At 45.0% G+C, this 288,358-nt stretch overlaps 2 protein-coding genes across 3 annotated transcripts in view; one reads left to right on the forward strand and one right to left on the reverse strand.

Annotated features, from left to right (window-relative positions):
- Positions 1 to 18,903, reverse strand: part of MLLT11 (MLLT11 transcription factor 7 cofactor) — a 20,955-nt gene extending 2,052 nt beyond the window's left edge. The window contains exon 1 of the mRNA XM_085636821.1: positions 18,766 to 18,903. The gene's annotated coding sequence lies outside the window, so the exon portion shown is untranslated. The remainder of the gene's footprint in view (positions 1 to 18,765) is intronic.
- A 48,911-nt stretch (positions 18,904 to 67,814) lies between these two features.
- CDC42SE1 (CDC42 small effector 1) lies at positions 67,815 to 195,565 on the forward strand. Of its 2 annotated transcripts, none has more exons than XM_085638565.1 (5): positions 67,815 to 67,972; positions 108,373 to 108,657; positions 169,710 to 169,820; positions 173,518 to 173,603; positions 188,236 to 195,565. In XM_085638565.1, exons 2-4 carry the CDS (start codon positions 108,604 to 108,606, stop codon positions 173,590 to 173,592), a joined length of 240 nt encoding a protein of 79 aa, XP_085494691.1. In that variant the 5' UTR covers positions 67,815 to 67,972; positions 108,373 to 108,603; the 3' UTR covers positions 173,593 to 173,603; positions 188,236 to 195,565. The 2 variants fall into 2 exon arrangements, with proteins under 2 accessions (XP_085494691.1, XP_085494692.1); XM_085638566.1 differs by having other exon boundaries at positions 67,930 to 68,128.
- Positions 195,566 to 288,358: the final 92,793 nt, after the last annotated feature.

Genomic DNA, 288,358 nt, shown 5'->3' on the forward strand with positions numbered 1-288,358 from the left:
GGAATGCTTTGGAACCAAGCAAGGTGTCAGTGTAAATATCCTCAATCTAATTCTATTAAGCTTTTCTGTGATGGTCATATGTAGATGACAACAAAACTCTAATAAAAACTATAACTATTTGACCCAAAGACTTGATGTTATCTAGTTTTGCGCAAGGCATCTCAGATAACAGCTTTCCAGTGTGTCCTGAGCAGTTGGCTAGGGCTCATAGTTCAGTACTAAAGGCCGCTTCAGTCAGGGCATTAGCATATATACCTTTACGGGGACCAAGAATGCCTTCCCACCAAATCTTAGAGCAAACCATTTGATCGTACCTAGGTTTTGCAATGACAATGCCCCATCTATAGAAATCTGACTGCTCCATCTGGCGGTGTTACTCAAGTGAACTCCTCAGTAAAAAAACTCTAAGGCTGTGTCAAGAAAACATCAGGATTCAAGGATAGCTGAAGAGACACATGTGCAAAAAGACAGACTACAGACATTTCAATTACCCTGAATTGTACACATTCCAATAAAAAGAATCCTGAGAATGCAGTTTGATGTTATTTTATCATAATTTTTGCCATTAGTTAAAGAACATTCATATGTTTTTTTCACTTTTGTTTCTGTAGATTTTACCCTTTTTCCCCCAATACATTTTCCATTGATTTTCCTACATCTTTGGATTGTCCATATATATGGGACTGTCTACTGCTGACCTGGCATACAAAACAAATTTTTAAAGAGTTTATAAAACCTAACATACATTTTTGCAGACATAAAATGACTCTTCACAAGAAACTTCAGCCTTGGTGATTTTACTTGTATCACAAAGGCCAGGGAGAAGGCAGTTCCCTTACAGACCTCAAAAAATGGAAAGAAACAAGGGGCTCTTTAGTGTGTGTTTACTCCAGGAGGTGCTTTCTGGTTGCAAAAGCAGCCAGCAGGAAAAAAGTGTTCTTTTTTTTAAAGCAGGTTGATGTCTCCAGACAAAATAAGTCTCTCCCCTTAAGCAGGTGAAAAAAACATAAAAGTTGGTAAATGGCCTTCAAATAAGGATAGTTTTAAAAGCCCCCGTCTGTTGGCTGATTCACTGGATCAAAGGTGAGAGCATAGGTGTGTTGATTCTAAAGAAAACACCAAACCAAACAAAAAGGTCCTTGACCGAAGAGGAGCAAACCCCCTGTGTGTTATTCTTTTAATATGTGCGATAGCCTGAAAAAAGTGTACAAAACTCTATTTCTACAATTTCTCTCATTTGTCTTTCACACTCCCATATGTCTCCTCACAGGAAAAACTGCAACAGACATGAGAAATGCTCATGAGTGAGGAAACTGAAAGAAGGGGGAATGTCATTAGAGACGTTGCAAGGTTTGTCTGTGAGGTGACATATGGGAGCGTGAAAGACAAATGAGAGAAATTGAGAAAGTCATGAGTGAGGAAGGTCTCTATGTGATTGTGAAAACAAAAATACTTATAAGAAAATGTCAACTGTAATATATATGGTTTGTTTGACAGTGGGAATGAAGAGGGAATTTGATCAGGACGAAAAAATTAAAATGTAGGAAGTGAAGCTTGAGATAACACAGTGAAAGACAATCAAAATAGAGAAATTTATTGGCTGTACTCACAGGACACAAAACCCAAGGAATGGGAAGGAATGGCCAAGAATGAGTCCCATTCTGATAAGAGATAGTCAAATTGTATATACTGGGTGATCTCATATTAATTGGGAAGAAAATAGGATTGTTGATAAATAAAATTATGAAAAAAGAGAAAAAGTAAAAATGAATTAAAAAATGCGCAATACTCAAATGTAAAACTGTCAGCCCATGTATTGTACTGACTATGTAAAAAATCTTTTTAGGCCCTGATAAAGTCCCTATAAGGGATGAAACATGTTGGCTAGGTCTGCCAAAAAGAGATTTTTTGGATTGAATAAAGGATCTATAAATAAAATTGCAACGCTTGAGGACTCATTCTTAAGAAAAAAAAGGAGAAGGAAAAAAGACTTGGTTGACAAGAAATTAAATTAAGAGTGATCACAGCTATAAAACAATTAAAGCACAAGGGCCAGATGTACGACCATATTTTGAGCTCGCAAACAGGAAATCAGCCCGTTTGCGACCGCAAAATGGGTCTGCCCTAATTACAAACCATACTTTACGAGTCGGTAACCTATTACCGACTCGCAAAATAGGGTTTGTGACTCGCTATTAGGAAGGGTTGTGCCAAGGGCGTCCCTTCTTAATAGCGACTCACACTTAAATGTAAGAATGTTTTGCGGCCGCATTTGCGGCCGCAAAACACTCGCAATTTACCAACCATTTCAAATGGGTGGTAAGCCACTTGCAAACGGGAAGGGGTCCCCAGGGGACCCCTTCCCCTTTGTGACTGGCAGTTAAAATATTCAGAATAGCAAACAGTGTGCTAGACACTGTTGTACATTCCTATTTGCGAATCGCAAAATGACGCAATTTGCGCGACTAGCAAATAGGAAGGGCCGAAAGTCTGGCCCAAAGTGAATTAAAATTAGGACACATGTTGCCCTCCTGTTTTTGAAAAAATCCCTTCCAAATAGAAATAGTATGTACGAATGTTTTGCGAACTTTATGTGGTTGCAAAACATTCGCACTTTACAACCAACTCAAAGTTGAAGGGAACCCATTCGCAAATGGGAAGGGGTCCCTTTCCCCTTTGAGAATAGCTGGTAAAATATTTTTTAAGAGCAGGCAGAGGTCCTACGGGCACGGCCTACTCTTAAAAAATGAAACTTGGGCGTGGATGGGCAGGACATTATGACCTATACAGCGAAGCTCCTCCAGGCTGTTCGGGGTGATGACAATGCCTCCCCACCGACTTTGGACAGGGCCCACCGGGTCGCGGCCCGGGTGGCAATACTGATCTAGTGCCGGACATCTTCACCCAGGTGCACTTCTTCACAGAGAAGGAGGCAGTTTTACGCGCTGCGAGGGAGAAAACAGAGGTTTTTTTTTATCTAATCTTTTTATTGATTTTACAACAATTAGAGTCACATACATTCTCCAATTAGCATTGCGAATAATTGTACCTTGTTTCATTGCAATAATTAAGGTGGTTACAATCATAATATGTCTAAATCTCGCTCTCCTACTTGTCGCATGGCCACTGATGGGGATACACACAGGTTACCACGATGTACGTTCCATTTGCCCCATTTCTTATCCCATTTGGGAGAAAAAAGAGTTGACTTACAACGGATATCGCATCCAAATGTTCCAGGATCTCTCCCCTGTCACACTGCAACGGCGCAGGGCTTTCAAACTGGTCACAGACAAACTGCGAGAGCTGAATGTTAAATATCAATGCGGCCACACATTCGCCCTGCTCTTAACGTGGGAGGGCAGGCGCATGTCGATCCGACTCAGCAACTACTTCAACTCTCGGCGGAGTCCCGTCCTTCCAGCCCGACCTCACTACACGCCCAGCCCAGAGTCTCTCTGCGCCCAGTGTGGACAACTGTAACGCGTCCCAGAAACACGGCTCAGAATAGGAGTAACTCTACTCTGCAGGCCAAGCAAGTCCTCATACAACATCTACGATCTATGGACGGCATCCAGTCACCGACTCACTCTCCGCCTGCCTCTACTGCACCCTCCCCTCGTGCATCTTAGACATGGAAGTCACCTGTTTATGGGTCCCCGATGGAATGATCTGACAAACTCCTTGCCTGCAAACAACAATGTCACAATGTGTGATACAACCAGTGGGCTGGACTATGACCGTTATGGAGAGGGCCACCCGGCCCTGACATCTCTCCCACGATCTCCACCTCTTTTTCTCCATAACACCCCAATTTTGGAATAAACTCATTGAGATCCCAGGGCCCCAAGGGGGACTCCCCCCCCCCACCCTCCGCCGCATCGCTTTGGTATCATGGGCCGGCTGCCAGGTTAGGAGACCGCGGCCTGAAGCAGGATCATCTGCCCCCCCCATTCAACTGGTCCCAAAGGGGAGTGACTTTCTCAGAATGGCCCTAGTCTCTACCGTTGGGCCACTCAAGGACTTGAATGGACCGTTATGGCCCTATAGGCCTAATTGTCTTTGTTATTGTTGGATTGCATCCCCCTCTTTTCTTCCCTGTCCCTGGAGCCCCTGGGGGTTGCGTGCAGTATACCTTTTCATTATCGCATTGCTCTGTCATCGGGGGCACGCTACCCTATATCTTGCGGGGCAAGACGGGCCGACCACAGTACTGCCCCCACTCTCTTTATGCATTCACGTGCAGTGAGATCCCCTATGACATGCGCACCTCACCCTTAGTGGCCGGGTAGGGCCTAAACACTGCTCCCTATTTTACCCCACATCAACAAACATGACACAGATTAGACTTCTTTCGCTCAACGTGAAAGGCCTAAACGCCCCCAACAAGCAATGGCAGGTCTGGCGCTACCTATTGATACAAGACCCAGATATTATCTTCCTTCAGAAAACCCATCTTTTGCGCCCACACACAAGTCGCATGGCGCATCCCAAGTACCCAACACAATACTGGGCGTCCTCACTATCTAAGACGGCAGGGGTGGCTATTCTCATCAAGGCGGGCCTTAACTTGCAGGGGACTCAAATAACACAAGACCGGGAGGGACGCTACCTAAAAAGTAAATCCCTAATTAATGGCAGACCCCTTATATTATTTAATGTCTATGTTCCCAATCAATCTCTGGATACATACCTAAGGAAACTCCTAAAGGACCTTCCTTCACAAGAGGTCGGAAAGATGCTTATTGGGGGAGACTTTCATTTGGTGTAGGATCCCACACTTGATCGTAGTGTGACTACTTTCCAAGGCACGGGAGAAATGTCCGCGGCACTAAATAGGGATATCACAGCCTTGGACCTGATAGATGCTTGGCGATATAAAGCGCCGGACGTACAAGACTTCACCTTTTTCTCCCACGTCCACCGTTAATATTCACGCCTCAGCTATTTTTTTTATATCACAGTCACTTATTCGGACCTTGAAGTCGGTTTGTATTTCGGATATATCTATCTCGGACTACGCGCATCTTGAAATCTCCATGGGTGGCATCGACGTGACCCCTCATCATGTTGGCGACTCCCCCCGCACATACTACGCAACCAGGTCAATGTGGCAGAAATACGGCAAGAGAACCAAGCCTATTTTGTGACGAATGCTCTGAACGATACCGACGGACACATCTTGTGGGACGCCTTTAAGGAGACCATCCGTGAGACTATTACCTCCATTGCAATTACCCAGGTCCAGGAGGCTTGGTTAGTAGAGGCCGGGCTATCCAGGGACATAAAGGCCCTGGAATGTCTAAACCATGTTGCGTCATCACGGCAGCACCAGAAACGGCTGGCCTCACTTTGTGGCCAGCTGAAGGTGCAGAGGGTAAATAAAGCGGAGCATTCACTTCTCACCATGAAACAAAAATATTACGAGGGCGGAAACAAGGTCAGCTCTTTGTTGGCCTGTCGACTCTGTGCCTGTGTCTCCCATGCCCACATGTCCAAGGTTAAAAACAAAGATGGCATGTGGGCTACCTCTGAAAGTTATAAACAGAGGGCATGCCACACATTCTTTTTAGCCCTATATAGACAAGGTGAAACATCCCAGGAAGAGACCTGTCCCTTCCTCACTCCCTGCCTATGGTCGCCTCTCGACCCCTCTCATCCACAAAATCTAGAGGCCCCGTTTACACTGGACACGGTCCAACGGCCTTTTTCCTCTTGTTTTTAGCCCATATTCAGGACTACCTCAGGGGGATCTATTCAACTCTCTCTCTAATAGTACCAGCTCGACTCCCAACGATGTCTAGGGCTGAGATAGTTCTTATACCCAAGCCAGGGAAGGACCTGATGCTATGCACATCCTACCGCCCTATCTCTCTTCTCAACACAGATGCCAAGATATATACTAAAATCCTGGCAAACCGATTGGAGCCATACCTCCCTAGCCTGATAGACCCAGATCTGGTGGGATTCATACGCCACCACCAAGTGCCGCATAATACCCGTCATATAGCCCACCTGTAGGAAAAGGTCCAGCGGCGAAATATCCCAGCATGTCTTCTCTCTCTGTTGACACAAAGAAAGCGTTTGATAGGGTGGACTGGATCTTTCTAAGAGCGGTTCTACAGAGGATTGGACTTGGACCAGTCCTGATATCCCGGATTATGGCATTTTACCTTGCCCCTTCGGTGCAAATTAGGGTCAACTGACTCCTTGCCCCTCCAGTGCATATTCAACACCCGACAGAGATGCCCGCTATTCCCCTTACTTTTTGCCCAGCAGTAGAACCCCTTGCAATAGCCATACGTCGGTCCTCCATAAGCAAGGGCATCCCTTTCGGAGGTGATGATCACAAGGTAGCGTTATTCGCAGATTATCTTCTGCTCACACTGACCAACCCCAGGGACTCCCTCCCTGCACTAATCTCCCTCCTCCACACATTTCAGCGCATCTCGGGCCTCAAGATTAATACGGCTAAATCACAGGTGCTGAATCTAACACTCCCCCAGCAGGAGATCCTTGAACTACGTTGTCTCACACCGTTTCAATGGGCTGCTCATTCAATTCGGTACCTTGGCCTTAATGTGACTTCCTCACTGGCCTCGTGGTCTCAAGCTAACTGGCCGGAATGCCGGCACTCTGTTAGGGAAGACCTAAGGCGCTGGAAGTCGCACCCTGTAGCATAGCTAGTTTGACCCAACACAGTGAAAATGTCCATATTGACTAAGGTACTCTACCTTTTTTAAACGCTCCCTACGCCTATCCCAAATATTGCAAGCCTCCAGAGGCAAGTGAATGCCTTCATTTGGGGTAAGGGTAGACCGCAATTTTCCAATAGGATCCTAATGTTGCCAAAAGATCAGGGGGGCTTGCCTTTCCCAATTTCCCTGTCAACTGCTGGGTGGCGCACTAGCGATACATCTCGGACTGAGTGGTATGCAAAAGCAAGAAACATTGGTTTCATATGGATACAGCGGTGGCATGCAGGCCTATTTGGGACTTGGCCTGGTTACCGAAGCGATCACAGCCAAGTAGAGCCTACATCGCTACCCCCACAAGAACTGTCTTGAAAATATGGGATAAACTTGCTGTCAGAAGGGGTCTCACCTCCTTCCCATCTCCCAACACCCCACTGGCCCAGAACCCCATCTTTCCTCCGGCCTTGCAACCCCACTCCTTTCCGGCTTGGGAGGAAGGGGAATGCCGCACGATCAGTGATCTCTTTGAGAGGAAAGACTTTAAGTCCTTTGACCAGTGCATACAAGACTTCCACCTTCCCGTCACGACATGATTGCAACACTACCAGCTCCGACACTGGCTACATACACCCATTAATACACAGGGAGCCACGCGCCCACTTACGTCTTTCGAGTAACTTGTACATTCCTTTGATGGCTAGCGGAGATTGATTACATGCATGTACCAAGTCCTAGACCACTCCAATTCTCTACCCCTCCACCCTTATCGACGGCAACGGCACTCTGACACTCCAGGCAACATCCTTCCAGAGCAATGGGAACAGCTATGGAGGGACATTCCTAAGACATACAGAAGCATCACCCAACGGGAGACGGCCTACAAAATGATGACTCCTGTCCGGCTGCAAAGGATGTTCCCCACTTCCTCATCTCTGTGCTGGCGTTGCAACTCCCACAGGGGCTCTTTCATCCACATCTGGTGGTCCTGCTCGCTTTTAACCCTTTTCTGGAAGGCGGTGCTGAGCCACATCAAAGACACAGTGGGGTTTCCCATCCCGAGAATACCGCAGGTAACTATTCTGGGGATCCAACCCCAAACTCTCAATGCTATGATGCACTCTGATTGGCGTGTGATCCTACACATGTTAGGGGCAGCCAAACAGTTCATCACCCTGCAATGGAAGAAATCTTCGACCCAACCGGCTAAACTGTAGCTCACTCACCTATGGCACACCATGACAATGAAGCTCTTAACCTGCCGTATCACACATTCTGATACTAAATTCACACACATATGGCAACCCTTGCTACTACATCTGTCTAAACTAGAACACTGCCACTCCACCCCCCTCGTTTGCGTGCTTTGCAGCTCTTTGAAGATGCTCTACTACCACGCGGGCTGAACTCTCATAGTGAAGCTACCTACACTAACATAGGAGAGGGACCTTTCCATACTCCCCCCATTCTTCACTGTACTATTTTCACTCCTCTTGGTATCAATGCACACACCCATGACAACTACCAGTCACGGCTAGGCCTCAAGCGACCAGGGCCAGACTGGCTGTAGCGGGCACTGGGCATTACCCCAGTGGGCCGCATGGGTGGTGGCCGGTTTTGGGCCCCTGGGAGGCCGTTTTTGTTACAGGGCCATTTTGGCTCCTGTAACAAAATCGGCCGAAACTGGCCCTGGCAAACAGCTCAGCCGCACCCCCCAATACCCGGGGGGCCAGCCGAGCACTTTGCCAGGGCCGGTTTTGGTTCCCAGTTCGGCCCTGCAAGCGACGACCTCTATGGGCCCCTTCCTTCCCTCCCCTTGTTCTCTTAAGTTTTCCTTTTTTGTTGGACACTGGCAGAAACATGCATTAGTGGCGAAGCCTTCCTTCTTATTTGGGCCAACTAACCATATCATGCACGCTATTCTGTGGAACATATCAATGTTTTTCTGCATACGCCCAGTAAAGTAGCTTCTCACTGATAATGCTACCACTGGGGCTGGGGGGAAAGCTACACGTTGCATGGCAAGGTATAAATTGCTAATCTGTCGAGCTTTGACCTCTCACCACTGTGACGGGAATTACAACATGCGTACAAGTATAGTGCTGGGCCACGGCCCCATAGAATTTCTTGTATAGCCAGAAGCATAGCTACAGGATCCACCAGGGTGTTAATTGTTTGTATGATTGTTAAAAGCACTGCAAGCACAATAAATGTGTTCACGGTTATATGAAAACAATAAAACAGATTTAAACAAACAATGAAACTTCAACGTTTTTTTTGTTCTTTTCAAATGCATTTTCTTTTCCTTCAAGAAAAACGGTCTGTTTTAAAAAAAAGATTACTTTATTTAAAAGCAAACACAGATATGGTGGTCTGCTGACCCCAGCAGGCCACCATCCCTGTGATGGCTGCGATTCCTAATGAGTTGCAAATTGTGACGTACCTGATTAATATTCATGTGGTAGGTCTATTTGGGACCCACTAGAGATCGCAAATGAAACTCACAAGAGTTTCATACATTAGAAATAGCGATTTCCTAATTGCAGTTCGCAGGAAATCGCAATTAAGAAATTGCTATACCTATTCTTCGTACATGTAGCCCAAAATATCCTAAGACCGTACATTAAAAGCCTGTTGTAAGTGGCCTTAGAGTTCAAGACCCTATAAAGGGCTCTGCCATCAGCCTTGTCATTATGGTCAAGGAACTCCTCGGCGACTTGCAATCATCAGGTCTTTTAGTGGAGCGGATCCTCATCGTGTTGAGCACTGGCAGTCATTTAAAAAAGACATTGAAACATGTACGTACCAGGCCCTATATACATGTTTTAACTTTTCAAGCAAAACCACTGACCACTTTCTCGACTGCGGGCAAAAACCATTAACGTAATCCAAATCAGTGATGCTGTCCTTGTTACATTTCACACGTTTTATTTCATGCCGTATGGTTTTTTTTTTCTTCCCAGATGTGTTTTTGTAGTTTTGCTTTTTCCTTCAGCATAGGACTCTTGTATAGTGCTTACTGTGAACTGAGTCGCTTCTACGTGTCTGGGTGCATGGATGGGTGGATGGATGTTCATGAAGGGGGCACGATTGAGAGCTCTGGAATTATGCTGAAGGCAGTGCCGGTTTCTCACAGTGCCTGTCAGAGGGCCACAAAGCTGTTCTGACTGTGTGCCCATTGAATCCATGCCCTCACTGCAGAGAGCTAAAGAGTGATGGTCACAAGCGCCAATTGTAATTAGGGTTACATGTGTAAGTGTGTGAAGAAGGTGCACAGTGTGTGCGTGTGGTGGAGCAGAAGGTGGGGACACGGAGGGGACAAATGAAAGTGAATGCAGACAGGGAAATTGAGAAGACAGTGATGGAGAGAAAGGAGATGAAGTGAAAGAAATGCAGATACAGATATTTCAGAAAAAGACATGAGGAGAAAATGGGGTATGTGACTTAGGCATAGAGGGAGACTGCAGAGTAAAGTGATGCAAGGAGAAGAATAGCCATTGTTACTTTTTTATCTGGTACAAGTCAGTGCTAACAAGCATTGCGATAGCCAATAGGCCTGAATGTTTTTAGGTGTATGCGTTTGTTCATGTGTGATGTATTTGCATGGGAAACGTCCATTACAACGCAGGCATTACATCGCAATGCCTTTACAACGCAACTTTTCCAACGCAAGTGCCTTTACATCGCATGTCATTACAAGGCATGTCATTACAACACATGCCATTACAACGCATGCCATTACAACGCATGCCATCACAACGCATTATAAGGTTAGTAATGGATAATCTTAAGTTTTAGGGTGGGTATCGGTTTTGGGGTAGTTGGGAATAGTAATTTTTACCCCTACGCTATGCAACACTTTCCCTACTGTTGCACTCACTGGAGTGGGAATAGTAATTTTTACCCTGACACTATCCAACACTTTCCCTACTGTTGCACTTACTGAAGGCGGAATAGTCATTTTTACCCCTACGCTATCCAACACTTACCCTACTGTTGTACTAAAATTATTATGCGTTGTAATGGAATGCGTTGTAATGGTAGTTTAAAAAAATTAGTTGTAATGGTATGTGTTGTAAAATCATGCGACGTAAAAGCATGCGTTGTAATGTCATATATTCATTTGCACAAATGAAAAGAACAGTTAAGGACACAAGTACAGGCCAGGGGTCATGCTGTGTTAAGCGAGGACATGGTAGTTCATGCTACTTTATGCTACGCATAGCTAAGCATTACTCATGATCTTTTTCTACCCTCATATCTGTTATGAAGATGTTTATTCAACAGAACAATTTCTTCATTTAGTAGTACTCATGCCGTTACTCCATGTATCTTTTATTGTGACCCAGTGAATGTATTAGTTTGTGTTGCTTATTATGACAAATGACGTTTTTTGCTTTAACCCCTTCAGTGCCCATGACGAGCTGGACTCGTCATGGGCCGCGGTGGCGCTGTGCCCATGACGAGTCCAGCTCGTCATAGACCCCGCCCGCTAATACAACGGCCGGCACAGGGCGGGGAAAGGGGCGGGCACTGAAGGGGTTAAAATCCCATTGGAAAATACAAAGATTAACAAGCATTGGCAAAGGCAATAGGTTTGCCCTCGGAAAACGGGTGCGATGGTTAATTTTTCTTTCAATTTGTTTACATTTGAATGCATGTATATGGCACAAAAAGAAGACGTCACCTCCAGAACGCATTCACCATATGTTTTCTGTAAAGGTTTTGCATATTGGCTATTTTACTAGCGATGTTTTTAAAAAGCAAGCCTTTCAGTTGTGCCATTAATTTTGCTATTGTTTGTATTGGAGACAATGCACACACATTGCAGGCAGCTAATAGGTTACAATGTCACTTAAAGACTTCATCACAATAACTTTAAATAACAAACATTGGCAAATCCAATAGGCCTGGTGCTGTGCTGGCTCAAAGCCTTTCAAATTTGTCAATGCTTGTTGCGTTTTAGCATGGGTATTGTAAATTTGTATTGCTGTATGAGCTGCCAGGTCCTCGCCAATACAAGAAAATGGCTAAAAGCAAATACTTTCTTGGTCTTAAAAAGCCCCCATTTTCCCAGTAGTCCCTGACCCACCTCCCAAAGCTTGTAATGGGCCTGGGGACCCCATCCCCCAGGCCGAAGCCTAAATATAAATGGGAAGTGTGGCACACATCCACCCTCCCCAAGCCTGTAAAGGTCCTGGGGACCCAAGTCCTGGGTCCTGCTCAAACACAGTGTCCTGGGGAGCCCACCCCTGGGACACAGCAGTTTCCATGCCCGCAGGAGCACTGGCAGGGAATCATACGCCCAGCCCTTAATGAAATAAAAAGGCAGTGGGGTTGGTTTACGTATCGTAATATAGCTCGTACCCTCGCCATCCACAGCTAGATACCTTGTATATTACACCACTAATGGTATGTTCTATGAAATCATTAAAAACCTCACTGCAACTTCCATATATGTGCGTGTTTGTGTGTGTATGTGTATCTATATATATATATATATATATATATATATATATATATATATATATATATATATATATATATATATATATATATATATATATATATATATATATATATTACGATGCTCAGAGAACTACACTGGCTATCTGTGAAAAAGAGATCATTTTTCAAAATCAGTTGCCTAACCTATAATGCCTTGAGCAACGGAGGTCCTCTCTACCTACAAAGAAAACTTCTTAAATACTGTCCCTCTAGGAGACTCAGATCTAGCTCGCTGGGTCTCCTTCAGGTTCCTCGATTTCTTCTCACCCGGACTGGCGGCAGAGCCTTTTCATATCTCGCTCCAAGATATTGGAACCAGCTCCCCCAGGTGCTGCGATCAATCCCTTGCTACGGCATTTTTAGAAAACAGCTGAAAGCCTTTTTATTTTAAATCCTCTCTCCAGTTTCTTCAATGCTCCCCTTGCAGGACCCTATTCTTCTAGGCAGCACCGAGATGCCCCAGGGTGAGTTGAGCGCTTTATAAACAAACTAACATAACATAACATAACATAACATAAATATATATATATATAGGGTAAAGCCAGGCCAGAAAAGTAGATGGAAAATAAATTACCACTCAACAAGGGCCAGTCGATGTTTTTAAATCACTTACCTGTAGGCCGGCCAGCTGGCCGGCGGCCGCCTTTCTTCAGTCCTCTTCCTGGCTTCTGCTGGAACAGGAAGCAGGATAGGCTCCCCTGAGCCAATCACAGCGCTGCAATGCAGCATTGTGTTTGGTCTGAGCACTGTGGTTTGGAATAAAGCCTGGGCATGTTCTCCACCCAGGCTGTAATGCAGCCTGGGTGGAGAACATGCTAAGTGTGTATGAATGTTTGGCCGGCCCTTCAAACATTCATGCGTACTTAGGAGGGTGCCCCCACTCCTCCCCCCTGCGTACCTCAGCCACACCCTACAAAAGTGCCCCAGCACAGAAAACTAAAATGATAATAACATTGCGTTATCATTTTATTTTTCTGTTTTTGACGTGCTGAAAGGCAGTGGGGTGATGTTCCTCCACCTCAGCGGAGGAGCCGCCCCTGGGGGCACCCGAAATACCGCTTTCCAAAGAAGAAAGGCCTTCAAAATGTAGAAAGCGCACTTGACTCAATGCGTGATCTTTGGGAGAGTGACATACTCGTACAAATAGCACCTCCAAACACAGGCACACAACCGAACTCAAAGTTACACATACAGGCAGACACGAAAATCTGGACAGGACAATAGTCTTACACAACACCACTATGCACATACATGTAGCCAACGCACAGGGCCATCCAGGGGATCATACACCCATGCAGCCAACAGAAGCACAATCACACAGGTGACAATCGTACTCGGGTAACAACACACACACAGGAACACTCAAACAAGCGCACCTACAGAGATCACGAACATGCTCAGGCGGCTGCAGAGTCTCGCCCATAGGCAGTCACGCTCACGGAGATTTATATATATAAATATATATCACCACGAATTGCTGATCTGAAATGAAATCAGCGGGACACATGCTCTGGGCACAAAACAGGATTTAATTCAGCATATAAAAGCACTTCTGCAGATCGTGGAACATCCATGGCAGACGCGTTTCTGGCCGGAATGGCCGTCATCAGTGCCAGTCCCACAGGCTAATGTTTCCTCGTGAGCTTCAGAGACCACTCCCTGTGAAGTAGACTCTAAGCTCCTCCTCTCTCAGGCAGGTGTGTTAGTTGCGCTTAGAATCCCAGGTCCAATGCATGATGGTACATGTAGTCCGCATGAGGTTCCAAAACAAGTGATGTGGAACACTGGACAGCGATATTGTCCCCAATTTCTTGGCGCTGGGCTGCATTCCATCGCAAAAGTCCTGGAAATGATGATCCCGCTGAGACCTTGATTTGTGCCCTTATCAGGCAGCGCAATGCCGCCTCCTCTCTCCCCTCGCTTAAATAATGTCCATAATGGAAATACCTCTGCTTGGGGGGGCGCCGCGTTTGTACTCCTCGTACTGCACCAAAGTTTGCTGATTGCGCGGAGCTCCTGAACGAGAGGGCGTGCCCCTGTCGGTATCAGCGGAAACCGACTATACCTCACCACGAATTGCTGATCTGAAATGAAATCAGCGGGACACATGCTCTGGGCACAAAACAGGATTTAATTCAGCATATAAAAGCACTTCTGCAGATCGTGGAACATCCATGGCAGACGCGTTTCTGGCCGGAATGGCCGTCATCAGTGCCAGTCCCACAGGCTAATGTTTCCTCGTGAGCTTCAGAGACCACTACCTTTGAAGTAGACTCTAAGCTCCTCCTCTCTCAGGCAGGTGTGTTAGTTGCGCTTAGAATCCCAGGTCCAATGCATGATGGTACATGTAGTCCGCATGAGGTTCCAAAACAAGTGATGTGGAACACTGGACAGTGATATTGTCCCCAATTTCTTGGCGCTGGGCTGCATTCCATCGCAAAAGTCCTGGAAATGATGATCCCGCTGAGACCTTGATTTGTGCCCTTATCAGGCAGCGCAATGCCGCCTCCTCTCTCCCCTCGCTTAAATAATGTCCATAATGGAAATACCTCTGCTTGGGGGGGCGCCGCGTTTGTACTCCTCGTACTGCACCAAAGTTTGCTGATTGCGCGGAGCTCCTATATATGTTTTTTTTTGGGGTTTTTTGGGACGAAGGCCAGTATGGCCGTAACGCGTTTGTCTGGCGATGGGAGCAGAATAAAGTAATTTGATTATCCCTGAGAGTGTGCGCCACGTTTTGTTTTAGCTTACGTTTGGAAATTTTTTTTTTTAAATAAATATATATATATATATATGAGAAATGTAGAAAAAAGTATATTACATGATATTTTTGAATCGTTGTGAAGAATAATTGACAGGAGCAATATTAGGAAGACATTTTACATTGACTTTTTTAATAATCAGGAGAAGAAATATAAAAATTATGTAGTCTTTGGAGGGGCTGTAAATGGGACATTGTATGTATATACATGGGGTGGGGCACCACTAAAAAAGCCAGACAGTCTAACATACTGCTGGTTGGTCACATCTAAAACCATTTACACACGCACACTGCCTCTCCCAAGGAAAAAACACACCCTCGTGCTGCTAGCTACAGGGACAGATATAGACACGCCGAGCCCAGCACGCGCAGACAGACACGCGCACGCGCGCGGCTCTTAAAGGCACAGAAGGCCACGCCCTGCAGGACAGGATCAAGCCCTGTTGTTTCATTCCACCCCAGCTCTCCCCAGACCCCGGCTCTTTTGTCTGAGGACAATAGTTGCATTAATAGGACAAAATCCCGTGCTTCCGGTCTCAGACCGGCCCCTGCCACGCCCCACGCACGGGGATCATGGTTGAGATGACGGACTGCAGCATTAATTAGCCCACAACGGGAAATCCAGGGTTTGTCACCGCATTTTACAAACATTTCCCAGATTTATTGGTATTGGCGTTCGCGGTACAAACAGAAGTCCCCAGATGGCCAGGCTAGGCTAAAACTGGCTGATTACCAAATAGGATAAAAGGCTGTGATTTGACGTAGCCCCGCCTCCTCCTGCCGCCTCCGCCTCCCATGGAGTTCGACAGATTCTTATTTTATATTAAGCTACTATCTATCTCCCGTTAACAGCCCCTCCAAAGACCACATGATCATTATTGCTTCTCTTGCATATTAATAACTTTACTAATATTTATTCTGGCAATTATTACGAACGCTTCAAAAATACTATGTACTGTATGTTTCCTTATTTCTTCTGTTGATAGTTATGAAACGTAGGCACCGTATCAACTCTAATAGTTCCATTGTACATTTTTCGAAAGCTATCTTTCATTTCATTGGAAAACTCGTCTGAAATCTCGCACACTATGTCAGCATCCCGTTCCTTCTATTGATTAGGCGAATGCCTATTTACTATACCATCGTTACATGTTTTCTCTCCATTATTCTGAAGGTTTGCATAGTATCCCATCTATATATTTCTGCTGTTTTATTTGAAATCTCATCTGCCATAGCAGTTTATACATCTGCTGAGGCTCATGCACCTTACTATTTGCATTTTTCATCTATCAGTCAAAACCACATCTAGATCTGCCGTTGATTATTCTTAAAGGTCAGCACCATATAATCTTCGAATATCTTGTGTCGACTACTCTGAAAGATCATTACCGTTCCATCTCTAAATATCTGTTGTTGACTTCTCTGAAAGCCTCCTCATCATACCTTTCTCTATATCTAATCCCGACTACTCTGAAAGCTCATCCTCGCACCATCTCTATATCTACTCCCGACTACTCTGAAAGCTCATCCTCGCACCATCTCTATATCTACTCCCGACTACTCTGAAAGCTCATCCTCGCACCATCTCTATATCTACTCCCGACTATTCTAAGCTCATCCTCGCACCATCTCTATTTCTACTCCCAACTACTCTGAAAGCTCATCCTGGTACCATCTCTAAAGCTACTCTCCACTACGCTGAAAGCTCATCCTCGCAACATCTCTATATCTACTCCCGACTACTAAGAAAGCTCATCACCGTATCATCTCTTTAGCTACTCCCGACTACTCTGAAAGCTCATCACCGTATCATCTCTATATCTACTCCCGACTACTCTGAAAGCTCATCACCGTACCATCTCTATATCTACTCCCGACTACTCTGAAAGCTCATCACCATACAGTGCTTAATTTGTGCAGGTCTTTCCGGTGCTCAGCACCGGCACTTAATTACCAGTACCAGGGCCTATGAGTGTCTGCCACATGGTATTGATGTCTGGCAATTTAGATATGAGCACAACAACTTCTGTTTATTATTTCAATTTACAATTCCAATTATTAGTATTTGCCTCCAAAGCCATTCTTATAGCTTTGGGGCCTGTAATAGTATGAATTGCCACACTTTTAAGAGTGTGATGATTAGTAGTGTGTTGGTGCTGTCATTGGCAGTGCTGCCAGGGGCAACGGATAGTGATAGTGCAAGCTCTAGTGTCCTCTAGTTGAGGGCACTACGTATTTTACAAATTAAGCACTGTCACCGTACCATCTGTATATCTACTTCCGTCTACTCTGAAAGCTCACCACAATTCCATCTCTATATATCTGCAGTTAACTACTGTGAAAACTCATCACCGTTCCATCTCATATCTGCAATTGACTACTCTGAAATCACCTTATCATCGCTATATCTTCTGATGATTATTCTAAAAGCGATTTATCATACCATCTCTGTATCTGCTGTTGACTACTCTAAAAGTGCTCCACCGTACCATCTCTGTATCTGCTGTTGACTACTCTAAAAGTGCTCCAGCGTACCATCTCTATATCTGCTGTTGACCACTCTGAGAGCTAATCACCGTATCATCTCTATATATCTACTGTCGACTTCTCTGAAAGCTCATCACTGTGTCATCTCTATACCTACTGTCGACTACTCTGAAAGCTCATCACCGTATTATCTCTATATATCTACTGTTGACTACGCTGAAAGCTTATCACTGTACCATCTCTACGTCTGCTGTCGACTACTCTGAAAGCTCATCACCGTATCATCTCTATATATCTACTGTCGACTTCTTTGAAAGCTCATCACTGTGTCATCTCTATATATCTACTGTTGACTACGCTGAAAGCTTATCACTGTACCATCTCTACGTCTGCTGTCGACTACTCTGAGAGCTCATCACCGTATCATCTCTATATATCTACTGTCGACTTCTTTGAAAGCTCATCACTGTGTCATCTCTATACCTACTGTCGACTACTCTGAAAGCTCATCACCGTAGCATCTCTATATATCTACTGTTGACTACGCTGAAAGCTTATCACTGTACCATCTCTACGTCTGCTGTCGACTTCTCTGAAAGCTCATCACTGAGCCATCTCTATATATCTGCTGTCGACTACTCTGAAAGCTCATCACTGTGTCATCTCTATACCTACTGTCGACTACTCTGAAAGCTCATCATCTCTATACCTACTATCGACTACTCTGAAAGCTCTCCATGCTCTCTATATCTGTGACAATTATTCAAAAGTGGAAGGAGTCTTTACATTTTTTCTGTCAATTGTTCTCAAATAATTTACCTCACTAACTTTTATTTTTTTGCTCGATATTCTGACAGGTCTCATATTGTCCAATCAATATAGCGATTATTCCAAAGCTTATTGGATAGACCTTTTTAGGTTTCCTCCGTAGATTGCCCATAAGTTCACCATCTCTGTATTACGCTTCTTGCTGATTTCTGACATGCCACACACATGTATTATGTTATGCATTCTGAAAGGTATGCATATGTGTGTGTGTGTATATATATATACACACACATATATATACACACACACACATATATACATACATATATCTATACACACACATATATACACACACTGCTTCCACCCTGCACTTCACGTCTGTAGTCTATACAACCTGATCTCAGCCAACCACCCACAAAAATAATGCTAAATCCGCCACAAAAATAATGCTAAATCCGCCACAAAACCTCGAATAATCACGTAATCCCCCTTTTAACGGGCGTTATAAAAACTAGACATTAACACGTGTCAACGACCGCTGGTACTTACTGGTTTACGGGCTCTTTGTTTATGATGGAGAGGTTTCAGTCAGCCACGAGGCGCAGAGTGGGCTGGGGGGTGCTCGATGTCAAGCTTCTTTGAATCAACCCTGGGGGTGCAGAGGCAGGCTACTAAGCGTCCCTGGCACAGACGATGCTGCGGGGCCGGGGGAGTGTCACCGCAGCGCCGAGTAGCCCTTCTCTGCCAAGGGTGGTGGGGGAATGATTCAGCTTTGCGGCCTGTGGCAGACAGCGCCCACAGAGTCACGTGGTCCTACCCTACCCCCGCTCCTTCATCACATGGTCCCCCCCGCCCCTTGCCCATCAGACGGCAGACATGGATGGAATGCGGAGAAGATGCGGCGCTCTGTAAGGCAGGTCATGTAACCGCACCACAGAAATAGCCTCGGTGCTGCACGCTGCTCCCCGATGACGTGAGACGGCAGCCAATCTCAGAGATGCTCAAATAAATAAATAGCCCTCCCAGAAGGGATCTGCCACGGACTGCAGGGCCAGAGGACGCTCTTATTACGTCTCACGCCTGGATTTTCGAAGCTACGCAGTGCTCTGTAATTATTCAACTGTTTGTGAGGCGTGTTCGTGTGTATGCGTGACATACACAGCATGTCAGTGGTATAGCAAGTCTGTAGATCATAATTATGTTTTTTAGGTCTCGTCTGCGTTGCAGCGCAAGCTGCTCGCTTCGAGATCTATAGTTGTTGGTCTTCTGTCTGGCTTCTTTGGAAGTGGGTGGGGTTGGTGCACGCCCTGTCTCCCTTAGGCCCCGCCCACCAGTCGCCTGTTGCTGCTTGTAATGAATACAAATACTATTGAAAAGTATTCAAATGCTTTATTGACAACCTCGGGACAGCACAGGCAAGTAGGTGGTAGCACGTCCTCAGCTACACCATAACTGATTCCCAAGTATTCTAATTTTACATGTACAGAATAAAGAATACAGAACACTCTACACTCAAAGATCTATTAAAGAGATATCACTACACATCCCCCTTCTTTATTTAAACAATACCCTTATCCTCTCTATATAAAGAAACAAAAACAACAACAAAATAAAATACATAAAATAAATCAAATATAATTAGTACAAACATAATCTTCAAGTTTCTTGGGTTTAGTAATTTTTCCACCAAAACCGCTAATCTTATTGGAGCAATTTTGGTTTGCAAGTAAATTGGAAATTGTATTACTGTCACAAGAATCTGATGTATGACTAGATTCAATGTCATTAGATACATGTATCTCTCCATTGGGGACAGGTACATTGACAGTGTTATCATGATCAATGGTGATCCACCAGTACCTATCAGTCTCGGAGTCAGTATTAGTACAGTGATTTTTTTCCTTAACATCGCACATTTTGACAAGGGCTAATTTACTCATATGGTAAATGGATCCATCTTCAAGTTGGACCGTGTTTCTGTTTACTTTAACAATTTTTTTGGGTTTGCTGAATCTATTTTCACCTTTCACAACCTTACTACTGGATTTCACTTTTACCCATTGTCCTACATGAATATTTACATCCTTGACTCCATATTTGTTGTCAAAATATATTTTGTTCTTCTGTTGAGTTTTATTCATAAAATCTCTAATGTCACTGATGTCCCAATCAATTTTTCCTCCTTTGTTCATCCAACCTGGATTAACTTTGGAATGGGGAATCCTACATCTCATTATGACAAAAGGACTATTACTAATAGAATCATGTACAGTGACTCTATGACTTCACATCATTTTCATCAGTTCTGTATTTAAATCTTTCTTATTGGTCATGGAAAGTTGTACAATACCTTCAATAACTCTATTCATCCTCTCAACCACAGCATTTCCCCTAGGATGGTATAACGCAGTGAACTTTTGCTCAATCCCGGTATATTCCATACATTTTTTTCATTTCCAGAGATTTAAACTGAACACCATTGTCCGTAAGTAAGGATTTAGGAAAACCTTCTCTCAAAAAAGATGTTTTCAAGAAAGTTGATAACAGAACGAGTGTCTATCTTTGTAACTATTTCGAGTTCAAGCCATTTCGAAAATAAATCCATCAAAACAATGATGTAGTTCTGCGAACCATCAGTCCATAATACAGGCCCCATTAAATCTAGAGCTACATCTTCCCACTGTAAATTTGGACAAGCTAAGGGACTTGATGGAGGATTCAAGGTTTTCTGGGACTTGTCAGCTGAAACTGTTACGATTCCGTTCCCCAGTTCAACTCTCCTCAGGATTCTGGCGATGCAATAGGGGTTCCACCTCTCGACACCCCCAACTCCTGCACTGATGGCACGGAAGGTTAGGGTGATCAAGCGAGGGAAGGGAAGGAAGGGAACAGCAGGGAGTAGAACCTGTAAAGGAAAGACAATCTACAAACACGAAACAATAATAAAGAAATGTCATGGAAGACTACTCTCTTACATTCACACTAATGGCTACGCTCTTTAATTCTCACTGCCAAGAAAGATCCCTTCTTGGAATATAAACTCACACAACCATAAGTAATACCAAGAACACCAATCTGTATTCTTCTTCACATATATGTACTGTAACTTAGCACAGCCCACTTCATCACACACATTCATTCATGGTATGACTGTAATTGAGGTAAAATAAATAGTGCCCCTTCCCCTGTGTGAATCGGTAATGTCCGGAACATGCTGCCCAATAAACTTAGGATAAACGAACTGCTGTGTTCATTGGCCTCACACAGCGTTTTTAGAACAGGTTCAGAAACAACACCCCCCTATAATTCGTGAGTCCAAAACAAAGGTCTTTGGAGCTATGGTTACGTCACCGCGGGAGAAAGGTGCCTTGAATGCTAGGATACTGCCTCCGCCTACACACTCCCTTGAACAAAGTCACAGACCATGCGTGTAGGTAGGCAAAGTTTCACTCATACACCATAGAACAAATGGGGGAAACGGGAGCCTTGGGAAAGGAACGTAATGTGTAATGTCTCAGACCAGGGGTGTAGGGAGGGGAGTTTCACTCCTACACCCTAGCATCAATGGGGGAAAACGGGAGTCTTGCAAAAGGAACGGAATGGGTGACGGGACACTCCCCCGCCGAGTGCGAGGACACACACTTATCTGATTTGCTCCGCCGGGAGCTCCAGGACCCTGGTGGCTTTCTTCTCCTCAGGAACGAGACTTCGGAAGTGCTCAGGCAAGGCGACAGAGACTGGAACCAGCTTGGTCACTCGCCGCAACGGAGAACCGGCTACGCGCTCTCTTTCCACTCGGGATCCGGAACGGCTCGCTATCCTGAATTACGCACGACGTCCTGTGCGGGCGTCGATCCTTTTGAACACGCGACTCCTCCCCCATCCGGTCCTTGCGCATTATTCGGGTTGTAGGCCACGCAGGCGCGCACAACCCGATCCCTTACAGAAACACACTCTACGCAAGATCTAACAAAGCGTTCAGTTTCAATGTCAACTTTGGGTCACCAATACAGAGACTTAACACTCTGTTTGGTACGTGCAATACCTGGATGACCTTCGTGACAAAGAGCCAGTATTTTATTTCTTAGAATGGAGGGTGGAATAATTTTTTCTCCTCTTACTAAAAATAACCCTTCAATGCCTAGCTCATTTCTCACTTCCCAGAATGCTTTGAGTTCACCAAGAAAGTCAGGTTTGTTGCACCCTTCCCAACCATGTTCTACACAATACTTCACTTTTTCTAAAACAGTGTCATTCGCTTGCGCCTCAATCCATTCTTTTTCTTGCAAACCTTGGCACTTTTCATCCACAAAAATTCCAGCAACACATACATCATTCCAAGGACTGGAATCAATTTCTGTGAGAGGTAATGACAATCTACTTAGAAAATCAGCAGTTACATTCATTCTGTCAGGGACGTACTGCACTTTATAAATAAAATCTTGTAATCGCATGGAAAGTCTTGCGATCCTGGCTGAAGCTCTTGATAATCCTTCTGTTGTCAATACTTTTGTTAACGGTTTATGATCTGTTTTTACAGTGAATTCTCTTCCCCAAATAAACTTCCTAAAATGCTGTAAAGCCCATACACATGCCAAAGTTTCCCTTTCTATAACCGAGTATTTTTCCTCTGTGGGAGACAAGGATCTAGAAGCAAAAGCTATAACATCCTCACTCCCCTTCTCATTGCTTTGGGTGAGAACTGCACCCAATCCTTTGCCACTGGCATCAGTAGTTATAAAGGTCGGAGCAGAAGGGTTAAATCCTTTCAGTGTGGGAGCTTAACTATAGCAGACTTAATATTAAAAAATAAAGACTGACATTTGTCTGACCACTCAAATTTGCTCTTATTCTTAAGTAAAGCACGCATCTCATGTGTTTTGTCTACGAACTTTTCCACAAACTTAGAATAATATTCTGCTAAACCTAAAAAGGAACGGAGTTCGTCTTTGTTAGATGGTGGGGGAGCTTTAGATATAGCTTCAACGAGTTTGTTTTTAGGTTTGATGCCATCTCGACATATAACATGGCCCAGATAGGTTACACTTGATTCAGCAAATTTGCACTTACTAATCTCACCTGTTAGACCCTTTTCTTCAAGCACCTGTAGGACATTCCTTAAGATTTCATCATGGTGCTTCTTGGATTTCCCCATGATTAATATATCGTCCTGAAGAAATACTACATTTTGAATGTGACCTAACAACTGTGTCATGAGCCTTTGAAACACAGCTGCCGCTGGTGCCAATCCAAACGGCATTCGGCGGAATTGGAAACACCCAAAAGGAGTACAGAACGCTGTCAAGTGTTTACAATCAGGATCTAACATGATTTGATGGTATACTGATGACAGATCTAGTGTAGAGAACCACTTTGCATCCCTGGTTAAAGATAAAATTTTATCAATGTGAGGTAACGGAAACTGATCCACAATAATGTTGTTATTCAGTCCTCTCAAGTCCACACATAATCGAACCTTGCCGTTGGCTCGTCTCGCAACAACCAACGGAGATATCCATTCAGATGATTCTATGGGTTCGATGATGTGAGCACCTAAAAGGTTATCTAACTCCTGTTTTACTTCGTTTCGCACAATAAATGGAATGTTCCGTGTTTTATGAATTTTGGGAATAGCATTTTGTTTCAATTTAATGTAATGTGAAAAACCTGTTAACTTCCCCACTTTGTTGTTAAAGACATTAGGAAATTCTTCTAATACCCATTTTTTAGTATCCTCAGAATTACAAGCCACAAAGACTTGTTTCGGACTATTTGGGTTTAAAATAATGTCTAATTTACGTTGGTCTTTCCATCCTAGGACGGATGGTCCATCCTTGGCTACATATAATTTGCACAAGGCAGATCTGCCTTTGAATCTGAAAACTAACTGTCTGAAACCAATAATGTCAATTTTCTCACCAGTATAGCTTTCTGGATTGATATCAGGTGATTCTAGATGAGTTCCAATGGTAGAACAAAAATGGTGTACCCATACATTCTCAGCAATGATCGTGTAGGGTGAGCCAGAATCTGCTGCGACCTGTAAGGAAACACCTCCAAAGGAAACCCAACATAAAGGTTTACTGTTTGCTATTTTACCAGATATTTTCAGGACTACTTTCTTTTTTTATCACACTTGAGTTTAACATCATCTTCACTATCGTCTGAGGAAGATTCCTCAGTATCACTCTCTCTCACACATGCAACTTTCTTGTTTTTCTTGTATGTTTTACGCCTACAGGCTTTGGCAAAATGACCAATTAATCCGCACTCTAAACATTTGGCAGTACGTGCAGGGCACTTGTAATACCGCGCAGAATGTGAAGTGCTACCACAACGGTAACAAGAATATTGCTGTTGCTTATTTCTAAAAGAACTGTCATTCTTTTTTAAATCATTTTTATCAATCTTCTTTTTGTGTATTTGATGAGATTTGTTAGGACCTTCTGAAATTTTGTTAACAGAATCGCTACTTTCTTTTTTATCAGATGAAAGTGTGGCTTTTGCACAACGTTCTGATAGTTCTGCTTTTTTAACAATAGAAATAATTTCTTTTAAACTTGAATCACCCTATACCCACAATCTATCTTGTATAGCCTTGTTCTTTGCATACATAACTATTTGGTCTCTTATGAGTTCCTCATTGAAATTACCAAATTTACATGTAATGGAAAGTTTACGTAAGGCAGATACATAATCCTCAACGGACTCATGTTTTTCCTGTTTCCTTTGGAAAAAAGCGTGACGCATAACGGCAACACACACTGTGGGTGAATAGTGTTCATCTAAATCCAATAAGGCAGCTTTAAATACGTCAATATCACCGGATCTTTCTTTTTGCTGCAATTCTCCAAAAACACGAAGACCTTCTGGACCCAGACAGTACATTAAAAGCCTTTTTTTCCTTTCAGGTGAATAAGTTCCACTCCAATCTTCGAGATTAGCAATATAGTTTAGAAAATATTCTTTCCACTCATTCCACTGGATGATTGGTTCACCAGGAGACGACAGAAATTCTTTAGGTGTAGAAAGATGTAGAGCAGATTCACTGCGTGGAACTATTTCTCTTTGAGAAGGTGCTGCTGGGGTGATCATTATCAATGTTAAAAGAGTCAAAAGCAGGGTAAATATAATAAAATACTCACTGTCCGGTTGAGATATCTTTTAAAAATGGTAAAAAAACGCTTCCGATATACTCCTTTTATTATGATGAGTAGTGCTTCCTTTCTGGCGAAGTTCTGTAATCACAAAGACTTGAAATTGATGAAGAGTCAATTTCCAAGATGGCGTCACATCGGGGTCATGACCAGCGCAATGACGTTAAAGCGCTCAATCACGTACCCTAGTTACGCGAGGGACAGAACTCCGGTGAGACAGCAGCTCGCAGGGAAAGCAGCTCGAGGCTCCGCAGCATTGAAGGTAAACAATGCGCATGAGAGCACTAAACTGCCGGCAATCGAGCGTTTGACGACGGGATGAATTACACAGGTATTTCTTTTAAAAAAGAACAATACCTTTTTGAGTCCACAATCGTCCGCTCACCAAAGGAAAAGGAAGTCGTAAATGAAGCTTAAATCAAATACGCGATGCCTTGGATTTTTCAACAGCTAGGCTGTCCTTGACCTCTTGAGAGTAGATAAATCCGATAACTATTTCTGCGTGGATTCTTCGAGGTTGCCAGTCATCGTCGCCAAGTTTGTAATGAATACAAATACTATTGAAAAGCATTCAAATGCTTTATTGGCAACCTCGGGACAGCACAGGCAAGTAGGTGGTAGCACGTCCTCAGCTACACCGTAACAGATTCCCAAGTATTCTAATTTTACATGTACAGAATAAAGAATACAGAACACTCTACACTCAAAGATCTATTAAAGAGATATCACTACACTCCTCATGCGTTTTGTGTCCTTGCCTCATGTTCCTTGTTCATGCTTGGTTTGGAGATGTCTGGCTACACACACGGAGACACTTGGGCAGTTTCGGCTATGTGAAAGCGAGATCCACTGACACACACCAGCCAACCAGCAGAAAATAAAATATGTCCAAAGCACTTCGAAAGTTCACAAGCACACATTGCTCGGCGTACTGGATTGCAGGTTTCACTCACCAATAACAGGGCGCTTGCAGGGCCGTTACCCTCCGAAGTGGCAGCCTTCCAACTGAACGGCTCTCCGCAGTTCTATGAAGAAGTGATTCAGCCGCACACTGACGTGTACTATTTTCGCCAGGACAGGACGTGCTTTTTTTAGGTTCAGCGCCATGCCACCTCGCTTTTACTTTCCAAGCTGCCGGGACAATGGGGGGCACCTTGTCTCTAAAGGAGGAAAAAGGAACAGCCGTGAGGCGGAATCAATAAACTATGCATCCTTTGTAGGCGACCACTCCCGTATTCGATAGTGTGGTTGCTGAAAAAGGCTCTGCACGCACGCATTTATATTCACGAGTCGCTCGCAAAGTGGTTTGAAAAGAAGATGCCGTCGCTTGATTCTTGGGAGTTGGGCTCCGGGCGCCATGTTTCCTCATTTGTGCTTTTTTCCTCTTGTTGGGAACCAGGGACTTGAAGGGAGGGTTGGATTACGTAAAACACAACTAACAGAGATGATGTTTAAGGACCTGTCGGGAAAGCGTAGCCACATTTCTGAGACTTCAGTTGCACCATCCGGTTTGCCGCGGGGAGGGTGGTCAGCTGTGGTGAATTGGGAGATTAAGGGGGGAGGGGGGGGCAAGCCGACACCAGACCACTTTATTGTGTGTGAAAAAGGCCGCTTTATTGAAACAGGTGCATATCACAATTTATTTCCTTGGCCACTGCCTTACAAAACTAAAACCTCACTATACAAGAATATTCCTGCCCCCTTGTTCTTTCCCCACCCCTACGATCCCCACATCAGTTCCCCCATCCCACAACATACAACATAACATTACATAACCATCATATAACCCAATCCTACCCAATCTGGCCTTTCCAAATCCTAAACTCCCCTGACCGTACCCCCTACCTGCCTTTGTGCTACTGTAACTAACCAACCTCTAATCTGAATTTATCCAACCTAGTTACCCTTTCCCTGTTCCTGCTCACAAACTACCAAAACTATAACAACAAACTCCAGCCAATCCCGGCCAACTGTCAACCACCCCGCTTGCACCTGTTCCAAGCGACAATACAACAAAACTGCCCCTATGTACCTGTTCCAACAAATGCCGCCTACAAAAAGCCCAACTTCAAAACATGCAGCCCGAAAAAACACCACCAAAAACCCACAAAACTTAGGGTGGGCGGGAGGGGCCAAAAAACCTGCCCTCACAAGCGCTCCCAGCCACCAGGTCACCAAACCTAAAATGGTGGCTGGGTTGGCGCGAAATATCGTTATATAGCTTTTGGGCTATCTTCTACCAAATTGGGCTACATTTGGGCTATCCCAAATGTAGCCCAAAACCTTGAAAATGGCCGCTACGGCCACTCCCCCCCTCCCCCTCCCAATCTGCCCGGGGGGCAGACCTCGCTGTGCTCGGCTGCCCCCCAAGCTCCCATTGGGAGATTAAGGGGGGAGGGGGGGGGGGGGGGGCAAGCCGACACCAGACCACTTTATTGTGTGTGAAAAAGGCCGCTTTATTGAAACAGGTGCATATCACAATTTATTTCCTTGGCCACTGCCTTACAAAACTAAAACCTCACTATACAAGAATATTCCTGCCCCCTTGTTCTTTCCCCACCCCTACGATCCCCACATCAGTTCCCCCATCCCACAACATACAACATAACATTACATAACCATCATATAACCCAATCCTACCCAATCTGGCCTTTCCAAATCCTAAACTCCCCTGACCGTACCCCCTACCTGCCTTTGTGCTACTGTAACTAACCAACCTCTAATCTGAACTTATCCAACCTAGTTACCCTTTCCCTGTTCCTGCTCACAAGCTACCAAAACTATAACAACAAACTCCAGCCAATCCCGGCCAACTGTCAACCACCCCGCCACCCAGAAAAAAGGGGGGGGTGTAGGCGGATACGCCGCCTCCCTCATTTTTCTGCCCCCCCACTGAAAAAACCCCTCTTCCCCTTAATGTCGAGAAACCCCCACCAACCGTGCCAACACCTCCCTCAACTCCAACAGATACAGATCCATCCCCATCCGAGACAAGGGAACCCCCTCATCTCGAAAAGTTCCCGCGCGTCGTCACGAATGTCCCTATGCGCCATCCTACCAATCCCTAAATGATGACAGAACCTCACCCTCTCAGTATCCACCTTCCGTCTCGCCTTGTCCACTGCCCCAGGATTGACTGCCCCTCCCCACACCCTCCGGGGAACAAATTCCGTCCAGACAATGGAACACCCTGACCACCGCTCCTGGATCCACACCAGGCCCCTCTTCATAGCTCGCATCAGCGCCAAACCCGTTTCCCTAACCATATCCTTCTCCCCCAATTTCAACACCAATACGTCCGGGCACCTAACAGCCCTTAAAATCCCGTTCAACACCGACACCGGCTCCTTCCAACGCATGCCGCCCCTACCCCTCCAGGCCACAGAAACTAGATCTTTATTAAACCCAATCTGTCCCCGCAGTAACTCGAGCGGGCCTGGACCTGTGCCCATTTCACAAAAGGAATGCCCCACGATCCAGATGGACATCTCCCTGACGAGGGGACCCATGACCGAACCTGAAAAGAGAAACGAGAATGAACACAAGGAAAAAACCCCAACCACATTTTTTAATTTTATGTCATTTATTTATTTATTTTATTTTTGCATGACCACTCCCTCTGCGTCGCTGCGCACGTATCGCTGATAGCAGTCCGATGACCACCTACGCAACTTCATGATATCCCCTCGCTCCCAACCCCTAGCATTGCCTCTGACGACCAATATTTCCAAAGCAAGCCCAAACGAAAAAGGACAAACTGGCGACGGGCGCCCCCCTTTTCAGAGAAACCCGTTTCCCTCGGCTCTTATGATCTGTTTTCGCCTTCCTGAGCCAAATACTGACCACATCCGTACCGAAAGAAACCCCCCCCCCCAAGACAAGCCCCGATCCCCTGTAGATCCCAGGAACTCTGACACCCGAAATGCCCCAAAAAACATCCATGACATGAGTGTAGCAAACAGTAGTGCCTCCCCTTTATCAAAACACACCCCAGGCAGAAACCCCGATCACCCCTTCCAACAATTCCCAAGACAGAGGTCTACGCACTCGAGTGGTGCACCCACATTCCCGCGCCCAGCCTTCCAAAATCCGTGCCTCCAGTTCCCCCGCGGAGGGGCGTATCCCCACAACAATTTCCCGACGAAAGCAATTCCCCAGCTTGCCCACTATCGTGACCTTCATAAGCCCTTTCGCTACCAAATCCAATATGAACTGAATTACATCCCCCTGTCTGCTCACCCCCCGAATCTACCCCACTGTGAACGCGACAAAGCATCCGCCGCGTCATTGTCCACACCTGGCACGTGCACCGCACGAAAAGACACATCCTGTTTCAAGCACCCCAGCACGAATACTCTCAATATCTTAAGAACCTGCTCGTCCCTTGCCGACTGTCGATTGACCACATGCACCACTGTCATGTTGTCACTCCTGAAAGTGACCCTCTTATGGGCCAACAGAGCCCCCCACAGTGTGACGGCCACCACCAGGGAAAAGAATTCCAAAAAGGCAATACGCCTGCCCCCCGCCAACCAGTCCGCGGGCCAGTGTTCTGCACACCACCTACCCTGCCAGTAAAGACCAAATCCCTTGTTCCCTGCAGCGTCTGAAAAATTCTGTACATCCCACACCATGTCCCCCTCCCTCATCAGAGGTCCCCCGTTGAACTGATGTAGGAAAAAACTGCCACATCCCCAAGTCTTCCCGCACCCCGGCTGACAGCCGTACATGGTGATGTGGGGGCCTCTGCCCCTTCAAAGCTCGCCCCAGTCGCCTACCTAAAGTCCGCGCTACTCTAACCACCCTACATGCAACTGAGATGACCCAGCCGTACTTGGATGTCCCAAACCGTCACTTCCTGTCTTGCCAAACTACTCGCCAGCAGCTCCAACACATGCTGCTTTTTATCTGCCGGAGGGCGTGCCTTCATCAAGCCTGAAACCAATTTCATGCCTAGAAAGGCCAGGGCCGTGCTGGGTCCCATCGTTTTCTCTGGGGCCAACGGCCCACCCATTTCCCTCATGATCTCATTGGAGCTGTCCAGCCGTCTGGCAGTCCGTGGAGTCTGAGGTGCCCACAAAAAAGAAGTCATCCAGGTAGTACGTAACTCCTTGGTGACCCGTCCGTTCCGTCAACAACCATTGTAGGAACGTTATGTCGCACTTTGCCATCTGCGCTGGTGCGCCCGCGGTCACCACCAGTGACATAGCCACGTTGTGGTAAATAATTTAATTACCGGAACTTAATTTGATGCGGAAAATCTATAACAATAGCTCAGTAAAATAAGAGGCAGAATCCGTGGTATTAGAGGTTCGGAACGGGCTTTATTCCAGAATCAATTTAAATTGAGGAGCTCCATATTCCATCACCACGAAGGTTCAGGAAGTGAAGAACACTACTTTATTGACAAGTAATCATTTTTATACAATAGGCATTACAGTGAAGCAAATGCAGGAGGCGTAACAATTGATAGTAAAGATAAAACATACATGCGTAGCAAAAGTGGGTGTAACTGGGTGTAACTAAAGAACGTCATCAGGTATGATGTCATAATAGGGTGGTTCCATGAAAGAATTTCGCAATGTCAGCAGAAATACTTGGCAGAAATGCGCGCACAGCAGCATGACGTGTGATTGACGTGCAACTAGGGGGTGAAGGGGACTTGACATTTAGCTCTACATGTGGCGACAGAAGTCTGGAGGGTCAAGTCAACCTAATCTCAAATCATATCTAACATCCTATGTTTAGAGAACTATGTTATCCAAAAGAGAGGTCTCTTAGAGTAGAATCTTATTCTATACTGACTATACTGACTGTTAGTGCGTGTACAAGCGTCTAAGTGTCTACACTAGATGCGAGGGCCGAAATCTTCCATAGTAACAGGGCTATGAATCACTTGAAAAAATGACAGAGAAGCCGGGCCTTTTGCTCGGTAGCTGGAAGAATTGTTTACTTAAACTACTAGACAGGAATGCATTGGGTAGGGAGCGGAGCAAATAATCTCGAAGGTGAAATACAGTTTTTGGCAGGCAACAGGCTGATGTCAGGCACCGTTAGCTGCGCAGAGAATGAGGACAAAGTTCATGGATACAGATGCGAGCTCAGACTGAAGCTTTCAGAGGCAGAAGGCAGGAAAAGCTTGATGGCAGAATCAGGGCCTACTTGCCTGGACTGTAAAATGGCATAAGTGAACCATATAAAGCCGGTGGCCTTTCATACTTAGGAATGGAATATCCAGCCCATTCATGGCGGATCTGAAAGAGGACATGTTGGCGGTGGACGCACATGTGTTTGCGTCTTCATAACTGGAACTGGAGGGAACATACATGTACTTGTGATTTATACATGAAACCGTTGGGGTCCAAGATAGGGGACATAACTGATCAGAAAAATCCATATTTCCACATTCCCTCCTTGTCCCCTACTTGCCCGTTAAGAGATATCAATCTTCATCAATCCATCGATCTGTTCATATAGCATCATTTGTTCTTCTTTTTTCTTCTGGAATGAATGAAATCTTGGTGGTGGAATACACGATGTGGCACACAGACCACAGATCGCTGGTCCACATTGTAGGCATAGACAGCAACTGAATAATATGAGGAAGCCAATACCTAGGAAGGATAGGACCTTCCATCCAAAGGTAGATAATACACTCCAAAACCAACCGGACCAAGTCCAGGTGCCTGGATTCTGGTGTATCTGGCTTACAATCTTATGAAGGCGAGTTATGGCTTTATATACAGATGGCGAATTTTCTGGTATGAAAATGCAACAACTTGATCCGATGACCCTACAAGCTCCACCCCTATCGGCCAGGATGACGTCAAGGACAAGACGATTTTGAAGCACAACAATCCGCATAGCAGACTGCTCTTCTGTTAAATTGCCTAAGGCGGAAATAGTTTCGTTCACTACTGCTTCAAGAGTTCTGGTTAATCTACGTATCAGCTTACTATTGGTAACTGTACCTATATAGGAAAGAGACCTTTATTGAAATCTGTGTATTTTTCCCATGCTGTCTCAGTGTAATCGACTATTGGGAGATCTCTCCTTTCTCTATTGTGTACTAAATGAGTATTTCTGTGATAATCAGGAGGAGCTAGGAAAACAGGTGGCAAAAGGAATCCGATGTAGCAGGTACCATCCCAATCTAGTGGCAAACGTATGTATGCCGTCTGACCACATATGAAGTAGGAATGGCGGGAAGCTCTAAATGTAGACTTGCCTTGATCACTAAATTATATTACAGTGGTGCATCTACTATGGCCCATATGTATGGAACCATTCTTTCTTACACATAATTCACCTTTAACTGGAAATACTGACATGGCGGGCAAAATTGGAGTAGCTTCGGATTCGACATTCAGGATCATGAGATTAAGCGTAAAATTACCTAATCCATACACTTCATTTTCTAGATCAGTTCCTGTTCTTTTGGGAAGTCCCTCCTTGTTGGGGTGGCAGACTTTGAGTAAAACTAAGTTCAGATTTCCCCATACCCAGTTATTCTGGTAAACTGCAGAATTCGAATCTAGGGAATTAATTAAACTAAACCATGCTCCACAGGAGCCGTTGTGTGTGAACGGGTATGGAAAGAGAGGTAGAATTCCTTTATAGTTCTGATAGGGAGGGAGTCGACCACATATCCAACAATTTGTAGCATTGCTAACCTGATGGGAATGATGTAACATACTAATAAAAGTGTTATTGCGCAGCGCAAATCTATAAGACAATTCATGCGGAGGTAATTCACTAAAAGAATGTTCAGCAGTAATATTGTAAACATGTCTAAAAATAGGATAATATATGTGCAACAATATACTTGCAGTAATTATTAAAAGACTTAAGAAAAACAAAATTAATAACGTCACTGTGCAATGACTACGCAGTGATTTACAGTACGCATGTCGTTTCAATTTTATCCTTCTGTTTCTTTCTCTATACAGGTCTAAGGGATACATGTCAGAGACAAATTCGACCGATTCACCTTGGAGAGGACTTAAACAATCAAATTGCCTGACTTGTTAGACCTAAGTTTTAGTTTGTATTGTTCATGGTTATTCAGTTCAACCAAAGGAAGTTTTGAGTCACTCGGGGAAGACACGCAAGGTGTGTCGTTTACGTCTGACGGTAGTCCATGAAATTTCTTGATATGACTTGAATGTATCCAGCCTTTTCGTCCTTCGATCTTTACGGCTGTCCTCGTCGTTAGCAATACGAGTTGAGGCGACTTCCACCTAGGATCCAGCTGAGACTTCCGATCAAAGTTCCTCACTAGAACTAAATCCCCTGGAATTACGTCATGGGGTTTCACCTCGGTGTTGTCGGGAAAGGCTGCAGCTACCTGTGAACGACAAGATTGTAGTGCAGACATCAAGGAAGCCAAGTAATCTGTCAGCATATTACAGTCAATATCAGTTATTTTGCGTGGTATAGGCGTCCCCCACATATTTGGTGGTCTACCGAAGATCACTTCATAAGGGGATAGCCCTGTTCGAGAGTGTGCTACCATTCTCATGTAAAAAAGTGCAACGGGTAAGGCTACTACCCAGTCGACACCTTTCTCTCTGCATATTTTGGACAATCTAATTTTCAGGGTCTGGTTATGTCTTTCCACGAGACCTGCTGCCTCGGGGTGTCGGACACAGTGAAATTTCCACTGATAGCCTAACAAAAGTGAAACGTGTTTCATTAATTCGGATGCGAACGGCTGGCCGTTATCTGAGTAGACAACACGTGGTAAACCGTACCGTGGGAAGAATTCTCGAACTAACTGTTTGGCAGTAGTCGGGGCAGTGTAATCTGAAACCGGGTATGCCTCTGTCCAACGGGAAAGAGCACAGACAACTACGAGAACATATTTGAATCCTCGACATCGTTCCATCTGGATATAATCCATCTGGAGGACTTCAAAAGGGTGATCAGGAGGCTGAAATCCACCCTGTTCTACGGGAATGCTTTTACCTGGGTTAAACTGACAACAGATCATACAGGTACGGACTTTTTGTTTAGCTGCTGCTCGTAAATGTTGGTTGAACCAAATGTGTTGAATGCTGTCTAGCATAGCTTTTTCTCCTAGATGTGCTGGACTATGTACAGTGTTAATAACGACTTGGACCATTGAATCAGGAAGGAACCACACAGATTTTTCCTTCGTCATCCATCCTTGATCCGTTTGGATCCCTCCTAATTCAGTCCATTTCTTTATTTCGTCTGGTGTAGCATGTGTCTGTATGTCGATTACGTCAAGAGCGGGATCCTTAACCATCATGCAATGTGTTGGTGTCGGGACTATTGTCTTTGTCATGTCGGATGTTTGAGTTTGAGCAGTCTGTTTAGCTGTTCTGTCAGCTAGATCATTGCCTTGAGAAATGATATCAGTAACTTTCGTATGAGCTTTACATTTCATAATTGATATTGCAGTGGGTAGATGTATTGCATCTAATAAGGCATGAATAAGGGGTCCGTGCTGAATGTGGGCACCGTGAGAAGTTAAATAACCTCTCTCTCGCCACAGCACGCCGAAATCATGTACAACTCCGAATGCATAACGTGAATCAGTGTATATGTTGACTTTTTTATTTGTGGCTTGAATACAGGCTTGTGTCAGAGCGATGAGCTCTGCTGCTTGAGCGGACAAGATATTTATGCAATTTGTTTCAATGATTTCAGTGTCTGTTGTGACTGCGTAAGCGGCCACTAGCTCTCCTGTACCTGTTCTCATACATGAACCATCTACATACAACGTCAGGTCTGGGTCTGACAATGGGACGTCTGTCAAATCTTGTCTGGGTTTCGTCGTGATAGTGATAACTTCAATACAATCATGTGCAAGTGGGTCTGTTCCATTTATAGGTAACAGTGTGGCAGGATTCAATGTACTACAACGTCTGATTTCTATATGTGGCTGAAACAATGTTAATTCGTAACCAGTAAGTCGTGCTATAGTCAAGTGTTGTGTTTGTGTGCGGTTCAAGAGAACCTCTACTGCATGTGGTACTTGTACTGTCAATGGATGTCCTAATACTATGGCATCGCTTTGTCTGATTGCTAAAGCTGTTGCTGCCACTGATTTCAGGCACGCAGGCAAAGCCTGAGCTACGGGATCTAATGTACTAGAAAAATAAGCACATGGTTTGTGTGATCCTGCTTGTTCCTGTGTGAGTACTGACAAGGCAGTACCTTCGCGTTCTGTAACGAAGAGTGTAAACTGTTTATTGTAACATGGTGTTGCTAAAACAGGTGCTTGGCATAAGGCTTTCTTTAGGCTTTCAAAAGCTTGTGTATGTTCCTGAGTCCAAGGGAGAACAGTCGATGTGGCTGCCTCCTGTGTTGTCAATTGAATGAGGGGTTTTGCTAGAAATGCATACTGAGGGATCCACTGCCTACAATATGAAGTGAGGCCTATGAAAGCCCGCACCTCCTTTTGTGTCTTGGGTATTGGCATGTTAGCAATTAGCTGGATGCGATCTGGTGTAAGCTGCCTTCCCTCCTTGGACAGCGAGTGACCGAGGTAAACAACTCGCTGGACACAGAATTGCAGCTTAGAAGGGGACACCTTGTGCCCCTTTTCGGCCAAAAATTGTAATACCGTCAGTGAGGCTTTCTCACATTCAGGTTCGCTCCTAGCGGTGATCAGCAGATCATCGACATATTGAAGCAGGGCAGTGTTGACTGGCATGTGGATACTGTCGAGTTCTCGTTTCAGTGATTGGCTATAAATGCTGGGGCTTTCTGTAAATCCTTGAGGTGCGCGTGTGAATTTAAAGCTTCGTCCATTTAAACTAAATCCGAACAAGTATTGGCTTTCCGGATCTATTGGGACGCTGAAGAAGGCATTCTTGAGATCAATTACAGTAAAGAATGTTGCTTCGGAATCAATGGCTGTCAGTAATGAAGAAATGTCTGGGACTACGGGGTAGTGTGGTACTATGCATTTATTTAATTCGCGCAGATCAATAACCAATCGATATACTGGCGGGGCTGTTGGATCGGTTTGTTTAAGAATTGGAATTATCGGGGAATTACATACATTGGAGTCAGTTTCCACAACCACTCCTTGGGTAATAAGCTCGTCAATGATTTGTAGTAAAGCCACTACAGCATCTGGGGGTAACTTGTATTGTCGCATTCGTGGAAGTACCACTCCTGCCTTTAGTGTGACTCGATATGGTGTAATGTTCATGCAACCAACATCTGTAGGGCCTTGCGCCCATAAATGTGTCGGTAAAGTCTGTAGTCGGTGATCCATGTCTCGGGACACGTAGTGCCCTTTGAAATCACGTAAAAACAATCTTACTCCTTCCGGAGAACAACATATAATAGCTCCTAGAGCTTTCAAAGTTTTCATGCCTAACAAGTTTTCTGGACATGATTTAGTAAGTAATAAATCTGTAGTTCGTGTCAAGGGACCGATCGTAAGTGGAAGAGGCTGTGTTACTTCGTTAATGATAGGTTTTCCTGAAAAACCAAGGGAAATATTCTGTGAGCCTGAGAGGGGTGCCCCTGGAACTTCACTACGTTTTATTGTTGTTCGGCTTGCCCCTGTATCGAGTAAGAATTTTCTATCTTGACCTAACAGTTCACTGTGTACATAAGGTCCTTCTTGATCTACAGGGACCTCAATAAGGGGTAAGCCAACTTCCCTCTCTAGGCTGTTTCATGAGTATCGTTGGTAATCAGGATAGTCATACTGTGCGGTCTGATACATCTGTCGGGTCGTTGTTTGTGTGGCAGCAATAGGCTGCGGTGGTGGAGCTAGCATAGACTGTTGCGGAGCTGGCATGGACTGTGCATGCTGCGGAGTTCCTTGTTGATTCTGATCCTGTCTAAGTGGCCGTGGTCTTTCTTTTGTGTTACCTATGGCGATATTATGTTTTAAAACGGGACAATCGTGTACATAATGACCTGGCTGTTTACAATAGTTGCACGTCCCTTTAACAGGACCTGTTGAAACACTGGACTGTGTTATACCCTTCTTATGACCGTCAACTGGCACTGTCTGGGAAACTAGCATTTTCATTTTCGTGTCTTTCATGCGTCTATGTTCATGTTCTTGTTCTTCTCTAATTCTATTGTGATGGTACTGTAGCATTTGTAACATTTGTGACGGAGTGTTACCTTGCCAGGTACTCTCGAACTTCAATACTCTATTCTTAACTTGGGGCAAGGCATTTTCAACCAATTTTGTCACAAACAGATGTGGATACGACTCGCTACTTGCTTTTATTCCACTATTTATACCAAAACATTTCTCAAATCGGGAATAGAAATCACTAGTATCTTCATCTGATTTTTGTTTACAGGCTGAGATTGCACCCCAGTCTTCCTTTTTCGTAGTTAATAAACGTGGCAGTACCTGTCCCCGAGCCCTGAACCTGGACCTCGAGCTTTTTCTTCGTTTTCTAATGCCGTCCAATCTATCTTCTGGTCTCCCACCTCCCAATCCTTTTCCTTGAGTTTTTCGTAAATGCCCGCAGGCATTAATACCTTCAATATTGTCATAATGTCGGGGTAGGTATATTCTGCCATGAGTAACATATCTTTAATTTCACGATGGAAACCTGCTGGGTCTTTATCATGACTGGGTACCACTTTCTTCATTTCTAATAGTTCTATTTTAGATATGGGTGTGTATACAAACACACGTTTAAACTCATTGTCATCACCCTTTATCGGGTGCACTTCGTGTAAGGGATTCTGTCTATCCATGTAATGCGTCGTTCTTTCCTTGATGGGCAGTGAGACATGTTCAGGACATACAAAAAGGATGTACTGCTTTCTGGATTCTAGTATTTCTCTAATTAACTTAGTACCGGAACCTCTCCATTTATTCGTGAGTAATTCAGTCAATATATCAGGTAAGGGACCAGGATCGGAGTGTTGGCTTTTATATAATATAAGGAGTTGTTGAATCATATAGATACCAGCTAAACGCTGTTCATCTGGGGCGAGGTTTAAAAACGTATGTACTAGTGTATCATCACCATATTTTCCAGGACTATCAACCCAGTGAACGGCTGACCTGGCTAATTCTTGTTCGTCCATAGAATCGAGTATATGATAACCCCTTCGTTCTCGGAGTAATTTGTCAGCGGCTTGGAATGAATGTTCGGGGGACCTTAGATTTATTATAGGAGTTTGGAATTTTCTGTTATTATCTGGACGTATCGGACATATCGGATCAGTAAAGCATCTAGTATTATTGCAAGATCTTCCTCTACCTACATAGGCCATGGTTTCTAACTGTCCTGTGGGCAGTTCTAATTCTTCCTCATCCTCGGTTTGTTCTGGTTCGTCTACTGCTAATCTTTCCTCGTGTATTCGTTCTATTTCTTTGCGGATCTTTCGGCTCATAGCTACTATACATGATCGTTTATCGTGTCTCCCCTCTGATATATTTTTACCCCATGTGGTAAGAATTTGCATTTCTTCCGGATTTACCCCTGGTTGATCTTGATTTCTGATCACACAGTTTATGAGGAAACGTAACAGTTCCCCCTGTATTTCCACCTTTTGGTACTCCATGGCTCTGTTAATACTCTCAGGATCTCGCCCTGATTGAACAAAATGATATATATTTTCTAAATGTGCAGTCATTCCTGGTAGCTTCCCTAAATATATTGCAGCTCGTCGGATACGTAATGATGCCAGCATCATTTCGTCCCCTTTTCCGGGCACAGGGTCATATCTACAGTCTATTAGAAGTTCCTTGAGCGTGTTGGGAGTTACTAGTTTGGGCGTACGTTGGTGGGCTAATTCTTGAAAGGAAAGTTTATTTGTTCTGGGTGGCGTAGAAAAAATGCTTGATGTACCTCCGGTAGCACCACCTGGGGTGCTGGATGTGAAAGGATTCGTTGAACGGGATATAGCAACCATAGGTGTGGATGCGGATGTAGAAACAGATGTGCTTGCCGGAACTTGTGTCGGAGTTTGCTGTTGCAGAGGTACAGACGGAGGAGGGTCTTGGCGTTGAACCCCCTCGGCAGGCGGTCTATGTGGCGCAGCATTAGCATACTCGGGAGCTGCGTCGTCTAAATAAGAGGAAAGAAAAACATCTTCTGCGGTTCTGGGATGCCCTTTGGGATGTGCTTTTATCGGAAACAATGGGGGTGGCAAGTCTCTTGGTATCTCCGGGGTAGCCTTAGGTAGTCCTTCGGCCAGAAGAGGATACATACCATTCACAAGGGCATTTCTTTGTCTGTCTGTTTGTTCTGACTTTACTCGAGTACCTTCTTCAATTAATACACTTTCTCGAACTTTATTTGAATTCTCCTTACTTTTCTCTTCCTGTCTGAGCGCTTTTTCTGTACGTCTATATGATTCTTTACGCCATAATTCAATGGCATCTTTCTGTGACTGTCTAGCTTTCCTTTTCCATAATTCTTCTTCTACTTTCATAATGCAATCTGCATCCCAGGTCCCAGCTGCGGGCCACCTCTGACTTTCTGGTAATTCCTTGGTGTAGTCTACCCATAGATCAAGAAATAATATGGCGTCTAGGCCATGTTTATGATACATGAAGTACCCTGGAGTGTCCCTAGGAGGAATGGGAACAGCTTCTTCGAGTACCCCTTTTCTGGTTTTGATCTGTCTTAATTTCGAAAAGAGCGGCATATTGAGAACTGATCTGATACCTAATTTTGAACACGTTTAATACCATAAAACACAATAATGAACAGTCATTCACACCACAATATACAGAACGTATTTAAAACATTTTAACATTTAACATTTAATGAATAAACAATGATGGTCATTTAGGGAACTAGTCACTAAGCATAATACTCGATACTAACTAGGTAAATCTGAATTATATACTAGACATACTTGATATACTGCTAAACAGTACAGATACACTGCTGAAACAGTGCAGACCGGATTTGTGTACCCAAACCCGTCTTGACCGGCACAACCTATGTGCACGTCAGAACGCCTCCCCGATAATGGTACTCACCGGGTAGCTCGGAACGGAAGGCCTCGGAACTGAACTGAACTTGAACCGGACTGGACTCGACTCGGAACTTCGGAAACTTCGGAAAACTGGTGGGCCTCTGTATACCTCGGATCTTGCTCTCTCAGCTAGGCTCTGGTCGGGATACTTCGCACTTCTCACCGCCTCGTCTGGGTGTTGATCGCAGCCTCAGTTACCCCCGCTCGGCAGGAGGGAGATACAGGAAATCCTGTGGGTACGCGTTGTTGTCCGTCCAGCTGTGACAGGAGACCGGGCCTGCAACGCACCGCCGGCGCGTGAGATGAGAAAGTGTCCCTGTTCGGGCGCCATTTATGTGGTAAATAATTTAATTACCGGAACTTAATTTGATGCGGAAAATCTATAACAATAGCTCAGTAAAATAAGAGGCAGAATCCGTGGTATTAGAGGTTCGGAACGGGCTTTATTCCAGAATCAATTTAAATTGAGGAGCTCCATATTCCATCACCACGAAGGTTCAGGAAGTGAAGAACACTACTTTATTGACAAGTAATCATTTTTATACAATAGGCATTACAGTGAAGCAAATGCAGGAGGCGTAACAATTGATAGTAAAGATAAAACATACATGCGTAGCAAAAGTGGGTGTAACTGGGTGTAACTAAAGAACGTCATCAGGTATGATGTCATAATAGGGTGGTTCCATGAAAGAATTTCGCAATGTCAGCAGAAATACTTGGCAGAAATGCGCGCGCAGCAGCATGACGTGTGATTGACGTGCAACTAGGGGGTGAAGGGGACTTGACATTTAGCTCTACATGTGGCGACAGAAGTCTGGAGGGTCAAGTCAACCTAATCCCAAATCATATCTAACATCCTATGTTTAGAGAACTATGTTATCCAAAAGAGAGGTCTCTTAGAGTAGAATCTTATTCTATACTGACTATACTGACTGTTAGTGCGTGTACAAGCGTCTAAGTGTCTACACTAGATGCGAGGGCCGAAATCTTCCATAGTAACAGGGCTATGAATCACTTGAAAAAATGACAGAGAAGCCGGGCCTTTTGCTCGGTAGCTGGAAGAATTGTTTACTTAAACTACTAGACAGGAATGCATTGGGTAGGGAGCGGAGCAGATAATCTCGAAGGTGAAATACAGTTTTTGGCAGGCAACAGGCTGATGTCAGGCACCGTTAGCTGCGCAGAGAATGAGGACAAAGTTCATGGATACAGATGCGAGCTCAGACTGAAGCTTTCAGAGGCAGAAGGCAGGAAAAGCTTGATGGCAGAATCAGGGCCTACTTGCCTGGACTGTAAAATGGCATAAGTGAACCATATAAAGCCGGTGGCCTTTCATACTTAGGAATGGAATATCCAGCCCATTCATGGCGGATCTGAAAGAGGACATGTTGGCGGTGGACGCACATGTGTTTGCGTCTTCATAACTGGAACTGGAGGGAACATACATGTACTTGTGATTTATACATGAAACCGTTGGGGTCCAAGATAGGGGACATAACTGATCAGAAAAATCCATATTTCCACAACGTCAACAGAAGCATAAGATACAGTGGCCGCATTTCCATCAATAAAGTCATTGACCAACCCACTTTCTGGTCAGGACAAATGTTGTATGAGGCGAAATTGCCCCTGTTCCTTTTTTGGCACCACACCAATGGGTGACACAATCAAATTAGGCAATAGCCAATCCTAAAAGGGGACCCGCCATGCGGCCCTCCTGTACCTCCTTGTCAAGCTTAGCCGGCACCACCTCAGAGTGCTCCCGTGCTGATCTCAAGTTGTCTGCCCCTCTCCGCACCCGTGGGCCGTCATACCCCAGTCTAAAACCCTCAAAAACCCCAGCCGTAAACGCTCTGCAGCCTCCCTCGCCGAATACCCCTGCAAAGCCACCACCAAGTTCCCCAATTAACCGGAGTACGAGCCCTGTGCCCCAGGCCCCTTAGACCCCCTACCCCCTCCCGACTGCTGTCGCTGCTGCTGGCCCCCTGCCTTAAAGGCTCCCGCCTGCCATTGCTGACCCCCCTGCGATTGACCCTGGGCCCCCCAGCAGTTGACCAGTGCATGTCGCTTTCCGCATCCGGAGCATTTGTGCCGGAAACGGCAATACTCCTGTGTGCACAACCCCTTATTCTCATCCCAGCATGGTCCTTTCTCCCCTGCCTGACCCCTGCCTGCTCCCCCCACCCCTCCTCGGGTGGGGCCGTCTCGAAAGGGCCGATAAACGAGCTGTAGCCCGCTGGCCGTGAAAATGGTCTTCCCCGACCCCGCTAGACCCATTGTATGCTGCCACAAATCGGTATCCCGCTCACCCCACTTCCCCTTTGTATCCCAGGCCATGCGCGCCCAGAACTCCTCCTCATACTGGGCCCAGGCATAACCCCCCCCCCGGTAAGTTGAGCCTTCCGTATGACCTCCATGTATTTAAACTTGGCCACTGACCTCTCTGGGAACTTCTCACAATACACGCTAGCTTAAATTAGGAAGGTCGCCGTCCAATTTTCCATCGTCAACGGCACCTTAGGCCGCTTTGCCAATTCAAATTCCTCCTCCTTAGAGCCCTCCTTCGCCCGCACCTCCCTGTGCAGGGGCTTAAGCATCGCCACATATCCCCCTTTCCAGATCAGCTCATTAGTTGCCAGCATCCAATGTGCTCCTAAGGGCTTCGTTACCCCCTATATGGTAAACGTTTTATCTTCAGCTCCTTACTTTCCAATTTTGTCTCCCCGTCCCCCGGCTTAGCCTCAAACAGTCCCCGTTGTGTCCGTCAAGGTCTCTCCGTCCTTACCTTTTTCCCCCCTTTTCCTGCCCCATCTGTGCCCACCGCCACATCCACTACATACGCCCCCTTCCACAACCGCCCATCCCCAACGGATACCATCACTGGACGCCCGAGCAAAGAACTATTACCTGGCGCCAATGACTCCGTCTGATGCTCTTCCCTTTGTCCTGTCCGAGAGGCCGAGCTGGTCCCCACCTCGATGTCCGACCCGTGGGCCTCGCCTGGCGTCGTGACACCTGCAAAAACACTAGCCACCGCATTACTCGGCCCCCCGCCCTGACCTCTTCCACATCACGCACTCTCCTTTCTCCATACTATCCTCTTCATAATCCAGCTCTTCCTGCCTTGCACCCCCAGCGCTCCCCGCTGGTGGAGCCGACTGAACCCTGCGCGATAAACAAAAACCTCCTCTGCGTTGCTCCTCCGTCGTTGCCCCCCGGGGCGCTGCGACCCCGTGGGTGTTGGGGCCAGCGAGCCCGTACCTGGCCTACTTGTGCCAGCCGCGCCGGGATCCCTCGCCAGTACTGGGCACGCCGCCCGAGGCTCCACCCTCCCTTCTCCTTGGTGCCATCGAGCGGCTCCCAGCCCTACCAAGTCTGGCACCCCGCGACGGTCAGGTTGTCGGACCACCGCCTGAAACGAAAAGGGGATGGTCTGGTGTGCTGGGCCTACCTCCTTTCTGGCTACCGTCCCACCCCCACTTACCTGCCCTTAACATACTAGCCCCCCCACGCCCGCCCCACCGCACTCAGATCCTCCACCTCCTCCTCCTCGTCCTCCCCCTCACTACTCACCAAAACCCCCTTCCCTAGCCCCCTCCCAAAAGCTCGTCCCCCCGTCCCGGGGCCCCCCGCGAAACCAACCCCTTGTCCCCCCGAGAAACTTGTCCCCCGGCCCCCTCCTGCCCTACCCCTGACCCAGGCACCCCAGACACTCCTTCTGACCAGGACTCAAATATGTCCAGGCCGGACCAATCCCGCTCGCTCCCCTCCGAATCAATCAATAACGGCGAACTAACCCCCCACCCCCTTGACCTGACGCAAACCCCCTGTCCCCTGGACTATCCCGTCTCCTTCCTCCTCTCTGCCTGCCTTTTCCCCACCACACTCCCCAAACTGCTGTGTCCTGCCCAGAAAGGCATCAGGCATCTTCCCCCCCCTCTACCCCCACCACCTCCAACTCTGCCTGCCCTCCCTGCTGCCCAAACGCTTCCTGCCCCCCCCTGGGGGCCGCTCTCCTCGTATATGAGCGACCCCTCTCTGCTTGTGACCTCGCAGGGGAGCCGCGCGACGCGCTCTCCCCCCGGGCCCTCCGTCCCACCGCCTTCTTCGCCTCCGTATACTTCCCGCCTCCTCCCCGCCCCTCCGCGGCACTTGAGCCGCGCTCCGCCGCACCGCACTGCCTCTCCGCATGCCTGCCCCCGAGGTTGCAGGGCCCGCTCCCCCAGGCCCCCACCAGGCAACAACTCACCCACCACCGACGCCGGGGCCGTTCCCTTAGCATCCGAGCGGCCCCAATACATCGCCCGCCGCGCGGTGAAACACCCGATGCGCTCACCCTGCGGGCCCGCTCGCCACGTCGCCCCACGCTATCCCGCGCCCTCACCCCCGCGCTCACGCTAACCAAAACCCGCCACCCCGCTACCACCAGGGGCCGCGCTCCTGGCATACGCGCGTCCCCCAGCACTCACCTTTGACATCCCGGCTTTCCGGGGGGGCGAGCATGCCGCGACGGCGGCCGCCACCCCAGCTGACGCCCGCCTCACCGGGCGCGGGGCCCTCGTCGCCTCGGGGATCACCAGATCCATACTCCCAGCCTCGCTGAGCAGCCGCAGTGCCTCAAGCACTCGATAATCCCCGCCAGCCATTAAAATTACTCCACAAAACACGCCTACCAACCTACCAAAACCCCCCTAGGCCTGCCAAAAAACCTGCCCTCACAAGCGGTCCCAGCCACCAGGTCACCAAACCTAAAATGGTGGCTGGGTTGGCGCGAAATATCGTTATATAGCTTTTGGGCTATCTTCTACCAAATTGGGCTACATTTGGGCTATCCCAAATGTATCCCAAAACCTTGAAAATGGCCGCTACGGCCACTCCCCTCTTCCCCCCTCCCAATCTGCCCGGGGGCAGACCTCGCTGTGCTCGGCTGCCCCCCAAGCTCCCATTCTCGCGTGCAGGAAGGAGCCGGTGCTTTGTGGTGGCGAGAGAGGCAGGTGGGAGCGTCAGTCCCTGATAAGGTGTACTGGGAGCGGCTGCTCGTCTTTACTGGGTGCGTCGTGGACGGGCTGGTCTGCCGCTCTCGCTTCCCCTAAATTGCCTGGGTACTTCTGTTGTTGCTAGCACCGGCGGGGCTCTTGACTTCTGGTATTTAATCTGCGTCTTGGCTGCTGCCGCTCATCAGTTTTATAATTGCTGACCCGGTCGATTCTTTTGGTTCTGGCTTTTTACCTCCTGAGTGCTTGTTATTGTCTTCATTCGTAAATTATTTTTGATTTGTGTCACTTTAATATATCACTTTTAAACAACATCTTTAAGTTTGACAATACAAAAAAATGAATCTACATTAATGTTAGCAAGAATGTATCTACTGAAACTGTCATTGCTACCAGCCGAAAATCATAAGGGAGGTTCAGATTTGCAATATAAAGCATCTCTAAAATGAAATAGAGACCGCACATTCAAAGGTCCAGAGACCTTCAGTGACTTTTTATCAAATGGAAAATATGGTCGAAAGTCCTTTGCGTGATGCCTTAAGTTCTGCAAGTTCAGATACTCTTTAATTTCAGGTTAGAATAAAGAATAACCGTCCCTCTTGAGACGACAGAACGACTAATGACAAACTTGCTATTATCAAATGCCACACTTAGATAGATGGTGAAGGACGCTTTGCTGCTCAGCCCCCCTTCTGCTGAAAGACTGCCCCAGATGACATCTCTTCAGTTCAAGAGAATCTCAAGTTTAAGTCGAAATTTAACAAATCTTGCTAAGATAATTTCTTAATTTTGTGGGTTATTACATTTTGCCATTTAGGCCAAACATGACAAACTAAAATGAAGCTCTACTTAAAGCAGATGCAGGAAATTCAGTTCTGATCTTTGCCCGAAATTGACATTTTAAGGTCCCACCTGCTAGCAGAAGTCCAGGATCCTGACCCTGCTGGCATTTCCACTACATTCCCCACGCTTTGTGACATTTCTGTGAACATCCCCTTGTCCTGTAGATGCATTCCTCTGCCTCGGTACAATAATAAATACCACAGGTGCATTTTTCGAATGGGGGGCGCCCAAGCAGACAACTACTGATGGCGATGTCCCTCTTTGCAATTAGCAGACCTACGAGCACCAAAAGTTTTGTGCTCTTCTCATCCTTCAGAGCCAGTAGTGCCATCGGGTATGACTAGTCTACCCACAATTTGAATCAGTGTATTGTATATTGTAGACCAATATATTTGTATGACTGGGCACTCTCATATCGTATAAAAAAAATAATTAGCCAACCCCGCCCCACACCTAAAGTAGTGGGGATGGATCATCCATCCCTTTATCCTGCTAAGTCTAAGGGCGCTGGATTAAACCTGATGTATATTTTCATTTGGATGAATCTCAGCCACATAGACAGTGAGGATCCTAGGGGACATCTTTGCCTAATTCCATTCTTCATCCTCTATGGGGCCCACATATTGCTCCCTTCTTTCACATAGATGTGTTAAGGGGCTAGGGTGTTGGACACCAACGATGGATACAACCTGAAAATACCCTTTGTCCTCAGCTCTGACGCTGTAATCTTCGACTCCAAGGGGCTGAATTTGGGAGGTGCAACTAGGCTACTCCTGTGAGCTTCCCAAGCATGCTGCAGCTGTAGGTATTGATAGAATTGCGATGTATGCCTCCACCAGCTGTGCAGAAGATCTGATATGATCACCATCTCAGATGTCACCTAACTTATAGATGCCTATAAGATTCCAGGGGTGCAAGCCCTCCAGACCCACCGTGTGTCTAAGCCATGTTCCACACCACAGCTGGTGCAGCTTAGAGCTGTCTTGGATAACAATAGTGGTACATAAATTGTACATAGTATAACATAACATTTGGTTGTGGTCCTCTCCATGGTTCACTCCCTGAACAATAGGTCAACAGATCTCCTACCCATTACCTTTGTAGGGGTCTTATTTTAGGCCTGGTGTCCTCGTGTAAGGAGGTCTTGGTCAGTTCCTTCCATTGATGCTGGTAGTCCTGATTTTAACCCTTAAAATGATTTGTACAACTATTCTGGTTGCTAACAAGGTAAAGTTTTTCAACAAACTTCCATATCCACTAATCTCCATATAATCGTTTACGACCGCTCAGTTGAATTCCTGGAATTGTACGAAACTGGCCTCCAGATTAAACAAGCCTTTGCAATGCAATAGGTCTCACATTTGCAAAAGTTGGAGCTATTGGCATTGTAAATGACAATGCCTTTTATTCATTTGTTTTGAAAACCTGCAAGCGGTGCATAAACACACACTTTGTATGTATAGTCCTTGCTTACGAGAAGCAAGGCTGGCAGTAAAAGAGACTGCCAGCCTTGCTTCTCATAAGCAAGGGCTATAAGTACAAAGTGCTTGTTTACGCACAGCTTGCAGGTTTTCAAACGCCTAAATAAAAGGCATTGTCATTTACAATGCCAATAGCTCAAACTCTCACGAATGCGAGACCTATTGCATTGCAAATGCTTGTTATTACTATTGTTTGCTGTGGGGTGGGGCCACAACTCGCATCTTCTGCATGGAGGAAAGGGTAGCTTTCAAACGGAAGTGTTCATTGAAAATAGTGAAGTACAGAGCTATGCTATCTGTGTTCTGGAGTAAAAAAAAAAAAAGATAACAGTACTCAATTAAGCAATTAGCCAAGAATATAGAAAATTTGAAAAAACATCCTGAATTATACATATATATATATATATATATATATATATATATATATATATATATATATATATATATGAGCTCTTGCCGTTATATTTGATTTGATGCCACATATCACTGGAATAAAGCACATCACTTGTTGAAATGTACGCTGTGGTCCGTACCTGATTATCGCCGAGACTTTGGTGTTTCAGGATTGTGGTATATATATAATATATAGATATATGCAGTGGCGGCCAACAAGACTCGCGGGTGGCGAGACGGACACGTGGAGCAGGGGGATGGGGGAGCGCAGGCTGCAATGTGAAAAAAAACCATATAACACCGGCATCTGTGCAACTGCTCTCCTGCATCCGACTCCTGGAACAGGAAGCAGGCAGCCAGGCTCCCTCCCCTAAGGCAATCACAACGCTACAATGCAGCGTCGTGATTTGTGTCAGCTAGGGGCTGGAGGGGTGGGCATGTTCTCCATGCAGGCTGTAATGCAGCCTGAATGGAGAACAGGGAAGTGCGCATGACTGTTTTGGCAGCCCGAGAGGGCCGACCAAACAGTCATTGCGCACTTAGGTGTGGGCAAACCACTCCCCCCCTGCTCTGCAGCCCTGCTCCGCCCCTTCACACAAAGCTGCTGTAGTAGGAGGATCAAATAAAATGATAATAACATTGCGTTATCATTTTATTTTTTCTTTCTTTACTGCTGAAGAGTAGAGGGCGACGCTCCTCTGCCTTAGCGGAAGAGCCGCCACTGTATATATTCCATTTGAAGTCGACGCATAAAAAAGACACCCAGCCTCTCGAGTCGGAGCTAGTAAAGCGGAGTGTCACCGCTTATATAATCCAAAAAAAACTGGCACTACTCCAAGCATGTGAAACAAGCCCTCCATCCGTTAACAGTGCATACATCTATTTACGAAGAGTCCATTGCCATAACGTGTTTCAACCCCTTCCGGGTCTTAATCATTTGGTAATACTGAACAGGTGAGTTACTCTGCTTTTAAAGGTAACAAACGTAAACAGTGAGGAGAGACTGTAGGTGAAATCACTTTAACATCGAATCATTGATAGCCCTCCCAGTGGCCATGTTATATTGAAAATCAGTGAATGTACACAACATTTAAGAATATTAATTCCAATAAAACTGATGATATTCATTTATTTTGTTCACACTTCTTAAAAATAAATTCTACGTTTTCACCTATAGTTTGTTTTTCCATGCTTCCGTTTTTATTAGGACCGCCGTGCCCATAATGCAATGCCATTGTACTGTTTACTGAAAGTCTCAGGTCTTGTAAAAATCAAACGTGTACAGATCCATACATTTGCCTCGAACGAATCAAGGGGCATTGAGTAGAACAATGAGCCACTCCTGGCCTATTGCCCAGTAAGTAGAACCATAGTTCTGTAGAGCGGGTACAATTTGCAACTGAACTGACGCCAAAACTCCAAGCACTATCCAGAGAGGTACTGTGATGATTTTCGACTTTTTTCTCGTTGACCTGAGGGCTAACACAACTTTGTGCAACTAACATCGATTCAGCTGATACGGTGCCAGTAAAGAGTATGGTACAGGTGATGTCAGAAAGAGGCCAAGAATGCATCAAAACAGGGGTTGCTAAGGTGTAGGACTTAGGAGTGACCACACATTTCCCCTAGTCCTTGGGTGATCCTAATAGTGAGAGTGCCCAAGCAAGGACCCACAGACGTGCTTTTGTGTGGACTAGCAGGCTCTCAATGTGGTGACCCAGACATGCACACCCAAGGTAATGAGTTAATGAACAAACTGGATGCTGCCCGCTTCTTCAGTACCATTGGTTGGACCAGTGGTTATTGGCAGATCACGTTGCACCGAGGAAGACTGCGTTCTCTGTGACAGAGGGTTTGTACCAGTTTAGGGTCATGTGTTTTGAGTCCAAGAATCCTCCTGCCGATTATCAGAACCTAATGAACTATGTTTTCTTAGGGCTGGAGGAGTTCTTTCTGGCTTACCTTGATAGCATTACCAAAGGAAATGATGGACGGAGTGTTGAACATTGCAAGCACTCACCCCCAGTCAACTGATCTAGGTTTAATCCATCACCGTTCTTTAGCCCACTCTGCCACCCCAGTTCAGACATGGCCATATGCAAATCAGTCTGACCCTGTGCCTCATGGGAACAGTCCAGCCCGAACTGCCAAGCCATGCCTTCCCTGGACCGGAAACAAGCTTCCTAGGACCGGTTTCTGGCATTTCAGCCGTCTTCAGCCAGGCTAGCTTGAATCCAGTGGCAAAGTGAGCAAGGGACCCACGTCTGAGCATACCCTGCCAACTTATGGCGAACAAAGCAAAACCTTGATAGCATTGCCATCTTTAGTAATTTATGGAACAATCCCATTAACAGGTGCAGAGTCATCACCATTCACTGTACCAATGTTTGGAGACTCCTGTTAGGAACCATTGTCATAGCTACCTGCTGTGAGAGCCATCACATTGAGCAAAGCTTGCATCTGAACTACAATCAGGAAATAACATTTGAAAGGGAAACACCTCATACCTGGTTCAAGGACCTTAGACTGGATCCACATCTCCTGTCTGGAAAAGGAGGCAAAAGGTGGGACCTGTAAATTGAACTAGATACAACATTGACTTCCAACAAGTGTCCATTTTTTTATTTATGTGACTTGCTTCTTGAAGTACATCATCCATGAACTTTTAACTTTTCATTATAACTCATATTTCAAAGAAGAAGCATATGTTCTAAAAATCCATGTGCGTAAAGCAGGTTGGCGGGGCAAGTGCCACAAAATTCACCTTCTACCATTGGACACGCTTGGGGTATAGCTAGATCCAGCTTCCTTCCCTTGTACTTGGTGAATGTGGAGGTGGGAGGAGCTGGAGGGGCGAAGAAGGCTGCTTGCCATTGGGCAAATTGAAGAATGTTGTACGAATTACCTCCTGCAATTGGAGCAAAGAGACGACGCTCCAAAGTAGCTGAAACTGTCAAAGTGGGAGGATGAGTGACCCTCTTGACCATTGGGCAAGGCAGTGTTTTTTTTATTTTTATTTGCACGGCCATAGAGATTTCTTTTTACACAATTTATGTTTACACCCCTTAGTGTCCAGGCCAATACAAATATAAGAAATATTTATCTAATTATACTATGTAAAATATGGAAAATAACAATCAGCAGAGAAATGCTAACAATACAAAAAACTGAACAATTAAAATTTTACTCAAACCTTTAGCTACATACATTACTTATGTCGTACACGATGCCTTGTCCTATGACTCCGGGGATGTTCAGAACATGTTTACAATTGCCTCGTCAAACGAGAGATTGCAACCCAAAGGCAGAAATTAGTGGAGTTACTTCCAAACACAGGGACAGTACACAAGGCCAGCTTTAGCGCTGGTGGTGACGGGTGCAACAAGGTTTTTTGTGCCCCCACATGACCACCACCTTGGATTCCTTCACAACCACCCGGCAGAGTGCCCGTCATCTCTCCATAGCCCCTCTCACATATACATTTCATTTCTTTTAAACTTTGGTAAAGGCTGGTTTCACTAACCCACTCAGCTATCCAGAAAAAATGCAGATCTGTTGTTTGCAGCAGGCATATTAACCCTTGCGCTACTTTATGGCGAGTCAAAACTGCCACTAGACAAAACTCCATTTCTCTCTCTCTAGCAGGAAACATTAATCACAAAAGATATCTTGGCCTTTTTCTTACTGCCTCAAAGCTGGACGCACATGGAACTCTGCAGCAGGTGCCTTTCAAATGTAGGTTGGTGCTCAACACAGCCCCCCTTCCAGGTCAGCGCCCACTGCGGCCGCACCAGTATCACTGCTCTAAAGCTGGCCCTCACAGTACAGGAAAGGGACACTTTTTACAACTCTCTAGATCCTCAAATGTGCTTCACCCCAAACCAGCATCTGTCACCTACAACAGAAATCCGATTTTGTGGGGGACATTATTAGCACTGACCAGTGCATTATTTTTGAAATTCAAAGAATTTTATTGGTTACTTTTTCAAACACAAAATAAATTAAAGACAGTACAAAGTATTGAGGTACAAGTCATCCATGTCACCATTGCAAGAGGACAGTGAAAGCTGTTTCAGGGGGTACATTGTAGACGGAAAGATGCATGAATATCCATTTAGTAAGAGTACATATTCTATATTGGAACATTGGAATGTCGGGAGCTCCATTGAAAACAATGGAGTGCTCCGGGCTTATAATGGCTGGTATAAGCCCGGAGCTTCAACATTCCAATGTGTCTTTGTTCACAGCTCTGGCTGTGAACAAAGACTTCAGAGAGCCTGAGGGGATTTCAATCCCCTCGCGCTCCCTGAAGGCTTTGTTTTGTTAGAACATTCTGCCCTCTAGTGGCAGAATGTTCTAATAGCCTTATAGCCCTTCGTAGCTGGGCTATACCGGCTTTTAAAGTCCCTCTGCTTTGTTAAAGTCCCTCGCCTTCGGCTCGGGCCTTTAACGCTGCAGCGGGCCTTTAACAGACGGTATAGCCCGCTACGGCGGGCTATAAGGCTATAGTAATCGAACCATAGTGTCCAAGTCATCAAGGTATTAGCATGTTTGACACTGGTAGATCCGTGGTAGCCCAGAGGCAAAGAAGTTAGTTTGAAAAATGCATTTCTCCGATATGAACCGCTGTGTCATATTGTCCTGGGTGTTATTGAAAGTCCATATTCTAGCATGGTTCGAGTCAAGAGAGATATAGAGACAAATTTAAAAGGGGTAGAGGTGAGAGTAGGTAGGTAGAGAGTAGTAGTGGTACGAAAGGGGTGAGAGTAAGAAGAGAGAAGCTAGAGCTCGGGGTCACAGGAGAAGTCTAAACGTGGAGAAAGCTACTTTCAAAAGGGAACCTTGATTTAATCCTATAGGGTCAGATTCATCAGTGATGGGGACCATGAGGAGGCGCGATATGGGCGCCTCTGAGGCTGGTAACTCAGGGGGGTCTAAAGACTTCAGATGTAGAATCAAGTGCTTTCCATAGTTTTCTATGTCTGGGCTTCCAAGGGGAGGTATTTAAGGCGATATTGTCAGCACCGCTTTAAAAACTTAGCCACTCTTGCAATTTTTTGAATGAGACTTTCCCAAAACTCTTCCATTTACATAGTACTATTTTACACGCAAGCGTAAGCATTAAGTCAAGCAAAAAACGGTCATCCTCCTCTGACAGGTCGGGATCTAAGAAGCCTGCTAGTACATATGATAGCTCTTTAACTGGTGTGATGTTGAATGTCTGTGAGATGAATCTAAAGATTTTATTCCTATAATTTTGTAGCATAGGACATAACAGAAGCATATGTCTTAAATCACCTGTATCAGAGTTGCAGTTCCAGCACAGTGGGGATTGTGTTAGCTTTAGTTTAAATAGTCTTGCAGGGGTCCAGTATGTCCTGTTTATGATCATGAGTTTTGTTTGTGACAGAGTAGGGGAGATTTTGTGTTTTAAGGGCATTGTATGTATTCGCTGCCAGTCCAAAGGAATTATTTTGCTGTTTGGTTCTGCCTCCCACTTTGTTACATTACTCAAATGTTGCTTACCCGGTAAGCAGTAATTTGTATATCTTTGAGACTGTGTGACCAGAACTCATTAGTTGGGAAAGTCTTGAGGGGAGTGAGGGGGGGGGGGGGGGGGGGTTAACAATAGATTTAAGTTTTGAGATCTGGACTTTCAATTTCAGAATGTCATAGAAGTCTAATTCAGTTAAACTTTTATATGGAGAAAGGTATAGGTGCAGTCTTGTTATATAAGTCCTTGAAGAAGTTAATACCCTTGTGTGACCACTCTTTCCAAAAAATAGTTTCTTTATTTATTTTTACAGCGGGGGTCGTACCAGATCGCTTGTAATCAGAGGCACCCATTTTTGTTGTCGAGCGGGTATCCAGACGCGTTAATGCTTTTTTAGTGTTTGCTATAATGTATTTGGAGTGTTCCAGTTTAATGGTCTGCATTTTCATGGTTGCTTGGAGGGGAATCCTTTAATGAGATTTAATTCTACATCCACCCATTGGGGTTTGTAATTTGGGTTATCCATAAACCATGTAGTTCCTTGTTTGCAAAGATATGCTATTTGATAAATTCGGAAGTTAGGTAGGCCCCGCAGTATCCGGATTGGGCGCATTAACGTTAGTTGCCTTGATGACAGACCTTAACGTCCTTACTTGGAATGTCAAGGGCATCCAGACACCTTTTAAGCGATATGCCATTTATGCCTATTTGCAGTGTCATAAGACGAGTATTGCATTTTTGCAGGAGACACATTTGGCAGCCTTGGAAGCCGCCCGCCTGCGCCGACGCTGGTGTGGCCAAATATACAGCCCCAATTACTTGTCCATGGCTAGAGGGGTGATGATATGGGTTATGGCAGGGGTCCCATGGGAAGAAAAGGAGGTTTTGACAGACCCAATGGGGCGGTATGTCCTGATAAGCGGCAGACTGAACGGCCAACCGATATTATTGGGTTCCCTATACGCCCCCAATGTTGCCCAGGGCACCTTCCTGAGTGATCTCTCAGAGATTTTGCCCTGATGGAGAGACATCCCGTGGCTCCTGGGGGGGGGGGGGATTTTAATGCAGTACTCAATGTCTCTCTTTATCGCTCCTTTCCCCCCCTCACTAGTACTACAGTCTCCTCCAATGCTCGCCTTTTAAACACATGGTTAGGTAATTGGGCCCTTTCCGATGTTTGGCGGGAACGACACCATCTCTCCAGAGTATACTCATTCTATTCCCCAGTCCATAAGCTACATGTGCGCCTTGACCGTGTACTCGCATCCGCAGCCCTCCTCCCTTTGATACAAGCGACGGACTATCTCGGTTGGACGCACTCCGATCATAATCCCTTGTTGATGCGCCTGGTCTGGGGAGCGTCACCTCCTCCGGTTCTGACCTGCTGCTTACAGACTGCAGCTTTGGAGGACCCTCCTTCCGAGGCTCACTGGAGTCTACAATAGCCAACTACTTTGCACTTAACACCGGTTCCACAGACTCAATCCTCACTGAGTGGGAGGCTTTTAAGGTGGTGGTTAGGGGACATTGTCTGGGTCAGACTTGGAGCATTCGCAGGCAGTTGGACACCTCACTGACCCGCATTGAGGACCGGCTGCTCCTGCTCGAGTCGCAGGTTGTCATCGACCCGACACGACAGCAGCACCTCGATGCCACCCACGCCGAGTGGGAGACACTTCTAGACCGCCTGCGCTGCCATAACTATTTGGCGCACTCGACCCGCTCCCATTCGACCGCAGACAAAGCCGGGCGACTACTGGCCTACTTGATTAAACAGGAACATCCCCAGTGGCCCATACATTTCCTTCTAGACGACCTCGGCCGAGAACGCAACACTCAAGGAGACATTCACGCACTTATGACTGAACACTACACCCGCCTCTACGACACCCTCCTGACAGGTAACGCTTGTGACATGGGTTCCTTCCTGGACACTGTGGAGTTACCTACTCTGACATTGGATAAGACCCTTGAACTGGACGCTCCTATAGCAGAGGAAGAAATACGGGACGCATTGCGAGCCTTGTCCTCGGGTAAAACTCCAGGACCAGAGGGACTCCCAACAAACTTTTTCAAAACGTACGCGGAACATTTGGTACCGCAACTGCACTCGGTTCTCCTGGAGGCAGTCTCGGAAGGGACATTGCCCCCATCCATGCGTACGGCTAATGTGGTGTCCTTATTGAAACCTGGTAAGGACCCCACGTTTCCTGGCTCCTACCGGCCGATTGCTATATTGAATTCGGATTTTAAGACCCTGGCGAAGGTCTCGGCCAACCGGCTAGCTCCACTAGTCCCTGAACTGGTACATTCTGACCAGAATGGATTTGTTGATTGATTGATTGATTGATTGATGTACTTATAGAGCGCAGCTATCACCCTACGGGCATCTTGGCGCTTGCATTGGGAACCCGTCCTGGTTTTTCCCTGTAAGATAACCCGTACTGGGCATCCCCAAGGTGAAAGCCAGGCATCCCGCCGCGGGGGGCTGTTGTGGAGATTAAGCAGGCTTGTTGCCCAGAGCTGCATAGTGTGAACTCGTGCTTAGAGTGGGCACCGAAGCGAGAATTATCGAGTCCGTGGACAATTGGGCTCTAGACCCTGCCGCGTCGGGAATCGAACCCAGGTCCCGGGTCTGATCTCTGCTTCAGGGTATGCCTCCTCTAACCAGTGAGCTACACTTGTTCCACATGTAGTACAGCCCTGAACCTACGCCACTACTTTCGAGTCGCGGAATATGCCCCAACTGTCTGGCAACGCTCCGGTTGCATGGTGTTAGACCTTGAGAAGGCCTTTGACTCCCTGGCCTGGACTTTCGTATTTGCTGCCCTGACACGTTTTGGAGTTGGTCCCTACTTCCTCGGCTTAATACAGTTGTTAAACAATAATCCTTCGGTCCGGGTTCGGACGGGCCCATATATTTCAGATCCGTTCCGGGTACGACGTGGGACAAGGCAGGGATGCCTGTTGTCCCCGCTTCTTTTTGTGTTAGTGGTGGAGCCGCTGGCGGCTCATGTCCGCACGCACGTAGATATGGGGATCGAACTAGGAGATGGTATGCACACCATTTCGCTGTACGCAGACGACCTATTAATATACGCCAGGGATCTTCATGCTATTCCCCCTTCCCTTGATCGAGCCCTTAGCCTTTTTGCGCGAGCCTCCGGGCTACACGTCAACCCAACAAAGTCCATACTCTCCCCGTTCTTAGGGAACGTCCCTGATCTGGGCTACACACTCGGGGGGGGCACCAGTGGCCTGGTGCACTGATCCTTTTCGTTACTTAGGGGTCCAGGTTTATCGAGCCAAGGCTGACCTCTTTGACGGAAACATTGTCCACGCTACCACGGTGATTCAGTCTCAGATGGGGTTCTGGAAGACCCTCCCATTGGCAATTTCTGGCAGAATCGCCTTGGTTAAGATGGTCGTTCTCCCCCGCCTCCTCTATTACTTTGCCACCCTGCCCCTCATCATCTCGCCCCCCTTCTTTAAGCAATGGGAAAGTGTAGTGCAGGATTTTATATGGGGAGCCTCACGCCATAGAGTATCCATGGAAAAACTTTACCTGCCTACTGAGTTGGGCGGCCTTGCGGTGCCCAATTTCGAACACTACTACTTGGCCTCCCAGCTGCAATGGGTTGCCAGGTGGATGTCCTCCCGTTACCTGCTAGATACGACCTCTATACAACCGCCGCTATCACTGAAAACCCTCCTCCAGATTTTTCACTCTTGCTTCACACTTAGACCCCCAGATACTTTTCTCCTCACTGTAGCGTACAAATGTTTCCGTATGTGTCTTTTCCTCACTAGGACCACCATCCCATACGCACCTGTCATCCGGCTATTGGGAACTCCACGGGGGGACACCTACACGACGGCGGCGGAGTTACATCACTGGACCTCGGAGGGGATACAGGATGTGGGGGACCTCTCTCAAGAGGGCGCCCTCATTCCATTCCAGGAACTTGTAGCAGGGGAGAATATACATCCTGGGCAGTTCTTACTACACAGAACACTCATAGCTACGTTAACGTCCAAATGGGGTGCGCTGGCTCAGGAACCTCCCATACATCACACACTGCAGTATCTTCATGTGATAGGAACATCTTAAACGCTAGTTCGCATCTTCACTTCGACAGCACACGGAAGCAGATCTCACCCGACTTCGACTCCACTGGGAGGGGGCATTGGGTAGGGCGTTTACGGATAGGGAATGGCTGGCTGCTCGTGGCGGTCCGAACCGCATTCCCCGGAATCAACGATTTCGACAGATACAATTTTTCATACTCCATAAAGCCTATCTTACCCCAGCCTGCATCAACAGGTATTTCCTCCGCATAGATACGGCTTGCCCCCGCTGCCGGCAATCGGATGCAGACCTAGCACATATGCTTTGGGGGTGCCCAGTCCTGAATGACTATTGGACTACTGTGACCACTACTCTCATTAGCTGCACCTCCCGCACTATTCCTCCGACCTGGGAAGCCCATGTGTTACATCTCTTCAGCAGAAACAAGAAATACAGAGCGACCACGTGATTTATAGACCTTGGTCTGATAACGGCCAAACGCTTGCTTACCAGGCGGTGGAAGTCCCCCCTACCGCCGCATCCCCTTGCTTGGCGCAGGTCCCTACTCAACTGGGCGAGGGCGGAGGGTGCGGTACTGCACAGGGAGGACTTGCTTGGCATTCGTATGTTCCCTCTGATGCCTCAATGGGATGCGATGGTTTCCAAGCTTTCGGGGGCAGACACGGGCATGGGATCCCCAATTGCGTCACAGAGGAGCATCACACAGAGTAGCCCCCTCCTTCCCCCTCCCCCCCTGACGTAAATATGCAATAACACTGGCACTCGGACAGTCACCGCCTCTGTGCTACGGATTCCTGCTACTACTGTGTCTCAGGGGTGTCTGAGGCCCCCTAGCGAATTTAGATATGGCAGCAGGTCCTACGCGACTCTTCCCTACCCTGCCTTCGCTTTTGTTGTCCTCATTTTGTTGTACCCTATGTCCCAGGTTATGTTTGAACTGCACTGTTCCTGTACTACTCACGTAACCCCTGATGTATAGAATTAGCGGCACCGCTTTGTCCTTTCTCTGGAAATTGCCATAAGCTTGGTTGTATTAACACACCCGGAACTTGCATTGTCATGTCATTGGTAGCTTAAGTGTACCTTACTGCTGGCAATTAATTCTCTCCCCCCCCCCTTTCTTTCCCGTTACTACATGAGTGCTGCTTTGACGGTAATGTTTTACTGATCCATGTGCAAAACAAACAAACAAAAAAAGGTTAATAAAAACGATTTAAACAAAAACAAAAGTAGAGATGAGATCGTTCGTGAATTCTAGGCCCAGGTATTACTTTTGAGCCCGGTTACCATGACAGTCCTGACTCGCCTAAGATCTCCTTGGAGCCACAACCGTTGAGTAGTTTTACTTCGATCTTGTCCCTGTTGAGTGTGTAACCTGAGACTTCCGCATAATCGTGAATCGATTTCATAAGGGCTGGGATGGCTATGTTTGCCTCATTGGACACCACAAATATGTCGTCCGCATATGCTGCAACTTTAAATATATTCCTCCCGAATTCTATGCCCTGAATGTCCTGGTTGGCCCGTAAGTGTTGGAGCAGAGGTTCAATGGCTAGTAGAAATAGAGACGGGGATAATGGGCAACCATGCCTGATGCCCTGTTTTAACGGGAAAAACTCAGAAAGAGCTCCTCCGGCTCTCACCCTAGCCCTTGGTTCATAGTATAGTGCCATGATCATCGTGATCAATGTATTATAGTCTCTGATGCTTTTGCTTCTATTGTGCCTAGGGTATGAGGCCTATTTGTGACTAGTGCATTATTGATAGGATCGCAAAAAGAGTGGAGTTTAAATAAAAAATAGGAATGTTGTTGTCAGTCTCGTTTTGCCAGTATCTCCCCAACTTCCTTCAAATGTTTCTGGTTTTAATATTACTAGTTTAGTTCTTCAGTCCTTGATTCCTTCTGTTCTTCATACTGCGCAGCTTGGGCTCCGCTGCACCCCTTGAAGCACTCACAATTGAGGCCATGGTTCTTTTTTATCCACTGTTTTGTTTACCAACAACAACCCTACTTAGCCACATATATAGCTTTTGAACTGCGGGCTTCCTAGTCAGACATCTATGTAAATTGCGGAAGGTTAAAGTCTTCTTCATGTCGCAGCTCCCCTGTTACGGCCTGTTATGAACAGATGGGTGCTAAACCATAAAACAGCCCCCCCCCCATCTTCTAACTCTTACCTCCCTATCCTCTCTCCACAGTTACTGCTAATTATCGACTGAAACCTCACCTTACTCTTCCTTGTACTCTTCCTTCAGCCTCTCGCCTCTGATCACATTTGTTCTAGGTTTAACTTAAATTACACTGAAGCTCAGTGGTTCAGTGCCACTTGTGTGGATTAGGATATTCAGTGCTTAATTTTAAAAGAATGAGTGCCAGTGCCCAGAGATCTGCTCAGAAGCCCGCGGCCATTGCAAATGTTGGTACACCGCATAGCAAGGCTGCGCAGTCTTAAGTTAATCTCAGGCCTCTTTATCCATCAAGCACTCCTTCTGTTTATCTCACTCTTGCAAGTTCCTACTTTCTCCCTTTGTGGCCGTTTTTCTGTCCTTGTCTTCCTCCGTCTTTCCTGCTTTGTATGTTTATCGCTCTCTTGCACTTGGTTAATATATGATGCAGAAAAATAGGTGCCGTGCCCAAAAATGAGCCCCGGTGGCCCCCACTGGCAACCACTGGCTCAAATTAAGCACTGTGGATATTCCTTGGTGAGTAATTTCGCCCATCCGGGATCTCCCAGCCTTTGTAAGTGGGCTCAGCTTTAGAACGTTTTTCTTGCTACTTTTCTCCTTTGCTGCTTCTCTCCTGGAACTGGGTTGATACTATAGAGCTTACTCCTATTGTGCCTCTAACCCAGGCTTCGCTAACAAGCAGTGGTGGCTCCTCAGCAATGGCGGAGGAGCAACGCCCCACTGGCTCAGAGCCAGCAGTTGAAAAATAAAATTATGTTTTACTATTGTTTTATTTTTCAGTTGCTGTCTCTGAGCCAGCGTGTGCAGGGAGGGACGGAGCCGCATCAGGGGAGGGGGCAGAGGAGTGGTAGATGTGCACTTTTAAGTGCCCATATCAGTTTGGCTGGACGTCTTAGGTCAGTCAAACTGACATGCGCACTTAGGTTTCTCCGACCCTGCTATATTGCACAGCTGGGTTGGAGAAACAACACAGACTCTCTGTGCCTGAGCGAGCGTAAATCCGGCCCGCTCAGGCCAATCCCCACACTGCTGTCATGCTTGAGAGCAATGCGGGGATTGGATGGGGAGTCTGTGATGCCAGGAGCTGGAAGCAGAGGTGCGCAATGACGCTGGCAGCAGCAGGTAAGTGTTTCTTTAAAAAAATAGATATATTAACCCCTGTGTGCTCCCCCACATGCTTACCGCTGGCCCCCTCTCCCCACCTGCCCGCCAGTATTTATTTGTATCGGCCCCCACTATTAACGAGTAGCTCGTGAGCTACTGGTAGCTCTCCTGCTACCAGTAAGTAGCTCTCCTGTGTGCAACACAGCCTACTAAATTAGAAGCTTTTGCTTGACTGAATTAGTATATGTATTTAGAAAAAAAAAAAGTGTGTATTCGGGGGAAAAAAAGCTAGCATTTTTGGAACTCTTAAGCTGATGTTTGGAGAAAACAATGGTTGGATTTACTAAAATATATCTAAAAATGATATTTGAGTGTAAACATTTGTTGTTGAGGAGACTAACCTTAGTGCCAGGGGCATTTCTGCTATGACTCTTACGTGTTACCCATGTAAAGGCATGCCAAATTGACAAATCCGGGGTGATCACTGGGGCTAATCTTGCATACAGTGGCCACTAATGTAATCTTCTCTCATATGGTGACTATTGCAACCCTCCCATGCTCCCCCTAACATCTATCTGTGTTGCTCCTCAAAAACTCCATTCTCCTTGCAGGGGACCCAGCAGTCCTTAAATGTTGGGTCTATCTCCTAGCTTGGCAGCGTTAAAGTATGAACGGTGCCTTTTGTTGTCCAGGGTTATGACATCACTTCTTCTGGGTGTGCCCCAAAGTTCTAATTTATCAGTGCTTCCTCCTGACTTTGTCACATTCCAAATCATGTTTTTTCTCCTGGTGGACCTTTAAACAGGCACTCTCTTAGGATAGCTGTATTCCCTATCTGAGTGGCACTCATAGACACATGTCTGCATGCTGTCTCTTACAGGGGCCATCCAGTGTAGAGAGAAAATCAATTCTCTTTACTCAGGTCTGCATCTCTGACAATCAGCAACAACCAGCATCCCAGAATGTTCATCATCATCAAGATACTTTTTTTCGATTATAGTATATAATCATAAAAGTGCAAGGAGAGAAATTTAACAGCACCAAGTTACATTCATCATTTAATGTGGCTAAAAACACATACATTGATTTAAAAATACTTGATAAGAATAATAGGTAAAAAACACATGAAGGTGCAATGGAACTTGTAGGAAAACAAGTCAGTGCAAACTCTAGTCAGATAAAAAAAAATCCTAAAAGGCAATAGAATTACGCAAATAAAGTGTATATTTCAAAAGTGTGGCCAACAAATAAGTCACTTGAGGATTTGGGAGCATACGTAGGAAATATAAAGCTGGTTTATATTGACGGAGACCCAGATTTTTGAGTATCTGTAGTATAGGTATCTCCATTGTCCCTCATAAAAGTTACAGAAGAACATAAAATGTGCTAGAGTTTGGGGTGAGAGCTGGGCGAAAAGAATTAAAGACAAAGATCTGGGTAGAAAAAAATAACGCACCTTTTCATTTGTTTTATATAAATCATTGTCGTTTTTGGTTAAACGGGATGCATGCGTGAGCCAAGGACTGTTATCAGAATCAAGTAACGACCTCAGGGTCTTACATTTGGAGGGTTAGGGTGATTCCCCTCCCTTGAGCACCGCATCTAATTATACTCTGTGTTAGAATAAAATTACACGCGATTCAGGAGCGCCAGTGAATCCCTAGTTCCAATTCACCCCATTAGGACACTAAACAGAGCATGGTGTTGTTGGTGTCAAATTGACCAAGGGGAAAGCTCAGGTAACATCCAATGGTGCCTAGACAAAATGTTGTCAATAAGGCTCTCTCTTATATTGTTGACATATAACAAATATGGCTCTTCTCCAAATGTCGATTGTAAATCCATCGCTTCCCTCATGTTGGGTCTCATAATCTCCTTGTCTTTCCTATTAGATACTGCCTTTGTTAAAAACAGGTCTTTTACTTTTGCATATTTCCCCTTTAATATGGATTCCCGATTAGAAAACAGGTTGGGTCAAACAAGGGCTTTCAAAGGTTATTTTGTCAATAATTCAGCCAAGGAATTCTTAAGCCATAGTCACAGGATAGACAATCCTCAATGATTTTAAGATTAAGGGAGGCCTCCGAGTTACTCCAAATAGAAATCCATAGAAGGAGAGGGGCAAGGCCCACCAGATCGGAGACGTAGGGCAGACCTAGTTCATCATGTATAAAGTGCAGTGAACTGCCTGGGCCAAGTCCAAGTAACCTCCTGCAAAAACGGGTTTCCTTCCTCTGGCGGCTACTGCAATCCCTATACCCTCAAATACCCGCCCCATAAATGAGAACAGGTAGGCCATTTAGTTTATAGATTTCCAATAGGGGGGTGATCGGTTTGCAGCCTACTCTGGTGGATAAATTAAATAGAGCCCCCACTGTGCTATTAAATTGTGAGCATCTGTCAGAGAGACAGAGCACAAAGGTATTGGAGTCAAAAATCACACCCAGGTAGGGGAATTCACTGTCCTTGGTGATATTAGCGCTTTTGATGCTTATTGTTTCTCACCTTGCTGTGTTGTGGGCCGCACACCATATAATGTGACTTTGTGATGTTGGTATCCAGGTCCAACTTATCCATGAAGGATGCAGAGTTATCAACGAGGGCCCGATTCTAAATGGACGTGTGTCACGATTCGCTCCATGCGCTTTCGTGCCCACCACCAGGGGCCTGCATAATGTGACTTTTCAGTGTTCTAATAAGCTTCGAGACACTCCCCTGCATGCATATCTTGACTTCCACTCATTTAGACACTATTTGGAAACTGACATCCATTCCCAATCCATGCCGGGTTTTGTGGAAGCCAGTCTGCTCATGCTGGAAACTCCATTACCTATAATCCTCTGCTCACTGCTCCATCTCCACCCCTGCAGGCCAAGGATGGGTGGAGAAATTCAGCTCATCTGTGGCTGGTTGCTGCTAGCCTGCTCACACCTGATGCCCTTGATTGCTGTGAGCTCTTTTAAGCCCCAGCTCCCTTCAGTCCAGTGTTGGTCACTGTAGCTGTGAGACCAACTTTTGGTTCCTGAGCATTTGATATCCTTATTTTGAGAGTTTCTGAGCTATAGTTATTTCTTGTTCCTGAGCTGTATCTGTTTTTCTTGTTCCTGAATTTGCACTGCCTGTAGTGCTACCGTGACCTCTGAGCCTTAGCATTTCTTGTTCCTGTTTCTGGGCTATAGTTTTTCTTTGTTCCTGGACTAGCACTGTCTTTAGTGCTACCTTGACTCCTGAGCCTTAGCTAAATTCTTGTTCCTGAACCAGCACTGCCTGTAGTGCTGCTTTGTTCCCTTGATTCCCTAACAAGCACATATTCCGGTATATCTTTGTAGCCTCCCCTTTTGTATATCCTTTTCCAGTCCCTGCCGTTCTTCCCATTTCCTTGGTTCCAGTTCCTAGTTTGCTGTCTTTCTATTTCTGCTGTCTTGCTTCCAGTTTCCTCGTATGTTTTTTACTTGCCATCTGCCAAGTGTGCCCTGTGACTTCCTTTTCTGTTATCACTCTTCCTTGCTACCTCCTTGTCTATTGTGCTTGTGTTTAGTTCTACGCCCTTGCTGTTACTACCTTGTGTGTTCCTGTTTGATCGCCAGGATGATGGGCACAGCTGGCAACCTAGGTGGTGGTTCTTGTTCACTGTGAGTATTGTCCTTGAGCTGCATTTATAACCTCACCATAGGTATCGGCTCCAACGACCCTGCCTTTTCCTTGTATATCCTCTAAATGTGTGTATTTTCAGTCAGTATCTGTAACCACAATTGTGGGTGAGGAACTTACTGAGCTTCAGTCTTACCGTGTGGAGCTCCCAAGTGCTTTATTGTTAATGTTGTTATTTATATCTTGCACATCCGTCCTGGTGCTAGTTATTTTGCATGCTAAATTGCCTCTTGAGTACCTGTCCTTTCCAAGCCTTAACTCTTATTCTCTTGTACAGAGCTTCCTTTTTGGATTCCCTTTCTCCTTTGACTCGCTGTGTGATCTTGGGCATCTCTGTACCTAGTATTCTGACAACTTTGTCTTCCCTGCCACCAAGTCCTTGCCAGAGTCCCTGACACATGTCAGTGTCCCAGACTGAGTTCTGACAGCATGCAAGCAAGCATCACCGCATTGTCGGCGTAGAGAAGCACCGGGATAGGGGTGGCCTTTATTCTAACTAGGTCATAGCAGTTGCTAATAAGCGTCGTCTAGGTCATTTATATATAAAAGAACTGGGGCCATGACACACCCTTGGCGAACGCCACAAGCCAAGGAGATCAGTAGAGTTCATTCTCTCTCAGTGCCATTATTATTACTATTATTATTATTATGGCAGTTTGTAAAGCGCATGGTTACGCACCCCGGCGTGTCCCCACGCTGAGAAGAAAAGAGAGGTGGCTAGAGCAAGGAGGTCACATCAGTGCAGAGCGGAAGAGGTGAGTTTTTAGTGTTTTACGAAATTTGGTCTCTGAGGGTTCGAGGCGCAGCTCCATCGGGAGCAAGTTCCAATTCTTGGCCGCAAGAAATCTGAAAGATCTCCCCCCCCCCCCATTCGAGCTTTACGAATTTTGGGGACAGCTACTAGTCCAGTGCCCGAAGATCTGAGCATCTGCTCCGGTCTATAAGGGGTAATGAGATTGTGAAGGGGTGAAGGCGCCCTGCTCATTATGATGCGATGACACATGCAGAGTGCCTTGAAGATAATCCTCACCCTGACCGGCAGCCAGTGAAGGGACTTCAAAGCAGCTTTAGAGGGCGATCTTCTAGGAAGCCTCAGTACCAACCGGGCTGTAGCATTTTGAAGTACCTGGAGACGATTAAGGCTTTTTGCTGTAACGCCCAGATACAGAAGATTAGAATAATCGAGTCTGGATGTGACCAAGGCATGAACAAGGGTCTGCCTGGCACTAACTGGAAGTAGGTCAAGAATCTTCCTTAAGCTCTTAAGCATGCCAAAGCATATTCCAACCACCCGATTAATCTGGGCAGTGAATGAAAGGTCGATATCAAACAACACTCCCAGATTTTTTGCCTGCTGACAAGGCACAGGGGTGGGTCCCAGGCAGTCAGGCCACCATGCCGATGACCACACGTTCGGTGCACCTCCCACCACGAGCACTTCCGTTTTTGACCCATTCAACTTCAGGCAGTTGTTAGACATCCAGGATGCAAGCTCCTGCATGCAGGCACTGAAGCTGGATGCCGCAACATCAGGTGCTCGTGACAGCGAGATGACCAGCTGTGTATCATCGGCGTATGACACAAGTTGAAGATCGTGACTTTCCACAATAGTGGCAACAGGGGAGACATAAAGGTTGAACAGGGTGAGGCTCAGGGCAGAGCCCTGAGGAACCCCTTGATCAAGAGTGACCATACGAGAGTAATGTTCTCCTTGTCTAACCTGAAAACCCCTGTCAGTGAGGAAGGATTGGATCCACCTGAGCGCTGAGCCTGTGACTCCTCCTTTATTAAGACACTGTAGCAAGGTGAAATGTGCTACAGTGTCGAAGGCTGCACTAAGGACCAGTAGAATAAGGGCCATAGTGTGCCCCTCATCGACCCCTTTCCTAATGGTCTCAGTGGCCAAGAGTAGTGCAGACTCCGTAGAATGTCCATACCTCATTCTGCCTGAAACCTCCCAGTGCCGTGCACGCAAAATCCCAGAATGTTGTTTTAAAGGATGCTTGGGTTTTGAGATCTAATATGACATCATTAATAGAGGGACCTTTAATCTTCCTCAGTCAGTGCATCTCCACTAATCAATGGACTGTGGAGACCCATGCAAAAATTGTGTCTTGTTACCGCTGTGGTTATGGCATTTTCACTCCTGGTTGAACCCTAAACACCCATGTGAGAGGGCGTCTGTTAATCCTCCTCGGTCACAGCAGGGGCGTAGCTTCTAATGGTGCAGTGACACCGGGGCCAGATGTCGGAGGGTCCCACAGAAACCAGATTATTGCTATATTTCACAATTCAAACAGTGGCCATGGGGGTCCATCTGCTCCCTTGCACTAAGGCACACAACACACTTCTACGCCACTGGGTCAGGGCATACCTTCTCCTTTAGACTATTGGTCACACCATTCCTTCAACGAGAGCCTAAATCCACCCCAACTTACTAAGCACAATCAGAATGATTGCACCCTGTAACACAAGTGTGGGTGATAGTCATTAGCAGGTCTGGGAAAGTATGGTCTTGTAACTATGTGGAAACGTAACTGTGCCTATCACATATCTCTGCTTCACTACACGCTTATGCACCACTGGACATTTGCCGTGACAGATCTGGATCACACCTACAGGTCTCATACACCACAAATATCCTACCATTGATGCACAACCATTTGAGTAGCTACTTACTCGTCCATCCATTTACTCATCCATCCATTCACTCATCCATCCAGAAAGCGCTTTTGGGATTAGTAAGGGGTAGGAAAGCCTTTGTCGTCGGATTCATTTGTTTTATTCTTAGTATTTCTGGTTGCATCATTATTTTTTTTTTAATAAGCAGGCCAAGTATCGATATCAATATCCGTATTAGTAATATTAGCAGGTGCTTAGAATACATCTTATTATTAGCTGTTTAGTGTTGTATATATTATTAATGTTATTAATAATCGCAATTGTCATTATAATTTATATTAACAGGGTTGAAAATCAAATATGGTCTTCTGTTCGTCTTCAAAATTAAAACAAAATATGCATTATGCAGATATTCTGAAGCGTCATTATATTGTAATGAACTTTATAACTGATGGCAGATTGTGCTCCACACAGGTGCTAATTATCAATAATATTACTGTACTTAATATTCTCACAGCGTACAATGAAGGCTCATTAATGCACACAGCTTGTTCCCGCCTTCCCCAGCCCCTGCAGTACCCCGGTTCCCCGCTCGGGGGCACTGTGAGCGTATTTCTCTACCGGGAAGTTTTTCTTTTTAATAAAGATTGTGTTGAAACTCGAGCGTTTCCTCCACCTCAGAGTCCGGGCCACACCTCGGTCCGAGGACAGAACGACAACTTGAAGGAGTCCCGGCGAGCCTGGTGCACCGGGGAGAGGAGACGTGGGGGGTTAGGACCAAGGAGGTGAGCGGCGGCAGCAGCAGCAGGGGCTGGGCGGCCCGTGTGATCGTGGGCACTTTTACCGACTTGGAGCGGGGGTGGGTGTTGGGCGGAGAGGGGGGTGCAGGAAGTACTCTTTTGCACAAGGCCTGATTTAAGAGAGCGCGGTGCTCACAGGAGGTAAGTGGAGGGCGGCTCCGGGACTCGTTCGCAGGGGTAGGGGGCAGGGCACAGGACGGGGTCACAGGAGGTGGAGAGGCGGCTGGGAGGACGCAGGACACTTTCGCTGGAGGTGTGCGAGGGTGCAGAGGTCACGCGTCACTTTCACAAGAGGGGAGGTGCAGGCTTCAACATTTTGTGATACTTTCACGGGCTTGGAGGATGGGGCTACCGCCCCGGCTCTTGATTGTTTGACAGGAAGTGACCAGGGTCACAAGGCTGCAAGGTGCTTAGCCGTGACCTGCTGCGGGGGCCGGGAAATCCTCTTAAAAATATGGGGGTGCTGGATCCACAGGAGGCGTTGGGGGTTTGGTGAGAAAAAGGAGGGTGGTCTCTGATCAGTGTCACAGGAGATGAAGGGGGTGACGGAAATGAGAGTTGAATTCCAATAATGGGCACTTGTGTGTGGGGGTTCAGGAGACTTTTACAGGTTTTTGGGGAGTGTCTGATGGACACTTTTTGCAGGATATAAGGTATCTCAGGACACACCCTTTCATAGGCGCCTCAGAATCGTCTAAATGGCATTTACTCATAGGGGCAGAGGGGCGGGAAGGCTTTGACAGCTTTCACTGTGATCCTCTCGGCGGGTTCAAGTAACATTTACAGGTGGTGTTGGGGGTGCATCCCAGACACGTTCAGAGCATATGCGATGAGGGACCGAGAGCTAAGGGCTCCTAAACAGGAAGTGGGGGGGATGTTCCTGCTCGTGATAGTGGTTGGTGGGCAATGTGGCACTTTAAAAAAGAGATAAGGGTGCAAGGGTGGGCCCAGGGTAGTTTAAAGAGATAGGAGGGGCTTGCTTACTCCAGGATGGTGTTGGCCTGGGAGATGAGTACGAGGTGGTGTGTGCACGTTTGTAGAAGGCCTGCTGTGCTGGTTGTGGCTTGGTAGTCGAATTGGTCTGTACATTTTTTAAATTAATCAGACACCCTTGTCTGATAATTTAGGACACTCTCTGTATATATAAAGTTGTTTTTGCATTTGATTTTCTTCTTGCTTTAAAAAAACCCACAATTTCACATTCACCACGCAAGCCTTCGCTTCTGTAAAGAGGAAGTGCAATTTTTGCCTGTCATGTGTTCCCTTCTCAGCAGACTTCTTTCAAAATAGCTGTATTGTTTCTTGTAATCCCGTAGAGCAGGGAGATTTTTAAAACTGAATGCAAGCACGTACCGCTTGCCAGCCCACAGCGCTTAAATCTATGACTTTAAGAGACTCTTTTATGGTTGCTAAATAATTTAATATATTAAAAATGATATTTGTGAGTCGGAATTTAATTAAGGTTTATTTAATCACAGAATTACAAGATGGCTTTTTATAAAAGCATTTCCGAGTTTGAAAACTGGTACTAAAGGACTTCTTCTTAAATTTTTTTTTGTATTTTTTTACGTCTTCATCATTGAGCCTCAAACTGCCCTACTCCTATTAATAAAAGTGCAAGTCTATTTTATTTGTACTATTGTATATCAATATTGCCTGTACGTTAACATTTTACTGCCACTTTAGATGTTTTTTGGCATTTCACAAAGACATGTACAAAAACGTGAAAGAGTACTACCGTTGTGGTATTTTACGTTGTTCAAAATGCCTTTCTGAGTAGGCCCAAGAACTAGAAATTCATTTGAAAGAGTATGAACGTGTACAATATTACCAATCCCATTTTTCTTTTTTCAATTATGAATAAGGAGCATTCGCGGTGCAGATAATGTAAAGAAATGTCGGTGTCGTGATTTTGTTTGCCTCTATTTTGGTATTATAGTGACTTCCATTTTTGAGGAAAATTTTGCGTACGTTTTGGCAGATCTGGATCTCGCCACAGATATCGGTTTCCACAGGAAGTTGTTCCATTCCATCCATATTGTACATCATGTATTCTTTATTCTTTCACAAAAGTAGTATGAAAACAGCCAACATGTTTCGTCCACTGCCTGTGGACTTCATCAGGGAGACACCGACTCGACGAACGGCAATCAACACTTATCGACGTGTCAGTTTTTGCATCGATCCGAACATTTGTACTAGGACTTTCAAGCAGCCTAATAATACATAGTAACGTACCGCCCATCGTGAACTACATGACCTGAGATGACTGTTGATTTACTGGAGAGATCAACATGACAACTTAGTACGCCCTGATGAAGTCCACAGGCAGTGGACAAAACACGTTGGACTTCTCTTGATCTTTGGATCGCTCTCTGGAAACAGCGGGAGCAGGTGGAAGTGCACTCTATGTGGCTTAAAACTACTGTTTTTGTGGATTTTAATTGGGTTAGTACGAGGGAGGTGCGGCTGCTATATAGGCTTGCTGGTAGCTAGTATAGTCTAATCTGCTAACTTACTTCAACTACATCACACACCACTTTTATGGGCAGCTGAAGGCATGTATGAGGAAGATGCTGTGACCTCAGTTTGTACCATATTTATTTCCCTAAACAGTATTATTCCTCGGACACTTTCCTATTTCTTAGCTACAAATTATATCTTAGTTTAAAATAGAGTTTCAAACCCTCCACAGAAGGTCATCTTTACTTCTGGTTAATCATCGCAGCAGAAGAGACTTGAAGTAACTGTATGGAACATGATGTCGCCAATGCTTAAATTCCCTGTGGATTAAAAAATATATATATATTAGCAAAACGGTTACTTAAAATTTCAACCATTGTTTAAAACATGGATGGTAAAAGTTTGTTAGTCTCCTCTGACAACTTAATAGCAAATGTGAATGAGTGTACTTTGATAGAGGAGTGCTTCAGACTGTGTTTCCAATGTATAAGTACACTTCCCCCCCCCCCCCCCCTCCCCAAATGTTTTTTAAATGCAATAAGTAAAGAACACTTCAGGCTTCTCCTGTCATAAAAGGGGAAAAAGTACACCAACATTTGCTAGACGCCCTTTACAACTGATTGCCAAAATATAGTTTGTGGTCGTACATTCAGACCCTGTATCTTATTTACTGTCCGGAGTGCAGCTGGTCTTTTCGGAGAATATTGTACATTAGCGTGGAATGGTGCCTGGCACTATCTTAGATGTGTTTGGTAAATCGCTTTATTAAATTTACAATCAGATTCTGGATTTGAGAGCTGTAAATAAGAACGGTAGCCTCCTTTTGTAAGCATCTCCGACAAGAAGGCACCACTTGTTAAATAGTATCACCCCAGCCACTCACCAAGGAAGGCACACAGGGGCTTTACGTCTTAAAACTTAGAGACCTCTTTACTGGGCCGCGCAATGTGCCTACAGTATCCTTCATCGCTAGGGTAGTCAGAAAATGAGTCCAATGCATTTGTGTGGCATATGGGATAGGAACTACAGGATAAAATTGCCTAATGTAGTCGGTGGTACAGGGGAGCTTTTCAGAACCACCCTACCCGCCCATGCTCAATTGTTTTCAAAGAAGGTGTGTCTCTATGCAGGGAGAAATATCCATGTAGGCAGTGCTGAAAATTAAGGACACATGCTAACTCAATGTCCCGTCCCTGTCGCTCGCGGTATTGATGGCTCTATGTATTTACTGACTTGCCCTCGCCTTCCTGTTCAGGCGTTTGTTGCTGCTGCCATTGGTTAACTAAAATCTTAGCATCAGTCCTCCGTGGTGCTAGGGGACCACTCTCAGCCATTATCAAGCATTATTTAATTTGAATATTTAGCGGTGAGGAAATGTATGGAAGTTAACTGTTGTGACAGTGTAGGAAAATGTGCACGTAAGTAGCCTACCCTGGATCCATGACGGACCACATTACTTGTGGAGTTTGCCCTCGACCCTAAACCAGAGTCTCAGGACCAAGTGTAATGTGTCCCTGGCCCGAGTGTTGAAACGGCATGTAAGTGAGCACCTCCAACTGCAATGTGCTGAACCACCACACGGTGTGAAAATGCGGGACTGTTGAGGTAGAGAACAAAGGGGCTTCCAAGGAAGTCCAGAGTCAGGTCAACCGGGACGTGGCTGGTGAAAGGTGGATAATCTGAAACTCTTTTACAGTTATCACGCACCTGTAGCTTGATTCCTTATCCCTGTACAAAGTGTCGATGGGTGAACAAAGGTGGTCAACAGCAGTTGTAATCCAACCATGATAATCCTCTGGCATTGGCACTCTCCTCAAATCCAAGAAGAGCAGTAGAGGTGACCTACAACAAGTGGAGGTGCAGGAGCAATCGGCCCTAGAAAGATCCCGACTACAACAGCAGGCTGTTTGTTGAAAACCAGGAGGCAACTGCAGGCTGTGTGTTGAAAACCAGGAGGCAACTGCAGGCTGTGTGTTGAAAACCAGGAGGCAACTGCAGGCTGTTTGTTGAAAACCAGGAGGCAACAGCAGGCTGATTGTTGAAAACCAGGAGGCAACTGTGGAGCGGTTCCCCGCACCGTAGAGGGTCCAGAAGTGATCTCCGATCCCCTTGGAAAATCATAGACCAGGAAGACAAGTGGATGAAGAACAATGGAGCAGTAGCCTAGGGAAGCAGCTGCGGTGGGTTCCTGGTATAATTATCTCAAAGCAGTCAGAGAAAAAGTAGCCTGGCCAGGGGCCTTGGGAGTAAAGCTGGTCGGCTGAAAAAGTCCTATCGTGAAAGAGATGCTGCAGAGGGTGCCTGTAGAAACTAAAGCCAGCTCATCATTGCACTTCAACTTATACTGCATGTTGTGATGTGTGTAGGGCCCATTCCATTGTGCACGTGGGCATATTTTAGGAGTTGATCAAGGCTGTCGAGCAGTGGCTCGGCACTGCACTTTAGTAATGCCACGTTGACGTGTTGGGAGAACACCATTTTCCCCTTTCCATTGTACCTTGCGACCTGAAGCCTCAACCCCCAGTTGTACCTACCAGACAAAGCAGGTGGATAAAGGGCCCAAAGGGGAATACACTTTTCTGTTCAGCTATGGTAGAGAGATGCTCTTGCACCCTTCCATCTCACAGAAGTACTCTGCTCGCCTTCTGAAGTAAGCAGCTCGGTTCAATAGTTCTGTGTGTGTGTTTTTTTGGTCCTGTTTACCAATTCACTTGCTGCTGGTGAAGCGGGTACATTCTTCGGGCAGAATAGAGAACTGACTGCAAAGTCCCAGAGACCAATTTGCAGTTCGTTTCCTAACCAAGATTCTGAGGTGACAAAGCCTTTAGGGCTTTTATAAGAAAAGCAGTGAATGAGCCTGATTCTTTGTGTCAAATTCAAAATGCTCTTGAAATATTTGTAAATGTGATACTTCGCACTTGCTATTAGGCGATGGAGATTCATTGTTGACGGGTGTAGGCCAGAATTTGTTGAAGGGTACCTCCAAGACTGGTTATGCCGCTCCCTTTATTTGGTCTCCACAGCACACGCTTGCCTTGTGTGCTCTTCACCATTCTTTTGTATGATGATAGGTGCATGGTGGACTAACTGTGTGGGGCTGCCTCACCAGTGGGATTTGTAAAGCATAGCTGAAATGTGCCATTTATTGAAGTTATCTTGATTGGCATAACGATTGTCATGGAAAACCCCAGACTCTTGACGTTGGCTCATGAGATCCACCAGCTGTTCAGTCACAGGGATCTTGACAACGTTCACATTTTTGGGCTTTTTAAAGTTGTAGGTTTTTAAGAGTCCTGCAGAGTTGGTTAATGCTAATCAGATTAGGCGACTATCTCCAGGGCTTTGTAGAGATGCTCCCATCAGTTTTAGCCTATGTGTAAAGTGGGCCTGCCATACAAGTTTTCATCAGTCTCTTGCGTGATCTAAAGACCTATTTCAAGGTCGTGTTGCTGTTGTGTAATCAAGAGGGGCACTGTTCCGGCAGAGGGGTACGGTATGTCACCCACTCGCTACGATTAGAAAAACGAGGGAGTAAGAAAAAAGGGGGAGAGAAGAAAAGTGTAGAGACTCCTAGGTGTTGGCACCCACTTATGAGAGGGGAGAACTAGTCTTGCCTCTTGTTGCCCTCACACCCCCCGAAGGATGTCATGCTTAATCATCGGGCATTTGCTCCTCGTCGGGCCGGCACTGCAATGCCCTACGGGTCCCCCGAAGGGTCACTTTGGCCGAGATCGTGTTGCTGTTGTTGCAATTCCACGACTGACTCTCCTGGTTTTCTACAACCTCAGATCCTGTGTTTTTTGCATGTGGTTTGATCCACAAGATGAAATTAGACAATTGCCTTCACAGTGAGTAGAAATGGGTAAATAAACTAATGTTATACAGTTCTTGTGAAGAAAAAGGCTTGGTGGGGCCACTGTCTGGCCAGTGTGAAATCCTTTACCGAATACTAGTCTTCAACAAATGGGTTGGTGAGGTTTTCTAGTGGTCTGTCTTGGTGTCTTGTTTTCATATGTGGGCATTGTGGATGTTCGTGGACAGCAAGCCTCGGCTTCAGGACCTCTTGCGCATGGACACCACCGCTATGGGAGAGCGTGTTGTTTGAAATTAAAGACCACACATGTGTTTGTACTGTCTGTACCCCTGATGCTCTGAAGTGCATCTTTCCGTTCTTGGTTCATACAAATTCTTTGTGATTTGATTCCAAAGATTGAGTAAGGGCTATTTTGACCCAGCATTTTGAATGCCTATGTATGAGAAACCCGTGGATAATCCAGGCGTGCGCAGAGCTGCTCTACCTGGACCAAGCTCCTGTGTGTACACAGGGAAGCTCTCAGAGTTTACTACCACCTGTTGTTTTCCGTGTAGGGGAAAGGCTTGTTGCATGCACCTGGTGGGCCTCTGGATTTGATGCAAGGATAACTAAAGAGGGAGGCCTACCACTTTACTGGGCATGCTTTAGGGGAGTCCAGCTTACTTCCTGTCCCACTTGGCCAGCACAGGTTGGTGGTGCCTGTGCCTCTCTCTTGCCTTAGCCTAGCCTAGTCTAATATGGCAGTGGCTATCTCTGTGGAAGCAGTAATTCTGCATCAGACATGGTCCCAAGTCTTCTGCACTTCCGGTACCTAACCTTAAATAAAAATTAAAAAAAAAAACAATACCAAAGGCCTTTTGTGCAAATGTTATTTGCAGTTGCAAAGAATATGATTAATACAATTACATGTTTGTGACTGAAAAAACCTTTTTAGACTGTACAGGCAATTTTACGAGTCGGAAATTTTTTCTGACTCTTAAAAATAACTATTGATCAATTACTGAGCCCCGGATGCGTGAAGAGTGAGCTATCTATTATGGACAGCTTGGCAATTATCGGGTGATCTTTGGGTCGGGCGGAAGCCAGAGCAATGAGAAGTCCAGAGGATATGTTTTAAAATGTATTTATTTTAACAACAAAGCTGCACTTGTCTTTTTTTTTTTTAACAGACCTAGGCTGCTTTAAAATATATTTTGTTTTTATTTTGAGATTGCAGAGATGAAAGTCTGCTGTGTTTTGAAGCCAATCACAAGCGTCGGAATTTGCGACTTGCTCAATTAAGTCATTAGGCAAAACGTTCTGCGACCGCCTGTGAGTGGACACTTTGATATGAAACCGGTTTGTTCAAAAGTCGCTTTGAAAATTAAATTGTTTTCCATGTCCCACACCAGCCTCTGTGCGATTCGTCCACGCTTGGTTTGCCATGAGAAATATTATACTGGCCCACTGTTTCGCAGTGGCTCCCAATATTTTCCAAGAATGGTGCTGTAGAGCTTTTGTTTTATCAATGTAGGCTAGCGCTTCAGTGCTCCACGTAGTGCTCACAAGCGCTATATAAATAATGCAATGCAGTACAATGTTGCAAGTGAGAGCGTCGGAGAACCCAAGCAGACAGACCTGTTAAGTAATTTGCTGGCAGTAGTGACTTTACAACACACCCCGGGCGAGAGGCCAAGCCCAGCCGGCACTGAAGGAAGGTCCCGACCGGCTCTTGGCGCGCGGAGAGGTTTCTCTGGAATTTGAGCCTGGAAACAAATGTCGCTTGAACTCGGTCGGAAAAACCGTGATTTAATTTAATAAGCCTTCGCAGATGCATTTGACACAGAGCCTGGGACTCGTTTCTTTGATAACATTATCCCATGCTGTGGCCTTAGTTCATTAACCCTAACCCGAAACCCATAAGTTAAACTGCCGAGTGCTTCTGCATTGCGCTGCTTGGAATGGAAACCTCCTTTACAAAATGGGAATATATTTAATTTAATATATAAAGCTGATGTTTATCTAGAAGTCAGATATAGCCTATCTTGCTACTTTTCCTAGCACGGATGTTTGTCAGACTAATTTTTGTACCCTCGATACTAAATTAATTTTGTTCTAATAAGGATTGAAAAATTGTGTCTGGAAAACGGTTCACAGAGCACCCTTTTGTTAGACCAATAATTTTTGTCTCAATGCTATATACTGAATTCGTTGTGTTCTAATAAAGGCTGGAAAATGCAGCTAGGGTTGATTTCAAGAAAAAGGCAGTATACAAAGTTATGCTGTTGCTTTGAGCATTATTAATATTCATGCTGGTGTTACAAAAGTGTGACATAAGGTATACAGATATAGGACGCGTACATTTTGTCTTTATAATCGCCATCAATGTTCGAGTGCCTTTAGAGATTGTATTACCATACGTTTAGCCGGTAGCTTCAGCGCCTTTTGTGTGCAGAAAACAACTTGCGTACTCTTTTCATGTTGAAATCCACCAAGCAGAGTTTGCAGTGTACCTGTCATTTTAAAGAGAATTTTGTGTGTAAAAGAATTTCCAATTTTGCCCACCCAACAGCATATCCGAGCTAAATGGGCCAAAGGGCTTATTTGTACACACGCTGAGTGTCTTGTTTATAGACTTAGACCACTTCTTGCCGATTGTTGCTGTCTAGAACACAATATCTGAAATGTATTGCTTAAGATGACTAAAGCTAAACCACATGTACCGAGATTGCCACTCATGGTTCCGGTGCCTCAGAGGAACAGGATCTTGGTTAACGTTGCACTCCAAGGAAGCGGAGTGGCCAGGATTCACTGTAGCTTCTCTGTAGGCTGAGCTACAGTGGACCCAAAAATGCAACAGCCCAGACTGGAAGCATGGTTATGGATGTCTGGAATCTCAGTGATTGGAAATATTTCTTCCTCCCTGAGCCCAGTATTTCGAGTTGCTCCAAAATGATGGCACGGTGCCACACAGCTCTTCACTCCCACCATCCTCTCCCCGGCCCTCTTGCTCAACAACTTCATGCTCCCATTGCAAATAAAAAAAAAATTGATACTTGTATAGCGCACTACTCACCCGCAAGGGTCTCAAGGCGCTTGTACGAATACCGCTGTGGAACCCATCCTGGCTTTCCCTGTGAGGCGTCCACTCCTGGGCACCCCCAAGGTGGAGGCCAGGCATCCTTAGCGTTGTGGGGGCCGTTGTGGAGATTAAGCAAGCTATTGCCCAGAGTTGCAGAGTGGGACTCCATGATTGGAATAGCACTGAGGCGAGAATTATCAGGTCCGTGGAATTTTTGAGCCCAAGACCCGCCGAGGCGGGGAATTGAACCCTGGTGCCGGGCTAGACCTCTGCATCAGGGTCTGCCGCTCTAATCATTGAGCCACACTTCTCCACTTCTACATTGGTGCAGGAGCTGGTGGCAGACCTGGAAATGTATGCCAAAGACACCATCATTCCAGCCTGATGTAAGTATGGCTGCTGTGTCAGGCAGACTCGACCATGTTCAAAACGTATTGAGAGAAGGTTTCACCTCCCTCAATCAAGCCAGTTCAATCCTGAGCTACCCTCAAGCCAGAGAAGCGTGCACCAGCAGTCCCCCAGAAAGTGTTTGACTTTGAACACTCTTCAATCTCCCTTCCTCTGTTTCTTTTTTGCTATTTTCTAAATTCAGTTTTTTTCCTGCTTGGTTCTGCAATCTTTCTCTCTGCGCCTTTTTTCGCTCGGTCTCCGCTGGTTCTTACAGACCCTGCTGCTTCTTCCTAGCGCTCCACAAGCCTAGAAGGAGCCCCAGCAATTCCCCGGAAAGTCTTGAACTTTTTCTTTTTCTTTGTGCCTGTCTGGAGAAGCGACGCTTGTTTTAATGTATCGTGTTATAAACAAGCCTGTGTAAAATGTTCACAGACCAGCTACAGAAACTTCTTAATAAAGCTGCAAGTATGTGCCTGGGCCGGCAGAAACAAGAGCGTGTTAAATTAAATACGCTTTGAAAGACCTCTGAGTGCCTCATGGATTACGTTTAAACCTTGGATGTATTGTGTACAGAACATACTGGTAAAGAAGCTTCGCATTACACACCTATATGGGCTCACCAAAGGGCCAAACTTTGGTCCAACCAACTCTGAAACGAATGCAGTCGAATGATCTTCGCTGAGAGCCCAGGGCTGTCTGCTTTAACATCCTATCCTTCTGCCAAGGGCAGAACCGACCAATGTGCTTTTTATGGAGCTTCTCAAGGCAATAATTTGACTGAAGGTGCGCAAAGGCAAGCCTGTCTGCGTCCGCCCGCATCCAGATCATGGCCAGGGCTAGCCATGCTGCCTGTTTCACACCCTCAGCCAGAATTGCCTAGTCTAGGGAGCAGCTACTTGACCTGAACATAGCAGACTGCCCAAGGCCTGCTTGCTTCGATCTCTGCACAATTGCTCGGGAGTGGCACAGTCTAGAGCTACATTGCAACTCATGCTACTTCTCATTGGGGGAAGATAGAGGGATGAAAAAATGGTGGTACTACTACTATAACAACATCTGCAGCATGTCCTTAGGCCTCTAGTTCCAACATTAGGGCCTGTTTAATTAATTGCAGGTCTCTCCCCAAACACTCAGATATCTGGCTTAATCTTGAGTCGAACACCTGGGACCTTATATTCCTAACCGGAACCTGGTTAAGAGAAAGCACCCACCCTGATATATTGCTGGCTATACCTGAGGGTTTTCGGATCTCTACGGTTAACCGGGTTGGCAACAGATTGGGAGGCGGGCTTGATGTTATCCTGAGAGATGGCTGGGAGATCTCGTGCAGGAGAATTGAGAGCATTGGGATGATTGAGGCGCTGTCCTTCTGCATCAAAACATCCCCTCCTTCATCCATTTCTGGAATGCTGGTTTATAGACCCCCTAATACTGTCTGCCTATCTGCTGAAGTTATGTGATGACCTTGCAGATTTATCTCTGAGGCATGCCAATTTTACAGTTCTCTGCGATTTTAATGTCCATATGGACAATGACAACTGCTCCTTGGCCTCTCTGGGTTTAAACCGGACTCAAAATGTGTGTGCGCCCACCCATATTGCTGGCCACTCGCTGGATCTCATTTTTACGAATGATCCCACCCTGAAAGTTTTAAGGCCCTATACCTCTAACCTGGTCGGACCACTGATTAGTCCCCTTCAGTTGAACGGGCACTCTCTCGAACAATAGTGCCAGGTCAACATATGAGTAAAGGAGAAACTGGTGGAAGGTCTCTCCTGAGACTATGGGTCTAAGGCTTCAAAATGCCACAACTCCGCTCATGGGAGACCCCAGCAGTTAAGCATTTACTTTCAACTGCTGGGTCTCTTCAGCCCTTGATCGAGTAGCCCCACTTAAGACTATGAAACTTGCCAGGAAAAAACCCTCTGCCCTCAGGTTCACTACGGATCTCCGCTTGGAGAAAAGCTTATGTAAGAAGCTGGAGCGTGCTCGGCGTAAAGCCTACAATCCAGAGGCCAAGTGGGCTTGCAGAGCAGCGCTAAAAAATTTCCATGGGTTAAAATTGGACACCATTTGGGACTACGTTGCCAACCAAATTAAGTCTTCTGATAACTCAGTCAAAGAAGTTTTTAAGGTAGTTCAAGGCTTTATTAAACCAGAGGCCTTGGAGAGTACTATTGCTCCTTCAGCTACCCTATGTGAAGACCAATCTATCTTCTTCCAGGAGAAAGTACAGGTTATCTACTCCTTTCTCCTCATCGGGGTCCTCGTCCACGCCATTTCCCACTCTTGACCATCCTGGCCTGTGGTCCGAATTTCGCCTGTTCTGCCCAGAAGCATCCCTGCTAGAATTGAAAAAATAAAATCTGGCTCGCCCAACAATCCTTGCCCTGCTAGGTTTTGTTCCTGGCCCAATCTACAACTAAACCCTATCTGGAATTAATCTTTGACAACGGGCATTTACCCATCTTCTTGGAAAATGGCCTATGTCCTGCCGATTCTTAAGAAAGCTGATGCGGATCCAGCAGTACTCAAGAATTTTAGGCCTCTCTCTCTCTTGCCAGCACCAGCCAAAATTCTCGAAGTAAGTCCAGAAGCAACTATTCAACTTCCTGGAGTCTAAAAACTGTCTCCACGACTCCCAATCTGGTTTTAGATCCGGTTATAGCACAGAGACAGCTCTGCTGGAAGTGGCAAACAATACGTGAAGCCTTAGACCAGGGCAGCTGTGCAATGCTTGTGCTGCTGGATTTATCCCCAGCTTTTGACACTGTATCTCACTGGATCCTGCTGGAGAGACTTGAGCACCAGGGAGTGACGGGAACCACAGTGGCCTGGTTCCGTTCATTTCTTGAGGGTTGGTCTCAGCAAGTTTTTCTCTGCCCCAATGTCTCCTCACCCAAACTTCTCATGTGCGGAGTTCCCCAGGGCTCGGCTTTAAGCGTTACTCTTTTTAACTTCTATCTTGCCCCCCTTGCATCGCTAGTCGAGCAATGCGGTGTGAAAGTTTTTTCGTATGCTGATGACACTCAGCTGGTGTTCTCATTTAGAGAACACACCGAGGCAGCTTTCGGAAATTTCAAGCATTATTTGATCAACATCTCGACTTGGATGACAGATAGCTGCTTGAAATTTAAATACCGATAAAACGGAGGTATTGTTTTTCAATCAATCTTCACCTCCACCTTCCGAACTCTGGTGGCCGTCGGAGCTAAATCCTCCACCGATCCCAGTAGATTCAGCTAGGAATCTTGGGTTTGAATTCGACTCCAACCTTTTTGGCAAGGCCCAGATATTCAAAGTTTTCTAATCTTGCTTCTGGAAACTGGAAGCCTTGCGGAGATTTCTTCATCTCCTGCCTATGGATTGCAAGAAAACTGTGGTCCACGCATTAGTCACATCTCAGCTTGACTATGCCAATAGCCTGTAATTGGGTCTTCCAGCATTCTTGATCAGAAGACTGCAAATTATTCAAAATGCTGCGGCGCAAACTCATTAGGAATGTGCCATTGCACCACTACATCTCTTCCCCCCCCCCCCCCCCCACACACACACACGCCTGCAAAGCCTTCATTGGCTGCCTGTCAAAAGGAGGATAGAGTTCAAGGTGCTGTCCTTTGCTTATAGAGGATACCTGAAGCTGAGACTGCAGAAATACCGCCAGACTAGGTCTTTGAGATCTAATCACCAGGAATTACTCCAGATTCCTTGCTTCTTCAAAGCCAGGATTGGCGGCCGAGCTTTCTCAGTAAGAACTGCATCTCTCTGGAACTCTTTGCCTGACCACCTTTGTAAGTCCGAGTCAGAACTAATGTTTAGGAAAGCTTTGAAAACCTGGCTTTTCGGCCTACTATAGGTCTCCCCCGTACCCCCACCCCGCCCTGTTCTTTCTGCGTAATCCGCTGCTAGCACCGGGACACGGAGGTAGCCATGCGCTGAACTAATGTAATTGAATTGAATTCTTGGACACAGTCTGAATATCATCGGAGGGGGGTCCTCTTTGCACCTTACTGGAGCCCAGCTGCCCTTGTTCTGTGCCTACTTTTCCTGCATAATTGAGTCCTAAGAAGTAACCAGATGAACAAGACATAAACACTCCACAGCTTTAACCTACTTGGAAAAAAAGACCTTAAGTTATGGATACGCCTAGAAAACTGCATAAGTGTTTTATGCACCTTTTGCACAATTAAGTGCTGCACACGAGGTTCTGGTTCTAGCTGGTTTTGACTGCCTTTCATCCCTCCAAAGCTGATAAATAGTGACTTTCTTGAGTTCCCGCGGTTCTGCTGCCTCAACACTCCACAAGGAGTATTGTGCGCATAGGGTGTAAAGGTTGTATTCGGTGTATTGTTGCCTCAAATAATCTTGTAAGCTGAGGCAGCTCCGTATTCTCCTCCTCCTTCATTAATGCTGTGCCCTATGCCCTTACAGTGTGATCAGTGCCAACCTCGGCTGTGGGTGCGGCCTTTACTCTAGCTATTCAGAGTGCCTTCTGGAGTGAAACCAGAAAGCCATTATAAGGCTTGCCAGCCTAAAGAAGCCTCGGTAAACCCCCCCCCCCCCTCCCCCATACTCATCTGTGAGTCCCAGTATAGATCCGAACCCTGATTGTCACTGCACCACTCTATCCCTGAAACAAGGCCACACAAAGTTGGCCTAACGGCCAGGGCGGTCAGCCTCGAATCTGGGGAACTGGGTTCGAGTCTCTGCAATGACGCTGACCATCCTGTGATTCTGGGCAAATCACTTAATCTCCCCGTGCCTAACAAAAATGAATGTGTCCTCATGTAATGCAACTGGTGTTATGTAAAGTGCCCTGATACCCGATTCGGGACAAGTTTGAGCTATAGAAAACTGTGTAAAAAAAAAAAAAAGTGTGCAGCAGATCTCTTGATTCTATGAGCCTCTGAGGGCTCGTCACAGTTTCTTCTAAAAACCTTGGCAGAGAGTGGGACCTCTATGCACAGCAGCCCACTCTTTGCAACCAGCCCGTAGGAAGTACCATGAAAAGCTCTGAATCTGGACTGACATCTAATCTATAATAAAGTTTGAGGGCCAACCTTGCCATAGAGGGACACCGTCTTCCGCCTTTTGAAGGTTGGTACATGGGGGAACTATTCAAGTTGGTTAATTACAACCCAATAACCAAGGTCAGATAGACAATTGAGTTTGGGTGCTCAGTCTGATCACATAATTTGATCTTTTAAAGCCACTCCATTGTCTACCAATCAAACAAATTACTGAATTCAAATCTCCGCCTGTGGTGCAAGGCTTTGCATGGCACAGTTTGTCAGCCTAACAAAACTCGTCTCCGCCCCCTGTGCGAAGGACGCAGGAGTTTGATCTGTAAACACCATGTCTGTGTTTGCAATGAGATACCAATGGTTTGGGGGCAGATTTGCACAGCGTCCAGGCACATTCTCATCGGAAACTCTCTTCCATTGCCTCTTTGCTGCAACACCCATATCGGACCATTGCACAAACCATAGAAGATTCTCTATTTGACCCCAACCAGTAGATCCTCAACTCCTTTTTCAACTTGGCTTATTAGGTGTTTGAGCGTGTTATAGAAGGAAATCTAATTATTATTATCCTAACCCCTCCTTTCGATTGGGAAGACACTTGTACGCTTCTAAACAGATGGGACCAGGACGGCACTGAAGAAGAATGCAGTCGACCAGTTGGGGGGCTACGAGTTTTGAATTGGTGCCCTTTGCTTGTCATCAGAGTAAATTAATAAATTACAGCGACATTTACTCATACAAACCTCCTGGGGGGGGGGGGGGAGAGATCTGCAGATGTGTTGTACGTCTATGGGGGAGGTGGAAATCTGTTAGGCAAGTAAAGCACACAGACACCAAACTCTGGTTTAAAGTGTGGTCCTCTTTGCACCCCATAGAATGTGACCATGGTTCAGAACCACTTGGCCATTCCAGTCTTCTAGCTGCTCCTACAATACCTCTGGCATTTACTCTTGCCATCTCAGTACACTCATTACTAAAATTAATTAGTTGGATAGATTGTTTATATAAACAAACACAGATGAAATAAACCACCTACTCGTACTCTTAAAAACAAAACTATAAAAAAACAGCAAAGATCAAACAAGTATCACCCTCTTTACACTAAACAAAACACCCAAAGAGACAACCATCTGACCTCCCAGTGGGACAGTAACTCAAAAGCAGTTCTGACAACAGTATGTTCTTCAGCATTGGGCGGAAATGAATCCTCCTAGGCTGAGAATGTTTAGGACAACACAATAGCAGCTGAACCAGTTCACTGGGTTAAACTTTATTTTATACCAACCAGTGACCTCACCAAAGCCCATCAAGAGTTACAACCTCCTAATAGACGAGTTTGGTGCGAAAGAGGATTGCTGGTCTTGGCATTAATTTTGCATTGATTTGGTTTTCCACTGTTGTTGGATATTTATAAACAATCTAATTATCAATCGCACCAACAAAGGGCACAGCAGGCACTCGCGGAGTCTCTGAATCCAGTAGATTTTATTTGGCAAATAGACGCGTTTCGGCTTCATTGCGTTCGTCAATGTTTGCACAGTTGACAAAGCATGCTGGATTTAAAGGCTTCAATCGTCCTTTGAGGGATGCACGTGCACATCGAAAAAGGACTGTGCTGTCAAAGTATAATACATTATTTTTGGCTGCCATATTTGTGTGATTATAAAACAATGCACCACACGTCTTACTAAAATTGACATATATTGCTCTACATATAATAGGTACAATCCTTCACATACTGTCATGAGTAAGAACCAACGGTAAAATACTGGCAATATTCTGAACACACATACGGCCAAAAATCAGTCAGTCCTCCAATACAATAAGTGTCCTGAATGGGCTGCCATGTGCGTTCCAAATAGTTGTCTTCCAAATTTATTATCACATATGTTGTGCTCAAGTGGACCAGTGGATATGTGTATATATATATATATATATGTGTGTGTGTGTGTATGTATATGTGTATATATACACACTTCTGAACAGGGCTCACTTTCACTGGTAATGTGGTGCTTCAATTTAGATGGTGCGATACCTCGGCTGAGCCACACCGTAATTAATCCTTTAAAGAATTCCCCACTGGAGAACAGATGGCAAGCACTTAGTGGTAAACTTTTCAACAGTTCTTTTAATCCAAAAAAGAACGCACAATTTTCTTCATTACAGCATTTCAAACCAACGCGTTTTGAGCTCCATGAGCTCTTGGTCACCGTTCATATATTATATATGTACTTTATGTAACATGAGTAGAATTGAAGCTCCTTAAGTTTCACTTTATTCAGTGTAATAACCATTACTAGATGTGCTCACCTTCAGTATCTTAACTTTCTCGATTATCTTGAAGGAAATTCACTGAGTGCTTCCTAATGGATTCACCTCTAATACAACATGGAAACCAGCACAAGGTCTTTTGCAAACAGTGCAAGATTTTTAAGTTTGTTCACATGGCCCTCCTGTCCTCAACCTAAAAAAAGACCAAAATATCCCACTGATTACAATTCCCTACATGGAATACCATCAAATCGGGGAGGAGCCGGTAGAAGTACAGATTAAGTCAAATATCAAAACAGTCTAATACCTCAAATATTTTTTAAATCATTTATTATATATATTTTAGGACATACACGCTACAAATCAACCATTTCAATACACAGACCGTAGACCCCTAACAGAATAAAAATGACTCTATAGTATCTGTGTTGGTTATCACATGACAGTGATGCATATGTAGAAATCTTAGGACGCGATCATTGCTATGAATAAATGGGAAACTGACATGAAGAGTAACGCCAAATATGGTGTAGTGGTCTATGAGAGAAGTAGTCTAAGTCCCGCACTGCCCTGAAGAAGTGGGCTTACCCGTTAAACACGTGTTGGCTGCGTACACCGGAATTGGGTGTCAATGTTGCCAGAGATGGCTTATTGAATAGATGGCTGAAATTGCAACAAAAAGTCTGTCATGTGACCTAGACCATGGAACATCATCAGGATCTAAATGAATTCTTGGCAAATTATTGAAATATACATCCTACTATAACAATACAAGCCTGAGAAATATTGCAGTACTCTTCAATAATACCTCCGGATGAAAGATCATTTACTCTGTGTAAAATGTGAAGTCTTGTCACCTTGGTGGGCAAAGCCGTAACATACTTTTCCTTTTCCCGATCAAAAACACTTCACACAAACGTGGTAGTCTTCTGTAATTTAGGCCATTTTCATACACCTTAAATGACCTTGGGTCTCATGAGTATTGGCCTACATTTGTCATCGCCCTGGTCCTAGAGAAAGAAATCCATAGTCTCCTAGAAACCAAACATTTTCACAACACTGCTCTTTATGGAACTTGGTGGATTCAACCACTTCTTGTTAAGTTTCCAGTTCTTATATTAAAGAAAGATATATATATATATATATATATATATTTATATATATATATATCGGTTTTTGAGATTGCTGTTAAAGCTTATTTTGTGACACTACCATATTTCCTACGTTTTTGGAGGTGTGGTTCCGCTGCATAGCAGATCACTTAGCATGATGCTCCCTAGATGAAATTGCCTGATCTAGACACCATACTCTTGTAATAAGCTCCAAAATTTGTACAATGTCTTCGGAGCAGCATATAATGATCCAGACGAGTCGTTTGGTCCTGGGCACTGGGCTCTTGCTGTGGCATTTGGAACTGGCCTTGATATTTCTGACGTAACCCTCAGCAGAACACATTGTTCCAGATGTGGCCTTCAGAACTAGGCTCATGGACTAAGTGATGCTTAGGCAATATAAACACAGGGGTCTTATGACTTGTATGTACCACAGTTTATACACCCTGACACCACCAACCCCCCCCCCCCCACCCCCATAATTCACCCAAATGTGTCTCCTGTTTGTTGCTCTGCCTTTTTGCTGCATTTGAAAACTTTTAGTTCACTAGACAGGGCCATACAAAGATGTGTTTCCATTGTGCGGACCCCCAATATCCCTTCTACACTCTTGTACTACGCCCCAAGGCTACTCATCCACATGCAAGACTGCACTAGGCTGCCGTAAATGTGTGATCTATTGTGGTGTTTGTGCCAGTGCGTCGTGGATGTGTGAGCCATTCAATGCGCACTTGAAATTGAAACTAAAGAGAGGTGAAACAAAGTTGTAGTAGGTGCAAACCCTTCTGCAACCAACTTGTTTCTAGTTGGTAACTTTTACTTTATCTGCCGCCTCATCAGACTACTCTCTTTTCGGGTGCATAAAATATGAAATCTGCCTTTTTGGTAATCCGTTTAGCACATACTAATTGTATTTGTGAAGGTTTGCATTAATGTGGTATACTACAGCACAGAAACAACCTACCAATTTACCAACAGCAAAATACCAGTTGTAACTCCGGATAAGTAAATACAGTGCAACTTGCTGAAACTATATACCCATCACTTCATCCCCATCTGGGCACAACTCTGTCTGTGGGAATACCATGCACTTTGTAAATAGTTACGATATTACCTCATGTATGGTGTTACCATGAAACTCTCGAAGTAAGAGGCTTTGGGTAATCTTTTTCTTATATATTGGTTTTCTTTTTCATAGAGTCCTTTTGGGATATCAAACAATTTTGCGGGTTTTTGCATCTCTTTGATTAGCCACCTTAAACTCTCTATTTCTGTGTCCGAGACAACACCCATATGGAGCCTGTTGTATAGAGTGCTCTTCGACAAAAGATTGTCTTGGTTTTAGCTGAATGAAAGGTGCCCAGCTACACCCACCTTCTTTGGTCCTGCCCTCCTTTCTCTTCCCCTGTTACTAGTTTCGTTTCCCTTTCACCTTGCCTGCCCTCCCTCCCTCTTCATTGTCGTGTTCAATAGCATGTTTCTTCCTTGATTAGAAAGGGCCTTGGAAACCAGCCAAAGAACCTAAACCTCAGTGAAGAGCGCGCAGAATACCGATGCCCTTTCGAACTCCGGGTGGGGCAGGCGGAAGTGACGAGGAGTCACTGGGCTCGAGGCCTTTCGAGGCATCCAGCGCCATCTTTGTAGATCTGCCCCGCGTGCGACTGTAAATGCCACATCTGCAACCTAAGCTGATTCGTGGCGCAGTGTAACTAATGTGCAATCAATAGATTAGCCGGCAGTTGTCTTTTAAAAGTAGTATGGATTTGACTTTTGGAGTTTTATCGATAATGGTGAACTTTAAATGGTCATGGAGTTAATACCTGCAACTTTATTTACAAGGGAGAGCACCGGAGCGCCGCATGAGCAAACAAGTACTTCAGGGTAGTGAGTACCCTTCACTGTTACATTTTTCTGACCAGGTGGTTACTTTTAGAAGTTCAGGAAGATTTCCAGATAAGTCGTCTTTCTCTGGCAAGCCAGTTTTGGTGGGGTAGGGTCAGTCACATGACCAGACCTGTTCTTGCCCTTAAAAGCCCCAATTTTCAGTCCCTTCCACCCTCCATCTTCTTTTGTGCCACCTTGATTATGTGTATGGTGGTTTATCCCACCCTGAGGTGGCCACCCTCTTAACCAGTTTTTGTTTTTACAGCCCCACATACTTTAACTCGCCTGTTTCCGATATTAATGAGAAGTTGCTTCTCTTCCTGTGGAAGGAGTCTCAATTCTTGCATTTTCCCTGATTTCTGCCATGTTGTGGCTGGCCCAGAAGAGATGCTTTACACCAACCATCCTTTCCATCAAACTGCATAATAGGGTGCTATGGTGGCTGACCCCCAGCTTCTAAATAAGCGATTGGATATTTAAAAAACAGTCTTTGAAAAGCAGTTTCAAGTTGTGGTCTCTTCGCATGTCGCAAACCGCGCACTCCCTTCCTGTTTCAAATTCTCAGACTCTATTTTTTTTATTTTCCACTTCTTCTTTTGTGAGCTTTTTTTTTTTTTTCATTTTTCATGACGTTTGTCAAGTGAAACATAAACTCAAGAAAACCCCATGGTTCATAATAGACTGTGTTAAACCCCATCAAAAATCTGATTAGGCAGGCAAAATACCTTCCTCTATGCTTCCTTACTACTGACGGCCGTTATTGGAGGATTTTTTTTTTCATTTTTAAGATGGCCAGTGTTTAGTAGGGTGGAATGGGTCCCATCTCACCAGCCTCCTATAGGGCAGGGCTGTCTAACGTCTTCCTATTTAGGGGCTCTCGGAGAAAAACATTATATGGTTACAAATTGGGCGCCCTTCTGTAGTAGTGCAGCTTCGTTTGTCCCCCCCCCCCCCCCCCCTTACCCCGTAGGATCTGAATTCCAGTGCCTCTTGCAACAGGTCGAGTATAACACCATCAAATGATCATGCTGGAGCGAGGTCCCCACATAGTACCAATGCACAGGGCTTAAAGCACATTGCATTATGAAAAGTAATTCCAAGGCTTTGGGCACGGTGCAAGTTTACCCAAGAATTTCCTCCATGTCGTGGCGTGTGATATACTAGAGGAATCATCCTACCTCCTGTGCAATCCATTACCCTCTACCAGAGAATGCAAGGAACTGGGTACACCAATGGTGCAATCACACAGGTGTAATTTCTTTAGAAAAAAGAAGCATTGGCAAAGGCCAATGGGCTTTCATAGGCAGTTCAGTTATTCTGCAAACACATGAAATATGCAAAACATCTGGAAAATCTATATAAAAAAAAAATAATAATAAATAAACGGCCCAGCCACAACATCCCGGACCGTTAAAGTGCACTTCTTTTTAGGTGGCTATGCATGTGATCAGGCAAATACCGTCACTCTTAGTGTAAAACAGCCAATAAAATAAATGGATTGACCTATTGCCAGGGCCATTGGGATTATGTGAGATGGGAGGACAAAATTATGTGGCAGGGTTGACTGAATTATGCACCAGGAAAAGGCAAATTATACGACGTTATGCAGCCCATTTTGTGATGGTATTAGTTTTAATATTTTGACATTTTTTCACAAAGGTTTCACCTCATTAATACCAGTTTATCACCCAAATACACCAATAAGCTACAGAAATGTAACCAGTCAACATTTGTGAAGGATCTTCCCCTTTTCTATAACTCAAGTAGCCTCATTTTTTGTAGCTTTTGATCCATTTGAGCAGGGGAAAAAAAGGGTTCATCTGCCTATCATGCAGCAGGGGATGGATTATGTGGCAAATGCAGCAAATCCATAATAATGCTGAAAACGACGCCATTGCAGATTTGTATAATTGCTCCTGTCTGTCCTATTGCTCAGTGCTGAATGCTATAATGGCGGTAGTAAAATGGCTGACCCATGAACAGATCCATGGAAGAGAATTGACCAAAACTTTTGTAGGTGTATATTTTATTATACATCTTTTGGAAAACCTGAGTCTGGTGAGAGAGTTAAAGCTGCCCACAGACGAAACTCCCCTAAAAACTCAGTAAAGAGCGATTTTCATTATTTAATATTTTTTTTTTTCTCTACACCGGGCTGAGGACAGTCTGGGATGCCTGATCTGGGCCTATGTTTGCTGTGTCTGCCAGGGATGGTTGCAGTGATGCAGGTTTGAACAGGAGCAGCTAGTAATATTCAGGAAGAACTACTTGCTGCCCTGTGATGTCAGCATGATGAAGCAGCAGCTGCCGCAGGCACTGAGAGTGTGCTCGGACGGGCTGAGGCGTGCCTGCTCCCAGAATGTGGCACTTCATTTTTGTGCTTCGCAGATGGATCATGAAATGGAGATCGGCACATGTAACGATCACATTTTATGGCCGCCGCTGTTCTACAAGTGGCTTGCCCTGTTGGAAATTCATATGGGGGAGAGGACTCTGGAGACTGTACCGACAGTCTGTCAAGAGCAGGCTGGAAGTTGGTCCTACTGATGGTCTGTAACTACAGAGAGTGGGCCATGGGTTATCTGCAGTGCATGGAAACTTGATCTGCCTGCAGGTTATTCCTGCCACAAATGGGCAGATTGGATGGGCTGGGTGCAGAAATTTGTCAAACTAGATTGGATAAGTGGTCTGGAAGTGGTCAGACCAGCGCAGTGGGCGTGGTGGCCTTTCTCCACACGCGATACAATGGGAGGGACCAGGAGGTGCTCTCTATAATAAATGGGGTCTCTGGTTGGTCCCGCGATGGTGACCATAAGTAAAATGGCTGGACTGGGTTCATGTTGGGCCTTACTAGACATTGACACGCATGTTTCCTATGTGAAGAAACTTTAAGAGGCTGATTTCTAATCTGTCCATTCCTGAAGCGTGTGGAAAATCAGTATATCACTGCTTTGCCGGCTTACATATTAGATCTTAAAAGTGAACTTGTCAAGTGCCTTAAAAAATTGCCTGTCTCCTCTGTTGAAAAATAGTTTATGTTTCGCTGACTCATTTAGGCATGGCAGGGGAGCTGGATGTTCCCGGTGACCTCATGATCTAATGTAAGCTGTATGCAAGAGTGAGTGTGGGAAGTTTTGGTCTGGTTTTAAAAAAACAAAACCCAAAACACTAAGGCGGAATGGGCCAGTCTGTGGGATGATCGCCTAGGTTCAAAGAAGCAAAGTCATGAGTTAAGTAGAGGGTGGTGTGTGAGTCAGTACGTGGGAGAGTGGTCTTTCTGATGGTTTTAGGGTGATTCTGAAATGAATAAACAACGTGACAATCTTTGGGGGTGGGGTAGACGGTGCAAGGGAAATTTGAGGAAAAAACATGATCAGAAGAGAGAGGTTGTGATATTAATGTTCAGGTCACCAGCAAAGCTTCCCCTACACCAGTGTCCTGTTTTGTCAGCTGCGTGTGACAATAACATAGCTGCACAATAGGGTCAAGTTCTAGGGTCCTTAAGGAACATAGTTCAATTGTGGATCACCCCACTGGGAAAATTTTCTGTCCCTGGGGTCAGAGTCTGAAAGTCGTAAGACAGAGGCGTGTGAATCTGAATTACTACACCGTAGGCGAGAACAAACAGCATGCTGTGATAAATATTCAAACATAAACTTGTAAAAGTGATAACTGTTGACCCACCAGTTGCACCTTCACCAAGCTGAAAGTGTCGTAGACATTTGAACATTGCATCAGTTAATTTGTGATCCGTATGCCTGTGGTGTATATTGTTTGAGATAAATTGTCTCAAATCTTCTGTTCGCAAGATGTTTGGAGAGTAGAGCATCCCGGTCATTACCGCTACCAAACTCTGAATATGTGTCTTACCTCGCTCTTCAATGCAGTTGCAGAACCTGCAACACAAACTGCACTGCTCAGGAAGGATGTGCAAACTTATACCTTATGGACCGGTTCAGGTGATTGACACTGGCAGCACAGCAAACTCCGCCATGGATTTTAATTCTATTGAGAATGGATAATTTTCATATTTAACTTTACACTGGTTCCATCAGAGGTAAATTAAAGTGATGCAGTCCTCAACTGCTAATTCATTGAAATTAGTGAAATTGTTCTACGCCTTTCTCTGCTGAAAAATGGGATTGCTGGTTTGAAGTAAACTCTTCCGCACAATGGATCGGAATATTTCTGCAGGCCATGAGAGTCGAGAGGACAAGCTACGTCTCTTTCCACTACAATCTAATCTGCTGTCTATTCTGCCCCAAGTCCCTGAAGTTTGACTTGGGCTCTGATCATGGGTTTGGTTGGTCTGTATAATTAATGCACAATGGGTGGATACCTGCGTTGGGAGGCAAACCTTAAATATCACCAGGATGCTTCGTTTATTCCCAAGTTTATGCAGCGGATGTGAAACTTTCCTTTGCTCTCCACAAACAGCGTACCAATGATCAATGTGCTCAGATAGCTAAGATTTAATCACCAGCAAGCCCTTCAGTGTTTGAAAATGTAGGCTTCTGTACTTGCACTGAAACCGTAGGATTTTCTGGACATGTCTTGTTGGAAAATTGTGTTATGTAATATTGATTTGGCTAGAGAGTTCCACAATTTCTAGGCCTCTGAAACTTTTGGAATCTTAGCCCCTTTAAGAGATCTGGGTTCCTTGCTGACAGGAGTCAAAGTGGTCTGTCAATATTGGACTTGAGTGTGTTTCTTATAATTTAGACGCGAGTCATATTGAATGGTGGCCAGTAAGATTGCAATGGACTATGGCATAATTTAATGATGAAATATATTAGAGAGTGGTTGTCTGGGGCATGTCGGAGATGTCGTGGAGTATTTTGTGCATGTGCCATTCGCTTAATTCTGTGGCAAGTAATTGAGGTGGGGGGGGGGGGTGGGGGGAGAAGAGTCTGAAGTTCAGTCGAAGAGCCAGGTCTTTAGGTCCTTCCTGAATTGAGGCAGCGATGGTAATTGCCTGAGGTGCAGAAGTTCCAGGTCTTCGCGGTGAGGTAGGAGAAGGATCTTCCTCCAGCCAAGGTCTTGCGGATCCGTGGGACAGTATCTGTATTCCTGAACCGAGTATCTGTTCAGCCCACTTTTCATAATTTTTTCATCATTAGAAGAAAAAGGGTTATGTGGGTGTAACAAACGACGGACTTGGGTGACCATCCAGTATCTTCGTCACAGTACATTCTGATGGAATGGTTTGTCAAATGTGAACCCACCGCTTGAAAGAGACTTATGCAGAAAATGTGCTTGCAACAGGGACTGTTTGAGCATCCTCCCAGGCGTTTTCGAAAGAGCTCCTACTCTGAAAAAAAAAGTCTCACTGGGGGTGCCAGGACACAATTCTTAAAGTGGGAGGGAGGTCAAGCTCACCCTAGAGAGTACGAGGAGGAACTGGGCCCAGAGAAATTTAAATCAGGCCGGTCAAATTTCGTGTTATGAAATTTCGTGTCCTATTGACTTTATTACACAAATTACGCACTTGCGTGGAAATTTCATGCAAAATACGTAAAACCACACTTTGCGCAATGTGTATAATGCTGCTGCTTAATATTCATGGGGGGAGGGACTCGCAAGCCCTATTTTCTCTCGCTCAAGCCTCAGACCTCCAACCCAGTTATCCAGGACAACATTCAAGGTGCCCACATTTGGCAAAAGGGTGTTGGTCCCTTTTCCAGTCCCTTTGAAGCGCTGCTGGGTCAAGTGGAAGGCCTCGTGTGGGACCGTGGCCCCTGTCAATGGTTGTAATGCTCCTTGCTGGCAGCCTCTGACGGTGCCAGGGATCCGAGCTCTGGAAAATGAAATGCAATCTGTGCAACGGAAGTAAATGTATTTTAAGCAGGCGCAGTGCTTCCTGCTGGCACGAGCTTGCAGCCCGGCAGGCAGACCGCGTGTGCCCTGCTTCATGCAGCCGGTGGGCACGTTTATAATAAATCTACCTTTTTTATTGGTCTTGACATTTTTGCCCTTCTTTCTTGTTCCTTTTAAGGTGCTGACCAAAATGAAGTGGCTTTCCTAGCAGAGCAAAGATTTATGGAGGGCGGTAGGGCTGGGACAACGTCGGCTGTCTGCCCTTGAAAAGCTTTCGGTGGAGGGAGTGTTGCACAAGACGGTTCTGCTTCCTCAGAAAAGTGGGTATGGGAGGGTGGATCAGTCTTCACCTCCAGTGCCAGTAGGGTTGAGGTAAAGTCAGTCACATGGCTGACGTGCAACGTTAATTTTAATCCTTATAGTGTGAAAGACCACTTTGACCCTCTTCAGTTTTTACAGTAAACCACAAGAAACCTCTGTGGCTTAAAACAGACTTGTTTTCTGTTTAAGGCCTCTTGACTTTGTCTGTGGTTTGTTATTCAAAGTTTGAAATGGACCTGATATTGTGGGGCCCTTGCAGGCTGCACGCCTCTGGTGTGGTCGGTCCTTGTGTTCTGTCACAGTTATGTGCCAGCGTGAAGAAGTGTGCGATTGTGTCCAGCAATGTTGGGAATGCACACGGGCTGCAGGCTTGAAAATGGCGCTCTTTGTCCACATATTATGAGCTTCGAGGGCCCCAGATGAGGAAACGGGGGATATCCTGCCCTTCACAAGGCCTTGGAGGGAAACGTATGTCCTTTGAAGTCGCCAGACTTCCAAAAACAGAAAAATTAGGCGGTCCTTTGCCCTCCAAGTAGTTGGGACCCTGTCGTATTGTGCAAGGAAGGCCTGGCATGTGGGCAAAGCCGCTGGAATTGTGCAGCAATGGAGGATCAAATTATGCGGAATAGCTAACCCAATTAAGTGGCATAAAGCGACAGACTGTGGCGACATTTCACTATTTTGCCATCTTACCACACGTAGAATATTAATATGTCTGGGGAAAAAAGGTTTACATCATAAGTGGAAGTTCAATAGCAGAAAGGTGACCAGTAACTCGTGCAAGAGGTGTGCCACTTTGCAGCACCACAATTGGAAATTAAATAGTAGCTGAAAGGGGGACTTATTTTTTATGATCAGACTTTGACCCGGAGCAAGAGAGTGAAGGGAGAAGGAAATTCAGCAAACTCATGACCAAGCATAGATTAGAGAGCAGGCATGAGTTTGGTAAAGAGACGCGAAGTGCAGGGCGTGAAAGAATGAGGCAGAATAAAGACTGGGCAGCTTTGGTATTCTGCAGCAGATCGTACAAAAAACTGTAGGCACCCGCACTATCTTATTTATATTTCTTATTTATTTTCAAATAAATAATCTGACCCTCAATTATAATTGGATGAGATTGTAAAAAATGCACTTCCGGTCCAGCATTTGGTAGCTGTGAAACATTCTTTCTCATCCTGAAGGGCAGGATATCCTCGGTTTCCACCTATGGAAACCCAAGCATGGCCTAAGATGAGCCTAGTGACCACAGCTTCATCCGAACGGGTGCCAGAAACTCTTATGCTCCGGCAACCCATTTGGTCGCTACGTTTGCTCAGACGTAAATCCACCCCTATATAAATGTTACCCAAGAACGAGGAGTTTACTTACAAATTAAGCCAGGCAGCTTTTTGGGGGCCACGTGGTGTGAGTCAGTGCTCAGAAGAGAGATGATCACTTCCTTCTGCATAACTCTTAGTGCACTGTAGTCCCAGCCCCTAGGTATTACCATTTATGTATGTTTTTGCTGTCTTTCGAGTGCCCTGAAGCACCCAGGGCAGCATTTTGGTGCTATATAATCACATAGAACACTACATTTCTGCAAAAACCTTTTCCAGTAGATTTACTGTACAGCAGTGGCCACAACTTCACTCCCACATTGTGTCACATATTTAGAGATGGCCATGAAGTTTGAGTGTATACTAAAGGACCCCTTAAAATACTCTGTTTTGAGTTTACTATATATTGCTCTGAGGTAGACTTGTAGGTGATTTAGTGTCTGGGCTTCTGACATGGGGCTTGGAAAAGTTGGTAAAGTGGGGTAGAATCAATCCGGTTTCAGACCCTGAACAACCTCTCTTTTAGAGTAATCTACCTATACAGAATAAGTACGGTATCTGGCATTGGTCTTCTAAGGTTGGTGGGTCTGGGGCAGATTCAGTCAGACTAGTTTTAAAGACTCCTCCCTTTCTGCAAATATTCCCATTTTCCATTAAGCAAGAATTAGTCTGGTTGGTGTGACTAGGTGGGATTCTGTGACTTTACAGGACTTCAACTAAGTTCACTATAGGCAAAAGCAAAACAAGTACAGCAAACTTTCAACAAAGAATGCCTTTTAGGGGCAACTGCTTCAGTCAGGAGGCCCTGTAGAATTTATGAGACCCAGAAGGAATTGTTCTAGTCAAGATGACTCTGATAGATGCGAAGCAGTAAAACGTGAAAATGCCCCAGTCTGGGAATAGATGAAAGAAGCACAACTTATATTTTCCAAATACGAAATAGCGTATTGCCAATAAAAACCTAATAGTGAGAGAAATCATTTTCTTTCCAGTCTCCAATTTTTTGGCTGCGCATATTGAACGTCTCTGGACATGTCTGCTTTTGTTCTGGAGGCTTGAGCAATTTGTGGTGATGAACAAATAACCTTTAAAGAAAAGAGATGTGATGAAGTTTTGGTTTACAGTCGATTTATCAAAATTCTCTTAGTAAAGCCTGTACTGACTGCATGATCAGCGCTAGGGTAGATTGCACTATGTACTTTACTGCATGAATGGTGTTTTTGGGAGGCCAACCTTGCCTCAGGTTGTTTTTATGGCTGCTGTATAAGGAAACATCCCTCTGCTGTTTTTTTAGTCTGTGACTCAGTGGCGTGCCATTTCTCAAGCTCTAGCCACTGTTTACACATTAGGTTAAAAGGTACACCGGCTGCTAATGTATCTTTTACCCCTTTATATTTAAACCCTGTGTTAATTTGGCAACGTATAATGACAGACATCACTATTACTTGCATCAGTGGTCCAATTTTTAATCTTGCCTGGGATGATGAAAGCCTCCAGCTAAACTGAGACTTCTATTGGTCAATGCGTTGGCGCGCGACGCCTGAACTATCGCGAGGTTTTGTCTCTGTCCCTCCTGGAAGAATTGGCTCACGGCCACGCGCCATCCCGTGCGAGTTCTGTTTATAATCGACGTCCTGTCCTGGTGCTCAGAATCACTGCTTGAGAAACCCTTTGTTGGTCTTTCCTCTCGGTGAGTAAATGGATGGGTTCGACTCCAGCAGCGTCATTCCGGTATTTTTAGCCGCTTTTTTCGCCTTTTCCCAGGCGGGTCGCTGTTTATAGAGCTTCTGTCTTTGCCAGGAATTTCTGTCCACCATTCTGCGAAACCTTTATTCATTGGCCTTGAAAGGGCCTTATTGAAAACATCAGCTTCGTCTACCCTTGCTCTGTCGGACCTTCAAAGCAGCAGCCGTTTAGACGGTCTACCAATGTTCCTGTATACCGAGTTCTGTGATTGTACTGGGTAAAAATGATCGAAAGACAGACCCAAAAAAAGCAAGTGGAACATGAAAGTGAAAATGTAAAATGAAGATCCTTTAAAGGCCCCGAAAAAAGTTTGCAGAAGCAAGTGGAACACACAAAATCATATGACCTGGCACGGAGCATGGACATGTATGGTAAAAGCAAAATATCACTTGTTTTTATTTTATTTTTAAAAACGAACGTTTAACCCCCTTCCCTGCTCATGACGGAACCACTCCGTCATGAGCCACGGTTGCGCTGTGCTCATGACGGAGTGGTTCCGTCATGCTGCGGCCGCTCCGCCCACGCGGCGCTAATTCCCCGCCTGTGCGGGCGATTAGCGCAGTGGGTGGAGACGTGACGGAACCACTCCGTCATGAGCACAGCTCAACCGTGGCTCGTGACGGAGCGGTTCCGTCACGAGCACAGCGCCACCGCGCTGCCCCCAAACCCCCCCCAGCGCCGCGGCGGAATTCCTGCCACGGCGAAGGGGTTAAAACTTGGGGGAAAAAATGTAATTTCTGTCCGAATTATTCAGCAGTCTCCTTGATTCTCGTTCTTAAGTTTGTCTAGACACAGTTCTTTCTTTGTGCCCTGACGATATCATTGTGCAGTGTAATTACCATTTAATGTACGAACCGATCCTCTTATTTAGCTAAAACTATATTCTCCTAAGTTTTTATTGGACCTATTTATTATTGACAGTCAACAATGCCTGACCTTTTTGCGTCCAAATAGAGTCCATTCTGTTAAACGATTCTGTTGTCATTTGTCCGTCATCATCTGCCCTTATTGCCCAACTGTTGCAAACAAAGTTGTTGCTTCCTATGAATTAGTTCGCCGCAGTTTTTTCTTCCTTCAAGAAGACCGATCTCGCCCCTAGCAATGTTAAGTAATTTTTTTGTATTTTAAATTAACCTTTCCTTCTTTTAGAAAGTGTAGGTACCAAATTCCCTGGGTAGACTGCTTATGATGGAGCGGGTTTACATGGACATACGTGACTGGGAACCACAAAGAGAACTAAGGCCCCCATTAGGATGGCGGGCGGGTCGCCACCGGCGGTGGCGACCCGTCCGCCAGATGGCCCTGTATCACCCCATGCCATATTAGAATGGCGAGGGCCACCGCGGCGGATGGAAAGACCGTCCGCCGGTCGGATTCCCAACCGGGCGGAAAAGGCACCACCATCCATATTGGTATGTTGCATTTACAATGTCTTTCCATGGCGGAGACTCCGCCATGGAAAGGTATGCAGATTTCGCTTCGGGGCCCGTTGTGGGTCCTCAGAGGGGTGGGGGGGCTGCACTTACCCCCCAACATTGGCATGGACAAGGTGCAGGCACCGCGCGGTGCCTGTCACGTTGTGCATGCCAGTGCACAACATGCATTACTGACATTGCAGCGGGTGCTGCTTACAGCACCGCCCGCCACAATGTTAATGCGGGATGCGACCGCCAGGGTGGCGGTCGCATCCTGATTGCCGTGCTGGGACCGCCGCACCGCTTGTGGGCGGTCCCATTTGTCGTTGCGGTGGCGGGCGGACATTGTAATGGACCTCTTGGACTTTATCAGGTAGTCGCACCTGAAAATAAAAGCTTAAGACAGTTATAAGAACAGGCGTGGCTGAGACACTTGTTCCTGACATGAGACTTTTTAAGATCTCTGCTGAAAAAACTGAACATTGGCAAAGCTAAAAGGTCTGACTTAAAAAGGCTGAACAAACTCTTGGCTTTGACAGTGCTTGGAGGCACCTGAATGTGATCCAATGAGTCAAGACCTGCACAGGCATGGTTAATCGTCTTGGAAATATGAAAGAGACCAAGGGAATGCATGGAATCCCACTGATTGTTCAATAAAAAAAAAAAAGAAACTTATTTATGCAGTGAAGGATGCAACTAATTCAGTCAGAACACTGAGACTTAAATGCTTCTGGGTGCGACAAAAGGATAGGGAGAAAATCTGTCAAATCAAAAGCAGACAACTGAGATGGGCAACAATGCCACCCAATCATGACAAAGGGGCAGAAACAAAGCCACTTCAAGTATATGTTCTGTATTGGAAACAGTAGGTATGCTTAAAGTGGTCTGCCGATGTGACATAAAAAAGGGTAACTTGGAAATCGAATGACTCATTCAGTACCTGACGGGTGCACGTAGAGTTTGGATACAATTTTCTGACAACACGGTCATTTCCTGTTCTTAAGTATTTATGAACTACTGCAGTTGTGTAAATCAGCCTTTTTTGATCTGGAATACTTGGCCTTTCAGAAATGTTAGGGCAGTCAACTTCATTAACAGCCATATTTCTAGTTATAACTTGAGTGCGTTGCAACTGACCACATACACCTCAGATTTGCCACAAACTCCCAGACACTTTTCGTCGTCTCCGTGTAGTGTCTTCATCCCTGAAAAAATATCCAAAAGCAGATGGGTCACTAAATATGATTAGAGGTTAAAAAGACAGAATCCTGCAACTTTAACATGCGATTTACCAGTGTTTACCCACCTCTCCATTGTAAGAATACCTACAGTAATGAGCATTATATAGACACACACACTCTATACAAGTCCTCTGGGACATGGCATCCCATTGCATTCCTTATGCAATAGGTATGTAAGGTCTTTCTAACTGATAGACAAATATGGGTGAAATGGCACATATTATGTTATGCGTAATATTCTTGGCAGGGCCCCCCATATTGTCTTGTTTTGGGGGGCACTCTCTAGCCCTGTACATCTCTCTCCATGAGGGCACATTGATCCATACCGTTCATCCATTCTTGGCGATTGGTGCTATTTCAGATCAACTAGGAGCAATATCCATTTTGTATGATTGTAATTTTATCAATATTGTTTTTGAAAATATGAGGCTTTTGGCACACCTAAAGCTGTCTCTAGGGCAGACTTAAGTTTACTAACTCTGTACTAATAGGTACCACATCGACTGCTAACAAACGCTGTCCCAACCGTAATGACCACTCGGAAACCATTTCGGCCTCTCTTGTGACACTGTGCCTGAAACCTATCAGCCTTTCGAAGACACTGACTGTTATGGAAATCTGTTTCCAAAATAGACCAGGCATTCTCACATTGGTAGCAATTTTGGCAGCTCTTGGGCATTGCAAGCCACACCACACCTTATTTCTCTAACTCGTACAAGAATGACCTAGGTAGAGACTTGTTCAATTTCCATTTCAAATCTGACATCATTCTGTGCATTTAATAATACAAGAGGCTGAGAGGCCTTAGCTTGCCGAAGAATCTGTCTCCAATTCCAGCTTTTTTTGTGTGTTTGTGGTCTGATACCCAGGTGCTGCTATTTGCCTTTGCAGCCCTGACTATGTTTGAGCTCAAAGTATGGAAAAATATCACTTTGTGCCAGAGTTTTGGCGTTGTTGAGCCCATTCACTCGGAGAGACGGCTGCATGGCGTACATGCTGTCATTGCATCACGTCTTGGCTCACTTTGATTTCTCCTTCAAGAGTTTCAGTCGCATGTTGAGTCTTGCTTAACAGCAGGACAAGGCTTGAGTCGGTACTGAGCCTTGCAAAAGACTTGCAGTTAGAGCTTCGGCCAAGACTCTGGGTTGGGTCTTGGCAAACAGCCGATGTCTCCTTTTCTCTGAGGGAACATGTTTTGGATAAATGTACATCCTCCATAACCCCAGATGGCGCTCCCTGCCCCTCTTCCATGATTCGTCTCTTCCAGCGTGCTGTCCTGTAAGTTGATGTGATGCTTTGCCTTTGACCGAGCACCGTTTATAAACATGTTGTCCACCACTCAAATATGTCCAGTATTATTGAATATTTCCACGTTTGTGACTACGGTATTTGTATACTAATAAAATCATGAAATACTGAAACTGTTCAGCAGCTAGGTGGTAGCATGGCTGGGGGAATAGTGCAGTTATTGGCTCATACTGGAAGCTATTTAGAATATTGAACATTTGGGAAGTCTGTGATAGGTATCCGGTTTTGTATCTAGAACTGAATGAGTGATCAACCTGTTAATGAATGCTCCCAGCTTTTGGCTGATAAGTGATCATTGTTCACATATGCTTAGGATTACCGAGCATGGTAAGTCTGCATTAGATTTTGGTTCTCTGGGCTCCAAAATTGACAAAATGTCCCCCAACCTTAATTGTTTTTTTTTGTATATAAAAGTAATAGTGGCTTAATTCTAGGCCCTCTGATCTCCAAAAGCCATGCTTCTCCAGTGGATGCTTTATTACTGTTTGCGGTTTAGAAGATTTCAGAAGGACAAACTGAGTTTTGCGACTTTTGGCTAATTGTCTAGGGTTTGTTAGTTTAGGACGAGATCTACTGCCAAATTTTTGGGGGATTTGGTAATTGTGACAACTTACAAATCAAAATTTCGGAAGAGCAAAAGCATATGTAGCATTAATGCCATTTCTTTATTTGTGATTCAGCAGGCTTCGCAAACTCATTTAACCAAATCTGCTTCTCTGTACCGGTACTGGTCGCTTTTTTGTGAATTTGTATTTGCTCATTGAAAATTTGTAATCGTTCATTAGCAAATGTTGTGTTGGCAGTTCCTGGTGAACTAGGAAGTAACCTCCTTGGAGCACATCATTGGCTTTTTTTTGGAGATCGCACATATCGCTGGAGCAAGAGAACTTTTGGGTTCCATCCAGGAGCCACTGCGAGAGTAGGGTAGACACGAGAGAAAACACAAATTCTCAGATAGTGATCTGGAAATTCTGATTGGGCAGTGCATTGCAAATAATGACAAACGTTTTGGACAAACATAAAGTGCAACAGAGCCTAACAAAAAATGTGGGTAAGAATACAAGAGTAGAAGAGTGTATAAACACTGTTTGGGTCAAAAATCGCATATTGATAAAATAAGGAAGCACGAAACAGTGTGATTTAAGATTACGTTCAAAAGAGAGGTCGCACTGATGGTGGTCCTTCAACAGTTCCCTTGGCAAATCCAAAGAAGGAAATTATAGAATCTACCTCAAAGCATAGCTTTGCCATCTAGTAGTGACCAAGATCTTCCCTTTTCTCCAGAGTAGAAAGAAATTGTGTAACGCACATTGATATTCAAAAGCCTACTCCGACTATTAGTTTTTTCGGCTAGGATCATACGCTTACGAGTGCTTGTACACTCTTAGCAAGGAATAGAGCATATATGAGACCTAGATCTGAGGTTATCCGGGATAGGCAGGCAGAATCAACATCTGCTCCGCAATTCGAACACATACAGCGAGAGATATTTGCTGTTCGTTCAAAAAACAGCAATTGCAAGCGTTGAGTTTTATGGGTAAAACATTACCGGTCTAGTAAGAGCCGTAACATATGGGTTAAAAACATCAGTGAATAACATGAGGCAGTGCGTCATGAAATAAGTTCATTAGGTCAGACTGTCACTGCTCTCTTTGGAGTCGTATATGATGAGATCCTAAATCAACAACACAGACGCCTTGAAATGAAATTGCATGGTTTTGTGAGATCGTGGGTCGCCTGGCAACTGCTTCTGGTGTTCTGTCTCCCACTGTGAATTTGTAAATCGAGATGGAGCAAAGTGTCTACAAAGAATAACTAATGTAGTGGAGGAAATGCAAACTACGCATGTTTCAAGGGCAGAGGGAGACCAGGATGAAGAAAGTAAGGAGGCCTTTTTACTAAGTAGTGTGCAGGAGCATAGTAATTTAAGGCACAGAACGAGACAAAGTGCAGAGGTACAGGGCGCAGCAACTATAAGTTCAAAAGAAAGGACTACTGTAATGAAAGGCCGACCTAGGCAGTCAATTTTATTGTGTTTTTGTGTGTATTTTAATTAAAGTTAAAAAAAAAAAACATTTTTAGATTTTCTTTATAAATGTTAATTGTACATAGTGTTATAAACTATCCCTTCTTTGGTATTGTGAAGACCAGTTAAAAATGTGTTTTTAAATAATGCATTAAGTTTGTAAATATTGTCATAGATATATAAAACACTATCTGACTTACTTTAGAAACAGTTGTTTGTTACTTGTGTGCACAGTCTTCTTCCTTCCATTGATCTATTTGCATCAATAGCCGGATACAATTACAGTGGGGTGGTAAATCATCACTTTCAGCATATGTTGGCCCTTCCTGACTGCAAGGTTATGCAACATAGCACAGCATGCTACTATTTTAGAACTGTGCATACTGTAATGCTCTTACACTTAAATGAATGCATCCGAAATGTTTTTTTTGTTGTTTTTTTTTAAAAGCCAAATGTACACTCACTCACAGACGGGGTTTGCCTGTCTTCTGTATTGCATCTTCCCTTCCTTGCTGACCATGGAATTAGGCATGGAGTCATTATCCATGGTCACACTGGATGTACACTGCCACCCGAAACATTAATATTGGGTTACTTAAGTAAATTCTTTTTACATCATATAAACTGTCATGTAGACGTTGCACATCTAATGAGCCTCCACCTCCAAGCTATTCATGTGTTAACCAGTTGTGAATGGAACAGTGGCGAAAAATATACAAATAATGGGTGATGCCTGGACAACATGCAACATTCTAATGACGTACTTGCATACTATCTGAATATTCAGAAAATTATACTTTTCCTGTTCCGATACAGAAGTTCAGTGGTGGGTATATCGCTACTGGAGTTCTAGCTATATTGTCAGTTACTTGTGGAAATTATGCAATTCAATAAAAAACAATGATGGTGTCCTGAAGCTCGCTTTGAGTATTAGTGAATACTATACAAGGGTTTTAAGAAATATGGCTTCAAAAACATTATTGGGCGGTGCACTCTGAGATATTCCTCCTGCCACAACACAATACCCTGACCGCTGCATGTTGCTTACAGGTTCCAGGAGTACAGAACCTGAATGAGTTTGAATAGCCTGGCTTCATAAAGTGTCATAGTCATTTATAAGTTCTAAAATGACCTTACTGCAGAGGCTATAATTGCTATAAATCTCCTGTGTTTGGTCAAAGAGTGTAACTGTGATCCTAAAAATCCTCAACTGTCCTTCTCCTCCTCTGTAGTCCAGCCCACAAATGTGTCATTTTACCATATCATATAACGCTACAACTGTAAAATAAACTGAAGGGTTCTGGTCCCATTTGTTGGTCGAGCCCAGGCAGCATATGCACGGTCTCTTCCAGACATGCTGTATTCGCTCTGTGAGCTTACAGCCTGCCTATTGTCTTTTTATCTGTCCCTTCGATTGTTGTTCAAAAATGGTTGCTTGCTGGTGGTTAATTCTTCCTCTTTGTCCCTCTTTTTATGTTTGGTTTCCTCCCACAGAGCACCGCCCAATTACTGTTAACATTACGCCTCTGTGATTGCGTTGATTTGGGGGACTATTTTTTTTTTTCTGTTTGCCCGTCTTCAGTGGTTCAGCTTTGATGCCCATAACTTAATCTCCCTGCCCCATTCAATTACCGAGGTGAAATGTCAGACGCTGTTTTCTAAATTGCCTCTTTAATTTTCTCTGACTTCAAAGTGCAAGGATTTCCCACAAACCCTTCCCGCTTTGTTGCTTTAGCTAGCCTCTGTCACCGGACTTTCAACAGACCAGCCTTGCAGCACAGTTCAGGGCAAGGCTTGGGCAACTCCTGTCACATTTTCTCTGATGCATGTTTATATAATGTGAACTCAAGCGACCCAAAGGTGTTGAAGCTCTTTACATGAGCGCTAGTTACACCACTGTCGGATTCATTTTTGGGGGTATTCTTATAGAGCGCAAACTTGACTGACCCAAAGGTATTGACGCGCTTTACAAAAGCACCAGTTAAATTACACACGGTAAAGTTATTTTGTTTTTAGGTGCGCAGAGATTAATTGATGTCCATACTGTCCCTGTTCATTCATTATTTTCCCTCTACCTAACATTTGGGAGCAGCATTCCTCCCTCACACATAGCTGCATGCCCGCCTGCTGCTTCTTCCTGTCGTCCACATCCTCCTCCTCTCAGACCTCTAATTTCAAAGCACATTCACGGCAGCTCCCCAGGGACTGTGAGACATTTTTCATTATACAATGTGAACTCTAGTGGCCCGAAGGTTTCGGAGCGCTTTACATGAGGGCTAACACCATTACACAATGTCCGGTTCATTTTTGTGTTTTTAGGTGGGCAGAGCTTGTGATGCCAACACAGTCTCTTTATACATTATTTCCCATCTACCTGTCAAATGGAAGTGTTTTGTTGTTGCTTTGGGGGCTGGAACAGAGGGGGAGGCCGGGGTCTTGCTGGTAAACAGATGGTGTAAGCCATGTTTTTAGTGGAAAACTCTTGAGAAGGGTGACTGTTAAATAGAGGCCTAGTGGAGGAGTAATGTGACGACCATTGGAAAGTACTTTACTGCTTTTTTTCCATAGGCTGTTCAATACTCAAGTGATGCAGTCGCACACAGAATGTTATAGTGCTATTGACTTGCATCGAGGCACTTGTCTTACGGTCTGTGCATTAAGAAGCCTTAGAATTTGTCCATAAACGTTTCCTGAGGCAACCATGTATTCCTGAATCACACTGCATGACCTAGTATGTATTAATTGTATAGCTCTTCAATCCCTGTCGGTACAGCACCCAAGATAATGTGCTGCATGGTTAAACACTTAGAAGGTCCAAAAGACGAGGCCTATTGGCTATGCTAATGCTGATTATAAGTTTGCACCTGGTTACCACCTGCTTCAAGTTGATGGTAATTTGCGAGTGCTAGCTGCAGTATAAGCAATTCTGATTTAATAAACCATTTAATATAGAAATCCATTGCTTTAGCATGTGCAAACCAGTATTCAAATATTTTGCAGTTCGTTATTTCTTGTACATAAGGTACTGGGAGACAGTGTAGTTTGCCTGAAACTGACACAATGCAGGTCATTCAGTTTGCTGATTCAGCACTCTCTGCACATCATTTTCAGTCTTTTATTCATGTTTTGATGCCGCCCTCCAGTTCTGACTGGTAGTGTATTCTAGTTGTTCATAATGTCACCTTTCTTTAAAGTATTCCTTGCAAGAACTACTTGATGTATTCTGGAAATTCACTGATTAGAATTAAGCCTTTTTATTTTGCAAAAGTCTGATCTGAAACCATAGTTAATTATTTTTTATAGTCATTTTCTTCTATGGTTGAGGTAGCCTGATGGTGGGTTTTAGTGCATGTCCTTAACTCGGCAGTAAAAACCCAGTCTTTTCTTGGTTGAGAGGAAGCTAGTGTAGAATTGGTTTCTCTACACTTTATTAGGCTGCTGAGAGTAGAAGGTCTTCCAGTACTTGTTCTTGTAGGGAGGGAGAGTGGGTAGAGTTACATGGTTCCTGTGCTATAAACTGGAGTGGGAGGATAGGATATTATTCTCTCCTGTCTTACAAGTAAGAGCAGAGGTAATCCCTTCTAGCTCTTCTTCTCTTCACCTCTAACTCTCTCCTGTCAGTCTTCTCCCTTCTCATCTTCCCCTCCTTTATCTTCCCTCTTTTTTTCCTCTTCCTTCTCTTTACTAACTCCCACACTTCTCTCTCCACTCACATATCCTTCTCTTTTTCTCCTTCCCTACTCATTAATCTCTGCCCCACTTCACTCTTCTGTCTCCCACTTGCGTCCTTTTCCCCATTCTCTATGCTACCCTTTTGTCTCTTTCACCATTTTTAGGTCGAGCATAAATTCAGCGCGCAAGCGCTGCTCTAGAGAACATCTGTGGTAGTTCAGTTCGTGAGGGAAGCCCCGCCCACTTACCCGCTCATATGTTTCATTGGCTTCTGTCATTGCCCTTCCTAAATTCTGCCTTCGGATTCGTTTATAGGCTTCTTAGTCCCTTCTTATTAAGGCCATGACGTCATTTGTATCCTTCCATGGCTACTGACCCCTTTACATCGAGTGTTACTTAGTGTGTGTTATTTAAACTGTGAGCACTATTTTCTTTAATGAGGTTCTCCTACTCCCCACTCCCTCCCTTCTCACCCCTGCCCGCACTCCCCTTGTCAGTGCCTTCTTGCCCCCCCGCATTTACATTGTCCGTGCCTTCTTGCCACTTTCTCCCCCCTCCTGCACTTCTGTTGTCCGTGCTCCCCCCCCCCCTCCTTTGTCCATGATGCAATGCTATAGGTCTTGTGTAAATGTGAGTCCTATTGCATTGCAAATCCTTGTTTTCTCCAGCACTCTCCCTGGTCTTCTCTCGCTCATTTGTATTCTCTCAGTCATCTACTCTTTTATCTCCTTCTCTCCCTTTCTCTGTTTCCTCCCCATCTGTCTCTCTATTCTTGGGGGGGAAAAAGAAAGTAGGATATCTTTCATTACCCTGTTTCTGTACTGTACAATAAATCAAAACATTTATAGAGCGCGCTACTCACCTGTGAGGGTCTCAAGGTGCTGAAAGGGGGGGGGGAGGGGGGTGCTGCTACTGCTCGTATACACTTCGTACAATACTATTCCAAGATGGTTGCCCAGTATTGTATTTCCTGAGCCGTCCTCTTGAAACAGTATTGGGCATAGTGTATTATTGTTTTATCACTCGAAGACGGCCAACAAATTCACCACACTAAATTATAGTATATTTCTTGCTATCCTTTCCTTTCCATTACATTTCTGCTAGTTATTTAACAATTGTGATTTGCGATGTTGCATTTTAGAGTCCAGCTTAGAAAACTTTAGTCTCTCTTCTAAATGTTTGCAATCCGAGTGGAAATTGTCATTTGAAGTGTTCCTTCTCCGAATTTAATATCATAGTTTTAGTTAAGAGCATTGGTCATAACCTAAAGTATGGCACTTGCTTAAGATGGCGGGATTTTTTTATCCACAGAGATGAGTTAACCGCAAGGACATTTACTTACCCAATCACAGAATGTAATGGAGCAAACAGTTGAAGTGTAGATACCTGCTTACTGTACAGAGCATTGATGTCACAAACAGTTGATAAAGGATACATAAAAATAAATGCTTGCAACACATTTTAAATATGTTTGACTCTCCATTCTTTTTTCCCTTCTTTTCAGCTTCCATTGAATAGCGTTTGTCCAAAGGAGTAACTCAACTGAAGGGATCAAAAGGATTACTTTGTACTTCTTTCAAGGCAGCGTCATTTTACTTCACTGACCATGAAGTGACCCCGGTGTGGAAGTTTCATTGCTTTACCCATCTTCATTTTTTGATCAAGCCCATTTTCCTAATTTATTAAAAATACAATAAGACTGGGTGGACTCAAACTGGAAACTTCTGACGGAGACATGAGTGACTTTTGGCACAAATTGGGTTGCTGTGTCGTAGAGAAACAACAGCCGGTGAGTAGACCTTGGCCTCGAGAGGCCAACGCATGCTGTCAAGGTGTGAATGGAGGAAAGGGACTTGTAACCGAAGAGAAGTTATGATGCCTCTTACATACTGACCTGCTTTACACACCCATTTTATTTAGCACTTTAAGTCCACAACATCAACATATCCTATTCTGGGTAAAGTGAGAACAATAGGCCCCATTGTGGAATTAATCCATAGACAAATGAAGTCGCTCCCAATATTTCAAGGTGCTCTATTGAATAATTGCACCTGTGCACTCTGAAAATTTAAATTGGTCTCCTCTGAAGCTGGCCATATTGCCCCCACCTTGGGGTCCACATTGGCCACTTCCCTTTCTAAAGCCTCCCGTGGATCTTTATTCCATTTCCATCCCGCTTACAAATGGCCATGGTTATCGGGGGACGTGTTTATCAGGGTTTTCAATATGTGGGAGGCTGCTTTCTTTGTCGAGGGATAAGAAAGAACTCCGTTCTATATTTGAACAATCTAGCAGACCCATACTCATGTCTGGGGCTATCTGACAAGCATGCTGAATCTGGGGATATCTAAAAAAAGAAACCATAACGCTCATTTCTTGTTCCCTGCACACGTGTTCAAATGTTTGCATACCTGCTGGTTCCTATATAGCCTCCATTTTAGATGGTCAAATGAAATTCCACAGCTTGAAACCTTTTAGTTGCTTCATAAACCCCAACCCTTCATCAATCCATAGGTAGGTTTCCCTGATATTTATCCTTTTCCCATCAATTGTGTGTCGCGGATAAAGGTCTGGTTGAGTGTTTACTCACCTTGGCTACAACTTGCACGTCATGAGTGAGACTGTGTCCTGTACAGCTGAAAGGGCTGCAGGAGGTCTTCCCAGCATTTGGGGAGCCCTTGTGTAGCAGCTGCTCTGCACTCAGGCATACGTTCAATGTTTTGGCAGTAATACTTTTTGCAATTTGCCATTAGCCAAGACCTTTTTGATTGTGTTAAAATTTTAATATGTACTATATACCTACTGGGGTTTTTACCCAGCCCTCTTAATACATTGTATTGTGTAATTCACATTCTTCTTCCACCGACTACACCATGTAGCATGGGGAAAAGGGTCAGCCCACTTCAGCCATTGGCTTACGTCGCTGTCAGTGATGGCATTCTGTCCATTCACAAGCAGCATGCAAAGTTGATCCCTTCTGTGCCAGGACTACTATACCAGTGTGTGCTTCTTGAGTTCCAAAAAGAGTTTAGCTTTTATCCAACTTTAAAAAAATGTATTACATTGACAAGAGCACAGCAGCTTACCAAGGTTTTGCATAAGCCATTACAAAACAAAGCAAGCACTGGCAAAGCCAAAAGGCTTGGCATCCACTGCCAGGCCTCTTGGCTTTTGCCAACACTTACTCCATTTTTCCTTGAGTCCTCTGCCTATATTATCCATTTTGTTTGCTTTTCTTTCTGTATATATGTCATTCAGATTGTGGTATTTTATTCGTTTCACATTTATTTTGGGGCTTTGTATGGAGCCACTGTTGGGAATGCCCGTGAAATCATCGTTAAAGCTTGTGTGACATAACTTCATGTAGTAGCAATGTATTAATCCGTTCGTCCTTCTCATACTTAAAAAAAATACTTCTGAATTCTATTTAAAGTTCACAGAAAACGATGTGGCTGGAAAACATCCTTCTCATCTGGAATGCAGCTTTGGGTCGGTCCCACCACCCCGGGGTGTTTTGAGAGAAAGGAGGGTGGGGGGCGTGCCGGGGCAGGATTGAGAGGGGGTTTGTGGACGTGGAGGAGGTGTGATCAGACTTGTGCTGCGCTTGCAGCTGGAGGTAGGAGCTCCTGCTTTCATCTCTGTTGCGCGTGCGCCTTTCATCGTGCACTCTAACGTGCACACGTCCTTGGCGTTCAGGGAGAGGCTCTTTACCCACACGCCCTGTTTCTTCAGCTAGGAGTGAATAATGAGTGTGGCAGTACACCCCACTCACTGCACACCCATTGGGCTCCAGGGATTGGGGGATTAAGGGTGTGGTTCGGTGCTCGTGAAAGAGGATGTGAGTTGAAAAATGACATTTTGACAATCAGGTTGACACTGACGGTTCCTGTAGGAACACAACCCCAGCAGAGTGCGAAAACCAGCTGCTTTCTGCTTAAGGAACTGGTTTCGTGATCGAGTAAACTCACTGACTGGGCCTTTTATAAACTTTGAAAGAACAAAAGGCGGAGTCAGTGCTGTTGGAATGGAAGACCGTAAACTGGTTGTGCTTTCTTGCCGTGCGTGATCTATACTGGCCAGGGTCCGAGGTAGAGTTGGGTGTAGTGTGAAATACGCCGGAGGACGGAAGGGCTGGGGTTGATTCTGTCATGTGACAGGCAAAAGACAGCCCCTCGCTTGCAGACATTTCTGGGGTATCCGCCTATCTGGAAATTACCAGTTGCGTCCTATAGGATAGTCCAAGTGTGTGCCTGACTGAGGCGCCGAGAGGCCTCGGAATTGGCATGCACCGCGCTACAGGAATAGCCAGTAATGAGAATTGGCGCTCTGTTCGGCCTCGGGCCTGCAGCCACCTTGCCCTGGCACGGGTGCAGAGGACGGAATTCGAGCCGCCCCCCATGCCAGGTTCGGCCGGCTCCGTCACTGCTTGGCGCTCGCTGGAGATGCCGCCTCTGGGCCCTGAGGAATGTCTGGACGTGCTACCGCACCGTGCTCTGCCTCGACCTGCTCGTGGAGGGATGTGGAATCTAACCTCACCCGTCCTCTCAACCCTACCCCGGCGTCTCACCCTTACCCCACCAGAGACGCACAGGTTCACTTGCGTGCCCTTATTCTGCCCCACGCGCCCTTTCTGCCCCAGGAGCATTCACATCAAGTCCGCAGAGTAGCCACCCATTCCATGCTTTCGTTCCTGGCAGAGGTCTGGCTTGGCCCTAGTAGGAAAAGCACTAGCCGAGCCATTTTAAGGTTTAACATGTCAATGATAGAAAACGCATCATGTAAAAATCTCCTATACATTTGGTATATTAGAAATGTGTTTTTCTATTGAATGTTTTGTTTCACTTTATACGTGACGTCACTGCATTGATATTTATTAACTTTAATTGTTCTTAAAAAGGACCCCTTCCCATGCCTTAACTTGACTCCCACGACTGAACCAAAACCAAGAAATGTCAGTTTCTCATGTGCACTCTACCCATGGGCCATATTGTTATATAAAGTATTCAAAATGAGTTTTTTTTGTAATCTTATTCCCAGAACTGAATTACTTCAAGAGCTTTAAAGTCTGACGGTCAAACTAGCACAGTGAAGTAAAGGGGTTTAACTAGAATGACAGTTTGAAGCTGGGATTTGAGCCCAGGCATCCTGGATAAACATTGTGAAATTCGGCGAATGGATGAATGTCTCCGACTCCCTCACTTTTACTTCCAAAGGACAAAGCTTCGGCTTCATTTCATGACCTAAATTACGTTCAGTAAATGCTTGGCACGCCTCCATTTTGGCTCTGCTCTATTATTTTTTTTTTTGGCTCACCAGTCCCCATGTGACACGGGCCTAGCCAGAGGCAGGCAGTCGGTTCAAGCTAGGCTTGAGCCTTGCTTTTTTGCCTACCTCTAAATACTGCTGATCAAGAATTTATTGCATTAAAGGCTCCCTCACTCAAGCGTTTTGAAGTGGCAATTTATTTCCGGTCCCACCCAGAGGAATTTGCGTTGTAAAACAGTGCAGTAATGTAGTACCAAGCACAAAAACGCCCACAGTCCGTTTTGGCACGGAACTTCCTTTTTTAAATTTCAAAAGTTATTGGGTGTAAAAATCGATCCAATACCGAGCACAAATTTATGTCAACCATGCAATTTTTTACATCTGCCACTACCGCAACACATGGAGTAAGGCTGTAAGAATTTTCCGGTGGTCGGTGCATTTGAGGTTTCCTATTAAAAACAAGCATTTGGAAAGCCAACAGGTCTCGCCTATTAGACCCGTTAGCAATTACTTTTAGCCGTCCTGTACAGAAGTGTGTCTGAAAATAACGCAAATAAGTGGTATGAAATGGCCATCGCTTCATTTTGTAGGTGTGCAGCAACTCAAAATAAATGTGTGCGCCTACATATATATTTTTATAGATCCATCCGAAATGTAATAATATAATGTTGCCACCAAATGCACTTTGTTGATATACTGCTATTGCCCTTGTTATAAAAAAAAACAGATGGGTAAGTAGGTTGGATGTGTGAAGCGGGTGGTGAACGAGGCAACACGAAGTAAGGGTGGGAGAGAAGGATTAGAGTGGAGGGTGAAAAGACCAGTAAAAGACAACAAGCATTTGCAATGCAACAGGTCTCGCATTTACGCGAGATTGAGCTATTGACATTGCAAATAACAATGCCTTTTATATTTGTTTTTAAAACCTAAATAAAAGGCATTGTCATTTACAATGTCAATAGCTTAAACTCGCGTAAATGCGAGACCTATTGCATTGCAAATGCTTGTTTATGAAATGCATCCTCACACTACAGCAAAGGAATAGGTAGAGTGGGGGCCCAGGGGGTACTAGAACCAGAAAAAAAAACTAAGCTTAGATAACGGTTATCAAAGGTATGCTCCCCCATGGTTTGTGCCTCCCCTTGTAAAATAGATGCTTATAAATACAGATGCTACCTGTATGTCGGTGCCTCCCCGTCTGTCTATGCCTCCCCTAAGGCACCGCAGATGTTTGTCAGTGCCTTACCGAAAACTGTTATTGCATACGTGAAGAGGCACACAAATACTGTTTTAAACAATGTTTTAATCTATTTTTGTAACATACGATATGCAGATATGAAAGGAAAGTGTTTGTTTTCACTAATTCTTTGGGTTTTAAGTATTTAAATTTGGACACGAAGCTTTTTAGGTCTCTGGGCCATCCGGTCTGCCGAAGGCAGAACCGGAAGTCCGAAGAATTAATGTTTTGGAGAAGAGGGGCTTGAACCTGCCCCTCTTCTCTCCTCTTCTCCATTGGCTGGCCTCTTAAATGCTGGCCAGCCATTGGAGAAGAGGCTTTGTCTCTCCGAACAGGCCCCGTCCTTTTCGGATTCGGGGGAGTTTTTTTTGCGAGGTTTTCTCAGGGCGTGTTTTTCTCTCCTCCAGCCAATGGCAAGAGGAGAGAAAAGAAAAACACGCCCGAATCCGAAAACGCCACTGCGTTTCTCCGAGGCATTTCTGCTTTGCCTCGGAGAAAGGCGGAGCGGTGTTCAGGGCGATTCCCTATTGTTCTAAAAGCAGCAAAGTGATTTAGACGTTCTAAATGTGCGGAACTGTATGTCCCAATGGCAGTGTACACAGCAAGCGTGAGATCTAAAGGTATATACATAACGGGCGATCTAAACGCCGGAAGGCATGAAGAAAAGTACAACTAACTACACGTTCTAAAGACAACAAATGTTCTATTTGCAGTGTGACACCCTATCGTGTGCCGTGATCTGTGACGTTCTTACTTAAAGGGGAGGTGTAGGCCGCCTCTCTTAGGGGGGTTCCCCTACTGGATTCCATTTACGCTGTCTGTGCATCTGTTTCTTCCGGTACAGCACACTGTAGACGTGTAGACTTTTATTTCCTCCTTACATCGTGTGCCTAGATTGTGCTTTCTCGGAAGTGGAGCCGAGAAAGCCATGTGCATGGCTGTCAGCGGTGGGGGCGGCGGATTCCGCGGACACGTCGGATCCTTCTGCTGGCAGGCGGGGTTTTTTTTGTCTGTCTGGGCGCCGCGTGCCACCAAACCAGGAAGAAAACTACCGCCGAAAAGAGCGCACGAACAGAGACGAAATGCCCCACTACGGTTACTTTTAATTGCACCAAGAATGAGGGCCCCTATTAGACGGAGGCGGGGGGTTCGCGATGACAGAGATCCGCCCACGGTTTGAAATTTTGGCGGGACGGAGTGGGCTTTGTGAAACCGCTCAAGTCGAGGTTCATCATCCCCCTCCACTTTAATTGGAATATTGTACGCAGTTCAAAAAAGTTTGTATACGACCCCTACTCACCCACTACTGTCGCTTTATCCTCAGACTCCCTCCACCCAGGATGGTTGTCACAGCAGTTTACATTTTGGTATTTATTTTTGTAACCCCCCCCCCCCCCCCCCCGCCACCTTTGCTGGGACCATCATTGCATCGTCCAATGCACCTTTCCCCGTACATTGATTTTACCACTCATACCGGTGACTCTGTCCATTCTGCGCGCCTCAACCTTATGACTTTCCGAAAAAATTACAACTCAGGATTTGGGTAGAAGGTGTGGACAGACACCGGGCGTTGGGGCAGTAAGGCGGGAAGCGAAGGGAGTGGAAGAATACCGTGGTCGGGAGACATTCGGAGGTGGCGGGAGAGATGCTTGTAAGTTGTAATCCATTTGCTATGTTGCTCTCACTGCATAACGGAATTGCTGTAGCCAGGGCTAAGTGGGATGGAAAAACGGGGGGGGGGGGGGGGGTGTCGCTCAAAGGGGCGTGGCAAATATAATTAAGGGCGTGGCTTAAACACGTAAATTTAAAAATCTGTACTTAGCATAGTATGCCGCCCAGCTTGTATTTTGCTGTTTCTGTCACTTGATGCAGATATATGATACAACAAGTAAGGACTATTGGCTTTGTCAGTGGTTTGGTTGCATAAGATAAATAAGCAGCAACTATGGCTTATTATATGTAATATTGAAAAAGCTTCCACTTTAAGCCCTGGCGACAACACGATGATGTTGCTGCTCCTGAGTTTCAAGAGAAGGGAAATCTTTAAAGGATACAACGCTAAAGCTAATTTCTCCACTAGAGAGAAGTGAGCACGCACGTCAATGTGCCTGCTGTGACACAAAACAGACAAAAAACGGACCGCTGGTGCCAGGGCACAAAATAGAGCCCGATAGAGACCCGTTTCGAGGCCCCATTTAAAAAACTGCCGATGCTCTTCACTGATGAGACCCGGCCCTCTTAAAGCCCTGGCTGTAGCGTATGTGTGTGGGAGGCTCTGTGTGTGTGTGGGAGGCTCTGTGTGTGGGAGGCACTGTGTGTAGGTTGCTCTATGTGAGTGGCTCTGTGTGTGTAGGTGGCTCTGTGTGTGTAGGTGGCTCTGTGTGTGTGGCTGTGTGTGTGGGTGCAAATGCAATAGGTCTCGCATTGGAGAGTGATTAAGCTATTGACATTGTAAATAACAATGCAGTTTCTTTAAATGTTTTAAAAACAAAAACATACAAGAATGTCATGAGCAATGCCAACAGCTCTAACTTTAACAATGCCGAGACCATTGCATTGTAAATGCTTGTTATGTTTGAAAAGGGGGAGCGCATACAGACGGGGAGCTGGGAACGACGGCCTGAGACAAGACTCCAGACACTGCCCTGCCGAGCCCCCAGCAGCCCGGGCTGAGAGACACAACAGAAGGGGGGGGCACCTGAACCAACCAACCCACTGATTGGTTTCGGTTTCAATAGCTCTGGTACATGTCGAACGGTGGACAAACCGAGAAATACACCAGTTAATTCTATTTATTCTTATTCACTCTATTTAATTTCTGAGCAGCGCGTTCATATCTTTTGGTGAAAATCTACCCTCTGCAGCTGCTTATACAAAAGAGCGGTGCAACGGAGAGTATGTACCTTTGCAGCCAAAACATCCCACTTAGGAACTGGAGAACAACGTTTGAGCCCGGGTTTAGGATCAACATCCGGACGAATCACGTAATCTCACTCCTAAAAAATAATAATACGACCTCGTGTCAGAGTGGTGCCTCCGGGCTCACTCTGGAAAATGTCCACTGTTGTGTGCTAAACTCACCCTTTGCCTGCATTGGGCTGTGTGCACTGCTGGGGGATATATGGGTGCCTGTAAGAAGGGACAGTGTATTGAGAAATAGCACGCATGCTTGCGAGTACCCGCCTGGCGCGATTGGAATAATTTTTGTCACTATTTAAAAAGAAAAGCTGCATCCATGAATGTTTTGGTCATTTAAAATATAATCTACAAAAGTATGGTGGCTATGTTTAAGTGCCAATTGCATATGCTTGCAACTAAAAAAAAAAATACCCATGGGGTAAGCCTGCCTGCCATTGGCTATGCTAATGTTTGTTAATAGTGGTGTTTTTCTTTGTGTGACGGTATTTTATGTTACGGACGGTGTTGTTTGGTCTTGTGCCTCCCTTTGTGATGGTGTTTGTGCACTGTGTTGTGTTACTGTGGTGATCTATTGTTGACTGAGGTTGCAGTGCGTCGCGGTATTGAATTGTGTTGGCAAGTTATTGGCTCACACATCGTCGTGGAAACGTGAAAGTTTAGTTTATAACTAAAACAAGCAGGAAGGGGGTGGCAAATGGTGTGCACTTTCGCGGCCGCTTTGATGTCCTCAGTGGCCGCCCGGCTCACTGAGGACATCAAAGCGGCCGCGAAAGTGATCAGGCAGTGCTTTTCAGGCTGCCAAATGGTGCGCGCGCCCGGCGCACATGCACTGTATTTGGAGGCCTGAAAAGCACTAGTTTGCACTTCCAGATCCCCCTTTTACAAAAGCTCTCGCGAGAGCAGCGCTAAAGCGCTGGCTCAGGCGAGACCTAAAAACGGGAAAGTACAAGGACAACAGGCAGAGATGGTGAAGCAAGGACAACTGAGTTGGGCCGCGGTGGGGGAAGCACTCTGTCCATGGAGGATGGGCATATGGAAGCAAACAGAAAATTGAGTGGTCCATTATTCAGTGTCCTAACCTAATCAAACCAGCTTCTCCTCTACCACTCAGAATGTTTGAGGGGCTGTTCAAAACAGTTGCCACTCCTCCTCCTCCAATAGCCTATGGGCAATGCAAAGCTGATAAAATCATAATGTAGGTCCCTGTAGAACTTACCCCAAGATCTCGCTTTAAGAGCTGTCATTGTCCATTCCTCATTCCGGGAATATTGCTCCATGAAAGGACCTATTAGTGAACAAAACCATAAACAAGGTCATCATTCCATCATCGTGGTGAATTTACGCATCTTTGAATCCTACTCTTAAGCCACTGACCAACTGTGATGTTCTTCAAGCCAAATTGATCAAACTCCATGCCTGGGCTAGTAACATTTTGCTTAGGTGATTACAAATTCCTCCCCGGTCCAAGATGTTTTTCCATCCTCTCTAATATGCTGTGCTAAAAAAAAAAAAAACTATACCCATCACTCTTCAAACTCTTTGGCCTATATCAAAGCTTCCTTTCTTGAGAAAACTGAGTATGCTGTAGCCACCCAATACAGTTTGACATCCTGTAACATAATGGTCTCTGAGCTTACCACTCCGGATTCCGACCAAAATGCAATATTGTGGTACTAGCTGCTAGATTTTGCATGATGCTCTGCATGAGATAGGCTCCTTTACTTAGCCAAATTAAAAATCTCACTCCCTTGAGGTTTTGCCCTCTCCTCCTGTTTCCACGTACACAGTAAAGGGTGAGGATATATATTACCTAAAAAAAAAAAAAAGGATGCAGCTTCCCCATGCTGCCAAAATCCCTAAAATATCGACTTCACTACTGGAAAAAATGAACACCCTTCCAAAATAAGCTTTCTATTCGGTTATCCATGCTCTATCCCATTTTAATATTCAACTTTCCATCATAACTGGTTTACCAGAAAAATAATTTCTAGCCTTGCTAAAGATTGCTTCCTGCCCTGCTGCCTGGCAAACCGCTGTTCTATGGAAATGACCGCTGTTGATAGGAAGATTCCGATTATATTTTTTGTTTGTGTCCATAGCGAGAGAAAGAAGGGATTGTTTATTGGCTAATTGGTTGATTTTTCGTTGCATGAGGACACCAAGTTCCTTGAGTCAATTGGTATATAGGAATTTATCTCCGTGCCTGTGCCAGGCCACGGAAGCTCGGGTTTTGGCAAGATGCAGCGATTTGAAGAAATTAGTTCATTTTCTTCGGTGAAGCACCCCAACCAGCTTTTCTGTTGGCCTAAATGACAAATGGAGGAGAAGGTTTAGAGAGGCTAGGACACGTCATCCCATATTTTGCTATCCTTCCGAGCAATAGCATAAACTTTGTCTCCCTGGCCCTCAGGTGTATTTGCTTAATTGGAGTTAGCAAATTTTAAACCAATTGTACCAACGGTGTAAAGATGTTACATTCTGATAGAATCATGGAACGGAAGAGTTTACTTGGAGGGAGTCCTTCCACCACTTGTACAGCTCCCATCTATGAAAGATTGTGCCTTGGTAACGTTATCTCTTAATCATTTTAGGTGTTTTTGTGGTCCTACAAGGCAGAGTGTGAGAATTTTAGGAATTGAGGATATCGTGGCGCATTATAGCCCGGAACAAATTTTAAGACATTCCAAGCATTCTGAAGCAGCATGAAGTGATCCTTCTCGGCATATTTTGGGCGTTCTTGTGGCCCTAATGGTGCCACGTAGGCAGTTTTGGCATCATGGTGTTCATACCTTGTATATGGGTTCTATCATTAGCCTATTATCAGCATCATTCGTAATCCAGTGGTGAGGAAAAGGATCTGTGGCAGTTCTTGCAATATGACTACCCTGATTGGTTTCCGATGATTATCCATATATAAGTATCTCTTCCGGACATGTGGTGGGCTCCAAAATGGTAAAACAGGCTTCCAAGGTGCACATGTGTGATTTAAGCACATGAGGAAGATTATTTTAATTTCGGGAATTAGAACGTGAGCAGTTGTTGAAAGGTATTTGATAATTCAATTTGTGGATTTTATTTTGAAAAAACTACAATCTGAGATTTTGATGGCTGTTTAAAAAAAAAAGTACAGGTGTTAAAAGAATTAAGTATATTTACCCCCAAAAAATAAGGCATTCGATATCCAAATTTGTTTTAAAATAATATATAAAACAGATGTCTGGGGACAAAATAATTGGATTTTATGTAATACTTGATACCTGAACAATGTTTCGTGCTGAGTCTGAGGCATTTCCCTGGTGCCAGAGGGCATTCACTGCTATGGCTGTTTTTTCATGATTTATGAGAGGGCATTTCATCATCTACATTGATAAGCCATTATTATCTGCACTAGTGAATGAGGCCAGGTTGTGTAAGATGGGTGTACTAGTTGCATGTTGTTGTTATCTGGCTATAGCATTTATGGCATGTGTAGAATGTTATTTCAGATATCTGACCTCACGGAATCCTGGCGGTAGCGGCAGGATCAAGATTGCTTTTGCGACTTTCTGTCCGCCCTCGTTGTAGTACAAGTTTTCTATATTTGTAAATAAATAACTGTTCAATAGTCTTCCCCGCGAATTATGATCTCACTGGAGATGAGTGAAAAATTTTGAGCTGCTGGATGATGGAATGGCTCTGAAGAGTGCTGCCAGTCATCGTGTGAAGTAAGGAGCAGTCTTAGGTCTGAAGTGCGCTCTACATATGTATTTTGGTTGTCCCCGTCACATTAGTGGGTCCAAAATTGAGGAGGCATTGAGCAACATAAGGTACTGTTAAGAAAAAAAAAATAGTTGGTAAGGACTGTACCCTAAACACCAACAGCATGTGTGTAAATGTTCATGGCACATGGGGCTGTGCAGGTGTCGCTTGGAAGTCTCCATTGATTCTTGAGGCCTAGTTGCAGAAGTGTAGTGGTGAAGGTGGCCTTGAGGTAGCAGAGGTGACTGCTGGAGCTCACACCTGGATTCCAGGGACAGGCAGCAGATTCGTTGTTAGAGCTGTGCTGGGCGGAGCATGCTGCTGTTGTGACGGGAGGAGAGCTATTCACTGAAGACGTAGGTGAAGAGAAAGAGAGGAAGTCTTGGAGAGACACGGTTTATAGGAAATACACGGACGAGAGCAGCTCCCACATGTGCAAAGGTGCAAATTAGTTTTCGCTGCATTTGAAAAGAAAATAATGAGATTTCCAGTCAAGTGAGGAGAGCTTGATATTTGCGGTCTGCATTGTAGATGGAAGGTGAGAAAAATAGAAAGAAAAGGACCATCATTTGAAAATATCTAAGATCGCAAAGTAAAGGTTAAGCGCTGCAGTCTGCATGCTGATTGCTGGTGACGTGCACACCTTATACATAGTAGATTATTATTATTATTATTTAAATGCAGTTACACAATATCAAAGATGGATGTGGTGGTGTTTTCTCTTGGTTCTGGTCAACCATTGCTGAAATGGCATAAATGGCAGTAGGGTCTTGAAGTCATCTGTAAGCAACTGGTGAAGACCTCTTCGCAGGCAAAAATAAAAACCAGCAATGCCTAAACACTGCCTTGGCACAGCAGTAATAAGATTCTGAGACATTTACCTCCTCCCTTTTTGGATGATGAGTATGACGGCTCAAAAATCCTCAATCCCAAATAGGAGAAGAAAAAGAAAGGGTCTGCAGAATGGCATACATTTCTGGATCAAGGCCAATTACCCGAGAGTTTGTTGAAGGCCCTATAGCATCTTTGAGGTCTTTAACGGTCTCGTGCAGTTTTGGATCATTTCATGGTGGATTGTCAAGAGAACAGTTTGTACATGGAGCTAATATTCATAATATTTAGGAAAACTGTTATTAGCAATTCGTTTGGACTGTGACATTTTTAGAAATTCCTTAACAAATTGAATGTGTCACAGGGAATCAACCACTCAGAAGTCAACATAGTTGATCAAATTAAAGTAATGGAGGTTTCGGTCTAGCAATGTTGCCTTAACTTGTGAAAAATGACTTTCGTCCTTGACCCAGCAGAATACTACTCAAGATTTTTGGAGAATTTTGCCGAAACAACCCATGGCATAGGGAAGTTCGGGGGAGGGATTCAATTGGTGTCAAGCTTGTGAAGGTGAATATGTCGATTTGAAGAGTGACATTTTGTTAAATCATTTGACATTCATTGTCAATCTGTGTGGCCACGGGTGATGTAACCATGACCGATGTTCAGTGCAGTGAAAAATGGTGAATTTAAATTATCTGGAATAGTTTAAAATCTATGTGAGATGTGGATCGAGTAAGGAACAGTTTTGACTCTTTGCTTCGTTTCCTTCACAAGGCTTCAGATCAAGTAAATGAATTTGCGGAAATATTTTCTCCTTCCTTAAATCGATGTAGTAGGCACAATTAATATACCGAGTGAAAGATGTTTGAGAGAACGAGCTGAAATAATTAGTTTGTGTATGCCTCGGATGACATTGTTGCAGTGATGAAGGCAGTACGGTGACTGCCACCTCACTAGGTCTTTGTCCGACTACATGACTCCACAGCGAGTGCAGAAATGGGACACATGAAATTGATCTTCACGCTAAATAAAGAGAAACCATTCGAAACAGTCTCGGAAAAAAGATGAACTTCTCCGTTATTATGACTAAACGTTTAAAGCTAACAGTGAGGCAGACATTGAGCTCTCTGCGATTCATCTCTTAAACTGAATTAGCAGGTGATGTGCAGATGCACCTAGAACGGGTAAGCTTAAGCTTGAGCCGGTAGAGTGAATCCTGTAATTAAAGAGGAGGTTAGGGGTGGGTTTCATTTATTGGGTAACTGGCTTACGTAGTATCTGAGGTTATCCCGTTATCTTTTGCTATAAAGATCGGTGATGGTGGACTGGTACAAAGTATTTGCGTTGTACAAATTAACATCGGTAAGTGCAACTTTTGTACCAAGTGAAGCACCACCCTTAATAATGGAAATATGACCACTCATGGTTGAGGGTCCATGAGTGTGAGACTGCTCGCTCCCAAGCAGTCTGGCTTTCATCTTGTAGAACACTGCAGATGACATGAGAATTAAGGAAATACTGGTGACTTTGTCTAGCCTGATTTCGACGAAGCATTGGCTATCTTATTACAAGTAAAATTGATAAATGAACCGACGTTCCCGAGTTGATGTTGCGGTAGGTGTCAAGAATTAATTAGGCACTGTAGAATTGCCACCTGCATGGATTTTGTCAGTGGTCTTTGATTGTATTGCTTATTCCAGTTAACTGCAGTCCCTAGTAGGGAGGCAGAGCACCACAAAGCAGTCATAAGTGCTTTGGGCCTTAAAGGGATGGCCCATATTTCTATGAAATAGCTGTACTGAACGCGCCATAGGCAGCGACATTTTCGGAATTAGAAAGTTGAAATGTTGGGCTCTCCATTGAAGACAATGAATTGTCTCCCGGCTAATAATGTCTGGAATAAGCCCTGTGCTCCAACTTTCTAATGTGTCTTTCCATTTCTCCCTTTTTAATTTAGAACATTCTGTCCTCAGTGGGTGGAATGTTCTTATAGCCCTTCTACCTCCGACTACACCGGTTGGTAAAAGCTCTCTCCTGCATTATAAGCCCTCATTATTATACTAAAAATGATAATTTCAGATATGGCACATTACCAACCGATATATATTGTTATGCACTTAATAATAGATGTCAGTTGTTATGCTGGTAGATGGTACTTCTTTAGATGGCTTGCAAAAGAATTTAGATTTAAATTAACCCTCGAAATATTCAAACTTGTTCCTTGCAGGTTATGTGTACCTTTTTTTTTGCTACAATTTCTAACCCACAGAGCTATTATTCCAGGATTGTAACCTGAATCTTCCACATGCCTTCTGCAATGATCACGTGAAGGCACCGAGTCCTAGTAAAAGCCACGTACAGTTACCACCTGATCTGCTTTTATCAAGGTTCTAACTTTAGTTCTGAGGAATATATACATGGATTACTGCTCCGTGTCCCTTATTATACCCCTAATTTAACTTGGTAGTGGACACGCGGGACAAGTAATACAGTGAGTTAGCTAGGACAATTGGTTAATGTTCTACAGTTGTTATCTGAAGGCAGGTTTTTCGAATCTTATTGTGTTTAACTAAGCCTTTAATCCCTTTAAGTCAATAAACGGAGTACCACTGAGTTGGTAAACAGTTTATATTAAACTGAGCTACTAAGCTGTAAGACTGTTTAAAAAAACCATGTAAAAAGAAGGTAAGTGTGTATGCTGCTACGTATCTATGTATTGTGTGTGGAAAAGGGTGGTTAGGGAGCTTTTCACCTTACCAGAAGTGTTGGTTTAAAGTCTGCAATTTAAAAAAATAAATAAAAATGTTATCAATCCAAGGCGGATGTTTAGGTTGGTACACATTTGGCGAGCTGCAATAGTGTATGGGGTCATGGAAAACCAAAAACGCGCACAAGGTCATGGCCAAGGGAGAACCAAGTATTGTTGCTATGCTCCATTTATTCCGGCTGGATTTTGTTTATCACCAAAAAGCCCGTCAGCACATGTGCAAGCAGGCGGGGAGAAGGGGGTGCGCCTATGCCCACACTGCTGGGTAGGTGAAGCTCACCAGTGTGTAGATTGGCATAGCCTGGCCGGATGTGCGCGTGTTTATGTGAGTATGCACAGGGGTCTCACTCACCATGTGGTATTCTCATGATGTGGTTCAGAAGCCAGAGTGGGTGCAGGGGTCCTTTCATCTGGTGCAGACCTTTTGTGTTATGCCTGAACCTGTAATTCCAGACATCTCCCCTTCTGCCTTCAGCTGCATGGCCATCTGAAGAGCATTCGGCTGATTTAGTTCGAGGCACATGGCGAGACATGAATCCAGTGGTAGTGTTAGAATTCTTCGGCTCTTGCAGAAACATTGTTTTTCAGCAGATTCCGGACAGGTTCTGTAAATGGTTGTTCAGGGGCTCAGTGGCACAAATGACAGGCAAAAATGACTACGCTTGTGAGCAAGGAGATATTTGGAGGCTGTTCTAGAGCTCTGTGAAAGAAGCCAGTCATACTTGGCATATTTTCTGTCTCCTTGGCACTATCGTCTGCAAGCTGGCAATATCTTTAGGTCATTAAATGACATTTTTTACATATTGTGGACATCCACGGCATGGTGGTGCCTACCTCCTAAAGTAACGGCTCCATCCTTGGTGCACTGCAGGCCTTGTTGCCATATTTGTGGCAATCCCTTGCACAACGGTGGCAAGATCTAGTTATATCAGCCCGTGCTGAAGTTATCTCTTCTTGCATATATTAAACTGCTGGCTGATGTGAAAAGATATTCAACCAGATGCGGACCCTCTGAGGGCCTATCTGGAGTGGTCAGTTTCAAACCAGAGTGTGTGGCTGTGGCACTGTACGAAGTCTGGTGTGCATACAAATATTTAGGTTGGGTCTCAACCCCCATTACACCACCCTTCGAAGCAAACCTACTGATTGATACGGGAGATAGTGTCTCTTAATCCTGGATATTTTATTATTGCAGCAGTATTAATGAGCTTTGTCAGTTACCACATGCGCTCATTGTGATGCTGAATTGCCTGGTAGATGTTCTTTGCCATTAATTGTGAAACTCTCATTTTGTTCATTGCAAATAACTTCGTGCTATGCCTGCCACCTTCCGCTGCTCCGAGCTTTACAGCCAGTAGCAATTTGCAGGCTTGGATTTTTAAGCATACTAAGTTAAATGTATGACATTACAATGCAAACTATTACAACGCATACCTTATCTGAAAGAAACACGTTAGTTAGATTCCTCACCTTAGAATATCCCCAGGATCATCACTGCCGGTGCCTTTACTGTTTGGGCCTCGACCACGACGCGGAGTTGTGTTCGGACTGCAAGGCCCTGACCTCGAAGGCTAGACGGGAGCGGTCCCGTAAGCTCCTCGAGCTTCGCCACTCGGCTCCGCGCCCCTCTCGATCCCGGTCCAGGAGGAGGTCCAAGGATCGGTCGCGGAGCCGCAGCCGACGTCATCATCGATCGTCTGGCTCCAAGTCTTCGGGTAAGTCGAAGCACTCCAAGAAGTCCAAGCGGCGACACCGCTCTTCGGACTCCCCTCGCCGGTCGCGCGACACCGCTCTTCGGACTCCCCTCGCCGGTCGCGCGACTCGGCCGAGGGTCAGGGTGGTTCCACCCCCGCGGCTCCAGCGGAGCCGCAGGCACCGCGCAAGTCCCCATACCCGCCGGTCCCTGGGACTGACGCGACGCCGGCGGAAGTCAGTGCCTTTCTCTCGGCCATGAGGAACCTGGCTCCGCCGTCGACGCCCGCTGGCGCGCCTTCGGGCCCCGCGGACCCGACTGGGCAACCTTGCATGCCGGCGGCTCCGGCACCGGCCTCGACGCAGCAAGTGCCCGAGGGACTCGTCCCCGCCGACGCCGGTCGACCTCGTCACGCCGGCTCCGCTCGGCGTCGTGCCCCAGTTCAGCCCCGCTCCGGACCCGGCGCCGTTACGGCGTCGATGGACGCCGCGTACGGCGCCGTTGGAGACACATTATGTCTATCGTCCGGCTCCGATCCTTCCTCCTGTTTACCAGGAATCGGATGACGGGGGCGAATGGGAGGGGTCCGAGGATCCTATGGCCGTTCAGGCTCAGCTGTCACAGGACTGGGCAGATGAACTGGGGGAGGCCAGTGGTCTGGATACCTCACCGGACACTGGATTCATCTCTCCTCCGACTGTGGCTTCGGAGGAGGGTGCTGCTTTCTCTGTGGTGCCGCGCAAGGCGGCCGCAGCCCTTGGGCTCGAGCTGCCTGCCGTGGCTGTGAGAACTAACGTCCTCACTGAGGTGCTTCAGTCTGCAGCAAGCTCCACTGAGCCTCTGCTGCAATTCAATGAGGCCCTCATTGACGTTCTGCAGGGCACCTGGTCCAAGCCCTCCACAGTTCCTCCTGTGGACAGGAACGTCGCCAGGCGCCACCGCCCTGCTCCGGGCGACCCCAGTTTTCTGTCCCAACACCCCACCCCGAGAGCCTGGTTATCCAGGCTTCTACCTCCCAATCCTCCTTCCCGACCGCTCCGCTGGACCGGGATTCCAAGAGACTGGAACAGTTTGACAAAAAGCTGTTCTCCTCCCTTAGTTTGGGTCTGCGGTCCTTGAACACCGCCTGTCTTTTGGACCGTTATTCCCGCTCTCTGTGGGATACGGTGGAGGACGTGCTGCCCCTGTGCCCGGAGGAGGTCCAGACACGACTTACCCAGGCTCTGGCCGATGGGGTTGACACTACGGACTCGCTGGGTAGAGCGATTTCTACCACGGTGGCGCTTAGACGTCACGCCTGGCTGCGGTCCACGTCCTTTTCGGGAGATGTCCAGAGCACTCTCATGGACATGCCCTTTGATGGCACTCGCCTTTTTTGTGAGAAAGCGGACAGTGCGCTGAATCGCTTTAAGGACTCCCGGGCTACGGCCAAGTCCTTGGGCCTCTCGGCCCCGCGGTCGCAAACTTCCGCCTTTCGTGGCCAAGGAAGGGGTGCCTCCTCACGTCCGCCTAGCCACCAGCCGCAGAACCAACCTGCGCGCGGACGTGGTTTCCGCCGAGGCGGTTCTGGAGGACGACGCGGTCAGCCCACATCCACCCCGGCAGCATCCGCCTCCAAAGCCTTCCTAGTCCGAGCTTTCAGGCCCATTCCACGCCAGTGGGCGGCAGAGTTTGCCATCACCTGCTCCACTGGCGGTCCATCACATCGGACAGGTGGGTGCTGCAAATCGTCCGAAGGGGCTACTCCCTCCCCTTCGAGACGACCGCTCCAGCCATGCCACCGCAGCATCACCGTATCTCGGGGGATCATTTGAATCTTCTCCACGAGGAAGTTTCGGCCCTCTTGGCCAAGGGGGCCGTCGAGCACGTTCCGAGCCCAGAAGTAGGTTGTGGTTGTTATTCCCACTACTTTCTGGTTCCCAAGAAGGGCAAAGGGGGCCTACGCCCTATCTTGGACCTCGAACGTCAATGCCTTCCTCCGGAAGGAAAGATTCAAGATGTTAACTTTGGCTCAGGTTCTAGCTGCCCTAGACCCTGGAGACTGGATGGTAGCGTTGGACTTGCAGGACGCATATTTCCACATCCCCGTCCTGCCGGCCCACTGGCGTTACCTGCGGTTCACGGTGGGTCAAGAGCACTTTCAGTTTACCGTGCTCCCCTTCGGCCTTACCAGTGCCCCTCGGGTGTTCACGAAAGTGATGGTTGTGGTCGCAGCTCATCTGCGCAGATCAGGGGTACCAGTCTTCCCCTATCTCGACGACTGGTTGTTGAAGGCGGGCTCGCCCCAGGCAGTCGTCTCCCACCTCCAGACTACGGCGGATCTCCTGCATTTTCTGGGGTTTTCCATCAACGTGCCGAAGTCACACCTGAGTCCCTCTCAGAAGCTCCTCTTCATCGGAGCGGTTCTCGATTCGGCGCAGTTCCGGGTCTATCCACTGGAACAGCGGGTCCGCGATATTCAGACCCTGATTCCCATCTTTCGGCCTCTATCCTGGGTTTCGGTCAGGCTAGTGTTGCGGCTTCTGGGGCTGATGGCCTCCTGCATCCTACTAGTGCATCACGCCAGGCGGCGCATGCGGGCTCTGCAGTGGGACCTGAAGTTTCAGTGGGCCCAGCATCACGGCAACCTGTCCAACCATGTCTTTATCTCGGAGGGCACTGCACAGCAGTTGCAGTGGTGGCTCACGGACCGCAATTGGGTCACGGGCAAGAGCCTCTCCCTTCCCCAACCGGAGCATGTCGTAGTGACGGATGCGTCCCTCCTAGGATGGGGTGGCCATATGGGAGAGGCGGAGATCAGAGGCCTCTGGTCTCCGGCGGAGTCTCGCCTCCACATCAACCTGTTGGAGTTGAGAGCGATCCGACTTGCACTGAAAGCCTTCCTTCCCTCTGTCAGGGGAAGTGTCGTGCAGGTGTTCACGGACAACACCACCGCCATGTGGTATTGCAACAAACAGGGCGGGGTGGGGTCGTGGACCCTTTGTCAGGAGGCTCTGCGCCTCTGGACGTGGCTGGAACACCAGGGCGTCGCCCTAGTGGTTCAACATCTGGCGGGCTCTCTGAACGCCAGAGCAGACGAACTCAGCCGCTGGTGCATGATGGATCACGAATGGCGTCTGAACTCCGAAGTGGCGCAAGGTCTCTTTCAGCAGTGGGGAGAGCCTTGGTTAGATCTATTCGCCACCGAAGAGAACGCGCAATGTCAGCAGTTCTGCGCGTTGGAATTTCCAAGGCGGCACTCGCTCGGCTACGCTTTTCGTCACGAGTGGAGTTGCGGTCTGTTGTACGCCTTTCCGCCTATACCACTTCTGCCCAGAGTGCTGAAGAAGATCAGGCACGACCGGGCCCCAGTCATCTTGGTGGCTCCGGATTGGGCACGAAGGTACTGGTATCCCGAGCTACTCAGTATGTTGAGCGATCCTCCGATACGTCTGCCTCTTCGGGAGGATCTTCTGTCGCAGCAGCAGGGGACGGTCCTCCACCCGAACCTGTCCAGCCTCCACCTTCATGCGTGGAGATTGAGCGGCGGCAGTTGATGCCATTTGACTTGCCTCCTGAAGTCTGTGATAATCATTCTGGCAGCCAGGCGTCCCTCCACAAAGACTGTATACGCCTGCCGGTGGAACAAATTTGTGGCATGGTGCACAGCAAAGGCTGTGGATCCCCTTTCCGCCCCTCTTTCTGAGGTTCTCCTCTTTCTTCTTTCTTTGGCCCGGCAGGTCTCTGCCCTGGGCACCTTGAAAGGTTATCTTGCTGCCATCTCTGCCTTCTTGCGGCTTCCTGATCAGCCTTCTCTTTTCAAGTCCCCTGTAGTTACACGCTTTCTAAAGGGCATTACTCACACGTTCCCTCCTGTCCCTTTTGTAATGCCTCAGTGGGACTTGAATCTTGTTCTCACATTTCTAATGTGCGCTCCCTTTGAGCCTCTTCATAATTGTCCTCTTCGTCTGCTGACGCTTAAGACTGCTTTTCTGGTAGCCATCACCTCGGCTAGACGGGTGAGTGAGTTCCAGGCTTAATCATCAAAGCCTCCTTTTCTCTCTGTTCATCCGGACAAGGTTGTCCTTCGGCCTCGTCCCTCCTTTCTTCCGAAAGTGGTGACCCCCTTTCATCTTGGGCAGTCTGTCACCTTGCCCACCTTCTTTCCGCATCCTTCCAAAGAGGAAGAGAGGCTCCACCGTCTGGACCCAAAGCGTGCGCTCTCATTTTATCTGGACCGCACAAAACCGTTCCGGGTGGACGACCAACTTTTCGTTGGATACGTGGGTGCTAAGAAGGGGAAAGCTGTGCATAAACGGACCATCTATCGGTGGGTCGTTTTGTGCATCAAAATTTGTTATTCCTTGGCAAAAAAGGACCCTCCTGTTGGGCTGCGCGCCCATTCTACTCGGGCCACGGCGGCTACTACTGCTTTGGGACGGGGTGTCCCTTTGCAGGACATCTGTCAGGCGGCAACGTGGGCTTCGCTACACACGTTTGCCAGGCATTATTGCCTTGACAGCCAAGTCCGGAGGGATGGCTTCTTTGGCCGTTCTGTCCTCCAGGACTTTCTGGTGTGATCTTGGTTCGCAGACCCACCTCCGGGGATGGTATTGCTTTGGTATCTATTCTAAGGTGAGGAATCTAACTAACGTGTTTCTTTCAGATGAACAAGTTACTTACCTTCGGTAACGATGTATCTGTAAGAAACATTAGTTAGCTAGATTCCTCACCGACCCACCCATCCTCCCCGTTCTGCGAACTGACATCTAGGGTTAAGGCTATCCCTTTCAGGGCCCTAGAATTTTTTGGCACCAGTGTCGGTATCTTGCATGGCTCTGCGTTCCTGGCGCGGAAGGCTATGTACAAGAACTGACGTCAGTGCGCGAGGGCGGCGTCTAAGTACTCCGACGTCATTCCGGCGCACGCCGACGACGGACGCGGAGCCGCAGACGACGCCTAGCGACGCGCAAGGGGTATTGCTGACGAAAAATCTTCCGGATCCAGTCTGACGCCTGGGGATATTCTAAGGTGAGGAATCTAACTAACTAATGTTTCTTACAGATACATCGTTACCGAAGGTAAGTAACTTGTTCTACAATGCGGTCAATACAACTCAGATTCCATTACAATGCGTGCAATTACGACTAAAGCCATTACAACGCATATTCCATTACAATGAAAATTACTATTCTAACACCGCCAGGTGCTTACCTCTGGGAAGGTGCTGGTCAGTGAGGGATATGCATTGTAATGGCATGTGTTGTAATGGAAACTGTGTTGTATTGACCACATTGTAAAGGTATTGCGTTGTAATGGATGTTTCCCTACTAAGTGTAATTAAAAACAAGAGGGAGGCCGTATAGAAAGCTTGTATTCGCTGAAAAGCTACTTTCTTGTTTGATACATTAATAGTTTCAGTACCATTACCTACTAGTGTACCTTAAGTAACACTTTGGTAAATTGGATCTCCCTCTTCTAATCGCATCAGGCATCTCCTTTTGAATTTCTGAATTGTTAGTGGTATACTTATGACTGGCATGTAATGCCGGTCAAGGACTGCCTTTCCATTGTATACTCTGGTGCGGGACGGTATTTGAGAGGAGATGGAGGTCTCGCTCCCAGGAGGGCGGCTCTCACTCAGCCCACTTAAACCCTTTGACAGTTACTCGTTGATGCGGTTGTGTGCACAGCAATTTATACGTTTAACATGCATATAGCCATGGATTTTATCCAGATGGTTATCAACTCTTCTCAACGCCTTGCTCATTTTTACACGCAAGATGGGCAAAGGCATCTCAGCAGAGCTTACGATGGGCGGTGGACTGGTCTTTCTTAGCTCTTCCTTCAGCAGACATTGCTTCACTTACACACGTTAAGAATCTTTTTTTTTTTTTTTCTCCCTGTGTACAAAAAGGCCTGTTAGCAAAAAGCTTAATTAAAATGATAATAGTTGTCTGGTTTATTCACAGTTGTTGTTAGTTCTCTAGTTTTAATAGGGATCTGCAACAAACTGGTCACATGCTCTGCTGGTCTCACCTCCAATATATACTCCTATGTCAAAACTTCATAAATGTTGCGCTACTCATAGTTCACATACGTATTCAAGGACTCCTTTTCAGTTTGTTCTACCACTTGGCTTACTTGTATAACAAACAACATTCACCGGATGTCAGTGATTTGAAAAATTTCACTTTTGACAACATCTTTACTTATATCTGTGGTGAATAAATAGGTGAATTTACGGACAGGTGGCATTCTCAAGTCCCTTTTCTTAGTTTCTTTACACTTACCACACTTCGCTCTTCGAGTTGCACCTGATAGTTCACTGTTATTACTTGAAGCAAACCAGAGAATAATATAACTTTATGCTGATTTATGGGTGGAATCGAGAGAGGAAGATTGATGTACACACCCATAGACAGATAAATAGACCGACAGATAGACAAATGGTTAGATGAATTATGTATATGATTCACAAAGCATCTCTTGGGCCTCAATAGGTTCAAGGTGTACTGAGGGGTTTTTGTCCGATGGGATTTGGGGCTTATCCAGTGGATGCTGTTGATGCCCACTGAATAGTATCGTCATAAGGTTCGGAGTCATTTGAGTTGGACGTTTTACTTCTTGGCACAACAAGAGTTAACGCTGAGTCCTGATTTGAGTGATGCACTCACTGCTGATGGTTTGTGTTTAAGAATGCATTGCAGGCTTGGTCTGGGTAGAGGGAAGGGAGGGTCACAAATCTGATGTGTGCATCATGGATCATATTGGAATCGAGGCAATTGGCAGGCCCACAACCAGTCTCAGTTAAGGTGGGGCTGCTTGTTTTTTCATAATTTAGGAATAGAAATTCTTGCCTCCGTTGAGTTTCAGAAAGCTCTCTGCTCTCCAGGAGTCGACATCAATGGGGAATGTCTCGACCAGTTTATACTGGGCTACCTTTAGTTGTGATAAGGTATAATAATTCATTGTCCTCAGAAGAAGAGTACTGCAAAAGTGAAGAAGATCCAGTAACAAGTATATAAGAATGTACGTCAGTCTAAGATGAAGCGGTCCAAGAATATTTGACCACTCATGGAGAGAATGGATGGGACTAGCGTTATTTGTTAGATGCAGCGGAACATGCATTTGTGTATAATGTTTAAGGCCACATTGATATTTGAAGGTATGAACAGACTTGCTGTGACTTTGTTGCTTCAAGGGCATCTTTTCAGGTTTGAAGAGGGAGAGCTCTGTGCCCAGGCCATGGTGGCTGCCCATCTATTAATGACTTCCAAGGTTACCAATGATCAGCTAAGCCTGGAGTTGGCCAAGCATGGATTTCTCGAGGATTTTGAAAGATGCAATGAACTGTATTTGTTAGAGATTGAATGACTCAAAGTTGTTATCTTGTGCAGCTGTGAGGCAGTGTTTGACTTGAGAGCTTCGGGAATAAGTGCTTATTATTTGAACCTCCTGGTTTATCCGAGAATTGGGGACACTTGCAAAGATGTCCGCTTATGAAGATTTGGTTTGAGTAGAACTTACTTTTATCAGATTGGTTTTGGAGTCTTAACACGTCATTAGTCTTTTTGACTTATAGTTTTGAGAGTTGGTGTCAAAATGGTGTCTAGTTTCTTTTGTCCAGGTTATTTTATTAATGAATAATGATAGTGTTTGCAGAATCTCGGATTCATTTGATGTTGGGTCTTGGTTTTAGTGCTTGAATATGATACGGATTAACACTCTGTGCTGATAAGTCAAATTGGCTAGTTTGAAAGTTTTCTTGTAATCGGTCCAGATGGATTTCTGATGCTTGAAGAGGTGGACTTGTTTTGTGCAAGGTTGAATCTGGTTACGTTTCTATGCAGATTACTTTTTTTGAGTCCTTTCTGTTTGCAGTGTGTCATTGAACCACCAATTATTTTCCTGGTCTCTGGACGAGGTTCCTCAGTATACACTTTGGAGGTGAACATTGAGATAAAGTATAATTGGGGCCAATGAGATATTTGATTCTCATTATCAAGATGTTTCAAAAGAAGGTTTTTAAAGTCTGTAGCGAGCTGCCTTAGAGAGCCACAGTGGTGCATGATCGGTGCAAGGGTTTTGTTAACTGGGCGTTGGTAAGGCTGATGATGAAGAGTATTGCATTGTGATCTGTTTAAGCGATATCTATGCTGCTCAGAGGATCAGCCACTAAATTTGGGTAAAGATCAGATCAGATCCGAATGTGTCTCTGGCTCTTAGTGGAGTCACTGACCAATTGGTGTAGTTCAGGCCTTTGAGTTCTGCGCAAGATGGGGGACTTTTGTCATTTGGGGAGACTATCCCCAAGTTGTAGTCTCTGAGTAATAGAAGACAATTGGTTGTCTGCATTGCCAGAGAAATGAAATTGATGTCTGCCAGAAATTGGTATTTTTTTTTGTAGTTTGTGGCAATGGTATTGCAAATATATCTCCAGGTATCCAGGCTAAGCTGAAGCTGGCTGATCTTATTACATGTTCAGCAGGTTCATCTGCTTTCCAAGTAAGATGCTTATTAAACCATAAAACGCACACCATAGACTGAAATTGTCTCTTGACATTTTAAATAATGTCTGTTCTTATTGATCAACTAGGTGGCCCTTGCAGTATTAAAGGCAAAGTTGCCCCTTCTGGGTTCCAATTCAGGCTATACCTCGCAGTTGTCCATAATATTTCAGTGGGCACCCATTTTGATGAGCCATTTGGCCACGATAGATTCGTTTGTTGATGGCTAAATAGAAGCAAGGAGATCATGCTACAAGAGAAAAATGACTAATATTTTAAAACATTTAAGAGCAGGGGAGCCGAAAAGAGACAAACAGGGGGCAAGTTGCAACGGGTGGTTAGGAATTCAGCGGAGATGGCCAAGGGCTCTAAATGCATTCAAAGGCAAAATGTTCTTTAAACATGACTGCCGGGCAAGCACGTGCCAAAAATGATGTATACTGACAAGTGAGTCTGACGCATAGTCTGAAAGGATGGGTAAAGATGAACACTCAGCTTAGCCTTAATGAAACAAATTAAACCTGTATTGTGTAACCAGTAACATAGCCTATTGGGTTATTGCAGCTAGTGAGGGACAGCAATACCTCTTATTCATAGCACCACAATGCTTTGAGGCTGCAGCAGAAAGGGCGATATTAGCCAGTATCTTAAAGTTGAGTAGTAGTAGCACTTATTTTTTAAAGAAACAAAATAATCCACTTTGTTGTGTGGACACAGATTGGTGGGGCACATTCATTGGTGCAGTCTGCACCGCACGTGGCGCACACTAAGCTGCGTTTTCTGCACTGGGCGGAGTGAGTACCCAGGTTTAGGAAACGGCATAGAGCATATCCCTCTATAGAGGAAACCGCTACTACTTAAAGGTCGTGTTCCCAATACGGTACATAGCCCTTCCAAGTGATCCATACTCAGTGTTTGAAGGAAAGCCTTGCTAATGAGCCGACCTTATATTAAAAGTAGTACTTAATGATCACTTTGGGTGTGTGTGACAAATCCCATTTACACCCAACCACTATTTGTTAAAAGTTGAGAGATGGTAAAGTTTTCAATGTGCCAATATTTTCTTTATCGCCGCAAAACAAAAAAGTCAAAATAAAAGTTCTAGAATTTAAAATGGATGTAGATTTACAAGTGTCCTCTGTTTAAAGGTCCGCTATTATTTGTCAAGAAATAACTCCTAAGGATGTTGTTGCCCAACCTTTCCAACATCACAAAGGCTGACATTCTTCTGTTCCCAATGATGTCAAATGCCACACAGCACTGCATCAAAAATTATCCAAGAGTCATTGCTCAGGACTGTAGTAGTGTCTTACAAGCAATACAAATGAAAAAATAAATGTTTTTGATGCAGAAGTAATATTCAGAACCATGGTTTTTACCAAGAAAATAATTTGTCCTTTGTTTCATTCGTGCTTATTGAATTTAAAAACCTCCAGCTTCAAAAAAGTTGTCCCATGGTTGCCATCTCACATATGTACATGTGCAAGTGTATATAGTACCCCACCACCTTTTCTAATTTACCCATATCCAACGATCCCCCATCCCAGATACCCCCCACCCCCCGTTAGCTGTCCTTACATTTCAGTTCCATTAATGAATTGACCCCTTCTCTTAACCCCTTGATCGTTCCTGGTTTGATACCAACCATCCAGAGCATCGTGGTCGGATGTGTCAAGTCTTTGATACATTTTTCAATTGTGTTTAGAGACCTAGTCTCCTCCGATCTCCCTCTCGGTTGAAGCACCCAGTGGTGGACCCGATTGTAACCGAGTTGCTATTTCCGACTGTCCCCATTCATGTTTGATCACTTCAAATTCTTTCAGATCATTTGTCAAGCCCCCCCCAGCCCCCCATATGAAGCAAACCTCTGCCCTGCCTGTCAGAGGAACCTCCATCTTCATTCCTGGCTGAATTTCCGAGTTTCCACACAGTGGTGTGAAGTGTTGAAGGTTTACAGAGATTTCCACTTTGCTGCCTTTTTGGTTTCCAAGGGACTTCCCATAGGGGCTGATTGCCAATGTGATGTGTCATACACCATCCTTTCTCATTTTTCTCCCTCAACCACTCCGTCCGGAATCTAAGGAGAGTTGCTTGATTTTTTTGGGTTGTTTGAGTTTAATTTATTATTATTCAAGCAGAAACTGGGTTAAAGAATCAACATGACAGGACAAGTTACATTGCAAGCGTATATTAACATCACACGTAAAAAAACTCGTAGAAGCAATATTATGGCACAAAATGTGCAATATACAGTCATTTCACATGTAACAATGGACAGGCATGTGGTTGTACTCAAAGGTCAGTAGGTACAACTGTCTCAGTGCATGGGGGTCGCTACTGGGCGCTCATGTACGTCTTCGGACACGTAACTGACACAAGACTACACATACGGTCATAACATTCATAAGATGCCTATTACGATGCACATAAATATGCTGAGATATACCCGAATAATGCAGTAAAACCAATAATAAAGTCAAAGTGATTGCAAAAAAAAATATTGTATATAAGCTTTTCTATAAGTAAAATCCTTTAACATTTCCTTCAGATTCAAAACCATGTACACAAGGTGATTTATAGTAACTTAAACCCCCATTTATTTTCATGTACTTACTGATAAAACATCCTCTTAACTCTTTAGGTACTAATACAAAGTACATATTAATAATACTAAAAGCAGGATGTAACCTAATAAACACATTAAAAGTACATTTGAATAAAATGTAAGGAAGTTCAATATAAAGCGCTTAAGTGCAATTGTAAATCTTAATTATTACTGGAGGAAGGTACTGCAACTGTAAACGTAGTTAAAGTGCATAGTGCATCGATCTAATTGCATCAAATACTTAGATTCGTAACGGATTTGATTCTGTTAATTGAAAGTATGTGTTTATACATTACATTGAAAAATTTGGCATAAAACAAAGTGCCTAAGTGCTTTAGTGCCCAACTATCAAAAGTGCTAAGTGTTCTACAATGTTCAAAATAGAGAGCAATAAAGTTGGAAAGAGTTGACTAAAAATGTGTAAACTAATATGTTGAAACTGCTTACTGGATGGAAAAGGACCAGAACCATATAGCCATGAAATCCTAAGGCCCCTAATGTATGATGTACGTGCCTACGGAAAGTAATCTGATGTGCTAATAAAGGCTAAAATGGCTATGGGCACTCATTTATTTAGGGCCAAATGATGATTCTGAAATTTATACAAGATTATAAAGAGTTATAAAAACGTTGTGTAAATCATCACTGGTGATAAGGCCGTTAGGTGTCTTAGTGTCGAGTTCCAAAATAAATTTGGACTCTAACTGGCGTAATGCTTTTTCTCGATTTCTTAGGCATTTGCACTGCCCCTATTACAAAATAGTTGATACAGCTGAGATTATTACTGTGACTGTCCTTAAAATGTCTTGCCACCGGGTAGGAAGAATCAGAATGGACTATTGCTCTGAAATGTTGAATAATTCTGATCTCTACCTGCAGTTTTGTACTGCTTACGTAATTCAGTTCTGCAAGTATAACGTCCTCTTAGATCTATTGATTTGAAACTATAATGCCGTGGTATAAGAAGATGTATTGACCCTGAATTTACATGCTCAGCAGGTGCTGCATTGGTAAAAAAAAAAAAAACATTTTTGGGGGACAGCCAACTTGTTTTGGTGTCAAGCTCAGGACTGTTCTTAACTAGTGCCGTTCACATAGATGGCGCTCTGCGGAAGGTAAAGGTGGATTTCTCAGATACGGTCTGGCCCAAAGACTCATCTGTGAGCACTAGGGGCCACTGTTGGTTAATGATGGCTCTGATTTTTCTTGTCTGTCTACTGTAAGTAGTGATGAGCCTAACACTCGAATCAATCTTAGGTCCCTTAGGCACAACTATATGTATATATATATTCACTGAAAAAACCATAGGTTTCACACACGTTATAGTTAGGAATTAGCATTTAAAAAACCTTGCAAATTCACTGAAAAAACCATGGGTTTCACACACGTTATAGTTAGGAATTAGCATTTAAAAAACCTTAGAAATTCAGTGAAAAAACCATAGGTTTAACACATGTTATAGTTAGCTGGACATTTTACTCGTAAAAAACCAATGAAATTCCCCCGTTATAGTTAGTTCAGCTAACTATAACTCGCGCGCCCGCAATGCACTGCTGATGACGTCACATATTACATCACTCATGACATGGTCAGTGACATCACTCATGACATCACTGATGACATCTCAAATGACATCACTGATGACATCATCCAGTGAATGTGTGTTTTTCTGAAAATTAAATATGTTTTATATATGTATATCTCAAGGTCGATGGAAGTATAAATGGGTATATAAGTGTCTAAATGGATGATTTTTATTTGAAAAATTGATTGTGTAACTGACTGATTAAGTGTATCATAGTGAATACATGGCTTAGTGAGTATTGTTTAAATATTTAAATATCTGTATCAGTCTCTCTCTGTGTATAAGTGGCTGCATGGGTTGGTGAGTAGCTACATGAGTGTCTATATAGGTTATTTGTTGGTTTTTTGAGTATCAGTGTCTGATGTCTGTATGGTTTGATGGGGGGTATTACGTAGTGCATAGGTGCATGAATGAATGACTCAGTCTTTGTATGTGTTGAAGTCAGCATGTGTGCAGGACTCTATGGGTGCATGAGTGTGTGTATGGGTGTGTTAGTGAGTGATTGACTGTCTCTATAGTGTCTTTATGAGTAACTACATATGTTTTAAACTAGTATATGTGACTATTGGTGTATATAAGTGAGTATATGTGAGAGTGAGAGATTGAAAGAGTTCCTGAAAGAAGAAGTATGTGGTTCTATAAGTGATTGTTTAAAAGAGTAAGTATGTGTAAGTTTCCGTAAAAGTAAGTGTGGTGGTGTGTGTATAACTGTATATTTAAGTAAATGGATGTTTGATTCTTTATTAGCATGAGTGACTATGTGTGTGAGTAACTCCATGGATGAGTGGCATTGTGTAACAGGGTGTATAGGTGTATGAGTACATATGATGAGTGAGTACATGTATGAGTGACTGTATAGGACTGTTGGTGAATGAGTGAATGTGTATGTGAATCTTAGAATTACTGAAGAGGTTGTTGTAATTGGTATTGGTATGTCCATTGTTTTGAAAATGTTAGTTTGTATTTTTGAGTGTGTGTATCAAAGGTTATATTAGGGGAAGAGGAGCTCTGCCACTCTATCTCAAAGATGATGTCATCAGTGATGTCATCAGTGATGTCATTTGAGATGTCATCAGTGATGTCACTGACCATGTCATGAGTGATGTAATATGTGACGTCATCAGCAGTGCATTGCGGGCGCGCGAGTTATAGTTAGCTGAACTAACTATAACGGGGGAATTTCATTGGTTTTTTACGAGTAAAATGTCCAGCTAACTATAACATGTGTTAAACCTATGGTTTTTTCACTGAATTTCTAAGGTTTTTTAAATGCTAATTCCTAACTATAACGTGTGTGAAACCCATGGTTTTTTCAGTGAATTTGCAAGGTTTTTTAAATGCTAATTCCTAACTATAACGTGTGTGAAACCTATGGTTTTTTCAGTGAATTTGCAAGGTTTTTTAAATGCTAATCCCTAACTATATCGTTTTTTAAACCTTTGGTTTTTTCAGAGAATTTGTATGGTTTTTTATATGCTAAGTTATGTATTTTTAATTAAAGATATTTTTTTTTTATTTAAATAAAATTACTTTATATTCATTTATATATTATCTGTATTTTTTTATAAATTATTTTTTTTAAAAATTCAATTTGGATATTTTTTTTTATTTAATTTTTTATGTCCACTTTTTTTTTTTTATAAATTCTTGGGGTGCGCGCTTTGAGCGCGCACCTAGTACTATTTTATGAATTCCGGCGTACGTTATTTACGTACGCAAATATACTTAATGGTGCGCGCTGGGAGCGCGCACCCAGTACGTATGCGTACGTACGTAGGCATGCGTCCTACGCCCTCGACGCGGTTTACTTCCGCATACGCTAAAATTATGCGCAATAACGGTCGCGTATACGCGTGTTCAACGTATGCGCGCTAGGTACGCGTATATGACGTATGCACCTTCGCGTTTACGCGTTCGTGCATACGTCATCGCGGGGTGCGCGCACGGAGCTTGCGCAGTGCGCGCACCTCGGGTTTATACATAATAAAACAGTATTTCTTATTGGTTATCATTACTTTCAGTTTCTAATTGTATCAATACCACACCCAATCCCCTCATGGCAAGTCATGTGATCAAGAATCTTCACTTTTGATTGGTTTGAAGTACTTTCTGTTCCAGATTCTTCCCAAACCACACCTACTCCCCTCATTATTAGTTCTGATTCCTTTGGAGAAGGAGCTATTCTGTTGTTGAGAGACAATGGCTGAACAGCAACCTACTTCAGACAGTGAGCAGGACACTCTTGAGAGGCAGAGGAACAGGAAGCAGAAAGACAGCTTTATATGGCAGTTTTTCACTTTTCCAGAGAATGAGAAAAAGGTAAATGCACCGAAAGTTACATGTGTACTTTGTAAAAAAAAGTCTTATCTCGTGGGAATCCTAACAAGAAATATTCTTTTAGCATTCACACTATGTTGAGACATGTTTACAAAATGCATCCAGTATCTTATCGTCGAGCTTCTGGAGAAAACCCTCCACCTGCTCAGCCGACGACATCTGCAGCAGCTCAACCGAGCACATCTTCGGCAGCTCAGGCGAGCACTTCAGCTGCGATGGTGCCTTCACCTGTTTCTTTACCTCTTGTTGGTCCACCTTGTTTGGCGAGGTTGTCTACACGGTGCACTGATTGCGGTTCTCTTATTTCTGTGGGGGAGACCAGTCTTGATCTCCTTCAGAGAAAATTTGATGCGCATACGTGCACTAGGCCATAGATGTTTTTTCTTTTTTTGCGTTTTTCTCTTCCTGTTTCCCTCCATTAACTCAAGGGCTCTTTTAAGAGCCACTTATAAACTTAATCAAACAAAATTTTTTTTTTAGAATTTTTTTTTGAAATTTTTTTGAGGTACGCGCACCCTGTGCGCACCCATGTTTTTTTTAATTTTTTTTTTTTTGGAGAGACTACAATTAAAAATTGAAAATGTGATTGTACAGAAGTACAAACCTCAAAACCCCACTCGCTTTAATTCCTTTTTTTTTTATTTTTTTTTTAAAGTTTTTTTTCGGGTGCGCGCTGGGTGCGCGCACTCGGCGATATTTTTTTACAAAATATTAACCTTTTTTTTTTCCCTACAAGGTCCTACTTTAACCCCCTTACAATGCCTACTGGGTCTATTTCTACCCACTCTGCCCCCTTTTCAAGTTCTCCCCCTTTGTTTATCACCCCCTCTTTATGGGATTGACAAAATGGCGGCCGCCGCTTCCTGATTTCCACCGATTCGAATGTTTACTAAGATCTAACAACCAATCAGAATTGCGCTCGCGCACGGCGAGGTGCGCGCACCCAGCGCGCACTCTGCGCGCTTATAGATATATATATTGATTTAAAGGCTATTTTCTCAGAATCTACTGAACAGATTTACACCAGACCTACAAAAGGCACTTCCTTGACCTGGGGACTACCTCTCTGCCAAATTTCTAGTAATTCTGTTCAGCCGTTCGGGCTGTAGCCCTGTCTAAAGGTCCTATGGAAAAATGCATGGGAAAAACGCGTTTTGGGACCCCCCTTTTATCTCAGCCCCCGCTTGACAAATCCCCCCGAGACTTTCAGGGTAGGAGCGGAGCGTAGCGCCCCACCTATTTTGAGAAATTCGCGAACATTCGTCGACCGGCGCCAAAGTTATTCCAAATAGAATGTTGCGGATTTCCTATGGAAACGTGGTCCTAACTATAACTACCTACTGGCGACCGCCAGTAGGTAATATATATATATATATATATATATATATATATATATATATAACACAACAGAGGCCCATTTCTGTGGACAAAGCGCTTTATTCCAGGCAAATGCAGCACAAATTCTTCCAAACGTCCAACTAGTTTCGGCATTTGCCTTGATCACGGACTGGGAAGCGGGAAACCAAGTGCATACGTGCTTGCATTTTATAGGTGTATTTAAAGTCACATGACTGTAAAGCATACAACTTCCAGAATGCCACGGGGGATACAGGTAAGTGCTGACATTTGAAGAATAGTTCTCATAATTCTGGCAATCGTTAATCCTTTGCTCATGGCAGCCATCCCGTGCATTACACATTAAATAAAACCAAGTGGAATACAGTCACGGCAGTTTGTATGCCAGAAATGCTGAATATACAAATGTCCCGGTAAAAAATCTCCCGTCCCCAGAACGATTGGTGCCGGAAATCATCCACACCAAATCCCTTCCAGCGTTGCAGTAACTCTTTGCTCAGTGGCATTTTACCTCGATAGGTAGAAACTGCATCGAGTGGGTCATGCTCCTTGATTAACATCCACAGCAACACCTCCGAGAAAGGAGCCCCCGACCCTTCAGGGCGGCCTCTCACAGGCGGGCACGGAGAAGCCCGTCACTTCAACAACATGAGAAAACAACAGAGGCCCATTTCTGTGGACAAAGCGCTTTATTCCAGGCAAATGCAGCACAAATTCTTCCAAACGTCCAACTAGTTTCGGCATTTGCCTTGATCTCCGTGCCCGCCTGTGAGAGGCCGCCCTGAAGGGTCGGGGGCTCCTTTCTCGGAGGTGTTGCTGTGGATATATATATATATATATATATAAAATTACCAAACAATGGGCCCAGCAAACCTTAATTGTGAGGTGAACATGAAAATATGAATTAACGTCCTGGGCGTATATTATGAAGTGGAAGGTCGGCTTCCCCATTTACTGCCTTTGTAGTGTCTGGATGATCCAACTCTAGATGTGGCTCATTTTGAAACATGTAGTATAGTGTCCCACTTTACAGGTGTAGGGATCTTACAGAGCCCCAGAGTATCCTCTTTGTGTAACACAGTGCTTTTGCCTTGGGCCCACACAAGTAGCGATTATCTTAAGGGTGCCAGAGGTGGAGGCTCAGGTGAGTTCCAGCATCTCGTGGTTAGATGCTTGGTTACCAGCATATCCAGTTCTAAAAAGCGGGAAGTGACCCTTTGTTGCTTACTCCGGCAAAAAAGATCCAATTTGCACATTTCCCACATGTGTATCACAGTGCGTACCATACAGCCGGATAATTGGGCTGGACGCCTTGCCAGTAAGCAGTAAGGAATGGGCAGGTCCATAACATGTGAAGGTCAGTGTCTGGCATGTGACATCAGGGGCAAATGGCGTCCGTACGATGAAAGTATTGATTTATCTTAGCGGGGGTAAGGTAAGTCCTCTGGACAATGTAGTACTGGATGAGGCGGAAGCGAGCGTTGCGAGGGACTCCGATTGAGCTTCCTAGTATGGCCACCCACTCTTTATCCGTGCAAGGATGGGCCAGATCTTCCTCCCAGTGCTGCCACAGTGATAAGAGCGATGTCAGTGTGTTAGCGCAGTGAGGCCGCAAACCATCTCGTAAGATGCCTACCTGACCATAAAACATGTAGATATTGGATAGTAAGGCGTGTCGGGCGTTCCCTAGACTTGTCCCCCCATTTGCTGTCCAGTGCCGCAATTAGTGATGTGTGCAGCAGAAATTGGCCTGGAGGAAGGACCTATTCCTCCACTAGCATGTCATCATGTATTGAGCAGTGCCTCAGTAGAGGTCCCCTCGGGTGTGCATGCCAACTTTCAGCCAGGTGGAGCTTGCCGCAGACGTGGTGGCGGTACTCCTTTAGGCGTGCCAAGCAGGGGTAGCACTACCGTGGGGCGTGTGAGGTACAGGCTTCTGCGCAGGGTTGCTTCATGATGGCAGGTAATGTCCAGGACTCCCCCGCCCCTTCAGCACTATGCTAATCCCATTGACTGCGCTCTCTTCTTCGTGTGGTATTAATTGCAGGATCTTCTTCAGAGTACCCAGGAGGATGAGCCTCCCAACTCGGGTCTTTATCAAACCACACGCCAAACTGTTTAGCTTTGTCACCCAGGGACAAAAAGCTATATTAAAATGGTTGTGTTTTTGCATCGGTGCAGTATATTTCCGTGGCCCTGTATTTTTACAGTCCTCTTTTCCACCACTAGAATCCCTCCCACCACTGTTGGTCTTCTTCAGTTTTCTTGCTGGCATTCCCTTCCTAAGACTCGTTTGGTCCACTTTGTCTCCCCCAACATCAATCCGATGATAATCTAAAAGGGAGACACCGCATCACCACCACAACATCACATATAACCACTATACCACACCTTATAAAAACCAAGGCTGTCCACTCCACTTCGTTTTGCAACCTGCCACAATATAAAACCAACAACAAACTATCCAACTAAAAGTAAACAAGCCAATTCTGACCGATCTCTAGAGCACTAATTATCGCTCATAATTTGAACTTTATGCCTTGTTTCTTTAGCACTTACACCTTACCACGCCACCCCAGAGCATACAGCAATTGAGATCACACCACACACTGCTGAGTAAAACGCCACAAATGACCACAACCAACACACCACCCCTGTACACCAAGCCATGTCCTACCTCACCATGCAACCACCATGTTCCTGCACCCCACACCAATCGCCACACAAGCAAATTACCATGTCACACACAACACTGAATCTAAAACTGTACCATTCTGCAAAATACCACACCAGAGAGATCCCATATTTAGCATGGCTGGAATATTCTATTTGCAAACTGACCCCTCTTAAATGCACCACCCACTAAAAGTCCTGGGTATGGAATTTGACTGATTGCTCACAGAACTGGATAGTCGCATTCATACACCACCACATAAGTTAGTGACATCACTCCTCAATAGAAAAACATACCCTGCTTCTCAACAAGAATACTCTGCACCAACTGTACACAAGCGTTCCCCATAGAAATATCATCTGCATCCTATGTTATTGCAGGGGCCTATCCAATACCATCACTTGGTGGTTCTGCACACTTTTGTCACATCCTCCTACCCACTCAAACTACAACCAATCGGATCCTGCTGAACCAGAATATATCGAAACGCACAATCTCCCACCCCACATTTAAGACTGGTGCTACAATGTTCATGACACAAGTATCAACATGAATTTGCAAACTACTCAGCCATACATTATGCCTCTTCTACCATCTTGACCACACTGAACTTTATCATAAACCAAAGTATACACAACCCACATACACACACTTCATAGCATTGCTTAGCTCAAAAAACTGCACAACAGATTCCATGCTACAGTGCGTGCTTCAAACATCAGTTACATGTCACTATTATCTAGGACCCTCAAACGGCTACCCAACTCTATAACCCAGGCTACACAAACTTGCACCTGCCAAAAAGTCATACCACATTATATCGGAGCACAAATGGATACAATACCTCATTCAAACATAACTTGTTGCATTGGTCACTTATGTACAGCTGCACACTATACAAATGTCCTCTGCTCACCATATACCACAAATCACATCAATTTAGTGCATGATGCAACACCATCGCACCTGCACCAAAACAGCCCATGGACCTTCATGAAACATTAAATCGAACTCCTACATACACAAGAAAATATTGCAGGTCACCAAAGCGACTTTCTCATCACCACACCAGCACCATGGTAAGCCCTACAACAATTTATCACCGGCGTAGCCAGCCAGCAACGACCAAATTTGCTCATCTCTGCCAGCCCAACGCACCATACCTATCTAAGCACCTGTTGATGTAGCTCATCAGACCGTGTTGTTAGCACTATTCTGAACCGCAAACACATCAGACCACCAGACACGTCAAAACACAGGCGTGGATAGAATATTACTTGGCTTAATTTAAAAAAAGATATTTATGCCATAACTGCTGGAAGCTATAATCGGTTTGTTCGTTTAGTAGAAGGAAGTGTCCTCCCACCTTTCTGTTTTTGGTTTGGAGCCAAAAACCTCAAGTGACGTCGGAGCTATAGGGCATTTTAGCCCATCTAGGAGAATAAAGTACGGAAGCAGACCCATTCTTTACTACCTCTAAGAGCCTCTTACATCCCGCACCATGCAATTTTGTTCTAAGTTTGGCACCCTAACTAGAGGTTCATAGAATTGGCTCAAGAGACAAAACCAGACTAGCAGGAAGCCCTATATTCCATAGTGATGGTTACCGGAGAACCAGACGGCTGGTAAGCAGGAGTGTTGGATGCAGCCTACGGTTGTAAGGAACCCTGGTATGTTGAGCTCTGGAACGAAGCAAAAGGAGACCGGTAGCCTATTTGGTGTGAAGCCGTCCAGGCCTTCAACATAGAACTATATCAACAAGAGATAATTACAGAATGAGTTAGATATGACAGACCAATCCTCAAGGAACTGAATAACCTGTCATAATTGGTATTCGCCATTGTTACGTTAGATTAGCGACAAAACGCCACTATCGGATCGGCCCAGTAAAGCCTTGCACACCTACCACTTTAACACGTCCTCACTTAGGTTCAAAGAAAGGGCAAAATTTAAGCCATTTATTGAGATCTGGCGGGGCGTTCAAGGAAGCGCTTTCCATCAAAAATGTCATGGATTAGGTGGGGATTCAAAGGACCAGAAATTCACCAACAGTTAAGCTTGAAGAGAGAGCCCCAGTATAGTTGACACAAACAATTGCTTGCCCATCCGGTTAGAAGAGCCCACTTCCCACCGGATACAATATGTAAGCACCGAGTCCCGAAGCACACTAATGGCCATCTACTTGTAAACCGGCAAATGTTGACCAGTGGTCTGAAGAAAGATGTTCTAAGGAACCAAGTAAATTGTGAGCATCAGTACTTTAAAACAAATCATAAAATATTTACCGTTTTAACATTTCGTCCCATCGAAATGTTTTACAATGCACTCAGTACTTAATTTTAACAGGACAGTGACCAAGTGAAAGTTATCTAGCCCGCAGGGATTTTTCTAATGTGAATATAAAAAACTTCGTCTTTCTATAGCGGTATGCTTGATGGGGAATATTTTCATCCTTATCAAATATGGTTTCTCATGGTCTCTTCCCTGGGTACATATTTCGACTACTCTTGTGAAAACTGCGTTGTGCGGAAACTGTTCGAATGTGTGTTGGTTTCCACCAATGCACATGCTGTGGTCCCTCCGCACTTCTTTGAGGCTCAGTTCATGTGTTATTGTACCAAGTAGTTACCAAACGTGCATGCCAATATGGCTACAGAGCATCCACATTCAAATTCAGCATGGCTTCTTGGATTTTTGTGGATTTGTTTTCTAGATATGCAGCTTGGTATTGTTTGTTCTTTGCACTCCTGAAGTCTATATGAATCAGAACAGCATCATGTCTAAAATGGCTGCACTAGTTTTCACCATGTTTTAGGCACGCAGTGGGTCTAAATGTGCTGTAAGTAGGAGTCCAATCTGGTGAAATTGAATGTTGATTAATTTGTTTTTTTTTTATCAAGAATAACATGTAGATCAGAAACGTCTTACAGAATAGCAGTTTTGGTAAAAGTGATGGCAAGATGGTTGCCTTAAATCAACCAAAAAGTTGTTGTTTTGAGTAAAAATGCCCCATTTATGGGTATCTTTGGCAAAACCAAACCTGTATCTGAGTGGCCACTATGAAAGACAATGGTGCAAAATGTGCATAGTTTAATTTTCTGTGGGGAGCGGGATGATAATTACTTCAATAATAGACCCTACAGGGGTCCAATATACATATATTCAGCAATATTGGTAATACGACGGAGCGCAATAGTATCTTTCCAGTTGCAATTGGTTGCATTTAATTTGTTACCATGGTGAGGGGCGTTTCCCAATGCCTATTAGAAGTGAGTTGAACTGGAGAGGACCTAGAAGGTAAAAAATGCCTTTCTATTTGAAGGCAGTACAAGGTCAGTTGGACGGGGTTTTCATCTGTAGAATTTCTCGATAGGCAAATCGCAAGACCGGCAGTAGAACAATGGTTTGTGGCTATCCCACACTTTGCATTTAAGTGTCAGTTGCTTGTAAATGAGCCTGTGGTTGGTAGGGAGACAGTAAGCTTCTTGCAATATGATGAGCACAGAGTATGTCTGGGAGATTGTGCCTACATCTTGTGGGGATGTTTGATACCTTGTCAAAGGGAGCAAAATACTGAGGGAGTAGGCCCACGGGTGGTTCGGTTCGCTGACTTTCAGTGAGCATTGAGGAGTGAAACCTAGGATTTCTGGAGAAGGATGGAAACTTCAAGATGGTTGGTGGAAAGTGTTTTGGGTCATGAGAGAGATTGGTGCTCAAGGAGAGAATTAATGTGCGACCTTGGTTTCAGGGGAGTTTGACGTTTGTGACTGTAAAGTTATCCAGTGTCAGATGACAATTAGATGACTGGAAGGTGAAGTTAATAAGTACGAAAAGAAAAGATTTCGGTTTATATTAAAAACCAAAATGTGGTTTGAGAACCCAAACAAGGATATGGTATCCTCCAAGGAGGCAGTGTAGAGCGAGAAACGGAGAGGAATGAAGTCCGTGAGGGATATCCACTGGAAGAGGGGTAGGTGTTGATGTTTCGGTGTTACAAACACCCGAGTGTAAGGGGTGAGAACAATATGTGCTAAGCAGTTTGTGTGCTCAGCTCTTGGGGCCAAGCCATTTAGAGAGGATAAATGAGTAGGGTGTACAGTGAAAAAATCATTGGATGGATGTAAAGGAATGAAGCTGAGAGAAAGGCGATTGTGGAAAACAGTGGTGATAAAGCTGTACATTTCTGAAATTTGAGGCTCCTTTGAGTGAGGAGTATGGAAGCCCACACAAAAGGGGTAGAGGACGCTGTCGGAGGGTAGAGTGTGAGTTTATCGAAGAATAATCATTGAAGTATTTTAACAAACAAGGGGACTTGGGATACTGCAGTGGCTCCTGTTTATGGTCTGGCTTGAAAGCGTAGCGGTCGCCAGACAATTATGTGAGCATCACTAGAGAGGGGCTTTGGCTCCTTGGTTATGTTGGGAGTCAGGAGTACATGTTTTGATTGGGCAGAAGTTGTGTGCTTCCACAAAAAAAGTGCCTGCCCTCTACACAGCTGCGGTCATTTTGTTTATTTATGCAGCTGCATGAGGCAGAACTTTCAAGGGTTCACACACATTATTAAAGTGTCTTGCATAACTAGATTCTTTGTTTCTTTTTCTCTGGCAGCATCAAAGATGGGAGGAGGCAGTCATTAGCCTTCATGGATTTTCAGGTCTGGCTTGACAGTGCAACTGTCAAACGACCTTTTAACCTACACCAATATTATTCTACAAAAATACATATCCATTCCCATGCGATCTACTTGAAATGCTTCACAGTACCACAACAATATTCTTTTAAAGCCAGACCTATTGGCATTGGCAATGGTTGTTAAAAAATGGACCCCTGCAGATTTTAATCATTTTTGGTAGTTACCAGAAATAAGCAAAAAGTTAAAAAGAGAAGTTAAATGAGAGAGCAAGAAGATTTTTGGGGTATGAGGGCTGAAAGGGGTTAGATGGTGTCAAAATTGATTTGTGGCAGTGATAGTTGGCATGAGTTTAGTGGAAGATGTAGGGGCAGTGTTTGTGTTGGGGAATGTTTCGGGGGTGTAAAGGGGGATTAAAGGGATGCAGGTTGTGCAGTGAGTAGTGATTGTAGCAAGTGTGTTTTTATAGGGCAGTTTTCCTCCCAGGTTTGTCAGAAGTCATTAACTGATAAAGATGGGTCATTAATCGGTGATTGTGATGGCAAGAGAAGGTAGTTGATAGTTTGCACAAGTCGTAAAAGGAGAGGATCACGTGAGTCAATGAGTTTTTGAAGGGTTAAGGATTTGTCATTGTTAAGAATGCCAGACCGTGTGTTCAAAGTCTGTTTCCAGTGATTTATTTTAATGCCATTTGCCTAAGAATGCTCCAGGGTCATGACTATGATATGGAAGAGTAAAATGTGTGCAATGTTTTTTGTGACGCTGATGCTGCTTTCTGGCTATTACTGAATATGTCAAAAGATGTGTTGGTAGGGTGAGTCATTGTGTATTTGCCCCAAAAAATGTTGGGTAGAGTCTGTAGGCGTGTGTGTAGACTTAGAGGTGCCGGTGGCTGTGTAGGATTTCATGGTCTGATGGGGAGAGGTTGATGGTACTTCGTTGTTGTTCCATAGTCTGTTATCACTTATGAGATGTTGTGGTTTCCTAGGCGATGGGTGGGTCCTGATGCTGCAGTGCGTACTGATAACACAATGAACAGAAACCCAATCATCAAGGAAAGAACAAACGACAGACCAAGGTCAAGCACATCCAGTCCATATGTACTATAAATTCAAAGGATGGTGCATTTCTCTTCCCACACCCGCCGTCCAGGGGTGTCAAATAGTAGCCAGGTTCACCGAAGAAGAATGGAAGGTGCTCTCGTTGTGAAGTCAATACAAACAACGTTAAGGATTGTTCCAAAGTTGTTTCTTTTTATTCAATAGATCTTTAAAACTGGCACACAGCCAACGCGTTTCGTTCCCGATTCTTTGCCAGAGGGAACTTCGTCAGGGCTCCTATCTGTTCTGTTGGTCCGTTACCAATAGAGGTGTGTATATTTCAGAAATCCAATCCAAAAGGGCATAGAATGAGCCTAAATGATGGTGCGTATAGCGAAGCTTCTCAACTTCAAATGCTAATCAGTATTTCCGGTTATCACGCCACGTTACGCAGAGCCTTTCGTTTATCAGCCTATACATCGAACCGCCATAAATTTACAGCTGGCTGATGAATAAAGACTTTTTGGATGCTACTTTACTACATAGGAAACTTTCACGCCTATCACTTGGAGTTGTGAGAAATCCTTTATATTGTACCGGAATATTGGTCAATCATTTTTGCTTTATTGAGCCAATGATTAGCATTTGAAGTTGAGAGAAGCTTCGTTATATGCACCATCATTGAGGCTCATTGTATGCCGTTTTGGAATGGATTTCTGAAATATACACACCTCTAATAATTGACCAACAGAACAGATAGGAGCCCTGACGAAGTTCCCTCAGGCAAAGAATCTGGAACGAAACGCGTTGGCTGTGTGCCAGTTTTAAAGATCAATTGAATAAAAAGAAACAACTTTGGAGAAAATCAATACACTCTCACCAGCCCACAGCCTAGGGAAACCCATGATCTCCTATTTGTAATAGTGCTGTAACATGTAAAGCGCTCTGAGACCTTTGGGTCTAGCTAGCGCTATATTAAACTTAAAATAATCTTCTTACATTCTTCACTCCTTCCATGATGCCCTTGGTGATAACTGGATAACGATCTCTCTGCACCTTTTTCAGGTTTTAGTTGCCATATATGGTTCTGGTGGACTGTTGCAAACAAACCAGCCCCATCTCATTGATACTTTTAAGCATTGTCAACTGTATGTATGTATGTGTATGTGTGTGTGTGTGTGTGTGTGTGTGTGTGTGTGTATATATATATATATATATATATATCTCCATATCCTTCTGACGGTTGCCAGTAGGTAGTTCTAGTTAGGACCAAGTTTCCATAGGAAGAGCATTTTTTGTTTTGCTTATAAGTTTGGAAAATTTCATGTAGATTCATCAAACGACGCCAAACTAATTCTTTGTTCATATCAGCTCCTATGTTGAAGGTTTGGGGGTGATTCGTCAAGGGGGGGACCGAGAAAAAGGGGGGGGTCTCTAAACGTGTTTTCTCCATGTTGATTTCCATAGGAAACTTTAGACAAGGCTACGGGTGAACGGAATTACCCCAAATTTGGCAGGGAAAAGGGTCTTGGTCTAGAAAGCACACTTTTGTTTGTTTGGTGTAAATTTGTTCAGTAGTTTTGGAGAAGTATCAAAATTTACAGATATCGATATGTGGGAATTCTGCCTTCTGATTGGCTGAAGCGTTATGAGCACAAGCTTGCTGCTTATTGGCTGCGAGTGGTGCGAGCGGTTGCAACTAGGAAGTGTTGGCAGCCATTTTGTGATTCAGTTGAAGCGATTAAGGGGGGGGAAAAGGGCGAAAAGAGGAGGGTAGGAGCGCTGTGAGGTCTGTGGGGTGGTTAGGGGTGCTATACAGGGAGTGTGATGGTGCTAAGGTGAGGTGCCAGTACACTCGGGGATGAAACCGTGAGATGATTGCTGTAAACTGATGTGCTCTAGGCGCTGTAGCATACTGGCTGCTGTAGCATAGCTGTGCAAGTGATGTTAGTATGGGTTTAGACTATATAGCGGGAGTGGGAAGCAAACTACTCACCCCTACCGGTCTGAAGACTTGAATGGAGTGTTTTAGCAAGCAGGAATAAAGAAATAATCGTGAAGAATATAATGCAGAATGTTGCAATGCCACAGAAGACAAATGGTGAAATCTGGTGCGTTTTAAGAAAGTGGCTGTGTGGGATAAAGCGATGGAGTCTGCAAGTTATATAAAAAAGTGTCTTTATTTAAGTGCCATAAATGGACCCACTGGTGCAAGAGCTAAGGTATCCAGCTAAGGCAAACTCCAACCGCTTCTGCTGTATTCAAAGCTGAGCTTCTGCATCCGTCAATTCCACATTACATGTTACAGTTCCATGTGACATAAACAATACCTATTAGACATGAATGACTGTAAATTGTAGAAGGAAAATAAAGGTAGGATAAGTTTACCACACTGTGCCAACCAGTTCCTAAACAATGCCGTGTTTTTTTATCTTGATCGCCAGTTCGTGAGCCGAGGCGGAGGATGAGTTAATTTGTGTGAAAGGGCTTCGTGGAGAGAGATGTGTGTACAAAGAATAGATATGGTTTCAAAATGGATGTCTGGTTTAGGCTAATTTAGCAAGTAAATATTGTATGTGCATAAGCCATACATCATACATCCCTGGTTAGTGTGGAGACGTAAGGGCCAATAATGAAAACCGAGTTCAAATGCCTAACCATACTTAGAAAGTTATTATATGAAAATAGTTCAATTGAAGTGTATTAAAAAATTTAATAGGAAGAAGTCAAAAAAGTTGGAAAAAATCAATCCAAGAATAAAGTGAATTTCTTGCAAGTCTTGAAGATTGCAGTCCGGAACTTCTTCAGCGGCTTGAGATGCGTAATGTTTCAAGAGGCCATTGTTGCCATTGTGTGAGAAAAGCGAAGCGATCTAATTCTTATCCTCGAAGGGACAGTAATGTTCCTCTAATGTTGGAGCGGCAATTTGAATTGGCAGGCAATCTGCGATGTTGTCAAAGGTCGCACGTTGCAGGAGTTCTTTCGCGGCTGCGCAGAAATCCCATTCTGCCAGGATACCTTTGTGCGTTGCATCCGCCATTGCTCCACTTCCCGAACAATCAAGTTCATGGTTTTCAAGATACTCCATTACCTGCTGGATATCCAGAGCGTTTGCTGGGATGTTGGCAAGGCATAGATCCATTTGCCAGTCGATTGGGCAAGTTTTGCAATAAAAAGATGGTTGCACGCAGATTGTATATGTGTAAATAAATGTCATGTTGTTGCTGGCTCTGATAATAGATAGAGGCAGGCAGACGAAAAGTTGTTCCATTTTTTCACGGTATTGATCTAGCTTCGCGTATAGGCGTATTCTGTCGGACAAGCTTGTTACCTCAGGGAGCATAGCCGTTTTTAACAAGCTAAAATAGTAGTAGGATGGCCGTAAACAGAGCGAGAATTATGGGCACTGTTGCTGTTATTCTAGAGTTGATCGAATGAATGAAGTCTGGTATTAGACTAAAAACAGTTTGAAAGCCTGTGAGAAGGCCGGAGGAGACGATGTTAAAGTGTGCCAGACCTTAAATGTCCGATGTGTTGAAAATTCTGTAACAATTCACAAAGTTTAATGGGAGGTTCGTATTTAAAAAGGAATGTTTTTTACTTTAAGTTTGTGCTATCTGCAGTCGATATATTACTTTTGGAGAAGTGAGGGACACTTCTGTTTGAAACAAAAGCGCTTTCTGTTTGCTCCGTTTAATAAAATCTGTTTTCAAAGTAGGTATTGAAGGCCAAGTTGAACTTTGAAAGTTACTTTGTGTGGGTAGGAATAGAGATTGCCAGAGGAAATTATCTGGTTTGAAACAGTAAGGATATACGGTATGCCAGCTCGCATTGCGTAGCAGTCCATGTTATTAAGAACCAGATAACTGCCGTTAGAAAGCTGTGTGAATGTTGGTCTGATTGTGGGAGTTGGCGGGCTTTTAAGAAAGCACGCAAGATTGAGGGCTGTAAGCTTAGAAGCGTCGTGCAGTTGGATATTCTTGCATAGTAATGAATGATTGCCATTGTGGTCCCACTTTTCACCTGTGATAAAAACTTGGGTATCTTCTTTAGGACAACGATATGTAAATGGGAGAAACCACTGCTCGTGAATAAACGTGCTACCTTTATATAATCACATACAACATGACAAACCACAAGTACGCCTAGCAGACACAACACTACGTACTGTGGGAACCGTGGCTAGCCATGTACACAAACCAAACCTGGCTTGGCACCTCTGCCACACAGTGCGGGGAGAGATGGGAGCAAAGCATGTGCGAAGGTGGCGAGTGATTCTCGATTATAAAAGTAAACCATGCAAAGGGTTGAGGGGATGTGCGTATGCAGAGCACAGACATGTACATGTCAACATACACTGATGGTCTGTTGAGTGAAGTCGACAGTGGACGCAACCATGATTGTACAGTCAGTAGGGAAGATTACGAAAATCCCCGCCCCCCCCCCATATCTTTAGCGTAGTTGGCTGGCTCGGCAGACGCAAGGCTAGCGTAGGGTATGAATAAAAGGCACATTTCTCTGGGTGGTTCTCTTCCGGAATGGCGAACATGTCTGTCAGGTTTGCGCAGCTTACACCACCAGGAGGCTGACGCTGTGAGCGAAGGTGGATGCGGGAATAATGCTCTCAGCCTGCTGCTACCCAGAAACAGTCATGGCCGCTGCGACGCACATCTGCCCCACAGTTCACCTTTCCACACCGTCGTATGTGAAAGAGGGTCCATCACGTGCCGGCGGAAGCTCCTGAACCGAGGTCTGCGAGCTGGGAAGGCTTCTGAGATAAACGCTGGCTACCGCGACACAGGCAGACCGCACCCAGCCTGAGGCCCAGCACCGTGGAGTGCTCTGTAGACTACTAACACAGTAGTCCAACAGGTACCAACAGTGGAACGGTGTCTTGATCCCAGAATGGACGATCTCCGATATTACCTGCTGCTTGGTCTTCACAGAACTCCCTCCGTTTAGGTGCATCAGACTCTGTTTTTCCGTAGCTAAGTGCTGCACATGATCATTGGGCTTGGCTGACTACAGTTGCTGGAGTACACCGCAGTACATCTGAAGAGTGAAACAGGGTCTTGATCCCACAAAGTACGATGGTAGAACTGCTGAGAGTGGAGATGAAGGTACTCTCTTCGAACAGATGCAACCAACTCTACGTCCCAACAGTGGAACGGTGTCTTGATCCCAAAATGGACGATGTACGATATTACTTGCTGCTTGGTTTTGACAGAACTCCCTCCGTTGAGGTGCATCAGACTCTGTGCTTCCGTAGCGAACTGCTGCACATGATTATTAGGCTTTGCTGACTGCAGTCGGAGGAGTACACCGTTTTACAGCAGGTCGGAACAGTGAAACCGGGTCTTGATTCTGTGATTGAGGATGTCAGAAGTTAAAGTTTGTGACGATTTGTGTGTACCCCCTCCGATCAGGTGCAACCAACTGCGTGCTTCCGGATCCAACGGTACGTGACTATGGCGTTAATGACCACTGCCTCTGGCCTACACTGCGGTCAGCAGGGCTCACAATTCAGATGGAGTGGTGATTGTTTAATTACAGAATCCAGTAGGCAACTAACTAAGTCTATTGAAATATACACAATAGCCTTTTAGTATACTTGCTTGAAGTTTTTTAAGATGACTTGTAGGTCTAGTACAATGACCAAATTCTTCTTGGTAGTGGTAAAGAACACTGAATAACAGTGGACAGCAGAGATCGCAATTCAAATTGTTTTGATGTATTTATTGCAGAGTTTTGTGTAATTTATGTTGTTGTATTTTGTGAAGAGGAAGTGAGACAAAGTATTCATGGAAGACTGTGCTCACTACTGCCTTCAATTCACACTGCAGACAGCAGTGTTCACAATTCAGATCGAGTCGCTATTGTAGATGACACTGTCCTGTAGGCAAGACATTGCTCCAGTGCGCTCTGTCCGCACGACGCATACGCATCATCACAGGGTCCGCACACGGTTTTTGTTGCTTCGCGTACGGCAAACTGCCGCCACGTGGTTGTGGGCCCTTGCTGACCGCTCTCTGGCCTACACTGCAGACAGCAATGTTTACAATTCTGATCGAGTAGCTATTGCAGATGATGTAGTGTTGTAGGCAACAGACATTGCTCCAGTGCGCTGTGTCTGCCCCACGCATACGCATCATCACAGGGTCCGCACACGGTTTTTGTTGCTTCGCGTACGGCAAACTGGGCAGCTCAAGTCAACGCCACGTGGTTGTGGGTCCTTGCTGACCACTCTCTGGCCTACACTGCAGACAGCAGTGTTTACAATTCAGATTGAGTCGCTATTGCAGATGATGTAGTGTTGTAGGCAAGAGACATTGCTCCTAGTACGGCCAGCCCGCATCATCGCTGGCTGTGCACATGCTGAATGCTTTTGATGTGGCTATCTAAGTGCACTAGACCTGATGGACCCTTTGACACAATCTTTTTGTGTATTATTTCAGATCTTCTGCCTGTATCTTAGTATACCACAAGTTATGGTTCTTTTACGATAGAATCTTTTCTGTATTATTTCACATCTAGTGTCCTTACCTTACTGCAGCACAAACTATTGACCCTTTTATTATTGAATATGTGTGTGATCCAATGATTACTGTTGTAGTTGATGCTAGCAGCAACCATTGCCTGAGGGCTGGTTTACACTCTCCCCACACGCATCCAGCACAGACGTCACTGGATATGTGACCCTGGTAATAAAAAGGAGTTGAGCGCGAGTGCCCGTACCCACTTCCACGATCTATCTGTGTCCGTGTGTTCATTATCTATGCATGATACTGCCCCTGGGCCGTACCACATTACATTGTGCTGTGGACAGAGCTATGTAACCATGTTACCTCTGGCAGTGGGGAAAAGTTCTGTAATGTAGCTTTTAGATGCATGGCTATCACAGGTGGAAGGCTACTTTACAGAGCATGAATATTGATGAAGATGATGGTTGCATGTTGTGTGTAGTGTCGGATATGTGTAAAGGTTTCACAAAAGCTCTGTAAGCAGAAGAGGGGTCTCATCAAACGCTGTAGAGAGAATGGCTAAAATGGGTGGAGTCCTCCAACTGTTACAATGGGAAATGTTATGAACCAATCAAATGCTTTTCTTTAAGGTCACATGGCAATCGCGCTCCGAGCGCGTAAGGAGGCCGCACCCGACGCGATTTTGAGAAAATATTACCATAATATAAGTTTATTAGTTAGAAATATATAAATGTTTAAAATATTTAGATTATCGCTTGTTCTCATATACATTTTAAACTTATTTAGATATAGTTTTGAGACAAAAAAATGAGGGTATGGCGCTCCCGGCGCAACACCATACGTCTATGACGTAACACAGGGCCTGGCAGCGTGCACTCGTCGCATATGCAACGCGCAGCGGGCTTGACCCCCATACGTACATGACGTAAGGCGCGGCTTGGTACTGCGTACCCGTCTCATACCAAAGTAACAGCTGGCGCGACCATATATATATATATATATATATAATGTTATGCGGGACGCGGTGACACGAACCAGTTGGATACGAAATGCGCATCCTTTACGAGTTTAGCAATATGGCGGATAGGATTCGCGTGCTGATGGAGCTTGGTACACTACCGGTACAGGACTTCAGTTTTCTCAAAAAAATAAAAATAAACGATATACATACTTTTTTTTGAAGATATAAAACATTACATATTTTTTAAATAAAAAAAAGGATAATAGAGTTCCAAAAAAATAGAAAAAATATAGCTTTTATAAATATTAAAATATGAAATTAACATTTAAAAAACCTTTGAAATTCACTGAAAAATACATAGGTTTTACAGACGTTCTAGTTAGAAATTAGCATTTAAAAAACCTTTGAAATTCACTGAAAAAACCATAGGTTTTACAGACGTTATAGTTAGTTGGACATTTGACTCATATAAAACCAGAGAAATTTGCCCGTTCTAGTTAGTTGAGCTAACTAGAACTCGCACGCCCGCAATGCACTGCTGATGATGTCACATATTACATCACTCATGACATGGTCAATGACATCACTGATGACATCACTGATGAACTCATCCACCTGATAATCTGATGCACATACTGATGGCCTAATCTAAACTTTGATACATGCACTCTAAAATACAGACTACTATTTTTGAAACCATACACACAATGCCAGATACTACACACCACCCACTATTTCCTAGGTCTACACTCGCATCCACTCACTTATACATGCAGTTACTCATCAATACAGTACTATAATATGCACTCATACACCTATACATACAGTCACAGTCCGCCACTCATCCATAGTTACTCACACACCTAGTCAGTCATGCAAAGAATCAATCACATACCCATTTACTCATGTATACAGTTATACACACCAACTGCGTTATTTATACACACACACCACATCACTTATTTATGCAGATACTAACACATACTTACTGTCTTATACAATCACTGATACAAGCAGACACTCTTTTATACACCCACAATTAACTTACTCTCACGTATAGTCATTTATATACTCCAACAGTCACATATACTGCCTTAAAACATATGTAGTTACTCACACATATACCAGTGAGACATTCATTCTCACACACACACACACACCCACCCCCCCTTCCCAGATGTAGTTTTGAATCCATACAACCAGTGAATCACCCACTCAGACATGTATGCACAGTCACACACCCTCCCCTCCCTCCCCACCCACCCACCCACCCACCCACACAGACACTCAGGCACTCAGGCACTCATACAGATACTCAGACAACAAATCAATAACCCATATAGACACTCCTGTAGCTACTCACCAATCCATGCAGCCGCTTATACACCAACTGAGACACTAATCGAGACTTTCACACAGTTTAGTCACTAACCCATAAATTCAGTAACACATGTTCAATCATTCACTTGTACAGTCAGTCACACACCTACTAAATAATCCATTCAGGGACGTGTAAATTCACTCTCTTCAATACACCTTGGCATAGATATATATGAAAAATATTTAAACTTTACAGAAACCCACATTCACTTGATGATGTCATCAGTGATGTCATTTGAGATGTCATATGTGAGGTCACTGACCATGTCATGAGTGATGTAATATGTGACGTCATCACCCGTGCATTGCGGGCGCGCGAGTTATAGTTAGCTCAACTAACTATAACCGGCAATTTTCTCTGGTTTTATGAGTTCAATGTCCAACTAACTAAAACATCCCTGAAACCTATGATTTTTTCAGTGAATTTCTAAGGTTTTTTAAATGCTAATTCCTAACTATAATGTCTGTAAAACCTATCTTTTTTTCTGTGTGTGTGTATATATATGTGTCAGCAAGGTAGGGGATCCTGTTGAAACGTGTTACAACACATTCAATTAATAAACTTACTTGAAACTGATATTGCGGTGTCGGTATCTAGCTGTCAGAATTGGAAATGCTGGAGTTGGATGTGGATATATACACCCAAAAAAAAGTAGTGCACTCTGGGTAGTTCTCAATTTTAGGTGAAATGCAGCTCCAGTATACAGCACCCAACACCAGCGACACCCTAAATTTGCTCACCTAAAATGTCTGCTTTTCTATCAAAGTTTTTAAGCGTAGGATTAGCACAGTGCCATCCACGCCGAGATAGAAAGGGACAAAGTCTTTTGCCATTTCTACAGCAAAGTCTTTAAGCGTAGGATTAGGACAGTGCTATCCATGCCGAGCTGCAAAATGGCCAAAGCCTTTTACCACTGCAGGCTCAGTATTACAGCTTTGGATTGGTAAAATTCCATGCAAGCCAACCTGAAATGAATAAAAGCAACCCCTAACACGTGTTTCGCTCTCATTCAAGCTCTTCAGAGAGGTATAGGTTTGTCCAGACACAAGGAGCACCCAGTAAAAGTCAAAACAAAACCCTTTCAAGCATACAGTGACGCATAAATTATGCACAAAAAGAAGCAGAGAACTCTGGGAAGTTCTCAAGTTTAGGTGGAAAGCAGCTCCTGTATAGAGCACCCTCAACACCAGCGACACTCTAAATTTGCTCACCTGAAATGTCTGCTTTTCTATCAAAGTTTTTAAGATTGGGATTACCACAGCATCCATGCCGAGCTGTAAAATGGCCAAAGCCTTTTGCAACTTCAGGCTCAGTATTACAGCTTTGGATTGGTAAAATAACATCCAAGCCAACCTGAAATGAATAAAAGCAATCCCTGACACACGTATATCCACAAGTGATTTTGAAAATGTAGTCTGCAATCTGTGTCCCTGTTCGCCAAACCTCACACGTAAAGGTCTGTGCGTCCAAGATTTTTTTTTTTTTTTTTGTAGCTTTTCGAACTTGAGTGACAGATCTGAAAAGAATTGATTTGGACTTTCCGCGAAGTGCAGTGTTACCTGCACACTCGGAGTTACACCTGTATTATATAGGAAAGTCTGTGTGCTCCTACCAATGCCTTAAGTTCTAAACAAACCCGGTTGCTTTTTAAAGCTCTCGAGGCCCAGTTCTTGCAAAACATCCGGCCGAAGCAGGCCCAGAGCAAGTTGTTTGAAAAACGCGAGCCCGGGCGTTGCTGAAGACGAGGGCTGGTCTGCCGAAGCACGTAGTAAAACTTATTTAATAAAAGACCTCTAATACAGCTTCTGCCAAACAAGGGCCTGCTTCTGTTCTAAGGGGCTGCAGGAGTTTATGGGCCCCGCCGTGGAACATTGTGGCACACCCGAGAGCGTGTGAATGTGCAAACTGAAAAGATTCACTATGAGGAAGTTGGGACACTTGCGAAACATGCGGGATAGGGGCTCTTACGAACTAGTTATCCGACCGCATTGAAGTAGGTCCTGCTTGTTCTGCATTTTGTAAATTCAAGACATTTTTTCAAGTAAAAAGTATAGGGCAAAGGTGCAAATCGTTAGAACTAGGTTTAAAAGGGAGCAGGGCACCGCACTCTGCTTAGGAGGTATGAAAGCTTACTACTCCATACTCAACAGAGAACCCACAGTGCATCTCTAAGGTGCATTTAAGCACTGCAGGTGCCGTGTGACCCTGCGGTGCATTTAAGCACTGCTGCATTTAAGCACTGCAGGCGCTGTGTGACCCTGCGGCGCTTTTAAGCACTGCTGCATTTAAGCACTGCAGGCGCTGTGTGACCCTGCGGTGCATCTGAACACTGCAGGCGCTGTGTGACCCTACAGTGCATCTGAACACTGCAGGCGCTGTGTGACCCTACAGTGCATCTGAACACTGCAGGCGCTGTGTGACCCTGCGGTGCATTTAAGCACTGCAGGCGCTGTGTGAACCCACGGTGCATTTAAGCACTGCAGGCGCTATGTCAACCCACGGTGCATCTAAACACTGCAGGTGCTGTGACACTGCAGTGCACCTAAACACGGAGTACGCTGTGTGTCCCTGCGCTACATCTAAACACTGCAGGCGCTATGTGAACCCACAGTGCATCTAAACGCTGCTGGCGCTGTTAGGCCTGAAGTGCCTCTAGACACTGAGGGAGCTGTGTGCCCGTGCTGTACATCAAAACGCTGCTGGCGCTTCGGTGAGTTTATGGGCAGAAGGAACGCTGGGCTAGTAAGATGCCACGTTTTCTTCCACTGTTGGCACCTTTATGACTTTTCAGCCTTGTTTTGGAAGGGTTCACTTCCTAAACAGGTCTGTGGTGGTACTGGGGCGGGGAGGAGGGTTAGGAAGGTGCTATTACATACCATGCCTTTTCTGGGTCTGGGTAGTGACCGCTATGAAACCACCCTTCTGCTAACAAAACGGGTAAAAAGGCCTTTGGATCCGCCTCCTTTCAGCCATTCGCTTCACTCGGTCAGTCTCTCTCATCCAATTGCTTAAGACATTTTAATGTCGTCATGGCTCAGCCCAGTGCAGCCTTTATCTTTCATCTAATGTTACTGGCTTTTTCGGGTACATCCTTCGGCCTCCACTCTAGTCCGTGCGTTGAAACTGCATGACAGATCACTTTGCAGCTACTGTCCTCTTTTTGCTCCCTCTCCGGAGTCTCCTGCTAGTACACCAATGCTGCCTGCATTAGCACATTAAACCCAGACCTATTGGCTTTGCCAACGCTGGTTTGAAATTGTTGACAAATGCTGGTCTACAGACAGTTTTGGTGATTCATTAAACACAGGGATTAACACTACCAGTCAATTTGGCCCTTATAACTGAAAAGGTTTTCTCAGGGATCCAGTAACAGACCCTTGGCACTTGGAAGACGTGCACACAGAGACACCCCGACTGAACACAAACACATCGGTCAAGCATCTTTCACACAGGCTGTGTGTGTGTGTGTGTGTGTGTGTGTGTGTGTGTGTGTGTGTATATGTATGTTACAAGCTGTAGCAGTGCATGCCTGACTCGCGCATGCGGAACAGTTTCAACAGTCAGGGATAGCCCAGTTTTGCAGTGGTGTGAGCATCAATTTCCACAGGAGCTAAACATTATGACAAGGTACTAGGGAAAACCAAAAGAAAGATGGAATGGACAAACTAACCCACAACGGGGTTGAGGGATAACTTTACAGCGCTGCATACATCTGGAGTGTAGGCAAGCTTCTCACTGGCACGATTAGTGCAGCCGAAAGAGGTGCAAATTTCTGTCACTGAACTAGTAGAGCATGTGCATTAGCAGTTCAAGCCTCCCCCACACACAACCGTTACAGCAAAAGGAACCCAGAGGTGAAGCACATATAGAATATCGGACTGTACCAAAGAAACTGCTGCCGGTGAGACTCCAAAGTCCAATCCCACTACACGGCTCTGAAGTGTATGATCACCAGCACTGATTCCATCCCCTTGGGATCTTCTGGAGCCGGGTATTGGTTTGCAGAGATGGTCAAGCCGAGGCAGTCACCCAGTAAAGTCCGCATCTCCATTCTCATGTTATGGATCTGTCCATTCGCAGAACTAGTCATGCGGCAGAAACACTGAGCCAGAGCACAGAACTCTCAGGGCCTAGGACCATGAGTTATCATCTTGAACTTTTGTAGCCAAATCCCCGACTGGCGCTCCCCCGTTTGATGAAAGGTCACTGTACTTTTCCATTTCAAATAGAATAGGTTTTGGCCTTGTCAGCACCTGGATGCTACAAGATCTTACTCCTTTCGGCTCTTTTCAGCTAAAGAAACCAGAACAGGCCATGGATTTCACTCTCAGATTATGAACTGTTCAAGGAAAACCTGAGCTGGTGCTCATTCACCCTAAAGAAATGAATATGAAACTCAAATGGTTTCAAATCCTTCTAAAAATAAAAATGGCCACCTCGCCACTTCTGGGGCAACTCAGAACCCTCTTTGGGGAAACCAAGGATATGTAAAATTCTTCCAATAACAGCTGTCTAGTCAATTTCCTATAAATTACCACCCTATTTGTTTTCCTGTGGTGGCCCTAAATCGCCAATATGTCAAAAGAATATCAATAATAAAATTGTCATCCAGGTGCTTTAAAAAAAACGCATGAAAAAATGGCTGCTTGGAGATGTATTAATGTATTACGTTTTTTATATTGTTTATTTTAAGCACCTCGGACTGTAATCGTTTTTAGAATAGGTTACTATTTCACATGTTTGGATTAGGTACACGGTGTTTTTTTAAAAAATGTTTTACTTTTAGGGGAGGGCTTGACACACCACGCTGGAGTGGAGTCTGAGCCTGATTGGAAACTGTTCCTTTTATTCTCGAATGTAAATGCTAAATATTGCGATAGTGCATGAATAGTTTCCATGTATGCCTACAAGCAGTACTCCCAGATTCTCTTTCAGTGAGGTTATGTCTTGAGCTCTGGTTGACTGCTTGGGTGGGAGTCAAACGTCTTTGGCAGTGATTGGTTTGTAGCAACAAATCCCTGTTCTAGAGGTTGTAGATTTTTTTTCTTGTTTTCATTTCGTGGTTATTGGCTCTATTTCTAAAGATGTTACTATGAGCACCTTAAAGTTCTCAATAGTTTATCGCGGTGCATTGTGGGTGGTACATATTTGGGGTCTCCTTTTGCATTCTATTTATTTGAGAGTTTTATATAGCGCTAGCTTAGACCAAAAGGTATCGGAGCGCTTTATAACAGTAATTGTTCACATCAAATATAACAAGTCTATACAGAGCATCTGAGTAAGAGCGCTTTACAACAGTAAATGTTCACAACATATGTAAAAAGTCTAGTAGACATTATTATTATTTTGAGTTTTATATAACCGTAGCTAGACCCAAAGGTATCTGAGCGCTTTACATGTTCCATGCACATATTCACTCTTCATTGATGTTTGCAAAGCGGAGCAGGCACAAATACTCATGAAATAACCCTTTTTAAATCCTGTCACCCATTGATAAAAATGTGCATCTGTCTGACTGGACACCTGTAGTTGGGCATACATGAAACATTATCCACTCCATAAATGGATCTTTAGCCTTCTATTTAATGGTAAACTCTTAGACTCGCTTTATTCATATACGGTTTATAAAAACACGTTGACCTTGTTACTCCCAATTCTGCTAGATTTTATATAACTCTGAGATTTGAATAATTAGTCTGTCCCTCAACCAAAAGCATACCATTGAGATTTCAATCCACAAACCCTTTTGTTGAGTACATATTCCTGGGGTGGACAGAATACCTAGGTATAACCACTTCAAGCATTCGAGTGGCTGCAGGACAATAATGGAGCAGAAGACTCTACAGCATTCTCACCTTTTGGGAGGGTGAAATCTCGCTCGGCACCGGCCTATCATAAACGTCATCCGTGGGTAAAAGCGATGCAACAGAGAACGTACTGCTGCAGCTGATAGACCTAGCAATGTATTGTGTGCTTTCGAATACCAAAACAAGATTTAATATTGCGACCCAAAGTTATCAAAATACAAAGGTTCTGATAGACAACAATTCACGAGGTTATACAAACGTTGTAGCAACACAATTTCATAGGCATAGTAGAGTTAAAAGACTCATGCTTTCATTTCCCCCATGCAACCAGGACACTGGACATCTCAAGTTTGTGACCCGGCATTACCCATTAAAGGTATTATTTGATATAAAGCCTGTGCCAAGAGTGTTTCCCAAAACTCGAGCAGCGGTGGAGTAGGCAAGCCCTTCATGTGCAACGTTTCCTCAACGACCGGCTGGTGAAATGGAACACATTCCAATAATAACAATTGAACCTACTGTCTCAGTTGTTATTCACAACAAACTTGATAAAAATACTCCTCCCCCCCCCCCCCCCCCCCTCCCCATTACAGGGACAAGAGTGGCATTCCTGGGGGCAGAAGTAGACAACGTATAGGTGATTTCCAAGCAAATAATAACGGTGCAATCATTGCAGGATCAGAGTTGCTTTTAACAGACATCTGAGTCCAACGGTGAGGACAGTCCGCAGGTTGTTGGGTATGATGGCCTCATGCATGCATTTCATTCCAAATGCAAAGCTGAGTATGAGACCAATACAGCAGCGGTTGAACAGTGGTCAGACGTTGTTGGAAGTGAGAGGATATAGTGGTTCTATCAAGCGGTCAGCACATGATTAAAAAGGTGGTAAAGGAAAAGTATGTTAACAGAAAGCTCATTTGTAACGCTAGCCGTCCTACCAACAGATGCATCATCCATGGGATTGTGTTTACACATGGACGCCTCATAATAAGGAGTCTCAGCTCCAGGCTAGAACCAGTGAAGATGATCTTTCCAGCTCTATAGGCTTCGCAAAGTCAACTTCTCTTCAAGAGGGTGGAAATAATGACACAACAAAACTGTTATTCTACCTCAACAGAGATACAGTCCCAAACCCAATGTCAAAATGAACACAACAGATTTGGAGGTTGGTGATTGTAAAGAGTGCCTTAATTGTAGCAAATAATTTACAAGGACTAGAAAACGCTCTTGCAGATTAACTAAGCAGACAAGCAGGCATATGGCACGCTTGGGAATTGATACAGTGCGTTGGTCATATGCTTTCTTTTCACTGGCGGACATCTGTTGGAAGAAACAGAGAATAGAGAATAGAGAATGCAAAAGCTTTAGATCCCGGCATTGCTGCCCTATGTTTGAGGGGAGTTCATTGTCAATAAGTTGGTACGAATATTTCCTCGCGCGTTTTAGTCGATATGAATGATTCCACTAATTCTAAAGAAATTCAAGGTTTCCAACATGGTACTAATTATAGTGACATCCAAATGGACATATTAGATATGGGGTTCACATCTTATGCAGATGGTGCAAGGTAATGTGATCGCAATTCCAAAGCAAAGCGACATATACAGTGAAGGTAGGGAAAGTATTTAATCAGAGTCTAGGATGTGGAGCAGGGTTTCACAGATCAAGCTATACTGGTGAGATAGGCTGTATACTTAGCTATGCCTCTTTAAGGGACATCTATTGCCAATTGCTCCTTCTATTAAAAGTATTAATAAACAAAATCTTTTTCCCAATCCACTTATCAAAAGATTCTTAGAGGAAACAAAGCGTACCCTCAGGTGTTCTACCTACCTCACAATAGAATCTAAATCTAGTGTTAGCAGGACTGATAAAGTCGTCTTTTGAGAAGGTTCACAGAGCTTCATTAAAGCAGCTAGCATTAAAACGGCATTTTTCATTTCTATTGTCGCTTTAAGAATGTGAGCTAGATGCAGGCACTCATTTTTCAGAAGCCATACTTCTGTCTTAAAAGACGTGGTTATTATGAGAATACAAATAAAATTTTAACCGAAAGTAGTTCCATGATGTCATGTTAATCAAATTACACAGTTGCCATCTCTTTTTTCTCAAAAGCCAACACATGCAGCAGAAAGCATTGGCAGGAGGGGATAGTGGAACCCCAGACTTCCATGGTTCGTCAATGTATAGTGATAGCTGCTGGAACTTTTAAGGCGGACACTTGCCTATATAGACGCCTAGCATAGGAGATACGCCAACCACTGACAGACTTGGGTATCAAATGGGGGGGGGGGGGGGGGACTTGGGTGAGGCTATTGATGAGAAACCATGGGGAGAACTTGTTAAAAGGCCTGGAAGAGTACTAGAAATGCGCGGTTCCATCTGATTCACTTCCATGTATTACATAGGGCATATCAAACCCCGAGTAAGATTAACGAATATTTGGGGCCTCGACCGCCTCCCGGAGGTGTAACTTGAAGGGTGCAGGGTTTTTTTACACATGCTCTGGGATTGCCCACGTCTGGGAGGGTTCTGGAGAGGGGTGACTGCTGGGTTGGCGAGCACGACTGAGTGAGCAGTAGCACTGACTCCAGGATTTTGCTTGCTACATTGGTTCCCTCACGCTGCCAGGAATAAGGTCACCAGCAAGTTCGTAGACTTGGGGTTGATGTTGACTAAAAGAGAAACCACTAGCCATTGGAAGCCGAAAAATGGCCCTAGCGTGCCAAGATGGACGAGGGAGCTTGTGAAGTGGGCAGAATGCGAAGGAACCTTCAGACTGCAAATGGCCCAAAGAACCGGCAACGAAAAGACGTTGGAGGCAGCGAGGGCATGGGTGGTATTAGTGGACCTACTGCAACAACCGACTGCTGATGAAGATGTAAACCCTGACGTTGGAGGACCCTACTGCGGGAGATTGATCTCTTGACACATCTAGTGTCCCTGACTGCTGACCGCATAATAGGACTGACCGGTATAGTAAGCATCCCACACACCTTCGCCAGTAGGGCGGGTTCAATGAAATAGAACATACTGTTTACTGTTGGATTGACCAACACCTACATGAGGAGGATTTGATAATACAGTGGCATGCCTGGGGGGGTGGGGAGGGTGGACGTTTGGAGGTGGGTGGAGTGGGAGGGAACTCTGTTGGGGCTTTGCTTGAGGGAAAGAACCTCTAGGAGATCCATAACTAATAGATAGCGTGCATTGCAAATCCGTAAAGGACAAAGGGCTGAAGATCAGCCTGGGGCTAGGATGAACACTTATATCCTTGCTCGTTAGCGGGACTGATGATTGTTTGCAGCTGGACATCCTGAGGTTACTATGTTTAACTACATTGCGATGTAAGATGAGACTCGTGCGCAATCCCAATAAACTTTGTGAGATGTTTCAATATGTCTTCTGAAAATCAAAATTCTGTTTTAAAAGAAAAAATGCAGCAGAAAGAGCAATATGATGAATGTAAGAAGAGCAAAAATGATTTTCTATACAAAAAAAATGGCACCCAAAAATCTAAACAATTCTTTCTGACATTTGCACCACTAACCTTAGGAACAGTGGTCACAAAAGGGAACCATTACCAGGTGCTTAGTACAAACTATTAAGCCCTCCTATAAGTTGACATAACTCTAGAAAGTGAGGCAAATGCACATTTTTGCTCCAGTGAATCTTTAGAAGCAATATGCATGGCAGCAACGTAGTCTTTCATCTAAACATACTCACTAAACCTATTTTGTAGTGTTGATATAGAGACACAAAGAAACAGTATTTGGAAAATCGGTACTGAAATATTTGTTTAGTTTCACTCCACCCTCACATCCTCCTCCACTGGGGAAGCAATACCTCTAAGTAAGCTATGCACAGCTTGTGAATCTAGAAGACGGTAATGCTGCAAAAGAAACCAGTTACTTACCCATAAGAATAGGTTTGTAGTCAGAAGCTGTGCTATATTCACTTCTGATGCCCCTGCCTCCCACGTGAAGAGAGGGAATTTGTGTAAATAATTTAAAGTCAAGATAAAGATACCAAAAATAAAGACTTCTGTAAGGTGCATTATTGGCTGACATCTGACATCCCAATGAGTCGTACGGACATCGCCTGGATTGACGCCCATCAGAAAATAGTTTGTAAACACTTCTTTGCGTGGTTTCGATCAGAAAGCGCAGTGTAGGAATTTCTCGTTTGAGCTGAAAACCCCATCCTTTTTGTCAGTTAACTTTTCTAACAGACCAGCACTTTTTCTACTTTCTGTAATACTAATCGGCACACATCCTCTTGCAGATTCCTGGTCAACCAGCAGCCATTTACTCCTTCCTTCCTGCTCTTTCCCTGCCCACATTAGTCGGTGGCCTTCATAACAACATTTCTGCTAATGTGAGATCCTGAGAAGTCATTTCGGTTCTCTTGACCACAAGATCCACCTTGCAACATGCAGATTGCATTGAGATAGGGATTCAGCTCAACTGTCAACCTGTGCAGTTGGAGGAAGAGGACCTCCCGGGATTGGTGCTGTGTAGTAAAGTAAGCGGTACTTGTGGGGAACTTAACAATGGCAGTCCTGAGAAAAACTGATTAAGTACCTGGCCTGTACTCCTCCATGGTCGCAAGCAGGAACTCCATCCACATTCTCATTGCTACTCCAGTGCACCAAACACCTCCTTTTATCTAGCACCATCCCAACATTCGGTGATCTCCTCACAGGGTGCCTCCACTATGGTTGGCTCAGGAGCAGTCACCCAAAGAAAGCTTATGGGATCACTGATTTCAAGACTGAGCAGGACAGAAATAGCCTGTTTAAATGCTTTCTTATGAGTCAACCGTCAAGTGCTGGTATGATCCTCACTCATACCAGCTAAAATAATATGGGTCCATTGTACTGATTTTACCCTTCGAGTATGGTTGTCCTATGCAAACCTTTACACCATAAACCTTGTGAGTGGTACACGGAATTGCTCGTCATTCCTCTTTTGCTATATATGTGTTTTTTGCATGTTGGGCAGGATCTAGTCTCACCAGACCTGTGTCTGCTTTCTTGCAGAAAAAGAAGAGGCGGCGGATCGATCGGACGATGATTGGGGAGCCCATGAACTTTGTGCACCTGACGCACATAGGGTCGGGAGATATGGCAGCCAACGACGGCCTTCGCATGGTACTGTACCAGCAGACCTTTTCTGCATGGGTTAGGAGTGGGAACACTTTTGAGGATAGGGTAGAACATGATCGCTTTGCTGCAATGACATGTCAGTTTAGAAACTCCGTTCACATCAGCCAGTGTTAAGTGCTCGATTTAAATTACTCTTCATTGCTAGTGAACGAGATTAAAGATTGAACTTCCAGGGCCTAGTAGTCGTGTCTCACACCAATTGTAGAGGCATATTTGCAAATATGAGCAAGCGTGGTAGTCACAAAGTATTGAAAGGTTATCTGGATTTCTGCAATGTGCATCATTGCATAGTATGTCAGGGATGTGGAATTCCTATAGCCCGATGCCCAGGACATGTTGTTTGGGGTCAAGGGCAACAAGTTGTAATGTGTATTTTGTCCTTGAGACAAGTCGGCCCAACCCCCTACAGCACAAAGCCTTTGGCTGCCATGTTACAGTAACACATTATGGATCAGGGAAGGGCAATGTCTGCAGTTAAGGTAATATTTGTGACCATTTGTTAATGCTGTTCAAACTTGTATTAATGGTTCATTAATGTAAATTCTTTATTATTAGGGTGGGCGCTCTAAGTAAATGTAAGCTCGGACTGCACTACTGACAGTGGTTCCAGTATAAGAATTTGTACACACGTTTTCAAATATTAGCAATATGAGGCTATGTATAATGCTCCCAGAATGCTCTCCGATTAGATGCAAATATTTGCAGAAGCTTCAAAGCAAGATTGATGAGTCTTTGCTTTCAAAAGAGACTGTTCACCAAGAAATGCAAGTAGGAAATAGTAAGCTAAACTACTGTAAAATTGTATGTAACATTTCTTTGCAGCATCATTTGTTAAAATGTGTTGATGGATGCTAGTATTTCCCAAAAATGTTCAAAATGGAAAATCAGTGTCACTGGTTTCAATAAGATTATGGGAAACCTAAAAAATAAACAAGCCTTGGCAAAGCAGGCAGGTCTGAAATTGGTGGTCAGCCTTTTGGTTTTGTCAATGTGTTTCGGCATGGTGTTTGTAAAACCTTATTGGTGTGGGTGCTGCTGGGCCCTCACCATTATAATAAACATTGGCAAAAGCAAAAAAAGTTTTTGGTCTCAAAAAGCACATATTCCCACAGTAGTTTTTGGCACTGAACAAAACTACTTTGTGTGCCAATATGCTCCTTGTGAAAGAGCAGAAGTTTGTCGCTGACAGTGAAGCCTGCTGATAGACCGAGAGACAGACAGACAGCACTTTCATAAACACATATGGTCATAGTTAATGCTAGACATTATAAGCTGCCCAATTATTAAAGTCTCAAAAGTGCACCCGTTGTATATGGCCTTGCATTAATTGCAGACATACGTGGATTCCAAAGAATTTACTGAAGTAGGCCAAGAAATAGTACTCTTGGAAAATATTTGTGGCTGTGTTTTAGCATGAGCAAATATGCAGGTGTAGATTTGCTCATGCGCGAATCTGAGTGTTTGCAAGTTCCCTTTCCCTCCAACCACTTTTTTACCAACCCTGGAAGAAGTTTCACATCTGGCATTGTCAGGAGTGAAGTTCCAACCTTTCTCAGTATGGGAAAATATTAGAGAAGTGTTGGTGAAAACCCTTAAAACATGCCATGTAGTAGGTTTGCACAGACTCAATAGGACATTCCAACCCTGGAACTATTCCTTAATGCTACCTTCAGCCCCAGTATGTAGAACTGCGGGAACGTGGGAACATAAGGGAATGGCTAGTATTCAAACCCTACTATGGTATGAGCCCTGGCATAATCAGAGACTATATCAGCGCTCTTAAATAATGAGATTGCTGCCATGATTTGTCGTTGCATTACATGGCACAAAAGGGATAAGTGGATTTTGTTACAGGACAAGTAGATTTATGAACCAACCTGCCCAATGGACAAGCAGATATTTTACTAAATTCCACACCCCTGTATGTCCCTCATGGATATGCAGCAGTACTGTGTGCATATAGTGTCTGCATTTGATAGAACAGACCACATCTGTGATAAACGTACATAGACCTTCTAGTGGCTGCAGTACGATGTTCCTTGAAGTGAATCTGGCTGTGAATGTCGTAGCAAAAGAGGCCCTGATCTGGCACTCTTCTACCATGATGTTTTTCATAATTAACTGTTGCATTGTGGAGTTACTCAGGCCCATTAGAAATTTGGACCTAAAAGGCCAAGCGTGCAGAGTTCTACTGGATAAAAAGCGAAGAGTGATTCATTTTATGCAGCTTCTTGGCACCTCTGCTTTCATATTTCTCGTTACAACTACTCACCATATGTACATACACTAATGCTTAGTGTAGATGCCAGCAATCTAAGGAAGTCTGTTCGTAGCTGCCGACACACAAGCCGCGTTTAATTGGCCATATGTCACGAGTTGTACACAGTACTTTCATTGCAGGCTTTGCAACAACGTCATGTATCTCCTCAAGCCTACCATATGCTTTTTGTCATTATGATATGGATGCCGGCCTGGAAGCTGATGCTTAGATAGGTCAAGCTGTGTTGAATGTATTCTGCTGCTATCCTGGGGGTAGTCTCCAGATTTCTTTGCTGTCCTTACAACCTGACTGTTTTTCAATCTTCTCTGAGTGTAGAGGAAGCAATTTGACACAGACATTACCAGTAGAAGAGTGACACGGCTAACTTGACTTGCAGTCTATATATATCCTGTCCTTCCTCCACATAAATCTGCCCACAGCCTCCTCCTAATTTGTGCCTTTGTGTAGACCAGACGAAAAGTACTAAGATGTGAGAGCCAGTGGTCCTTTGGAAACTTGGAGTTTGGGGTGGCACACCTCAGGCTCCCATAACTTTATCTCTTGCTCTGTAAGCTGTTTTCTGGTGCATCTGCTGTGCCTGGGGGCATCTTATGACTTTGTGAAGTGGGCTGTAAGGACAACTTGTAGAAGAGTAACTTGTACAATCCTTAAAAGAGTGAAGCCCCACCAGTGATTGATAGTGCTCATGTAGTGCACGCACCAGGTAGACCAATCGTCAGGGTAGGTGCTTCAAAGGAATTTAATTCCCAGATTCTGTCCTACCAGTCATGAGCCATGGCACTCGGCGACAGACTCGCAAACTAACACCTGCTCTCAACCAGAAGTTTACCCAGCCCTCCCCAGTTAACTCACCTGTAAGATTGAAGTGTTCCAAGGAGTTAGTGTTCCTGGTCCATGGGGGTGACTAGGAGCACATCCAACTAGCCCAGTGCGCATATCCTCTGATTGTGCTGGTATGTACCCTTTGATGCAGTTTGCACAATTGACTGCGACATGTTTGCATGCCCACCGACTCAGCTTTGTGAAGCCAACTCACGGTGGCATCTAACTGCCATACAAAACAGGAGGCCGAGACAGGGAGGAAAGCGTTCATGTATTTTTCGCGATGTCTGAGATGGACAATATTTGCAGATTGCTTATTCCTTTGCCCCAATGTGCTTTGTTTGTGTGCCCACTTGTTGATGAATGCAGGGATGCTGACAGAGTAATGCGGGTTCCTACTCAGGCCTCCAAGGTGGAGGCTAGTCCATGGTGGGATATCGAAGCCTCCATATCATTCTTAGCACAGGGAATAACTCCACTCTAGTGCTCCAGAAAATAGTTACACACACATGTATTGATGGTTTTGTTCTGGATACAGCTATGGTCTAAATCTTGTATTTCTATGGCTCTGATTTTCAGGCAGGTTCAGTTCAAGAGCAGATGAGATCCAAAGGTGGACGTGACCGACAGCGGAACAGCTCCCGAGTTTTGTAGCCCAACAGAGTGTAAGTGTGTTATGTTAATGTATTAAATGATAGAAATGTGTGCAGACCATGCAGCTGACAGTTGTGTAAGAAGTGATTAAAGTTCACCAGACTTGCCCTTTCTGCTCCTTTGCAGATATGTTAGAACACTGATGGATTCAATTTAGGGCTTTATTTAGATTTTGGCTTGGGGGGATAATCCGCTAAAACATTATTGTTAGAGTCGGGGATCTCTGGTTGGCGCAAGGTTGCCCTTGTGTCAAGCAGGAACCCTCTCCTCCACGTCAGGGCGCAGGATAACCCCTCGCGAATGACCCTTGCTCACCCTCTAGGTGCGTGGCGTGAGCAGCCAAGGCGATTCCTCAGGCGTTGTTGGTTAAGCACTTACAATCGTACACACAGTAAATACATCAATCCCCCCCAGATACGGACACCAGACTTGGATATATATAAAAATACGATCCTTTATGTAAAAATAAGGTATATATATCTCAACAGACTTATCACAAGACCAATAACGTTTTCGCTAGGCCACCAGATTATACAGCAGGCAAATGTTCTGGGTTCGTAGTTTCAAATGGATACTTTGTAGTCTCTTTACTTGTAGTTCCAGTACTCACAGAGATCGACTCCTGCGAACGGGGAAATAAGGCGTTGCGGGCCCCGAGCCCGATACTGGAACTTCTTTCCTGATGTGGAGAGTCGGCACAGGTCGGTGCGACTCTCGGCTTAAGAAGTGTTCTTGGGTCCTCAATCAGCAGGTGTGGGCACGTAGGCAGGCGCGGCCAGCGACCCTTTAGCACGGCGGTGCAGGAGGGTCTCCACAGCGGGGGCGGCGCGGCCTGAGATGTCCGGGGATAGCGAAGCGGGGTCGCAGGGCACGGTCAGTGCAGCTGGATGACCCGGCGTAGATCACAGTCGTCGGACGGCTTCCGGCAGGAGGGGTGATAGCGCGTTCAGCGCACTCCAATGGCAGGCGGTGACAGGGGCGCAGGCGGCCTGGCCCGGGGACAGAGCGGCTCCGGACGGAGCGGGGCTCTCACGGGATTGCGGCAGGCGAGCTCCTGAGTGTCACGGCCCTAGGAGGGGCGATGAGGGGCGCAGTCTCTTTTCCAGCGGGATGCCCACACGGCTCGGATTGGAGGATGAGCAAGAAGCACAGAGAACCCACTGTTCCTGGGGTTCAGTTCAGGGGGCAAGCTCAGATCAAGCCCTTGGAGAATGTTCAAGCACAAAGTAGCAAAGTCTTTTCAGTAAGTCTCTTCCTCTCCTTTCTCAGCAAGGCAAGCAGCAGGCCAGCTCCTCCAGCGTCTTCTTCTCCTTCTAGTCGGGCAGAGGTGCTTTGTGGTAAACAGGATTCTGATTTCTTAGGAGCCAGGCTCCTACTTTTATACCATGATTCTTTTGTTCTTTAGCGCCAGGGGGCCTAGGCCTGGCTCAGTCCAGTTCTGGAGCACTTTGTTATGGTGACTCTGCTCTTTCCTTTCAGCAGCAGGGCAGAGACATCAGCCGCCCCACAGGGGGTGGCGCCGGCTTTGGGGTGGCAGAGCACAGGTCTATTCAAGAGTCAAGGTGTACTCCTCCCACCCATCCAGGTGTAATCTCTCTACCCACCACCTGGCAGCCAACCTGTCTCTGGGGATTCCCCAACCCTGCTCCTTACTGTTGCTGGGCAGAACACACACACATCAGAGGCGGACTGAGATGGTCAGGTCAGTAAATACTAACTTTCTAAAAGTAGTATTTACAAACCCAGGATATTAAAATAGACTTGACTACAAGACGTATTTTATCATCCTGAGTTCAGGCATACTAAACTTGACACTTCTACCATGCTCTCTGAGTCCACTGGGGTCGCAGCGTTGGCGTGATCCCGGCAGCCCATTCTGGCCTATGGAGAGCAGGTAGCCTTCAATAGTGAAAAACGACAAGGGCTGTAATTCACTACTAAGACATGCCACACACACAGGGCATGTCCTACCTTATGCCTACAATGCATCCTGCCCTTGGGCCTACCAGAGGGGTGGCTAATATGTAGGTAAGGGAAGGTTTAGGGACTGGCAAGTGGGGGCACTTGCGCAGTCAGCGCGACGGTCCCGGACCGCGCACAGGGTCTGCGGTGGCAGGCCCTAGACACACTTTACAAGGCCGCTTCCGTGGGTGGCGCAACCAGCGCTGCAAGCCCACCAGCAGCATTGGCATTCACAAGCCCTGGCACCCTTGGTGCACTTTACTGGGGACTGACAGTGAATCCAATAAACCAATCATGAACATCAATTACAGGTACACTTTACCTAGGGAGCACTTGCACTGCGGCACGGATTAGCCGTGGCGCAGTGCCCTGAGCGGACAACACCAGCAAAACAGTCGAGGCACACCATCAAAAAGTGGAAGGGAAACTCACGCCAAGGTGCCAGGTCTAACACGTGTCCCCTCCAGCTGAAATGTGGGGAGAACTACCCTTGCCCAGGGGGTTCCTCGTCACTAAGGCGGAAATACCTGGACAGACCGTCAGCGTTGGCGTGATCTGTACCAGGACGGTGTTCCACCGTGAAGTCCATACCCTGTAGGGAGATGGACCACCTCAACAGCTTCGGGTTTTCACCCCTCATTTGCATCAACCATCTGAGGGGCCTGTGGTCCGTCTGAACCCGGAAGTGAGACCCAAACAAGTAGGGTCTTAGCTTCTTCAGCGCCCAGACCACAGCGAATGCTTCTCGCTCAATTGCACTCCACCTACTTTCCCGTGGAAGTAACCTCCTACTGATGAAGGCTACGGGTTGGTCCCAGCCCTCCTCAGTCATCTGTGAAAGAACAGCCCCTACACCATGCTCTGAAGCGTCTGTCTGCACTAGGAATTCCTTGGAGAAGTCAGGGGCCAAGAGCACGGGCGCCGTGCACATGGCAGTCTTCAGGGTGTCGAAAGCTTTCTGACAGGTGTCAGTCCAAATCACGTTCCTGGGCTGCTTCTTCGAAGTCAGCTCTGTCAAGGGGGCAACGATCGTTCCATAGCCCTTGACAAACCTCCTGTAGTACCCAGTGAGCCCCAGGAAGGCCCTCACTGCGGTCTGCGTCTTGGGGGGTTCCCAAGCCAGGATGGTCTCAATTTTGGGTTGCAAGGGTGCCACCTTGCCACTCCCCACTTGGTGTCCCAAGTACACCACGGAACCCTGCCCGATCTGGCACTTGCTTGCCTTGATCGTGAGGCCTGCTCGGCGCAGCGCCATCAACACTTCCCAGAGGTGGCGCAGGTGTTCGGGCCAGGTGGCACTGAACACTGCGATGTCATCCAGGTAGGCGGCACTGAACGCATCCAGCCCAACCAGTACCTGGTTGACCAACCTCTGAAAGGTGGCAGGGGCATTCTTCATCCCAAATGGCATGACTCGGAACTGGAAGTGCCCATCTGGTGTAGAGAATGCTGACCTCTCTTTGGCCCCATCGGTCAAGGCGATCTGCCAGTACCCAGACGTTAAATCAAACGTGCTGAGGAACCGGGCAGCCCCCTGCCGATCAATGAGCTCATCAGCTCTGGGGATGGGGTGCGCGTCAGTCTTCGTTACTGAATTGAGCCCTCTGTAGTCCACACAGAACCGGAGTTCAGGTGTGGCTCCCGGCGCAGCAGCCTTTGGGACCAAGACCACGGGGCTGGACCAAGGACTGCTGGAGGACTCGACCACCCCTAGCGCAAGCATTTTGGAGACCTCCTCCTTAATGCAAGCTCTGACCCTGTCAGTTACCCTGTAAGCCTTGTGCTTTACAGGTAAGCTGTCTCCTGTGTCCACATCATGGACGCACCAATCTGTGACACCAGGAACCAGGGAGAATCGGTCGGAGAATTGTCCCAGCAAGTGGCGGCAATCTTCCTGTTGTTCGGGCGTCAGGGTGGGTGAGAGGTTAACTCCATCCACTGACCCATCTTTCTCAGAGGCCACTAAGAGGTCAGGAAGAGGCTTGGTCTCCTCTTCCATTCCATCATCAGTGGCCAGCAGCATGCCCACTTCGGTCCTCTCTAAGTGGGGCTTAAGGCGGTTAACATGTAGGACCCTCAAAGGGTTCCTGGGAGTCTGCCTGTCCACCAAGTAGGTGATAGGACTTTTGCGCTCCACAACCTCAAATGGACCTGTCCACTTATCCTGAAGTGCACACGGCTCCACTGGGGCCAAGACCCACACCTTTTGTCCAGGTTGAAGCTCTACCAGAGTGGCATTCCGGTCGTACCACCGCTTCATCTCCTCCTGGCTGGCTTCCAGATTTGCCTCAGCAAGTTGCCTGAAACGCCGAGTCTGGTTTCGGAAGGCCAGCATGTAACTATATACATTCTGGGGAGGTTTCCTGGGAGATTGCTCCCAGCCTTCCTTTACCAAACTCAGAGGTCCTCTTACCGGGTGACCATACAGAAGCTCAAAGGGGCTGAACCCCAGAGACTTCTGTGGCACCTCGCGGTAAGCGAAGAGCAGGCATGGCAAGAGGACGTCCCACTTACGCCTCATTGGACCGTCCAGGCCCATGATCATGCCTTTGAGGGTTCGGTTGAATCTCTCAACCAACCCATTTCCTTGGGGGTGGTAAGGAGTGGTGAACTTGTAAGTTACCCCACACTCCTTCCACAGGGATTTCATATATGTGGATATGAAATTGGTCCCCCTGTCGCTCACCACCTCTAGAGGGAATCCCACTCGGGAGAAAATTCCCATCAGTGCCCGTCCCACCACGGGGGCCGTCACTGTCCTCAGAGGGATGGCTTCAGGGTACCGGGTGGCATGGTCCACCAAGACCAGGATGAACCTGTTGCCCAGGGCTGTCTTGGGGTCCAGAGGCCCCACAATGTCAATACCCACTCGTTGGAATGGTGTACCGACCACAGGGAAAGGTTGCAGAGGAGCCTTGTGCTTCCCTCCGCTCTTACCACTTGCCTGGCAAGTCTGACAGGTTCGGCAGTAGGAATCGGAATTCTTGTGCATTTGGGGCCAGTAAAAGTGGGTGACAAGCCTGTCATAGGTCTTGTCCATCCCCAAATGTCCTGCTAACGGCACATCGTGAGCCAGCCCCAGTAGGAAGGTTCTGAACTTCTGGGGTACCACCAGCACACGGGCTGACCCAGGTTCAGCAGCCTTAGGCTCGGAATACAGGAGGTCACTCTCCCAGTACACGTAGTGTGTTTTGGCCTGAACACCATTGGCCTGGTCTGCAGCCTGCTGCCGCATACCCACGAGAGAAGGGCATTCTTTCTGCTCCCTGCAGAATTCCTCCCTGGAGGGACCTCCTTCTTGCTGCCAATGGGTCAGCTCAGGCAGATCTCCCAGTTCGGCAATCTGTTCCCCGGTAGGCTCCAGAGCATCCCCCTCAGGGTCTACTTCCTCCTGGGCCGTGGGAACTTCGGGGGCCGGTTTCCCGCGCCTCCTGCGCCTTCTCCCTAAGGCCGGTTCCTGGACCTCTCCCTCAGGCTCCAGGACCCTCTCAACACCCCTACTGGCTGCCATGGACCGGGTGGTCACGCACGCCCAGTCGGGTAGACCCACCATCCTCAGATGCGTGGTCTTCTCCACCTTTTCCCAAGGGGAACTCTCCAGGTCGTTCCCTAGCAGACAGTCTACAGGCATGTCAGTTCTCACAGCGACTTGTAGAGTACCAGAGACCTCCCCCCACTCAAAGGGAACTTGAGCCATTGGACAACGACTCTCTACGTTGTCAGCATTGACAACCCTACAGTAGGCATTGGGTACAATTTGCTCTTGAGACACCAGGTGTTGCCTCACCGAGGTCACGCTGGCTCCTGTATCTCTAAGAGCCTCAACCTTCTTTCCATTGATGGTCACCACCTGCCCATATTTCTTAGTGTTAGAGGGCAGGTAGGTTACAGGGACCATCTCACTGTCTCCTAGCGAGACTAGGGTCATCTGCCCGGGACCCCCACCCTCCTGGACTGCTACTTCCTCCCCAAAGTTAACACTAGCTACTTGCCGGGGGGGAGCACCAGTGGGTGCGGTCTTACCAAACATGCGACACTTAGGATCAGAGGCAATGTGACCCGGGTCACCACACTTATAACAATTGAAGGGCCCCTTTGGAACAGGTCTACCTGTCGGGGCCCCGTTCTGCTGCGGGGGTGGGGGAGGCTGAGAACCCTTCTGCTGGTTCCCTTGGGAATTACTTTGGGGGCCTTTTTGGAACCCCTTCTGTTTACCCTTGTCCCCCCCACTCTTCTGCTGGGGACCCTGCCCACCTTTGGCGGAGTCTCCCACTTGACCCTTGTGGACCCTGGTGCTGAGCCAGCGGTCCGCCTCCTCAGCAAGCTTCCTCGGGTTGGACAGCTTGCTATCAATCAGGTGCTGGCGTAGCTCAGGAAAACATTGACTGGACAAGTGCTCCCATGCAATTAAATCAAGCAGCCCTTGATAATCATTCACTTTGCTACCCTTCACCCAACCATCCAGCGCTCTGCAGAAAAAGGTCACATATTCCACATACGTACTCTCAGGGATCTTCTTGGTCTCCCTGAACCTCTGTCTATATAGCTCCGGAGTTAACCCATACCTGGTCATTAAAGCTTCCTTCATATGGGGGTATGAGGTTTGGAGATCTAAGGGTAAATCTAACAGTGTGTCACGCCCTTCAGCAAGGAACCTTCCCCACAACCCCGCTCCCCAGTCTTTCTCAGGGACCCGGTGTGAGGACATGGCCACCTCGTAGGCTCTAAACCACTGCCCTATGTCATCCTTTCTAAAATACTCCTTTACTACATCTTTGGGGATGTACACCTTGGACTCTACCTGCGCTGGTGGAGTGCTGCCACCAGAAGGAGCGCTGTCCAAACTTTTCGCCTTCAGCTCCAACTCCTTCAATCTGATATCATGATCCATTTGGCGTTGTTGTGCCTCCAGGGCCAACTTCTGCTTTTCCATTTCCATTTGTCCTGCCAACTTTGCCATCTCCATTGCATGCGCCCTGTCTGCTGCCCTGTCTGCCAGCTCCTCTGGCGACCGGACTCTGCTGGGCTCCTCAAGGTTGTCGGGTGGAACGATGTCCCCCGCATTCCGTGGGTCTCGTGACTCCTTCCAGGCTCTCAGCGCCTTGGCGTACTGGGTTCTCCTCTTGAATCCAGCATGGGGGACTCGGAATTTTACACTGTAGCCTTTCAATTGCTCTATCGTGTAGCCTTCCAGTCTCTCCCAATCCACCTCATCGATTCCAGAAATCACAGAGAGTGCTCTCCCAGCGGAGTGTGAGCCAGGCATGGTTGCAGTAATGGCAGATGTCTCAATAAAGTTCAACAAATGAAAACCTGTGGTTGCGTTATTTGGTCTGCTCTCACTATCTGGTGATTAATAATTCACTGTATGCCAATTACAAGTGCAAATCCGAAATCCCAACCGCTGCCAACAATGTTAGAGTCGGGGATCTCTGGTTGGCGCAAGGTTGCCCTTGTGTCAAGCAGGAACCCTCTCCTCCACGTCAGGGCGCAGGATAACCCCTCGCGAATGACCCTTGCTCACCCTCTAGGTGCGTGGCGTGAGCAGCCAAGGCGATTCCTCAGGCGTTGTTGGTTAAGCACTTACAATCGTACACACAGTAAATACATCAATCCCCCCCAGATACGGACACCAGACTTGGATATATATAAAAATACGATCCTTTATGTAAAAATAAGGTATATATATCTCAACAGACTTATCACAAGACCAATAACGTTTTCGCTAGGCCACCAGATTATACAGCAGGCAAATGTTCTGGGTTCGTAGTTTCAAATGGATACTTTGTAGTCTCTTTACTTGTAGTTCCAGTACTCACAGAGATCGACTCCTGCGAACGGGGAAATAAGGCGTTGCGGGCCCCGAGCCCGATACTGGAACTTCTTTCCTGATGTGGAGAGTCGGCACAGGTCGGTGCGACTCTCGGCTTAAGAAGTGTTCTTGGGTCCTCAATCAGCAGGTGTGGGCACGTAGGCAGGCGCGGCCAGCGACCCTTTAGCACGGCGGTGCAGGAGGGTCTCCACAGCGGGGGCGGCGCGGCCTGAGATGTCCGGGGATAGCGAAGCGGGGTCGCAGGGCACGGTCAGTGCAGCTGGATGACCCGGCGTAGATCACAGTCGTCGGACGGCTTCCGGCAGGAGGGGTGATAGCGCGTTCAGCGCACTCCAATGGCAGGCGGTGACAGGGGCGCAGGCGGCCTGGCCCGGGGACAGAGAGCGGCTCCGGACGGAGCGGGGCTCTCACGGGATTGCGGCAGGCGAGCTCCTGAGTGTCACGGCCCTAGGAGGGGCGATGAGGGGCGCAGTCTCTTTTCCAGCGGGATGCCCACACGGCTCGGATTGGAGGATGAGCAAGAAGCACAGAGAACCCACTGTTCCTGGGGTTCAGTTCAGGGGGCAAGCTCAGATCAAGCCCTTGGAGAATGTTCAAGCACAAAGTAGCAAAGTCTTTTCAGTAAGTCTCTTCCTCTCCTTTCTCAGCAAGGCAAGCAGCAGGCCAGCTCCTCCAGCGTCTTCTTCTCCTTCTAGTCGGGCAGAGGTTCTTTGTGGTAAACAGGATTCTGATTTCTTAGGAGCCAGGCTCCTACTTTTATACCATGATTCTTTTGTTCTTTAGCGCCAGGGGGCCTAGGCCTGGCTCAGTCCAGTTCTGGAGCACTTTGTTATGGTGACTCTGCTCTTTCCTTTCAGCAGCAGGGCAGAGACATCAGCCGCCCCACAGGGGGTGGCGCCGGCTTTGGGGTGGCAGAGCACAGGTCTATTCAAGAGTCAAGGTGTACTCCTCCCACCCATCCAGGTGTAATCTCTCTACCCACCACCTGGCAGCCAACCTGTCTCTGGGGATTCCCCAACCCTGCTCCTTACTGTTGCTGGGCAGAACACACACACATCAGAGGCGGACTGAGATGGTCAGGTCAGTAAATACTAACTTTCTAAAAGTAGTATTTACAAACCCAGGATATTAAAATAGACTTGACTACAAGACGTATTTTATCATCCTGAGTTCAGGCATACTAAACTTGACACTTCTACCATGCTCTCTGAGTCCACTGGGGTCGCAGCGTTGGCGTGATCCCGGCAGCCCATTCTGGCCTATGGAGAGCAGGTAGCCTTCAATAGTGAAAAACGACAAGGGCTGTAATTCACTACTAAGACATGCCACACACACAGGGCATGTCCTACCTTATGCCTACAATGCACCCTGCCCTTGGGCCTACCAGAGGGGTGGCTAATATGTAGGTAAGGGAAGGTTTAGGGACTGGCAAGTGGGGGCACTTGCGCAGTTAGCGCGACGGTCCCGGACCGCGCACAGGGTCTGCGGTGGCAGGCCCTAGACACACTTTACAAGGCCGCTTCCGTGGGTGGCGCAACCAGCGCTGCAAGCCCACCAGCAGCATTGGCATTCACAAGCCCTGGCACCCTTGGTGCACTTTACTGGGGACTGACAGTGAATCCAATAAACCAATCATGAACATCAATTACAGGTACACTTTACTTAGGGAGCACTTGCACTGCGGCACGGATTAGCTGTGGCGCAGTGCCCTGAGCGGACAACACCAGCAAAACAGTCGAGGCACACCATCAAAAAGTGGAAGGGAAACTCACGCCAAGGTGCCAGGTCTAACAATTATGGATAAATCTGTTAAACAAGATAGTTATCCCTTCTGCCGTACGACAAGTTCTATAGGCTATAATGCACTTGTAATGTAGCAGTCTGGACTTCTGCCATCTTTGTGACGGAGTACCACTTCCTTAAATTGTAAAGAATACGCACATTTTCTGGGTTTCAAAGATATTAGTGCCCTATTTCTGCCATGCCCCTTTCTCTGTTCTTGAATTTTTTCAATTCTTTTAATTTCTACTGTAAATATCCCCAAAAGGGCAGTCTTTTGCATTTTTAAAAGCTACAGTACATTTTCCTGGCAACTTCAAGGTCTCAGAAATGCAGTTAACATCTGTGTTTTCCTTTGGGCTGTTACGTGAGCCACAATGCAATGAGACGCAGAAATTGAAGACCGCACACATCGACCAACTGTTGGTATGATGTTGGGTATTGTGTAGCACAAATCTGCCATTAAGATACCCTTGTACTGTAGTCACCTGTCTTAGAGGTGACAGAGCACACTATTCCAGAGCAGCCTGTCACCTGTGATATGTTACGGTGTGAGAAGTTGGCCTGGCATATGCTGTTCCTAGTTATAGGGACACCTTGCACCAGTCCAATTTGACTCCTATTGATGATAGGTTTAAGACAACCTTTAAAGAAAGCTATCCTAGTGGTAGCTGTGGAGAGCAGCCTTCAGGCTAAGTCTTGAAGGAGTGTTAAGCTTATTATTTTACCATAATAACCTCTTGAATAACCAAATGAAAGAGTAGCCCACACAGGTATATATATATAAAATATATGTATTTATTCTAGACAGAATCCCACAGTCACTTTATGTGGCTAGTGGCAAAGTTACACTTCAAACAAGCATTTATAAACACAATAAATAGCACAGAAATCAATGGGCCCCAGGGGGGGACCAAACCATATACTAAAATAGTGGTATAAGAACCACGACAATTCTACAGGCAATGCCTAGGGCATTCAGGATCGCTGGCCCCTTCAGAATCCACCCACAGTTAAGAGGAAGGGGACCCACGGGAGGTGTGTGCAGTGCGAGAAGTTGCTATCGGGATCGCAATGTTAGCCTATGGAGAATGTCGCGGTTGAATAATTAAGGTTTAAGGACACTTCTAACAACAGCACAAAGTTAAGGCTTGAGACTTAAGGCTTTGGAGAGCCCACCACCACGGAAGTACCGAAGTACCACTGTTACCTGCCCCAGGGAAGCCGGGTGCATAGGTCGATTCTGGTGTCGGGTCGCGGGCTGATTTTCTATGGAAAAGTAGTCCAAACTGCTGCTAGCTGAAAGCGTCGTTGAAGTCGTGAAGATTAAAGTTGAAGAGAAGATAAAGGTGAACCTGAAAGCAGAGGGGACAGAGTCTGGGTCACAGCACAGTGACCAGGGAGCTCACAGGAAGGAACTCGTGGATGTCGGGTGCTTCAGGTGTGGAAGGTACAGCTGGGCTCTGCAGTCACGGGCTCCGGGAGGCTTCAAGGAAGGCCAGCTTCTGGAGGGCGACTGTCCCACGTCGGCTGAGGGTCGCTGCGGTGTTAGTGTCCCGATTGGATCCACTAAGCATTGGCAACCGCAACCCACGCAAGATGAACAAAGCAGCTGCTGGTGCAGACCCACGAGGTCTGAGGGTGCTCTCCTTTGCAGGGAGCGTAGAGCAGGCCTGGAGCAACCAGGGGAACTCTTGGAAAAGAAGATTGTCCTCCATCAGGGCCCACAAGTCGAGAGACAAGGGACCGCGGAAGGCAGCAAAATGGAGTGCGTAAAAGGGCTCCCACGGGCCACCGGAGCGGGCCAGGGAGCTGAGAGTCGGCACAAATGCTGCTGGATGGTTGGCTCAGAAATGGGCCAAAGCACAACTTCCCCACTGGTCGGGGTCGTGTGCTGGACAAGAGGTGGCCGGTGTCTTGGGGTATGCGGTGATCTCGACACCCACGTGGTCCAGGGTGCTCAGACTTGCTGGGCACACTCACAGGACGCTGGGATGCACTGGAGACCCACCTCGAGGTTGCTGGAAGGCGTCGAAGGTCGTGAGAGCAACGAAGTTCCAACCGGGTATCTTGTAGTCTTTTAGGTGCCTGCCAAGCAGGGGGATAACTCCTTTATCCCAAGGGAGATTTCTTCAGTCAGCTGGGCAGCAGCTCGTCGAAGGTCAGTTCTGTGAAGTCCTGTACGAATCTAAGGCTCTAGGGCAAAGTTATTCCCATATATCCCCAAGATTAGGGGATGGTCCAAAATAGAGCCTACCAATCAGAGTAGAGGCGGGAAAGGGTGGCTACACCCACTCCCCTTTGTGTGTTTCCTGCCTGGGCGAGGGGCAGGATGCCCCTGAACCGGTTCCAGGCGGTGTATGCAGAATTGGGGCTCTGCAGCTGCCTACGTGCAACTCTGAAAGGACATTTGGTGCACCCACCCTGTTCCAATCCACATATCCTGTCTGGGGAGGTGCTGGCACCTCCCTGCCACAGGAGCCCTATTGTCCAGATGGCGAGGCTGGGGTTTTCCCCAGCAACAGCCAGCCAGAGTCGTGTAGGTGGTGGACAGTAGCCATTTTGTGGTACATGTGCATTTTTAAATTGGTGTCTAAATTCTACCGCTTTTCCCATATCACCCTCCTAGCAAGGGGGAATCGTGCCCCCATGCCCATGGCTGGACTGGGGGTATGATTCCTTCATGTTTGACACCAAACACGATATGGTTCTGTGTAGCCATTCCTAAGTTACAGCGATGACGCAATAACTTATAATGCGGTTAAGAGTATATGGTATGGCTACACTACAAACAACCCAGTAACGATTTTACGAAGGTTGCAGAGAGGTCCTACTCGCGTAGGGGTCCCCCCCTCACACATACCTCAGCACCCAGCCCTGTAGGATTATCAGGGCCTGCCATAGGGGTGACCTATGAGAGTATATGCGTTGTAATGGTATGGGACATAGGGTACCTACATCCCTGTAAGGGGTGCTAGCACCACCTTACCCAGGCTACAGTAGTGGCCTGGTGGTGTCAGTTTGGGTGGCTGTCCCAGGGTGGCACAATAAGTGCTGCAGCCCTGGTAGGCCTACTGGGGGACCCATGCCCTGGGTACCTAGGGTACCATCTACAAGGGACTGGTAGGGCATGCCCAGCATCCAATTATGTTTGTACCTAGTGTACTCACAACAGTTTTAGGGAGAAAGCAGATAGGCTGGGGTCCTGGATAGCAGGATCCCAGCCAGACTAGTCAAAAACCACTTAAATACCAGGCAAAAAGTTGGGGGCAACCATTAGTCAGATTCCACTCTCCTACATACGGGTATTGTGCTCTGTTCATCTCCAAGTTGTAGTGTCGTGTTAGGTGAGCCTGTAGTATGTGATTTAGATCTCTTAAGTTGTCTGCCAGAGGACGTTCATCTATTGACTCCCCTTCCCTGAGGCAGGAAAAAAGCCCTTGCTCAATGATTGAGGTCTCTCTAGGCGTGATGTCGCTTACTGTGTGGATGTTTGTGCATTGTGCCTTGGTGGTAAATGCTATTGGGAGCAATGTCTTGGCCCAGTGTATGGCCTATCGATGCTGTGTTGAATGCATTGTGTGACACTATATGAAACCGAGGAGGCTGAATATAGAGAGATCTGAAAAGGTTATATACAGTTTTTATGTACTTTGTTTGGGTATGTGTGTTTTAGTGACCTAGATCAAACCAAACCAGCAAAACATTGTTGTGCTTTTCAGTAAAAGAGCATATTCAGAGGAGGTCACGCCCATTAATCAAGAAGGTGACATCGGCAGAAACATATAGAACATTTTAAAGGCTTGAATTCGACCTAGTTCTCCACATACAAAAATAAATAAAGACGTCTGGTTAAAATTAGAATATCCATGGCAGTCAATGACCTGAGTAGAGTCAAAGAAACCTGATAAAGGTCCATATTTTGTTAACGCCCTCTATAGAACAGACATTTTGCAGCATTGGTGCATTTCACAAGCCCCTTTATGCCCCTAAAGACGGACATGCCCTTATTAGGATCACACATTTTGACATTATATGAACAGAACTTAAGATGTCTAGCATTGCGACCTTGTCCTTGTGTGTTTGTATCCATCTCTTTTTATAGTTTTAGGGCAGTGCTTTCCAAACTGGCATGCCGACTCTTAAAATGACATTATATATGACTAACCACAATGCTTACAACTATCAGTATAAGCAAACTCTGTGGATGGGTGTCACACTCCCCTATGGAGCCCAAAGAGCTTCAAGGGTGTAAGTCAGTGCCATATAAATCGAACAGTACGAGGGACTATTTTACATCTCAAAAGTATACCGAATCATCACACATTACTTTCTTTATCTAATAGTTGCACTGTATACAGATAGCTATTTTTTTTGTTTAGTCTTCTCGTTGCAGCTGATTTTTTAAAGGTTCAGTCAGGACTTAAAATGCGAACTATTCCTATTGGCTTTGCCAATGGTTGTTATCACTCACTCACTCACGCACTCACTCACTCTCTTAGACTAATAAGAGATTGGTACAACTTAGAATTTTACATTGACCCTCCTCTGCTTAACCTTTCCTTGCCCTGGAGAATAAAATGACAGCATATCCCTATAAAAACCCTCCGGGGGGCCTAAATGCTTAACACGGTGGATCTTTAAGTCCTGAAACTCCGCAATAGATGTAAACCACACACGCTGGCTGCAGGCAGAGAGGTCTTCATTCATTATGTATAAAGGAATCCATATACCCTCACTACCTTAAACGCCACATGGTGCACTAATAAGCACAGTGATACGCCCACATAAATCCAATATCAATTAATTTTGGGACACCTGTACTATGTTATGCTCGTATTTGAACTTAAAGATTATTCATATGTCGCTAGTGGGCACATGATGCATATAATTGTGTGTAATGTAGACTGCATTTTCCAGGGCCTGGTGCTGAGGACATCAGGAGTAAGTGGTGAAACACAAGCACATGCCCTTTTGTAGGTTTTTTACTCACCGTTTGCAATTGCATATTTGTCATTGGCATACGCCACTGGAAAACTAACGGATCAATGCTTTTTTTCCCCCCGCAGGTTTTGTGCGATTTTACTCCGAAGTCCACTTGAACTGCCAGCTTGCTGAACAAGAGAAAAACATGGCTTGCTTTTTAGTCACTTGCTAAACTATGCCTACTGGTCCAGGTTACGGGATTTTCTCGAGTATCGTTCTTTGCTGCATACCACCAGGCGGGCAGCCTTGCTCTCGCTCCATTAGGATATTGTTAAAATATCAGACCTGCTTTGCACCCAAACCGCCCAGTATCAGTTCACCCGATTTAACATCATGTATTTTGTACACTTGGGTTCAAGTGTCCTTTCATGGCAGTAAAAAGGTGTTTTCCATTCCCGGAGAGGTGAATGGAATAAATTGGAAACAAATACCATGTCCTAAAGTGGCTATGTTTTGATTTTATATAGTATACATAAGTCATACCTCGTATTAGGTAGATAGTTGTGGTAAATCAAAGGATGCCTTTTTAAATGAACATGTTAAGTACTATAAGACTAAATATTTGAGCTTCTTAAGAAATTGACAATGCAAAACCATTTCTAAAGTAAATAATTTTCTATTAAAAAAATAGTACTTGTTGCACTTGCAAGGGTCATTAATATTCGTGGTGAGTGCCTTCCGTTTTCAGTGTGCTTGTCAAAACAGTCTGGCTGTAAAACTGAAAAAAACAAGCATAGGGGTTTAGCAACAGTGATTTACAAGATAAATAAAATCCATAGGAAGTTCTGAACCTGTACAACTGCGATGCGGCTTGGACCGGAGTTGTAGTCGCTCAAATTAGAGCTACATGTACTAACAGGAAGCTAAAATGCAAAAGAAATTGAGAATGGGAGCCTATCTCAAGGAAGTGCCAATATTAAATGATTCAAGACTTTGCGATTCTACTTTAAGAATGCTATTCGGGCTTAAAGGCTGCTCCAAGAAACCGCTGACCTAAAAGGAACAATCATGAATTGGTATGTGTCCCACAAACCCAAGTACCGTATTTAGTGTAAATGTGTACTTTATTCTCCCTCCAAAGTGTGTGGGTGGAAAACTTTGATCACTTTGGCAGATTCCACTTCCGTGTGCAGCAGGAAACAAAGTACTGCTCTCTTCGCCCAAAATTTGATGGAAAATTTCTGCAAGTGAACTCGAGCAAACTCAAGCATTGCCAGAGTCGCCAGTTCCCTTTCGGCAGATAGCCAACAATGTTACTATAGTTCACAATGAGACCAGCATCCTTTTGTTGTTTGCCTGAATACTATCTTCCATCCTTCGGTATGCCCGCTGTATCCAGAGGTTATGGAGGTTTTTAGTGTTTTTCCCCTCTGTGGTGTCATTTAGTCCTTCCTGAAAAGCTTGTGATCTAGCTTTTAATCCTGCTAGCTTAGTGTTGGATCCTGTTGGGTTTTGATCATGGTCGTTCTATGGCTCTGTATGAATGTGCTCTTTAAGTAATGCAAACCTAGTGAAAAGGAAGTGGTGAATAGTTTAGACAAACATCCAGTCAATTTGTGGTTGGAGAGGTAGCACGTTTGTGGACTGTTACTGCAGTATTCTGTCCTGAGGCTTAGCATCACCTGAGCTCCACAAGAAACATAGAACTTGCTTCTGAACGTGCAGAGGATTTCTCTTTTTGTATCACATAGCTGTTGACTTGAGTTGGATGGGTAAATCGGTGGATGGATAGATTAAAATCTTTCACAATCTTGGTCGTGCGAAATGGCTACTTACTGCCAATGTTACTTCTGTGGTATGGAATTTTTGAGTTCACAACTAATGCAAAATTGTCCCTGCTGTCATGGTAAGTCTTGGAAAATGTTCGAGGTTAAAATTGATGTTGATTACGCTACACGTCAACTTCTTCATATTGGTAAAGGTACAGATCAGCTATCTGCACAAGATACTGATTTACCGTCTCCATCTTGGATGCCCCAGCACCTTCTATTATAGCCATGGGTGCTTAGACACAGTATCATGTTTATTTCAAATATCTAGGTCCAGTGCTTTAAATGGGCCTATATTGAGCACCTACTCATTTTTAATTTGAATGGGAGAGAACTGGCACTTCATGGCAGTAACTGAGAGAGTGAGTACTTGCACTTATATTTTTCCATTTCAAGCTCTTCCTGGGGCTGAAAGTTTATCTTGGTCAAAAGGAACAGTTTTGTTAGTTCGGGATAGACCAGTATTTTGTGTAATCGGCACAAGTGCAAAATGTAGACTGGGTTGAAAGTTGGTTGAACTATCTTTGGTAACTTTGGGAAACCAAATTTCAATGGACATTATCCTGATTTAAGCACCAGTTTATGTTTATGCCACGTTGGAAGTTTATTAAATGTCAGCTACCTCTCCTAAATGCGAGTCAGCCTGAGTTTGCACTACAACATAGGCCAGTCCAATTTGTAAAATAACAGTTGTATAGTTGAAATAGCAGAAAGGACGCTATTGTAACGTCCCGTTTTGAAGAGGTGCCAAATATAAAACGCACATTTGCAGTATTCAAACTCACCCTCCATAGATCAGGCTATTCATTCTATGGGTGTGTAATGTGTATACAATCTTGTGGCACTCATAATTCGGGATACCTGTGAAGCTTGTCTTCATAAATGTTCTACATTTCTGAGGTCGTCTATTACACAAGAGTATTTAAAAGTGCCTGTTCCAGCCTTTAGGCTGGACAGTTATGTTGGAGTTTTCTGTGGGTATGAGAGTTCACTATCCAACTACTAAAGCACCCGATTGCGCTTTGCGGCTGTTGCAGCTACGACATTCTTTGACAAGTACTCCAATGATGGCAGCTTTGCTATTGCTTAAATAGACTTTGGAACCATGAACTGGTTGTTAATGGGTCCAAGTGAATCATAAACAGCAGTATTGCTTGAGAATGGTGTGAAATGCTCACCATCACTGGCTTTGTGGAAAAGTACATAGGAAAGACAGAAAAGTTGGAATGGCTTGTATAAAATGTGTCGAGTTCTACAGAGAGAGGTAACGCTGTTTTTTATCAGCTGGCAGGCTTGTCTCTCACTAAAATTTGGTAGTGCTGGCATTGTCGGCTGTTCTGAAAAAGAGTGCAGGTAAAGAAGCAGACTAAACAATATGGGGAAAAAACGTATGGCGTATAATCCTAGGCAGACAGAACTTAGTCATGGACCTTGCCATGACTGATGAAAAAGTAATATTTCAAAAATGTGAAAGCTGCACTCCTGTTTTTCCCCATAGTTATGCCTTAGATCAATCTACGTTACTGCAACTTATTTCAGTTGGGAAATAGGCATTGGCTTGACTGCACAAATAGCCTCGAAAATAAAGTCCATCTAAAGACGACTTTACACGATCTCCTAGGTTAAATATGAGACAGTAATATGTTTAGTCAATAATGGACAATTTTGCAAGAAAAAAACAACTCCACATGAAACCGATAATTTCATTTTTGTGAATGTTCCGAACAAGTTTTACTGCTTTACGACTGAGCAAACAAAACTTGCCACTTGCTGAACAGTTAAAGTTGTGTGCAAGTTATCTACAGGGTTCTGCTGTACTGAAAGCCTGTTGGACAACTTTTTGTTGAAACAAAGATTGTATTGTGAACATCATAAATATGTGAATCGCAATCCTTAAGATAGCACATTATGTTTCAGTGGTATTTTCTTTTGTGTTAAGGATGCATGTTCTGAAACGCACAATATTGTACAATTCCAGGAGAACTTGTAGGTGTTCAACACCCAAACCTAAGAATTTCATGTCTGTCTTTGCAATGCTTTTGTTAGGGTCTGGGTGGAATCGATCTCCTTTCTTGGAGTCTTGTAGTCATAAAATGTTGTTTTTTTTTTTTTTTTAAAAAAGGAGTGTTCACACCAGACTTTCATTGCACTGCTGGATTGTGCATATATATACTTGTTTTAAATACTGCTTTAATTGAGTACGAGTTTCATGACGCCTTTGCTTCCCATCCTCAAGTTGTCCTGAAGGAGTGCTTTTCAGATTTCCTCTTTGCCTTTGGTGGTATACAATGCTTTCATTTTATATGTATATTTTCCTTTTGGTTCGTTATGGATTTTAACCTGCATTGAAATGTGCTCCATGAGAAATTAGTTGATTGGAATGTTGCTTGAAAAAAAAATGTTATTTGTATACTGTTAAATGCTCTTCTTTACAAAGCTTTCATGCCGGTCTGTGCATATGATAGGGCTACAAATTTACATAAATTGCAATTTTGTTTATTTCATCGCAAATATTGAAATGAAAGTATTCTGAACTGGATCGTCCGAATAGTTCTGACCAGCTATTGAAAAATACATAAAATGCTTATGCGGGCACCTCCTCAGGACAAAACAATTTGCTTGAAATAACAACCGTAATCCGAAGAAAGTTGCACACCTGAGATGTTGTAGGAATTATTTTTGTGTATTTTGTAATATTCTTTATAAAGCGAGTGTCCTGCAAATTAGCTTGCTTATTTGTAGGAAGTGTGTCTGCTTCTTATCTGAAAATTGATTTCACAGTAACTTTAGCTGCAGGATTGTGGTGTTTCTAAATCAGTTCTGTACCTACTCCCATGGATGGTTCTAGGATAGAGCCCATGATTTCTCCAGAGCAGTTCTAAATGTTCTGCACTAATCAAATGCTGAATTTGAAAAAGTGTAATACTTTAGTCACAGACCATTCTTGTCATTCCATTGTAATTTAGCACTGAGAACCTATTACCCTCAATACCCTAAAATGGTTTTTTAACTAATGTAGATAAGTTACACTTTGTTAAGCAAATGTCAGTATCCTGAAGATTATGTCAAGTGGCTTTACTCCAGAACCTTACTAAAAAGTCTAACAATGCCATCTCCAAGCAGATATGTAAAGTGTTTGTTTACATTGTTACATGGAAATTTGAATCATCTGAGCATCTCCATCATAACCCCTATTTTCATTTTCATGTAAAATTCTCATGTGTACCCTTTTAGTTCTTACTTGGTGAAATACTCTGCTCATAGCACTTCTATGCCCATCATTTTAGAAAGTTTTGAAAATTATCCGTTAACAAATTTACCTAAGGTGCTGTGATTTATATTGAATCCGACCTCAAATATCATGAATCAAAACAGGGGTGTGAGTATCTTTTTGTCTCAGTGGCAGAACACAAAGCCAGGAGTCCATTTCTGTTGTGTTGGTACAGATTTTCAATAAAGAAAAATATCCGTGCCAAAATAGCTTTATAGAAAATGAGTACAGACCAATATTATATTTTTCCAGAAGACCATTATTCTTACCTTCTTGGCACAATGAACCTTCTGATATGTTTTTGCAAATCAAAGTTGGCCAATACAAATCCCCACACATACATTTACTTTTTGATGCAAAATTAATGATCACTGCAAGACCGAGTTTGAAGCTTTCAGAGGCTATATTGTGTGCATTATCTTGATTTGTGTAAAGTTTACTCAAATGCCAGATATGTGCAAAAACGAAGGGGTGTGGGAGGGGCAGAAAGATTTAGCTGTGTGCAAAAATAGTAACTTGGTAAGATGTTTTGTTTGTTCTGTGATTGATTTCAGCTATAGAATTAATGTATGTAAATTTTTAGCTCTACCAGATACACTGTACTATGGGTTTCACAGCTGTGCTGTTGAAAAACAAATCATTTAAATGTAGAGTAGCTGGTCTACTTTATATGCTGTTTACTTAAAATGTATTGTGCAATCAATTTGCAGCCTATGAGTGCAAATCATGAAATCCTTGTCTTTCATTTAGAATATGGGATTTAAGGCATTTAGTTACTCATATGAATCGCAATACACTGAAATTTACAAAGGATAGCATGTATTTCTGCTGTACCAAGACCTCTTATAAAAAACTAAATTCAAGTTCTTAAATTGCCGTCTTTGAAACGATAACAGGAAATTATGTCAGTTTCAAAATGCTTTAAGCTACTGAATATAAAAGAAGAGCATAAAATGTGTGGCTTGATTTTCAAGACATTTCCCAATATGTAAAAAACATATCCAAGTGTCTTCGTGGTGGCAGGCGTTGCAGATCAAATCTTTTTTTTTTTTGTACATTTAAAAAAAAGTTTTTTAGCAAAGTTATTGGAATTTTTGTGAATCTGAAAGTTTAGATACTTTCAAAACACATTTATTTCTTCTAAATATCATCACCCCATGTTACAGCTTTAGACTAATAAACATATTTTACTCTTGAATTACACACATTCTTGTTTGGAAACAGTGCCATGTTTCCATGCCAGGATCATTAATTATTTTATCTGATGCTGCTTTCTGTTGGTCTCAGTAGCGTTCATGTGAAACTACCATATCTAACAGTTTGAGTAAAAGAAGTTCCCTTGTCAAGATTGACCACAGTCATCATGAATACAGCCTATTAGTTGATCGAATGATGGGTAACCAAGGACAAGTAGCCCTTATTTTAAAATGTTGTGATGGGAATTTTGTCTCAATTATACATATGCTTAAGTGAAAGTGTGCACAAAGCTATTACACCAGCTGTATTGCAGTTTTGACTAGAAAAATGTGAATGCCTGTTGTAAATTTGTGGGATCACAGTCTCAATAATGAACATCATACGAGGGGTACAGGAATTCTTAAAAATTGTACTTGGTTTCTCTTTCATGGTAATTAACACAAGGCAACATAGGTTATGTGCACCTTTTAGAAGTATTTCTGTAAATTTGTGGGTTTTTTTGGGTTTGTGCCCCGCTGATTTTTGATAAGTTGGACATTGAGTATGTGGAGAACAAAAACATTTGTAGTGTCCATTTTAAAGGTTCATGTAGAGTAGTGACTAGACTGAGCCGAACAATTGATCTCTCAAACGGACCACCTAGTTGAGTGTGGCCTACTAAGTGTCAGTCTGTGACAGATTTCAGCCACCCAACCCACTCCCCTAAGGCTCTGTGACCCGAAATCACATTATAAATCACAGAAAAAATTAATTGAGTTTGATGCTTAAATACAATGATATGCTACCCTTAACAGAAATATATTAATAATATATAGGTTCAGCTAGTAACAACTATAGTTCAGCCTAAATGGACAAGCTAAAATAACTTTTGCAAAGGTCAATATATAGGCACCTTTTCAGCAATGTGTGATTAAATGTAAATTCGTTTTTTGGGTGGGTCAATGAACATAACTGATTCAGAAAATCTAGCATCAGATACAAATATTAATGAATCCTTCTCTCTTGAGATGTGTGGATCATCAACATTGGTGTTCAAAAAAGCTTTTTTTTTTCTCCCCGTCAACTTAATTTGCTCTGAAAAGCCACTTTCCTATCCTAAGTTGGTTTAGGAGGTATTAAGTTATCAAAAGCCAAAATTTGTAAGCACATTTTTAAATAAATATTGTTTGGAAAACAGTTGTTTCAGAAATGAATGTCTGGGTATTTCTTTAGTTTGAATGATGGTTCTATCATACAACACATTTATCTACTCCAGTTAAATGAGCTGTAGGGGTGTGGCCTTCCAGTACACTTTCCTGGGTGCTCCCAGTGCAGATGCTTTTGCCTTCAGGGTCCAGGCATTTGCCTGAAGAATGATCCATTACAGATGTGTGAAGCGATGATGACACAAGTGATGCTTTTTTTTTTTTTTACAACGTTACTACAGATTTGTGTCTTATTAGAGACTTTTGTATGGGCACCTTACTTACCTTACCACAGGATTATACTGAGAGACAGCTAATTGCCAGAGATTATTCAGACGACTGAGGGATTGGCCGAATTTGTGCTTGGCTTCCTGAGGGGCCTGCTCTCCTCTGCCTTGATAAGCTTTGGAGGAGATTAGGCTACTCCACCGGTCATTGTAGAACAAAGGAGGACATACTGAATGCTGTAGTAGCGAGGCCTGAAATAGGTGACTCAGTTGGTGATCTGGATTAAGGGCCTTGGTGGAGTCAAGGGCCCTTATGGTGGTTTAATGGAGAAATGTGTGGTCCTGCTGTGACATTGTGGTGACAGACGATCTGGGCCTCAGTGAAAAAACCTAGACAGACAGACACCCCGATTACTCAAGGTAGACCACTCCACTGAAAAGCACACTGGGTTCTCGAGTGCTCTATGGAGGTACATGTCAACAAAGAATGTTGACCAAAGTTGCTGAGGTTGATCTGGGAGATTTCCTGAGTCGTAACTCCATTGGCAAGATGACCCAAGAGGAATTGAGAAGCCATACCTGCATTGATGTGTGGGGAGGAACTCGAACATCCACTCGTGAGAATGGAGCAGAACAAGTGATTCACTTGTGATGGTTGAGAAATACTTGTGAAGCAGAGAATGATTTCCAGCAGTGGTGATAACGTAAACCACTGTTTAAGGACTGGAGAGATTACCTAAGGGGTTTGAGAGCATCTGAGAGCGCACACATACCAGGTGTGCTTATATTCTCTTAACTAGATTCACTGTATTTGCCAGTTGTGGGACGATGACTGAAGAATTTACACAAAGTTTCTGAAGGACAGGATAAGGAGTTTGTTTTCTGTAGCATTCCAACTGCCATCCACCACACCATCCCAACCCCTGATCTATCTGTATTATCCTCAGACAACATGACAGTCCACCACAACGAGTCCTTGCTCACTCGCTTAACTTTCCGCCATTTTTCTCTTGAAGAGATATGAGGGGTCTGGGATTGGTGGAGTCTAGGGGTAGAAAGAGCTTTTAGTGTTCAAGAATGGGTGCAGTTTAGGTGTGGTGAGGGAGTTTTAGGGGGCAAGGATTGGTGATGTTTAGGAGTAGTGAGAAATAAGCAAATTCAAAGCATTGAAAGTAACTGTTTGACAGTGTAAAATATATAAATCAAAAATAATGTCCCCTGAAGTAAAGCAATGGAATACTTTCAAAAACAGATTTGCAGGAAGAATTTAAGACCTGCAACCATTGTATTTACATCTTTTTAAAATGAGGATGCAAAGCCAATTTCGAACATAAAAAACCTTCTATGAATTGGTTTCCTGAAATGGTAAATGCCATTGATTCTAAAAATAAAATAAAAAAATACATTAAACCGTTAAAGTGAATGGTTTCTCACTAATGGTATTTTATGCAATCGTTTTTCTATTAATTTGCATACAACTGGATTAGGCAACTTTCCCTCCACCCCGTGAACAGACTGGTGAGGCTTTATAGTTTCTGATTTGGGTGCAGTGTCACGTGCGGGGGTAGAGATCATAGGGCTCTGATCTCCCTTGGGTGGCCAGCTCCACTTAAATCTTTGGTAGATGTGGGCCATTTATGCTGCCTATCACGTGGAGCCTGGTGCAGATTCTCATGGACAACACCGCCACCATGTTGTCCTGGAACAAGCAGGCCATAGTGAGGGCCTGGGTTCTGTGTCAGGAGGCTTTGCATCTCTGAATGTTGCTGGAGCATCTTTAAAGTCTGCAACTACATTGTGTGATCTCTTAATAATATAATGGACAAACTGAGCAGACAAATCACAAGTGGCTTCTAAATTCTGGGTCCAGGGTGCCTTCCACCAGTGGGATGAACCCTGTCTAGATCTTTTCTCCACAGTCAAAAACATGCATTGTTAATAATTCTGCACATTGGTGTTTCTGCAAAGCTTTCCATCTGGAATCGAAAAGGAGCCTCCTTTACGCCTTCCTGCTACAGGCACTATTCCTTCTGCTCTAAATTCGGAAAAAGATCAAGAATGACAGCCCAAGTCATCTTGGTAGCCTGGATTGGGCCATAAGTGTGGTAGCAGGAGCATGGCCATCGGTCCTCCCGTCAGGTTACCACTTCACAAGTACCTCTTGTCTCAGCAGCAGGGATGTGTTCTCCACCCGAATCTACACAATATACACCTACATGCTTGAAGACTGAGTATGATTTACTGCTTGAGATGGTAGATGTCATACTCCTCCCCAGAGGCCCTCTTAAAAAAAAACTGGGTCAGACTGGCCTATAGAGCAGTCAGGCAGTGCCGAGCAGCAGGTCTAACATGTCCGTGTGTGGGTCTATTTTATGGTCTGCTGGGCTGGGGTATTTTCTGCCGATTTCCCTGATATTAAAAACAGTCCACAGCAAGCTCAAATCTGCACTGTCTTCTATACCTTGCAAAACATTAGTATAGTTTTTATTTTTTTTAAACCACCAGTTCAAAGCTACCTCAATTTACAAACATGGGCTACTGTTTTTTTAGCTTCTAATTAACTAATGGGGGACACTTTTATTTTGGTGCCAGGGTGTATTTTCGGTCTCAATCCGACCCTGCCACGACTTTGATTTATGCCTGGTACACGGACACATTTGTGACTTGTTATGATTCCTGAGACACTGATTCCTTACAAGACAAGTTGTCTGATGTCCTTTTGTTTCTTCTGTCTTTAGCCTAGTAGTGCCTTGCAATGGGTACTGCAAAATGCTATTTTTCATCCCTTTTGGCCTTTTTACATTTGCCGACCAGCCATCTTCTTCAAATCTCCTGTTGTGATGAGATTTATGAAAAGTTTGACACTTGTTACCTCCCAAGCTGTTGTGATGCCACAGTGGGGCTTTAACTTGGTCTCAACATCCTCATGTGTAAACCTTTTAAAAGTATGCATAGCTGCTCGCTGCATCTCCTGACCTTTTAAGACTGTCTTCCTCGGTGCGATTACTTCAACTCATTTCATGAGTAAACTCCAGACATTCTCGGTGCAACTGCCCCCTTCTTATGAAAAGTTGTAATTTCTCTCCACACTCTGCAGTCCGTCACTCTACCAGTGTTATTTGACCCTTCTGCTCTTGAAATAGGAGAGGCAGCATCGGTTGCACCCCAAAAGCACTTCAAGTTTTTCACATTGATCATAGCAACAAGGGTCATGGAGTAGATGATCAACTCTGGCTTCTTTTTCTTCAGGAAGGGTAGGTCTATGCAAAAGAGTACCGGCAAAGGTTGCTAGTCCTCTGCATTAGGATCTGCTACGCACTGGTCAAGAAGTAGCCAACAGAACGTCAGTAAACCCATTCCGCCAAAGCTAAGGCCACTACCTCTGCATTTGAGCGAGGAGTGCTTAGTTGTGATATCTGCCAGGCTGCAATGCTAAACCATTCTCCAGATCCAGTTTGCTGCCAGAGGTATATTCTAATGTGAGAAATATGCAGTTAGCCATCAACCAGAACATGCGTTTGCAAAGTTAAGCAACTTGTGAACACACTGTTGCACAATGACTCTGGCCTTAAATTCTGATGTAGTGCCATAACAACCTACTTATTGGATATGTTTCTACAGATAACCTTTAATTTTATACCTGAAGCTTGTAACATTTAGTTCTTTTACACATATTCCATGTCCTCGCTCAGGATTACCTAGCTTCTTGTACAGCCATCATTTTTACATTAATTCCACCTATACATACAAAATACAATATTGTACTCTATATCCACATCACACTTAGAGAAAAAAAATACATCTTTATCGACCCTTGCCCCCCCCATCTCCTATATTAGTTACCCATTTAGACATTTCTTGGTAGTTAGTTCTTCAAAGTTTTCTGTTACACATCATAACATAAATCAGCTTTTTCATTACACGTCCTGCAGGCCTGGAACACTAAGGGAGAATAATTGTCTTTAGCTCTCCTAGGGTGCTCTGGACCTTCCCTTCATTGGGTCTATACCGAGTTGGGTTAAATAATTCTCTGTTTTGCTTCTTTTCCCTTTACTGTGTTCACCGCTTTACAGTTTCATACTTAAACATAGTTCCCTGATATCAAACATGGTGTTTGGAAATGTTCGTATTTCTAATGTCAGTTTTTTTCTACAAACGTAGCTTTTCTTGCAGCTACTTGTTGTTTCTTTACAATAATTGATCATGTTGCATTTTATTGTGGGTAAGTCTGTGGTTGCATGTAGTAACCGTTGTTCCTAAGGATCTCAACTCTGGCATCTGCACCCCTGGAAAACCTTTAATCCGGCCACAACCACCTTTTTCTTAATGTACTTGCTAAGTGTTGAAGAGCACAGTCCTATTAATTAAGCTCTTCTTTGTAGTCTTCTATCTTATTCCAAACCATTTTTGAGCAAAGAGACACATGTCCATAAAAATATAACTGCGGGCACATACATCTCTACATCTTCTTTACCACTAGTCACATCCCTCTAGGGGGTCTGCAGGTGATTGCCTGATGTTTCCTGCACGAGATCTGTGGTTGAGTTATAGTTAATGTTTCTGTTTTCAGTTAAAGCTTCTACGTGTTTTTTTTCCAGTAGAAGCCGGAAACCACCAGGTTTTCCATCACTTTTACTGCTTTGGTGCCATCTGGTGTCAAATGGTGTAACTGCACCCTGAGCCACTAGGCACTTTTCTGTCATGGATTCTCCCACAAGGGCCATTAAGCCATTTAAAATGTTCTAGGGAGTCTTGCACAAGAACCAAGGGGCCTAATTCTAATCCTGTTTTGGTAACATAGTTCACCTCAATCCGCTTCAGATCGCTTTCTGTATGTTGCTTAGTAGTTAGCAGCAGGAGTGTACCTGAACTCTGAGCAGTGTCTCATTTCAGTGCAAGTGGTACCGTCATAGTGTCCTCTTTATTCCTTGAGAGTGGACAGTTTTCCTTTCTGAAGTCTCAGGTATCGGGATTGTGACAGCAAACATCACTATGCATACGAATGACTCCAGAATCAAAGTGCATGGCAGTGGTTGCTGCTTATCCACCAAGGCCAGGGATTTTTGTCTACCCATACCTAGACAGCATGATAATCAAAGCTCATAGTCAGTTGAGGGCGTAACAAGATTTCATGAAAACAACAATTCTGCTACGAAATTATGGCCTCCAGCTCAATCTACAAAATCAGTATCAGTAACTGCTCAGTGTCTATTCCATCTAGACACAGTGGAAAGAAAAGTGTTCCCTTCGAAGGAGAGACCGCACGAGTCCAAGTTGAATGTTTCGTTCTGTTGAACCCTAACAAGCCAACAGTATATGGTGGCTTCCTGCATTTCCATTGTCCCAAATGGAAGACCACACAAGAGACACCTGCAACAGTGCCTAGAAGATCAGTGTTCTCAATAGGAACAATTAGGACAACAAGCTTCAGCTAACAGTAACATTCCAAACAAAGCAATCGCTTTCATGGAGATATTGAAGGAGTAGACTCCTAGAGAGTTCCATTACAGTAAGAATTACTGTTGCAGACGATTGGCTCAACTGCATCTATTACAGGATGGGAGCTCATCTTGGAAAATTCTCAGTTTAAGGTCGCTGGTGGGAAAAGGAGAGCTCTTGCAGATCAGCTGTCTGGAGTTGAGAGCAGCCCATGCAGTCCTCAAAACTTTCCTTCCATCTCTGATGACGAAAACCATCCTCATTCAGGCAGACAATACCACAAACATGCACTACATTAATACGCAGGGTGGTGTAAAGTTTAGACCACTATCGCTGGAAGTATAAAAGATGTGGCTGTAAGCATTGCCCCGAGGTCTCATGTTGAATGTGGTGCACATCTTTCGTGTAGGAAGCTGGCTCTTTATTTAGTATACCATAAAGAGGTATGTTGTGTGAAGAGTCCATGTATCCCTTGTAAGTGGACAGGTGCTTGTTTTAAGGCTTGCTTTAAGGTGCTCTATTTGTGGTAGTGGTCGGACAGCCTTTAGCTTCTCAGAGGCGAGTGTTAGGCATTTGTTGCATACACTGAGTCAATAAATGATACACACACTCAAGAAGGACAGCCACACAAATTTTAGATAAATACGTTTTATATATATATATATACTTAAACACCAAGAACTCTGTAATTGGGTAAGTACTTTCAAGTGATCACCTTTACTGCCTTTAGCAATGTTATCAAAGAGTGTGTTTTAAGTGATAATGCTGTCCTATGGATAGAAAAACATTTACTGCATACAGGTACTTGCAATAGGATTTTGAGGTACCCCATTAGGTCATAGGGTGTTAGGGGCCAAGGTCCCAAGTTCCACCAGCAGTTCGGTTGTACCTGCCCTGGTGTGTCCAGGTGCAGAGGTACTGGATGTGTTGGTAGCCTTGGGTGCGCTACACCATATGAAAAGTGGGGGGGGGCACCTAGATATATGCTGCAAAGGGGAACTTGGGGACAGGTCCGGGAGCTCCCAATGAGGGGGCTCTGTTTGTGAGGGTCCTGGGAGCAAGGGGGAGCAGTCGGTGTTCGTGGACCTGGGCCAGGAAGATCGGGTGCAGTGGGTTTCGGTCGACTGGCTCTCGTGCATCATAGGTGGTTGTATGATGGAGGCGTGCATGGCTAAACCACGTGTGCCTCTACCACGCAGCCTGAACGCATCTTAACCACGCATTCCTTTTTCAGCAATGCCTTTACTAAGCAATTTCATGGTAAAGGCATGATTGTTAAAGGAGTATATGTGGCTAAGGTCGCAACCCCCTCCCCTAAACTTCAAGCGCTCCTACCTGCCCTCCCGCCCTGGGGTTTAAATACCTCAACCGCCTCCCACCCCCACACTGTCCCTAAAACTACCCCAACCCCTTCCACTGCCCTTAGGCCTAAAACCCTTTCCCCTATTATAAACCAGCATTGCTCTCGCCTTTGGGAGCTTATAAGTGTTTAGCAATGCAGTACATTATCCCCCCACTGGCATGCCCACACACTCCTAACATCTTTGAATAATCGTACAAGTTGTTTTTTTTTGTTTTTTTAATGTTGATATGAAACGAGAAATGTTAAAAAGTGGAACTATTACTTATGGTTAGTTGGCATTTTTGTTTAATTTTCTCCTTCGCACCCCTCTGCTACCGTACAATGTGATTATTTTGCTGTTTTTTTTGAGAGAGTGCCACATTTGTGCAGTGTCCCTGTGGCTCACTTCTTCCCAGCACTCTTCGTGCTGGATGTCAAATCCAACGTTAACCAGAGAAAAAGGCAGTTTACGGAATCCATGTACAAGAGCGGGTGGCGCTTGGCAATATATTCAAAATAATAATGCAAGCTGCCACTTCGGAGTGCACCTGCCCTAAATGACAAAACACTGCTCTTCACTCACTCTTGCTGCAGCCCCAGCTCCCATTGCATCTGTTGTCATATATGCATGTATTATTCACCTCAAATGTGTTGCACGTTATGTGTAAGGGAAACTCCAGCTGATTGAAGCCTCATACAGCAAGCAAATTCCCGCATTTAGGCGTTGTGTGTAACAGGACAACAAACAAGCTCACCAGAACACTTTAGTCCTGCTTAGTAGCAACTTGCTTTTATGCTCCTCCATAACTAGTATATATCCCCTTCCAGTTTACCTTTTGCTGCGCTCCGCCACTACTAATCAGCCCAAAGCAGAGCACCTTAAGCTGATATGCTTTCCAAACCTTTGCATGACCCATTCTGCGATAGAATGCGTGCTCGGTCACGACGATGGGCCCAGGAAACATTCCATTACTCTGGCCAAATCCCCCAGTCACCCCGTGATTAAAAACGGACTGTGACTCCATGTCATGTAACTGGTGCTAATGTAAAGCGCTCCTCCGATTCAGGCTCGCACTATATAAAAGTGCAAAAACAGAAACCAACAATATCGGAGGTAAATCTTGTCAAACACAGAAACTATTAACTGGTCCCTATTGCGCATATATTGGTCACGGTTGTAACTGAAACCATTTTAAAGATTTTTTTTTTAGCACTATAACCACCTGGTGTTAATTTAAATGTGGCCCCAATTACGTTTCAAGTGCAAAGGCGAAGGTGTGGCATAACGGCCAAAGCAGCAGACTTTGGAGCGGAGGGAACCAGGTTGGAGCCTCCTCGTTGGCTCAACATCCTGTGATTCTGGGCAAATTACTGTATGCCCCCATGCCAAAAAAACAATGTGTCCTTGTGTAACCTAACTGGTGCTCATGTAAAGCGCTCCAAGACCTTTGGGTTGAGTTTGCGCTATATAAACCTTGAGGGGAAAAAAGTGCATAACACTTCAATGGTGCCGGAGTTTCCCCTGCGCATCGTACAACATAGCCGCCCTGTGTCACTGCACTGATAAAAAGTAAAGATGGCGCCACCACATGCGTCACAAAGCAAAATAGCAGCAAACTGGGGGGCAACGACCTGAGTGGGCACACGGTCTCGGTGTTTTGTGACGTTGTGTACCTCCCTACAATGTCCTTCTGTGCACAACGAAAGGCAAGAACGACGAGATGCCGGGCAGCACTCGACAATGAGCGGAATGAAATCTGCGTGCCTCTGAAGCCGAATGCCTGCTTCAGCACTGTAGCCTTGAGACCCACGTCGCCCCATGTCCAGGCTCCAACAAACAGTCGGCACACTGGAAAAGATTAGTCATCCAACACCCTGGCACACCATAAGTGAGGGAGTGACGACTTGTGGCCACAGTGCCGTTAACCTGCCTTTTAGCCGTGAGTGAGTAATGGGCGTTAGCAGCGTCGAACCAGCGCAACCAGTTAATCTTCTCCAACCTTGACTACTCAAACACCCCAGCAGTCAGCAATGGAGCGTGCCCCGGATTTGGCGGTAGGGAAGAAGCGCACTGGAATGATAAACGTTCACGAACAGCCTAGAGATAAAAAAAAAGAGGAATGCAGCTGGCCCGCTGCTGCTCGCTTCCGAGAGCAAAACGCTGTGGGAGTGAACATTTAAAAAGAGGTGGGACATGCGCCTGCCTTTAGCCATTTGCGTGCTTTCATTATTGAAAGACACATGCAAACGCCAATCCAAAGTGTGGGAGGAGTCAGACCCACACGGAATAAACACAAGAAGCCTCGCAGAGCAGCGCATGCGCGCTGGCTCAGGCTAGACCTAGAAGCAACCCCCAACACCAAGCTCCCCTGAGCCCTAAAAAAATGCCCCACCCGCCCCTAAGCTGTAGCAACTACCCCGACTCCCCATCCCCTGTCCTGAGGCCTAAAACCCTGACTTCAGATTGTTGGAGTGTGGATTAGACTCTACACAGGTGTTTGGTCACAGTAAGAGATCCAGTACCCCAGGTATTGGTGCAAGGAGGCTTGTAGGGGTTCTGGCGTCTCCAACCTTGGTAAGGAGATGGATCTGACCTCTTTGTCTATGCTGAATTTCTCCTGATCAGCTACTGCATCGGTGGACCCGGTGGTCAGCAGCTTCTTGGAAACCAGAAGTTGCGGTTGGTGCCAGCAGGATGCAGGGGAGTGGCTCCTCTGCTCCAAGGGAGATGCTGGCTGGTTTTCGAAGTACTGGCAACCCTCTGAGGCTTTTAGAGAATGCACAGCTGCAGGACAAGCCGGGTCTTAGCAATTGTCATGTCTGGAGCAGGCAGGGTTTTGCACAAAACGTCCACAGCAGACTTCAGTTCTCACGTTGATTAGCCTTTTAGTGTCCTCTTCTTCTTTAGTCCGGTCAATCTGAAGTTCTGTTGTCCGGGCCCACCTAAATACTCAATTTAGGGGTGTCAGGAAAGTGTAGAGTAGTAGCCAATGGGCTACTTATCCTTGGGATCTCTATGCCCCTAGATGACCACTTCCTTTGGGAAGTGGGCATAACACTGTCCCAGTGTTCCTAATTCTGCTATCACCTAGATGGCGGAATTTTCCTAGAGTGGGGCACCTCAGGCAGCTCATCTTGGGAGTGTGTCTAAACTAGGTCTGCTCCACACCTCCTCGCATAACTAATTTCCTGCCAGTCCTGGTGCCAAATGGACCTCTGGGCAGGGGGTGGCATCTTCCAGATCTGGGGGGTGCCAAGGTCGCATTTTAAAGGCAGCATAGGTTTTGAATCCTCTGGCCTTGGTATGCTGATTTACTAGCCATCCTGCTGGAGGAGGTGTAAATCCCATCTGCCAGAGTAGGCACTGTTCCTGACCTCAGAGTGAGGCTCTCACCTCCTAGGGGGTCAGTAGCATGTCTGTGGTGGCAAGCTAAATTGTATCAGTCAGCCAGCACACTGGAGTAATAGTAGGGTTCAAGGGGTACCTCTAAGGTGCATGTATTAATAAATCCATCACTGAAACGTGTGGTTTTATTAATACAAGATGTTGATACTGAACACCTTTGGTGTCACTGAATCCATCATGTAGCTGGCAAACTCAGAATCACCAGTGTCTAGTACATATAAACAAGATGGCTTCCCTGGTCACTTGCAATGTCTAAGAATCGACTTAAACATCACAAGTGCATATATGCTCATGTAGCGATGTCCACACATGTAATATAACGCACCCTGCCATAGAGCTGTAGGACTTGCTGAAGGGGTGATTTACAATAACTATGGACTTACAGGGGTGCTTTAGGGCTTGCCAATTGGTGAGCAATAGTACAGTTTTCAGGAAAGACATCTGGCACTGGGGACCTGTATAGCAGGAACCCAGTGAACTTCTGTCAAGATTGCATCAGATACCAGGCAAAAAGAAGTGGAGAATCGCCATGTCAAAAAGGGGCATTTTCCTACATTTGGCAATATAAATTAACAAGTAGACTTCCTAAGTTTATTCTATGAAGAAAAGCACAAGTGGGCCCCAGACAAGGAGGTGCTACAAGGCATCTTCACTGAGTGGGGAACTCCATAGCTAGACGTCTTTTCAACAGCTCAAAACAACAAATGCTGCGACTTTGCATACAGAATTCTGAGGGTAGATCAGTTTATGTGATGAATCAAATTAAGCAACCGGCATGCAGGGGCTCAAAGCGCTGGAGAATTGCACTGTGGAAGCATAGACTGGCTGGAACTCTAGACAGCTAACTTCCAGGGAATACAAGCATATTCACTTCCTGGTTTGGGGTAGTTTAGAGATCAAGATGGGTAAAGCCCTATTTAGACTCTAGGATCTTAGCTGTGTGGCTGCATCAGCTTTTCCGATTCTTGCTACAGTTCGCACAAATTTTGCATCGCACAATGTTATTTGCTCCTTCTGGGTTCCCTCCATCCCTTCGTTAGCCCCGTCCTTATCTTTGACATCTTTGTTGCCTGTCTCTTGAACCACTTTTCTTATAGAGTCTTACCTGTGTGTCCAGCAGCATCCCGGGGCCTTCGCTGAATTCCTGGTCAGCTCTTACTCGACACAGCATCATCCGCTGATGGAACCACACGTCAGACTTACCCAAGATTCATACTATCAAGGAAGAGAGGTGCCATCTCTAGAAAGGGATTAAGTCTTGGAGAGTGAGCTCCAGTCTTGGATTGCTCTCTTACTCCTTTTCCCTGGTTTTCTCCCTGTTTCTGTGCTGGATAGTAGATCACTCAATTCACCTGTAAGGACTCACGGGTCTGCAACACTGACAACTGTTCAAGAACATTAATGTACATTTTCCCACCAATCCCACTGATTCCAAGAGAGGACTTGAAGCTATGCAGTTGTCAAGCAGCAGTGATTCTAATAGCATCAGGCTGACAGACAATGGAAGTATTCAGGTCTGCTTCAAATATCCATCGGTCCACACATGAAGCGGTCATGTTGACTAATCCTAGTGAGCAGGCTACAGGAACAAATTCAACATCCAAACCTGACTGATGAATTTGGCAGCATGGCTCCTAAAATCAGTGATGGTAGGATGATCGAAGTTTGCTGCCAGTTCTTATAGACATTCTAAGAGATGACAATCTTTCCATCCACAAGGACCAGCTACTCCCTCAAAACGGATAAGGTTTGGCCTATGGTGCAAAACAATGGACATAATCCGATTTCATGTCAAGAGGGTGTTACCATGTCATACCTATTGCACTTGACTGCGGTATTTATTTATAAAAGTTCTGCTGTTTTCAACTACATCCCATAGAGGACATCGAAACCAGATGTCCTTTTTCAAAATGTCGGCCCTTAAAGATTTTTATATAGATTAAAACAAAAAATACTTACGAAGTCCAACCAGTTCTTTCTTAACAATGGCCTTTTCTTCAACACCCATCCTCTTCTAAACAATTTATCAGTAGCTGGATTTTGGATTGTATTTCTACCTGTTACCAATTAGCTGTTACTATCCTTCCTGGAAAACCAGCAGATCATTCCACTAGAGGTAGGGTAACCATCGCACCTTGGCTCAGAACCGTTCTTCCTGTATGCATGAAAAGCTCTCACTTGGAGATCTGGGCATATCTTCACATGAGACATTAATGCCTGGATTCTGATTTAAACACTGACTCAATGGTGACATCAGTTTGGTTAATCAGTTAATGTTAACACTGACGCACAATACTTCATCCACCTTCTTTTTCTGCTTCCCAAAAGCTGCACTGAGAGGGTCGCTTATAGATTGTTATTCTATTCTAACATTTATGACAATCAATAAATACCTCTTTGAAGAAGAAAATGTTAGTTACTTGTAGTCCCGGTTCTTTATCATGGGAAACTTAAATGAAGTCATAAGCAACCCTCACGCCGCCCGGCTATACTATCTTGGGCATTCAAAACAGAAATGTCTTTGTTTTTTTTCCCTCCTCAAACAATTGACTCTGTGGTGCAACTGTCAGCACAATGCAACATAGGAAGTGGAAGCCCCATAAGCCTTAAAAGAACAGGATTCTGTCTAATACAATTCTATAATATAAGCCTATCAGGCTATGTTTTTCCCCCTCAGTCTTAGAAAGGTTCTCGTTATTTTTGCAATTCAGGTTTGAAACTGAAATCTCTGGAGTTTGGTAGTCTATATTTCAGGAGAATATTCCCTCAGATAGGCCCCTGAAGGGTGCCGTCATGTGAACAATGAAACAAACCCTTGATTTCAATGTATGAACAAATATAGATGAAGTATTTCAGGGTCCATGTACAGAGAAGGGAATTATTCTAATGTTAATGACAAAGAAGTCCTAGTTTGCAGAACCAGGACAACAAGCAACCTTTTCTTTCAGGTCATCTCTGCAAAAACTCATGTTGGGCCAAAGTTCTCTGAGACAGTATGCAGTGAACTTGATTTGTTGTTCGGACATTGGACGTTTTGCTGACTAGCAAGTCTGATCAAGGTCCATGATTTAGTCTCATTATTATATTCTCTAGATGTTTTTTGAAAGTAATGCAGTAGGTGGAAAGATCACTTGCCCTTAGTGGTAAAGTTGACCTCACAGTTGACTGTTTCTTGACAGTGAGTGTCTTGATGGAGAATGTTTTGGGGACAAGCACCTCAACAATTAAGATAATTGACTGTGAATGCACTCAGCACTAAGACAGCTGCTCATGGTCTCAAATTCAATGGCTATCTTGGCATCAATGGCAGCGTCAATAAAGACAAGACACTAATCTGTGGCAGCTTCATTACTGAATTGGGAACAGTTGTTATGGATGGTGGACAAAGGGCAATCTCCTAAGAGAGATATGTCATTGCTTATGAGGGAGTTCACCACGAAACCAAGCTTATGAAGAAAGCATTGCTGCTTCTTGGCAGGAGAGTGAACCTGAAGGTGTTCTCTTTCTTACTTCCAAATATAAAACCTCTGTATGACATAGCAGGAATCCCAGAAAATCGATCCTAGCTTTCAGCGTTCCCCTGCCTTTCATAAAGACTAGTTTCACTCCCTTACACTGTAGCTGCCCATATCATGGTATTCAGATACTTAGAAGACTAACGTGTCAGTCATCTCGGGCCATGTTTACCACAATGTGAACAGTTCTTAAATGTGCTGGGAGTTTGTAATTGGGAAACATTAGCATGTGTCAAAACATAGCGCAGAAGCCATGATTAACTGCAAGAAAAATAGAGGGTGAAAATAGCATTTAAGCTTAGTCTCCTGGTACACACACACTGGCTGGGCCTGATAGTGGCCTCAAAGAAAGCAGCTATTTCCATATGCATGCATCTGTATTTACAACGTTTAGTTTGAAGTTTCATTTTTTTCATTTTTAGACCACATGAAAATAATGATATATTATTTGAAAGTGCTTATGCATCCCAGTAGGCCCACCGGTTATATTAATGGCTGGGTCATTTTTTGGTATTATATTTGCATAGCAAAAGCATTTAACATTAATACAAAACACTGTAAGTAACTCGGTACTTTACGATAAAAAGACACACTCATTAAATACTTGAAATTTAATAGTTACAATGTTGAGTTCTGACGCAACATTAATATTGTACCCTACCGCAATGTTTGCCATTTCTTAGGCAGAAATACCAACGTTTGACAACAACTACCATATACAGCTTTTGTGCTACCTTACACATGTATATCTGGACAAAATGCAATGTCAAACCTCATAAAAATCAGATTTTAACGTGTTTTCTACAACACACCACTAAAATGGCTGGAGAGTGATGCCAAATGCATAGTCAGGATACCAAACTGGAGCGTTCACAAATATGTCTTCTGTAGGGCACTACGTAGCATCTGACATTAAAGATATTTCTCAACAGGTCGCATGGTAAATAGTCTTAGTGAATTTTGCCTTGGAGTCCATAGAAGTGATTGAATAGCAATGTTGAGCGTAGATTCTTCTAGCAAGCCATGTTAATGATTTCATCTTCTACTAGTGCTACGTTTTCTTCTTCTTGTAGTTTGTTTGGCTGTCCCTCTAGCCTTTGATTTTCCTGTTGCAAGGCCCTATATAAAAGAACAAATTATTGCATGAGTTTCGATGAAAATATTTAGCAAAGAATGCTGAACATGAAATGTGGCTCTGAGCCAGGTTCTAACTTTAAACTAAAGCTGGAAAGTGCTCACCAATATGCCCATGTTGTTCCCTATCCATTAACGAATGATCTGAAACGTTAATTTCAAAACTGACTTTCAGTTTAAAATGTTTATATTCAAACTGTATTGTGCAAATGCAGAATATAAAGTAAATGAGGAAAAAAACATTAATCTTTTCTACTAAACAAAGCACAGTACATACGTGGAAATTTAAACCTCCATCTGTGCGTGTATTCACATCTATTTCCTATCCACCAATTCTAGGTGGAATACACCCTGAAAGCTGTACCGATCACAGGTTTTTAGACATACCACTTGGAATCTAGGTAAGAAAATTTTCAATGGATCCTGTTCTCGCTGTTGAGGAAAAATACTACATTGGACGAATGAAGCCTTTGTGCAAATGTAAAAAAAAAAAATCCCTGCAAGGAAAACCTTTCTCCCATTGGAGAAAGCTCCTCCCATACATCCTCAGCACATCTGGGGTTGAGTTGGTCCCCTTTAAATTCTGGAAGGGAAGTAACTCTAACCCTAGGTTTAAGTTAATCTGTAACCGTTTCCAGGGTAGAAGGGCAATTAGACTTTAGTGGGGGAATGCCCTCAATCCTACATTTGTGGGTGTTCCCAAATCAAGGCTTGGCACAGTCACTTTCACCCCTTGAGGGGGTTTGACTGCAAAAGATTACCCATTTGAAGACTTACAGAGGTGATATGCTACTCTGTTGAACAGAACATCACCAACATGACTAATCATGAGTATCAAATGTATGTAACACACTCCCATTCCTGAACTACAGATCTTACTGCTTACTTGTTTTCTCATCTTTAGGCACATGTCAATCCTCACTGTTTTGCATTTTTATTATGAATCTTTCTTGTCTCATGAACAGCCCCAACGACAGATGGCTGCTCTGTCTTTGATATCTCCTAGCACATGTTCCACGAAAGTTCATTTAATTAGCTGTAGCATAATCAACTATAGCCCCTCGGCTCCCCCCAAAAAAATTAAGCTAAGTGGTGACATTTGGGTTATAACATTTTCCAACTCTTTAAATTTCAAAAAGTGTTTGTATCACAGATGCAAGCCTTAGAAATTGTATGTTGGTGTCACACACAGGCTTAGTGGATTAAATGGTGGAGCATTAAGAAATAAAAGTGAGTCAAAAAGATCCACAGCAGGCAACCGTGTGTATGAATTCATTTAAGAGTCTATGTTCACATGAAGGCAACTTGTTGCTAAATCTGCAGGGCCACAATGAGTTGTGAGAAAGAAGAGGCAATGACCAGATACAAGTCTTCAAATCTTAACGAAATGCTACGCAAAAGACTACTTCATCATTGATAACTAGGCTCCCAAATCTTGATTCCACAATATTTTTTTTCATTTTAACAGAGAGTCTAATTCTATGTCAGGACCAGGAGGCGAGGATAAGGCTTTTCTTTCTTCACTTGAATCACCAGCAGCCTTTTACAACTTTGATTTAATTAGAACATAAAACTACATTTGCCCTGTGTCCTTGGGAAAACTAAACAAAGGACTGTCAAATAAGAACGCTTCAGTTCCACATAATACCCGCCAGACTCTCTATCCCACTCTTTCTTTGCTGCTCCAACAGCATCAAGATAAGTGCCTTTTCACTCCCTCATTCCCCTACGTGTTTTGTATTGTTTTATTGTGTATCGCGGAGCATTAAAACTTGCTGGTCTGTTTCATTTACTGTGATCGGAATAATTAGAAAGTTACCTTTCTTCTTGCGCGACCGCAGGAACGTTTTCATTCCTAAGCGGTCGCTTTAAGCTGCCAGGTCTGCATATGCAGAGCGGACAGCTGACCGGCATGGAGTCTATGTATATCCTCTTACGTGCCCCGTGCACCTGTACCTCCCGGTGGCTGGTGCACGTCACTTTCACTGAGTGAGGCGAGGCGCGTTCGGATGTATTGCTCGTTACGGAGAAAGCATTTTCTTTAAACTAAACACTAAGGAAGCGCTCGTCTATATAATCCCAGAGCCAACGCCTGGAGAGTGACAACCGCTCTGTGGGTAAAACCAGCCTCCTCAAGGTACTTACTCTCGGGACACGTCCCTGGCGGCTTATTTACCCGAATAAAACAGGGTGTGTCCCCCACAGTATCTTGACTGTAATGTTTTCACTGTTGAGGCGACACTCTATTGGATTTACCCAACCGACATTACCCTCTCCAGAGCAACTAACATATATATCTATATATATTTCTATATATATCTATATTATCTACTGGCGGTCGCCAGTAGATAGTTATAGTTACAACTTAGTTTCCATAGGAAATCTCAAAATTCTATTTTGAATAACTTTGGCGCCGGTTGACGAATCCTCCCGAAATTTTCAAAACTAATGGGGCGCTCCGCTCAGCTCCTACCCTGAAAGTCTCGGGGTGATTCGTCAAGCGGGGGCCGAGAAAAAGGGGGGGTCCCAAAACGCGTTTTCCCCATGCATTTTTCCATAGGACCTTTAGTCGCAGCTACAGCCCGAACGGCTGAACAGAATTACGTGAAATTTGGCAGAGAGGTAGCCATAAGGTCAAGGAAGTGCCTTTTGCAGGTCTGGTGTAAATCTGTTCCGTATTTCCTGAGAAAATAGCATTTAAAAGCATATCAATATCTATACGCGCGCACCGTGCTCGCACCCTGCCGTGCGCGAGCGCAATTCTGATTGGTTGTTAGATGTCGGTAAACATTCGAATCGGTCGAAACTAGGAAGTATCGGCTGCCATTTTGTCTCTCGCAGTCTGAGGGGGTGAAAAAAAAAGGTGGAGAACGTGAAAAGGGGGCAGAGTGGACAGTTCCTGACCCCCTAGCCTTGGTCAGGGGGTCACAGAAGGACCCCCAAGGGAGAAAAAAACAATTAAAAAAATAAAAAAATCGCGAGGTGTGCGTACCCAGTGCGCACGGCACGCACTACGACCCGTGGGTGCTCACGCGACCGCAATCCTCTGCTGATGACGTCAGATATTACATCACCGATGACATATGTGTCTTTATGAAAAATAAATATTTGTAATATATGTATAGCTAAAGATTAATGGAAGAAGACATGGGTAAATAAGTGTCTAAATACAGTGATGTAATATCTGACGTCATCAGCAGAGGATTGCGGTCGTGTGAGTTATAGTTGCCTGCAGTAACTATAACGGGGGAATTTCATTGGTTTTTTACGAGTGAAATGTCCAGCTAACTATAACATGTGTGAAACCTATGGTTTTTTAAGTGAATTTGCAAGGTTTTTTAAATGCTAATTCGTAACTATAACGTGTGTGAAACCTATGTTTTTTTTCAGTGAATATATATATATATATATATATATATATATATATATATATAATCTTTACACTCTCTTATGGAGAAGTTTGAGGATGCAGAGGAGTACATGGAGGAGGAGGGTGTCACCTACCTCCCCACTGATGATCAATTCTGCCAGGTGATGCACGCATCCACATTTAAGGTGTTCTCACAAGTAGTAGCCCCCCTGAAGAGGAAAATTATGCAGCTGCAGGCGCAATGTCAAACACCCCTCCAGCAGGGGGAAGAAAACTCTGGACCCTGAGTCCCCGTACCGCCAGGTCAGTCAGCTATGCTCCAATCAGATAAACGCGAATGCACGGACGACCAGGGGGTCGATCTCGCCGCCTTTGCATGCCTTAAAAAGGCGTTCATGGACTCCCAGCCCCCACAACCTGACCTCTCTGTTGCCTCAGGGGGACGGAGACCTTAGTAGACCCTACCGCCCGAACTCCAACCCATTCCCATGCCAGACCTTCAACCCAATCACGGACAGAGACGCAGCAGATACTAAGAGCCCCCTGAATCAGATCTGCTAGATCCCAATGATCTTTTACATCCGCACTTAGTGGAATGGTTCCCAGCACCCAAGGTAACAGCCTTCATGGCAAGCAGACTGAGCAAACCCATAGATAAAGCCATGAGGAGTTGCCTATGGGCAGAGTGCTCCAACCATTCCTGGAGGGCAAGGTAGCCCTCACGCTCTAATTTGACACCACAATGGCAACTTTCCTTAACAAAGAAGGGCATTGATAGGTTCTGGCGCTCTTGCCAGGACAAGCTCTTGGATGTGGCAGGACCCCTGGCTAAAATATTGGATATGGCGGAGGATGCTAAAGCCGCAGGATCCCTGGTTTCGCCTGATGTCTTGTCCAGTTGGGCCCAATGGGCCATCATCTGCCTTGGGAACGCAAATTGCGCGGTCTCAACAGAGCGGCACAGGTTGCTTTTCATTAAAATTAATCCCAAATTGGGAGAACTCTCTACCTCAGAAGCGGGGACAGTGGCCCTGGGTAACTTATTTGAGGACCCTTTCATTCAAGATATGGGGAAGTTTTTCAACACCTTTAATTCACTAGATGAGGCCCAGACGTCGATAAAGCGCATATTTACCCCACATGATTTTGCTGGAGCCTGTTGTGGTAGCGGGGGCACTCGAACGACCACGCTTACCATCACGCCTCCGCCAGGGGCACCAACTCGGCGCGGCCAGTGGCAAGATGCATCAAGAGTTGGGAACTTCTACCCAACACGAGCTAACCCCCGCCGCACAGGCGCCAGAGATGGTTCCAGGGGCAACAAAGCCTACAACAATTCCCAAGGTGAGAGTACAAAACTCAGAAGGGTTACAACTTGGGGGCCGTTTGGTAGAGTTTTTGCACAACTGGGCGGCTCTTTCCACAGATACGTGAGTTCTCCAGACGGCAAGGGGGTTTCAAATAGAATTTTATGGTATGCCCATCCAATCACACAGATCTAGACCTCCTGGCCTTCTCCCCGGAGGAAGTGAGATGTAACTTATTTACCACCATTTAAAGATGAAAAAGTATCTAACTTCTCAGAGACCTTTTACAGATATCCGTCTGGATAGTCAGTTTAGACCTGAAGGCGTTTCTTACACTTCCAATGGAATTCTTGGGTATTCAATTTCACTTCCCTTCCTTTCAGTCTACCGGCTACCCCATGGTGTTTCACCAAACTCATGATACCGGTGGTAGAACATTTGAGAGCTCGGGGAGTGCGACTGATCGTCCATCTTAACAATATACTGATCATGGACCAGTGTCCACTGCGACTATCCACACATTTGCAGATGACCTTAGATCTTCTGGAATCTCTTGGCTACGTGATCAACAAGGAGAAATCTGCACTGTGTCTGTCACAGTCCCTACAATTGCTGGGGTTTCTCATAGACTCAGTCAAGAACACACAGAGTCTCCCCTCTCATAAGCTGTCTTAGATACAACACAAACTCGGGAGGACACTGTCCAAGTCACAGGTATCACTATGACAGTTGGCACGCATGGTGGGACTTCTATCTTCCTTCATTCTAGCCATCTTCCAATTAAGTGGTGGGTTGGTACTTCCGACACAGGCATCCTGCCTGTGGAAACTACATACCCGGGTGTTTCAAAAGATTCAGGAGAGGAGAGGCCCATCCTCCATGGATCTCTTTGTGTCTCGTCTGGACTATCAATGGCCCAGATATTGCAGTTTGAAGCCAGACCCGAATGCGGTGGCCACAGATGCATTTCTCTAGGATTGAAGCAAGGAGACTGCATATGCGTTTCCTCCTTTTGCGATGATGAGTATCCATGTAAGTCCGCAGACAATTGATAGATCTGATGGTGGTATCCCCACTCTGGAGATCTTAAGTCTGGTTCCAGCAATGATAGAACTTTCTAGGGATTTTCCAATCCTTCTACTCCTATTTCCTGATCTCCGGGATCCACAGGAGAACATTCACCCGTAGTGGTGGCAGGTTCTCTCTATCTCATATCTTGTAAGAATACCGGGAACGATTGAACGTCCCGGCCATTTCATGAGAGGCTGAGTCTTTACTCGCCAGAGCGTGGGTGTATAGCACTAACAAAAGATACTGGTCAACCTGGTCCAGATGGTTGGGTTGGTGTCTTCAACGCCAAGTGAATCCCTTGGAGGCAGAGGTTGTCAATGTCTTAAATCTTCTGGCCCAGTTAGCCTCCGAGGGTTTGACCTACAGGTCAATAAATACATTCAGGTCCGCTATTTCGGCAGGCCATTTGCCGGAGGAGGGTCACCCAGTTGAGAAATATCCTTTGGTGTGCAAACTCTTCAGAGGTATCAGGTTGTCACTCCCTCCAGAACCCAGATATTTCATCTTGTGGGATGTAAATAAGGTATTGACCTTCTTGGCCTTCTAACAAGTATCTGTCTAGGAAGCAAATGTCGGCCAAACTGGTCATGTTGTTGTGCTTGATTTCGTGCCGGAGGGTCTCTGATGTTTGAGCACTAGATATAACAGGTAAAGCATTCACCCCTGAAAGGGTAATGTTTCACATTGCTAGTCAAACAAATGTGTAATTCAAAATTGATATCATATCCTGCTTTCCCAGATGTGCCTAAGTTATGTGTGGTTCCGGCAATAAAAGCTTACAAGGTAGTGACGGAGGACCTACATCCTCATGGGGAAATACAATTGTTGATTGCACTTAACTAAGCATCACAAGGTGGTTTCTTCACCTATGATTGCCAGAGGGGTCAGATGGATAATGCAAGAAGCAGTTATCGATATATTCCCAATTTGGGACTCACTCAGTGAGGGGGCATGGCATCTAAAGCTTTTTCTTTGGGAGCTCGACTAGAGGATATCCTTAACGCAGCTAGCTACTCGTCAGATTCTACCTTTAAGAGGTTTTACTTTAAACCAGTTTCTACTCTGGCAACCCTAGTGATGGAAAAGCTTTAAACTAGCCTAATCCTCCCTTCTGGGTCCTGACATAGAATGAAACATTTCCTAGTTATCGTAAAGGACAGTTTCAATTATATTAAGGATACAGAGACGAGGAATAGCCCACCTATGATATCTATGATTTTGATGGCCCGCCCGGGGAATTTCATGAACTCACTATAATGATACTTGATTTGATATGTACAATGTGTATTTTATGATTCAGTGGTTACTGTTTCTTCAATATGCTGAATCGGCTGTTTTTCTTTGCTATTTGCTATCCGAGTTGGAATATGATACCTGTCAAATTAAGTTATCTTTACCTTATGAGCAGAATCCAATAAACAGTAATGAGGCTCAAAACAGCCTGCTGTGTTCGCAGGAAGAAAGAAGGAGATCGAGAGTCTACGGCAGTTATTATGTGGAACTGAAGCGTTCTGATTGAACAGTCTGTTTAGTTTTCCCAAGGACAATTTAGTTTTATGTTCTAATGAAATCAAAGCTGTAAAAGACTGCTGGTAATTAAAGTGAAGAAAGAAAGGCCTAATCGTTGCCTCTGTGTCCATAATTGAATTAAAACTTTCCTTTACAATAACAAGGAATTTTCCATTACATAATTTGTAGTAAAGAACACAAATGATTGTGTCACCCAAAATAATTTGCACAATGTTAGAGATAGTTGGCATACTTTTTAGATACTTGATAATTTTTTTTAATTGTACCAGAACCAGGATATCCTTTAGAAAGTGTTTTTTCTAATGGCTATCACATAAGAAAGACCTCTTCGTGAAGGGTGTACACATTAGGCCGGACACCTACTAGATCCTATTTTTTCAAACATTAAGGGCCTGCCTTCCTTCTGATTCCCCTTGCCACTACTCTGGTCAGACCACTTTGCAGTGCCTTTCTCTATTCAGACTCACTTAATGCCTTCCACGGCTGTTGCAGGACGTCAAACTATGTTGAGATATTGGCAGAAACTTGACATCTCCTCTCTTAATGCTCGACTTTGGAATACCGTACCGAACCTAGTGTAGGCTGTTGATTCCGGCTTACGGTTGATGACTGGATTCGGGATTCCCTGGATGCAATCCTGCTGGCCAAACTTACCTCTTCAGCAAAACTCCACCCGTTCCGTTTCACTGAAGCTCTACGTGGGGAGAAAAAGTGGCACAAGGGCCTCGAAAGGTCTTGGAGAAAAATCCTACGAGGAGGATAAAAAACGTAAGTACAAAGCGGCACTAAAAAACTATCACATCCTATGGAGAGCCGCAGAGGAAACATTCTACTCAGATAAAATCACGACCCATCAGAACTGTTCCAAAACTCTTTTAAAAAGTAGATAAAAAACTATCAGATCCCAGTAATATATCTCCCTCTCCTTCGCAGTCAAAGTCACAATGTGAAGATCTAGCACACTTTTTAGCAAAAAAGGTAACAGATACCCAACACTCTCTCATGACTGCTCGGTCAAGCGAATCCCAGGTGAACGATAACGGCCCAGTACCAGCTCACAGATGGATTATCCAGCCAGCAAAGCAGATCATATGGGCACCTCGCAACCTACTCAAACTAATGCTTTCCTCAGAGTTACGATTTCACATAAATCTGGGGCAGAGTTAAAAAGCCATGGATGTTGCTTGGAACTCCCCCAGCAACACCCACTGCACGGCCCTTTCAACGGCGAAAACTGTGTTAATAGGAACAATATTTATAAGGCAGCATTAAGCCAAAAAAAGTGGCTTAGTGCTGCCTGGTAAATATGGAGCAGACTCCTGCGCCACCAGAGCGTCACAAAAAGTGACGCACAGGCAGAGCACGGGCTTATAAATACGCCCCTTAGGTTTTTAGTTGGATGTCAATCTGTTGACGGAGCCCCAGGTTGCCAATGTGGCTTTGACCAGCTCTGTGGTCCTGAAATGGCTGAAAATAATAATCTGGAAGCTCCCTTTTTCAGTCCAAAGCAGTCAATCAGGCCTTGATTTTATAAAGACCAGACTATGGCAATATCCTCTACTTAGGGCTAGACAAGCCTCTATTAGACGCTAACAAGTAGTTCCGAACTCTGCTGCTAGGCTTTTATATGATCTTCCTACACGTCTTTGTGTCTTGTTTCATTCACAAACTTCACTGGCTCACGGTGGACAAAAGGATACAGTTCAAAGCATTATACTATATGCACATAGCTAGGTCTAACTCTGTTTGGTTCCTAGAGTCAAACTGGCTCTCATGCCCCGGTACCTGGGCATTGGGTTTACCCAGCCCTAGTTCTGATCTCTCCCCCCTCTTGAGATTCCTATGGATGGCTAGGATCCCCCCTCTAGGGGAGCACGTGTTGCTATTTCCGATTGAGGATTGCCTTGTGGGTTTGTTTGTATTTGTTGTTCTTTAAGTTTAAAATGGAACCGTATAGTGGGGTCTGGATGGTGTGGCTCGCAACGATGTTAACTCCTGTGCATGCTCAGCCGCAGCACCATGTGTTTTATAAATGTATATCGTATGCTCCTTTCATTGCTAGCGGCCGGCCGGAAGGTTGTAGGCCCATATTTGTATATTTTTGAGTCTTGTAATAAACGGTTTCAAAAAAAAAACTGCCTCTCATGGGTGGTCGTTCTTTCTCATACTTGGGGCCTAAGCTTTGGAACACCTTGCACTAGTCCCTCAGAAGCTGCCCCTCACTGACCATGTTCTGCAAAAATCTGAAAACCTGGATGTTCTAATCTTGTCTTTTTCTGCTAGTCTTTACCTTGTTCCCAAAGCGCTGGGAAACCGTTTGTGTACCTATGTGCTATACAAGATTTTATAATCATAATAACAAGGGGATCTGGCTTACTATGAGCGGTCACGTGATGCAGTATTGTATTGACGGTGACATACTATGGCAGATAAAAAAGTTGAGGTGCAGAAACTTAGGGCATCATTTACATTAGAAACCTGCTTTTTGATCACTTGAGTTTGAATATTTTTCCTTCAAAGATAAAATTTTAGTAAAAGTTTAGTCACACCTGATCCTGTCTCAAAAAAACTGTTCTAAGCAGGCTTAATCAACTTCTCGTCGATATCAAATAATCACAACATGGCTGATTACCAAAATTGATCTCTATATAAGCTAGATTTTCTGCTTTTCATGAAGTTTCCCAGATACCATATGTTTCAAATCCTGATATAGTGGACTTTATGTCTTTGGTTGCTAAGTCTCCTCAACAACCCAGCCCCTGGACTCAGATGTTTAGGTCTCGCCTGAGCCAGCGCATGCACTGGTCTGGTGAGACATTTAGTAAATGGGCTTTAAAAATCCGACCACACGCTTTTGCTTGTGGCCCAAAGCTTGCGGTTACGCGCGCAGTTACACACACAGGCGCCATCTGGCTTTCCGACATGGCTTATTAAACGCATCGCTCGCGGCACCCTTACAGCCCGATCGCGATTACTTTCACTTTTGCCGCCGCACGCGCACCACTCGCGTGCTTTTTTTTAATGTCCTTTTAGCACGCGCACACAACTCCCGGGCTTGTTTTCATTAGTGTTCATTTTGCATGAGCAAACCATTTCAATTTCCTCGGAAACGCTATGGGTGCAGCCTGCCCTTCTACCCAGCCTTTAGTAAACACACTTAAATATAATTACTTTACGGTGATCGTATGTGCTGAACAATTGTGAGGGTTTTCAGAAGACGAGACAACTCCCAAATTGAATTGCTTGATAAAGGCGCTACGGTTCCCACGAGACTGCCTTGAAGTTCGCAGTCAGACAGAGTGGGGGTTCCAGGGCAGACGAGCAGCTCTTCTACACCCATGGAAAATACAAAGGGAAACCTCCCCGCCCCCAGAAGCCAGGGACAAACAACACCTAAACCCTTCGGGGTGCAGCTGCACTCTGGATTACGCTTCGGGACAGCCGTCTAGGGTTTCCAAGGGGTGTTTGGAATTGCTTCTGCACCTCTGATTTGTGAGAACTCCTCCTGGCGGCCTGATCCCTTCCAGAATTGCAGATTTATGCTACAAAGGAATAGCTACATACTAGTATCACTTATTTAATAAGAGCCCATGATGACTCATAAATAAGCATTTTGTCCTCACTCCTCTTCCCGCTCATTTTGCGAGCCCTTCTTTCACTGTTACTCCTACTTCCCTTCCTGTCGCCGTTCTCCGTCTCTCCTGCCTCCATCTCTCTGACTTTGTCTGTTTTTCCTGCCAGAACCGTGTTTTCTTGAACTGTTCTTTCCTGCTGAGTAGGCTTTAAAAAAAAAAAAAAAATTCTCCATGCAACCCAACTTGTCATTTTAATGATTAGTATTTTAACAGCTATTACGATTTCCACGTAATTGAAGCGTATACATGCTTTCTAAAGTTCATAAGCTAAGTACTAAGCATAACCAGTAATTGATTGCACATGGGAGCTGCCAAACTGGGAATACATTGTGTAAAGATTTGTATAAATGTCGCAATTTTCAAGAGGAGATCTCTTGAGCCTCCTGAAAATTGTACTTTAGATGCCGCATGGAAAGGCACAGAAGCCGGGCCACCTGGAAGCAGGCAGGGAGTTTCAAACTAGATAGTGGAGATAGCCGAGGGCTGGGCATGCAGATTTGCGTGTTTCTTTAAAACCGCCCTCTTAAAGGCAGTGTCCTAAACTAGGACTAATATATGAGTCCCACAGTTATATCGTTTTCCGAGGCAGCATGCTTCTTTGTTCCAACTATCACAGTATGCCTTCCAGCTCCATATGCTCAGTTGTGCAGATCTTGTACTGTTTTATGTTTTGGACATTTGTGTATCTAACAGAATCAAGGAGTGCAAATATAAAAAGTCCTTCAGCTTTGTCTTATCTTATTATTTGTCATTATTAGACGACATTTAATTATCCAGCACAATATCCTTGGTGCAACAACATCAAGTGTTGCATGGCTAAACACTTATAAGGTCCCAAAGGCAAGACCTATTGGCTATGCCAATGCTTGTTTTGATGTTGATGGCAGTTTCTGCTAATGCTTTTGTGTCTTTTTTTTAACGCAAAAGGTATGTTCTTTTTGCAGACGTTTGTAATTTTCATGCTGCCATGGTTCTGAATTACCTTGGAGGAACCAAGACAAGTGCCAAAATATGGCAAAAAGATTTATTTGAAAAGGAGAAAGTGCTGTAAGAGACAGTGTACGTTTTTCCTTTAAAATTACGTCAACTAAAGCTCTGCTTTGTTAAGATAACCCTTTTCCGAGCTTTCAGGAACAGGCAGGGTTATTTTTGAATTTTATTACGTGAAAATAATTTTTTCTTATTTTTGAGGTTTCTACCTACTTGCAGTTTGTGGTGGAAACAAGTAAACTCATCGATGTACCCAGAAAGATATACATTTCTGAAGTGTAGAAAGAATTATTAATTCAGCAAAGGGTCATTTGTGTCGGTCACTCAGATTTTCCCAGAGAAACCAGTGGTTGAAATTATTATTTTTTTAAAATGAAAATGAGTAGACAACATTTTTAGCTGTAATTTGTTTGCACTGATGGCTGTTTTACAAAAATAAAATACAGTTACGTCTGTGAGACACTTTTGGTCAATGGGATATAAAATATTTGTTGGTTGCCCAAAAACATGTGATATGCAGAGCTAACTCAGCTGCTGCTTATAGTGATTTTTTATTGAGTACTGTCAATGCATAAATTCATACAGTTAAAATAATGGATATATTATGGTTATGACAGATTGCTATGCATTTTTTAAATGTGCCCATGATAATTTAGAATTATTGGTAATTTGTCCAGTTTTGAATTGGGGGCTGCCCATACTATCATGCGAGTCAGAGGATACTACAAAATGCGAACATTCATTAACAATGGCTTACATGGAAGAGAAATTCAATTAATAGCAAATGTTCTAGTATTTTGTGTTCCTGTATTTCTTGTGATAAAAATGGTACCCCACTGTGTGGCTGGGCGTATCCACTTTTATGGGAAAGACCCCAAAATGCAAAGTGGAGACATACAGCTTTCACCCTGAACATTTCCCCTTTTTAGTGCTATGCCTAGCCATAGTATTTAGGTCGTGGCTTGGCTGCCACCCAGGAACACCTACCAAACCCAGACATTTTGGAAAACTAGACACCCAATGAAGTCCAGGGTGGTGTGACGTCCATGAATCCCACTTAGTTTTCTTACCCAGAATGACCTCAAACTGTGGCTGGAATTAGGCATCTTCTCTTTTACTTACTGTTGGGATTTTAAGGGTGGGGTAATGTCCGATGCCTGGTCAGCATGCCTCACACCCACCATTTTTTATTATTTTACTAAAAAATAATTAATAATCCCCAGTTTTCCATGGCAAGATCTGTAAAAGGAAAAAGGGGATTCCTATGGAACCAGCTCTAGAGTGATTCCCTTGCCTGGGTATCGTGCAATGGATTGCGCTGTTGATGCGAAGGTCATGTCCATAGCACCCGTGAAGTTAACAACCTGAGTCACTTCTCAGAACTGTAGTCTAGCAAGACTACCTGGGGCAGGAACTCCACAGACTGTCTTCATGCACCTGTTGAGTTATCTGCAGAGAGGTGAACAATGGGGATCTCTAGATGTCCAATTTCAAAAGAAAGTTGCACACAAATTCCAGAGGATCTTCTGTTGTGTACCAAACAACAAACAATAAGGTAACAAAGTTGAGTTCTGTTAAAATTAAACACCAAAATCAGATGGATACTTCCTGGTCAAACTGACATAAAATGCAATCACATGCTGGACTTTCTAGAAAAAATACTTTCTTTGGTATGTACATGCTAGCTTCTGTCCATGCACAGGGGCTGACTCTTCCCTAGCTTGAAGAATGAATGAGCTCAGGATCCAGGCTGGTTCTAATGAAAGGTGCTGTATTCATTTTGATATATTTTTCTGTGGTTTTGAAACACTCTACCACCCACTGATAATATGGTCAGCTTGTGTTTATTCATGGCAAAAGCCTTAGACTCGATAGCCTCTTCCAGGCAAAATGAGAGCATTTTATCATCCAAATCAACTACACAATGTGGTTTATTAGGCTAATTTGCTCCCCAAATCTGCCTTAGTCCTCTACTAGAGTGGATACAATCTATTCTTACATCTTGTAATTTTGTTAATGACACCGGTCTGAGACTTTCAAAGCCTAAATGACATACTCTTAATGCCTGCAACTAGAAATCTCAGATGGAGAAGTTTACCAACTGTGGGGTTATCATGTCCTCTGCTGCAAAACAAGTAATCCAGTCAGACTCATACCTAAGTTTGGAACCGCGAGCAGTCTGCAGTAAAATCCACTATGAACAGGTACTGAATCAAAGTCTGAGTTTCCGTGACCCAGGCTTTCGACAACGGGTTGAAGCTACAGTGCCTTTGATACTATATCACCTGAACTAGCTGTACATAGAAGCACCAAACCTCTGCCTCAGCAAAATGCACGAAGTCCCAAACTATGTGTGCAGACTTCTCCACCATAAACCTTCGGGTCACAGTACCCCACTCCCGCACCACTTATTAACACTCTCAGTTTCTACTATGATTAAGTTTAAGGCCCTGCAAACAACATATGGAGCATTCTAAGGAATTTTACATTTTCACCACAAAAAAGTTACAGACAAACCAACCTCAATGTAACTTCCAATCTAACACTTAAACAAATAATAACTGGGTGCTTTTTTCTTCATCCAAAGAAGAAACTTTGGAATTTTTTTCCCAACATAACTCTTTTCAAATTAATTGGTTTTAATTTTTTATTTACTAATGGAAATTCGTTTCATAGACACCCATGAAATCTCACTATCTTGACCAGTGAACCAAAATATGTCAAATCAATTCTGACTAGCAATAAGCTGATATCCAAAGTAAACTGGTCCACAAGTGAATATTTGCTTCGCTCCACAACAAATGTATAACAGGGCAGTTCTATTGCAAGATAAAAATTAATCTAAAACAAATCTTGAGTAATCTGACGAAACCTAGACTTCTTGAAATAAAATGAAATAGGCATTTGTTAAGCACAAGGCTACCCCAACGGGGCATGCTGCTGCTAGTCCAAAGAATATATCATCCCATATACACTGCTTAATAAAGAGAAAAAAGAAGAGAGGCAAGAGCCCAATAGACCAGAAGGGGGCACACACAGTAAAGAAAATAACCAGGTCCTAAAATTCTTCCTAAAGGTCCACTCCTTTCCCACTTGTATCAGGGAAAGATAGAGCCAGTTCTAAGCTCTAGCTCCCAAAACGGAGAAATAGCTTACACTTCTGGTGATCAGTCTGAATTTGGGGATCTGTAAAAGTTTGATATTGGTGGATCTTAGAATTCTTTTGGTCTCATAATGCAAGATATGTTTGTCCAATTTGATGGGAAGCCCCGAAAGTAATTGATAAAGATTTAAACATGATCCGTTTCTGCACCAGTAGCCAATGAAGAGCCTTAAGCCATTTGGATGTGGAACGCCTATAAGGGAGTTTAAGCACTGGTCTAGTGGCACATTTTGCACAACCTGCAATTTGTTGATTAGATATTTGGAGACACCCAAATAAAGACTGTCACAATAGTCAATCCTAGAGGTAATTAAGGCATACACTACCAACTTCCTAGTCACAAGAGGGAGAAACTCAAAACATTTTTAAAGAGACTTGATGAGGGAAAGGCAGGTTCCCAATACTGTCATAACTTACTGATGAAATGATAGATCACTGTCAAATTTGAACCCTAGATACCGTGCTACAGACGTGAAAGGGGGTGGGCTAGCAAGTCCATCAAGCCACTAGTCCCTGGTGGAGAAAACAAATTGTTTTTCCCGAACAGAAGTATTTCTGGTTTATCTGTATTGCATTCAAGGTGATTGCAATTTATCCAACTGAGGACTTTAATAAAAACAATCTTAAAATGTATTTCAGAACCAAATAAATTCTTATACAGAGACAGGATCACTTGGGTATTATCCCTATATAAAGTAGCAGTAATTTCAAAAGATTCAGTCATAGAGACTGGTGGCAACATGTATACTTCGTAACCGCCCACTTCTAGTCTGCCATAAAATGCAAACCATGACCAAATACGGCCCTGGATTCTGATGTCAGAAAGGCGCTGTAATAATGCATCATGTGACACAGTGTTGAACACTGACAACAAATCAAGGAGTATTAAGATGGTATTATTGCCATTATCAAGGCTGATTGTATGGACCCCAAAACTTCAAAAACAGCTGACTACGTCTTAAGTTGATTTTCAGATTCAAATTCTAATTCATTATAAGTCTTCTCAGAAACATCACATCACTGATAGCAAAAGAATGATCGCATCATTGCTACAGTGTGATGCACTTGTTTCCTAACAATGACGTTTTGGTCTCTTCTTGTAAAACAATGAGTTCACCAGCAATGAAGATTATTGCAAACCCCCTGTAGCAGTGTAAAGTAAGGTTTTATGGTCTCATTCTGATAACACTGGTCACAGCAGTTCAGAAGGCGTCACAGCATTTGAAAAGTCTGCAAGGTTCTAGTGAATAATCTCCCTAGTATTTTAAGATATGCATGCAGCCATCCATAACCTAAGCGGTCAAATATAGACTTTCAGGAACACATTTTTGGGGATGTAGATTTAAATGAAGAAAAACTGCAAAGAAATCAACGGCTCATTTCCCTAATTTTGAAATGGGAACTTAATACATGCATTTAGTATTTTATGAAAATTTCTCTGACAAGCTACTTCCCATTGGTCCTGGTAAATAACGCTCTTCTAGAATGTTGTTCTTAAAGATGCTCTTCACACCTGACCGTATTTCGAGCCCCTGCTCCTATGTTGGAATCTGTGCTTATGACATAGTTGAGGTCTGAAGCCTGAACATCAACAGTTGTTTTGCACTGACACTACTTTAGAACAAAAACTATGAACTGGAAGATGTAATCTGTTTTGTTGATTAATAATTAGTATGGTGAAACCCTGTATATTAACTTTGCATGTCCCTACATACTCGCCTGATTTTTTCCATCCACACTACTCACCTGAGGACTGCCCTATCACTTTCACCATTGCTTATAGCACCTTAACCGAGATACCTTGATGAGTAGAACACTGCTCTACAGATTGCATTGCACTGAGGCAAAGGAGATCTTTAATAGAATGCCTGCTTACAAGTGCTGCCAAATATGCCCCTACCCAAACATCTATGAGCGGAATCTTAGGACATGCAAGTGTTTTTGGTCAGGCTGGATAATGGGGCCGTTTCTATGCCTGGTTTCATTCTCAGTGAAGAGGATACTGCAGCATGTTTTAGAAGCAACAGTATTTTACCTCAGTGAAAAAGAGTTTCTAAGAACAAGGAAAAGTGGATATATCAGGTAAGAACAAGGCAGTGAAGAAGTAGAGTCCAGATGCCCACCAATAGGGACAATGGGTTGAAGAGGTCGAGCGGAGATGCCCGCCAGTCCTCAAAGTGAGTACTTACTTGAAAAAGTGTTTTCTTTTGTTAGAAATTATTGATTGCTTTAGATGCATTAGTTAGCATGTCTGGTTTTCAGCGCTGGAAATTTGTGGCTCATTCACATATACAGAAAAATAAAACGTCAGTTTATTTTATGTTTATGAGCATTCTATGTATGTATCTCTGGAATGTAGCAAAAATACAGCTTCAGCCATGGATTTTGGTTATAAATCTAATCTGGGCGGAAGGATGTCCATAATAACAATGTCAAGGTCGCTCACAGCTGCCAAAGCTCATACTGTAGTTAAAGCAACCTATGTTCATAATGAGTGAGCTCATATTCTTAATTAGCTATGCACTGCCTTAATCAATAGGCTTGTAATAGGAAGTAGGTGTTGCAGACATGTCATAAAAAGTAATTGTTTGTAGTTTGATTGTTCATTGTAACTGAACACATTGCTTCTACATAAAATCATGTTATGAAATGCGTGTGCATTCTGTTCCAAAATTATTATAATAGGACGTACCATTTGGAGATGAGCCAGAATTTTGACTTCAGACTATTAGATGTTCTTTGCTGTGGGTTCGTTGCTTTGAGACCTTTGACTTGAGATTTACTGTCTATTCTGAGAGCTGTTTTGAGTTTTTCTTTGGAGATGAAACCTATGTTAGTCTGCTTGCTAATCCAGTTGATTTATCAACTATTTTGCCTTCTGTAATGAAACTATACTTTTTTTTAATAAACACATGAGGTGATAGCTTTAACAATCCTGGACTTGATCTATAAGAGTCATAGATAGTCCTGTTCCCGCAAATGCTCATCTTAATTTATTTATTAGTGCGTCAATATAGTCAATTACAGTTTTCTCCCTTTATGGGTTACCTGACCACTCTTGTATAATACAGAAAATGAGCTAAATTTGGAGATGTTGTATAAATCTGAAGGCAGCAGTCTGCTACCTAATCGATTTGATTTTATTGCCTACGGCATTCTGTAAAAGAAGGAAAAATATTTTGGAATAAACACACAAGTTGGTAACTTTGAAAATCTTGTTGTGCACGATAATAAACAGGCTGAGACTTGATCTGAGAGGTAAGAGGCTCAGATAGTTTTGTTCTGCAAATGACTAGCTTGATTTATTAATTAGTGCGTCAACATAGTCAATTACAGTTTTATCCCATTATAGGTTATCTGTGTACTCTTTTATAATAGAGAAGTTTTGCAAGAGTTGGAGATGGATTACAAATCTGACAGAAGTAAAACAAACGGAATCAAGTTACATAGACTTTTTAAGCTAGAGAAGATCTACTTTTTTAGCAATATCCTTTTTTAAAAGGTGGTCTTTAGGTAAATAGACTTCATGGATGCTTACCTCATCAAGTACCTACTCCAGCAGAGTCTCAACACTTTCTGAGTTTAGATGGGCAGCCAAGAAACTTCAATTACAATGCCTACCATTCAGTTTGTCATTCGTCCAGTGGTGATTCACAGACGTCCTCGGGCGATGACCGCTTACCTTTAGAGAGGGTATATGTTTTATAACATATTTCGACAATGTCCTTCAGATGTGTCGGGACTACACGGCACTGATGAAATAGTTGACTATGGTGGTAGGTTTGTTTAGTTTTGGATTCATAGTAAACAAGGAGAAAAAAATGTGAGAGATACAAGAAATTGATATTTTTTTGGTCTCAAATACAAACAACAGAGAAACATCCTTCCACGAAATGAGTGGGAAAAGTTTTTGGAGATCAATTATATGATGAAAGCTTGATGTTTCAGTCTGCAGGATTTGGATAAGGTAATCTGTCTTCTACTAGCCTCAATTCAGACGGTGTTTCCTGGTGATCAGCATTATTGATCTATCCAACTCTTGAAAGCAGCAAACGCACACAAAGGTCTTTGTTATTGGGGTAAAGGCTAAGAAGAGTTTACACAATGGAGGGAGACTTAAGGGGGCTTGAATAGATATGTGATTATATACACAGTTTGAATGATTATTTAGCAAATACATACAACACCTTTAGTTAATTTGGCCTTTCACAAACAGATCTTAGGTGTATAGTGTTAGATGTAGTGACAAACAATCAAGACATGCATCGATGCCTGTTGAGAAAAGAAGTACTCCTCATTCTGAAGTTTACTACAACTTCTACGGGTTTCAAAGGGATATTGGAACTACCGAGTATCTGATTCCATAACTTGTTGATACAAGAGCAAAGCCAACTTCCGTGTTCTATCCTTTTACAGTCCCTCTTCATAACTGGATTTACATCACTAGATTACATAGTATTTATTAACATAGGTCCATGCATTACTGTCTCTTAACAATTTATGTTCCCCACAGAAGGACCAACATCTGAAGGAATGTGCTATTTTTTGTGCATATTTTATGCACATACATATACCCGATTTCTATTTATTGTCAATTGTTCTAACCCCACTTCAGTTCCCAGAGTGTACATCAGACATAAAAGAAAGACAATAAGTCCAATTTCTTTTAGCAGCTAGACATCTCGCTTTTCGGACTTCTTTTTCTAACATACACATAATTTATTTTCATTAAATCCTCATGCACTTTTTTTTCCAAACAGAGAGCATACATGGAGTTAAATAAGTATGTTTATTACTATGCCGCTTTCGATCAAACCATATTTTAAATACCATAGCACTTTAAGCCAAGTTTTCCCCCAACAGCCAGCTCAGCTACCTATCCTTCACTGTATGGGGTACCTCAGGGCTCCATCCTTAGCCCTTTACTATTTAATCTATACGTTAGACCTTTAGCTGATGTTGCTGAAGATGCCAGGTTGTCCTTGTTGTCTTACGCGGACGACTCCCAGATTATTTTCTCTCTTTCTATGGAGAGTGCGGTTGAGTCTTCCCCCCTCCAGCTGGGCTTGGGTAAAATTGCATCATGGATGCAGGCAATTTACCTTAAGCTCAACGGAGAGAAAATCGAGGTCTTGATATTGGGTAAAAACAAGGATCTCTGGGGCCTACAACATTGGCCCTGTGAGATGGGAGCACTTCCTCATCCCTCCTGTCAAGTCCGCAATTTGGGTATCATCATTGATGATTCACTAACTATGCATCATCAAGCTGTTAAGGTGGCCGCTACATGCTTTACCATCCTGAAGTGGCTAAAAAAGATTATTTGGATGCTGCTTGAGTCTACCCAGAGAACTGTAGTCCAGGCGTTAATCACCTCAAGACTGGACTACGGTAACATTCTATATCTAGGTTCCAACAAGGAGGTGACTCGTAGACTGCAGATGGTTCAGAACTCTGCTGCAAGACTACTTTGCCGGGTTCCTAGAGCCACCTCTGTCTCCGGTCACCTGCGGGACCTGCATTGGCTCAGGGTTGAGAACCAAATCAAGTTCAAAACCCTGAACTACATGTTCAAAATCAAAATAGGTATAGCCCCTTAGTATCTGCAGTCTCTGGTCTGTCCCTATGTGCCTTCTCCTTGCCTTTGAAACGGTAAAGATTCAGCCTATGCACCGCCTTATTTGATGAGTAGGTTTATGTCATTGTTCGGTGCTCCAGGGTATCACTCTCTGAACTTGGTGTTGTGAATATATCTATGGTTGCACCCCCAAATCCATGGGGCACAGGGATAGTCCTTGTCACAGGATTCAATAACTCATGTAGAGTTTAATAAAACAAATATAATCCGTCGTTGTTGATGTTGTTTAATATTGTTATAGCATCAGGGGAAATTCTCTGTGCCCAGAATCAGATTATCCCGGTTGGGTGGTAGATCATTTGCATGCCTTGGTCCCTCACTCCTGGAACTCCCTTCCCACAGCTATTCGGAACGAAACGTTTTATGTTCAATTTCGCAAAGCATTAAAAACATGGCTTTTTAACCAGTAATCATTTAAGCTGTTATATAATCCTTGGTCTGCCTTGGCGCTGGGAAACCCTTTTTGGGTAGCTGTCGCGCCTTATAAATTTAATTAATAATAATAATTTAAGGCTACAACAATAAAATAAGAACTGCAGATATACACTCTTCCTGTACGTCTATTACCACCGCGTGCTGAAACACACCCATCACTGCTGACTTGATGCAGCTCATGAAAGACCGGTCAGCTCAATTATGTGATGAGATTCTGGCAAACACTATATCTGTTTGCCCTCGTACATTGCGGTGCCTCAGCCACTTCAAGTCAGACAATGCTACTTTCAGACAGAATGACAGAAAGAGCCACATATAATACATGGCAGAACAGCAAACAATTGCTTTTTCACACGGTATACAGAAACAGCCAGAAAAGCAAAAGAGCAGAGAATTGGAATTCAAATGTACTAAATACTATGCGAATGCTTGTTATAGAAGGGCTACCACGAAAAACAATATTGTAAGTAACGTCAGAGAACACACCCAGCTCCCAAATGTAATGAGCTAGAAATAAGGCACAAAGTTCAAGATTTAAAAGTGGTAAGCACTAGTTCCCAAGAGCCCACTAATACATACAAGTAGAAACTATCAACTGCTCTCCACACAAAATTATAATAGACTTTAAGCAGGCAATCAACAAACAATACTTAAACTATACCTACACACAGCCATACACAGCTGCTGTTATAATTTCAACCGAAGCATGTATAAACATTTGCGAAGTCTAACACTAAGGGGCTGATTACAATGGTGATCAGACCGCCACCGACAGGCCTCCCATGGCGGTCCGACCGCCAATAGTCCTTCGGTCCGACCGCCGCATTATGATGCAGGCGATCGGAGTCCACATCACCACCTCCACCAGGATCTCAGACCCCGACAGACGGAGTCGCAGTCCTCAATGGTGGCAATCCCGAACCAGGCACCGCCGTCTGGATTTGGATATCCCTTTCCGGCAGCCTTTTCATGGCGGGTACACCACCATGAAAAGGTTGTCTGAAAGTGATATGGGGGCCCCAAACAGGGCCCCCTGGCTTCGTTGGCCACTGAGAAGTGGTCATGGGGGCACATGTAGTGCCCCCACTCACCTCCCTGCACTGTGTGCCTAGCACTGGATGGTACATGGCACACGGTGCATGGACCTGCTGGTGATGCTGCAAGGCATTTACATTAGCCACAGCATGCCGCGGTTCCCACAGCTTTGCGACTGACAGCCCGGTGGTCACATCGAAATGTGGCGGTTGAACCGCTGCCTGCTTGTCGGGCGGTCTCCTGACCGCTGTAATAGAGTTCAGCGGTCTGACCGACCACAATCGTCATGGGGCCTAAGTGTAGAATATGCAACAAACAGCCAGGTTGCCTTTGAAATTTAAAAGTTAATATCTCTGGCATATGTACCTGTAACGGACGTAGCTAACCACTACAACCTGCTAATAGAATCCCCATTTTACCAAAGGAATTAACAAAAACTTAAGTACACAAATGGACTACTTTGATGACACTTGAGTTAGCGAACTGCGCTTCTCTGGACAACGATGCAAATCCAAATACCAAGGTGCCATGGCTCAACAACCCAAAACCAAGATTGCAGTGGAAAGATGGCACAATGCCTTCCAAGCCAAACTAGGAGGTACACAACGAACACTCTACAAATTCATAGAAGCCCTCCAAAGAAAACCAAAGCTACAATAGATAAAATAGAACAGTCAGTACACTGAATAAAACCTAAAACAACCAAACAAACCAGAGATATGTATGAAATGCTACAATTCAATGCCAGGCTCTTTGTAAATAACAAAGGAGTAGACTATTTAGAAATGATTCTAAGCCACCTACCAATAGACTTACAATTAAAACAGATCAAAACCTAACACCAGTACAACATAAACAAATGTATATAAGTATAAGAATAATAATTTTTTATAAATCAGTCTAGTACAAAAAAATATTAACAAAGTACAAAATAAATAAAATCATAAATATAAATAATTTCTTTAGGAATTTAATTAAAAATATATTCGGGAAAATGAAAACCATGCAATATGCAAAATATACGAAGCAGCTCACTAATTAAAACACACGCATACAAAATATAGCTTTCCATTGCAGTAATAGCAAACTACATATACATATTAAGATTGAACATTTTCCACCCAAACATAAATGAAAATATCATACTTACAGTTGAACAGCTGAAGTTCTTGATCCACCCCCACCTCCCAAAAATCAAATTCACAAAGAAGTCAAACATGAAAAATAAGAATCGCCCCCCCTCCCCCCAAAAAAATACAAAATGAAAAGACCAAATTAAATCCACCAATGTAATCCACCCTCATTGGAAAACATAAAAAATAGAGAGTAAAGCCACTCCAGAACATCACAAAAAACAACGGGAAGATAAACAAATCTTGGTTTAAGTTAAATCCGATTAATTTCCTTGTTTAAAAAAAATTGATGCCAATGTTATATGCGGACTTCCTAACCTGTAAAAAACACAACATAAACACTGTCACAATACATACATCCTACAAATACAAAAAAAACATTACAACTCTACAAACATAGTACAACACATAACTATATCTAGAATAACATCCTGCTACTAGCGAACTATAGTTTTCCTACTTCATTATACTACATAACAATGCAACACAAACTACCACCAAACATCGTTTCCAAACAAAACTAACACTATAATCCACACTAAAAAGACCTACCCATATTCCTGCTATCCCTAAAACCCTAAATAAAAACTTAAATAAGTTCTTACTGAATAAATTGAACACCTCAAAAGAGCACTAATGACGTACAAAATACAGGTAGCGTTATAAAAAATGCCTGCTACACGAAAATAAAAAAAGACCATCTTTCCATGGAAATTAATAGAAATGTTACAAAAACATATTAAAAAGTGTTTAGAAATGTACTAAAAAAAATTACACATATACATAAAGTACAAATTAAACCGTAGTGTTCAAATATAACTTTATATTAATTTGTACTAATTCATCTATACTAAATAAATAAAATGTAAAAATACTTAGTACTATGTATAAAAATATAAGTATGAAAATATAATTAAATAACATTGTTGTATAAATGATAAAAAGTATATATTTTATAAGTGTGTGAAAAAATAAAGTACATTTGATAGCAAAAAAAAGTTGTACTGTAACATTGAAATATTTTTTTGGTCAAAAAATGAATGAATCAAAAATAAACTAAAAATGTGCATTAAATAAAAGACATAATTAAAAAAGTATTAACAAACCTTGGATTTATTGGTTATGATTAAAACAAATAAATACACACTATATGAAAGTAAAAAGCATTTGCAATGCAATAGGTCTCGCAATTGCGAGATTTTGAGTTATTAGCATTGTAAATGACAATGCCTTTTATTTATGTGTTTAAAAAACCTGCAATAATCAAAAAAGCATTTGTTTGACAAGTTGACAAACAAATGCCTCTTTTTTGTAAAAACGCCTTGTGAAAGCTCACATGGCGCGCTGCATGCCTGAATGTTGCAGGAAAGCATGTAGTGCCTGCAGTAGGAGAAACGCATTAAATAAAATAGTGCTTACAGACCAAATATGACGTACTGTGTAACAACCCAAATAAAAGGGCCAGCCCTCATGCGAGGTTACAAATGAAGACAAGGCGGTACTAAGGAGGTAATAACAAGCCTATTAACGAACACGAAGCCAGCATTTACGAAGGACAATGGTACAAGCCAATGACAAATATGGGCGGAGAGTGGGTAGGGCTTCAAGTCCATACTCTTAATACAGCATGCCTCACAGAGCAGCGCATGCGCTGCCCAGGCTCGACCTAAAAACGAGTGACAAGACTTGATAAAAATAAATAAATCGCTACATCATCATACCCACAACAAAATATATCCGCCGGAAACACACTTAAATACAAGCCTCACAAACACACTTGCAGTTCTCAAAGTAACAGAGATGATATCCTCCCCTCAACCTTCTGAAATACATTTGATCTTCAAACTTGACATGGACCCTTGAACAGTCCTTCTTGCCCAACATCAAATCAAGAATTTGCTATTCGGCAGAAAACACCAAACTTTACCTGAAAGTCTACACAATCAAACACTGCCTCTCTGTCAAGACTTCCTGTCATGCGAGGGGAGGAAAACGGTAACCAGCGAAAACGGAATACATCTCCCAGGATGCTTAGCGGTTGAGAGGTTATGTAAACAGGAGAGCTGTTACATAACTCAAGGAAAACACGCCCTTATGTAAACAGGAGAGCTGTTACATAACTCAAGGAAAACACGCCCTTATGTAAACAGGAGAGCTGTTACATAACTCAAGGAAACACGCCCTTATGTAAACAGGAGAGCTGTTACATAACTCAAGGAAAACACGCCCTTATGTAAACAGGAGAGCTGTTACATAACTCAAGGAAAACACGCCCTATAAAGGGAGGAGCCGGGAGGTACAACGCTGTCGGATATTGTGTTTACACCGACGTACCTGCTTAGTGAAGAGCAGTGTTCCGGAGTGGTGCTCCAGTAAGGCAAGAACGGAGGTAGGTCGAGTCGTTACTCCCTGGGCCGTGTCTTGCCCCATCGTCACCTGTGAAGGACCCGGAAGCTCTACCGGATAACCATTGAGCTTCGCTTTTTGACTCGGCTGAGTCAAAGCGCAGAGGCGCTTTTGCTGGTTGGAGTCGTAACTCCCAGCCCGACCAGAGATACAGGGACTGCCAGCTGTAACGCACACCAGGAGGTGTTTGCCGCGTTACAGACTCGGAAGTCCACAGGATCGATCGAGCGGCTGCTCTCGGTTCAGTCTTCTTTGCTTGTGATTGGGGTATCGGTGACGCATCACCAGGAGGTGACTCCGCGTCCCGGTGCAGTCTGAGGAAGAGGTTGAGCGGCTGCTCCCTTCAGGTAGAGACCCCGGCTGGGTGTTTCCCTGACTCCTCGATTCTCCCCAACACTCTTCGTGCCCCTCACAGCCTACCGATTGGCATTGTCGGCCATTTCATTTCTGCCCTCTGTTGGCATACGCCGGGATCGGCGTATATGCAGAGGACGGTTAGGACCATCCGTGCTGTGGGCTGGTAACGTACTTAGCCTGGAGGATTCCAGTGACTATAACCTTTGTTTATTCCTTGTATTATTTTTGCCTTCATTAAAATAACTAAACCTTCACAAGTGGTTGCGTTCTCATTATCGTGTCTGTTAAACGATCCTGAGACGTTCAGGGCGTTACACTCTCCATCATTAAAGTATGAAGAACAAGTTACTTACCTTCGGTAACGCTTTTTCTGGTGGCTACAATATCTGCCTGTGGATTCCTCACCTTTTGAATATCCCCCACGCCAGCGTTCCGCGGGAAAATTCTTTCCTGGCTCTCCCACGTCGACGAGGACGACACAATGGACCGGCTCCGCTCGTGGCACCGTATGACGTCATCGGAGCCACAAAAGGACATCGTCGGCGTGCTGACATCAGTTCCACCCATTTTTTCCGTGCCACCAAGGCAAACTGGCGGACCGACACATTTTCAAATGCACAAATAGCATATCAAATATATACATACATATAAATTCACAAATGCATAAACAAGAAAGGCATAGAGAAATAGCAACTGAATAAGCATTTCTCATCAGTAAAATATAAACATGATTAAGACATATTATAAGAATTTTTTTGGGGTAGAAACAGGTGGACTACGGGTAGGCGGGTGGGAGCATGAGGAATCCACAGGCAGATATTGTACCCATCAGAAAAAGCGTTACCGAAGGTAAGTAACTTGTTCTTCTGATGGATACTTCTGCCTGTGGATTCCTCACCTTTTGAATAGATTCCCAAAGCCGTACCTCTCCCGGAGGAGGGTGTCCACCTGACTAGACCAAAAAATCCTGCAAAACAGAGCAAGCAAAATGGCCATCCCTCCTAACCTCAGAGTCCAAGCAGTAATGCTTTGCAAAGGTGTGGAGGGAGGCCCAAGGTGCTGCCTTACAGATATCAAGAACAGGAACACCTCTAGCCAAAGTAGAACAAGTAGACTTAGCTCTGGTGGAATATACCTTCAGGCGGTTCCTTCTTGGCCAGGGCGTAGCAAATCTTGATGCACAAGATAATCCACCTGGAAAGCATCCTCTTGTGCACTGCCTTGCCTTTCATTTTCCCAACATAGCCCACGAAGAGCTGATCGTCCAGCCTCAGATCTCTAGTCCGATCCAAATAAAAGAAGACAGCTCTCTTAGGGTCCAACCAATGCAGTCTCTCTTCCTCCTTGGAAGGGTGAGGGGGAGGATAAAAGGTGGGTAAAGTGATGGATTGTCCCATATGAAAAGGGGTAACCACTTTGGGAAAGAAAGCAGCCCTGGTCCTTAGAACCAAGTTATCCGCATGAATGGTCAGTAAAGGAGGTTTTGAACTAAGAGCTTGAAGCTCACTTACCCTCCTAGCTGAGGTAATGGCAATCAAGAAAACCGTTTTAAAAGAAAGAAGCCTCAACGGGCAAGAGCGAAGAGGCTTAAACGGAGAACCCATTAAAACAGTGAGTACGAGATTCAAATCCCACTGAGGCATAATGAAAGGTGTGGGAGGAAACTTATTTATATGGCCCTTAATGAACCTTATGATGAAGCCGCCACTCGTGATCGGCTGAGACTGTCTACACGAACATTCAGCACACCTGCCAGATGATTTGCAAACACACAAATCCGTTGGCCCTGAGCCCAGGACCAGAGTCGCAGAGCCTCTCGACAGAGGAGAAACGACCCTACACCTCCCTGTTTGTTGATGTACCACATCGCGGTAGTGTTGTCCGCCAGGACCTGAACCGACTGACTGCGAAGGGAAGGGAGAAAAGCCTACAGTGCCAAACGAATCGCCCGCAATTCCAGAAGGTTGATGCGAAGCAACCTTTCCTCTGGAGACCAAAGACCTTTGACCTCCAGATCCCCCAGATGAGCACCCCACCCTAGAGTGGAGGCATCCGTAATCACTGTGGCCACCGATGGAGGAGGCTGAAAGGGCTTTCCTTGAGACAGGTTGCCCTGCACACTCCACCAAGACAGCTCCGCTGCAGCTTCTCTGGAGATTCTGACTTTCTCCCCGAGATCTCTAGTGTGCTGATACCACTGCCTGAGGAGGCACCACTGGAGTGCCCTCATGTGCCAGCGTGCATGGTTGACCAACAGAATGCAGGAAGCAAACAGACCGAGCAGGCGAAGAACCTTCAGGACGGGAACAACCGCTCCATCGTGAAATAAAGGAATAATTTCCTGTATGTCGAGAATCCTCTGTGGAGGCGGGTATGCTCGACACACAGAAGTGTCCAGTATTGCCCCTATGAACAGGCTGCGCTGAGAAGGCACCATGTGAGATTTGGGTACATTTATCGAAGAACCCAATTTGAACAATAGATGAGTTGTCACTTGCAAGTGGCGCGAAACCAACTCTGGAGACTCCGCTTTCAACAGCCAGTCGTCCAGGTAGGGGAACACAGGAACCCCTGACCTTCTGAGATGAGCCGCTACCACTGCCATCACCTTTGTAAAGACTCGAGGAGCGGAAGTAAGACCAAACGGAAGAACCGCAAACTGGTAATGTTGCGATCCCACCGTGAACCGGAGATACTTCCGCTGCGACTTTAGGATGGGAAGATGAAAATACGCATCCTGCAGATCGATGGACACCATCCAGTCTTTCTGTTGCAGCGCATGGAGAACCTGAGCCAAGGTCCAATTTTTTTTTTTTTTGTGTTTTAAAGACTTTATTTAGCCCAATAGTAATATCAACACATGCAATGTTAAAAAGATAAGAAGAAACCCGTATCACTAAATGCATAAAACAGTAAAACTGGTAAAAATAGGCGAGGACTTTTCCTTTTTTTACCGTTGTGTTGTGGGGTTCCTCAAGCCTCCATTCTGGTGCTACCTCTATTTAATCTCAGCACGGAGCCTCTAAGCATGATCCTCTACAGCGCCGGAGGCCTCCTTCACCATAACACTGATGACAGTCAGCTCTATCTAAAGTTTTCAACAGTAGGTGCCATTCTCCTCCTCAGAAACTGTCTCACAGATTCAGTCATGGGTGAACCAGAGTGCCCTTCTTATCAACACCCTCAAAACTGACTTTCTACTTTTCTCTTCGACAAAAAGCTGATTTCATTTTCATACCAAACTCTTTGACCACCTGAAGCTCAAAGTGTGCACCGACCCACAAACGTGATGACCACATCTTTTGTTTTGCTCCTTAGTTCTGCCCTCATCCTTAACCCTCATATCAGCCAGATGTCAAAGTTTCAAGATTTCATCTTCATGCATTAAAAAATATCTGCTTATTTATTCCTCCTGATCTGCTAAAAATGCCTGTCAATGCATTGTTCATTTCAAGACTTGTCTTTGGAAGTGCTCTAGCACCCCAATCTATTCTGGCTCTTCTCAAAACAATGCTTTATTCAGCAGCAATGTTAGTCCACTCTGCCTGGCAAGCTGATTCGCATTTCACCTATACCTTTACGAGCTGCATCTCCTGGCCACTTCAGCGAGAATCAAAAAGATCTACCTTTTCCTCAGGTCCATCCCTGGTAATAATCCACCTTGCCTGGCTGACCTGCTCAATATCTCCGGTGGTTAAGAGAACTAAGAAGTCATTATTCTCTTCTCCTGGAAATACTCAAGTTTAGAACCTCTACTTCTCAAAGGCAGTCTTTCTCCGGTGTGACCCCTGCAGCCTGGAACTCTCTCCTTTCTCTCTGACACCATCTATCTTCACACTATCTTCCAGAAACTACTGAACGCTCACCTTTTGGGCAAAATTACCATAATTGTATTGCACACATCTGATGAATTATATCTTTGCATGCTCTGGCTTTATTGTTCAATCCTTTTTTTTTTTTTTGACTGAGACTTTCTTTCCTCCTTTTTTTTTTTTAAAACACTTTTTATTAATAACCAAGACAGCGAGCATAACAAATACATTTGACAATGCGAAGATGTATACTATTGCCTTACCATCCATCTCTCTGCGCCTCTTACCTCCCCTACAGCCAACATTATTACAGTTCCTCGTATCGGGAGCGTCCCCCGTGACACCCGCCAGGATACCCTGTTCATTTTGACCCTGTTTCCCCCCTACAGACGGCCTCTTGGGACCCTTCACTCAGGATTTTGCTGGTTCAGTGTAGCTCCTTCCCTTAGTATTTGTCTCTCCTTCCTAAGTTCGATTGCCGGAGAAACACAGATGTTGCCTCTATACTTGTTCCACTTCCCCCATTTGTGATCCCATTTACATGGGCACCCTCTCCTTGTACGTTGCACTCTCCGCTAGCATGGCGTAGTCCATATATTTAGCCCAGTCTGCTAAATTTGGTATGGTGCCCACTCCCCATAGCTGTGCAATGTTCCTCTTGGCTACCCCCCATCCCCCCGTGACCCATTCTTGTTCAATTTGTGTAAGGTCTGTAGCTACCCAGATGTTCAACAGGCATAGCGCGGGGGTAGGATCTATTGTCTTATCGCAAACCCTGGCCATTTGCCTGGTGACTTTGACCCAATATTCCGTTATACGGGGACAATCCCATAGTATATGAAAAAATGTGCCAGTCTGTGCACACTGCCTGAGGCACTGGGAATCAGGAAGCCTATTTAGTCTTTGCAGCAATCTGGCGTCAAGATATACCCTATGAAGGACTTTAAGTTGCACCAATCGCAAACGCATGGGGACGACTACTTCTCTTGGCGATGACAGTGCCTCCCTCCAGTCTTCATCGGGCAGCTCCCCCAAGTCGGCTTCCCACAAGGTCAAATTTGTAACTTTTCCTGCCTGAGGTAAAGTCTTCAAGCAGCAAAACTCTTCCTACCGATAAGTAACTATTTTGTTTTGCAGCGTGAATCTTTTCTGGATTCACATGCTGTGTAATAACTACATAGTGGTATTTCCTTCACCGGAAGGTTCGGATGAAGTGGGTGTGTTAGCGAACAGGTGTTTTAAGTCATTTTTCCCACCTGATATTCCTTGTTGAATTAAATGTCCATGTAGTAATGTTTTGTGAATGTGTGGCTGGACAACCATGTCACCACCCTGTGGCTTCTTTTTCTTACTGGACTATGCATTTGATCTGCCGTCTAATGGCACTCATTCTAGATGTAGCATGTTTGGATTGTCTGTACTTACCATCTTACAGTGGTTCCCTTTATGACTGCCATCCCCATGTTTGCAGGAGAAAATAAAACAAATATTTTTTGCCTTTGTGTACTGTTTTGTTTATTTTAAATTATACATAATTGCTCTCCTAATGTCCAGTACATGTGCAGACTGTCCAGGGGTTGGCCCTGTTTCTTTACCTCTTCCATGAGACCCCGCTTTACTTGGCTGGTTTGTTGCTAATGCAACATGAGTTAAAGAGTCAATCTGTTTTGTCCTGATTGTTGCAAAGTTTGTTTAAATGGAGAACGGTCTTACATTGAAAACCCACTTCAAAAATTTCGTCTGGTCAGCAAAGCTCCCATTGCTTTTACAGTTTCATAAGCATTTTTCATTTGTTACAGTGAATTGTCGACCACACCGCTGAAAAGATTTTCAACCATGAATGGAGTGTCAAAAATGTTATCTTATACGTCACATTTAAAGCCAGAAATTCTTTGCATTGAGTGTCTGTGTAATATTATGCTTGCACACTGCTGGCTGTATGGGCTGAATCAAAAGACGACTTGAAACATGTTTTCGCAATAGTTTTCCCTCTTTTATCCATGCTGTTCGCTCTTCCTTTATTATCACCTGGCAAATGCTGTACCATCTCCTTCATCTTTCGCATTGCCGACCACCATACAAAATAAGCATTGAATCTGAATTAGCTATCTTCTATTATGCTCCAACTTCGCTGCTGGGGCTGAGGACAGCAGCGCCGCCCAGCAGCAGTACTTAATTACTTTTGCCACAATCGCAGCACCTGCGCGGGTGACGCGATTGTAACTAAAATAATGAAAATGAAAAGAAATGGCAGGGGGCTGCTTCAGCATGCAAAGAAATAGATTTTTTTTTCTATTTCTTTACTGTAGATCGCGGGTGCTGCGATTGCATCAACAGTAAAGAAAAAGAAAAACAAGGTTTTTTTCTATTTCTTTGCATGCTGCAAGCGGCCGCCTGCCATTCCTTTTCATTTTCATTACTTTTGTTACAATCGCGTCACCCGCGCGGGTGCAGAAATTGCATCAAAAGTAAATAAATAGAAACATTTTTTCCTCTTTCTTTACTTTTGATGCAATCGCGGCACCCACGTGGGTGACGTGATTGCAAAGAAAACTAAAAGAAATGGTGGGCAGCCACTTTTAGCATGCAAAGAAATAGGAAAAAAAGTGACTCTGGGATTAGAGAAGAAGGAGGGTGGGCAGAGCAGCAAATGGCTGCAGGAGGAGAAATGAAGCGTTTCCCTCCCATCATTGTGGAAGCTATTTGAGAAAAGAGTGCTCGGAGGCTGTGATTAAAGCCTACTGAGCAACAACACACGTAACAGGGGGTGTCGCCATGGGAGGTTACAGAATGAGATAAGGCAGTACTAAGAAGGGACTACTAAGCCTTTTGACTAATGAACAGCCGCAGTCTACAGTGGACAATGACACAAGCCAATGAAAAATGTGGGTGGAGAGTGGGCGGAGCTCCACATCTCTAACTCAATACTACATGCCTCGCACAGCACATGCGCACTGCCCAGGCTCGACCTAAAAACTACAACCCATTTTGGAGAAGGTGTTGGTAACATTTACTATTCACACTTTAACCTAACCATTTGAAGAAGGTGTGGGGCACAAAAAGGGCCCGATTTACAATTTCCAGTGTTGTGTGTTTCCTTCAAGGCCCACTTAGTTTGCTTGTATTTTAGTTCGCTTGCACATTTAGGCTGTTTTGCCTTGCGCACGTTATGCTTGGCACGTTTATTTTAGTGCAACAACATTATCTTAGAAAAGCACTGCACGTTTTTGTTATTGTTTCAGACTGTCTGAACATCTTGTACAAAGTCAAACAATACTGTGCCCAGTCTTCTTGTGATCAGTTAGCAAACGTAGCTTGGCACTTAGACACTACATTTATTCATATCTGTTGTTTTCAAGAAGAAACATCGTAACATATACACCGAGACAAGCCATTTTGAAAACAGAAAGAAGACAACATTCCAACAGAGCAAAGGGCCTAACGAGAGAGAGATCCACCGCCTGAGATGTAGAACAACTACCAATGCATAGTAGGTATGGGGTTCGCCAATACACCCAGATATCTATAATAAAACATTGTGTTTCCATAATGGGGGGGGGGGGGGGGGTAGGCTGAGGCAGATAAATAATTCATCATGGTAGGGCTTCTGTTTAAAGTTTACTTGTAATGGTCCTCACTCTGATGTTTTATAATAAAACAGAATAGGTTTTAATAAATATTGTAAACGGCTCTTGTGTCTTTTTTGTTTATTATGGACATGCATGAGGGATAAAACAATGGGTTGATGATCTGTTTCCACAGTTCCCTGAGGGGACTAGAGGGTTGTGTTCTAGGGTGCTAACTTACATGTCACTCTGGGAAGGTTAGGAGGGCAAGTAAGGAACTATGAACTATTCTGGATTGGGGCTCATGGGCACTGATGTAATATGGTGACTCCGTCCTTAAATACAGACGTTCTGCGGTCTCAGTCAATATTTTGTTTACACAGAACCCCTGCAACACTAGACCAATCTAAACAATTTTGGGGAAGGCGTTGGACACTAAAGTGGTTAGATTTACAATTCCCACTCCAACATACATCATTTTGTGGAAGGTATTGGACACTAATAGGGCATTATTTACTATTCTCACTCCAATCTAAACCATTTTGTGGAAGGTGATTGGCACTGAAGGGGTTAGATTTACTATTCCTACATTAATCTACACCATTTTAGGGATGGTATAGGACACTAAAGGGGTTAGACTTACTATTCCCATTCCAATTTAACTTATTTTGATGACGGTGTTGGACACTAAAAGGGCACCATTTACTATTCCCACTCCAATCTAAACAATTATAGGGAAGGTGTAGGACACTAAAGGGGTTAGATTTACTATTCCCACACTAATCCACACCATTTTGGGGGAAGATGTTGGATGCTACAGGGGTAATATTTAGTATCATGCACAAACATAACTAGCATTAAACAACATAATGTAACGTACAATAGATGTTTACATTTTAAATATATACTCCCAAAAAACATAAAACAATATAAAATAAAAAGTACAAAAATCACATTTAAAGTGAAATAAAAACCTACATTTACAAAAAATATAATTTAATTTAAAAGTAATTAAGGGAGTGATTATGACTTTGGCGGTGCGGGAGCAGGCCGCCACGCCGCTGCTGAAGCTCACTGCCAGCCGCCCGCCAGATTACAAGTATTTTTGTAGTCTGGCAGGTGCTCCTTTGGCGTTCCCACGGCGGTGTTTTTTTTAAAAAGGCCCTGCAATGGGAATGACAAAGGCCATTCCTGCATGGCATGGACGATTAAGTCCATGCCGGAATAGGGGATGCAAGCACACAGGGGGGGCACACCATGTGCCCCCCTGCATGTATCCCCAGGCCTTGAGGAGCAAGTTTCCTCACCGCCAAACCCGCAGTGAAAAGTGAGGCAGGGAGGAAACTCCTATTATGCTTGGCGGTACTGCAGCCGCACCGCCAAGAATATTGCGGCCTCAGGACCGCCACCGCTGAGGATCGCGGATCCCCCGCAGTTGCATTGGTTACCTCACGGCCTGACCGCTGCACTCGTAATGTGGCGGTCGCAACGCTGGTGCGGCGGTCAACAACTGCCACCGCAACTCCACCACAAACTCGTGATCAGGCCCTTAAATACAGATCACAACTGAAATATTTGTAAATTACATTTTAACTTTCTACAACGCATTTAATAACAAGATAAATATGAAAAGAATGACAAAATAAATTATTTAAATGCCTAAATTTAATTATAAATTACCACTATATATGTACAGCAACTACACATATAGACAAAAGTAAAATATTTTAAATACTTAAAATGAAATTTACAAATTTAATTTTTTTAATGATAATGTAAAATTATAATAAACATTTGAACAATCTAAAAAACAATATTAAATCTTACAATTCAAAATGTAACTTTAAAAAATACAAATATTTTAAATATCAAATAAAATTTCAATCTGATATCAAATACTTCACATAACTCCTCACTAAATTCCTCCATAAACCCAACATCCCACAGAAAAGTATATTAACTTTCTTTTAAATGAAAAAAATGAAAGTAAATAAAATAGAATTAATAATATATAAAAATCTAGCATTTTAACTAACAAATCAAACTTAAATAAAATGTATATTTTTTCAAATTAAAATTATTTCTAATTTAAAATTACACGTTACTAAATATTATAATGCATTAATTATTTATTAAATATTTGCACTTAATTATCATAAACACAAAATATATATACAATAATGTAACAAACATAAAATTAAATAAATAACTTAATTTTTGAAATTTTATAAATAATATTTGAAACCTACATGTCTAACTTTAAAAAAAAGATACATATTTATTGGATTTTAGGCATAAAATGAAACCGCTGCTACAGTATTCACTGCAGGCAGAGAGTTGCCGCAACATGCGGTGCATACAAAAGCCATATATCAATTAACAACAGCAGCATGGTCGTGCACATTTTGAAAATGTCATTAATAAACACTGTCATCTCAAACAAAGCATCATAACAAAGGAAACAAGCTCATGAGACTGCACGGAAGAAGTGAGAAGTTTGAAGTCATGCCTTAGGAGAAGGTAGGGAGATAGCCTCAATAGGCACCTGTCAAATATGAAAAATAAAAATAATGTGCAATCATGTCACCGGGTAGAGAGGGGGAAAGGAGGAAGGGGCCCCTGTCCAGGCTGGGCAGAGCAATTGGAGCGCAGCATATACAGGAAAGGACAACCATGTGTGCTGGGGAGTGTACGATGTGATGAGATGATCGTGTGACTTGATCTAGTAGGCCAAGCTTATTGTATAAGAGGCACTCACCCCCACGCGTGCCAACATGCCCTGCTCAAAATTACATGAGTAAGTGTGAATTTCAGGGGGGACGTTTTTCGTTTTTGGCTTCCACATTGGGCAGGAAGGTTTCCCAGCACTCGCGACCGGTGCGGAGAATCCCTTGCATCCGGAGTCCCTGAAGGGTGTGAGTCTCTGCATGAGTCCATGTCAGTACGTCACGGAGCCACTGCCGAAGGTCCGGCGGGGCAGGCGACCTCCAGACCGTGGCTACCTGACGTTTAAACAAAAGAAAGGCAAGATCGATGAATCTATGCGAGTACTAGTCTCTTTTCCTACAGGGGTAGAGCTGCAGCAGGCAGGAGGAAGGTGTAGGAGTGGGGGCATGTGCCAAGTTGGTTGTGGAACCAGGCAGTCCCACACCATGTGGTAAAATCCTGCCTCCTGCAATGTGCAGGGGGGGCAAGCAGGGGAGAGCATCGGAAACATTTGCTTAATGCGCTGAGGTACGAGGTAGGCCTGATGGACATAATTGAACTGTGTATACCTGATGGACATAATTGAACTGTGTATACCTGAAGAACAAGTTACTTGCCTTCGGTGACGCATTATCTGGTAAAGACTCTATCTAGCTGCAGATTCCTTACCTTTGAATTTCCCAGGCGTCAGGCTGGATACGGAAACCTTTGCTGTGCAATACCCCTTGCGCACGACGTCGGGTGGCTCCATTTGGATCCGCGTGACGTTGTCGGCGTCGGTTATGACGTCGCTGTGCCTATATAGGCGCCAGGCGCGCAGAAGTCAGTACTTTCCGTGTTCTCCACGCCAGAAGCGCAGAGTCGCGAAGGAATTGACGTCGACGTGTGCAAAACTAGGGCCCTGAAAGGGGGAACAACCCTAGTCCTACTACATCAGGCATGGGTGGGGCTGTAAGGAATCTGCAGCTAGAAAGAGTCTCTACCAGATAATGTGTTACCGAAGGTAAGTAACTTGTTTATCTGATAGAGACTTCTAGCTACAGATTCCTTACTTTTGAATCAGATACCCGAGCAATACCATCCCAGTGGTGGGTTGCGGACTCATGATCTAAACTAAAAAATCTTGCAGGACTTAACGGGCAATATGCGCACTTGACCATCAAGGCAATAATGTTTTGCGAACATGTGCAATGATGCCCATGTTTCAGCCTGACAGATGTCTTGGACTGGTACACCGTAGTTGCAGCCTTTCCCCTGGTGGAGTGGGCCCTTAATCCCTCAGGGGGCTGCTTCTTCGCCAAGGCGTAACAAGTATTAATGCAGAGAATGACCCAGCGAGAAATGGTCCTTTTCTGCACTGCCCTTCCCTTCTTTACTCCCACATACCCCACAAAAAGTTGGTCACCCACCCGGATGTCTTTTGTGCGGTCAAGGTAGAACGACAACACTCTTTTTGGGTTCAGTCGGTGGAGACGATCCTCTTCCTTAGAGGGATGTGGGGGAGAAAAGAAGGTGGGCAGAGGAATGGACTGACCCAGATGTTATGGGGTCACCACCTTTAGTATGAATGATGCCCTGGTACGAAGCACCACATTGTCGGGAAAGGACATAAGATAAGGAGGCAAGCTGGATAATGCCTGCAACTCACTCACCCTCCCGGCCGATGTAATCGCCACCAAGAAGGCTGTTTTGATGGTCAACAGCCGGAGGTGACAATTGTGCAAAGGTTCGAACGGAGAGCATATCAGGTAAGTGAGGACCAAATTAAGGTCCCATTGTGGCATGACAAAGGGCGTAGGTGGAAATTAATGGCCCAGCCCTTTCAGAAATCTATTAACAATAGGAGATTTAAAGAGAGAAGGCCGGTCTGGCAGCCGCAAAAAAGCAGACAGAGCAGAGAGGTAACCCTTGAGAGTTCCCAAAGTAGAGCCCTGCTGGGCAAGAGTTAGAATGAACAAAAGGACAGTAAAAAGAGAAGCAGAAAGACAGTCAATGGGCCTTTCTGTACAGTATAATACAAATTTCTGCCAACGGCAGGCGTATCCTGTCTTAGTGGAGGGCCGCCTGGCCGCCAGAATGACATTACAGACTTCGGAAGGAAGATCAAAAGCTATCAACAGTTGACGCTCAATCTCCACGCATGGAGGCGCAGAGTTGACAGGTTCGGTTGGAGAACCCTCACCTGCTGCGACAGAAGAGCCACCCGAAGGGGTAGCCTGATCGGATGATCAACACTTATGTCCCGAAACACTGGATACCAGACTCTCCTTGCCCAGTCCGGTGCCACAAGAATGACTTAGACCCGGTTGCTCCTGGTCTACAGAACCCTGGGCTGGATTGGTATGGGTGGAAAGGCGTAAAACAGGCCTGAGCTCCAATTGCGACAAAACGCGTCGCCGAGCGATAGCCGCCTTGGAATCTCCAGCGCGCAGTACTGCAGACATTGCGTGTTCTCTTCGAAGGCGAACAAATCTAACCAAGCACGATCTGCAGGGCTGCAAAAAAGTATAGCAATCTAGGCAGCACCAGCATTTTGGAAAGGGCCACCTGACCCAGTGGAAACAGAGGTAACGACTGCCAGAAGGACATGGATAGGCGGATAGAGCCAGCCGCCCTTTATAGGTTACACTCGCAAAGATGCCTCTGTGCGTGATAAATCTACACGCCCAGATATTTGAAGGAGTTGTAGCTTCACTGGAGGTGCATGCTAAATATTTTGGTTACTGTGTGACACCTGTCGCAGCCCAAGGGGGAACAAGCAAGATTTGGGCCAGTTCACCTGTAGGCCCGACAAGTCCCCAAACTTGTCCTGCAGGCTCATAAGATCAGGGAGAGCAGCCACAACGTCCCGAAGGTAAACCAAGGCGTCATCCACATAGAGCGATATGATGTGGTGGACGCCCAGCTCAGAGATACCACACCGATGCGCATCATCCCATAGGTGGCATGCAAGACAGCAGACAACCCTGCTAAATGTGTCAGATATCACCTGGCCCGTCTTCACCCATGCGGATGGACTTGTATATAGGGTGCGTACCCAGTGCAGGAACCACAGCCCAAACCCCATGGCAGTGAGGGTTGAGGAGAGATAATCCCACCCCAGAGTATCAAAGGCCTTTTCAAAGTCAAATGGTACGGCCACTTGGTTTAAAGACTCTGAGGGGGTATTATGTAGGAGGAGCAGTAACTGAGTTATGTGAACAAATGTGCTGCGACCCGGTATAAAGCCAGACTGGTCGTCATGCACGAGCGAGTGAATGATGGGTAGCAAATGGTTCACCAGGACTTTGCCCAAAATCTTGCAGTCCAGGTTTATAAATGAGAGGTCGATACAACCTGACATCCATCGGGTTGTGGCCGGGCATTGGCAGGACCACGATCAAGGCCTCCTGGAGGAGTTCAGAAGTTCACCACTGTCTGTGGCCTCATTAAACATAGCCAATAAGTGCTGGGCAGTTTGTGTGGAGAAGGTGGTATAATACTCAATAGGCAAGCCGTCAGTGCCTGGGGTCTCATTACGGGGGATCTGAGAGATAGCTGCACGGTTCTCCTCCATCTGTAGTGGTTCTTCCAGTTCAACCCACTGCAGAGGGTTCAGTCTAGGAAGGGAAAGCCCATGTAAGAACCTAGATACGCAATCCAGAGAGGGGGGGGGAGGGCAGACGCCGCGTACAGTCCCCCGTAATAATCATAGAAGGCTGTATTAATGGCCAGCTGGGATGCAATGAGCTCACGGTCATGTCGGCGGAGCGCTACAATGGGGCACACTACTACTCCTCCCAGGTAAGCCAGCAATTTGCTGGAGCGATCACCATGTGCATGTTGTAAGGCCATCCTCTTCCGATAGTCATGGTGACACCTCTGCCTTATTGCACTGTTCGCGCAGCTGTGTAGGTGATGCCGTCCGGTTGGCTGCCCATATTTCCATCATACAAAGATCGCACTTAATGGCCATGAGGTCCTCAGTCAAGCGACGGCGGATACCCCAAGAAGTTGCCATTCAGTGGCCGCGAACTACCACTTTATGAGCATCTCACTCCAGGGCACGGGACAAGCCAGTACCTTCGTTCTCTTTGAAATATTGAGTAATATCGAGTAAGACATTGTGTCAGATCATCACGAAAGGGAGGATTAGAAAGAACCGCAACCTGTAGCCGTCAGGTGGTTATGGTGGGCCACTGTCTACCCCTGCTCAAAGTGAGCAGCAGGGAGCAGTGGTCCAAAAAAGGAACGTGCCTGATATTCCGATGGGACGATCAGGGGACCCAGATGAGCCGTGCATAAAAAGAGATCGATCCTAGTGTGTACATCACGTACTAAAGAATAAAAAGAGTATTCACTATCAAGTGGATGCCCCATACGCCACTGTTTCAGGGAATTCTGCTCATGCACAGAACTATGCGCAGGAAACCAGGACCTCGGTGTATTGTTGTGTACCAAAAAAGCCACCTCAGTGCCCAGAACCCCAATCCGACTAGCAACAGTGTCTCATTCGTTCTCCGTACTACAGCGAAGCTACCAATGATTAGACAACCTAGAACATGCGACTTAGTAAACTCTTAGGAATAGTGGGAAACAAGAACACTCTTTCGTTCACACTCCTACTTGTCCACAACGTGAGTAATCAGAGACACTGTATAGTTTAAAATGTTTATATTTAACTAACGTGCTCTAAGGTGCAGTACTCTAGCGAATACGAGCAGCATAATGCATAAAAACAATATAATTAGCATTGTTACAATTCCATAAAGCACAAAAGAGGAAATCATATTATAATGACAGTGGAAACAGGACTGTAGCTCCTTTTACCACCCTCCCCGTGCTCATGAGCTAGTTTAGAATAATTATAGAAGACCTCTGGGCTTTGTCAGCGAGACCCCATACCTACGAGATCAGATGCAGTGAATTACATCTCAGGATCAGCACAGCGCGTCTATGTTGGAAAGGTTTTCTTCAAGTGCCTTCTCATGCATGTAATGCCATATTAAAAGCACCCGAGTTTCAGTTGGGCTGCTGTGCTTCATGTTATGTCTATGTGCGTGGGACAGACCAAAGTGAATCAACAGCATACATTGTTATTCGACCTTGAACATGCTGTGCAGACAGAGAGCGCGGTGCCCAGCTGGATAAGTGAAAGGTAGACAGTTCTCGTGTGAAGCAGGGCCAGCAAAGTATTTCACGAGAACAGAGCCATGTAGTGTTGTGTGCAAAAGCGGCAGAATGGCAGCCAAGCATATACTACTTATGCTACCTTAGCAATGTCTGCAGTTATTAATTTCCTCACTACACTCTCCCCTTAGTCAGGCCAACGGTCAGTGGACTCAATAGAACACAGAGTTCAAGTCAGAGTGAGCAAACATTTAGAGAAGCAGTCATATTTGGACAAAGAGTCAAATGGTGCACTAATTTGTGTGTAAAAACTCCAGTAGAGAAAAAAGTGAAAAAAGAAAAACCATTACAAAAAAAAAAAATCTGGCAGATGATGGAAGGCATCCCGGTTAATCCATTAAGGTGTATGAGCAGTAAGCTGCAACAGCCTCCAAGAGGAAGTCATTGATATTGTCAGCAAAGAGAGTAGCCATCCATTCCAGCAAAGAGAATGAACATACATGTTCATCAACAATGGGGGCTTCTAGCACCATCAGTGGACAACTTGCGTGTTCCTCAAGAAAACTTAATTGTAGGAACGAATGTGCAGCTGCACAGACATCCCATTCCGCTAAAACTCCAAGCGCAGCCGCGCAGGTCATAATCCCAACACCGGAACATTCCAGCTCATGCGCCACTAGAGGACTCATTAGCAGGTCGAAATCTGGGGCAGGAGACACCGTATTGGAGAGGCAAAGATCCAATGCCCATTCAAAGGAACATTCCAAGCAGTGGAAGACTGGTTGCACGCAAGTGAAACAAAAAGATAATGCATAAGCCACGCTCAGAGTGGCCAGTTGCAAAGTACAGTAGCCTTCAAGCATACGACTACGAAGCAGCAGCAGCCGGTCCCGGCTGTTTGGTGCTATTTCAGAGGATGCAAATTAACAGCAGAATTCCAGCGGCTAAGGCAAGTAATTGTGGTAAGAAACCGAAGACGCTGGAAAAAATGGAATGGATAAATGCTGGTATCACACCAAATATAGTTTGGAAAGAGGTCACAAGGCCAGAGCCCACAGCTTTAAAAAAAATGGGCAATGCCTGTAGTGTTAGAAGCATTGAAGATAGTGTGAATCAATGAACCAAAATGTAGTAGGAGATCGGTATTAAGAAGTGCATGTACCTCTGTACGGGTGTTAGCCACGTGAAGGACGAAGGTCTCACAAGCAGATGTGAGAGCAACTTCTTTTTGGGACAATAATGCTCTTATTCTGCTCAATTTGTTGAACTCTGCCTTCAAGGTCGGAATGAAATGCCAATTCGAGATGTCGAGCTTCCCATGTGGGGGTAGAAAAAGCAAATTTTTACAGCAAACCACACGCTGTGAGACTGTTGCAATGTAAGGGATGCCAGCAAGCATGCCGCGGCAATCTTCATTATTTAAAAGCAAATAGCTACCGTTTGCTAGCAGGGTAAACGTAGGTGTGATAGCTGGTACTGGATTACCCTTCAAAACACACGCCAAATTCGGTGCTTTTAAATTACATGCGCCATGCAACTGTACATTCTTACACACAAGACAATGATCAGGCGAGGAATCAAATGATTCCCCAGTGAGGTACACCTCTTTGTCATCACGTAAGCAGCTATATGTGAATGGTAAAGACCACACCTCGTGAAGAAATGCACTACCTAAAGGTTCATAGCGACCCAAGGGATAATGTTTCATACATGAACTAAATTTAAACAAGGAAAATGTTATTACCCCATGGATGAGCCACACTGCTGAATTTGTTTCAGCAACAGAAAATGGCAAAGGTTACAATTTTTTTTTTTTTTTTTTTTTTTTGGTCGTAAGACATTTATTATGAACAAATGAAACAGATGACATACACTGCGTCACGCCAACAACCCGGAGGCAGGCCGCTATAGGGTAAATTATACAAAGATTATACAGAAATATCTCTGAGGCCTACGTCCGGCCAATGGTACCGGCAGAGGTGAGCTTGAGGTATAATAAAAGTCTACAGTTCGTATTGTACATCTTTTAGCGAGTAAACGGTCTTACTTTTGACCCAGTGCTGCTTCCAGCTGAAAGGTAGCGAAAATCAACAAATCCGCCCACAAATAAGCAGCGGTCATCCGCCCGCTTCAGCAGACTATAAAAAGGATGTGTCGGTCAGCACCTTGTTTCCCCCAACAGGACCCCCCAACAACTAAACCAAAAACATCAAACAAAGGTGCAAGTACTTGGAAAACAGCTATGTGGAGAGCGGGTGCGGGAAGGTATCTTAGCTGTGTGCGACTCAGCGAGGGAAGGGCGGGGCGGGGGGCAGGGGGAGAGGGGCGGCAAATTATCCACAGTGGGACCAGGAGGGCGGAGGGGGGGGGGGGGGGGCAGTGGACTCCGGTCAGGTCAGTGGAGTCAGTAAACGCCAAAGCTAGCGGCTGAGCAGTGTCCAATAGCCCAAGTGCGGGGCAGCGGGACCTCTAACGCTAGTTTACGCAGCGCGCTCCCTCAGCCCATGTCGTCGGAAACGCTGGTAGCGCGCGAGGTGTCGGCGGAGTCAGGGGCCGCGCGTCCTGTAGTCCACTGTATAAACGGGCCCCATATGTCAATGGGTCTGGAAGCGGTGGGCATGGTCTCCCAGTAGTTCGCCAGCTGAGTTTGGCCGTAAGTCACATCACTGATCCAGCTTTCGAGCGTGGGGAGGGCCGGTCTGCCCCAGTGTATAGCTATCTGCCGTTTGGCGTATAACAGGAGTAGTGCATGTAGTTTCCTGTCGCAGGGCTCAGTGCGCTTAACATACCCCAGCAAACCCAGCAGTGGAGATGGGGAGTCGTTCCTCTGTACGATTTGATTTATGGCGTTGAAGACCCCCGACCAGTATGCCTCCAGCTTGGGGCAGCTCCAAGCTACATGTAGAAAGGTGGCATCGTCACCCCCACATTTCCAGCAAGCGGCATCTTCGCGGATCCCCATGCGGCGTAGCAGTGTCGGAGTGCGGTAATATCTGTGTAGGAATTTGAAGTGTATAAGCCGCAATCGGTAACTCGGTGATAGAGCTGTGAGTTGAGCGCAGCAATACCCCCATGCATCATCCGGCAGCTGATCCCCCAGGTCTTCAGCCCAGGCGGACTCGGCCGTGGCTACTGTCACCGGGGCTTGTTCCTGCATGCAGTTATACAATCTGGACACCAGCTTTTTAGGAGAAGGTCTTGAGAGCAAGTCCTGCAGGGCGGCTAGTGCGCAAGGCTCGTCCGGGAAGCCCTGTCCCATTTTCTTGCAGGATTCCCTAAGGGAATGATATAGTAATTTGTCCGCAAACGTGCAAGGTTGGTCATCCCCATCCGCAGGCATCTCGAAAAATGAGCCATCTGGATATATGTCCGCGAAAGTGAGTAGCCTATTCCCACGGATAGTGAGGACTTCACCTCTTGCCGTCAAACAGGGCAGCATCGGGTTGCCCCTGAGAGGAACCGCAGGCGCATAGAGCAGGGAGAGACCAGCTCGCTTCCGAAGCTCGCGCCAGGACCAGCGGATCATTTCCACCGTGTCCACCTCACGCGACGGGCACGTAACCGCTCCGTATAATGCCACTCGTAATGGCGAGGGGGCGACCACTGCAAGTTCCACCGCCACATGCGGCTGGTAGGGGGCTGGGTAGGCCCAGAAATGAAGGAATTGAGCTTGTGCACAAAGCGAATAGAGCTTCAAGTCCGGGGCCCCCAGTCCACCCTGTCGGAGCGGAAGCGTGAGTAGGTCCCAGGATACTCTTGCCTGACCGCCGGCCCACACCAGTTTCAGCAATAGTGAGCGGACCCGTGTGTGGAAGTGCGTCGTCATAGGTAGTGGTACATTGACAAACAAGTACAAGAATTTGGGGAGGACCACCATTTTGGCCAACGCAATTCTAGCCACCAGGGACAGCGGCAATTTATTCCAGACTTCGACTTTCCCTTCCAGCCAGTCCACCGCCCTACCAAAATTCAGCGACCACAGCTCCTGTACATCTCGGCTAATCCAGACGCCCAAATACTTGACAGCTTCCGTCTCCCATCTGAGGGGGTAGTCAGGGGCAGGTCTACCAGTGCTCTCCGTCAGGGGGAATGCCACTGACTTCGACCAATTAATGGATATCCCTGCTAGACCCTCAAATCTCACAAACTCGCGCAGCAGTGGGCTCAGGTTGTCTCTGGGGTTCTGAACGTACAGTGTGACATCGTCCGCGTATAGCGAGATCAATAAGCTTCTAGCACTGAATCCGATGCCTCTGGCAGTGTGGTGTTGCCGAATTCGAGCTGCTAATGGCTCCATAGCAATCGCAAAGAGAAGCGGGGATAGCGGGCAACCCTGCCTAGTTCCCCTCGAGACAGCGAACGGCTTGGAGACAAGACCATTAACGCTCACCCGGGCTCTGGGTGACGTGTATAGGAGCTTAATAAGGGTCATGAAGTTTTGACTGAATCCCATCCGCTTCAACACTTCGAAGAGATAGGGCCACTCCAGGGAGTCAAAGGCTTTGGTGGCGTCCAAAAACACCACCGCTGCCTGTACTGACGGGTGTAAATAGTGAAGGACCGAGAAGATAGTCCTGAGGTTGTGTGATGTTGCACGTCCAGGGATGAATCCCGATTGATCAGGGAGCGCTATAATCGGCAACAACGGTTGCAATCTATCCGCAATTACTTTTGCGTAGATTTTGGCATCTACGTTTATGAGGGACAGGGGTCTGTAAGAGTCCAGCTGTTGGTCATCCTTGTCTGGCTTTAGTAGCGTGACAATGAGAGCCTCCCGCATGGAGTCTGGGAGGGATTGCGACTCGAGAGCCTCAACAAACACAGAGTGCAGTCTCGGCGCTAGTTCAGCCACATAGGTTTTATAAAAGGAGGTGGTCAGGCCATCCGGGCCAGGAGCTTTATTGGCCGGCATGCTTTTAATCACTTGGGCGATATCTTGCACTGTAACGGTGAGGTCCATGTACTGTCTGTGATTGTTGTTGAACCACACGAGGGCTATGGAGTCTAGGAAGTCCCGTAGTGACGCCGGTGTCGTGGGCTGTTTCGAGGTGTACAGAGAGGCATAAAAGTCTGCAAAGGCGCCCAGCACCGCCTCTTGGCCTACCACTAGACGGCCAGTGGCATCATAGATTGCGTGTATGTAGTTCGACTGTGTGCGAGGAGCAATCAGTCTGGCTAGAGTCCTGCTTGGCCTATCTCCCTCCCCGTACCTGCGCGCCTCAGCCTGCCGCCCCAGGAATCGCACCTCCCGCTCCGCCTCCTCTTTGAATGCTAACAGTTTAGTTTTCAGAGCGCCAGCAAGCGCCAACGTTGGGTCGGAGCTAAAAGCGACATCGAGGGCTTTCAGTTCCCCTTCAAGTGAAGCTAACGTGGCCCGTATGGTACGGAGGACCCCTGCTTGTCGTGCAATGCATTGGCCCCGTACGACAGCTTTAAATGCATCCCACACAATGGCATCAGAAGTTGCTGACCCCTCATTCTCAGTAAAATAATTAGTGATATCCTCCCTTATCTCCTCCACAAACACAGGGTCAGCAAGCGCATGTGGGGGAAGGCGCCACTGGAACGCCCTGCGTGCAGCGTCGGGGGGGCGCAATACCAACATACATGGAGCATGGTCTGATAGCGATCTAGCCATAATATCCACATCCGACACCCATGTCGCAACCTCAGGAGACACCAGCCAGAAATCCAGTCGCGACCAAGCAGCCTTGTGAGAGGTGTAGCAGGTCCCCACTTTAGCACCCGGATTTCTAACTCGCCATACATCGGAAAGCAGACCCTCCCTCATGATATCAGAAATCGCTTGGCGCGCCCTAGTGTGCTGCGGTCTGCTCACACCTTTGCGATCTGAGTCATCATCTAACACCACATTCAAATCTCCCCCCAACACCACCGCCCGGCAATCCAGCAGCATAATTTTCGCCCAAACAGTTCTGAAGAAGTCAGGATCGTCCACATTCGGGCCATAGATTGCAGCCAGGACAATGGGTCTCCCCTGCAAAGCCCCATGAAGCAGAACATACCTACCCTCCGCATCCCTCACATGAGAGTACTCCCGCCAATCCAGCCCCCTCCGAATGAGTATTGCTACGCCCCTCGCATAATTCGAGTAAATGGAGGAATAAACATGCGCCCATCTTGAATTCTTCAATCTAGCTGAGGGGGTGACATTCAGATGCGTTTCCTGTAGGAAGCATATATCTACAGTATGCCTTGACAACATGCCATGTAGCAAGCGGGCTTTTTGGAAGTCCCCAAGGCCTCTAATGTTCCAAGTCCAGATTTTGATGTCTCCCATTAAAGCAGTTGACAGACCCAAACCCCTGACACCCAACCCCGCCCCCGGAAGTCTACCTGGCACCCGGACCTCCTATCTGCGGACCCAGCGCCTTGAGAGCTAGGCTCGTGTTGTAGTACAATGCACCTAATATGAACCAAAACTTGCAACTTTTCAAAACCCCCCCTCCACCCCCTTCCCTCAGCAACCCCCCAATTAGGTCGTGATATAGCCCAATAACATGTACTCAATGTATCAAAAGACCCCAACAACAGCAACAAAGGGAGGCACCCCATGAGGCGTGGTGCGCTCGGCTAACACCCCCACACATGTGGGGTGGCTACTGTCAAACTTAAATGGTCCTGGGTCTGGCAGCACCCCCACCCTACAAACCCCAAGATCCGCAGCCAACCTGTGTCTCAGTGGGAACTCGGAGATGGCAGCCCAAGTCTGCATGCAGTGGCGTCCCATCAACCGCCCCCAAGTAGGCAGTTCGGGAGAAGCAAGCCTGTGCGAGAGATCAGTCCGGCTGTCAACAGTTGCTCAAAGAGGATACCCGCAGCCCCGTAGGCTGAGCGTGCCAGGGTCCTCAGTCATTGTCACTCAGGTGCCCTGAAGCCTCCTCGAGTCGTGGCGACTTTCTCCTGGCCCCAGCACAGATGTGTTTGGCAAATTTAAGGGCTGCCTTGGCGTCCGTGAAAAAGTGCGAAGTGTTGTCGTGCAGGACCTTTAGCTTTGCCGGGTAGAGGAGAGAGTAGGACACGCCGGCTTGTATTAGGACTTTCTTAGCTGGTAAAAATTCCTTCCGGGCCGCCTGCACCAGCGGGGTGAAATCTGGGTAGAAGGATACGTGATTACCCTGATGCATGATCTTACCCTTCTCTCTCGCCAATCGAAGAATGATGTCCCTATCTTGGTAGTTGAGTAGTTTGGCCAGGATCGGACGTGGTGGGGCCCCCACCGGAGGTTTCTTCCCCAGTGACCTGTGTGCCCTTTCCACCGTGAACACCGGGGACAAGTCCGGGTCGAACAGCTCATGCAGGAGGGACGACACAAACGATTCCATCTTTCCCGTGTTTGTGGTCTCTGGGACACCCGTAATGCGAATATTGGATCTTCGGGAGCGCGCTTCCAAATCGTCTGACTTGGCGCGCAAATTGTCGAGTTCGCGCTCCAGCGTCGTAATGTGTCGCTTAGCTTGTTGTTGGAATTCGCAACACTCAGTTTGCCCATGCTCGAGACTGTCCAGTCTCTTCTCGTGGGTGTCCACCTTCGTCTGCACGGATTCGAGTTGCGCCGTCATGGTATCCAGCTTTGCATCTATGCTCTTTAGGCTCGCCCTCACCTCCATTATGAGAGCCCCAAAGTCTATATCCGGGGTCGACCCCCGCGACGGTGATGTGCTCACATCAGGTTCCATTGTCGCGCCCTTCGGAGTCTTCTTACCGTCGAATGTCAGCTTCGGTTGTTTGGCGTCTGTTTTCCCCATCGCAGCGGGCAAGAGAGATCTACCGGCCTATCAATAGGGCAGCACCCCACTGCGCGACCGCCAGCAAGCGTCCCGTAGGTGTGCGACTGTCCAGTCGGCACCGGTGCGCGCCAAGCGTGACCCTGAATGCGCAGCAAGTGTGGCAATACACGGTTGAAAACTCTGTAGGCGCCCAGGCCGCTCTGCAAGCGCCAGCGGTCAGCGAGAGCCTTCCTCGGGCGCAACGTGCCGTCTTCCCACTCCACTAGGATAGCGCCGCGCCGGGGCTCAAGGGATTCAGGGCTACAAGGGTCCACTCCGGGTGTCCAGGCGTGTGGCCCGCCCGGCCGAAGAGTAGTGGGAGGCCCCGGTGCCGTTTCAACGTGGCAGGATCAGCTGTGCCCCTCGTCCCTTCAGGGCGCCCTCTCACCTCCTCCCCAGCCGTCGCTGTGACGCCGCCGGCGCGGGCTTGCCTGCACGATCTCCCCCGGGCTCAGCCCCGGTCAGCACCGCCCTCCGCTGCCGCAGGATCTTCGTTTCGCCGCCCGGCTGTCTCTCCAGGTCGCCCCGGGCTTCTCTGTCTCCCCGCAGCCGTCCGCTCAGGGAGCTCACCGTCGGCCGCAATAGTGGTACAGCGGCGAAGCCTTCACAGCAAATTCCGCGCGGTCCGCTGAGGCCTCTGCAGCCTCGGTCTCCCGTGACTCGCGGCTCCCCGCAGGAGGCACTTCCGGCGCAGGTCAGGACCTTCCCGTCAGCCGGCAAATAATTCGACCGTCTCCGCTGCGAGGGGAAACCATCCCCGTGCCCCCAAGTCGAGCCGAAGGATCACCAGGTCGTTAGCCGCAGAATCCGGGAGGTGCGGGGCTCCGCAGTCTCCAGGAACAGGATTACTGAAGGATTAATCCGAGTAGCCGGCGGAGCTCACTCAGAGAGCGGCCATCTCGCTGCTCGGCTAGCCACGCCCCCCCAAAGGTTACAATTTTTTAATATGTTACAGAGCGTATGTGGAATCCTTCATGGACATAAACTGTTGTTTATCTGTCAAGTTAAATGGCGTAAATAATGATGACGTGTTCATGTAATCCCATGGAACTTTCCCCATCTTTAAAGTTTGCAATGTCCATGCAAACTGCATAATTGAACGCAATTGATTTGCCCCATGATACAAAACAGATACTTCATCATGAACAATATCCACAACAGATGAAACAATATTGTCTAATGTGTAAATACGGGAAGAAAGAGTGTTAATACTATTATCAACAACAGCCAGCACTTTTTCTAAATTAGCTTGGTCTATTGCCCTTAAACGCAAAGCAGCTTCAATTTGGGACAGCTTCCAGATTAATTGTAAGTGGCATAAATAAATCTTTTTGATCTTGGACCAGAAGGCTCTTTTATAACATCTGTCAAGTCAATGTCACTTGACAACAACGACAAATGGCGTTTAACTGACGTAAGGGTCGAGTGTGGCAACCAATTTTGACATAATTTTCCTAATGAATAGGTAGTAACCGAATGGGAGTCAGAAAAACGTGGATCAGGTCTATCTTAAATGTATCCCTGGGCCTTGCCTAGAAAACGGCCTTGGCAAGAATCTGAACTGGTTTGCCAAACCAACCAACCCAGGGGTCCAGGCTAGAGATATTAAAAGTATTATTGGTAAACAACAATTGCAATCATCAATGGCCAGTATGATAATTCCAGTTCTCATAAGGAGCCAGTGTAGGTGCTTTAAGTGCATTCATTTGTTTTGCAGTGGCTAAACCTAAACAGGTTGTTTGATATATTGAACTACTCAAAAATAGAATTTGTTTTGGGATAAGGCACGCACGATGCAAAGCTTCAGAGCCTTGCACCTGCCAGAATTTAGAACCCCAAACAGACTTAAGATCTACTGTATCCTTCCACAGCTCATAGCCACCCACTGCCAGTTGACCAATAAAGAATTTTGAATACACTCATTTAGTGTGGGTGAGCAGGACTGTAGTATTCATTTTAAAATAAAATGAATCCGGATTGGATTTATTAAAATCAGTGAAATATACAAATTTTTTCAAAAGAGTTTTCCAACTGGCTTCAAATGGGAGCTGGGCAATGATCCCATTGTGTGTAATTAAAAACATTTCTAAATGTATTAGCTTTATGCAGGTAATGATGGCCATAATGCTGGTAACAAAATAAATCAGCATAATTTGCAGTATTTAAATACAAATCCTCAGCATCAATGCAGCATAATACTTTAAATCAGAAAATAAAGATTGAATGGCTTGTACGTCCCAATCATCAGAGCGTATGTTATGTTTCACTACATCCCCCATAGAAACGCGAAGTACATTTGGAACATTAACCACCTCTGTGGGGCCATGAATTTGGAAGTTTACTGCATCCCAAACTATTCCATCCGCAACTGGCCAGGCAGAGATGTTGAAAAAAGTCTGGTCCCTTTTCATGATGTGTGATGAGGAGTGCGGTGCCAAAGTTCCATCAATTACTTTTATTGCAGAGCGTTCAGTGAGGTAGTGACCATTTATTAAAAGGAAGAAAAATGTCACAAATGTAATCGACATGAACAAAAAAATGGCGATGAGCACCAACCAAATGTAAGTCCAAGGAGGAACCAAATAATTTCTTTTAAACCAGGTGACAAAAACAGAAAATTTGGACGGGGGACTCGATGATGAGGAGTTAGAGTCAAAAGAAAAACGTGACTGGTTTAGTGTGTTGTCTTGTAAACCAGGCAATGACTCTGTAGCGGGATACGCATATTCAGTTTCTTCATGACGACTGCAAGCCGGAGGAGTTAGCAAAGGATCAGTAACAGCGGTCATCTCTATGGCAGTGTCAGGCCTGATGTTGTTGGAACTGGCCAAGACTGTATTCCTGGATATTGTTGGACAGGAAGCAGCAGGTGTCATACTATGTAGAATCGGTCAGGCGTTGTAGTTTGACATTGTCCACTGAGATGTATCTGTTATCTTTGCAACCAGGAAGTGGTGGTAAAGAACAAGTTACTTACCTTCGGTAACGCTTTTTCTGGTGGATACAGTATCTGCCTGTGGACTCCTCACCTTGTGAATATCCCCTGCGCCAGCAACATTCGGAAACTTTTGTAGCAGTCCACGCCGATGAGGTCGAAGACGACGTCACAGAGACACGGCTCCGCTCGCAACTCCGCTGACGTCACCGGCTCCATAAGAAGACCTCGTCGGCGTGATGACGTCAGTTCTGCCCTTTTTTCCGTGCCTTCGAGGCACACGGACGGACTGACAGCAATATATACACAGTATACACAGTACATAATATATAAAACAACACACACAGTGTGGAGAATAAGTAGCAAGGCAAAAGAAATAACACAATGCCTTTGACAGCAACAAAACACATTTTGAAACACCATTAATAGAATTGTACGCATAGAAGGATGGACAACGGGGAGGAGGGTGGGTCAGTGAGGAATCCACAGGCAGATACTGTATCCACCAGAAAAAGCGTTACTGAATGTAATTAACTTGTTCTTCTGATGGATACATCTGCCAGTGGATACCTCACCTTGTGAATAGATTCCCACAGCAGTCCCTACTCCCGGAGGAGGGTGTCCACCCTTCTATACTAGAAAGTCCTGAAGGACGAAACGAGCAAAATGTCCGTCCCTCCTCACCTCGGTGTCTAAGCAATAATGTTTTGCAAAGCTGTGAAGGGAGGCCCAAGTTGCCGCCCTACAAATGTCCTCCACAGGAACGCCCCTAGACAAAGCAGAAGTGGAAGACTTTGCTCTAGTGGAATGAGCCCTTAAACCCTCTGGAGGTTCCTTACCAGCCAAAGAGTAGCATATCTTGATGCACAAGACAATCCATCTGGAAAGGGTGCGCTTGTGCACCGCTCGACCTTTCCTGCAGCCAACAAATCCCACGAAGAGCTGGTCATCAACTCTAAAGTCTTTAGTCCTGTCCAGATAGAAGCTCACCGCCCTCTTAGGTTCCAAGCGGTGAAATCTCTCCTCCTCCTTGGAAGGGTGAGGGGGAGGATAAAAGGTAGGAAGGGTAATGGACTGCCCCAAATGGAAGGGAGTTACCACCTTAGGCAGAAACGCAGCCCTGGTCCTGAGTACCATTCTTTCAGCATGAATGGTCAAGAACGGGGGTTTTGAACTTAGAGCTTGAAGCTCACTTATCCTCCTTGCCGAGGTGCTTGCAACGAGAAAAACCGTCTTAAAAGACAACAGTCTCAAGGGACACTTGTGAAAGGGCTCGAAGGGAGAACCCATAAGATAAGTCAAGACAAGGTTTAAGTCACATTGAGGCACAATAAAGGGAGTAGGAGGAAACCTGTTTGTGAGGCCCTTAAGAAAACGAAGAACAATAGGTGATTTGAATAATGACGGCTGATCCGGCAAGCAAAGGAAAGCCGACAAAGCCGATAAATATCCTTTTACAGTAGCCACAGCAAAGCCTTGCTGAGCAAGAGAAAGGGCAAACTGCAGAATGTCAGATAAACGAGCCTTCAAAGGATCAACTGACTTCTCCCCACACCAGAGAACAAATTTAGACCACCTATAGGAATAGATAGATTTGGTGGAATGACGTCTGGCAGACAAAATTACCTCTACCACATCAGATGGGAGAGAAAAAGAGTTCAGGTTGCCCCATTCAATCTCCAGGCATGAAGGTGTAAGCTCTGAAGGTGGGGGGTGTAGAACCTGCCCCTCCGATTGCGAGAGGAGGTCTGCCCTCAGAGGGAGACGGAGCGGAGGGCACGAGGAGAGGTGGAGAAGATCTGTATACCACACCCTTCTTGGCCAATCTGGGGCGATCAATATGACTTGGGCCCGGTCTTGGCGAATCTTCCTCAGAACCCGAGGAATCAAGGGTATGGGAGGAAGCGCGTAAAGGAGTTGTGAGCTCCAACTCAACTGAAACGCGTCCCCCAACGCTCCCTGCATTGGATACTGGAGACTGCAGAATGACGGGCAGTGAGCATTCTCGTGAGTGGCGAACAGGTCCACCCGAGGAGTTCCCCACGTCCGAAAGACGTGACGAACCACCTCCGGATGGAGCCTCCACTCGTGGTCGGCGGAGAACTGCCGACTGAGACTGTCTGCACGCACGTTCAGCACCCCGGCCAGATGATTTGCCATCAGATAAATCTGATGGTCCTGAGCCCAGGACCATAGACGCAGGGCCTCTCTGCAGAGACAAAGAGACCCCACTCCTCCCTGCTTGTTGACATACCACATTGCGGTAGTGTTGTCCGTCAGGACTTGAACAGACTGACCGCGAAGGGAAGGGAGGAAGGCTTTGAGTGCCAAACGAATCGCCCGCAATTCCAGAAGGTTGATGTGAAGCAACCTTTCCTCTGGAGACCAAAGACCTTTGATCTCCAGATCCCCCAGATGCGCACCCCACCCCAAAGTGGATGCATCCGTTATCACTGTGGCCACCGATGGAGGTAGATGGAAGGGCTTTCCTTGAGACAGATTGCCCTCCACGCTCCACCAAGACAGATCCGCCGCAGCTTCTCTGGAGATCCTCACAGACTCCCTGAGATCTCCTTTGTGCTGATACCACTGCCTGCGGAGGCACCACTGGAGTGCCCTCATGTGCCAGCGTGCATGGTTGACCAACAGAATGCAGGAAGCAAACAGACCGAGTAGGCGAAGGACCTTCAGGACTGGAACGACCGCTCCATTGCAAAATAAAGGAATCATTTCCTGTATGTCGAGAATCCTTTGAGGAGGAGGAAATGCTCGACACACAGTAGTGTCCAGTACCGCACCTATGAACAGGTTGCGCTGAGAAGGCACCAGGTGAGATTTGGGCACGTTTATCGAGAAACCCAATTTGAACAACAGCTGAGTTGTATCCTGCAGATGATGTAGCACCTTCTCTGGCGACTCCGCTTTGATCAGCCAGTCGTCCAGATAGGGGAAAACAGAAATCCCTGACCTTCTGAGATGGGCTGCCATCACCTTCGTGAAGACTCGGGGTGCAGTAGTAAGACCAAACGGAAGGACCGCAAACTGATAATGCTGCGATCCTACCATAAGCCGGAGATACTTCCTGTGCGACTTCAGGATGGGGATGTGAAAATACGCATCCTGCAGGTCGATCAACACCATCCAGTCCTCCTGATTCAGCGCTTGAAGAACCTGCGCAAGCGTGAGCATCTTGAACTTCTCTTGCTTCAGATAAAGATTCAAGACCTTGAGGTCCAATATCGGACGCAATCTGCCGTCCTTTTTCAGAATCAGGAAATACCGGGAGTAGCATCCCTGACCCCTCTCCTGCTCTGGAACCACCTCTATCGCACCTTTCTGTAGTAACTTCAGGACTTCCTCCTGTAGGAGAAGACAATGGTTCTCTGAGCAAGCCCCTTGACAAGGAGGGTAATTTGGGGGGAATTCCCCATTTTCTACAAGATCTAGAACCCAAAGATCTGTAGTTACAGATTCCCAATCTTGTAGAAAATGGGTAAGCCGGCCACTCACAGGACCAACATGATCCAGAATGGCGGATCTAGGGCTGCTTTGCGGTGGAAGGAGGGGCTGAAGAGGAAGAGGAGGAGAGTTGACGGCCACGTGAGCGACCCCTGATTCTACCTCTGTATCGTTTAGACAAAGAGCCTTGCTGCTGCTGCTGTTGGGTCTGCCTGTAGGAACGAAAGATTGACCTTCCGAAACCTCTGTACCTTTTAAACGACCCCCTTGACTGGGATTGAAGGCCCAGAGACTTAGCCGTAGCCTTGCTCTCCTTAAAACGTTCAAGAGCGGCATCTGCCTTTTTGCCAAACAAACCAGATCCATCAAATGGCAAATCCAACAGAGTCGACTGTACATCCGGGGAAAACTCAGAAGACTTCAGCCACGCACCCCTCCTGGTGGCAACAGAAGGTCCCATGACCCTTGCCACTGAATCCGCCGTGTCCAGCCCACTTTGGATCACCTGGCGTGCTGCTGCCTGGGCATCCGTCAAGATCTCATTAAAACCAACCCTATCCTCCTCAGATAGTTTTGGTGCCAGTTTCTTAGCAGAGTCCATGAGCGCATGAACATAGCGTCCCAAAAGGCAAGTGGCATTTGTTGATTTTAGTGCCATGCTGGCCGATGAAAAGACCTTTTTGGCCGACTGGTCCAGCTTTTTAGCCTCTCTATCCCCCGGAACCTGAGGAAAAGCACCCTTAGATTTCCCTGAACAAGCAGCCTGAATCACCAGGCTCTCAGGCGATGGATGTGATGTCAAGAACTCAGGGTCCCCTGGAGCTGCCCTATACCTCCTAGCAACCGTCTTAGAGACTGCGGGAGCAGAAAAAGGCTTACGCCACACCTCCAACACAGGGTCAATAATGGCCTCATTAAAAGGCAACAACGGCTCCAAAACCGCAGAAGGAGAATGCAACACTTCAGTCAGAATGTTTGATCTGAACTCAGTAGTTGACAACTGAAGATCCAGCAGTTCTGCAGCCTTCCTGATGACTGCATGATATGGAGCCACATCCTTCGAGGGTTCATCGGAAGGTGGAGTAATTTCCCACTCAGGAGACAAATCCAGTCCACTAGCCTCTTTAAGCTCCTCAAACACCTCGTCAGACTCCACCAGCTCTCCTTCTTCTGCTTCTTCCAGAAGGTACCTTCGCTCATCAACCACTCTCTGAGCCTCCCTTCTGGACCAAATCCGTACAAGCGGCGTCGGCGGCGCCGTGTTCGAATCCGACGGCGCTGGCGTTGAACGTGGATCCGTAGGAGCAGCCGGAGTCGAACGAGGTCGAGCCGGAGCCGGTGAAGAAGGAAGCGGCGTCGACGTCCTCGGCGCCGGTAAATGCCAAGACGGCGTCCCCGGAAAAAATGGCATGAAAGGGGCCTGCGGATAGACTTGCGGCACCCCCAAATTAAATGCCATTGGACCCATCGGACCCGCAGGTGCACCAGTGGTGTACATGGCTCTCGCAAATACCCCGTACATAGCATTTAAATAATGTGAGGGGTCCTGACCTGGTCCAGGGAACGCAGGGTACTGGTCAGGCATCACCGGACTCGGGCCAACCGGCGCCGACGGTGGAATAAGCGGTGTCGCAGGCTCACCCGGTACTTGAAGTTCCTCAACCGGGGCCGGAGACAGAGCCGGAGATGAATCCGGAGCCGGAGATGGAACCGGCGTCGGAGATGGAACCAGAGCCGGCGAAGCCACTGGAGAAGAAGGACCAGGAGGCGAATCCGGAACGGGTGAAGGAGACACAGAGTCCTTTCGGCGTCGAGTTGGTGACTTCGACTTCGGAGCCGAACTCTTGTCCGAGTGATGTCGAGAAGAGTGCCTCCTCTTCTTCTTGTGCTTCTTGGATCGTGAAGCATGCCCCGAAGTCGACTTCGACGCCGACCTCGACCTCGATCGTGACCTCGTCCTCGACTTCCTTTTTCCTCTCTTCTCCTTTTTCATCCTGGCGATGAAGAGTTTCGCCCCCCTTTCTTTTAGAGTCTTGGAGCTCATCTTGCGACAGCAAGAACAACCATCCACATCGTGGTCAGATGACAAGCACCACACACAGTCGTCATGTGGATCCGTGATCGACATGTGTTTGCCATATTCACGACAGGGCTTGAAGCCCGACTTCCTTGTCGACATCTTTCTCGAAAGAGAAACCCAGAAAAACACAAAGTAACAGTAAAGCTACCAACAGCGATTCCCGAAATCCGTTGGCGTCGACGGCGCGGAAAAAAGGGAACTGACGTCATCACGCCGACGGGGTCTTCTTATGGAGCCGGTGACATCAGCGTAGTCGCGAGCGGAGCCGTGTCTCTGAGACGTCGTCTTTGACCTCATCGGCGTGGACTGCTACAAAAGTTTCCGAATGTTGCTGGCGCAGGGGATATTCACAAGGTGAGAAATCCACTGGCAGATGTATCCATCAGAAATGACAGAACGAGTACCCTATACGGCAAGCACTGGGACAGGTGCACGATAAGAGGGGCCAAACTCTTTCTTGTTCTCCACCATTTCACGGACCAGGTCTCTGATCTTTGGTAGCCAGCCGACTACCGGAATCTGCAGCGCCGTTTCAGTGGCAAAGGGTATAAATGTTCTTTTGCAAGACCGTCTCGAGTCTCTTGTAGTTTCTGTAACACATCAGAATGATTATCTACGTCAAAGGATGAGGCTGTCGCCACCATGTCTAGATCATCAAGGTCTGGAACAAACATTTTCATGGCAAAGAGTATTTCGTATGGGGTCCGCCCACCCAGAGATCTTCTAGGGAGTTTATTTAGTGCACGTTGTACGCTATACAAATGGGCAAACCAGTTCAGGCCCGTAGCAATAACTCTAGCTGTCAAGGACTGCTTTAAGTCGTGGTTCATCCGCTCCACAACTGAATTGCCTGTATGGAGACGAAAATTTTACTTGCACCCCCAAAGACCTCATGGCATCCTTGTACGCCTTAGAGGCGAATGCGGGACCCTGGTCAGAATGAAAGGTGCCACATGCAAAAATACCCACAAAGACACGCAAATCCCTGATGACAGTTCGTGCATCAGCACTGCGTTGTGGCCAAACCCAAAGAAAACGTGTGCACGAATCAACTGCAACCAAGATAAACTTATACGCAGTATCAGAAGAAAATGGACCGCAGTGATCTAAATAAACACAATTGAATGGTTTATTAGAAATGTACAACTGTGTTTGTGGTGGGCGTGCTGACGTTGAAGGTTTAATCTGCTGACAAATGTCACAAGAAAGCACATAATTACGGGTTTGTTTATATAACCCACACCACCAGTAACGTTGCTGCAAGACAGAGACAGTCGCCGAAACGCCTGCATGAGCCAAGGCCATACCTTCGTGCACGGCTGTTATCAAGGCTAGTCTGCAGTCCTCGTTGGGAATCAACCTGTCACCAACGTCCTTAATTCTCACATAGGGAACTTTATCGGGACTTAAATGATAAGAGTATTTTGAAGGGAAACCCTTGCTATAGCTGCCAAGATGTTATCATCAATCTTAGTCATGTGGCTAATGCTGTTTTAGCTGCTTCATCAGCCAAATTGTTACCGACCGCGTGTACTCCTACGCGCTGGTGGCCAAGAGTATGAATTACTTGTGTGAGAGGCAGGCGTTCCTTAAGCTCTGCGACTCGAACCCAAAGCATTTTATTGCTTAACTGCGCTGCCTTTAGAATCACGATAGTCATTCTGTGACCAAAAGAATAAGTTGTCATTAAAAGACTGTACACAGTAGTAAAAGTCACTCACAATCAAGGTAGTCACATTAGGATCAGCAAACTCCAGTGCTAGCACCAGAGTATGCAGCTCCGCTAACTGGGCGGTACAGTCCCCTAGTGCCTGAGTGTACACGACACTGGACTTGAACTCACCGTTCACTATGGTACCTCCCACTATAGCGCATGCTGCCGAGTAAGAATGTTTTGATCCGGTCGCTGGTTGCGCAGAACCGTCTGTATAAATGATACAACGGTAGTCCTCGAGTGGGCGCTCCTGAGTTTGCAATGAGGATTCAAAGATATAGGTGACATCAGATGATGTCAACGAAGTAGCCCATTGTATCCAACGCGGATGTAAAGCTTTTGAGTTTGGTACACTGTCTTTCGTCACAGCTTCAAGAGCAGGATATGGTGTTACAACCATCATGCATTTTCCTTGCGCCAGTTTACGTTCCTTCAGGGTTGCCATCTGGACTGCGGTCAATACTTTTTCAACAGTCGAAAAACGCAGTTCAGCTGAAGTGTACAAATGCGACTTGTAAGCAATTGGTACTGTGTCACCTTCATTAAATGTCAAGTAGGTGAAACCCACTGCCCCTGGCACAATTCTTATCACCAGGTTTGTGTGGTTATCACGCGTTAACAAGTATTTAGATTCAAGAAGATCAGACTGCAAGGATTGCAGAATAGCGGAATGTTCCGGAAGCCAGCAGGCTTTTGTAAAGGTAGGTTGTATCAAGGCATATAGCGGCTTGATACGCTGGGCATATTCGGGAATGTAAGTTTGTCCAAAGTTTAAAAATCCCAGCAAAGATTGCAATTTTTTCAGGGTTGTGGGAGAGCGCAAACATGCGCATTTCTCCAAGAAGTGAGGCGCCAGGCCTCTACCTTCATTATTAAGCTCATAGCCCAGGAACAACACTGTGTACTCTACAATGTGTGACTTTGCAAAGTTAAACTTATAACCGTAGTCCGCAAACAAAACTATGATGCGGTCCACCCGAAAAAGATGCAGCCATAATTTGTCGTCCATGAGATAAATATCATCAACGTACGAGTACGCATCAGGGTCAATATCGTCTAACAAAGAGACAACACGTGCGGCAAAAACACCCGGGCTGTTTTTGTAGCCCATGGCCAATCTTGTAAATTGTTTTTGTTTGCCGCCCAAGTTGAATGCTGTCCATTGACTACTTATAGAGGACAGGTTGTGGCTAAAAAAAGCCATTGGAAATGTTAAGTGTAGTTTTATATTTTTTACGCAAAAGACTGTCTACAAGACCGGAGCTATGGGTATTCTGAACCGCACAGTTACGACAATGAGAGTCGCAATCCAAAACTAAGCGGTACGACCCATCTGGCTTGGTTACTGTAAAAAGAGGGTTATTCATCGGTGACACACATGTCTCAATCACTCCTTGATACTCTAGTTGTTCAAGAATTTCAGAAATGGGTGCTTTTGCTTCCCGCTGGAGGGGATATTGGGGGTTGTGGCTGTGGAAAAGACCGCAATGGTATCTCATGAGGCGGAGAGGTTTTATCCCAGCCCACCTGAGTATGGTACAGAGCCGGTGCAAGCACTAAAGCCCACTCTTTCGCAAAAGCCATTGCTTGCTCCTTGGCTACATTGTGTGAAAAACTAGGGAGGATTACCTCCTCCCCTCGAGGAGCGGCTAAAACAAAAGGCGAGGGCCAGTCTGCCTCAGTTTAACAAGATGTCATACGAAGAAGTCAGATTTTCCCCCAAAATCCCTTTTATAACATGTTGTATATCACCTTCAATTAAAAATACAATTTCATATAATCAATCAGGGGGAGCCACTCGGGTGTCAGCAATTTCTACCGTGATTGCTTTCGCCTCCAGAAATGGATGCAGTGCTTGCCGCACTATGGTAACCTCCGCTGCGCTGTCTAGTTAGAATCCGAAGGCGGGTTCTCACCGTCCGTGGCATATCTCGCTGTTAAAGCAGCAACTTTCTTTTTCTGAAACGGAGGGCGCTGGCGAGGAAAATCGTCCTGCTTTCCTTTACCGTCAGTCTGTCGAGGTTGCTCGCGTCCTTGCGGGGCACCTCGACCTCTGCCGCGATACTGGCGATCACCTCCACCTGCTTGTGAGCCCGATGTTTCCTGTGAAGAACGGGGAGAACGCTGATCAGAGACCTGAAAACTGTCAAGAGTCCTACTTCTTGCGCGGTCGCGTAAATCATAAGTGCACCTAGAGGGTTCAGGTGCCAGGGACGCTGCACGTGACCCTTGTTTCTGTTGTTGCTTCCCCTGTTTTTAATTTTTCGAATTCTTTTTAGGAAAAATAGGACGGTCGTCTTTATTAGACTGCGCCATCATAGTTTGCTGTTGTGCCGGTATTTTAGCAAAAGGCTTAAAACCTAAACTATTGTGTCCAATGGTCTTATAGGCATCTGCAATACTTTTTGGTAACACAAGGGATTTCTCTTCCTCTGGGACAACACGTAAAGCATTAGACACCTGGAAGTTAACCGCATCCCCCTTGACGTTCGCAAGTAAGAGATCAGCAACTACGTCAAACACTCCGACAAGCCTCATCCCCAACTCCACTGCTGCCTCCGGGCCGTGCTCATCCTGAACACGCTTAATCACGGAGGGCAGCACAGTCATAGAAGGTGTGCCAAAACACTTTGCATACGCTGCTGCGAACACTTTACCCCAAGTCTCACAATCGGTTACCTCTGGTATTAAGTCTTTCTGCAAACTTATTGTTAAGATCCTGTGTTTCTCTACAGGAGAGGTATTAGGAAATACCGCTTCCAGCTGGTCAAATTTCGCAACAAGTCAGTAAGGTAAATCATCCTTATTCTGTGGTCGCTTGCCCATAACCGAATTAACCATGACAGGACTAATAGACATCCCGGCCTGGCCAGCTGGTTGCGCCGCAACCCCAGGTGCTCCCATCTGGAGATTGCGGGAAACGTATTGTACTAGAGCCCTATGCACCTCAATCAAGGAGGTGTGCAAGACACGCAATTTGTCTACAGTGGCTGCTGGATAACGTGGATGTGGTGTGTACCCGGCCAAAACTGGCCAAGTGGCCCCTGGAATCGACAAAGGGCCTAACCGGACCGGAGTCACGGTGTGGGGGAGGGTGCCATTAAACCAAATACGGTGTTGTCATGCTGAAATCGGAACCTCGAGAGTCGTATATGGCCGATACGCTACAGGTATTGCAGTGGGAGTGTATGTATGGAACAAATTATCATCACCGTTCACTGCCGTAAACGTTACCCATGAGTAAAATACCTCAAAGTGGAAAGCCGGATTGGCTCCAACCACATAGATAAGTGCGATACCAGCGTCTGGCACTCCATATGCTGCCAAATGATGATGGACTGGCGTGCGGCTATGCGCCGTTATCAACTTCAGCCATAAGAACTAAAAATAGGAAAACAAAGTAAAAGCGTGGCAGCGCAACAGGTTCGTAATTCACATGAATGAGAAAACCATTTTATAATATCAAGCTTGAAAAGACCTATAAAGTATCGATACAGGTAGGTTATGCCGGCACCACTGTTTACCGGAAAACAGGAAAGAGGGTATTGTGGACAAGACTACTAAAGCGTCTCGTAAATAAGTACCAGACCAAACATTAGGGGCGCCATGTTGCAGGGATTCTGCTCATGCACAGAACTATGTGCAGGAAACCAGGACCTCTGTGTATTGTTGTTTACCAAAAAATCCGCCTCAGTGCCCAGAACCCCAATCCGAATAGCAATAGTGTGTCATTCGTTCTCTGTACTACAGCGAAGCTACCAATAATTAGACAACCTAGAACATGCAACTTAGTAAACTCTCAGGAACAGTGGGAAACAAGAACACTCTTTTGATCACACTCATACTTGTCCACAACGTGAGTAATCAGAGACACTGTATAGTTTAAAATGTTTATTTTTAACTAACGTGCTCTAAGGTGCGGTACTCTAGCCAATACGAGCTGCATAATGCATAAAAACAATATAATTAGCATTGTTACAATTCCATAAAGCACAAAAGAGGAAATCATATTATAATGACAGTGGAAACAGGACTATAGCTCCTTTTACCACCCTCCCAGTGCTCATGAGCTAGTTTAGAATAATTATAGAAGACCTCTGGGCTTTGTCAGAGAGACCCCATACCTATGAGATCAGATGCAGTGAATTACATCTCAGGATCAGCAAAGCTCTTCTATGTTGGAAAGGTTTTCTCTAAGTGCCTTCTCATGCATGTAATGCCATATTAAAAGCACCCGAGTTTCAGTTGGGCTGCTGTGCTTCATGTTATGTCTATGTGCGTGGGACTGACCAAAGTGAATCAACAGCATACATTGTTATTCGACCTTGAACACGCTGTGCAGACAGAGAGGGCGGTGCCCAGCTGGATATGTGAAAGGTAAACAGTTCTCATATGAAGCAGCGCCAGCAAAGTATTTCACGAGAACAGAGACATGTAGTGTCGTGCAAAAGCGGCAGAATGGCAGCCAAGCATATACTACTTATGCAAACTTAGCAATGTCTGCAGTTAACCCCATTTCCTCACTACACCATGCATCATGAGGACGCATATGTGTGCGCCACTGTTCAATGTGTTGTGTGGTGCGAGTGCTGGCAGCTGGGGGTAGGGAGGAGCGGAGCAATCAAGTTGCAAGTCAGGCACACAGTTAGAATCGCCGCCCCATATCCCAGGGATGGTTGGATCATGAAGTAACCCCGGGGTAAGGCTATCTAGGAATCCCGCTTGGTTAGCGTTGGGGGCATACAGAGCCACCAGGGTAAGGGAAGCCCCGTCTAGGTGTCCTGCAAGTATCACATACCGCCCATTCGTATCCACACGTTGTGCGTTCAGGGCAAAGGGGCCCCCGGAGCAATCCAGAGGAAGACACCCCTCACATTTCGGGACACAGTGGTCCCATAGGTCTGCCCTCTCAATTTAGCGCAAACCTTGTGGAGTTCGGGTGACGTAAGAGGGGTCTCCTGAAGCATGGCAATATGGGCGTGCTTGCGTTTGAGGTATGCATAAATGCGGTAGCACTAGGCCAGGGTGGCCATACCACGCACATTCCATGTAACAAGGTGATATTGCAGCATAGGGAAATCAAGTGACGGTCCAGGCATAGTTGTGAGAGATACAGAAAAGCACAGGGTGTATGGAAAAATAATTCACCTCCCCCAGCATGACTATTTCCCACACATACAGATCCACCCAGACTGATACAGATACCCCAGTGGGGGTATATATAAAAACACCACATTCCGATAGTAGCAGGCTCAGAGCAGAACTCACAAATATGATCATTAACTAGCCAGTACGGCATCGGTCCCCCCAGGACAGTTTCCTCAAAAGGCTCTGCCCATGTTCAGTGGCAACTTGTTCTCGATCTGGATGTGTGCACGGTATTTTGCACAGCCGGCGCCTTGGCTTAGGTGTAAGCCAAGTCTCCTCACGTTCAGTGTCAGCTCCGCTGACATGGCCTTTTGTATGGAACCAAGTCCAGACGTCCTCTGGGGTAGTGAAAACAGGAGAGGAGTCGTCATCAATGATCTTGAGTTTCGCCAGAAACAGGAGCGCATATCGGAGTTGCAATTCTAGCAGGTGTTTGACTTTCATGAAGGATCCGCGCTTATATTGAACCTCCAGAGTGAAGCCAGGATAGGCCATAACGGTCGTATTCTCAAATTGCCAAGAACCTTTTGTATGGTAGAGTTGGAGGATAAGGTATCCGTAACAGAAATTGAGAAATTGGGCAAAGAGAGGACGGGGCGGTGCTCCAACCTGGGGTGGGCACCCCGGAACACAGTGTGCTCTCGCCACAGAAAACAGGGTAGGAACTCTGTCTTTCAACACAGTGTCTATCAACCACTCCTCAAGAAAGAGCTCAGCACTGGACAGTTCCACTTGCTCCGGAAATCCAACAAAGAGGACATTGCTGCACTGAGAGTGCCACTCCGCATCCTCTGCCCTGTGGTGTTGGGCCGCCACCTCCTCCTGCACAACAGCAAGCTTAGACTCTAATTCGCACATCGCGGGGGACAGTTGGTTTATTGCTGATTCCGATTCATTAACTCTCTCTGACAATTTCCAGTGGTCTGCACGTAGGAGGCCCTAGTCGAGAGACCCTGAATCAATTTGTGCTTCTAGTGAGGTCTTAGTGCCCAAGATAGCATGTAGAGCCTTCTCAAACTGCTTCGAATGTTTATTGAGAGTGTTCTCAAGATGTTGTAGGGCACTCATAGTCAGGGCCGACATAGACGAAGAAGGGACCTCAGTGCTGGCCTCGCCGGGTACCACCCTGCTGGATTCTATTCTTTCCATCAGGATATGAGAAATGGGAAAGGTTCCTAACGTGATGGCACCAGAGACCCCAAGGCAGCTGCGGGGAAGAAGATTGCATGTCCCTTACCGCAGCATGAGGCAGGTGCTAGCTGATGGGGGAGGAGGGCGCCCCCCTTGGTTGAAACAGGGCACAGAAGTGTGGGAAGGCCTTCAATAGGCAAGCTGACCTGTCTTCTCAATGTCGCCACACTATGCCGCCCAAGGAGCACCACAGGAATTAAGGTGCAACAGTGAGGACCATGAGGGGTCCCGCTGCACTCCAGAGGTGCTGCCTCCTCTGTCCAAAGCTCAGCAGGGCAGCTGCCAGGCACAGAAAGTATACCACATATTCAGGCATCGCCAGGGGTAGAGCATCACAGGAGCAGTAATTTGTTGCTAGTGAGAAGCACTGCTTCTGATTTTGTTTCAGGGGGCCGATATTGCAGCACTGCTGTAAAACTGACCCCAGTAACAAATACGGCCCCCATCACTCACAAACTGGCCCCCACCCTCCCGAACCACCGGGAAAACGCCCAGTGCCCGCTATGGCCAATCTAGGGAGCCCGTTTAACTGCTGATGGTGGTTATAGACCCGGATGCTAGATATGTTATGTATGTAGTCAGATTCAACGATTATGGACATTATTCACTCAAATAGAAATGCATCACTTCTTTGAGCCAGAGATTTGAACCGTGAACACGAATATATGACGTTATCCCGCCAACAATTAGCCCGCATACCATCACTCTGCATTTATTACAACGCAGGTGCAATTACTCCGCAATACCGTCACCCCGCAAACTTTTACCCTGCATATGACTTTACCACGCATGCCATTACAACGCAAATGCGTGCGTGGTGAAGGCATAAACTTAGTAAAAGTACTTTTCCTAAATATACATATATATATTGGCCTTCTTTTTTGTCAATAAATGAATTTTCTAGTTCCATTCTCACTGAGTTGGCGCCAATTTGTTTGATGACTGACGGGATTGGTTATATATATATATATTCACTGAAAAAACCAAAGGTTTCAGGGGCGTTATAGTTAGGAATTGGCATTTAAAAAACCTTAGAAATTCACTGAAAAAACCAGAGGTTTCAGGGGCGTTATAGTTAGCTGGACATTTCCCTCGTACAAAACCCTAGAAATTCCCCCGTTATAGTTAGTTCAGCTAACTATAACTCGCGCCCCCGCAATGCACTGCTGATGACGTCACATATTACGTCACTCATGACATGGTCAGTGACATCACTGATGACATCACTGATGACATCTGAAATGATCACTGATGACATCACTGATGACGTCATCCATGTGATAAATTAGTGCATCTTCTCACACCCTTTGATATACTCAATCAAAATTTCAGACGTCCATTCTCAAAACCATAGATACTCCAATACCAACAACTACATACCCACTCATTGACTCTTAGATCTACACACACATCCACTCACTCACCTGTACAGTCACTCATACTTACAGTCACTCAGTACAGGACTATCATATGCATTTATACACCTACATAGACACTCACACACCACCAATCATCCATAGAGGTACTCTCACACCTAGTCAGTCATGCAAATAATTAATCACACTCCCATTTACTCACCTATGCAGTTATACACACACAAGTTCACTTACTCATAAAAATAGTACCACATTCTTACGCTCTTATACAATCATTGATACAAGCACACACTCATCCATACAGCCACTCTTACAATCACACACTCTCACATATACCCACTTATATACTCTTACATACATATATACTGCCTTTCACATATGTAGTTAATCACACATGTACCACTGAGATATACATTCAACCCCTAACACACCCATACATACACTCACCCAACCATACACTCCATCACAGATGCACTCTTAAAACCATGCACCCATAGAATCAACCACTCACACATGTATGCACAGAGTCACACACACCCCACCCACACAAACACTCAGGCACCCATACAGATACTCAGACAACCAATCGATAACCCATAGAGACACTCATAAAGCTATTCACAAAACCATGCAGCCGCTTATACACCAACAGACAGACAGATACAGACATTCACACAGTTGAGTCACTAGTCTGCAGTAAGATACGTTTAATGACTCACTTATAGAGTCAGTCACGCACCTACTAAATCATCCATTCACACACTTATACACCCACTCATTCTTTCATAGGTTTTTCCCTATATATATATTAAACATATTTAAAATGTACAGAAACACACACTCACTGGATGACGTCATCAGTGATGTCATTTCAGATGTCATCAGTGATGTCACTGACCATGTCATGGGTGATGTAATATGTGACGTCATCAGCAGTGCATTGCGGGGGCGCAAGTTATAGTTAGCTTAACTAACTATAACGGGGGAATTTCTAGGGTTTTGTACGAGGGAAATGTCCAGCTAACTATAACGCCCCTGAAACCTATGGTTTTTTCAGTGAATTTCTAAGGTTTTTTAAATGCCAATTCATAAATATAACGCCAGTGAAACCTTTGGTTTTTTCAGTGAATTTCAAAGGTTTTTTAAATGCTAATTCCTAACTATATCAGGCCTGAAACCTCTGTCTTTTTTCAGTGAATTTCAAAGGTTTTGTAAATGACAATTTTTAATGTATTAATTGTTATACTGATTTTTTTTATACTGATTTGCTACATTTTTTAAACTATTTATTTTTAGATTTTTTTTATTATTACATTATAATTACATTATACATTACAATACAAAATATACTTTCTCAGAATGAATTATTTTAGTTTAAATACTTGGCAAATAGGCAACAGACTTTTAAGTACAATAGTTACAGTTATTGCAATGGCCAACACAATTCCAAACACAAAGCAACTTTGAGCTCAATGTGAATTTCTAGTTAAATGCAATTAGTTACTTTATGGATTACTTTTCTAACCACAGGACTGGATCCTAGATTCAGTCCTTGGACATCTCCTGTAAACAGTTGAGTAAAAGCGTTTTGGTTACAGTAGTTATTTTTAAGGAATATTATTGTATTTTGAAAGTTGACACTTAGACATTTTTTCACATAGAATCACCAATGTTATCCTATGGCAGAAAATTCACTTAGCAGGTAAGTAGTGTTATCGTTACTTTTTCTTACTCAGTGGTGGATCCTGGATCCAGCACTGGCCACCTCCTGTAAACAGTTGAAAGAATGTGTTTAAGTCATACAGACGATTTTTTAGGAATATTTTTAGTTTGTGAAAATAGACACTTAGAAACTTTTCTGCTGAAAACCACACAATGGATTCCTATGGACGGAAATACAAGTTACTGGTAAATATGCTTAGATTTACTTTTCAGGGTCAGTGCTGGGCTAAAAGATGCAGCACTGGGTTCTCTCCTGATAACAGGTGAGTAAATCGGAATTCGTAGTTCGGCTGATTTTAGAGGAATATTTGCACGTTTCAAAAATGGACACAGAACATTTTCTGGTGAAAACCACACAATGGATTCCTATGGAAGGAAATGCAAGTTACTGGTAAGTACGCTTAGAATTACTTTTCAGGGTCAGTGCTGGGCTAAAAGATGCAGCCCAGGGTTCTCTCCTGATTACAGGTGAGTAAATCGGAATTCGTAGTTCGGCTGATTTTAGAGGAATATTTGTACAATGGTGAAGGAAGGGGGCGGGGCCTGAGGTGACATGTGCAAACACGCCCTGTAGCGCGTTTTAAGTTGGGGAATTCATTCCTCTTCAATCCTGAGGTCCCCTGGGGGGCAACTAGCCCACCAGGTACCTCCAGTATGCGCCAGGGAGCTGCGTTGCAGAGAGGTGTTCAGAGGCCACGCCCCTTTTTACAACACTCTGCAACGCAGCTCCGTGGCGCTTAATGGAGGTATCTGGTGGGCTACTACATATATATATATATATATATATATATATATATATATATATATATATATATATATATATTACCTACTGGCGGTCGCCAGTAGGTAGTTATAGTTAGGACCACGTTTCCATAGGAAAACCTCAACATTCTATTTTGAATAACTTTGGCGCCGGTCGACGAATCCTCGCGAATTTCTCAAAATAGGTGGGGCGCTACGCTCCGCTCCTACCCTGAAAGTCTCGGGGGGATTCGTCAAGCGGGGGCTGAGATAAAAGGGGGGTCCCAAAACGCGTTTTTCCCATGCATTTTTCCATAGGACCTTTAGAACGAGCTACAGCCCGAACGGCTGAACAGAATTACTAGAAATTTGGCAGAGAGGTAGTCCCTAGGTCAAGGAAGTGCCTTTTGTAGGTTTGGTGTAAATCTGTTCAGTAGATTCTGAGAAAATAGCCTTTAAATCAATATATATATCTGAGCCCGCTTACGGTACGCTTACCGTACGCTTACGGTAAGCGTACGGTGGCGTGCGCGAGCGCGATTCTGATTGGCTCTTAGATCTTAGTAAACATTCGAATCGGCAGAAACCAGGAAGCGGCGTCCGCCATTTTGTCTACCGCACTGAGTGTTATGTATCAAACATGATGGCCAAAAACATGTTACGGGGATGTTTTGACAACTCCCTCTCACATAGTCATGTTGAGGGAGTCCCCAAACATCCCCCAAGAGCAAAAACGGCATTATTTTTTTTTCGGCAATTTCGCGGGGTACGCTTACCGTACGCTTACCGTAAGCGTACGGTAAAAAAATAAAAATAAAAAAAACACTATCCACACTTTCTCCACCCCTTGTGCAAATGGTGGCCGAAGGCCTCCATTTGTGCATGGCTTATCAGAGCACAAAAAATTTTCCCAAAAAATTTCAACAGATTACCTATCACAAGGAAGCGCATAATATGTCCTCCATGTGCGCACGGTGCGCGAAGCGCATCGTGCGTACATGGCCCATCTAGCGTAACGTGGGCACGGCACTAACTGCGTAAAGTGGGTGCGCGGTGCGCGAAGCGCACCGCGTGCTCACTGTGCGCGCACGGTGCGCGAAGCGCACCGTGCGCGCACGGAACGAACTGCGTTAAGTGGGCGCGCATGCCACGAATGGCGTAAAGTCACTTAGCATTTAAAAAACCGTACAAATTCACTGAAAAAACCATAGGTTTCACACACGTTATAGTTAGGAATTAGCATTTAAAAAACCTTGCAAATTCACTGAAAAAACCATAGGTTTCACACATGTTATAGTTAGCGGAAATTTTACTGATAAAAAACCAATGAAATTGCCCCGTTATAGTTAGTGCTGGCAACTATAACTCACGCGACCGCAATCTTCTGCTGATGACATATGTGTCTTTATGAAAAAAAAATATTTGTAATATATGTATAGCTAAAAATGTATGGAAGAAGACATGGGCAAATAAGTGTCTAAATACAGTATTAGCATCAGCAGAGGATTGCGGTCGCGTGAGTTATAGTTGCCAGCACTAACTATAACGGGGCAATTTCATTGGTTTTTTATCAGTAAAATTTCCGCTAACTATAACATGTGTGAAACCTATGGTTTTTTCAGTGATATATATATATATATATATATTTATATAATCCGCAAGAGTTACCCCAACAGAAGAGCCCTCAATCAGGTTTCTTGTTGCTACGATATTGAATGAAGGCTGCATCGATGAAAGTTAAAACACTCCACAGCATGCACACACCTTGTAGAGAATCCCATATCAGAGAGAGGGAGGAACCAAAATCTTGTGGGGCTGATATTTCACATGGGGGTACTAGATTTCTGAGAACCTGTGTACTAAATCCTACACTTTATTTTTGTTCGCTCAATGGCTCCTACAGTAGACTGCAGTATTTTTGGTGTTTGACAGTAGTGGATATAGATGTGATAACTGTGAGTATATAGGGGGGCCTCTCTAATCAGTCACTACAATGATGTTAGGTAAAGTAAGCCTATGCCAAGATTCCCACATGACGTTAATGTGCACAAATACTATCTGACCTGCTTGTGGATTAGAGCTGCATACACAAGTGCAGATGTACTCTACTCCAAACGGGATATGATCCCATTATCGAGAAGGAGCTAACGCAATTAAAAGCGAATAAGAAAAAACTCACCTGGCAAGCGAAACGGAAAATAACTTGTGGGCCAGGCGACTGCACGAGGCAAAAACAAACAACAGCACAAGATTCTGGTGCACAATAAACAGCTTAGAAAACCCAAACGTACAAAGAGTCAACTCACATCTAATGGAAGAAGCCTCGGCAACTCACCTTCTGGAACATTTTAACTAAGAAGATTACGGTCTTGGAAATTATAGCCCTAGCTACACTCTTGAGGCAAATCCCCGCGACCAAACCATCTTAGTACTAAATGATCTTTTTTCATTTTCAACCCACCAGATCAAGAACCGGATCATTAAAATCAAGCAGGAGGATGCACCAAGTCCTAATGGGATTCCTCCAATCTTATTAAAAAAAAGATCTGGATTATTGGGCGGTCGCCCTTCTACTGCTGTTTAAACAAATCTCAGGAGAAGATAGCATACCCAACTCCTGGAGAGGGTCTACCATATCCCCAATATACAAGCAGGATGACAAGAACAAAGCAAACCGCTACCAGCTTGTGGCATTAATTGACATTGAGGCAAAATACTATGCTGGCCTCCTCCTGGACGATCTCACAGCTTGGGCAAATGAAAAATGGATCATCCCCATTAATCAGATGGACTTCTATAAGGGCATGGGACCCTCAACGAACATACTCACTCTGTCGCTACTAATAGATGGCGTTAAAGCAGCAAAACCCCCTCTTTTTCTGTGTTTTATCGACTACTCATCAGCTTTCGATACTATTGACAGGAACAAACTCTGGGCCAAATTTGAGAGAAAAAAATATGCCATCTGCTCTTTTAAACCAGATAATTCTTTTACACACCAACACCTGGGTCCAAGTAAAGCTGGGAGATGGCAACTTCCTGTACAGAAAAATTCCAACAACAAAGGGGCTGAAACAGGGGTGTGTGTTGGCTCCAACACTCTTTCATTTGTATATGGCTGATCTATCGATGGAATTGAACATCTGTAAATCACACGCTCCAAGGATGGGAGGGTTCCCACTCTCCAATTTGCTGTATGCAGACAACTTTGTGCTGATCAGCCGAATCCCTATTGGTCTCCAACACCTGCTAGATACAACCAGCAGTTATTCAGCGATCTACGGTCTAACCATCAATCTCGACAAAATGAAGGTAATGTGACTAAACCTGAAATAGATAACATCAAGTTACCGTTGGCATTTGGCAGGCACATTAATAGAAGCAGTCGAAGAATACAAAGGTACATTCAAAACACAAAAAGAAGCCATCAAGAGAAGAGGCAACTCAATTGCAGTAGCTTTAAAATCTATCGAACATAAAACTGCCGGTCCAAGCCTTGCCCCACTGTTACATGTCTTGCAAGCAAAGCTCATTCCAGCTATCACTTACTGGAGTGAGTACCTGAGGGGGAGAGACGCAGACATTCTGAACAGTACAGCCTCAAGACCAGTAAGAATGATATTCAGCCTACCTAATTATGTCTTGCCCGCCCAAATCAGGCTGAAATTCGGCCTACAGACCCAGAAAATTGCTGGCAAAGGTGCCTATGTCAAGTGCTGGCACAGGATTAAAAAGTCTGAACCAGGAACACTGAACACCCACCTATGGAACAAAATGCACTCAAGGAAGGAATGGGCTATCTGACAGCATCAATAAATCGTCTAGATCTTGAGAACCTCTGGGTGGCCTCAGGGACTCATAACAGCTTTAAGCAACTTGTAAATAAAACAGTGAAAAGGCTGGCTATAGTGGAAGACAAGGCAGCACTCAAAGATAGGGCCCATGGATGGTTCGTCCTGCAGAGCTATGCCAAACCACTCCCACAATCCTATTTAGGTGCCGGATTCCACAGGAGAACGAAAGAAAAATATCTCCACTTCTGAATGGGCATTTTACCAATCTTGCCGCACCTCCCCTCTTGGAAATGAAAACGATTACTGACATCGACTAAACTGCTGCTTATGTGGTAAAGTGGAAGAGAGTCTCTTACACCTATTATGCATTTGTGGGGAACTGCAACTTGAACGCAGACTGCTACTGAAACCCATCTTTAAAAACAAGGGGATAAGATCTTGCAGTCAAGCCTTGGAGGTGGAGACGTACAGCTGGTTCGTACGATTTATGGAGGCGGCAGGGAAAAAACTTTAGAGAACAAGCGACCAGCAATCACTGCAACCAAAAGAACTTCACAGTGTCACTGTGCAGTAAACCATAACCGCTTAGACCAAGACCCTTCCACCTCAAACCCTATTAGCAAGCCGCACACCTTTCACACTCCCTTTAAAACCAGGAACCCCCCCCCCCCCAGTCGCTTGGGTCCTCTAAGCCTCACCCTCCTCACATCGGGGCTCCGAGATAGCCGCTGGGGACATGGGAATGATTAGGACTCTACACCACAAGCCCCCACGCACACCATCCCCTTTTTTATTCCTTTTATGGTAAACATAATTTTAACATTTTCTAATTCATTGTTAGGACTTTTTATCAGTCAAAGAGACTTAGTCATTCATCTTCATCTAGAACGCACCAGGCACTTTACGTGATTGCAATATGCAAACTTTTTTTTTTTAATGTTCAAAGTCAATAATGGAGTTTGTACCGACCTTGTCATTCTCTCCAAACTGAACCAGTCTCTAGAGGATGAAATTGTGAAGCTGCCAAGCAAGACTGAATTTTGTTTGACAACTTAAGCTAGTAATGCACCCAGGACTCCAGTCTAACATTCCAGTATCCAAGTAACTTGTTTTGTCCACTGAACAAACTGTTATTTAGCTGAAATTTTGTATACCTAATTAGTCGGAGACTAATATTTTATGCCTGATTGCTAAATTGAAGCTTTTGCCATTTTTATTGTTCGACATTAACGAGGAATTAATGTTCTATAATAAGCTCTTTGATCTTCTAAATACGGATTTCGCTGTACTATGCCTTTAATGTGAAAATTGTTAAAGTTATTATTAACTAAACAATAAACATACTTGCGTTACGTTAACTGGGGGTTTAGTGTCTACTAGAGCGCTGGAATGGCTGGCTTTAAAGGTAGTGACTCTGGGCTGCTGTCTGAGGAAGGGGTGCAGCTCTCAAGACAGCTGGAGTGGGAGGTGGCATGGTTAGATGAAGAAGCAGGGTGGCTGCAGCCAAATCAAGGGATTCCCCAGAGAGGGATTAACTTAGCAACCAAGAGAAGAGAGATGGGACCTACAGACAGAAAGTAGAAAAAAAAGAAAATGTTGACTTGCCTGCTGAAGGAAGGTTCACTGAGATGTGATATACTTCTAATAGAACTAAGATGGGATAGTAACGGTCATACATAAAGAGTTTAATGTTGTATTTCGCATGTAGCTGTCCAAATTCTACTCTAAGAGTAATGACACCATGGATAAAGATATCTATTATGTAAAATCCACAAGACAGCCATGCCTAATGGCAAAACAGATAACTACTTGAGGCACTTATCGGTCTGGAGAAATGACTGCAATATGCAAACACAATAATAGATTGGGAATTTAAAGTTGAAGTTTTCACTAGAGCAAAAGTCCCCCTTATTATTACAACAACTTCAAAAAGGTATGTCGGTATCACCCCTTATTATAAACTGGCAGGTGTATAAATTGTTCCAAGTGGGTGTACTGCTGACAGAGGAAGGGAGAGTGTGACATGAATTAGGGGTATTGTGTCACTTTAACACCCTCAAATATTTGTGAGTGAGGGTGATGCAGAGTGAACGTGGGACCCTGAACCCTAATCCAAGCAGTGATCGATGGATTGAAGGTGTTTGAGAAATGATGGGTCAAACTCTGAGACAGCAGTAATCTGCTGTGAGCTGTTTATGCTGTGTTTTATAGGGATTGTGCACTCGTTTTTTGTCTAGGAGAGTGAGTAAAGTTTGATACAAACAGTACTGTTAGAGGACAAAGTTTGATAGGCACTTACCTACAGAAGTCCAAAGTGTGGATTGAGCCTGTCTGTCTCCTAGGAGATTCTGAATAGAGGAGCAGCTTCCAACTCCCTGGCCAGCAAACCTTGTCTGAGGTCGCTGGGACCTTATATAGTCCGCTATTGGTTGGTACATGTGTGCACTGATTGGTGGTTGTATATGGTGTTTCTATTGGATTAGGGTTAGTGTTCTCATTGGTTGGGTATTTGAGGGTTCTGATTGGTTTCTGGGTCTGTGATTTAATCAATGTGAATTGAATGGTTGAGACTAGGGCTAGGGTTAGGCTTTCTATTGGAAGTAGGGACTAGGGCTTCCTGTGTGATTGGTTGCTGGGACTAGGGTTGGGACTAGGGATAGGATTAGGCTTTCTATTGGAAGTAGCGATTAGGGCTTCTTGTGTGATTGGTTACTGGACTAGGTGTGGGACTAAGAGTGGGGTTAGGCTTTTAATTGGAATTAGGGACTAGGGTTTCCTGTGTCATTGGTTGTTGGGACTAGGATAGGGACTACTGGTAGGGCTAGGGCCTCTATTGGACGTAGAGTTTAGGGTTTTAGAACCTGATTGAGTGCTCGGACTAGGACTAAGATTGGCTATAAAATCCTGGTCTTCTATTGGTTCTAGATTTTAGGGCTAGTGTTGTGATTAGCTAGGGTTAGGGCTAGGGTTCACATTGGCTGAAGGGGTCACCTGACTACTGGGGCTATAAAAGGCCATGGCTTAGGGCATCTCATCCCTGGTGTCGAGTCTAAGGGCGGAGAGGACAAGGGCAGTTGCCTGTTTGAGCCTGTTAAGGGCCGAGAGGACAAGGGCAGTTGCCTGTTTGAGCCTGTAAAGGGCGGAGAGGACAAGGGCAGTTGCCTGTTTGAGCCTGTTAAGGGCAGAGAGGACAAGGGCAGTTGCCTGTTTGAGCCTGTAAAGGGTGGAGAGGACAAGGGTAGTTGCCTGTTTGAGCCTGTTTGAGACTGGTCGGGACTAGGGCCGGAAATGCTGCGCATTTTCTCTTTCAGTAATACCCATCCTACATCATCCACATCCACACACAGAGTAACACATTCACACCAAATGTACACCACACACTTACTACAAACAAACCCTATGAACAAATCAATGTGCCAGCATAAACTGCAAAACCACACAAACCACATCTATATACCCTTCTATCCCAGCTACCACACATTTCCACCATCACCTACAAACAGTACACAACTCTATCCTATACCACTAACCAATGCACTCATCACTAACACAACCAAAACCCATACCATACTTAACTACAACCCATCCAGACACACACTCCCAACTCTAATTAATCCTAACATACCCCCTTTTATCGTTAACAAACCCATACTCAGCCTTCCATCATTTGTCCAACCAACACCCTCCTCTTCTTTCTACCACAATAACAAAACACTTACATGCCACAGCGCCACACATTTTAACTTTTGCAGCAAACAGGTCTTAAACAGTCTTAAACCTACTTCATCCCCTCCCACACAAAACATACCCTCAGCTCTCAACACATCACCGCCCCCTTTACCTTACAACTTCCACTCACAAACAATCCTATACAAACAAATCCATCTGATAAAACAAATACATCAGCACCTCTTTTCACTGCTCCTCAAAAACAATCATGCACATCAGCACAACAAAATCTCTCAAGCACAACACCTCATAACACAAAATACAATAATACGACCACCTTTCAAACTATAAAAATGAACACACTCCGATACCAAGCTTTCTCTCTTCCACCACACCTAACACACATACAGCAACACAGCAACTCTCTTACAACCGCCTCTCATCCATTCGACAATTTAGAACCTTACTACATGACCCACATGCTGCACCACCATCACTGACTCATACACCTTCCGCCCTAAAAATATGCAAACAATATAAGCAAGGTGTCACACATCACAACTTTGTTTCTCCATGTCTACTGCACAACAAGGTTACATCACAAAAACAACAAACCAATCCAACTAACTCTCAAACACTGTCTACCCCACCTACGCATGCACACCCATCAAAATGCCTTCTTGGTATTTGTTTGTTTGGATGTCATCAAAATGCCTTCTTAGCCTGCTGGATGAGGAACACATTACAGAACAGCTACACAATTGCTATCCTCATACAGCTAATACAAGCACTAAAAACACACCTGCTACTAACCAACACAATACTGATCACTCTTCTATA

This window comes from Triturus cristatus, chromosome 12 (genome assembly GCF_964204655.1).
Source record: "Triturus cristatus chromosome 12, aTriCri1.1, whole genome shotgun sequence".
Lineage (NCBI taxonomy): Eukaryota > Metazoa > Chordata > Amphibia > Caudata > Salamandridae > Triturus > Triturus cristatus.

Excerpts from the sequence above, each read along its gene's own strand:
- CDC42SE1 (XM_085638565.1), top strand. The coding sequence starts at position 108,604 with ATGAGTGACTTTTGGCACAAATTGGGTTGCTGTGTCGTAGAGAAACAA. Across the intron at positions 108,658-169,709 it reads TCGTAGAGAAACAACAGCCG|AAAAAGAAGAGGCGGCGGAT; the intron begins GTGAGTAGACCT and ends GCTTTCTTGCAG. Across the intron at positions 169,821-173,517 it reads CCAACGACGGCCTTCGCATG|GCAGGTTCAGTTCAAGAGCA; the intron begins GTACTGTACCAG and ends TCTGATTTTCAG.